Genomic DNA, 205,424 nt, shown 5'->3' with positions numbered 1-205,424 from the left:
TAGTCGGTCTGGTGCCGGATTTTTGTCCGTTTTCCAATGTGTGCCTTCCAGATCATTAAAAACCAATTAAAATTTGCATGAATTTTTCTTCTGCTAACATTTGTGAGGTATAACATTTCATACAAATTTAAATCAATTCTTAACCAACTCAAGCCAATCTCGACTTCTGCTATGTATTAGATCAATTTGGATTGATTCTGCTATATCAGTGTTGGACAACCTATGTGGCTTGACACCAGAGTAGATGCAGCTTACCTCCAAAGAGTGCCGCGGTCTAAAAGAGCTTCCTCATCACTGTCCTACACTTATTGAAAATCAAGCCTTCAACAAAACATTCCACAAAGCATCCATATGTCCCTAATATCCACAGAGACTCTTTGAGTAATAAATCCCCCAGCATTTACATTTTAACAAAGTGACTTTAAGCCCCTTTTCAAACAGAAGCTTAGTATATAATGCAATTCAGCTTGTTTGTGTAAAAGATGAGCATTAAAACGACAATCTGTTACAACTTATAGCATCTTCTTGACTCTTAATTTTCCAATTTCCTTCCTTTATTCAATGAGCAAGATACCTACTACCAATGGGAATGAAAAATGATGAAAATGTAGCGTAGAAAATGAAACAACATAATTTATGGTTTATTGAACTGAGTCTTAATCATTCTTAGCAACAAATTTCATATATTTTATTATTTTCTGTGATATCAGCCACATCCATTCTATTTGCTCAGCACCTTTTTGAAATGTTAGTTTTGAATAAAAAGATGGGAATTTAGGGAGTGCAGTTTGGGTTGGTTTTGAAGGTTGGCTGGGTGGTTTGGGGAGTTTAAATCTGACTTTGAGGCTAGGTATCAATATGAGGCTCATCCTAGGATCCTGTTCGTGGTACATAGACAGTGACAGCTAACGCCCAGCTCAAAAATCAGGATAAACTCTTGATACTGCTTACTTAGCTACTTCGCTGGCTGTCTTTTGCTCTTTACTAATTCCAATTGCTTCATTGTCTCTATCAACAGCCTCTTTCCAAGAGTTCTTTGGTCATCTTCGTCTTTTTTGCCAATTACTTGCCATCTGCATGCAAATCAGCACCAGAAACAGATTGCCTGCTTGAAATTTTAAATTTCTGTCTAAAATACAGCCTAAAATACTAAAAAAAATGTCAAAAATTCAAAAAAATTACCAGAAAATTACAATTCCCCAGCTAGACTTCTCAATAACTGCACATTAATCCCCTCTAAATGCTCATCTACTCAACTAATTTCCTCTAACTTTCCCATCATCTTCTTATTCTCATTTTGTTATGTCACCAAGCAATTTCCGATATAATTCTTTTGCTATTTTTCTTTATTCTCAATGCCTCTCTCCCATCATACTTCCTACTTAATGTATAAATATTGTGTGTATGCCTTGAAACGACACAAAATATGAGCATTGCATTTATTATTTTTATTGTCGCTAAAGTTTATGCTTTTTCCTGTCGTTTTTTTTTCTTTCTGTTGCTGTATATGTACACATTTATATCCTTGGGTGATATAGAACTTTCTGCTGAAGTGCTCGACTATGTAGCGCGATGAGGAACATATATATATAAAAAAAAATCGCTGTTTCGTACACATTTTGTCATCATCAATTATTTAAACAACTCGTTGTTTGACTGCGATATGGTGAAAGAGTAGGCATAAATATGGCCTTAAGGGGACTTCGGGACATGCTCTCATAAGGAGCATTAGAATCAATATAATTTCATTTTTTTGAGGTTCAATTTATTTTTGTTGCTTTGGAATCAAATGAATTTGAAGTTTTTTTTTGTAAAGCAATCGACAAAACATTTTGAAAATTTCACGTGTAAAAAACGTTTCTAGGGAAATTGGAAAAATTGCGCATTTCACGATTGTTGTTTACTGACTTTTTGCGTATTTCTAGAGAAAGAATATTTTAATTAAGTGGAATTCTGAGAATTATTTGAAGTTTTCAGAAAGACACAACTTTTTGAAGGTAAATGAGTGATTGGCTGATGGCAACGAAGTGGATGATATTCCAAAATAGGAGCTTTTTAGACTCAATTAGGATAGCTTCTAAGATTTTATTATAAAGATGACTATCGGCTGCCTCTATCGTTTAATTGTGATCATTAAAGCTACTTCCATAAGCTGGTATATCCACGAGACTGCTCATATCCGATTAAAAAGTCTGGCATTTAGAATATCTGTGCCATTTCCATTCTTGGTTCAAGCTTGATTTTAACTTAAGACCAGTTATTGCAAAATACGACTCAAAGTCTGTGACTTAACGCTCTAAAGGCAACTAACCTTTGACGTATTCACATTGTTTAGCTATTAAAAAATGTTAAAGCTTCAATCATAAACTCGACGTTGTCAGAGATTCACTCTATAATACAATAATTCGTAAAACATTCCCACTTCTACCAATAGGATTCTACTAACGTTCCCAGTTTCTCATCTATAACCAGCTCTATCACAGACACACGTCCAATACGTTACCCTCAATTACCTCTTTTGATAAATTTAAATAACAGAAAAGGAATATACTCATGAGAACGCTCAATAAGACTAATATGCTGATTGTCAGTTTGGATTCTTTAGATTGTCATCCCGAACTACAGATCCTGTTTGATAGGGTACCATTCTGTCAACGTGACACATTAAAGTAGCTCTAAAGTGATCGTAACTATGGATTTTGACCCAATTTTTGTATTTTAGTAAGCAAACTCTCAAAAGATTTGCCCGATCTACCAAAAAGTCCTATACTCAGTAGAATCCTTCTTCGACACCAAGACAAACCACAAACAACCAATTTTTCCACCTCCAATCTTAACATAAAAAAGTTTCATCTAAAAAAAAAGAAATAAGAGTGGAAATATGAAAGTCAAATCATGAAGTGTTGCTTCGCCATATTTCATCAACATGACAACAACAAAAAGTGCTTTTTTATCGTCGAGATATAAATTTATTATTTAGCTTGAACTCACTTTATTTTCTGCCGGTATTATGATCGCAGATGAGGAAAGAGAAGGCATAGAAGAAGAAGTAGCAAAAAAAAAAAAGTTTTTTCAGTACAATTGCTATTGTTGCTGAATATTTGATACGCAAAAAAAAAAAAGAAGTGATGGAAATGACTTTCTATGAAAAAGTGCTAAGTGCTTGAGGTATACTTCTGTTAAATATACATCTATACAAATATACAGGAGCATTTAAACATCACAATCAAAAAAATAAAAAAGGTGAATGTGTTTACTCGTGCAAAATATGGAAAGCATCTCCTTCACAAAAGCATACACAAAATGATGAAAGGAATTCTACCCATGATGAGAATTCTTTGCCTTTCTATCTGATATTTATGATTGCTGCTTGTCTGTTATGTATGAGTGAGCATTTCTATTTAAGCTTTCATGCTTGGTTAAATAATGAAATTCTTAGAAGCTTTTTTTTGTGTTTTTGTTGTTTGTTCTTTACTTCTTGCTGTACACTTGTTTTGATGTATGTATGTTAGGTTGACAATCGAGCTGAGGAATGCAAATAATCAAATAATGAATGCTGTGTTGAAGGACAAAGGCTTGGGGGGTTGTCCAGGATGACCAATTTGTGTGAAGGCAGATTATTTTGTTGCAGAATTGGCAGGATTCCATGTGTCCATAAGCCCTATGTGGAAGAGCTTTTTGGGAGATTTTGAGTCCGGGCTTCTAAAATCTTGTCCACTCTGGTTTGAAGTAATCCAAAGTCGACGTATTTAAAGTTCATCTACAGTTTTAATTAAATTCTATTTCTGAAAAAGTCGAATGTTAAGGGCTTTATTGGACTCTATCTGGAAGGCTGAAAAAAGCAGGTCAACAAGACATCAACAAGGAGATACAGATGAGGAAGTACTAGGCTGGATAGGACATACGCTTCGGAAGAAAAATGTCATTGCTGGGACAGAAATACAAGTTTGTTACACAGATCTTGGATGGAATCCACAAGGGAAAAGGTGGCCAGGAGCTCCAAAAGCTACTTGGTGCAGAATAGTAATGAAAGAATTTCTGCTCAATGTGCGGACAGAGAATTTGTACAAACTAGGTGACAGAGCCAGCAACAGAGTCAGATGGAAACCCTTCTGTTGTAACCTAAGCTCCACATAGGTACATGGTTGCAGTAAGTAAGTAAATATCTCGAAGACTGATTGGCTAAGAAAGGGACGAAATCTCAACAATCAAACCTCTTATAAAGCTCTTGTATGAAGCATTAGATTCGTGCTACCGAGATATTGCTGGATCGATTAGTCTTGAGGCACAAATTCCTGTCTTAACACGATAATTAATGGTTTTTTATTTCCAAAATCTTACTGGATCTTGTTTTGTGGATTTTAAAGTGACTAAGATCTATAAGAATTGAATCTGAATTGATGTAGAGTTTGCTTAATCATGCGTTTAAATCTTACTGGACATATGCTGCTTAAAAATTTGTAACTTAATTGGTAGCAAATTCGTAGTTATTTAGTCAAACACTAATCGCTGCTTCAAAACTGCACTGAAATTCTTTAATAATACTGGAACTTCCAACATATTTTAACAAAATTCCCTAAACCAGACATTAACACGACATAAATTGCATTCAAATTTGCAGTGTCATATTTAAAAAACTTTTTATTCAGTGCTGTTCTTTTAATAGCTACATCTAATGCTCCAAAAAACTTCAAAAACTTCATCTCAATTCTAAAAACTTTTTAAATTGAATTTTTACAATCTTTAAATCACACAAAAAAAACTTTATGATTAATGTTCCTTCATAATGACCAGAAATTTATCCAAGCTTAAACATTTCGGAAGTGAAAATTTCTTTGCAAAATATTTTCTCAGTCAATGAATAAAAAGCAGCAAAATCTCAGCAAGAGCACTGCCAGCCAAGAAGGAAGAAGAAATTAACGTCAAGCATAAAGTTCTCATAAGTCAGAGGAATTAAACTCGTAAAAAAAAGTCTTCCAGAAGTGCAAAAAGTCATAAAAATGTGTCACGATGCGAACATAAAATGTCATTTCTTCATTCTTTTTGTGCTGAATGCGATTTTCATGACAAATGAAAATGAGAGCATTTTAATGCACATTTGGGAGTATATGATAATGAAAGAAAGCAGCAAGAACTTCTCGTCATTTGAAGGTAAAAAAGTTTCATAAAAGTTCAAGTGACGGTCCACCTTGCAATTCATTTAAACTTTAAAAATTGGATAGAGCTATAAAAATTATTATTTTTTTTCACTTCCTTTATCCCCTCAGTTGGGTATAGAAGCAAAAAATCTATGACATGTTTACGATCTGCAAACTTCCTTCTGTGATTTCCTTGTTGACAATGCACGACAAATCGCAAACATCCTTCGTCATTTTTACTTCTCACTCGGTTTCATCAGAAATTCGTCGGATTTGCAGTTTATTTTTGTCTTTTTTTACTGTTGTTTAGAGACTGAAAGAATGAGAAATTTTCATGGCGAGACTTTTTTTTTGAGGTTTGTGAAAATTGTCATTAATTTTAATTTTAGAGAATAAGATTGATGTTGTTGGCACGAATGACGCGTCAGCAATCCGAGAGAAGTTGGTTGATGTCAAGTTAATTGATTCCAAACTCTGCAGGCAGTTGCATTATTCATGGTATTTTTATTCAAATTGTATGATGAGGCATACTAGTGCTGCATTAGTGTTTCTCCTTAATTGATTGAAAATGCCATGCAACTAATGGCTGTGTGTAGTTTTGGTCGAGATTTATCACCAAAGAGTTCCGTACCACAAAATATTTTGGACATCATTAATCCATGGAATTAGTCGAATTTTTCAGACCGAAATCCAATAAGAGACCAGGCTGAATCCAGGATTTTAAATGAGTTCTTCGAAGCCTCGGTCTCAACAAATCTCGAGACCGAGAACAGGAAGTCAAGATATTGGAATCGAGAACCCTTATTATGCTGATTATAATGTATCAAGCTGATTGACAATCTTGTCTGAGCTGCACATCACGACACGTTACTTTTTTAACAGCAAAACATCAAAACTACGTGAAAATGCCCTTACGGCTGTTTCTGATGACAAAAAAATGAAATTTGGTTGACAATATGAACACTTCCAGAGCGACACAAATGAAGAAGGTTCCGTCACGGATATTTAAAGGGTAAATCAGGTATTAATACCAAATTGGCAGCAATTCTTAATTGGAACCTTTTTAATTTTAGTCACTCGGACTTGTTATCCACATGTATGGCACAAATTAGTTAATTGGTCAAAAAATCAGGCTCAAGGTCGGCATGAGTGGCACTTGGTGTCAGATTCGGTTTAAATACGGCATCATTCCTGCATCACGCCTCTGCATGGTGTCGATTGTACTTTAGATGGATTAACTTACGTGTGCTATTAGATTTGGGACTCAATCGGCACTACTCTAGTTACTTTACTATTCAACATAATCCATTACTGCTCCATTATAAGATCCACAATACAATTCCAAACACTCTTTCAGTATAATTCATGATAACTGCATCAAAACTGAATTTGTAATGGAAATTCAGCTAGTTTAATTAAAGCAATTGTCTAATTTCCAACACAAAAGCTTAAACCAACCCAATATTTTTCTGCTATATTCCTTTAATAGCAATGCCAAATTGCTGTTGCTGAAAAAAAAATAAAATTCACGCTTCCAAAAGCAGACAAAAAATTTTTTTATGTTCATATTCTTTTGTATTCTTAAACATTCAGTTTGGGGAACAAAAATAGTTCTCGCTCTAAAATTTCCATCAATTATTTGAATAAAGAATAGAAAAAAAAATGTCAGCTCATAGAACATAAAATTCTCACATTTTTTGATATTTTAGCCATTTGCGCGACATGAACGCAAAAAAATTGCCAAATTTCGATACAGGAAAGAAATGAAATTTACGAGAAGCGGATTGAAAATGTATGGAAATAAATAAAAATTGAACAAACATTTGAGGAACTAGTTGGGGATTCGATTGGTGGAGAAATTGAGGACGCATTAGGATCGAATGTTGGGTCCTGATTAGACTCATGGGATTGTTATAGAGTTGGTGATTGACTGAAAAACAGTCAACGACTCGCTCTAAAATCGTGATATTATTTGCCGGTGGTCCGCTGCATAGATGGTGATTCTCACCTATATTTTACCATTTGAATCAACTACTCGAAATTTTAAATGAACTGACTCAATATAATTGCTTTTCCACAAAATCCGGGTTGATTTCGTGCTCGAGTGACATAAATGAAGAAGCTCTGGGAGTAGCTGCATAGGTCAGTAGTCGAGTGGTCGGAAAGATTAATAAAGTCCACAACATTTCAAACTTCCAGAAATTTTCAAAAAGACGCTTTATAAATTACCGGACTAAGTTAAATGCATATAATTCTGATTATTAACCAAAAGTTGAACGTAATAATTTGAATAGCACAGTTCGGTGAATTTGACCAAAATCCGGCACCAGACAGAGTCTTGACAGTGTCCGTTCAAAAAGTCAAGTCAAACATGCCTAGAAGCCTGATTTTGATCGATTGACTGATTGGTGCAATTTAAAAATTCTTCGATTTCAAAATGAATTTTTGAATATTTAAAAACCGTTATTTTTTTACATTTATTTATTCTAAAATTCAATTATTTTACTTTAAATCATCCCCATTTCCCTCTATCTCCTTCAACATTCCAACACAACAAAAAAAAACTCAATTTAAATTATTCGGACAATTTAAAACATTATTGATACATGTCCATCACACATCCCGGCTTCATATAGTTGAGTATATCATATACACCACACTCGATATGCTACTGTGCATTTATATTTTTTCAAAAAAAAAAGTGCCAAAAAATGTCTTGTTTTTGGTATTTTATTGCAATTGACGGTAAAAAATAAATACACAAAAAATGTGCAGAACAAATTCCGAATGAAAATTCAATTTTTAAAACCAATAGAACTTTGTCGGATATAAAAAATAAAAAAGTTTCGAGTTTTAAAATTGGAAGTGGAATGTATTGTGGATTTTTATGCATTAATTAAGAATCTATAGAGGTTTTTGGCTACAAAATTGATTTTTTATTAGAATTTTTCTGTAAATTTATTTGAATTTATGAATATTTTAGAAGTTGAATAGCTGACTATAAATACAATTTTAGGTATGGCATGTCTACAGTTCAACTAACCCTGGATATCGCCCACAGCACAACTTACATAGTTACAATGCAAAAAATTCAATAAAAATTCATATAAATCCCAACAACAACATCACACAGACCACAACCAACACCAATCCACAAGCACTTCCACTTGCCTTATCACTCTCATCACTAAAATCTCTTCCCCATATACCAAAAGTCAATAAATTGTCAACATGCTTGTTCAACTTCATTACAACATTAATTCCATCCTTACGTCCACTATCAACATTATAGTCAAACAATTCAGGCACAAGAGGTAAAATATTGTCATCAAGTGTCGACGGCATGTAAAAATATTGATCATATCTCATTGGAAATTCACCATTAATTTCAATCAAATTCCATTCATAAATATTTTCTAAGCTTTCATCGCGCGTTCCACATGAGACAATATCCCTTTGGGGACATGCAATTATAGCACATGCAGCAATGCCTGTTTCAACGACACCTGAAAATGTTCTATTTCCAAAATAGAATGCAATTGCATATTGATAGTGTGGTTTAGTTGTTGAATTTTTGATTGTATAATTAACTTTGATATTGCAGCATACAGTATGATTGCAGACATTTCTAGTCATGATATTCAGTCCATCAGTATCATTTAGGAATTGTATGTCATAAACGTCTAATTGATCTCGCCATATGTCGAGTGATTTCATCTCATCTTTCGTGTGTCGTGTGACTTTATGCTCAATTTTAATTGCCTCATTTTGGGGTATTTTCTTGTAAATTTTTGCTGTGTACAGTTTTGATTGATTTATTGGACTCATTTCGGCGATGTACGGACCTAGAATTACGTGAGAATTTGGAAGTTATGATTTGTTATACAATATGCAAGCCGCTAGGGGTTAAAGCCTCAAAGGGGCTGTCGCAGTTATGGCATCAAACCCCAAGCTACCCCTAACAGGCAAAAGGTACGTATTCAAGCCACAGAAAGACCACAACGGAACCTAAACTCAGTCACTTTGCCTTTTAGGGCATGCTCTCACTTGAGCACCTCCCCATCCCTTCCTAAGTCCCTAGAGACACCAATTCACATTTCGGTCACTTTGCTTGTTAGGGTACGCTCTCAATAGAGCACCTCCCTACCCCATGCTTAGTCCCTAGGCACCAATTTCAATTCCTTACCTTTACTTCCACCATAAATTCCACTTCCAGTCGATGCAACTCTCGGATAATTAGCACCAGCCGCCAACAAATTCACATCCAACGAATGAGCCCAATATTGTTGAACCTGAACAGCAGTCAAAAATGGAAGTTCAGAGAACCATTTAGATGTAAAAATAATATCAGTGACTTTATGTCCACGAACAAGTTCAACAGCTGGATACCGAAAGTGCATATCAAAGCATATAAAATGTCCAAAAGTGACACCAAAATCAGTATCAAAAGTCACAAGTGCTGGCTTGTATGGCTTATCAAGTCTCTCACCAAACAAATGATACTTTCTATAACTGGATATAATGTCACCGTCACGATTAAAGACAATATTTGTATTATAGTAACTAAAGCCATCTCTCGTGTCACTGCAATTTCTCGGATCATCATTAAATATCATTTCAGTGTCTGGACATTTTGCTTTTGTAATGACATTGATGACAACATAACGATTATGTTCATGTGCTGAACATGAAATTATCTTTAATAAATTATTATCAGCATAATTTGGATTGTTACATGGCGTGATATCATCATCAGACTCGGGAATTTCTGTTGCTGTTAATATTGTGTTAAGTGTGCCTTCTGGAAATACAATAATGTCTAATGATGATGGAGCAGCATTCATAAATTCTATATACTGCTGTAAATTCACATTCAACATTTGTTGGGATGTCATGTTGACTAGACTTCCATAATTGAACTCAACAACACCCGCTTCATATGTTGGACTTGATGGGGTTGATGCCTTAATGGAAATTGGAAAGAGGGAATTTAATGGAATTATGAGGATTTGAAAGATTTAAAAGATTGCAGCGTGGAAAGAACTTTAGAGCAGAGTTGGCAAGACTCTATTTAGAATCTAGTGGAGTCCGACTTCGGGAATCTTGTGAACTTTGCTTGAGTGCGGTTTCCCGATTCGGACACCATGACTTCCCGCTCTGGATTTGAGATTCGGTGCCAGTCTCGTTTTGGAGACTTCAGGAAACCCAGTAGCAGATTCTGAAGACAGCAGAAGATCACGATGTTATATGCAGATAAATAAGCTAGGGAGAATTACTACTAAGAACATTGTCTCAATCGTGTATGGACTAGGAACCATATATTCATCCTTATATTATTCCGTGTATCTATCCGTCAGTATGTAACCATGTCAGTACACAACGATCAATCTAGACCAAGCCAAGACGATGACATTATTTTCTAATGATTCCACCTGTAACTTCACTCAAAATGCTTTAAAGAATATTGAGTTTGGTTCCAATTAATGACTCCCGAACCGTACACCATGTTCGCTAGGGTACCGCTGCGTTGCCTTAGTAACGGTGAGACGCGAAGTTGCTCTAACGGCACAATTCACGACTCATTAAGCATCATTTTTTACACCAAAATATGTAATTCACCACCCTGTGCCCCTCGGGCTTCATCTCAGTCTCTTCATAATTAAAATCAGTTTACCCATTAATATTAAATGTTACCTGAAGTGATGCGTGAGCCAAAGTTAGCAGCAGTAATTTAATAATCATGATAAGATGTTTAACAAAGCACAACTGAAAAATGACTGGAAGCATTTTATAAAATACTACCTGTTAATAGATAAGAAACTTTAGATTGTATTATTGGTATTATGTGTTACATTGTGTACAGAAGATATTGAGGAGGCATTCGGAAGTTAGGTAATGCTTAGAAAGTAGAAGGGAGGAGACAGTTGCTTCTTGTCATAATTCAGTACTTATTAGAGCATAGAAATTGATAAATTAGTGGAAATGCCATCAAAAGGCTGATATACTTCGTGCTGCAACCTAACAGCGAGATATCTACACATATGGACGCTACAGAGGCAGGGGAGGTTACAATTTTGTTATGGACTTCAAATTTTGGTCCATGATACAGTAACAAAGCATTTCGAGGTAAAGGATGCCATTTTAAGCATCACGTCACTTTCAAACAATCCCCAAATGTGTTTTCCTTGTATGTAAGTTCTCTGTTGTTATGTAGACACACTTACAAGATTTAATTATCAATCAATCTCCACTCAAAAATTTATTTTAAATCTGTGTCTTGTAATACAGAAATACTCAAGTGCCTGGATTTTTATTTCATTAAAAAATCGTGGCTATACATCATTATACATAACTGCATGAGTAATCGCAATGTCAATATTCACTAAAAGAATGAAAATCTGAATTTTAAAAAGCATTTTATTGCCTGTACCTAAAAGCCTTTTTTTTCATCCCCTTCGACATTCAAAAAATATAAAAAAATCACCAAAAGCATTTCCTCTTTGTGGTTGATTCAGTGAAAATTAAATTAAAAGGCATCGCATTAATTCATTTACATTTTTTGTATATGTTCTGACTGTGTGTAGCATAAGGTGGCTTTTGTCTGAGGATTATTGAGGGGAGAATTTTGACTTTGAGTTTATGATTGGATGTGATTTAAGGCTTGATTGGCTTATGAGGATGGAATGGAATGTAGTTTGTGAATTTCAAAAAATTAAGCCATATTTTGACTGGATCCTCTTAAGCGCTTGATATTAAATATAAAGGTTTGCTAAGCTGGATTCTTTAAGGTTCCTACACGAGTTCTTTAAGGTTCAGCTACGGATCTTTGATGCTTTGTTACTGAATCTTAATGGTTCCATCACAGATCACTAAGATTACACTACGGATCTTTAATGTCTTGCTTCAGATTTTCAAGGTCCTGCTAAGGATCTGACAAGTTCTGATCCAGATTTTAAAGCTTCCATCATGAAATGATTGAGGTTTCTTTACGTATGATAATTGTTCAAAGGCTGAATTTTAAACCAAATTCTGCCACATTTAGCATATTCCTCTTAATTATCTCGCAAATTCAGGAGAATTCTCCCAAATTCGGACTGTCTTATGAATAACAATCTCTTCCATTAAAGATCCCTTATTGCTGTGTTCAAGGAGATCCTATATGGTCAGTAAATAGCGGAGGCTTCCATTTAATAATTTTCATAATTACCTCGTTGGCTTTAGAGATCTATTGTGATCCAAGTCTTCCCTGGACTCTATCGCTAGTTCCCACCTGCCAATATACAATACCAAATTCAATATCGTCTGCAGCTGTTCATGAGTTAAATTAACAAAAGACTGTCTACCATAAGAGCTTCAACTTAAAAATGTCTTCCAGCTATGTCTAGAAAAAAGCAAATAGAAGCCAGTCCGTAGACAAGATCTCGAATTTTATATGAAGTTGAGTCAACCAAATTTGAATAATTCATACATAATCTCAATCGACTCTACATCCTTTGCCTTAGGAGATCACGAAATTAACCCAATTTTCACTTCCATTTTAGCAGTTCAAACATTTCCAAACACTTCAAAGGTGGCTGTTGATAGAGACAATGAAGCAGTTGGTATCGAATAAGGGCAGTCAGCGGTAGAGCCAGATTTAGATGCCAACTGAGAGAAGCCATAATCTGTATGGCCAGCAAGTAAGTAACCTCACTTCCAAATGCATATCCAACTTATCTTCAATATCAAAGTAATTTTTATGCAGCACGATACGCGATAAAAGCAGCAGTCAAGAAAAAAAAAAAAAATTGGAAGGACAGGAAAAATAATCAAAACTGTTAATTGCATAATAAGCAAAGAATAAACAGCAATAAGCATGAAAAGTGCATGCATACATACGAGACACAGCACTGCTAATGCACATCTCGTTAATTATTTTTTAATTTAATTTATTTTCATCGTGATTCGGAACTTTTTTTTTATTTTTTTGTTCATTCGCAACAGTTTTCATTTTCATTTCGATCAGCACCATCCAAATGTGCATTTAAAAAAAGGATAAAAAGAGAGATTCTTTCATCTTAATTGAAATTAATTTGCTCTCATTACATTTTATAATGACGATAATAAATTGGATTTTAATTCTTTATGATGGAAATTCCTTCTTTTTTTTGCAGCATTTCAGTAGTAAAATAAATTTTTTTAATGAAAAAGTAAAGAGGTTTTTAAAATGCTAAATGGAGTTCCTTTGACATGAGAAAATTTGCATCTTTATAGTTAATTGAGTTTTGATTCTTTTGAGACAGAAATGTCAAATGTAGTTTCTTAACTATTGATGGTGACCTTCAAATAGTATTGTAGAGTCTAGACTTTACCGATGGCACGGTTTCTTCATTCCTCAAGACCAATACCGACAATATAAAATAATTTGTTTGAAATCTTGATTATGACAGATTCTCGAAGTCTAATTTTCTTCGCTGGTCGTACAGATTCATGGCTTATTTCAAATGAAACTGGCCCTAGCAGCTTCTGATTCGCGAAATCTAGATCAGGAAGACTTTGTATTAGTTTGAGGCGTATTCCAGAGATAGGGCTTGGTAGTTAACTTATTTCGTTGGCCTTCAGATCTATTGTGATCCATGGCTTTCCATAGATATCGCATAAAACTTGCTATATCACTGACTTTCGTTTCGTAAATTCCAATTCCAAGTGCAGTGACTCAATCGTCAGGTTCAAGTTTCTTTGGAAACCCACGTAATATTTTGTCTTCCCCAAAGTCAGAATTAAAGACCTTTCTTAAAGATTAATTACTTTATCATATAAATTTACGGAGGCTCCGCTAAACCACCAAACGTAAGCCACTTAATGTATGTGCCATATAAGAGTTGGAAATTGGCAGGAAAAGTACCAAAATCTGAAATTGTCGGCAATTTACAGCCTGTTTTCCTCAAAAAATCCTTCAAAATTAGCTCCAAATTGCTATAAAGGTAAGAACCCGTAAGATCGTTACACAATAACTGAACAGCTCCCAAACTGAAATCACAAAAAAAATAAATTAAATATCAGCATGCAACACCACAAAATTCAAAATCACGACACAAATGCAAATGAAGGCAAAAAGTCAACAAATACTTCAAAAAACCCAGACAAAATCTGTTTAAAATTATTTTCCATAAATTCCCGACAGTAAATAAATAAATCTTTTGCCAAAACTTCACACAAAATTGTAAGCAACATGCAGACAGACAGATAAGTAAGTAAAATTTTCTCACAAGTACCTTTCAGATTATTTTCTGATATAAATTTCTTAAAATGACAAAGTTTTAAAAAATAAGAAGAAGTGGAAGGAAAAACTGTAAATTTTTTAATCGTTTCAGCAATTAATTTCGTCTGAGACACAAGTGAGACATAAGCATGAACGTGTGTTGATGGGAATGAATATATGGAAAATATGTCAGACATTATCTTAAAAATCGTTAAAAAATTGCAATTTTTGACTTGAAATTTTGGAACTCTTGGCAGAGAAGTGGATATTGTACAAAGAATCAAGGTCAACAGACTCCGTTGGGCTGGATATATTGTTAGGGGACCTGTTGAAGCTTCATGCCTTTCGGTCTGATTTTATAGAAGACAAACGAACGACCCAAGATCTCATGGAAAGAGGTTGTCTATAGAGATGGTAATGCACTGGTATCGATAATTGCCAAACGGTTGCCACGGTATCGAGCCAAACTTGCCAGCGATAGATGCCAAACGCAAACTAAGGGAAGCCATGGATTGTAATTGATCTATACGGTCAGCAAAGTAAGTAAAGTAAATAAGTCAAACTCTTGGAAGCAGAGCTCCAAGTCGATATGGTTTGTTCTGGTCGACTCGACTCGACTTGGAAAGGAAACGGTCCATAAAACTGCGCTGGACAGTTAAAATGTCACTTAAAAAAATCTTGGTATTGTACAACTTTATGCATTCCTTTCATCCTCATTCCTTATCTAAATCACACTACTACCCCCAAAAAAAGCAACTAAAATATACACATGACAAAGTTTTTTTTAATGTTTACATGCAATCACAGCATTGAGTGTGAGACATGAAAATGTTCAAGACATAAAGAAAACAAACTTCATCATGCATCGTCGAGTAGCTTCCAAAATATTTTTTTTCGTAAATTTGAGACTGAGAGAAAAAATGTTTGTTTATCAATTAATGGCGCCTTAGACAAAAATCATAAGCAAATACTCAAAGTGCAAAGCATCAAATCATAAAGTAGAAATTTTTAGATGAAAAGTTTTTTAATGAACTAGAGTTTGAATGTATGCTGAGAGCTTAAATGATGGAATTGAGTCCGAGAGACACCATCCATTAGATTGCCAAAAATAGGCAGCTTCAATTTGCTACTAATAAAAGTGTATAAGCTTTGCCTTAAAAGCTCCCTAGCGATGCCTTCTTGATTTGTGTCACTCGGGAAGACTAGTTAAGAGAAGACTAATAATGATTTACTTGAGCGTAGTTAGATTGGGTCAAGTGGACTTGATTATTACTTTTAATTGAATAAATTGGAAAGACAACATCCTTGTGGCTTTATTTTAGTTTGGAATCGAATCTAGTGATGCAGACAAGAAAGTAATCAGACGTATTATTGAGGCGAAGGAGTGGAGTAATTTACATTTGTTGAGTACACCCGAATAACAGAAGTCAGTTAATTGATGCAAAATCTGGCTTTAAGAGGACCTGATGACATAGTAACTTTAGGCCGCTTTTGGTACAGTGTGACATTTTGTCCCATGAAAGCCTTGAATCACAGATTGCAGTCGCTTATTAAAATCGAGTTGGATGAGGTAATCTCAAGGTAGGACAAAGCACTTCTGGATTAGACGTGAGAAAACAGCAAAGTCCTCAACTTTCCGAAGCTGGTTGAAGTTCTCAAAGGATAGAGGACTAAGCTTCTTTCTGAGCGACAATGAGCCTTCTTACTTACTTACTTCGCTGGTCGTACAGATCAATTGTGATCCATGACTTCCCACAGGAGTCGCCTGAAGTTGACTCTATCGCTGGCTTTCACTTGCTGATTTCATAAATGTGCTCATTCAAGAAAGTAAATTAGTAAATCAACCCGCATCGTTGCATGTTAGAGCATTTACTTTAGTGAGTGATTTGTTTATTTTACCAACCCTGAAGTTTCTCAAACTTCTCATGTTTGACTTCACATCCTAAAAGCACTTGAATTTTTCATTCAAAACATCGCTTTCACAATTCAAATAAGAAGCAATTGAATGAACAGTGATAAAAATCATAAAATGATGCGTAATTCTTGTGATTCTGACACACAATTGAAAAGTTTGTTCTGAAAGAAAAGGAAGAAATAAATTTTTAATCCTTTGGAAGTAAAGAAGTCCAAGTGGCACAATAAGTCTTAAAAATGACTTTAACTTTATTATTTTGTTGTTCAAATTGCAATTCTCAATGAAATGATGCTGATTTTTTTGTACAAAGAAAAGAAGATCTTGAAAAAAAACTTTGGACTTGAAAAATAAAGGAAATATTGTAAAATATGCAGCATAAATATAGTTTTATCACAAATTGTGTATAAAAAGGAAGTCAAATAAAAAGTTTTTGTTGAGATTCATCAAAAAATATAAATTTTATTTTCTTGTAATAAAGTTTATTGTAGCTTTGTTAGATTAAGATACTGGACATCCTCAATGAAAATTTATTAAAATGTAAGCAAGTCTTGAGAATTCTTGAGATCTAGGATTCTCCGAGATCTAGGATTCCCGGTCCTCAGTCCTCAGTCCTCAGTCCTCAGTCCTCAGTCTCAGTCCTCAGTCCTCAGTCTCAGTCCTCAGTCCTCAGTCCTCAGTCCTTAGTCCTCAGTCCTCAGTCCTCAGTCCTCAGTCCTCATTCCTCAGTCCTCAGTCAGTCCTCAGTCCTCAGTCCTCAGTCCTCAGTCCTCAGTCCTCAGTCCTCAGTCCTCAGTCCTCAGTCCTCAGTCCTCAGTCCTCAGTCCTCAGTCCTCAGTCCTCAGTCCTCAGTCCTCAGTCCTCAGTCCTCAGTCTCAGTCCTCAGTCCTCAGTCCTCAGTCCTCAGTCCTCAGTCCTCAGTCCTCAGTCCTCAGTCCTCAGTCCTCAGTCCTCAGTCCTCAGTCCTCAGTCCTCAGTCCTCAGTCCTCAGTCCTCAGTCCTCAGTCCTCAGTCCTCAGTCCTCAGTCCTCAGTCCTCAGTCCTCAGTCCTCAGTCCTCAGTCCTCAGTCCTCAGTCCTCAGTCCTCAGTCCTCAGTCCTCAGTCCTCAGTCCTCAGTCCTCAGTCCTCAGTCCTCAGTCCTCAGTCCTCAGTCCTCAGTCCTCAGTCCTCAGTCCTCAGTCCTCAGTCTTCTCAGTCCTCAGTCTCCTCAGTCCCCTCAGTCCTCAGTCTTCAGTCCTCAGTCCTCAGTCTCGATCTCAGTCTCGGTATTGACAAACCGAGAGACTTCAGGAAACCCTATTAAATCCTGATGCATTCATAAATAGTATGATGTTTGACTTTATTCCTCATAAACTTTGAAATACATCAAGTTTGAGATAAGAGTTTTTATCTAATCAAAAAGTTTGATAATTCTCTTAAACCCGAGTGGAATAGAGACTCTCTCGGTCTCGGTCTCAGTCTCAGTCTTGGTCTCGGTCTCGGTCTCGGTACTCGGAGAATAAGACTGTCTTGAATGAGATTTTATTGGAAGTGGTGAAATTCCATCAATGGCCAAAATGGCAGAGTTGATTAAATGTGACAAAGGTTCTGGGTTCAATTCCATTTCACCGTTCTAGTATCAAAGCTCGGTTTGTGAGCTGGGTACAGTTTTGAGGTTTTTGGAACAGATCTAGCAAATGGTTCAGTAAGCTTCAACTGCTCAGGGCACTTGATAAAATCCCTTGGTTACCAAAAAAGTCAAACAAATCAAGAAAAGTCCAAAATTCATCAAACAAAGCCTTATTTTATTGTACAGCTTAGAATTACCTCCTCAGACATCAATTTTAGAACTTCCTAAATTTCCTTAAGCCAAAATTATTTCTATATCTCCTAACAAAAATGTTCCCAAAGACTGATAAAATATTGACACAAAAATCTTCTTTGGAAATCCTTCAATCAAAAAAAAAGAAAATCTTCTTTTTCCAAACAGACACAAAAAAAGTTTCTCGTTCTGCTTCCTTTACATCCAATTTTTCCATCTCATAAAATTATTCTTTCTGCTTCTCTTGTTGAAGTTTTTAACAAGCACGAAAGTGAATCTCGTCGATAAAAGGACAAACGACGAAAGTTGACATAAATTTTTATCATTTTGGCCAATATTTTACGGATTTTTTTCGAGAGTAAGCACAACCGTGTAATCAAATTTAAGGAAAAAAAATGAAAAACTTTATGAATTTTAAAGGACAGAAATGAGATCGACGTTGGCTCGCTGTATGCGTGTCAATATTTAACTGTTGATGATAATAAAAAAGAATACAGCGGATGAAGGAGAAAAAGTTTAAAATGCGATGAGTGTTGGAATAATGTTGACATTGAAATTGATTAGGAAATTTTGGGAAAGAGCGCATTTTGTGGTCGGGATTTGAGTTTTTTGGGTTTTGGTTCAATTAGAGTCACAACCTAACTATTAAATTTACTATTGTACATAAACTCATTCTACATAACATTTCCAGCCAAACACATTGACTAGATATACCATGAGTACGCCATGTACATATGTAAGCCAGAAATAGACCGGTCAGATGCCAAATCCGATGAAATCCGATCATTGACATTTACTTAGGATCCTTTCACTAGTCCAACCTTCACATTACGTTATGTGCAATTTTTGGGAATGATAGGCTTGATTTTTTGGTGTTGTTAGGCCTCAATCAATGAATTTACATTGTTGAACACATTGCTACGGGAAAATAGGGATACAAAAGTCGTTTTGTAATAAATAACGGACTTACTTACTTACTGGAACCATGCTCCGACTTGGAGCTTAGTTTATTACAAAAGGCCTTTCATCTGACTCTGTTACTGGTCACAAAGTGAATGGACACACTCAGAAATTCAAGAATCTGTAATGAGTTTCTGATAATTGAGTTTCTAATCTCTCCAACCTATAGATACTCTCACAAATCTAAGACATCAACTGAAATTTATTCTAAAAAATTACACTAATCCGCTAATTAAATCTCGCTATAAAACACATGTTTGGCTGATAAAGAGCATGGATCATAATTGATCTGTACGGAGAAGGCTATTCAACCAATATTTTTCAGAAACTGCTAGCCTGCATTCTCTATTGCTCTAAATGCGCATCCAGATGCACAGTCTTGCAGTTCTTAATCTAGTTCTGTTCTAAACTAATTCTAGTTCTAGTTCTAATTCTGAAATAGTTCAAATTCTAGTCCTGAACCAGTTCTACTTCTAGTTCCAGTTCTAGTTCTGAATCAGTTTTTGAATCAGTGCAACTCTGCGCATCTGATTTTGCCAAACCCAACAGCATAACAATTGAAAAAGTCATCTAAATCTCACCTAATTGACCATAAATGCTCAATTTCCAACCTTCATTCCACAGAAACTCTTCAATAAATTATAATCTACCAACTCCTCCATTACTATGAATTTCTATTATCCAACAATTGACTACCCCCAAGTGGACAAACAGATAATTTAACACAAACTCCATAGCTCGACTCAGTAAAAAAAAAATCTAAAAATGTGTCAAAAAGAAAGGGAAACTTTGTCCATCGATGGATAAAAATTGATTAAACTTTTTGCACTGTTTTACGTCCTCATTCTCTCTATTGATGCTCTTTTCTCACTTTCATTTTGTTGGATCATGGATATTTTTTAATAATTCCTCTTCATTCTCTCAAGAGGGGGATGGCACAAATTCAATGATGACGAGAGAGCTTTCAAGCGATAAATTTAAGATAAATATCGACAGCAAAGTTCTTTTTTTTTAAATTTCAAACGACAATAACGTGAAAATGGCACTGGAGATTACAAAAAAAAAACTTTATGATGAGCTCATGGATTTCATATCCATCTGTAGAATCAAATGGGGTAAGATAGCAGAAATATGGGTTCTATGAACCTTTTTTTTGTGTCCTCTACTCCAATTATCTCTTTATATCGCGGATGGCAAATAACAACAGCAATAATAAGCTTGTGAGTATGAAACAAGAAGAAGATAAATGGGAGGAAAATGAAGACAATGACAATGAAATAGGGATGACAGCAAACAAAAGACTCAGAGGCAATTAAAGTCCACTTTTTTTGTAGTCTCGGATAATAATTTTTGGAGTTGAATGAGAATGGGAATATAATCAGACGTAATGGGATGAGATGGGAGCTATGGTAACTGTGACAATTATTTAAAAAAAAGGATGCAATTAATCGCCTTTTACAGTTCATTAAAATTTTAAAGGCATTAATTTCAGACTAAGTTGTAATGAATATTCAAGAGATTGTGTTGAGAGTTTAAGATGCAGCTTGGGTAATTGAATGAGTATGAGATGGAAGTAGAGGTTTTCTTGAATCGCGGCATACTTTTTACCAAGCATACCAAGCATAGAGACCACTTTTAGGTACTGTTGTGGTCTTTCTGTACCATGAAATCATGTTCTTTGCCTGCTAGGGACTTGAGCTCATTCTACGGTACATCAGTGTGCCGCAGCACACAGTATGGACATCATTTTTGTAACACAGTCTGCCTAATCAAGGGCGATTCTTAATTTTACAGCTTTTTTGTTGACTTATTGCATGTCTAGCTCTAAAAATGACAGCGGAAGATTGTATCATGACTATATTAGTCATTACTTAGGCCAGATGATTGTACTGGTAGCACCAGACACTATCATCTAATCAAACTCAAGCCTGACGACTCTAAAAGAGCTTGGACAGCAAAACCTTTTTCTGGTATTAAGTGAGATAAGAGAGAAGACTGACTGGGTACCAAAACCACACACTTCATTCATAGTCAGTCTACCCAAAATCCTATCCTTAATTCACCATTCATTTCTGCAACAAATCATACAAAGTTCAAACCTTAATTTCAGCAATTTATATTCTGAACAGCAAACACAAATAAATATGATTCAATTCCCATTTACTCAGCATTTTCATGCTACATGCTGTTTTAATCAATTAAATCAAAACTAAAACCATGATGATGACGGGTGAATCTAATTATATCCACTGATTTCGATGATGAGCTTTTACACGTTTAATTAATTTTTTGGTCAATGCCAATTTAAGCAATTCATTGAGTTTTTATTAGGATTTATATTCACATCGTATTTACAGTTTGATTTTTATATTTTATACATTTTTATTAATTGAATCCCGAGTGACACAAATGAAGAAGGCGCTGATGAGCCTGATTATTTGATGCTAAATGGAATCTGCCTCCTTTTGACGTCCATATGGCTGTAAATAATAGACGGCTTCGATTTTTGGTTAATAAAAGAGTTGCAACGGAGCCTTCTTCATTTGTGTCGTTCGGAAACATATCTTAGTAGCTACTGTACGCGAATAAACAAGCAGCATGTACCAAAATTGAGCATACCCAATTACATAGATTAAGTATATTCATTTCCACACTCATTTAAGTGACTATACTCAATGTCTTTTAAGCTGACAGTGTTCGGACGTCTGCTTCTCTCAGCTTCTTCAATCTGCTCATTTGACGACAATGTCCTGACTTTACGAAAAGCATTCTTGTCATTTGGATAGTTCTTTTCCTTAAAATTACTCTCGGTTTCAGGATGAATTTTAGCATAAATTCCTTTCGACTTTTTAACGTTCCTATTTGTAAAATTTGTCCACAAATTTCTTAAGACTAATCTTAATACCCAAAAAAGCATCTCACTAAGGAATAAAATCACAGAAGCTGCACAAAATCCAAGCCAGATATTGAATCCAAAGCTTAGTCGATCGATTGTCAAGACAGACCAACCTTTTCGCCAGAAACCTTCTCGTATAGTTCCGTAGCATCCTTGAATTTTAAATCCCATAATTCCAGTTGGAGTGAATTGTTGAATGACTTTATTGACATTATCGAAAAAGTAATTATTTTGTAAAAATCCAAATCCTGCTTGACTAACTTGAAGTGAATAGTCTGGAATTTTATGCCATCTATATTTATCGATAAAGCTGCTTTCGTAGGCTTTTAAGATCAATGAAGTAGTTATAAGACAGGCCTTGGCTGTGGAGTTGTTCGATTGTGTTGTAAGAATTCTAAAAAATTCTGAAAATTGAATTTCCTTAACTTCAGGCCTGTAAATAAATTTGGAGAAAATTAAGATTAATTGAAGGCAGGGGCGTTATCAGGTTGAGACAAGAGGTCAGGTCAGGAGGTCAACTCATACTGTTTACGCATCAGAGTACCGGTACGCATCAGAGTACCGATAAGTTTCAAAGTATCGGTACGGATCAGAGTACCGGTACGCATCAGAGTACCGGTACGCATCAGAGTACCGGTACGCATCAGAGTACCGGTACGCATCAGAGTACCGGTACGCATCAGAGTACCGTTACGCATCAGAGTACCGTTACGCATCAGAGTATCGGTACGCATCAGAGTACCGGTACGCATCAGAGTATCGGTACGAATCAGAGTACCAGTCCGCAGAGTACCTTGAACCTTAACAGACTTTAAAACTCACCACAAATCCTTTTCATTTTTTATCAGCTCTCTGCTATATTGAATTTCAGATTTTGTATACACCGTATATCCTCCTTTCTTTAAATCAGTAATACTCTTAGGTGGTGGACGTCTGGGTTCAGTTGTCATAAACTCAAACAATTTACTTTGATAGCAGGTCCGAAAGATCAAACAAAAGAATACAAAATTAATAAGAACAAAGCGTGCGATGTTGTTGTTCGGTAGTTTATGCTGTGCAAGTCCAAAGAATGTTGTGATCACATTAATAGCTGGAGTCTGAATATTTTCACCATAGACACGTACTCTAATGAATTCAGGTAGTTGATTGATGGTAAAAATGGAGATGAATGAAATTAGAAATGAAAGCAGCAATAGCATCCAAGTTGTGTCATCAAAAGGCAACCAAAGTTTCTCATAAGGCGTATAAAGATCTCCTGGTGTTGTTAATATTAAGTCCTGTACCTGTAAAAATGATGACGTCATTTGCATCCAATAATCAATTGTTAAAGTTGCAATTCGTATCATCATAAAGAATACATTCACTTTTACAGTTTCATTTTCTAAAGGCACAAGTACAGGCGTAAAATTAAGCTTCATTGATAAGATGCCGAATATATCTGGCTTTAAGCCTTTTGCCACAAAATATGAATTATCATCATCATATATGACACCATAGCATGCACCATCTACATCTGATTTTTTATTTGCAATTCCCATTTCAAGTTCACATCCGTAAAAGTTTTGATATTTTTCATAATTTTCCAATTTTTTGTTCCATTTTCGTGTGATTTTGTTGAATGAATTGAGAACTACAAGCTGTGGTTTATTGCATGCTGCTTCAGTAAACCATTCAATCGTCACAAGATGGAACCAATTATTATCATTGACAATGCAAAACTCAAAATGTTCAATACTTCCTTGTTCGTATGTGAGAGTTTGTGTCGGAATCATCTCCTCTATATGATTTCTTAAATCAATTAATGGACAGTCATGAACATATGTCAAAAATTTCAACTTTTTTGCATGTTGTGCCTTTAAATTTATTTGATAATGAACAGCAATAAAGCCATAACATGAAGTTGCAAAAAATAGACAGGAACGAGCGACTCCAATTCTTATTTTTTTTCTGATTAGGTAAATAAGGCTGAAGGAATTTAGCCGATATGAGTTAAGTGAGCTTATATGCGATATAATTTCATTGCTAAATTCAGTTGAGTCTTCATCAATAATTATAATATCGTATCGGATATTAAACTGTATGAAAAATTCATTAATTACGTCACTATACACATTTGAAGAGTCAAAAACTTCAAAATTATTAATCGACGAATTTAAAGTCTGAACACTATTAATTATTAAAAAAACAGCAATAACTTTTAATTCCATAGCTTAATTTTAATGCTTTTGTCTTACTGAACGTCTAAATCCTTACTGAAAACACATGGCAAAGTCTAAGCATGTTTAATAGTCGTGTCTTATTTACAGACCATCATCGAGTTTAATTACAAACACTTTTATTTCCAGTTATCATTGCTGTAGATCTACTAATTCCTCTAAGAAGAAATCAATACTTTTTTTGATGAAAAGGTCGACACGCATGCATAACTATATGCGAAGTAAGGATTATTTGTGTTACTAAGCTATTTACTAAATTGTGCCTAACCATGCTCCTATGTGGAACTTGTTACAACATAATAGTTTCCATCTGACTCTGTTGCTGGGTCTGTCTCATAATTTGAAACAAATTCTCGGTACTCACGTTGAGTTGGCGTTCATTCATCAGTGTTCTGTGGCTTGTAGCTTTTGTAGTTCCAGGAAGTATTTTACCTAAGTGTTACTAAGTGCAGTGATAATGACTAAGGGTGTGGTTCTAAGAATCTGGTATCTGAGAATCCAGGAGAGTATTCAGAACATTTTTTGAGTGGACAGGGTAAGGCTTTGCAATTTTTTTGGAACAAATCCCATTTTAGGGAGATTATGAGTTAGGGATTAATCCCAAAAACCTCCCTGAATACATCCCTGTGAGAGGCTTTCTATGAAAATGTTCGGATACATCGCATTTTCTTTCAATATAAAAGTTTAACTCGCTTCTGAATAACACAAGTCGATAAATTGATTTATAATCCGATACCAAGCCAAAGAATCCGACACCAACAAGGATTAATGTTAGCCTGGGGCTGGATTTTGGATTTTGAATCAATTTGGCGGTTTCTTCAGGCAAGTAGCCGAAGCCAGTATTAGAGCCAGCTTCAGGCGACTCGATAGAATCTGTGGGGGATCATGGATCACAGTTGATATGTACGGCCAGGGAAGTTAGTTAAGGTATCATTGCTCGATACTTCTTTACTTGCATCGGTTGTCTTGAAGAACAATTGTGATATTGGCTCTATCTTTGGTTCCTTCTTGCTAAATTCTAATCCTAAGCTCAATATTGTCTCTATAAACTACTTCTGTCCATCAGTTCTTTGTCCATACACATCTCCGATGCAAAAAATCGACTTTTTAAACCACTTCCTCTTATTACAGAACCCTTTCATACGAAATTCAACTATATGATGTGAATATCCCCAAAAAACATGATTCCTCTTAATCTACTTGCATTTCATATAATTTCATTGCTGAATATCAAATTAAAGCGAATGATTGAGTGCCAAATGACTAAAATGAAGATAAATTGTTTGAATAAAATCAAATTATTAAGGTCAATTTTCTCTCTTTTTTTTGTCATCAAAGCCAATAAATCTATAAATAGTAGAATTCCGCAAAAATTGCATAAAAATTGCTGACGTGAAAGATTAAAATATTATATTTTTAAAATAAAATATTATTTTGGACTGAAAATTGAATGATAAATGATGAATGAAGCCTGTTTTTTCGTAGAATTTATTTGAAATAATATTTTATGGCTTTATTGTCAATTGAGCATTCTGTTATGTCAAAGGTATTATGACACGGTGTGTAATGTATTTAGTGGAACTTCTCCTGTTTACGGTAATGACTTTGAAAACGTAATTTTATGCCATGAACCAGAGTTACACAATTGAAGAAGGCACCAGAATTGAGCATTTAAGGTCACACACTGAGCATTTAAGGCTCGAGACAGAGCATTTAAGGTTCCACACGGACCGTTTAAGACTCATTATCAGAGCAATTAAGGTCCCACTACAGAGCTGTTAAGACTTCACCACAGCACTTTTAAGGCTCCGCTAAACCTCATTTATTAACACTAAATGGAAACCGCTTCATTTGACATCCATTTGGCTTCCAAAACAGGCAATTTAGTGAAGCCTTAAAAGCTCCGTGTCAGAGCCTTCACAATTTATGTCGCTCGGGCTATATTGATGCTTCTTGTTCTCTAGAATGTATTCAAATCATTAAAGTTGAGTACAATTTTCTGAGAACTTCAAAAAGCCTAATTTTAATGGGCTTCTGAATTATATGCTCAATGGAGTTTCTATGAAAACAGCAAGCTTATGGCAATATATTTCTAGGAATTATTTAAATCTAGCTTAAAATAGCTTTTTATCATTGCGGCAATTTTGAATGTACTTACTTACTTACTTCGCTGTGCTTTAAGAACAACTGTGATCTATGGCCTATCACAGATCCCGCCTACAGTTGGCTAACTTCCTGTTTTGAATGTATTTTGAAAGAAGCGAGGCTGAAAATTGTCCTTAACTGCATGAGAATGACTGAAATGAATTAAAATTTACAATTTTTGTTCCAATTCTTCTAAAATTTCCTAAAATCATCTCTTTAAAGCTCCACAAACATCTCATAAGTTCAAAGTTCACAACATTACAATTTATATCGTAAATAGACATAGTCAAGCACTTGTCCAAAATAACAAGACATAATACACGATGTTGTTTACCAACGCCGTACAAAAGTTCACCAAAAAGATGTAATAAATGAGTCCGTGATATTTCTCTGTTTATCTCTGTTCCTTACCCGATCGGCACATGTTGAAGTATTGGCATGATTACGACGTCAGGTGCTATATGCTTAGAAAAGGGTGGCTATAGGGTTTTATGTATATGGTCATTTAATGTCTTAATATTCAATTAGCTGCTTTTTAAATTACCCAAAATTCTAAAATTTGTATGGAGTTTTTGACGTCTTGAAAACGGGACATTTTAAGGCTTTGTCGGGACACAGCAGCAGGAGAGAAAAGTACATCAGCTTCGCGAGAAAACAACAGCAGATGGCCGCCCTAGCTTAAAACCAAGTGGCAGCAACTTACCAAAACCAACTAAACTTACTTGAATTGACTGCAACTTGATTCTAAGCATATTGTCGCCTCGTCGTCGTCAAGGCAAAATGTCAATGTGTGTCCATCGGGTTTCTACATTCCATTTTAAAATATAGGAATGAAAATCGCTTCGAGCTAGAACGAAAAAAAGTATTTTTGTGTCGCTTGAAAAATCATCAGTCATATTTTTTTGTATCCCGTAAAATGGCAATAACAACTCACAGAAAAAAGCACACAGATCATCAAAATTTTCTGATGTTGTTTTGCTGAATGTGGAGCTTTTTTGCAGGATTGCAGAGGAGTATTTTGTGGCTATTTTAGACTTCATGCTGGCTATGCAGTTTGACTTATTTTGAAGAAATCAAGAATTTATGAATTATTGATTGATTTTGGACTTGTGCTATTCTGTGTTGGAACTGAAAATTCAATAAAAATTAAAGACATTTTAAATTTTGTTTTTCAAAATTTTTCATTTTATTTACAATCGTGACAATCGTGTTTTTACCATTTTTTTGTGTGACTTTTGACTTAAATGAAAATAAGAAAAAGCTTAATTTAAAGCTCATAATTTTCACATTTGAATGCATATAATAAATAATCTGGCGTTATCAAGTTAAACTTTATGTTTAATACAAAATCAATTATTTTCATTTTTCTTTTAAATTTAATTAAAATCACTTAGTATTCCTGAATAGGCAATGAGGATGCTGCACATGTTAAGTACAGCATGTCCATTGCCTGTTAAGGATCTTATTTAAGAATTAGATTTAATCAGAGCTCGAAGTCGACTTGGATTTTGTATGAAGCAGTCGACTTGAGTCAACTTGGCTTGAGTCAACTCGACTTGAGTCAATTGGACTTGAATTAACTCGACTTAAGTCAACTCGACTTGAGTCAAAGCAACTTGAGTCAACTCTTGACAACTCGACAACTCGACTTGAATCAACTCGTTGAGTCAACTCAACTCTCATTGACTCAACTTGAATCAATTCAACTTGAATCAACTTGACTTGAGTCAAATCAACTTGAATCAACTCGACTTGAATCAATTTGAGTCAAGCTGACTTGAGTCAAGTTGACTTGAGTAAAACCCGAGTCGACTTCCAGCTCTGAATTTTAAATAATTTTTTATTAGAATTTACTTTAAATCTCTATCAAAAAACATTGGCGTCTCAATCAACAACATTAAATCTCATATAGGATAGAAAATAAGTAACATTTAAAGCAAATGAGCATTTTTTTGCGATAGTTGAAAACTTTAGTGAGGAAAATTTTGGAATGGAAAATTTTTTTATGGCTTTTCTTGCTGATATGTACCAAAAAAGTATCAGAAGTTCCACTAAATTACCCAATCATTGATCTACCAGAACAACAGACCCGACTTACTCTATTTATGTGATAACTTCACATTTGTTTTTTTTCCAATTTTACACTTGAAACTAATTTTCCATTCCATTAAAGATGCAATTTTCAAAATTCAATTAAGTATCATAATCAAATTGCCATATGCTCATTTATTTGTCATAACAAGAAACATTCAAGGATAAAAAAAAACAGTTTTTTCTCTATAAAATGAAAAATAGAGAGAATATTTGGGGGATGAAATGATTTTGGATTTGATGTGAAGATTTGAGGATAAAATTGAGAAAAATTCGAATTTTAGGTGAATTTTCTAGGAATTCAAGGTAGGCAGAGTTGCCCTTAATTAACGAGCTAAATGCCTTAATGAGCCTTTTATGGTAGCTAGTGAGTTATCTTCAGAATTGAACTGATATGAATCGAGTATCAGGGTTGACAGAACCTTATTATGAAGGAAATAATGGAATACTTCAATTCCACAGGCGCTTCTTCACAGTTTAGGTTCACAGATTGGTAGAGCCTATACTCGCGAAGTCCTGTCAATTCTACCAAGTAGGACAGTCTACAGAATTGAAATAGCATAAACTGAATTAGCAACTTGACATAATATCCAGTACTGAGCTAAATCTATGGTTAACTATTGATATTCTGGATTAAAATCCGAATAAAATTGTCACTTGTCGACTAAGGTCTACGGACTATCAGTACTAGTCGATTAAGGTCTAGTTTAGTTGTGGGAACCTTTTTTGAGTCACAGCACACCTCATCTCAAGAAAAAGTTTCACGGTACACATAAGATTGTTCATAAAATACCTATGTTCTGCATCACAAAGGTTTCCAGCCACTGATCAAGTTATTAACTAGACATTTTGTCAAGTTGCCTACTCAGGGATGGATTTAAGCTTGTATGAACTGAGCAGGACTCTGCATAGAGTCAAAATGCTAACAGCACCCAATCACAGCACTAAATATAGTCTAAACTAACACGAATTAAATTCAATTTTTCAAAAATTTCATCCTCAAATCCTAATCATTTCCACCCCTAAAATACCAAACTAATATCAAAAAGAATTCCGAATTGAAAATTGAGATAAAAACAATTTTCTAATTAGATATTTTTTCCCTGCATTATAAAGAAAGCGACGACATTGCATCTTAAGCATTTTTAACGCATCTAAACGTAAACAAAATTTAGAGAAAAAGACTTGAAAACTTTTCATGCATCATTGTCGTCTGTGAATTTTCCATGTCAAGCTTCTTTAAGCTTAAAAAGAAACTTTTGCCAATTAGCAATCAAAAAAAGTTTTTTTTTTGTTCCATGCTTAATCTAGAAAACAGCATCAGTGTTGCAATGTCTTAATAAATTTAATTTTTAATAAGCGATTTTTGCATTAATTTTCAAAATTAAATTTGCCGTTCACACATTAACCGAATAAGCAGCATAGCTAAAATTTATGATGAAGGCATTGTTTGCCCGCAAGAAAACTTTTTCAATTTATTATATCTAAAGTCATGCTGCTTTATAAAATTTATTGAAAAATTCTTTGTATCTATTTGGAGAAGGATGGGAGCTTGGTTGCTCACTCGCGTGTAGAAAAAGTTTCTTTCTTTAATTTAAAGTTTTAATTCATACTTTTTATGCAATTTGTTGCTTCTTTAAAAAATCTTAAAAAATTTCTTATCGTCATCAAAATAAAATAGTAATTATTTAATCCTTAAACTTGGAAAGCACACGACGATGAGGTCAAAGGTTAGACACTTCAGAGTACAGTACTTGTATTAACAGTTAGTCCCAAGTGGCATAAATGAAGAAGACTCCTCAAACCTTTATTAACATCAATTGAAAGGCGAAACACCAATTGAAGGTAATTATTAAGTGGTAGCCAGCGATAGAGCCAGCTTCAGGAACCGACTGAGAGAGGCCATGGATCACACTTGATCTGTACGTCCAGCGAAGTAAAGTAAGTAAGAAAGGCGAATCCGTTTGGCCTTTAAAGCTCCGTAGTGGAATCTCTTTCATCTGTGTCACTCGAGAGTACAGTACTGGACTTTTGGAGTGTCTGATCCAGAGCTTGAAGTTCACTCCGATTTTGTATGGAAAAAGTGACTCAAATCTACTCGATTCCATATAAAATTTGAGTTAGCTTCAAGGGCTGATCTGGTTCTTGGTTGAAATAACCAAAAGTCTGTTCCCAAGCCGATTTGACTTCATTCTCAGGCTTCGACGCCGTGTGCTTTCCGTAAAATGATCACATAAAAAATATCCAAGCTTGAAGTCAACTCGAACTTGATTTGGAAAAGTTGGCATTTCCACACAAAATTCCAGTCAACTTCAAGCCTATAAAATATACAAAAATTCATGTCATATGAAAAAATTCATCAAATGAAATTCATTCATCATTCATATTTTATACTTTTCATATAAAGCTTTGCCTTCATTCTAAATACTTTCATTTTTCATTTATTTTTATTTATTTATTTATTTTTTGTTATTTATCATAGATAGAATTTGATTTAGTTTTTTGATATGGTTATAAAAAGGGAAAGGGGGAAATATAGAAAAATTGTTGGAATAGCATTCTTGATTAGGGGGCTTTTTTGGAGAAAATTGAACAATTTAAACTGAATTGATATCTAATATAGCACTAAAAGAGCACGACATGTTCACTAGGATACTGCTGAGTCATCGTATTAACGGTAATAACGCATAGTTACCTTAACAACTGATTTCGAGCCATTTTTACGGCGAAAAATGAGGTTTGCCACATCGGCTTGGATAAGGGATAGGACCAGCTAGGGATTTCAATCCTGTGACCCAAATATACTGAATCCTGGGATTTCATACCCGAATACATATCTTGACATACTGTTTAGTTATTAAATAGACAGAAAATCTGATCCCAAGTTATCGTAGTTCTGACTCTATGCCCAAATTCAATGAAATGCGACCTCAGACCAGAGTCAAGTCGATCTGGCCTAGATTTTCGGTCATTTCTATCCCGTGTGACTTCTGGGCTATCAGCGATGATTTAGACAATTTTTGACTTTAGAGACTATAACTCTATATAGACTATATAGTCTATATAGAGTTATAGTCTATATCATGAATTTAATTTCATTCCAATTAACCTCAAAATGCATTACATTCAGTAAAAAATTGACAAAATTTCTCCAAAAAATTCCCCAAAGCCAAGTAAATCACTTCCAAGACAAAATTGTTACCAAAAACTTTTTATTTATTTAAGTATAAAAAGCATTTTATTTTCATATCAATCTTTTCCATTTTTTTGTTATTATTAATTATTGTAAATATTCTCATGTAATAAATAATTAAATATTTCCTTTAATTAAACTTTTATTTATTTCTCGCAGTGCTGATATTTTTTTGTTATTTACTTTATAAGTTATTAGAAGGAATAAAGAAGGAAAAGATTTTTTCACTTTTTTTGAATATGATGAGTTTAATGATATTGGTAATAATATGTGTATGTAAGAATATTTATGATGAAAATATTTACTTCGTACTTTATGCTTCTTTTTCGTCTATATAGATTATGATTATATAACGAACAAAAAAGTTTATTTTTCTTTTAGAATCAACAAATATGATTCAAAAATAACAAGGAGAGAGGAACAAAGCCATTTTTTTGTATATTATGTAAGTGGGCACCATTTGATTTCACTCTTTCCATTTCCAATTTTTTTGTTTTATTATTTGTTAGCATTAGAGCTCGATGTCGACTTGGATTTTGTATGGATAAAGTCAAATTTTGGCTCAAGTTTCCTAAGATTGGAAATGCCGAATTTTGTCTCAATTTTCCTAAATTATGGCCAAAAACTCTCGGAAAAGTCAGAATCTAGCCTATTTTTGGCAAATTATGGTGAAAAACAATTGGAAATGCCGAATTTTGTCTCAATTTTCCTAAATTATGGTGAAAAACAATTGGAAATGCCGAATTTTGTCTCAATTTTCCTAAATTATGCCTTCGGAAAAGTCTTTTTGGCGTCAGCTTTCATTCATTATGGTCGAAAAACTCAGGAAATCGAATTTTGTCTCAATTTTCCTAATAGGCCAAGAACATGCTTTCAAAAGCTTGAATTTTGGCTCAATACACTAAATTATGGCAATTGGAAATGCCGAATTTTGTCTCAATTTTCCTAAATTATGGCCAAAACCTCTCGGAAAAATCAAATCTAGGCTAAATTTTCCTAAATTATGGTGAAAAACAATTGGAAATGCCGAATTTTGTCTCCATTAAACCTCTTTGGTGAACACCAAATGGAAGCCAATTTTGTCTCAGTTTGGGCCATATGGAAAAGTCAAATTAATTTTCCTATTTGGTGAAAAACAAGGTTGGAAATGAGCCTTAAAAGCTCCGTGGCAGAGACTTCTTAATTTTTGTCGATCGGACCATGAGACTAAGCTCTTTAATTGTTAGAATCTACTCCATACAAAATCCAACTCAACTTCAAACTTTGGTTAGCGCACTTTTCTCTGGATGGATAAATTTTTAATTTCTCAATTACTTTAAAATGGCTGATTTAAAGTGATGAAAAATTATTCGAAAATATTTTAATAAAGTTCAATAAAATTTGCCTAAGTTCTGAAAATTTTCAGCTAAAAACATCTGAAAAATAACAAAAAAAAATTTGTCAAAAAAGAAAAATGCGCTTTAATCACCCAAATTATTAAGGACTTTTAAAACTTTTCACAGACAAATTATGTTTTCGCATTCATGCATGAGGGAAAGGGGTCAAAAAATAGTCTAACGATGAAGAATTGTGTAGAATTGAAGACTATGTATACAAACAATGAATATTAAATGGTAATAACTCATATCATAGTAATAATTAATTAACTTTGTTTGTTTAATAAGAAAAAAGAATTGTAACAATCAGGGTTGTAAGTGTGAGATGTGGATGATTTGGAAGTTGGATGATAGTCAAGAAGGTAATAATCACAAAAATCTAGTCCAGATTAGTAAATAACTCAAAATTCTAGTTGAAAAATTATTCGAAAAATTTTTAAAATCAATAATTTGCCTAAGTCTGAAAATTTTCAGCTAAAAACATCTGAAAATAGTTTGTCAAAACTCAAAATTCTAGTTTTAAAATTTTTCACAAAAATTATGTTTTCGCATTCATGCATGAGGGAAAGGGGTCAACGAAAGAATTCTGTAGAATTGAAGACTATGTATACAAACAAATATTAAATGTTTAAGTAACTTTGTTTGTTTAAAATTCTAAACAAAACTCAAAAATTGTGTAGAATCTAGTCAAACAAAATAGTTCAAAACTCAAAATTCTAGTCCAAAATGTGGATGATAAGTTCAAAACTCAAAATTCTAGTCCAAAATAGTTCAGAACTCAAAATTCTAGTCCAGAAAATGTTCAGAACTCAAAATTCTAGTCCAAAACAGTTCAAAACTCAAAATTCTAGTCCAAAACAGTTCAAAACTCAAAATTCTAGTCCAGAAAAGTCCAAAAACTCAAAATTCTAGTCCAAAACTCAAAATTCTAGTCCATATTAAGTTCAAAACTCAAAATTCTAGTCTAAAATATTAAGAACTCAAAAATCTAGTCCAAAATTGTTAAAAACTCAAAATTCTAGTCCATTTTAAGTTCAGAACTCAAAATTCTAGTCCAAAACAGTTCAGAACTCAAAATTCTAGTCCAAAAGAAGTTCAAAACTCAAAATTCTAGTCCAGAGCAACTCAAATCTCATGAATCTAGTCTTCAAATCAAACCAAAGCCAGGTTGCAAGCTGTTTAATAATGGAAATAACTGACTAAACATCCAAGTCGAAATATCCAATCACACTTAATCACCAACCCTGATAACAACCATGATCACTTGCATATTTTTTATAATAATAATAATAATAAATTTTATTTTATTTTTTTTTATGAAACATGAAATGTTCATTTTACATCACGCATTAATGTACTGCATAAAATTAAGAATTATGCATGGAAACTACCTAGTATGAATTTTTAAATGTCGACTCACATGAACGACTTCATCTCATCAAATGAAATACAAAAAATAATAATAATTAAAAAAAGCGTAAACGATTCTTTTTTAATCATAAAGATCATAAAGTTATATCCATAATAATATAATGTATATGTCTAATAATTAATCAAATTCTCTCATTTAAATTTGATTCGTCTAAATTTTACTATATAAGCATTTCATGTTATAAATTTGTGGAATCGCCTTGATCGGCCGAGGATCGTGGCCGGGCTGGCGGTGGTACTTGTGGCCTCTTTATCTTTGCATCACGTGGTGACGGTGGAACATTCTGTTGCTCATCCGATGAGTTAAGTGCATCATTTGAGGCTTGAAAATCTTGACTATTTTCCTTATTTTCAACATCATTTGAAAAGAGTTGACGACGAACTGGCTGAGGGGAACCGCCCACTGGCACATCAATAATCGATACTTGCTGTTTTTCTATATTATACATGGTAACTTGCTTCGGTTGTGATACATCATTGCCATTATTTCCATTCGAATCGGATGTGCGTCCTTCACGTAATGAATTATTACGTTTGACAGTTACAGCACCTGGTTTATTGCCAAAATTTGATGTTAATTCTTCAACTAATTTCTCATTTGTTAAGAATGATGTTGGTGAACCGAAGCCAGTTGCAGCACGAAATGATGCTGGACGCATAAGTGTTACGGGACGATCAGGAATTGCTGGCTTTTCACGCATTGCCGCTTCCAAATTTTCTTCACTTTTTTCCAAATCTGATTTCATTAAAGTTGTTCGCGGTGCTGCAACGGGTCTTGCTAGACCTGACGATTTATCTCTTAATGGCACTTGACGAATGATGGCTTTTGACGTTGTCTGACATTCAGCATTAACAACCGCTGGTCGCGGTGGTCGATCAGGTTTTGATAAAATATTTTCGGTACTTCCAGCCTTCCTTAAATTACCAATCCTCGAGTCATCAACGACAATTGTCGGATCGGAATCAATAAAACTAAAATTAGATGTATCTAAAAGTTTAGAGACAGTCATCGGTGCTGAAAATTTTGATTCAAGCTTTTGCTTGACTGGTTGTGGTGTTATTAATGGCGGAACTGGTGCTTTTGGTTTTCTACGCGTTGGTAACTTTGGCGATCCCGTCGTTGGACTTGTATCCGACAACGAGCTATTTGACTGGCTTGATTTCATCGGTGGATCACTTAATAATATAAGACTAGTATCATGACTACTCGATCGCGAGTGTGACATTTTTCCAACAGTTCCCGGACCATTTTTAACATTCTCACCAACAATCATTGACATTGACATATGATCATGTTTGGTATGAATGATTGACTGCTCTTTATCATATGGAAAGCCACCATTGTCGGGAAACAGCTCATCTCGACTCATCGTTTCGTAAAAATTAACTTCGCCATCAAAGAAGAAATCCCAATCTCCAATTAATGTTTCAACTACCGTATTCACAGCCGATGTTGATGTAACCTATGGAATGGGAAATAGTAAGCATATTAACAAGTGCCAAAAAATTAAATTTTAATTAAAAAGCTGACTGGATTATGACTTTTTGAAAATTATTTTAATTTCAACTAATTTCAAACTGCTGTAATCCACCCTTATTCATTCTAAAGCTCTTAATCGGATCAATGGAACTGCATAAATGCTTTCGCACATTAAGTTAAATTCAAATAATAAAGGGGTTGATTTGGTTTGAGCTGTTGTTATGATGACGAGAGTTTGAAGTTTATTTTGTCTGGATGCCCTTGGGTAAGTAATTGGAAAGTGGAGGTGGTTGTTTACTGTTGATGCATAAAGAAGTTCTGAACAAGAGAGGTTAAAGTATTGTTTTAAGCATAAGTTAAGTATAAGCTTGATTTGAAGACATTTTAGGAAATAGACAGTCATGTGTAAGACTTAAGTGGTTCCAAGAGCAGAAGATAGAAATTTTCTTGATGAAATCTCAACTTCCAGGTTGCACAAGGCTTCATTTGGAAGTCATAGGGCGTTTAGACGGCTTATGGACTCTTTGTGAGTACTTGGCATCAATTCTCATCAGAAACCGACCTCTCAATCATTAAATAGAGTGCTGTCGATGTGACTGGGATTCGCACAACGGTCATAAGGATACAAATAGACCTCAACTAGGCATTATAGGGCTATTATGCATTTTAATAGTGCATCAATGGGTTTGGGATCATAAAGCTCTTATAGACCTATAATTCGGAGCCTTTTCAAATAATTTTATACAAATTGGCCATCCATTCCTTAGTTCCTGCGCTTTAGACATCCAAATCCATCCAATTTGCATTCCAAACCCTCTCTACAATCCTCTCTAACTAACCCAATGACTTTTCTAAGCTTATAAAAATTAAACTGCCATTAAAAAAAAATCCTCACCTGTTGCGCATAATTCTGATCATTTTCATTTTGTGGCCATAATAAGTTTGGTGACATCACTATGGCAATATTCTGCGTTGACATTTTATTGTGCTGATTTTTCTCACTCAAATACGATAGAAATTTCATTAAATATTTAAGATTGTTGTAATTGCCTTCCGGTAATTTATTGATTATATTTAATATTGCCGCTTTACGTTGTGGATCGTTGGCAATTTGAGAGGCATCCATAAATTCGTTATAATAATTATAAGTGAGCAATGGTTCGGGAAGACTTCTAAGGTATGATTTTAATACGGATGCAATTACATGTACATCCTGATACTCATGACCGATTGGTGGACTAACAAAATTTGCATCGATTGCGCTTCGCATTCTCATCAATTTGCTTTTTCCTGATTAGATAGATAGTAAAATGAATTATTAGGTTAAATTCTATGTAGCATGTTATGATGCTATCCTTACCACATCCGACACGAAGTAATCCTTCCTCATAAAGTCCTTTCTCAAGGAGACAGCAAACACAAAGCTCAATTACATAAGAAATCTTCCTTCCGCTCGTTTCAAGATGGTCTTGCAATGATGTATTAAATATTCTCTTATTGCTACTTCCTGTACGGACAAGAAATGGATAGATGAGAAAAAAAAATGTTATTATTAAGTTGAGGAAATTAAATAGTTTACAATGTCATTTGCTCATATATAAAGTATATATATCTGTGACAGTTTTGATTTTTGTTGAACTGTAAAGTAATGAAATTGTGCTTGAGGTCATGGAAATGATTTTAATGGACTTGTTTTCTTCTTAATGGTAGACTGACGTTTGCTCTTTTGATTTGTGGGACATGAAGCAAGGATAGAGCAATTTCTGAAGTTGGTGAGGGTTTTGAGTACTTTTTTGACTTCTTCCTAGTTTAATGGCGAATAGACAGAGTCAGACTCACTTAGTTCGCAGACCGTACGGATCAACTATTATCCATGGCCTCCGATAGGGTCAGGTACTAACCAGGAGCGTATTGAGCGACGGATTTGGAAGGAATCCCTCCTGTCTTTTGGAAAAATCCAAAAATACTCCAAATTTGTGTGATTCATACAAAATATAGGGTTCGATCAAGAACTCTCAGGTCTGCATTTCCTACACTTCAAAGACGCAGGACTGCAATTTCTGGTAGTACCTTATAGTTCGTCCAAGACTGCAGATCGTGGATCAAATGCTCTTATACCTCCCTTATTCAAATAGAAGCTTCTCCCCTGGCTACCCCCCTGTATCCAACCAAGATCCCACAACTCCATATAACAATTTAAATTGAAATTTACAATTTTGAGTCAATAACAAATTTCAATTGAATTCCTCCATTTCACTTAATATAATATAAATCTCAATCATTAATACAAACACAATTTCCAATAACAAACAGCATCAATAACCATTAAAATCTCACTATCTACATAGTTTTCTTCAATAAATCATCAGCATAACAAGATTTACGACAGGTAATTCAATAATCTTTGATCTAATTTAGATGATTTTTTGCCACAGTAAAGCACTTTCGAATAATTACAATTAAATTAAAATTGATTGTCATTAACACCTTCTAATTAATGCATTAAATTGAGATATTAATGGGGAATTGAATATTAAATGGAGTTAATTAAAGAAATTTGTTTTAAAATAATTAATCCGAGCAGCATAATGCAGCAAATTGCATTATTTGCTATAAAAATGAGTCAAAACCAGCCGGAACTGAGTCGTCGGGGCAACATTGCATTAGAACAGGCTGCAATTAAGTCTAGTAGCAAACTTGACATTTGTGCAACTTAAAAACTTGACATTTTATGGAAAATTGCACAAATGTCAAGTTTTCTAGTAGCTAGACAGCTAGTCTATAACTAATCACAGCCTATTTGACTCAGAAACGTTAATCCGGCAACGTATGCGTCGCTCATGTGCTATACTGCTCGGATAAATCACAAATGCAACAAATTTATAAAGTAAATTAGCAACAAATGAAGTGAATTCAAACACAAAATAATCTGTTGATGCTGTATACATGATTTCAGACACATCTCACGAATATTCTCGCTTGTCATTAAAATTTAATTAAAAACACTTATGTCTCATAATTGCCCTTATTAATGTTGCCAATTGAAATTAATTTACTGAAGTGCACTTCATTTATTTATCTTCTACTGATACGGGGTAAGGGAGCACAAGAGTTCATGATTTGTGATGAAAGAATCTGTGCTAATATTTATGCAATCAGAAAAGTCATTCACTGTGGAATCACGTGCGATTCATACTAGGATGCTTATTTATGAGATGTGTATGTGAGTCAGATTAGGTGAGTAACGCGCATTTTATGGAGTCAGGAATTGAGAAATTAGAAAGCTGTGTTGTGTCATGTACAGTGATTGAATGATGTAGTCATCAAGATTGGGTTTGGGATAGTTTGGGAATGACTAGGTATGTCAAGCAATAGAATCAGATGGAAAGCCTTTTGTAGAAACCTAGGCTTCACATCGGAGCATGGTTCCACTTGTTGGCATGTAAAGGGTAATGCAAGGGACTTAAGGTACTCAAAATGTACAATTTAGCAGAGTAGTTAGATTGGTGCCTTTGAAATGATGTATGGAATTGATTTTATTGGGTATTGATGGTTATACAGTAAGCAGTAAGGTTTCTCGAAGTCTCAGTCACCCCAAATTCTCGAGAATAAGACTGAATCTATCCGGGAAGTCTTGGTCTTAGTCTCAGCATCGAGAACCCTTAGTATCCACGGAATCTTTAGCGTCAAACCATCTGTCCCACCTTTAAGGCAATATTCATCAATTTGCAAGGAATTTGACTGCGCATTTGCATCTAAAAACGCAAAAAGCAGTCATTTCAGCAGCCATGTGTCATGCTTACTCATGTATCTAATACAATTACTAAATTTTTTTGAATCTACTCCAAAAAAATCCCTCAAAACCTTGAAATTCCACAATATAAAATTCTCTAGACCTTCAAACACACCGTTACACATTTCACAGCAATTCCATCACAGGAGAAAAAATTTTTTTGAAATTCTCCACGATGAGCATTTCTCATTACTTACTTATTAATCCGTTCATATCGCTCATCAATGTTTCAATTTCCTTGAGCGCTGACTTGTAATACAGTTGCTGATCTATAAATCACGATTGAAGTAGAGTAAGAAAAAAAATCAATTATTTTTTAATTAGACCGTCCGTTCATCCCTTCCATCCACCTCCAGTTTCATAATTTTCTTATTAATTAAACTTACATTTTACGTAATTGAGAATGTAATTAGAGATGTTATCTTCTTCAGCTAACAGGTCAAACATATTTGATGCATAAATGTCACGTTCTTTTTCTAATCGTGTCTCGCACTCCTCCTGATCGTCTTTTAATTGATTTATTTTTGTTTGATTCTCGTTTAAGCGAATTGCGCTCTGAAATGTCCATAAAAAGAAGAAGAAGTAAATTTATTTTATTTGATTTAATTTAATTTTCAAGAGTAAATGAGAATTGGATTCCGATGAGTGAGTCATTGTTGATTTTTTTGTGAATAGATGAGGGAGTAAAGCTATTGACCTTGATTCGGGTCAAGATTGAGTTTATATTAGAGTTTTTTGTATATTTTAGAACTGAAAAATTAGTAAAAAATTGATATTTGAATTTGCTGAACTGAGAGTTTTAATCAAGAGAGATAGAATGAGCCAGGGGTGTCAAATTGGGGATTTGGGGGCACTTTTCCCACCTTATTAGACCAAATTCTTCAATTTGCTAGGATTCTAGGGGAAACACTTTTGTAATCTACTAAAAAAAGCCTCACAGAGACCATCTGCGGAAGATGACGACCTGCGTAAAAGACAGTAGCCGATGTGCATAAGTAAAAGACAGTAAGCTGCACATCGGCTAATCAGTAGAAGACGGTAGGGTCCTATGGCTGCGAATCAGCTGTGGTCCTATGGCAAAAGACAGCAATCTGAGAACAGATTGCTTTCTTCGGATTCTTCGATAGAAGACAATAACTTGCGCAAGGGGTCATCAGTAGAAGACGATAACCAACGCAGGCAGACTTTGGCGAAAGACAGTAACCTGAGGAAAAGGATATCGGTTAAAGGAGGCAATCTGCGCAGTGGACTATAAGCAGAAGACAATAATCTGCGCAAGACGACAACTTGTAGAAAGGGTTATCGGTGAAAATCGGCAATCTTCGGAAGGCAATAATCAGCGCAAAGAATCTTCGACAGAAGGCAGCAATCTGCGAGAAGAGTCATCGACGGAAGACGGCATCCTGCTCAATGCGCCATCTCCAGAATTCATTTTTCGCAAGCCTTAGTCGATTGCATCTTCACGAATCCTAACTCTGTCCAAAAAACCATCAAATCCTCAATCAAAAGAACCCCTACCCCAAACATTAATTTCCATCTCCAAATGATCACATAAATGAAATAAATATCTCCTCTAATTAAATTGCATTCGCTTTTTCAATTTAAAATTCATCCGTTTACATGGCTTTTAAATTAATTTGTGACACAACCCAAACCTGACACTTCTCATTAATGCATTTATACATATTCAGGCTTTGTAACCGAATGTACACTTTATCATTAAATTCCTGTGCTCTTTTTTTTTTGAAAAGAGACATTAAAAAAGTTAATTGAATTGTGGTCAAAATTTTATGGCCAAAAGTATTGACATTATGTTTTTTTTGTGTACAAATTAAACAGCACGTCAATGTTTTTACAGCATATTACATGTTTTTACTGTAAATGTGTGAGATCAAAGGAGCTCAACATAATTAATTTCATTGTTTGTTTTCATCATGTTCATTTGCAATCAATTTTAATTGAGTAGCTTTGTATTTATTGTGTATGATATCGTTAAATGTTTGATTGACGTGAGTGTATTGGTGGATGTGAGATAAAATATTATTTCAGTTATTTTGGAAATTAAATTTACGATGCATTTAATTTTGGACATTATTGATTCATGGAATTATGTTGACTATCATGAAGAGCCGTCGGGTGTTCTATGTAGATATTCAATAATTTAATTAGGGGGCTGTTCACTTATTACGTGACCGGACTGGAATTCGGCCGAAAAAGTCAACGGCTGACTGATTGGGCGTCGGCTATTGGAGACAATGGACAATATCCAACTGCCGGGGACAAAGGTCACTGACTGGAAACAAAGGCCACTGACTGAAGACAACAGCCACTGACTGGGAACAACGGTCACTGACTGGGGACAACGGCCACTGACTGGAGGCTACGGACACTGACCGGGGACAACGGCTACTATTTGAGTACAACGACCACTGACCGAGGACAACGGCCACTGACTGGGGACAACGACCACTGACTGGAGACAACGACCACTGACTGGGGACAACGACAACTGACTGGGGACAACGGACACTGACTCGGGAAAACAGCCACTGACTGGGGACAACAGCCATTGATTGAGGACAACAGCCACTGACTGAGGACAACGACCACTGACTGGGGACAACGACCACTGACTGGGGACAACGGCCACTGATTCGGGACAACAGCCACTGACTGGGGACAGCAGCCATTGATTGAGAACAATAGCCACAGCCTGACGACAACGACCACTGACTGAAGACAACGACCACTGACCGGGGACAACAGCTGCCAGGGATAGAAAGTGATAATTGATCAAAAAGTCGATACCTCCCGTTACCTAATAAGCAAACGCCCCCTTATCACACATTAAAGGTTTCCATACCCAAAAATGTCCACATATCTCCAACGATGACTCACAAAACTCGCACATCAATAATTTGAACAATTCATTAAAAAACCTCAAATAAATGCACACAAATTATTGAAAAAACTGCGAGTGTAAAGATTGCAAATCAACAGCATTGTATGTGGGAAAAGAGAAAAAAAAAACAGCATTTTATTATTTTTTGATGTGGAATATTTTAATTCTATAGCCAGATGATGATGATGTCATAGTTTAATTTCTGTTTATTAATAGAAATTGATTAAATGTCTATACAAATTGTAAATTAATTTATGACAGTAAATTTGGACCAAATGTTTCAATTTGATTGGAGATTGTTACTAGGGTTGGATACTATGTTATGAATGTATGCTGTCTGGAGTTTCAAGAGGATTATAGCACTCAATAATTCATTTACTCTGAGAATTAAAGCATGAACCGATATAGTTACTGACTTTTAGTAGACAATACTCTGTAGCGTCTATACAATCAGGAATGAAGCCTTAATGACACCGTTTTGGCTTTTTACAACCTATTTTGCAGCACTAGACAAGATTAACCACAACATCCCATTCACTCGAGCAGCACAACCCAGTGAATCTCATTTTTTATCATAATATGCCGTCACGGTGCCGTCATTGCACGACGTGAAGCAAAAACAGCTTGCTGCTTATGTCCAGCTATGATTATTCCTCTAGTAACACAATCAGATCATCTGATAAACTGCCATTCCCCTGGCAAACAATTTTAAGTAACAAAGGAAGTCCATAATTAGATAAATGTAGCTTTTTGTGGATACATTAAGTCACCAAACCAAAAAATACTGAATAGCAGTCACTTTCCCCAAATAAAAAAATCAATTATTTTGCAAATTTTTTTGTTTCTCTAATTTTTCTTCATCTCATCACTTCACATTCACAACAATGATCTCATTTGACTTAAGCAGTGATGGACGTAATGGAAAGTATATAATTAATGTGTGCGACGATATTCTCACCTGTAATTTTTGTCTTGCAGTCTCGTTGTCTTGATGGCACTTTGCTACAATGCGCTTCTGCTTCTGTACAATCTGAATTTGTTGCTCTATTATACTATTCAGCTTCTTATTCACATCATTTTCAATATTCACTTCGTTATTTACGATCTCTGACGCAATTGTCTTCTCGAGTCTTGCTGTATAGTTTGTACAATTTCAAAATCCGGATTAATTTGATGATTTCAATTGTTTTTTTATGTGATTTCGTGGCACACGATGATGATTTTTTGTTTTATGCGAATTTGTCAGCATTTAGATTAACGATTTAGTAGATCATATAAGAGAAAGAAAAGAAAATATTTAGATTTATGCTTTTTTTTGAAAGAACAATTAAGATAGAATAATTTCGTGAGATGCTGGAATATTTTAGCGCATTTTTATAGTTCTGTTGATAACACAATTGTGACGAATTTCAGTTTTTCGCTATTTTTGTATACACAGAGGAAGTTGAAGCTAAATGTTTCACCGCAATCTAGTATTTGCTTCCTCAATTATTGATAAGAAAAGTATGGACAGACTTTTTGGTGAATATTTTTTCGGCGAATTACTAATTAACTCACATTGAACATCATCAGTGCCGAAAAGCATATGGCATAGAGTCAGAGATCGAAATAAACTCGAATTTTAAAAGAAAAAATTAACTCAAGTCGATTCGACTTCATATAAAGTTCGAGTCTACTTCGTGTTCTGACTTTAACCACAGTTCAAATTCGATTAAACCCGTCCTCAGGCGAGATTCGAGTCTGACGAAAGCTGGAGTTTCTGTCATTTCTGCGCCTTGTGTAACTGATTTCCGAGCGACACAAACGAAGACCGCTCCGACACGAAGCGTTCAAGCCCCGCTAAAGATCATTTATTAACAACAAATGAAACCCGGTCAAATTTGGCAGTCATTTGGAAGTCACCTCCATTAAATGGGGCCTCCTTCAATTATTTCGCCCGGAAATCAGTCTTGGAAGGCACAATGTGCGAAAATAGCTAAACATCTATATTCCAGCTGGCTTGACTCTGGCCTGAAGCGGACTCTGCCGATAATTAAGCATGTTCAGCGTGTTACCAAGCTTCTGGGGACTCATAATGACACAAATGTCAAAATACTCATCAAATCTATTAATCATTTCAATATCACCGCTGGAAATTCTCCTTAATAATTAACAGAGCTCGAAATCGACTCGGATTTTGTATGCAAAAGTCGACTCAGGTCATCTTGACTCCATATAAAATTCGAAACGTCTTCGAGCTCTAATAATTAAATAATTGTGCACCGTTCACTAGTCAATAGTCAAACTGCCAATTCCTCAAAACTCAATCCCATCACAATATTCGTTTCATTTACACAGAATTTCATTTCATTCAAAGAACAAAACCCCGACTACGCTGAGAAGAAACAGCAAACAATGAATGAGCTATTAAAGTATAAGAACACATCGAGTATCATGAAGGTGTTGGAAAAATCATTTGCCTTTAAATTTATTTGTTATACAGACTCGATGATTATGCTCATTATGCTCAATAGACACGCACAAACTAGAAATTGATGCTCGTGTTCTTGCGAAAAAAATAATTTTCTGTGCTGTTTAATTGTTTAAAGATGAAGCAGAAGAAGAGAATAATAAAATTGATGGGAAAGTTTGCGTCTTCTTAATGTCTTGTGAGATTAAGATTAGATTGTGTGTACATTAAGATGGTTACAAAAAGGTCATAAGAAGATCAAGACAAAAGTAATTGGCAAATTTCCATTCAACCTCAACAATTGTTGCCTTCGTGATTTTGTGGCTTATTCTGACTATTTTGCATGCATAAAATATGATATTCAGCATCTCACGGTGTGAATTAAAGTGATGACTATAAGTCATGATAAACTAACCACAATCCTCTAATATTCTCTTCAATATTCCATCCGGTAAATCTTTCGATGATTCGTCCATCGCTTGTGCTAGGAGATACTCATGTGTTTTCTTTATTCGTTTCTCTTTCGCCGCTTGATCTTGTCCGGATGGTGCATTTGTAGATATTTTCTTTGTGATTGTCTGTAATACATCTTTATATTTATCAACTTGCTTCTCGATGTGCTGTAACTCGTCGTTTCTCTCTGGTTTTGTGGTTCTGGAATGAGAAAAAATTGATAAAAATCATTAAATCAATCATCAAACTGTGAATAGCAATTAAGATTCAATGTTTCTAAGGTCACACAACTAGAATCAACTGTCTAGTACATCCTTGATCATCCCATAAATGAACTATGACATCAAAATCACAAAATTAGCTTTTTCCTGTACAATACAACAGAATTTCAAGTGCACATGACTTAATGATACAAAAATTATTTGCAAAGGCGACGCTATGGCGAATTTTTAAGTACTTTATGGAGCTAACTAGTGGCAATTCAGCTTATTTGAACTGCTGATAATGTTAATTGGTTTTCTGAATGAATGCAAAAGATATTTTTTTGGAATCAATTTTTTCTTTTTGTTTTCATGAATGTCTGTGCATAAATTAATAATATGATTAATTGAGGCATCGTTGGTTGAATTGAAGATGTTATCAGTTGTAGCAGTTCTTATTCATAGGTTATTCCATACTAAGAAGCTATTGATTGAGGTACTATTGAATTTGTATTGAAGGTTGGCGATAGCCAGCAATAGTTGTAGCTTCAGACGGCATTCAATAGAGATCATGAATCCAGAAGCATTATTAAGGGGTTTTTAAGGTCAAATCCAATTTTTTGGTCAATTTTCTGGAATTTTCAGTGAAAAAAAATCCCAAACCAAAGTCCCTTTCTTAAAAAGCCTCTGGCTACGCCTATCTATGAATAGAAATTGATCTGAACAGTTAGAGATGTAGCTAAGTAAGTACTATATCCAACCTGATGTTTCTAGAGAAGTCATGGTCTTGAAAATTCGTCTAATTCGAGATTTCAGGAAGGTCTCTTATGTGGCACTCAAAAATACTTTAAAATACACTGACATATGCAGTAAGAATTGAAGTTTCTTAGATCATTCCTAACCATACAGCTAAAAACCATTATCATCAGCCTGTTTACGAGTTGTTCGACGTCATTAGCATTAAAAATCTTGTAAAAATCAAACAGGTGGTCGTCTAACACAAGAACAAACAAACGATCAATGTTAAATACAACCTAAAGCACATAACATCATTTAAAACCACCACAAAAAAATAATAAGTAATCAAAAATTACTTAAAATATTCCCAGTAAATTGTTTCGCATAATATTCGCAATTCTTTGAAGTCTGCTACCAGAAAATTGAGTATAAAATCTGCTATTATGTAAAATGTTTAATTATAGAGATCTGAGAAAAAGTATTATGGATCAATTAGCATATCCATGGGAAAAAAGTTAATTCTATTACAAAATTCGATCAAAAGGCACAAAATACAACGACGATGCAGATTAAAGTTCAAGAAAAATTCATTTTTTAATTACTTATTGGCAGTCGTGCATGAAAATCCATCCAAGTTTTTTTTTCTAAAAATACGACAAATTTTTATGTACATTTAGAAATAATATAACAAAAAGTGATGATTTTTTAACTCAATGGAAGTTATAATCTGGGATTTTGAATATGCATGACTCATCAGCACCGAAAGAGCACTGCTCATTGAGATGTTATCACTGGAAAGTTGCTTACTCAACTCACTTATTTGCATTTTTGATATTCGTCAAAAAAAAGTGAATAAACTTGAACTTACTGCAAAGGGGGGGACGTTCGGTTGTTAAGTAACGCTGAACGCTCTAAGGCATGGGTGCCTGGTTCTTGACGGGAGCTTAACCCTCCCCTGCATAACCAAATTACGTCTCAAACAACGGGTCAAGGTTACAAATGCTCATTCACGTCACTCAATAACTAAACGACCCCAAAAACCGCAATGTCGAAAAGGGTAAAGTTTCAATAAGCCATAACATTGACTATATGAATTAGTATTACTATGTATTAGTATTATGTTACAGCTTAATCGTCATGTTTAAACTAGAAAATGACAACATTAAGTGTGATGAGATCAGATTTATAGAAGTTAAAAAAAAAGTTTAATAGAGTGCTAGTTTATGATAGAATGATTAAGTTAATAGCTTAGCATATTACATTTTGTACTTATATGGAATTTGATTGGCAGTAAAAAATTGTAAGTGCACCCGTATGAGTTACATGATGAATATGGGTAATTTTAGAGAATTATGTGCAAAATGCGTATTTTTGGCGTGAGTTTTGGAATGTTTTCTATTGATTCACTGATACGACGTGAATCAGGTATGAAGTTTGGATCGGTTGAATGTTCTATGCTCTCTTCCCGAGTGGACAACTTGACATGTCTAGTTAATAACTAAATGAATCTTCGATTGAAGGAAGTTGTCGATAGAAACAGTATTGTACTTGATATTGGAAATTAACAGATAGAGACCAGCTTTAAGCGCCATCTGAGTAAGGTCATGGATCGCATTCGATCTGTATGGCTAGCAAAGCATCTTCGAAGGAAGTCAATCTTCTGGATCGTTCCATAAAATTGTCACAAGTCAAAGATACGTCTTGTTACCAACTTCACATTATGTCAATCCATCCACTCGACTTTCGGGTATAAAGTCACACCAAAAGCATCTATTTAATATCAATAACCTTAACTTCATTCCCAAATACACCCCAAAGAATTAAAATATCTGACTTTAATCAGACAGTAAATAATTTTATGATAAGTTTTATATTTTTTTTCAGCTTGATAAACTTGACACGCCCTAAATTTAAAGCATTTAAAATGACATAAAATTGTTGATGTTTCATCAAAAAATCAGGCAAAATACAGTTGTTTAATATGAATATGTTCATGTATAGAACTTGTGTAGATTGTATTACAAAGTAGCAAGTTGACATGCTGAAATCATAATCCCTAGATGGCACTAGATCAGATTAGAGTTATTGAAGCATAAACCACTGTGCCACCGGCTTACAGGAGTGGATATTTGCTAGTTCACGCTTATGTATGTCTACACATCGTCTAGCCACATCACTTAAATAATTACTGTCAATTACTATCAGAAAACTACTTGTAGAACACCAACAATGTTCAGATACCAACAATTATTGTTCATTCATACCCACAAATATCCAAAAATACTTTCCTTCCAAGTAAAAAAGGTCTTATCATCAACTGCCAACTTTTACAATCCATAAATGACGACTTAGCATGTAAAAAGCAATAACAAACTCACAAATCAAACAGAAAGTATTTAAATGGTGCAAAACTTAGTCTCATTGGAGACAATATATTCTTCTTTTTACGAATTCGGACAGGTGGTGTCGCGTTTATATTTAAAGGAACACGTTTAATCTTATCCATCCGAGAATGGCTGTCGTACTGCACACTTAATTAATACAATTTTTATTTCAAACTTTTTATATTCAAATTTCTGACTAATTTTATGATTAAAATAAGAACTAAAGATGAATTTTTGAAGGGAAATTGAGATTTTTTCCCAAAAAAGGCATGACAAGTCCCCTGAATGCGTGTCTGGGTATAGAATTCTCCCCCAAATGATACAAGATCATATTACAGATAAGTAGAGAGTCATTCGAACTAAGCGTCGACATTATCATCATATGCTGTATGTGCTGTGTAAAAAATACTTCTGGGGACCATTCACTAGTTAGGTAATGCTCTGAGGAGGGACCCGGAGGGCTAGGTTGAGATTTTGCTGCACCTAAAGCCGATATTGTCAAGTAAAGAAGGGTAAGGGGTCAAAAAAACAATTTTTCACGTCACATCATATGCGAATGTCCCCAAACGATTACAAGTAATCATCCATACATGTTTATTGCGGCAAATACAAACAATAGATAGAACTATACATGTAAGAATCTTTATGGATAGATGTACAATACGTCATTAATCAATGTTATTAACATAGTGTTAATATGTATATGAAAATAAGCTTCTGAAGGTCATTATCATAAATATTTAAATAGTCATAAATAAATCTGTGAATTTTGCTGTAAAAAAATTTATGTATCTAATACCATAAAGTTTATAATCGATACACAACGGAATGTGGTATATGATATTTATTCGATATGCATTTACCGAAATATTTTGCATAAATCATGTCTAATTAAGATATTGAAAAATTATCTAGCAACGCAGATGTGACGTAATTTTTGAGTTTTTTTTGCTTGTTGTGTCTTGTGTGAAATTTATGAGATATTTAGATGCTAATGATGTGAATATATTCATTCCCGGGTGACATAAAGCAACATTTAGCAGACATGTGAAAGCCACATGAAGTTTCGGAGTTCAGAATGGATTACTGGAATGAATTAGGCTGTGATTAGTCGACCGTTTGACTTGACCTTGGTGTTTCAAGGCAAATTTCACATTTCTTAAGTTTACAACTAGACAAACGGTTGACTGATTACAACATGATTCACTCGTGCATCAAATGAATTTGGTAGGTCTAATGTTGACTGTTTTATTTTGTTTTGGATTGGATTTTAGAGGATTTTTGATAGAACAAAGTAATTGAAAGAGTTTATCAAGGTATCCAGATCATGAATAGAGCTATTGACCAGTATTAGAATGTATTGAATTCATGAATGATCGCTGGATCAAAATAATTCAATTTCGAGACTAGATTGCAATATTGCCTATTGAAAACGAGATTCAGACAAGACTTCACATCTCAGAAAGCATAAACCAAAGAAATGGCCAAAAATCCAGCACCAAGCCGGCTTAAATATGGCCTGGGGCTGGATTTAATCGAATCTGACTTGAGGATAGCGTCAGGCTGGGCTGAGGCTGGGCTGAGTCAATCTAGTCCCGAGTGACCAGCTTTGTTAAATCTCATTCGATGCCGTCATAATGAACTGTCATCATGCTGACGTCAGGGCATCTTTACATCAATTTGAAATTTTGCCTTTAAATTGATGACTTTTTGATCGCACAGCGACCATATTGTGCTCGGGTAATGCATTTACCTCAAAACCATCACATTTGTCAACCAAGAAAGTTCATGTTATTTCACCGGTTCCGCTATTTCGGAATAAGAACAGTTCATACAATCTCTGTGTAGCACATACCGAAAAAATAAAATTCCTCAGTTTTCATTCACAACCTTCTGTTTTTCTTCTTATTTGCACTAAATTCTCATGTTGATCTTCACGCTGTTGTGCTATATCTAACAATACTACTATGTTGTTTTTTAATCATCAGCACATAATTTAAAATATCCACATCCAAATATGTAAATTAGATGAAAGGCTCAACACCATAAAAATGTAATCGACATGAATAATAAGCTTTATATCATTCAATGAACATAAATCTGTGAAAATTGATTTATTTTGCACGGATTAGCCGCATAAATCATGTCTAAATTAAATACCTTAATACACAACATAACAGCGCTCATATGACGTAATTATCAATTGGTCAGTAATTATTGGAAGTATTAAATATGACGAAAAAAGTTGATATAAGCACTTACACAACAAAAAGGAATATAATCATCACATTTATTTTTACATTTTGCATGTCTCATCGTTTAAAGTCTGGCAGATTATATTATATTCTTTACTGTATTGTATGTAGCACTGTTTCGAGAAGTAAATAGGTTAATGAGGACATTTTTTACTGGCAAACTAACTGAATGTGTTGATTTTTTTCTTTTATTGATTTCCCTTGGATGGATTGACTTACCAAGAAAAAATTCAGTTGACAGAGATTGTTGATAGGAAGTGTAAAGACTTATTCTTATCAACATTGATTATTTACTTTTCAGACGTTTGCTTTTTCAATTATCGCATTGCAATGGGACTTAGTGTGAAAGGCTTATTCATTAGTAAGTTGATTCCTTGATTGGTTAATTAAATGAGTCTTGTTGTGATTTGAAGGAGGTTAAGATTGATTTATTGGGATTTAGGTTTGAAATCTTTTGAGAATAGGTTCAAGATAGGTTTTGGATATTTTCAAAGGAATTATTAAAAATTCTTCAAAAATATTGTTTAAAATTCTTGGAAATGAGTGCCAAAATAGATTTTCAGTGGTTGGATAGCTTCAAGTGGTTGAAAAGCTCCAAGTGGACCTAGCAACATCACTAAGGTACCTTTAGTACCCAAAAGCGTTCTATTTGTCTATTATAGGTACAATAATGAGTTAGAGCTAAGCATCAACTTGCGAATAATTAGTTATAACGTACTTTTGTTACCCATATGAGTTAAATGAATGAACATTTAGGGAAGGCAAGTCGATTGAGTTTTTGGAGCAGTGCCATGCAACCTCTACATTGCCAAATCAACGGCTAGACGTCAAGGTGCTCTGACAGTACGCGAACCATATCTAGGCAAATCAGCCATTGTGGGAGCAAAGCTTCTGTGACAGAATGGCAAGGCAATTAATAGAATATGCCATATTAATCGCTTATCCCTCAATTGTGATTGCTTGAGTTCAATTCCCATCGAAGAATAATCTCTAAATCCATTACAAAAAGTGCTGTCGATATGCCAATGATTCCCGAATGACTCATAACATGACAGATTCCCGCACTGACTCAATCAACTTAATTCATATGGTTCGGTACCCAACATTACACTCTACTCAGACAGTATAATTATATACAGCCAATAAAAAGCCCATCATAAATGCGTCCAATCCACACATCTTCAATATTTCTCATGCATAACTTCTACATTTCATGCATTATTCTTTCTTTTTGTTTTGTTTTCGTTCATTCTTTCCCCCTTTTTTTTCGTTCATGCCCGTTGTTACTTCCAAAAGATAATAACACGAGTCGTCTTTAAGTGAAATGAATGAGAATCAGTTCTTACGAATTAATAAGAAATGAAAATAATATTAAAATGTAATAAGCAGGCAGCAACAGAATTATGTGCAATATGGATATTGCGAGGATGACCAAAAACATTGACATGACAACGCCCTCACTCGTCGTGGATATAAATCACAATAGAAATCATATGATCAGTATGAGGATATTTAGCAAGGATACGTGACCATCTGCAAAGGAATTTTCGAAAATTCGAAAATCAAGAAATGAAAAAATTCCTTTGGAAGTTCGAATAAATCCTAGGGAGGAATGGAACAATGAAAACAAAAAAAAAAGGAGCATACAAACCTTTGCGAGAAATTCTCTGCCGCAATTTTAATCTTATGGAGTTGTTTCTTCATTCTTTTATTATTAATTTACACTTTTTACAGGAATACACACAAACACAGACACAAACAATAACAACAGGGGCGATAATCTTCGCGGAATTACTTCGTTATTTGTTTTTTTTTATCAAACAAAAAAAATATAAAACACAACAAACTTCTTTCTAGAGCACTTTCAATTTCATTTTGAAATTGTTAGTTCCCTTATTTCTCTTCGTTTTGATTGTGGTAATTGATAAAAATTAGCCCCTGATAAGGCTCGAACAAATGTGTGTCTCCGATTGATAAAGAGCACACTTTTTTATGTATTTTTTTTTATTATTTCGTTCCTTTATTAAACTGTATGCAGCACTGAGAAACCACTTCAACAAAAAAAAAGTCAGAAATGAATCATCTGAATCTTCTTTTTTTTCCTTTTTTTCTGCCTTTACTACGATCGTCTATAGATTGACATTGGCATATATATCTTTTTCATGACTTTTTCACATTCATTATTGATTAAACTTCACGAATTTTACAGCACTGATAGAATAAGGATATTATCTAACTAATTAATGAACTAATTAAATGCTTTAAAATGGAAAAAATTGATAAAAAAAAGAATTTTTTTTTTATTTAGAGTCACAGTCAGTATAAGTTGATTTTTGCAGTATAATAGAAAAATTCGTCGGTTATGTCACGTCGGGTGGGGGTGGAGTGAATTTATTAAAATAACCTCAAAATTTTTTATACCATTTTTTTACTCAATTCTTATCAAATGTTCAAAATTTGATTAATGTCAATTTTAATGAAATTAACAATATTTATGACGTGTCAAAACTTTTACTCACCCCACTGGAAAGAAGCAAAAAATTGTGTCTTGGCTATAAAAAACAATGAATCATGTGTTTTACAATAATACGCTAACCATTATATGAATCTCATATAAGCATACAACATTATTACATAACACAAACAATTTCAAACATCACGTGCGACAATAGTCAACGGCTTTCAAAATGTATTCGACCATGAAATTAAAGTAAGTCCTTCAGTTACACATATTCATGCATTTACGCAATAAAATTTATTTTCTCAAAGTCAGCCGAAAAATATTTTATACAGCACATTCGTCACACAGTATGCAATGATGATAAGAACAATAATAACGACAATAAAGAAGCACCAAAGGTTACAAACACGTTGTACTGAATGTATTATGCCCATATGATTCATAACAATTTGATAACGCTGTAGCCCATATATTTTAATACAATTGCATTAAAGCCGTTAAGGCTTGACTGTTTGTGAGATTATGTTGAGTAACCATCAATTGAATTAATGCCTTTTCTGAATAGTCGGCTATGAGCACTTTCGGATTCATGATTTTATTTCCAGACATCGATGAATGAGATTGTTTTGCAATTTATGATCAAGCTTCTCGCTTAGTTCTCTACGATGAATTTTGGATGTGATTTTTGATGAATATTTTGAGTAAAAACTGAAATGTTTACTGTGATTCAATATTAAATGTACATTATTCTCGATTAAATTTGAATCATTATGACTGACGTAATTAAGTAGAAAATGATTTTTGTGTAGACAGCATGACTATTTGAAAATGATTGTTGTTTATATGAAATTTGACGATACCTTCTTCATGTTGTGTTTGAATCTTTCATTTGCCAGGTCACTATGATGTTAAAATATGATGAAAAAGTTATTTTTAGATTGATTTTTTTTTAGAAAACAAGGTCATCAAATGTCAGTTATGTATTACTTGAATGTCATTTGGGTATTACTGTGGACTTACTCAGGGGAATTCGGGGAAGTTGAAGTCTTATTCTGATTGAGCTGACCAAATGTCATACCTTCTTATAATATTCCCTATTACCACTAAAAGCACCGTTGGCGACCGAGCTCTATTCCGGGATATGGACTTAAAAGGATAGTTAAAAATCCTATCCAAACCCTGCTTGAAGAATAGCAGGCCACAATCAGGATAGAAATAGAAGGTTTACAACCTACCATATCTGAACCCAACATCTACAAAGAAAGTCCCGTAAGGAAAGAGGCGTCATGGAGCATCATGACACAGAACAGTGATGTATTTTGTTTTAACCCAGGTTCCGCATATGAGCATGGATACAGCAAGTAAGATCAGACTCAGATTCTTAGTAGTGAGTCAAATTGGACCTTTGTTCCATGTGTTCCTTATGTTATATGAAGCTTCCTTAATTCTTTCAATATCTATTTTGAATAATATCGAATTATCGTACATCCTCTTGACAGGGGCGTAGACAAGAGGGTTGACCTCCAAACTCTCTATCCCTGAATAGGCCCTTGTCTCTTGTTAACTGCTGTAAGTATCGCAAGCCAATGATTAGCTAAATATTCGAGTAAGTTCCTAGATTTTTGTAAATTATTGACTAATTCACCTCATTATACAGCCTCCCACTTACACCTTACCCCTAGTATCATTAACAAAACATTTCCATGTACCTCACCATTATGTCCAACATTATATTTTATAGTAAATACCAGGGTAAATACATTATTGTTGACATCTTCATCGACACTCTCTGTTGCCCTTTAAAGAAATCAGCATACATTTATAATCAAAAAGTCATAAGCAGCAATTTTTTCTTAATTTTCTAACATTACGCGCTACACAGAAACCGCATTTTTCATTTACATCTTAAGTGCCAGTAATATTGACAGCCTATCACGTCGCGATGGCGACTTCTAACTGTAGAAAAAAAAATCCAATGAACCAACTCCAACATAATTTCGAGCACTGACTATGTTGGAATTATGTGCACATGATTTTTATGTATCGCTACTTTTTATGGCAAGAAGTGAGAAAAATTATTCTGAATGAACAGCATGATGTCCTACTGGTGCTGGATGTATTAACAATATAAAAGGGAGTCATGGATGCGGATTGATCTCAGTCGATTGATAAGGCTTGATTTGAATTGTTATAGTGCGAGAAAAAGTTATTGTAAGGAAATTTGGAAGGTGTGAAATTTTGGTGACTTTTAAGGGTGTTCGGATTAAGGTTGTGAGACAGTTGAAGGCACATCAAGTGCTAATTAAGGAAGAATTGTCGGATATTCAGTGAAGTTCCAATTTTGAACCATTTTGGCTCTCTAATGAGTCTTCCTTATTAAAAACTAGTGGAAATTTCAAGTCCATTCAGGATAGATCATAACAAAGCATTCTAAACACATGCATGCACTCATCCTGGCAAATATCGTGACTCCAGCTAATAAAAATCAAAACTTTATCTATCATATCAGATATATTGCAGCAGATCTATTTGCTAATTTTAGATTCACTTTTAATAACTATATTTTTTAAATCCACGGGTTAAAACACGTTTGAATGAGCACATGATAATACTTACTTCTGATCAGTTCTACACATAACATGCTGCACAATTATATACTTATATGACAAAAAATGCATTCATAATATTGCATATGCTTGATATGAATGAAAGTTTTAAGGCACATGGCATAAAGTATGGCGAAAGATGTTGCCCAGGCCAGAATCGATTAATCGATCGGAAATTCGACTAAGGTTAGCGTGACTTGGTGCAGAGCTGGATTTGAATTCGGCACTTTGTAAGAGTCATTCTGGCCTAGAACCAGATTTTGGATCGAACAATTGGCTTGCACTATTCGGGACTTGTACTGTTCCAATTGAAACGACCTTACGCTAGTGTCACTCTGACTTAGAGCTTGAAGACTATTCAATTTATATAAAGAATATATTCCATCCTTTCTACGTCGAATGTCTTTCTAGTAATTACTTCAATAGTTATTCTATCAATTAGATTAAAGTTTTCTGACTTTTCAACATTTTCTGAATTAAAAGAACTAGCAGAACCCAATTTGTTGATGGTTCTTCACACTAAAGACATCTTTTAGGACTGCCCGATAAGCAAACAACGTATAATATGTGAAAAAGTGTCGTGTCAAAAGACATGCATCTAATATCAAGCCTGATGTTACTGAATACGACTACACGTCGACCTGTACTCTAGTAGACAGAAATACGTAAGAACTACAGATCCACTGAACATTAACCACTCAGGATGAACAATAGTTTCGCAATGTTTTACGCCTTCTACCTTAGATTCCTGACAGTTCTACTAACTATAGCTCAATCAATGAAAAGTTCTAATTCGAATTTCATTCATATAACTTTAATATATGTTGCACAAATCAGTTCCATCTTATAAATATATGTATTTATATCCAATGATATAATTGATTTATATCCATAGAGTTTTCTAGAAATTCCTTTTTACATAATTCCTTGAACACAATAGTTGATGTAGTGTTATTAATTCAAATGACAATGAAGAAAGCTTCGCAATTCCTTAACGAATATATCATAAGTTTCATAATATTATGCATTACACTTGGCATTAAGTAAGCAATTAGCAAGAAGGAAGCTTAATTTTCTTGCAGTCGTTGCATCAGTTCTTGAATTTCTTAATAAAGTTATGTAAATATTGAGCTAATTATAAACTTGGCACTTAGTAATAGCTGCTTAAAAGAACTTAAATTGGTGCTTCTGGTCTGTTCTTAGCCTAGCTTTAAATTGAAAATCAAACAAATTTCCACATTTCCCAACACACTTTTTTATTACTATCGTTAATCCAGAAACACACTTTTTCTCTCAAGTTCATGTTCCACAATGCAATCCACAAAGTATCGGCTTAATAGAGTAGTAATCAAATGGACCACCCATGGATGTGTTAAAAGTGTTCTGGTGTTCACATGTTGATACAATATAACATGTGATATTATGCTTTTTATTATAGTTTTTTCCCATGTTCCAATTGCTATTAAGTTTCTTATTTTTTTCGTAGGAAATTCCTTGATTTTTATAAGATGTTGGGGATGTTGGGTGAAATTTGAGTGACAAAAAGTTGAAATTTGATGTTTCCGTTTTGATAAATTGTGTGCCTGGTTCTAAGAAGATCTCAGAACTAGAACTGAATAGAAAAAATTGGTATAAACTCAAAAATCTAGCCACTGGCTGCCCTGAGACTCTGACTTGCTGCAGGATCCGGATTCGGACCATACCAGAGTCATGCAAGCCTTGTGACTGATATTGGATCGATTAACCAACTTTTACTAATAGAAGACATGCAACAAACATAACTAATTCTAATAAGAACAGCAAATCACATTCCGACGGCTAGATACTGCAATATCATGCCCATTGGGTGAATCTTTGACAAATTAACCACTTTTAGATATCGTGTTGGCCTTTTTGTACCAAGAAAGCTTGTCCTTTGCCTGTTTGGGATAATGTTTGTGAGATCTGTGTCTGATAATACTTCTAAAAGAGTGATATCCGGTATTGTCCGACCACTCGGCCACAGACACTTAATCTCGCCCTGGCAAATTCGCTTATGTATGTCTTGAAACCCTAAATTCCATTCTGATTAGATATCCAGTCCATTCAACATCAAATTTGACAATTAACATGAATTTAGTTGCCAAAAAATTCTAAATTCTTAGTTAAATCCATTCCTAATATTCATTAATTCCCATCAATTTCCATTAAGTCATACTCATCAACATACAGGATCACGTAATACAATTGAATAAAAACAAGCGACACAATTGAACAATAGCTTAATTTATTTAAATCACTTCTGTATCCTGCCAATCTATTGTCTCCAATTAATAAATATATATCTGCAAAATTATGAAATGGATGTCTTCAGTTTCCATCCATAAGCTCTCAAACAAAAAGCTATTTTCCACATCCTACATCATATGGGGGTATCTAATGACACATCCATAAATAGCCATAGAATAAAATGAAGTAAAAATCTTACTAGAAAATGTAATCATCAATTCTATATTACCTATTATATAATTCCAGACTGTATAAATCGTATGACGATCAACGTGCAATTTCTTCTGTCGAATGCAGAAAAGTGCATTGTTATGTAAAGTAATGCATGCCAAACGAATCTATATATCAATTTTTTCTTACTTTTTTCTACTTCTTCTTCTTCTTCTTTTTTATTTCCTGTACTTTTCATAAAATTGAGAGGGAAATAAATTGAATATAAATTCTATTGACAATATTGGTACATTTATCATTGTTTATCAACAGCTCACACTATCCGGACATAAATTTATTAAACGAATATTATTTACTTAATATTAACTTGTGTATAAATTATAAATTCAGGAACAAAATATTTAAAAAAATCTATTATAATGGGAAAAATGCAAGCATTTGTCTTCTTTGTCGTCATTGCCTTTGTTGGACTTATGGAAATCGTTGACTGTGGAGTTTTGAGTGATAGAGTAAGTATCTTGTGGACAGTGAAATAATTTTGTGGATTTTTTTGGTGAAAATTCCGGAATTTTCGGAGATTTAAATGCCTTTTTTGGATATTAAGCAGTGGTGGGCAACCTCATGTTTTTTGGGGCAAACCATGGTTGTAAGCCTTGACCGAGCAGCACTTGATTTACAGTTCAAGGCATTTCCAAACATTTTTAGTGACGCACTAGTGTGCTGCAGCATAGGTGACCCATAAATGATCCAAAGCCTCAAAAAAGATCAAATTTCGGTATTTTTAATGCCAAACAATTCAATAAAAATTCAGAAATTTGATCTGAGCTGTAATAAAGAAAGATAATCATGGCTACATGATGACCACATCGTGCTGTTCCGAAGAATTGTCTGATCCATGGCAAACCCCTTAATTGCCATTCTCAAATTCAAAATTTTCACCAAATTTCCAAATTCTCATCCACCAAACTAACAAATTCCATCCTTAATCTACCTTCCAGGACCCCAGAAACTTCAACAACCAATACAACACAAATCAAGTGGACACAAACAAAGCCAAACGACCATTCTGCAATGCATTCACCGGTTGTGGACGCAAAAGATCAAATGAAGTCGTTCCACCAATTCCAATTCAATCAACATTCGATGAAAGTGACAGAATTTCTGATGTCTTAGAACTTAATTCAGAACCAGCAATTGAGAATCTTGTGAGACAAATCATGAGCGAAGCAAAAATGTTTGAAGCATTCCAGGAAGCCAACCGCGAAATGTACTTACAAAAGCTTAAACATTCAAATCGAGAACCATCCGCATATTCCATGCAATAGGATTACACAGACTATTAAACTTATTATTATTATTATTATTATTGAGCCTAGATTTATTTCATAAAGTTTAATGTATTCAAATTGAATGTCAAGTGCTGTGTATGATGGAATTCCAGCCATTTATTGAATTATAATGACAGTTAATCAGTGCACGGTGGAAAGAAAAAATGTTTAGTGAAAGTTTAAGTGACAAGCATGTCAGCATCCAAATGAATGACATTGACATGTGAATGATATGAAATATATATTGACGCATGCAATTGTCATTCTCAATTATTGATTTATGTGCACTGTATAAGTTTTTGTATGTTTTGTCCTATAATTCGATAAAATAACTAAAGATAATTTTCAGCACAGCATTTGACCTAAATCAATGTCCTTATTACAAAAAAAGAAAAAAAAAATGTCAAAATGTAGCACAAAGACAGACACAGCAAGTGACTAATTTTAATGTATGTAGAATTTCAATTTTAAGAATAAAAGTTTCCATCTCATGAATTAAATTAAGACACGACTGTTTAATACTTTCTGAGATTTTTAATTACGAGACAATCGACACTTTTGCATGACAATGATAAAGTCCTTTTAGTTCCACATAATTTAAACTTGGGGACATTAACATTATAGCATGGCTGGTAACAAATGTGATGTCTCGTGAAATGTCTCGGATATAGAAATTAATTTTGTGTTGACGTCCCTCAAAACTAATCAAGAACATAAAGCCTTTTTCCATGGTTTCTTGATATAAAAAATACTATAATTAAAGAGATTTATGAGAGACATATATTAATAATTTAGCAACAAAAGCATCTATTTGAGCTCCATTGTATGATGATGTTATATGTAAATTATAATGAGCAGATTATAAAAAAAAAGCAAATTTCAATAAAAAATATCAAAAAATTTAAATTCCTGTTTAATCTTTTTTGCAATTTGTTTAAATAGTTTTCAGGCTGAAGTGCACTTGACTCGGCTAAATTGGTGGAAATTTTTACAAATTTTCGAAGAAAATTTCCGAAAATAATCAAGTTTACCTAAAACTTTCTATGACTCTTGAACGAATTTTGAATGATTTCTCAGCACTTATTGATGTACTTCATTACTGGACCTTGTTTTTTAAATGCATTTTAACCTTGCTGGATCTTGTTTTTTAAATGTGGAAACCTTACTGGAACTTCGGAGACAAGCTTGTTTTTTAAAAGTTTACTGGAGTTATCCTGTTCTTGATACTGATCCTTCCTGTGAGTTTTCATCTTGTTTTTTTATATGTTTTGAATATTTGTTTTTAAAGCAACTTTCGTGGAACAGACCCGAAGAGCACTTAAAATAGATATTGTATTGCCGAAAATCCGGCTTCATGTCGACTTGACTGGATTTCATCGAATCTAGTCTTCACCAACAATTTTAACAATTTCTACGCTGTGTGGCTTCCTGGAGATTGGGATCGCAGTGCTAATTGGCTTTAGTTTTGAACTTTTAATCTCATAGCGCCTGGAATTCTATTTCAATATAATTATTATCGTGAAGTATGATCTGCCAATAGATCCTAACGACTTGGTTCTTTCCAAGAAAGTTTAGTAAAAATGTTCGCTAAATTTAGCCGAAAATTTAATTTGGGCCGAAGATGCATTTTCGCTGTTTTTGAGCTACGTCATCTCAGTTCGATCTCTGTATGTTTACCTAAAACTTTCTATGACTCTTGAACGAATTTTGAATGATTTCTCAGCACTTATTGATGTACTTCTGCTAAATACCTTGCGATTTTAGTGAAATTAAAGGAGACAAGCTTGCAAAAGTTTGAGTTATGCTGTTCTTGATACTGATCCTTCCTGTGAGTTCCCATCAATGTGTTTTGAATATTTATTTCAAATATCGTGGAACAGGCCCGAAGAGCACTTAAAAAAGATATTGCCGAAAATCTGGCTTTATGTGGACTTGGTCAGACTTCATCGAATCTAGTCTAGACCGATAATTTTAACAATTTCTACGCTGTGTGTCTTCCTGGAGAATCTCCTTTAGCTTTTGTTTTGAAAACGTTAGCGAACATCTCAATATAATTATTATCGTCCTGCTAACTTGGTGTCAAGAAAGTCTACGTCGCATTTCAGTTAAGTAAGATATTGCATGTTGAGGATGTTGAGGATCTTCTTTGAAAACGTGGAACATCATTCCAAGACAACTTCCTGGTAACTTTGTGTCAGTCTCAGTTTCATGACATTATTAAGATTCCAGAAATTATTCTAATTCCCAAGAACCTTAGAGTCAATGAATTTCCATATGAATCTCACATTCACCTGCATTCCAAGAAGCCATCTGCGTCTGAAGCATTTCCAATTTCCTCAATGTCAACGAAACCTATACTGCATAAGCAATAATTATGTAAAGACACTTGCATTTAATCAAAGTAAATGTTCAAGTTCATGTACTATTCAGTTCCATTTAACGTTTCGTAATGATAACTTCTCTTAAGAAATGCACACTTATGTCAACATGTAGCATTTGAAAAGAATTGAAATTTTCGTTACGGAATTGAAAAGTTTAAGTTCATGGAAATGTACGGATTCGTTCAAAGTTTTAGCAATAAAGCTTTGGAGGTCACTAACATTGTGTAGGACGGTAATGAAGGATGTCAAAACTGAGAATTTGTACAAGCTTTGTGATTTGGCCAGCAATAAAGTCAGATGGAAAGCCTTTTGTAGCAACCTAGGAACAAATACTCGGAGCATGGTTTCAGCAATAAGTACCTGAAACAGCATAAATAACAACACAGTCAATTTTTTCAACAGTTTTTTTATTTTTTGTCTATTTAAGTTCCAATAACAAGAATCATAAAATTAAAAATTATGCAAAAAAACCAACTTTATGTCTATAATTCATCCTTCAATCATCTCAAAAAGCTCACAGCAATCATCAGATAAAGATAATCATAAGTATATTCAGAAAAATTATGAATTTTTAAGGAATTAAGTACAGAGCAGTAGCAATAGCAATTTCTAGACAATCTAAAGACCCGTGTGTACTGCCATAAGTATTTATAAGGTAACGAACAGCGCGTTAGCAAAATAAATAAAAAATATATGATAATTTAATGCCAATTTTATGCTTTTCAGTTCCGAAACACTCATTATGGTTTCCATTTCAATTCGTCAATTTTTGTTAAGGTAGTCATTCAAGGCAATTTATTGGTTTTAATTCGTTCTCAATACGCTTCCAAAATATATTAAAGGATTTTTATTATTATTGAGATTTTTGGGAGTTGGTAATTATGGAGGAGGAAGTGGAGGAAAATGGTAACATTAGAAAGGAGCCTGTGTTGTGTGAGCAGAGTGGAATCTGGGATATTGAGCCATATAAAGGCGAATCTGCAATGAATTTGAGACCGAGTTGTCAGGCAACAGATAAGATATCAGTATCACTCTTTTGCGAGTATGTGAGTTCGATTCCCAACAGAAACCAAGCCTCTCAATCATTAAGTATAGAGAGCTGTCAATATAACAAGATCTACTCCAGTGCTCACGTCATTAAAGAGCCCAAACTGCACAACCTGATCGCTAGGACACTTGTTCGTCTTCGTGTTGATAAAACGACGTAAAGATGACATAATAGGCACCAAGACGGCTGTTTTCAGTCGATTTTTACAGCTTAAAATGAAATTTACCGCATTGTGCTGTTGAATTGTTGACTAAACTAGATAGTATTGAATCATTGCTACCTTAATTACCAACTCCATCTTAGGTCTAAATTATACAAATGGAAATTGGCAATATCAATTAATTGTTGGAATAAATAAGTTCAGAAAAAGCCAGCGATGATAGTACCAGTTTACCAAGGTTACCGTTCAAATTATCCATGGTAACAGATTTTTAACGAATTTTTTAAAAATTCATATATTAAGTTTCGAAGGGTAAAAAAGTATCATTGGATTTTGTTTAAATTTGTTGGAAAGTGTTTTAAAATAACATATATTGAGGATATTTCCAAAAGAATTTTTAGACATCCAAGATTTAAATAGATAATTTTCAAAGTGTAAAACTTCACTTATATTTGGATATTTTAAGAACTACCTTAATTACCAACTCCATCTTAGGTCTACTAATTATACAAATTATAATATGCATATATGTGTCTAAAAATATGCTTGCAATATCAATCAATTGTTGGAATAAATAAGTTCATTTTATATGCAAAAAGCCTTGTCTCCTTTTCAATATTATTATTATATTATTTTGAAATATTATCGTAGTTCCATTATCCCATAAATGACAATAATTGATGGAAGGATTAAAAGGATGTAATAAAGATCTTGTTCATGTAAATTGATGACATTATGTCTGATACTCTATAAGGACTTAAGAGGATTTAATATTGTCAAATAACTGACAAATTCAGCAGTAAGCTCTGAATTATTTAAAGCTTTTAAGGGCAGTTTTGTTATTTATTCAGACACTTTGTTGTATTATGTCTGTCCAGTCAGACAAAAGGAGATTACGAACTGTACCCGAATAGACGTCTATGTCTAGTTCAAGGATGACAATCACATTAGTCACATTAGTGGACATTAGTCATTCTTAGAGCTAGACATTCAGTTATATATCAACTCAGGGTATCTAGCGTGAATTGGCTTATTTCTAGGTGACCATAGGCCACCATACCCTCAAGCTACACTCGTATTACACATTACTATAGCACCCACAAGATGTGATCTTCATATCCAATCAAATCACTTCCATCAATTAATTATCGTGAGATTTCCTGTTTATAAATTATTATATTTTAAATAAATTTTGACTCTACTATAATTTTTTGTATCTATATTTTAACTCTACTTTAAGAATTTCTTGCTCGGGCAATAAACTCCTTTTCCTTTTCAGTAAATCCGAGGATGCTCTCAATAGCCTGCAAATGTCCTTGCGTATTCTCCTTGTCTGTTAAGAAATAGTATATAGCTGACTTCAAAAATTGAAGTGTTATTTCGGGATCGACACGCGATGGCTTTGTCTCGTGAGCGTCAACAAGTCGCTTATACATTGTCTGCAAAAAGGGAGATGAATATGATTTTTATAGACTATTTTTTAAGGCATAAAATGACTTCAGTTATGATAATTTTCATCATAAATGACATTCCAATTGTAAATAATGAAAATTTGTAGGAAAAAATCTCTAAGAAACTTAAGAATTTAGTGAACTCTTAGACAATTTTGACTACAAATTATAATGATTTAAATTAGGGTTTCTGACAGCGGTTAATCGTTAACAGCATAAAAGCGGTTTTTACATAAAAATTTATTGAAAAATTAACCACTGTTGAAAGCATTTTTAAATTAACAGCTTTAAATAAAAAATTTTTTAAATTTAAATAAAAAAGTTTTAATTTCTTTCTGAAATATATCCTTTTATGTAAGAAATTGTAAAAAAAAATTAAGCTAGAATTAATTTGAGAAACTTTTGAAAAATCTCGCCATTGTCGTAAATTTAATTGCAACTTCCGTCCTGCTTGTCTTGACAAATTTCATTTCAAATTGCTGCTGTGCTTGTGTTCTTAACTTTTGCAAATTTTTGAGTAAAATTAACAGCATTGTTTTCAAATAAATCATCAAACGCCTTTATGTCTATGAATTTTGAATAGTTTAATCATTAAAAGTTGTTCTTTTTCATTTATTTTGGTTAATTTCTTGACATTTGTAAGTTTAAGCAAACCTAATTCAAATTTATGAGGTAAATAAAAAAAAAATATATCAATAAAAGCTCATTAAAATAGTTAAAAAAAATCAATAACCGCTGTTAACAGCTGTTTTGAGTTTTTCCATACAACATGACAGCAGTTAACAGAAAAATCGCGGTTAATCAGAAACCCTAGTTTTAATGATAGATTGTAATAGTGAGTGTGAAAAACATAAATTATGTAGTTTAGATCTTATGCAAACAGAGAAACACAAAATATTATATTGGATAGTCAGTGGTGTTCAAATTAGAATTGAAATTAGCAAGGAGGATTCATCTTTCCTAAGGATGAACTCGAATTTGATTTGACGTGATTGTGATGAATTTGTGATTTGCTATGCTAGTGTCTGTAAGTTTATTTATATCAAATGATCACGAAAGTGACATACATTGAGTCATAAAAAATTAGGAAGAAATCACTGAAATCTATGACTAGTTAAAGAACCAGTCTTTCATTAGCACCAAATGAAAGCCACCCATGTTTGGTGTCCATTTGGCTCCCAAAAATAGGCGACTTCCATTAGATATTAATAAAAGAGGTTTATTGGAGCTTTTAAAGAGTCTTGTTGAAGCCTTGTTCATTTGCGTCGCTCGGGCTTGTAGGAATGGCTACCAAGTAGTTGCCACTGTCACTCGGACGAATTCAATTGCACCCCAAGGTCTGTGCTTCGCAAAATGTTTTGATTGGACAAAAATAAGTTAAAGCTAGTTGCAGTCAAGTTAATGTCCAGATCTAGCAGTGTTGTGTCCACTCAAGAACGGTCTAGACTATTCATCCTAGTGTAGATATTTGAATTAGTTAAGCAATTTATATGTTAATAACCTCACACCTCATTATTAATAATTTGAACACCACTGCATCCTTAAACATATAATTAATGATATATAATGTGATGTAATGTTCAATGTGTACTCTTAAAACCAAAAAAAATCATTTCCAACTAAAACTATCAAGTTTTTGCGACGGAAAATGTCCAACTCAAAACAAAAAATCAAAGAGCAAGTTTGTAAAAAATCAAATTTTTCTTGAAGGAAACAAAATTGAGTGAAAAAAAAATCGTCTTTTTTGTTTCTATATCCAAAAGCATTTACCTTTCTCGCGCCAAGCAACCAAAGTGAAATTGCTTCTTTCGCACTCAGCAATGAGTCATTTCCAGTCGCTAGACTATAATGTTCATCCTAAATTATAAAATTTTATTTTTTTTATATATATCATATTTATTATATCACTTCTTCATCATGTTTACGGGCAAATAAAATGGCAAGAAAAAGAAGAAAAAAAAATCTCAAAGAAAGAAAAAATTTGTTAACAAAAATTAAGTTTTTTAAGGAAAAATAGTCCAGCTGGTGTGGTTATAATGTGCCATGAATTTAAAATGATAATGTTGTTATGTACAATGTGAATTGCAAGCATCTTAAAGATCATTCGTATGGTTAGTATTGCATGCTGTTATTTGAGTAGTATTGTTTCGCATGCATGCGGAATGTTAAATACATGCGGACTGAATGTTTTTTGGTTGTCATGCTGTTTTTGGAGTGGATAGGTATGGAAATTACGTTTTAGACTGGCAAACCCTTCGGTAATTTGGGTAAAACCTTTATGGTATAAGTATTAAACGTATAGCATGCATATTAAGCATGGCAAGTTAATTTGATAGCACAAATCGGTAAATCAATCAAAAATCCAGTCCCAAGACTGCGAGACTCTAACTTGATTCCAATTTTAAATTCAGCTCCATGATAGAGTCACGCAAGCTTGATGCCCGATTTTGGATCAATTCAACTGACTTGTGCTGTTCTGATACAAAACGTCAATCTCATAACAAGACATAAGATGGACTTAATCTTAGCCTGTTGTACTCAACTTAGCATTATTAATAAAATTAATATAATTAATCATCAAACTACATCCCTAACAAGCTGTAACTGATATAATCTTTAAGATACCGCAATTCTTATGGCAGAAAAAGTACAAAAAGCTCTCAATTTTTAGCAGAACAAAAATGACACTAAGCTAAGATATCATTGCCAAATTTTCATCAACCACAGCATTTGCATTGCAGCATAAAAAACTTGGCAAGCATCCAAACTACAAAAAGCTACATTCTATAAAAAAAGACAAATTTCATCAACTTACGCGTAAATTTTCCAATTCATCCTGAGTCACTTGCAATTGATGCATTAATTCAGGCACAGAGATTCTTGCAACAGCCGTTGATGTGCTGGGTCCAGCTTGCTCTTGATCCTTTGCATACATATGTAAATACATTTTATTTGATTTATCCTCCTGTTCGGTAAATTTCTGTTGAAGCAATTCAAGTTCACGTTCCAATTCACGAATGCGTTCTTTTGCCTGTCATTTTGTGTATGCATGCAATATGAACGAATATTAACAAAAATTTATATTTAAGGAACAAAAAGGAATTGCATAATGAAGAAAAAGAATGTAGGAAAAGGAAGAAGGAAATCCAACAATTAGTATTCCGGATTATGAGACCAACAGAAAAATTTAAAATTAAAGTTTGAGGAATCACTAACTTGCTCGTAGTCGGGCATCAAGTCACAATAACGTGAATTGCATTCATTCAGACGCTGTAAAAGCGCCTCAACGCGATTATTATTCGTACGCTTTTCTTCGCTGAGTTCATTATCATGTTGCTTGATAAGTTCCTCAATCTTTTCCTCGTACATTTGAACTAATCGTTGACGTTCGGAGTCTATGTGAACTGGCTCATCATCTTCATTGCCAACAGCACTAAAATGACAAAAGAATCTCATTAGTACCAGCTGGAACTAACAAATTTCAAGCTGCATCACTCACCGATCTTGGGTATTCGCATAAGAATCCTTTGAATGAATTGATGATGTCGTAATATCCTCAAAATGTCCTGAATCAGCAAACGAGCTTTGCATCTCTGAACTACATAACTTATCAATAAATTGCACCTGATGTATGCTATGATGCAATGGTGTACGACTAACATGACGTGGACTTGACTTAAAGGCATCATCAACCATGTCTACCATAGGAGACGCTATCTCTGATGCTGGTGTTTGCAATTCATTTGTTGTATTCTCACGTACAGTCGGGACGGATGCACAATCACTTGATTTTGAACATTCCTCGGGTGAACTTAGTGATGCCTTAAAAAGTCTCAATTCAACAACTTCTTTTGTTAATTTTAAAATTTCACTATCTTTTCGTTCTAAATCAGCCTTTGCAATTGCCAAGAGATCCTTTAGCCTTCTAATATGTCGATGTGCACGCTGTGTTGGCGTTAAATATTCATCGCCACATTTATCAGCAAAACTCGAACAATGTACAACATATTTCATCTTACGTCCACTAAATGTCGTACCATTTCTAGCAAAATATGGATGTTCACAATTTGATGATGCCATTGACGAGTAGCTACTCATCGAATCAAGATCATCATCCATACAAACACGATCTGGTGTAACAGGCGGTGTTTTTGGACTATTTGTAGACTTTATATAACGTGTACCATTGGGCGTTTTCGGTGTTTGTGGTGTTCTTGGAGAGCGTGCAGTATTGACAGGTCCGTTGAGGTTTAGTGTCTAAAAAACAAGAAGAAAATATTGAATTACAAATTGTTATTCACACCTACATACTACTCGTAGTTGTTCTCCTTTCTGTGACATACAAAATAGTACAGAAAAAAATCAATAACTCAGTATCTTCTTATTCCTGCATACGGAAAGAGTTTCCGCAAGATTGATTATATAACATTTAACACACCTACATGATGATATATTGCCAATAAGCACGATACTGGCAATTATCCAAATGTCAAAATATTGAATTTTTCTAAAGGACATTTTAAAATGTCAACAACTCACCATTCCTCGATCATTTTTCGTGAAGCTATTACGTCTCAAATCACCATTCATATGTTTACTATTTACAGCACGATCAATCTCATCTGTACCACCTGAATCAACATTATTTGAATCTGATTTTGTATCCATCGTGAAGCTGCCACGTCTAATTCTTTCTAAATTTAATTTTAAATGCTCTTTATCATCAGCTCTCGAAAAAACTTTGTTATGCTGCTTCAATGTCGTTTCGTTCAACTGATTGAGTAAACAGTTAGGACGCATGCGCATGCTATATGTCCTGTGAAATGGTATCGGAGAGCGAGAGATGACGGGAATGCGACTAAATTCACTGTCTGCATATCGTCTCTGTAAAATTGGTGTTGAGGGTTTCGATGACATTGTTGTTGTAGGATTTTTATGTTGTTTATGTAATAAGAAGGGAGAATTTCCTCTTCATATGATTATTACTGCAACCGTCGGCAGTCTAGAAAGAGAGGGGAGATAAGAATTTTTAGTAAACAGATGTACAGGAACACGTGGTTCTTCTTTTTGCTGAGATTTCTTATTATTTTTTAATTTTTATGAGTTTTTTTCCCATTACTTCCGATGCTGTTCATTAATTAAACCACAAAGTAATTCAAATCATAATATTCCGATTCCAATTAGTGCTTCTTTAATTCTTTATTTTGTTCTTTGTTCCGTAATTTAAATCATTACTGACTCTTCTTGTTCTCTATTATGAACTTGGGCTACATTCAACTATATATAATTACCATTATGAATTATTCACAAAAGATATTAACTATATTTAGTGTTTGTCCGAACTATGTGGTGCAATGAATTTGCGTGTATGAAAATTTCATAAAGGTAGAAATCGATTAGCATTTTCATGGGCATATCCAGACAAATTTCTACGAAATTATTTATTTCCTTTGTTATTTATTATTAATTTTTTGAATATATTTAGGTATGAAGTCTTGTAGGTTTGCAAAAAAAGAAGAAATCAAGGACGGAAATCGACCTTCTTGAGGTCAGAGTCATTCGGAGGCCAAATGACGTCCATATGGCTGCCAAATGGAGGTGGCTTCGGATAATGATAAAATAGATTTTGTGGAGTCTTTTAAGCTCCACGATGGAGCTTTCTTATTTGTGTCACTTGAGATTAGATAAATTCCGAGCTGTATATTGTGACTAACAGCATTTTACGACATAAAGGAGAGTCGCAATCACCCATCATTAGCTAAGTTTTCCTGGTGCTGAGACCGAGACTTAGACTTCCTGGATAGTTTTGGACTTGGGAATTTGTCGAGATCGAGACTACAGGGAACCTTACTGCTAGCCCAGCGATGTATCGACGCCCTAACAAACACGTTGTGTTGTTCATTAATGAGGCCACATATAGCTACTCAAACACTGATCTAATTCACATATATTTGCATTTAAATCACCTGCATAACGACTATTATTCATGCCAATCCATTAAATGCATTATCCACTTATCACATCCAGCATAAAAACATCAAAAGTCATAAAAAGTGTAAGCACCTCTGACTGTTATTATCATTGAGCCAACTCATATGAGGGGAAATACCAAAAGAAATGAAAATTATTTCTTTTTTGCTTCTATTTGATTTAAATTTAGACTGCTGTTAATCGATAAATCAGTAGCATGTGCCACCTTCATAAAAAAACAGCTATTTTCATGATGGTACAATTGGCACTCTTACAGAGAAATACAATCGTGATAAAACAATCAATACCTTTCACCAACACCTTTAATTATTATTAATTGAAAATTAACTTAATTATACTTAATTGGGGTATTTTGCATAATTTGATACCTTTTAATTCAAGCTTATTTAGACGTGCCGCATTTCATTATCAAAAAAAAAAAAATCAATTGAAGCAATTTCTACAAAAATAAATTTCTTTGAAGCTTTTACTTCTCGGAATTATTTCAGTTCAGGTCAAATCAATTTTCTATTTTTCGGAACTGTCTGAAATTAAGCAGCATTCGTTATGGTTTATGGTTTTTGCACATTTTCTTTATCTTTAAATTAATGTTTTTGAAATTAAAAGTGACAGACGGTTTGCTGTTTTATGACAGGCAAATAGATAAGAAGTTTGTGGTTATAAATGAATGAAAAAAAGAAGTTTAAGCATAAGCAGACAGATTGGAGCCAGGTCAGATGCTTTTGTAACTGTTGCGATTGTTTATCTGTCTGACTGAGAGTTTTTCTTTAAGAAATTGGATTTCTGATTTTTATTTGTTTTTTTAACGAAGCAGCAATTAGCTTTGTCAGAATAAGAATCAAAAAATGCCAAATTGAGGTTTATGGGATTGTTGATTGTTGAAGGATATTGTTAATTGTCTGTATGAGAATATGAACATTAATTTAATTGGTATTTTTAATTGACTAAAGAACACTTTGGTAGATCCAGTAAATATAGAAAATCTTTTTAAACTGCATTGTGTAGCATAGATAGTGGACTAAGACGTCATTCTTACACATGAAACTCTAAGTTATGTAACAAATTTAAGAAATAGATTCGAAAATCTCAACCAAAGATCAAAATTGATTCGGATTTTATTTTAACAGTTGAACTGACTTCATTTAAAACTCGGGTCGACTTCAAACTCTGATCTCAGTAAAATATCATTAATAGCACCTGACATGAAAGACACACGGCTTGAAAAAGACGGAACACAGTGTCCTTACGTCTTAGAACAGCGTGAATCTATCATGATAGACCCAGATTCACACCGCCTGATGAACCATATCTTCCGACTTCTTCAATCCGTGTTCCTTTCAAGAGTTAAGATTGTTATTCTATCTTATTCCAGAACCATACCCCATACCAAACCAAAATTCACCACCCATAAAAAATCTCATGACTTCATACAATTAATATTATGCTTTTTAAATTATGCAAATTGAAAGATCAGATATAATAAGCTTAAGTAACATCAAACAGAAAAAATCATACTGCAACCGAAAGAAATGCAGTAATTAAGTTGTTTTATGATGCATCGATGTGTAGCGACGCAAATCTTTAATAATAAAAAAGTATTCAGATTAAAAACATTGGTAATCAGTACAGTATGGATTACAGCAATCAGATAAATCAGTTATGTGGTATGGGAAGTTTGTAATGAAGACATGAAAGAATTTCTTTTGATTTATGTGAAGGTTTGGAGTCGATTAGGTAGATGAAATGTGTCTAATTAAGCTACTGGATTCTTAAGATGTTCCCGAATACCATAAGTCGGTTAATTTATCTAAAATCCGGAACCACAGTGGCATGATCTCGGATTCAAATTGAATCAAGCTTTAAGTCAGAATTACGATAGCCTGCGATGAGATTTTTGATCGATAAATCAATTTATGCTATTTAGGATCGAATTTAAGAGAAATTATAGCACATGGTGGTCGCTAGGTTGCTGTGTTGACAGCAAGAAGTAGGAGTGTCCTGACGGCTACGTCAAATCTGATTTCGGTCCATATTCGTCAAATAAGGACCATCCATTAGTCAATTCAACTTCAGCAACTCAGATCCAACTGACACAACATCCACTTATGTCACACAATATCACACATGAAGAACTATTGCAAGTCACTCGAATTAAAAAATTCAGATCATTTCAAGTATGCGATGAAATAATTTCAAAGCATTTGACATAATTTTAGCATGCATGTATCATAACGACTCAATGTCATATCATGCCAATTCACATTACGATGTGATAATGACTACACAACCTTTTTCATTTATTTTATATTGTTAGAAATAAGAATAGCTAGCAGAAATTTCATAATATTTCATGCCAGAATATTATATCACACAAAATTTGTACTGAGCACCCATGATTATACAACTTAATTCGAACTGTACAGGCACAAAAAAAAAATAACTATTTTTTTACTGCTCCAAATAAACATTTCATCTCAATTAAGCTTAATTCGTTTCCATCGCCTAGACATTGCGACTTACTAATATCAAACATTGGGCCACAAGCAGGCAATTTCCAACTGTTTAAATTCCATGATTCGTCACTCTTTGTTATTACTTCAATTTTATATATATTTTGTATATTTTTTGCGGTTAAAAAGTCAGCATTCGACGATAATTTACATCTGACTATTTTACAGTCTGCTTCACTTGACTCACAAAAATTATCTGATTTAATTTGGCAATTCGGTTGTACAGAATAACAGAGGCATAGGTAGTCTGCGCAACGAATGAAAGGGAAATCAATGCAACGACTGCAGTTGTTGTAGAAAAATGAGTGAGTTGATGTTCTAGGTTAAGTAGGGGTTCTGATTGAGATTTTCGGATGGATTTCTGTAGAATTTTTGATTATTTTGGGTAATTTTAAGACAGATTTTAGTGTTTTGTTGATGCTATTTTGGATTTTTAGTCAGCGGTTCTGAAATTCTGCATACTTTTTGCAACACAAAAATTTGAAATTTTGACAGAATACTGAACGCTGAATATTAGGTGGTTCAATGAACCACACTTGAACTCTCCTTAGCAGTTTCACATAAAAAAGGCTTTCCCGAATTGAACTTTCTAGACCGAGATTACAAAGGAACAATCCGGAATTTAGATTCGGAATTCTCGGTCTAGAGAACCATTAATACCATGGATTTCATGGACTATACGCAAAAGATAAGAGTCTCAAAAGATAAAATCGAAATTCGAGATTTTTTAGTCATATTTATAAGATTTGCAAGAGATTGGAACTGATCAAAATTGACAACAATGTATCTTAGATGACTGAATTTCCCTACCTCTTCAACTGTTCGATTATCGATTACTAATCGATTGCCATCTGAATTTGGAGCATTATTGCTATCTAAATCTATTCAGAGCGACGCAAACTCTGCTAAGTACCTTTTAGGAATCCTCCAAAGTTCTTATATTACACCCAGTGGAAGCAGTCTATTTTGCCACCCATGTGTTGCCCGGGAGAGACATATACAGCACTCTCCCAAATCACCAGAACCCCTATACCCATACAAACAAAAAAAGAGTGCCAAAAAATGAGTATATCCATTCTATTCTATAAAAACAAGGAAATAAGAATGTCAAGGTCACGTTTTAGGGTGCTGAAATTTATTTTTGCGGTACTAGCCACGATTGTTTATGAAGCTAATGCACGTTATTAATCAATTTTCGAATTGAATTTTGTTAATGAAGGTTTCTTAATACACAATTTTCATTGATTGCATGACCTAAAAATAGTGCAATTGCATTTGAGAAATCTCTCATTTTATAAGCTGCTTGTTTTTATTGTAAATCATCTCATAACAGGCAATAAATTTTCATTTTCGTAAAAAATACAAAAAACAAAATGCAACTCTTGTTGATTTTTATCTGATTTGATTGTTAACGGAAGGAGAAAATTGTTTTGACGTTAATATCGGGAATTTAAGGTTTCCGTTCGACGAGGTTTTTCATGAAATTTATATCAAATTATGAATATTGTTTTGAATTTTAAGGGCAATTGCAATTTAATTGAATTTTATGTAGGCATGTTTGTAAAGGTTGTGTAGATAATCTGTTGATCAACATAAAACAGAGGTGGAAGTTTACTCGAGTTTGATATGAAGTCGAGTTGGTTTCTTAATACTAAATCCTGGTCGTAATAAGGACCCAGTCCCATAAAGTGTATTTAGAGATATCAAGAGCACCACTAGACGAGATATATCCGAAGACCATAAACTAGCCACAAACCCGTTAATCCAGCCCGATGTGACTTTGATTTCGTGCCGGATTCGACTTGCAGAGTTAAAACCAGCTTGGTGCCGAATTTTGGATCAATAAACCGACGTGTACTATTCTGGATAAGTAATTCGTACATTCATGAAGTTAATACTCAGCCTTTCCAATCCCTTAACTCAACTTCTAAACTGTTTTTCAATAATTTCAACTCACCAGATCAATTAAAGTACAATGCGTTTTGATAATTATGTTTTGAATATGAACTTGACTTTAGTAATGCAGTACGTAACGAAAAATTCAGTTTGGAAACAAGTTCAACACAAGCTTTACATTTATTTTTTCCAAAAACACATCCGATTCAACACTTTTCAATTAATTTTGTTAAATTAAACTTTCAAAGTTAACTATGATCAATGTTTAGAAAAAAAATTAAAGTTCAGTCTTAAAATTCAACAGATGTGCATTTCACATGCAAGCAAGAAATTAATCGAATTTTCGAGATACTCAATGAAAATTGTGTTTTCAAAGCTAGTTTAAACTGCAGTTTTTAATAAATTTATTCAAAACAGTTCCATTAACAATGATCACTGTTTACAAAGGTGTTCAGGAGATAATGAATAGCGAATGTCATCATTAATTGTCACAGCAAGTTCAATAGCATAATCATGATCTGGTAAGATGAACAGGATCCAGTAAAATTTAGTAAATATTGAAGATCCAGCAAGTAATTTGTCAAATATAAACAAAATATCAAGTACCAAATCCAGAAAAATAGTCTTCAGACCCTTGAAATCATAATAAATGCACAATATTTACACAGATTAAAGAAACAGCTTTAAATTCTCAAGTGTCGGGAAAGTAAAAATAAATAAATAAGCTTGTCGTGACACTTTTTTTTCCTTATCAGTTTGCGTATACTATACAGGAGACCTACTTCAGCTGATAAGACAAAGAATTACAAAATTTAAATGAAAAAATCCCGAAAATAGTGAGACTTAATTCATAATAAAGTCTACGTAGACAATATGCAGGAACAGAATATTATGTTTGGCACTAAACAGAACACAGCTGAAGAATTTATAAAATTTTCACCTTTAATTCGCGATTTTCAAAGTCCAACTGCATAAAATGTCTTATTCCTTATCAATAAATCACACAAAATCAATTTCCACAACAACTGCAATAGCTTAATGTCTATTAAATTTCTTATCGTACTTTTTACGAGGTATTTTTTTCTTAGTTCTGCTTATTTTTTTAATGTAAAATTTATATTAAAACTCGCGGAGTTCCCGTACTAACAGCGTGGCACGAAAATGAAGTCTGAAAAGTAACTGAGGCTACAGCTGTGTATTTTTTCATGAAAACAAAATAGAAAAAAGAATCGGTATCAACGTTTTAACCGTTTTGAATGATATGTATGAGTAATAATGAAATAATACACGTGTATTGTTAATTTGCCGAAATAATAAAGAGAAAAATACTTTTCATGTGCAATGATTTTGATACAATTAAGACTTTGTAGTTTGTAACGAATTTGTGTTGTGGATTTGGGAAAAACTGTTGAAAATTGATTTGATTTTGGTTAAAAATACAGGAAAAAATGATAATTTGGATTTTGGATGTGAATTCTGTGGTTCTTGTTCATTTTATATTAGAATTTACCTTCCTACACAGGCTCATTCACAAGTTTAGATACTCAATCTCCTTAATGTACGAAATAAAGCTTAAATTAGAGCCAGAGCTCGAAGGAGACTCAGATTTCGTATGTAAAAGTCGACTTGACATCATATAAAATTTGAATAGACTTCAAGCTCTGATTAGAGCTTTAGGCAACGTAGAATTAAGGAACAAGTCAGTAACCAAACTCTACATTGGTATTTTGACGATTATAACTGTGTAAATGTAATTAAGAACTCCTTAAGGACTTTAAATCTTCACAAATGATGTTTATTCTTCGAAGTTCAAAAACAGACTCAACATTTGTACGAAAAGGGGCTTTCAACTATGTACAATAAATATTATTCAAATCTCAAATGAACGTTACAACAGATGTTGATTATCTAGATCGAAGTATTGCTATATTCGTGCAGACAGTTTGGTCAAATAAGCATAATTCCACATTTTATCCCCAAATCCCATCAAAATTACCAACAATTTTCCCTAACCTCATCTCACTGCCAAATTCAATACTTAAGCCGATTATTTGACTACTTATTCCACAAACTAATGCATGATTTACAGTCCATTAGAATGAATAGAATAGTTGTATTGCATAAATAATTGATTTTAACACTTCATTTTATGCTGTTATATTTATTTTGTGATTAACTCAGAAAATTGATTGAATGACTTGAGACAATGGAGATTATGTGGTGGCTAAGAATGAAACAATTGAGTTAGAGGCTTAGATTACTGAAATTTTTTGAGGCTTTTTTCATGAATAATGCCTACCGCATTTGACCTGAAATGATTTGTACAAAATTATTATTGATGTAATCTGAATTGAAGTAGCCGTTGATGCTGTTAAATTGATTTTTAATTATCTCGATGGGTATTTTCTTTTTTGGATCATGTAACATCTGGGAGAGAAATGTAATTGTTGAAATGTTATAGTTGCATACTTACTTACTTCGATAGATGTACAGATCAATTGTGATCAGTTAGTCTTCTGAGATGAGCTTTGAAATTGGGTCTAATGCTGATCTGTGGTAAGAATGTCAATACAAAGTAGAATGCTGTCTCTCCATCTCTTTACTGTCTCTAAATTGTTCGTCCACAGACGTCAAGTGGCAGTCAGAGTAACTTTAGGTTTGACAGTTAACAGGGCGACACCCTAGCAGTATCCTAACCTACAAGCTGTGCTGTTTGCGATTAGAATGCCTTATTTTCATCACTGGATCTCAACTAAACATAGCCGAAATCGCCAAAAAACAAACAAAATTCAAATTAATCTACTTTAATTGCTTAAATTCCAACAAACTAAATTTAAAGCCAATTACGATTAATTTATGTTAGCTTTTCCACCAAAGTGCTAATTTCTTAATCATGTTTTATGTATTCAGATTTCAGAATATGCAGAGAATGGTGCTATAAATGTTAATGAGATCATTCACCTATTTTTATGGTGAAATTTTAAAAAAGTCATGCACGATGTAGATATACTCAAATTAGAGATGTCTGTTAGATGTTTAGTCACCAGGAATGAATTTCAAGATTAATCCAAATCCACCATAAAAATGTCACAATCTCGATCCAATTCAGCTCGCATCAATTGACATGCTTACTCAAATTTCTTAAGCACAAAAAGTCATTTGACTTGATTTCGCAAAAGAAATTCAGCACGCCACAAAATTAGAGAAATACCGCTGTAATAACACTAAAAAGCAATTACATGATTATTGTTCATAGTCTGCACATATTTATTTGTCTGTATATCTATCTATGTCTTTCTATACATTTGATTTTCCGAGCGGTACAATGCGATGTATGCAATTGCTCAATTGGTGGTGTTAAGGTTGTCTTATTAGCACGTCTTGAGTCTAGTGAGGATGGGAAGGTTCTTGTCAGATAGAGTTGGTATGCAGCTGTCATATTCCTCGATCTGCAGTCACTTTAGCTATCAAAACATGCAAAATCATCAATTATCAACAAAAAGAGTCGATTGCCAACTCTAATCCTAATTCGAACCCTTCCATAGACAGTATAGTCCAGTCCTTCTCAAACTATGTTTGCGACACACTTGTGTGTAGTTAAAAGTAGGATATCACACCAAATTTACACTAAATACCAGATTTCCTGTGTCGAGCCATTTAGAACTCGAAATAGTTTGAGAAGCACTGGATCATAATCTACGCACTGTACCGCTCGGGATTATTATTATTATGAATATCCATTAGATGTCATGTCATCTAATAACATAAAAGTTCTTAAATTATTTTACTTTTCTCATTATTGTTCCTGTTTGTATGTATTTTAGAAAAATTAAATTTAGATAACATACAGCATGGACGTTATCTATTTTACTGTGAGTTATTTTATAACAATCTTATTAACAAGTCATTAACGTTCATTAAGTTCATCTTATGATTTTATGATTTTCTATAAATTTTTTCATTTGTTCTAAAATATATGATGAGAAATAAAGTTCATCCAAATAATTATAGAACTTCCATTTTAGAACTAAATAATGGAAGTTAGTTTAAGTTTGATTATGCGTTAATCATCACTGGAATAAGATTTATTCCGAAATTTTAATTTAATAATAAATTAAATGTATCAAAAGTTGACCAATAACCTAATATTGAACTAATTAGGGGCTAAATATGATTGATGGGGATGTCCATAATATCGTCAAAAAGTCCAAAAAATTTATAAGTCTGCAAACTCGTCACTTTGTTGTCTAATAATTTAGTTCTATTTGTACTATGTCTGTCTATAGTATCAATGAATGTTTTGTCAATCGACTGCACCAAAAGTCAAGAACTGAGGACATCCCTTAAATATTTAGATAATAGTGGATATGAATGTATGAGGAAGTAAGGCTTGTTGAACCAACTAAATCCAATTTGGCAGCAGATTTTGTGTCTTACTTAGTTTATAAGCATTTAAGCACTAATTACAAAATCTGCTCGAACTTAGCAACACAAGATCAAATTTTCATTATGCTATGACTCATAGCAAAACTAGAATTGCAGAAAACTCAGCTGTTTCCGCATAGATTCACATCCGTACAAATAATATACATTTAAGTTGTCAAACTAAGAAATTATATTAATTAGAAAGGTACTCAAAATATTATTTTTTTGAGATAATAATGTCAGTCATTAAATCACATTTAATTAGAAGCTTAAATTCAGCTTAGAATTCACACAATTGTTGTTATGTCCATTTTCTCATTTATTTTCGACTTTCATGCTTAAATGTGCTGAGAATGACTAATCAGATTCTATTCTGAACATTTTTGGGTATTTCATCACTAAGTGCTGTTGATCTTAAAATGATGCAATAAATTCTGTTTTTGTCAGATAGCAGTCAAATCAATTAATTCGTTCCTTATCACTGAATATGTCAATAATATTCATAATATCATGTCGACATGCACATAACTAACAAAGTGTGAATTTCAAGCTGAATCTGTCCCTTCCCTAGGGTAACAAAAAGGCAAATAATTAAACTATCTATAAAAAAATTTCATAATTCTAAGCATAAAGCAACCAGCATAACTAAAAAATAATTTGGTCCAATTTCATCTTCACTATTCAATGTGTGATTTATGTCAATGTAAATATATCAATTCCTATCAGATCCTCATGTCAATAAATATTTTAAGACACAAATTGAATGAGCACAAAGCTTATTGCCGATCCAACTGTAAGGCCCAAACCGATAAATGCTGCCATCATGCTTGACGTCATTTCCTTTTCATGTTCCTCGACGACGCTGTTGAGATTAGATAAATAAAGCAATTAGAATAGAGTAATTAATGATATGTTTGTAGTTTTATGGAAAGTACGAGTATGAGAATTTAGGGAATTAGAATTAACGGTTTTTAAATATTTAAAATTTTCAGTTAAAATTTTGAACTTTTCGTTAAAATTGTCTATTCAAATTTTGAAATTACGTTAAAAAAGCTTTTCAAATTTTGAACTTATTGTTTTTCTGCATAAATTTCAAAATTTTAAAATACGTTACTCTCTATAAAATTTAAAAAATAAGTATAACTTACGCTGGTGCAAAGATACAGCTGATATTCGCAATATATCCATTTGTAAATGCAAATCCGATCATCAATGCAATGAATATTTCATCCGAATGAAAGAGAATTGGAAGTGGATGTTTTTGTGTGATATTACATAACAATAGGGCAGGAACAAAAGCAATACGAAGAACAGTCAATAGAGTAACAAGTTTTGGATTATTATTTGGCCATTTCACCCATCCTGATATAATTCTTCCCAAATAGTCGCCAGTATTAAATACTAAATAATTAATAACAGGCAAAAAGTACACGTCATTCCATTTATATCCATGTCCATAGTCAACAGATTTAACGAGAACTGTTATCGCTGGAAATACACTCAATGTCGTGACCGCACAAAGCCAAACAGCAGAACCATGCATCCAAATTTTTCCACAAATCTTCTTCCAATCAGGCTGTAAATAATTCCTATTTACACTTGCTATTGTTGTTGCTGTTATCTCACTCGTACCCGTTTCATTGTTTATCGAGAATGTATTAGCTTTTATGTGCGATTGATTTATATGAAACTTAAAGAACAGCGTCTTTGACATATAAATGTATAAGAATATGGCGGATACAAGAATCACTGTGCCGACAAGGAAATAGATGAATGCGCTGACAATTGGATCTGTTGCAAATGTTATGGAAATAACTTCAGCAAGTGCTGTAAATATTCCACCTAATGCCTGTCCACCAATAACTGCTGTTATATATCGACTTGAGAACATGCCAGCTATTCCAAATAGTCCACCTGATAAAATGGCACTAAATATGTTAATCACAAAGACGGTCGTCAACGTAAATTCGAAAAAGTAGTCTTGATAGTCATCGGTGTTGATTTTTACAAACATGGTAGTTATAAGGAATAGAATTAGGACTATCACCATTGATCCAACCATACGTAACTTCAATGAAATTCTGTAAAGAAAGGAAATTAGAATAAATCATGCGGGTTCTATATCATGTGATATTATCTATGAATCATAGACATTGACTTACTTATGACTGAAGAATGCATTCAAAACTAGAAATATTGTCGTTGGTATACTTGAGCATATTGCTATGTCAGGCTGAAACTCTATTTGTCGTGGTGTCAAAATGCTCGAGTCATTGCTTGTTAAATTCCTAAATTTGTACTGCCAATACTCTTCTGCTGTGATGAAGAAGTTCCAAGGTAGCAGCGTTACCCTAAATTAGAAATTTCATTAGTTCCTTATGTTGCTGGATGTCTTTGAGGGATGTTGGCAAACTGAGTCTGAATGTTTAAGTGCTTAACGGTATCACTGGATCTCAATATATTACGTATAAAAGTAAACAATTTCCAAATTTTAATTTAGGTCAAAGCCTTTGTGTTTGACGCGAAAATGACAAAGAAATAGACGTAGATCAATTAATTTTGTTGTTCCTAATAATGAATTTTTTCTGGATCTTTTGAGATCCAGAAGACAATAATTCATCTTTAATTAGGCAAAGAGATCTATTGAATACGTCTATAACTGCGTCCATATGACCAATTCTAGCTAATTAATCCAAGTAATTCCATCAAAAAGCCATAACATCCGGACAATCACTACCAAAGAAATAATAACTACTCACATTCCCAATAAATAAAAGATTAAGAACGAAATATTGTATGTATCTACAGGAGCTGCACTTGGCCGTCGTTCTTTGATTGCTGGTTGTGATGATCGCGCAGATGTTGCAATATAAGTATTGTTTTCAAGGATTGTTGCCTGCAGACTTTCTTGAGATTCATCTTCGCTGGATATTTCGTCCTGCTGATTTTGCAAAAGTGGATTTCTTGACGGTGAGTCCATACTTAATAAAAATAAATTACGCACTAAGCAGCACTCAAAAATGAGATTTTTGATAACACAAAAGCTTTAATTTTAGCAATTTTTTTGCACAAATTTGTTTTTTGGTTTTAAACTCAATTATTCATATTAATCGATGATAATTAAGAATGATTAGTGTCGAACAGAATGTAGTAAGCTTGTACAATGTGCTTTAACTATTATTAGTCACTGAATTATAGTAAATTGAGTCCGATATTTGTTAAAAGAAAACTCTTTGTTTTCTTACAAATAGGGGATCAATTGCTTGTGCTGTAAAACATAACTATGATTAGACAATGCTTACTTATTTGATGTGCATAAAGCGAATATTTGAGGATGTATTGGAACTTATTAAAATTAATTTTTTTATTTTCACAATTAAATGTCAACAAATCAACAAATATATAACGACTTTTTTCAATTTAAATTATCCTTTGTCAATGATGAATCGATGATTTTTCAGATAATTTTAAACTCATTCAAACAGCAATGTGAGCAGTTTAAAGTAATTAACAGTGTCTTTCCTTAATTTATTCTAGTGCTATACATCCTCTGCTCTGCTCTGGCTTATTGTTTAAGGACAAAATGCTTGCTATAATTATTCGTATCCATGAAAATACGGCTATTTTGAAATTAAAGAGGTCGTTGAAAGATTTTTGTACAGGTTACACGGTATCATTTCACAATAAACAATTTAATTAAGTTTACTATGTTAGATCACGTTAAACATGTAATTCTCGTGCTCTCAGGCAAAGGAGGTGTCGGTAAGTCTACAGTCTCAACTCAATTAGCACTGACATTAAAGGAAAGTGGATTTAAGGTACGAAATATAACTTATCAATTCTGTTCCTGAACATTCTAATCATATCCACTTAAACACTTCAGGTCGGTTTACTGGATGTCGATTTATGTGGTCCAAGTGTGCCCTATTTACTGAATCTTGAAGGAAAAGATGTCCATCAATCATCAGAAGGCTGGGTTCCAATTTATACTGATTCATCAAAATCGTTAGCCGTCATGTCCATTGGATTTCTACTCAAAAACAGAAACGATGCTGTGATTTGGCGTGGACCAAAGAAGACTGCAATGATTAGACAGTTTTTGACAGATGTACATTGGGAGGATTTAGATTATTTAATAATTGACACACCTCCAGGTAAGTTATTGACTGGATGTACATGATGGATGTGAACTTAGTGTATTGTGATCCAGAGAATGGTTCTATAGTTACTTAATCTTGTGAAATCAATTTCAGGAACATCCGATGAGCACATAACAGTAATGGAATGCATGCGGGAAGTGAAATGTGATGGAGCAGTAATTGTGACAACTCCACAAGAAGTAGCACTAGAAGATGTACGAAAGGAAGTAACATTCTGCCGCAAAACAAACATTCCAATAATTGGCATAGTCGAGAACATGAGTGGATTTGTCTGCCCAAATTGCCGTGAATGCACAAACATCTTCTCATCAGGCGGTGGACAATCATTAGCGGAACTGATCAAAGCACCACTTTTAGGAACATTACCAATAGATCCAAGAGTTGGCGTACTTGCTGGAACTGGAAAAGCTGTAATAAGTGAAATTCCTGACTGTACAACCTCAACTGTATTTAAAGAAATTGTCGAAAAGATCACAAAATAAAGAAAAAAATCAGAAATGTCTATTGGAAGCAAAGAAAATTTGATGGAACAAAAATTTTAAAGCCTTTATTGATGTCTCATTTTACTGAAACTGTCTAACATACATGCCTATAGCTTGATACACGTTATTTAGTTTTGCTCCTGACAAGAAATATGATTCTTAAAACAGAAGGGGAACTTCTTTCAATTTTTCTTAATTTGTTGAGGATCTTAGTAAGGAATTCATTGTGTTTATTTGATAGATTTAACGTCGCATTTTACTATTAGTTACTTTTTTTAATATTTTTATAGTTTATGTCGGTTCCACATTATTTTTTTTAGTTTAATTTTACTTTATTCATCTTAAATCGCTTTTGAACAACAATGCGGCAATGTTTATTACTTTCTTGTATTATTATTACTTTATTCTTCTCGATTAAGTGCTGACTTAAGCTTCAAGTTCAAGTGCAATACCGACTTTGTGGCCGCCAGCATTGAAATTCTTGCCTTCGATTAAAGTTGACAATGATAAGGTGATACCTGCAATGAGAATTGAGAGGAATTGGTTAGTTATGTGCCTTAAATGTCCAAAAGATCCAATTGGGTTAAATTAAATCTTAGGATTAATTGTCAGATTAAAATAAATCCTAGGATTAATTTGTAGTTTAAGATATTCCTTGCAACAATCGTTGCTGTTTCCATCCACTAACTTAATTATGCGATAACTGAAGTGGAAAATTATCAGTAAAGCAGATAAATGGCAATTTTGCAAAATAAATTTTCCACTCCAGCTGTCCCTAACTCTACCCACAAAAAACAATAATCCATCCTTACCATCGCGTAATCTTTGTTGATAGGCCAATCCAATTTGGCTTGAGTTGTTAACCTTGGCGCGGACTGATGATTCTTTGTCCAAGTCATACTTTGTACCAATACTGAATTTGGTTGCATTTGTGCCTGATGTCCATGATAATTGGACGCCAGTTTCAAGACGATCGCTGCAACGTTGATAAATGCTACCGCCAAATTCACGGCCGTCGTTGCTAAAATTAGAAAAAGAATAAAATGTAGAGTAAATAATATCACGTGATGGTGATTATACAAACAAGAAGGAAGTTTATGACGTCATAATTGAGCAATTTTGTGAATGAAAAGTTGCTATAAAATTCAATGATTTTTTTATAGCAAATCATCCTCAATTACGACGGACATTCATCCTCATATCGATACTTACACATTTGTGTGGAGAACAAAGTCACCGGTGATGTAGCCAAGTGCAAAGTTGTTAGCAGTAAGCTTGCTCTTTTGTGTATCAAATGCCAATTGGTAACCAGCTAACCATCCTTGGTAGTCAACAACAGCTGATGCATTGATCAATGGACCAGCCAAGTCAACATTAACGTCACCGTCCAATCGGACACGTTCGTGGGCGTATGATGTCTTGAAGCGTCCAGTCTTGCTTCTACATTTGTACGAGAAATAAATTGAATAAGGATATTGTTTAAAAATTCGTCCTTTATAGCGGCATGAGACGTGACGAGGAACTGTTAAGCTACGGAATGTCTTATGGTTATTTTAATTATGGATTAATTAAGGAAAATGGAATTTCTCGTCCAAAGCCAATAATTGAAAGTAGTAGATAGTAAGGAGATATGAAGGAATTAAAGGTTTACCCAGTTTGTGGTGCAAATGAGCCATCGAAGCTCAATTTAAGACCCTTGACAAGTTGATCCTCAACTGAAACTTCTGATGTCAAAGTGTTGTCTGTGTTCCACTTCTCGGAGAATGTAAGTCCATGTTCCTTGAGCTTGTACTTGGTCTCCAATGAACCGGAAACCTTTCCATTGTCTTGATTTGAATTTCCTGATGTGGTAAATTCAACACCGCTGCTTGTCTTTGTCTTCACATCCAACTTCCACAAGCCAAAGTGATATCCCTTGCCAAAGACATCACGAGCGTTCTTTCCCAAATCTGAGTATGCTGGTGGAGCCATCCTATAAGAATGAAATGAAAATTAATAATCAAATGCGGAACTGAATATTATTTATTTTTTTTTCAGGTACGAAAATAGACACTAAGCGAAATATTAAATCTATTTATTGCTTACAACACGTGTGCCGACTTGAAAGTACTAAAATAAACATTTTTGGCTATTTTGTAATTTTGTTTTTGTTATTCTGACTCTAAACCTTTTGTAATCAGCTGGTTCAGTGGACAATCAAGGAGGAATCGGTCAAATTATTGCTTAATTTATTAATTTTAATTTTCTTCGATTTCCTATATTCTATACATGCACAGTTATTATTGTTCATTTCTCTTCTTCCCATTTATACTCATGCACAATAGTCTTTCATAATTAGCTCGTTCTATATACACACTGTGTATATGACAGACTCGATATTGCACAACATGTGTGCTTAATGTGCCTTATTCTTCTTTATATTTTTGGAAGAACTAACTGAACATTCCTCAAGTTGATGGAAATTTTCTTGAGAATATTTAATGTAAATAGTCACTTAAAGGTCATTTGAGTTCAATATAGTTTTGGGGGTCCTTGAATTGAATAATATATCATTGATATTTAATAAAATTAAGCCTTGGTCGCCAGCGGTGTTCTTGACGTCTAGTTAGCCACCGAGTCAGATCGACGAGTCACTTAAAGGTCTTCCCAACTAATATGTCATTGTTATTTAACAAGTAAGTAGAATTAAATGGCTGAAAAATTTCTGAATTATTCAAATCGAGGACCCCCAGCAGGAATATACCAGGAACTTGAAAAATGACACTTTATCGACCTCCCTGCTACAAAATACCCCCTTCAATGCCAAACATCACAGATGAATGACCCATTATTATCTGAAGGTAACTTGATATATAATTAGAACATTGTGCATGACTCATATGTGTTACTAGTTAGCAATAAAAATTGAAAGCGATAGCGTGCGTGTATTGCTATTTTTTGTCACACAGCATATGGTTAATCTTGAATTTATCGAACGATTACATAACTAGGAATGGATTGAACATGAAAGTGTGACTTTAAAATGGATATAGGTTATGTAAGTGGGGTAAGATTTAGTTGCTTAGATGGGTGTGTCCACAACATAGCAACATGATCTATAATTTCATTAATCTCATTCTAATAAGTTAACAGCTCCTTAATTTCCCAGGTGTAAATGACATATCGATGGCCAAATTTGGGTTAATTAATCTAACTTTCAATTTATTTTAACTATCTACACACTTTGACTGCTTATCACATCAAATTTAATAATCCCTAATAATTTTGGTGGCGTTATCTTAACATAATTTCAACTCGTATCCGATAATGACAAAGCGACAAATACACAAACAGTAATAAACTAATTACTTATTGCGTATTTTAATTCCTGTTTTCCACAAAATAGACAACTCATGATGCCTTTTGGGACAGTTTTGATAAATTGAACATTAATATTTTCCGGGCGACATATGAAAAGAAGGATCCAGATGGAACCCGAAGAGCACAATATAATAAGGTTCGGTCAAAGACCTTAGGTCTGCAATTTTCAGCTGGACCTTTTAATTCGTCCAATCTTGCAAACCTGCAATTTTTGACGAAACCTACAATAATCACTAAGACGCGGTACTGACGGCAAGACGTGATAGTGCTTATACCCTACTTCTCTGGGTAGCCATTTGGAAGCCACCAAGAGCCAGCAGTTCGGGTGTGGAAAGTGCTTACACCTTGCTTTTCTTGGTAGCAATTTGGAAGCCAAAAGGAGCCATCAGCTCGGGTAGAATACTATCAGACACAGTCATTTGTGCCGCTCGGTTAGAATACTATGTCTTTATATTTAATTTTTCCATACAAAATCTTACACCATGTGCTACATATTATGCAAGAACTAGCAACAACATGAAAAGGATATCGTTTTAAATTTTCTTCCTTAGAAAAAGAACTGGATTATATGAAATATAGCAATGATGTAACATCTATGTAATAACCCTATAAATGCTCTATTTTTGGACTAAAACCAAAGCTACCAGCTATGAATCCATACAAAATGCGGTTCCTATGTCTGTTAATTAAAAGAAATCATCTGACTCTCCCAACCCCATGAAAAAAAAAATCCTCTCAATAAAGTCAATCAAAGCACTAACTCAAGTGCAAATATTCATACAATACTGTTGATTTTTCAATAAAGCCTTAGACATCAATTTTTCTCGTCTATACGTTTGTTAAGAGCGAATAGAAGAGAATATTTTTAAACATTCTTCTTGTTCTGCGTTTATGTGCGAGACGTGCAAAACGTAAGTAAAAAGTATATTATGTGAAATCGTCATCACACATAAAAGTTACAGACGTCATTTTATTGGGAAAATGAAGAAAAATTTGTCCCTGTTGATAATAAGGAACTAAAAAGGGTTTTGTGTAACAATTTGACCGTGAAAAGTTGTTTTTCGGACTTTTTGGCAAAAAATAGCAAATTGATGATATAATCGATTGATTTATTAAATAGAAATAGGAAATTAACGATAGGTATGATAAGTTGTATAGTAAACAGCCAAATCGAGATCACTAATACATCAAGAATCGGCGTAAAAAGGCTGAGTAAATTTGTCTTTTTAGACCTCCACTGATAAAAGAAATGAAAAAAATATACGGTAGATATGAGTGGAACGATTCATGACGACTACTACATTTACTCCTGCTGTGTGTGACTGACTGTATGAATATTTAGAATAGTTTTTCTACTATATTGCAGGCTTGTTACGTCATAATAATTAATGTTCTTAAACTTTTTCCCATTTCTTAAATCGATTGCATGTTAAAAGGAAATAGCATGGAAAAACTGGGATATATGAGGCTCTCATGTCTCATTACTCCTAGATGCTCCCCATACATAATGGCGTTTAAGTGAAAAAAAATCGATTTTTGGGTTTTGCGCAACGATCGAGCCTCCTGACAAGATTTTTGATAGTTTATAACAAATTTAACAGGTTATTGACCGAATATTATAGCTGTCTCCATGTATGACATGAAGGGATAATAGCTCTAATCAAAAATTTACACCTTCACACATAATCATCAGCGGCTTTTTCTGTCATGATCCAGTTGATTACGCAACAAATTGCAAAAAGCTTTTTTCTCGTCAATAAACTTCAATTTTTGGCAACTGATGTGCTTAAATTGATTTTGATGACGGAAATGAACTTGAATTAACCCGACTTTTGTTTTAATTATAGCGAAATTTCTCGAAATTTTAACTTTTTCAAAACAGCACATTTTTTCATGAAAAATTTTTTGTATTTTTTTCTATTTTAATTTCTACTGAATTTACTACGTATTTTATACTATAATTATGTTTACACTGTAGTTCTACTTACTTTCAATGATTCTTAATTAATTACTGGCTTAGCGAAAATTGGTAGCGATTTAAAATTCTTATTAAATGCGACTGATCAGAGAATCAGCTAAAGAAACTTATAGAAGTAAAACTGTGAATGTGTTTGTGTGCCTGTAAAATATATGTACATGTGTATGTGTCTGTAAAATTTGAATATTATTGAACCGTTATGTTCCCGAGATGACAGATTTTATTTTGTTTGTAAACATGGATTTTAGTGAGTAACAAAATCATTAATTTAATTAATATTTCACAACTTTAGACTAATTTCTGATATTTTTAGAGGCAATAAAGGAAAGGGCAAAGGCATTCGCAGAAAATGCAAAGCAAGTCAAGGAGCAAAAGCAGCCAAAAGTAGTAAATCATAAAATTGACAAAAATTTACCCGCAATATCAAAGAATGAAGCTGTGATTTCTGAATATATGGATGTCCTACGGAAAACTCACGAGACCATCGGCAAGACATTACTTAAAGAAAGACTGGAACAGAAGAAAGAGAGTAAATTTGCGAATGTGAATTATGTCAAACATCAAATGAATCTCCAAAAGAATGCTGGAAGTCTAAGACGGAAGATTAAACAAATGAGAAGGCAGAGGATATTCCCACAGCCTAAATCCTACATGAACTATCGAAAAAGAAATGGATTAATTAAGAAAAATGTGATAAAAATAGACAATTAAGTTTTTGTAAACAAATTTGGTCATCTCAGATTTGATGTTAAAAATTAAGTTTTAATCGAATTAAAGGATATACTTTGTGAATTATAGTCTAAAGTCATGTTAATTTTTCAATATATTGTTAGTTAAATAGAATGCAACACGTGACATTGGATATTATTAATTAATTGTTGTTTATGATAACGGCTTTTTAAAATTTAAACGAATCACAACAAAATATACAGAGAAGGTCATTCAAAATCTCAAAAAAACGTTTTTATTCAATAATTACAGATTTTCCAGACATCAAATTACAGCTATGACAACTATAAATGATTTTGCACAACCAGACAAAATTTTCTGGCAAGAAAAGCAGTCAAACGACACCCCACAAATCTCAATGCATTACTAGATCAACAACTCTGACAAGGACAAAAACAAAAACATTTTTCTCTTCACAAGCACATTTTAAAGTTTTGATATTTATTGTGATTTAATGTATTTAAACGGATCGATTTAATGATTTGACTAAGGAATAACAAGCAAAATGTACCGCTTGTTGGGTTACAATAGTTCACAGAACGTACGGTTATTGATAAACCGAGGAAATTGGATTGAAAGTACTACGCAAAATTTTCACACATTACTTAATCATAAAAATCGTCTTCTAGCCTTAACTGGTAAGTTTTATAGGTCACTATACTACGCATTATTTATTCTAAGTCAATTTTATGTCAAATTAGCCGGTTGACAACAGTTGTTAATGACAAATATTAATTTTTAATTTCACAACTTTCCGGTTCTTTAGATAAGCCAAAAGTGCAGCAAGCTGTATCATCCAGTAGTATTATTAATGCCGAATTACTCAAAAAAATGGTCAAAAAGAAAAAGAGAAGGAAGAAGTACACAGAACTGTTACAAGGTGAGTGTCTGAGGAAAAAAGTTTTTGGTGCAATTTCTAGATCTAAAAAAAGTTTAATTTTAGTCACAAGCAATTCAACGAAGGAAACGACTACACTCGTGCAAAATCTCAAGGCAAAAAAATTATCAAATTTTATTGAGGGAGCGAGTCAGTCATTAGAATCCAGCACAAAAAGTAACAATTTATCACAATTAGTTAATCTAGAATCCAGTGATGCCCAAAATCATCTTCCAATAGTCTTTGTCGGTGACAATATTAATGAATTAAAATTAACATCAGATAAGTTAAAGGAAATAATTGACAGTTACAATGCATATAGAGATAATACAAATACAGAAATATCACATGAGGGAGTTTTGGAAGCGACTGAAGCAATTGAGGAAGAAGCAGCTGCAGAGGAACTAATTGAAGACGAAGAACATCACGAAATCATCCCAGAAATTATACCTGAAAAAATCCCAAAGCTTAAAACTCGCTTTCAAGGCACAGGTGGATCAAAAATGATTGACGTAGAGTTAAGAATGAAACAAAAGTCCTTGGCGATATCGTTGCGTGCCTTTATAGATTGTTGTGTCCAAAATGGAATGGTAAATCGTGGATATCTTTCAATTATAAGATATCGATGGAGATGTAAAAAGGCTGGAATGTATGGAATTAAGATAACTGATGTGACTGTCTATAATCTGCTAATGCGTGGATATTCCGAGAAGGAGAATTACCTAAAATTAAAGGAAATTATGGGAATCATTAAGGAAGATCATTTAAAGCCAAATGAACAAACTTTCGCAACATTACTTGACTGTCTTGGACGTTTATCACATAATGACACATCATTTGCTAAGAATAAGATTGAAAATTTTGAGGATCTAGATCATAACATCCAAAAAGTATTGGATGATGCTGCTTATCATAAAATATCAGCAAAAGACATCATGGACAAGACAATTTTCGTTAAAGATCAACGAGAAATGGTTCGACATGCAATTCGACGAGTAGATCCTGACTTTATGCCTGAATATACAAAACCTGAACTTTTATACAATAATCACTTAGTTAATGCATTAAATGAGCAAGTCCAACCAATAGAATATGATCCAATAAAGAATCTACATGTTAAGCTTCCTGGATCTGAAATCATGGAGAATAAGAAAGGATTTACTCGTGATGAATTAGAGAAATGGGGACGTGAACAGCTCCTGAATGAATTAAATGGTGAAATCACAATAAAATCAATTTTAAAATATCCAGACCCAACACCAAAAGTTCTAAGCTACCGTGAGAAGCTTAATGAGCTGCATAAAAAGTGGCGGGAATGTATTATATCAAGCTTTAATCGTGACTTTAATGTTTTAAGAATGGAGGAACTGAGACTTCGTGGAAATCAAAATTTATTGCCATATTTAAGGACATTAGAGGTTGAGCAGTATGCGGACATACTGTTGAATGAGATTCGTCGACTAACTGAAGGATCCGAGACTTATAGTCCGTACCTGTCACAACTTTATCGTAGTTTAGGTGAAAAGGTTGAAATGCGCTTCCATATCGAGCAAAAGATGAAGCTTGGCGTGCTACAAAAAACTGGTGAAGTTTTTGGTAATTACTGTGATGTTATAGCTGCTGGAAATTCTAGTGACAATTCAAGACAATGTTGGCAACGAATTGTGTATCATTTAAAGGATGAAGGTGCTAGTATGGATTTCCATCATCAACTATGGCCAATTGGTGCTAAAATTGGCGTCGGAAAGTTCCTTTACAATATTCTCATTCGTGACCTTAAATTGGATCCAAATTTCCTTAGAACTGGCAAGCTCCAGTCGGAAAATTTAATTCCAGCATTTTTCACATTGTTTAGACATCAAGCGAAGAATGTTAAGGAAGAGCTTAAGCCACATCCAATGCTTATGAAATTATATAGAGGCTCACAGCAAGAAACACTGACATTTGATGTGAATTTAGTTCCAATGGTATGTCCACCGCAACCTTATTGGACGCCTAAAAATGGTGGATATCTTGTAGCTCATTCTGACTTTCTTCGATTACCACCAAACAGTTATCAGCAATTAGAAATGGTTGATGAAGCTCCAGTTCAAAATTTATATCCAATATTTGATGCATTAAATCAGCAACAAAGTGTAGCTTGGAGAATTAATACTGAAATGTTGGATTTAGTCATTAGTGTGTTTAATAAAGGCGGTGATGATAAATTGGATATACCGGAAACACCGGAGAATTTAGCTCCACCGTTAGCACCAGTTAATGATGGAAGCCTTTCAAACTTCGACAAATTTAGGTATGAATAACGGTTTTAAGAAATTTAAATTTCTAACGGTCAGAAAAATTTTTGAAATTTAAAATCAATTTTTGAACCGTTAAATTTTCAAATATTTTATTACCGTTATAATTTAAGAACCATATTGGCATAGATTAACAATGTTATTTCATTCCAACAGGTACTTCCGAGAGAAACTAACCCACAGGAAGAAACAATCAGAAATGTATTCATTATGGTGCGATGCTCATTACAAATTGTCACTTGCGAATCACTATCGAGACAGAGTTTTTTGGTTGCCACAAAATCTTGATTTTCGTGGTCGTCTATATTCGATTCCGCCTCATTTGAGTCATCTTGGTGCTGATTTAGGACGTTCATTGCTGATGTTTCATCAGAAAAAGAAGCTAGGAATTGATGGACTGTCATGGCTTAAACTTCATTGCATTAATTTAACAGGATTAAAGAAAAGAGATTCAGTTAGAGAACGATTACTTTATGCTGAGGAAATAATTGATGAAATTATGGATTCTGCTGATAATCCACTTGATGGACGTCGTTGGTGGACAAAAAGTGATGAACCATGGCAAACACTGGCTGTTTGTAAGGAAGTAACAAAAGCAATAAGATCTGGTGATCCTGAAAACTATGAAAGTTGCATTCCAGTGCATCAAGATGGATCATGTAATGGATTACAACATTATGCAGCTTTAGGACGAGATACATTAGGTGCACAGAGTGTAAATTTAATGCCAAGTGAACGTCCACAAGATGTATATAGTGATGTTGCACAGTTAGTGGAACAAGCTCGTCAAAAGGAGGAAGACAATAATGTGCAAGTAGCGAAAGTTTTACGCAATTTTATTGCCAGAAAGGTCATCAAACAAACCGTCATGACAACAGTTTATGGTGTTACAAAGTATGGAGCTCGATTACAGATTGCCAAGCAGCTAAAAGACATTGATGACTTCCCCAAAGACTATGTATGGTCAGCATCAACATTTTTGGCAACAAAAACCTTTGATTCGATTCGTGAAATGTTCTGTAGTACACGTGAGATTCAAGATTGGTTTGTGGACTGTGCACGTTTAATTTCGACCGTATGTAATGAAAATGTTGAATGGGTAACACCTTTAGGGCTTCCAATTGTTCAGCCTTATAGTCGCGGAAAGGTAAAAACTGGAAAGAAACTTGACGAGAATAATGTCATGAGCAGAACACCAAACGCATTAAAACAGAAAAATGCTTTCCCACCAAATTATATTCATTCGCTTGATTCCTGTCACATGATGCTTACATCTGTACATTGCGAGAAAATGGGAATTAATTTTACATCTGTGCACGATTGTTATTGGACCCATGCTTGTTCCGTATATGATATGAATAAAATTTGTCGTGAGCAGTTTGTAGCTTTGCATAGTGAGCCACTTTTAGAGGATTTATCTAAATTTATGGTCAAAAAGTATAGCTTTTCTAAAAAGTAAGTAATTAGGTATTCACATTAAGTCTTCAAATATTTAATAAATTTCTTTATTTTCTCCAGTCAAATGCTGTCTGATGGCTCGGTAGAAGACATGACAAGACGAAAATTGAACAGAGTTCTCACAATGGTGCCTAGAAAGGGTGACTTTCAACTCGAAAATGTCCTCGATTCCATTTATTTCTTCAGTTAAACGCATATTCTTAATAAATTTTTCATTTATTCCTTTTTATGATGGAAAGTAAAGATTTAGTTTATAGATCTAGTCAAATAAAAGTTTGATAAAAATTATAATCAATTAGCTTATCAAGATTTATTCAAAATTAGAGAGCATATTTACACTATAGTGCTTAAAAACATCTCAAGCATTTGGTGACATCCATACAAAATCCGAAAAGACTTCGAACTTTGCAGTAAAAAAGAGATTTTTGTAAATAGTTGCTATAGAAGGATTCTCAGACACTGGAAGACTGGGGTTCCTGCGAAATGGCCACCGAATCAAGTTCTCTTGAGAAGAGCTAGTCAGGAAGACATCAATCGAGTAATACTCAAGCGTAAATATGGCTGGATAGGTCACACACTTCGAAAGCGGAATAGTGTTGTAGCTGAGGAGAGACACAAGCTTGTTATACCGACGTTGATTAGCATCCACAAGGGAAAATGTGTCGTAGTGCTCAACATGGGGTAGGACGGTAATGAAGGAATGCCAGTTGGATGTCTAAACTGAGAATTTGTACAAGCTTTATGATACGGCCAGCAATATAGCCAGATGGAAAGCCTTTTGTAGCAACCTAGGCTCTTAGTCGTAGTATGGTTCCAGAAAATGCTTACTTACTTCTTTGGCTACTAGGGCTCATTGCCGTGCTTAGGGAATGTTTTAAAACAGCTCCATCCTTCGAAGTTCCAGTAAGTAATTAATTCAAAAAGAAAAATACTTCTGGTTAGAGTCTCTGCTCAATGTCAATTAATTACATCGGATCTTTGTGTGACTACATCTTTCTCAAGCTTGTTATATTCAAAACTGAGTACTCAAATCAGTTTCAATCTGACATTCACCATATGAGAACAAACTCACAAACACACGTGAGAAAATATCAAAATTGTTGACATCCCTCGAATAAAAGTTTGATGATCTACTGCTACACATTTTCCCTCTCATCTTCATCAAATTTATTTTTCGTCTTCTATCCTCCATCAACAACACATTTTTTTCGCCGACGATAATGAAATATTGTACTGATCATCAGTTGAGGAATTCCATATGTTTTTTTGTGTCTCTTTCGTTCCTTTTTTGACTATCGTCAATATCATGACATGAGAAAATGGGGAAAAAGAGAAGAGAGGAAAGGAACTCAGAATATTATTATTATTTTTTTAAGAGCAGTGATCATTGACGTTCAAGAGTCTGTAACTGTTCAGATCAAATTCTGTTTTTAGTTCTCATCGAGACTTTGAAGGGATCGGTTGGGAAAAATTAGAAGTAAGGTTAGGCATTAAAGTGTGAGGAACAAAGTGTCTAGTGGAAGTGAATTAATTGAATAATTGTTTTATTTTGGATAGCTTGATGTGAGTAGTAACAAGCAGAGTTAGAAGTCATACTTACATAAATTACAGTCAATTCTTCCAAAACTGATCGACTTCCTAGTTAGTGCTTCTAATATTAATCTACTTCGAGTTGTTCTATTAAGTCTGATTAGACTGATCAGTCCAGTATTTATCAACTGTAATACTTTTTATTACAATCTACTAAATAATCACTGCCTGATTATTTGTTGTATTATAATCTACGGAATATACTCAAAAAAATACATTGATTCAAGTCTTCATACGTCAAGTCTTCTCGTTATCAAAAAATTTTGCGTAGCTTAAAAGAAATGAAATTTTTACAAATTGCAGTTCGGTGATCTCATTTGCTATCAGCATCCATGATTTATTTTCATACGTTTGAATGAATTTTTTTGAGCATTTTACAAATTATTGAGTTATAATGAAGGCAATTACGGTCTTGTAATTGCTTTTCTGATTTTATTGAGTTTTAACAAGGTTGGAGGCATTTAATTGAGGTTTTGAGGGCTTACAAGAACTGAAGTCTCTCTTAACCCAAGCCACACAATGCGACGAATTGTATTTTCCGTCATGGATCGAAATCAGCCGTCACGTAAAGTTTTTTCGTCTTATCCTTAATACGGTGACAAACTCCTGACTCTAAAGAACATGCTGTGTAGTTCAAGTAGATTACTCTTAAAGCTGGCTTAATCCCTGACTACCATTTGTGAATTTTCAATGTAGAATGCAATACTGCGCATACTTAACTTACTTACTTCGCTGGCCGTACATATCAATTAAGATCCATGAACTCCCTCAAGATTTAATCGAAATCTGAGCCAAAAACCAGCTCTATTGCTGACTACCGATTGTCAAATACTGTCTATATCAACAGCAAAGCTCAAAGTCGACTTGACTCCATACAGAATCCAAGCTTTGATCAACAGTACTTACTTTACTTAATTCGATGGACGTACAGATCAACTCTGATCAAAGGCCTCCCTCAAATGTCGCCTAAAGCTGATCAACAGCATCCTTCCTTTATTGCCTTAGCTGAAATCATTCATCCAAATACTTTGTGCAACGACAAAACATAATTAATAACAAAGATTCATAAGTCCAATTGATAACCTATCTACAGACCTAACACAATAAACACTTAATTGAGATTTCACATGACTGTAGTGTGTCACCTTACTTCTATTCCTGTTAACGTCAACAAAATTTCCAATGTCTTTTTCAGTTTAGTCTACAAACAACAAGTGCGTTCCTATATTGATAACAGAACTTTCAATTCCCCTTTTTCCCATTCGTCGCACATCTGATTAACCTAATGAACTCGTAACCGCTATTTCGTATCGCAAATAAAGAGCCTTACTTATTTATGAGACATTTTGGTGTCGATTTAATTGATTTTTAAAGTGAAAAATAATTGTAAATAAAGTTGGAGATTAGAAGGAGGAATAATGAAGTTTCATGTAGTAACGGCATTCTTATCAATTTCAGATTTGACCGGATTATCATGAGGACATATTTAATTGGAATATTTGTGCTGTTTGGAGTGATTCTCGTCAGTGGAGCACCGCAAAATCCAGTCACGTGAGTAGCTTAACTTAATGACTAGCAGGCAAAATCCCGAGTGGTCAAAAATACGATAGATCCAGTCATCAACTGGACATTAACTTGTCCATTTGGGAAAGTATGCTTTTATGGTACAGACAGACCACTTTGGTACCTAAAAGCTGTCTCATTGCCTGTTAAGGTTAATGACTAACCACACTAGGAAATGAAAAATTGCGCGCAATTCCTGCATGTCAAGCTATTTATGACTTTTATTGTTCAAGTCTAAATATTTACATACACCAGACATCCCTCAATCCACTGAACAACGAATATATCCATTTCACGTCAGTGGCTGTAAAAAATGAAAAATTTCCATAAATATCGGACCGATTGCAGGCACTCGGAAAATTTATTATAAAATATGGTGCACTGTAAACAAAATATAAAATAATAATAATATACATAAAAAAGATATCACATCACATCATGCAGTGTGCAGTCAGCTTCTGACTTCTTATTGCGTTCTTGTTCTTCTTCTCCCTTCATAAGGCGTTTATGACATTTTCATTGTTCACTTCCTTTCAATAAGTCATCTTTGGTTCTGTAAATATTTAATGTGTTTTAATCCTCGATGTTTATGGAGATGAATTATGAGTAGATTGGGGGTTTTTAGATGGATATGGCGCATTTTTCGTGATTTTCATAGTTTTTCAAGCTCAACTTATGGGAACCAGATTCCCACTGAACGAAATGAGTGAATGGCTCCATAAAAAAGTGTTGGAGTAGAGTTTCAAAAGACAAATCGAGAAATAATTCAGATTCGTTGAGGTATTCAAAAGAAGACTTACTGGTCAAGCTGAATTATCGTTCCATATTACGTTTCTTTTATGAATCGATGAAGGATACTTGCCAGTCTATCACAAAAATACTAAATTTAGAATATTTACTTTACCTCTGTAGACACATTATATCATCCAAATTGTTTGATCTTGTCTCAGGTTATAGTAGTTGTGATTAAGGGTTTTCTGAGATCTGTCGATATCGAGACTTCGAAGAATTCCCTTGTAGTCTCGGATTCGATCTCGAAAACTCGTCGAAGCCGACTATTCGAAAAACTCTAGTTCTGACTTCTATTCTATCTACTTACGGACAGTTAACAACCGTAACAAACTAATTAGGAGTCTTAAACTTTTTAATTGTTTAGTGATTAGCTTAATATCCAAAAATCATTAAAAAACTGTCAAGTTGACCTAGCTTTCAACAAGTAAACACAGACAGTCATGAAAACTAGGATTATTCTGAATTCTGGGATTATAGCTGAACAAGCAAGACAGTCTGAAAACTAAGAATAGCTACAATCTCATCAAAAAAATGCAAATGTCAACTGAAATTCAGGCTAAAATCGAATTTGCCATAAATATCAATTTTCCATGAAAAGTATCATATTACTATGCATTTGTTCAGTTGATAATTCAAAGATGTTACTAATTAAATAATTAATAAGAAACAGAACAACTAAAGCCTTAAACAACTTCAATAATATTCCTTTAATCATCAATTCCTAGTATAGAACTAGCTTCAAACTCATCAAAAACATCAGAATTGTGTTATAATTTCCCATTTTTAAAAGCTAAACAAGCACATCGTCAAACTGTCTATGAAAATTTACGATCCCGTTCATGAAATGAGCTCAAAAAAAAAAAAATTGTATAAATTGTAAAGCACCATAAAAAATTGTGTGCCTCGTTAAAAATCCATTTAAAATGAAAATTGTTTTTCATGGAAAATGCATCAGATGTTTTATACTGTACACTCTTTTTTTTGGAGAGTGATGGCAAGCGATGCATTATAGAAAGCCATCATAAAAAAGTTATTGTGTGGTGTTTTTAGCACCCTAAAATTGGATATTATGGCAGTAAATATGTGCATATGAATTTGAATTTAATTTTTTATTATTTTGGAGCATTTTTATGCATGCTGTACTGTAAACAAATCTCGTAACTTTATGACTTGTTAGACGATTCTTTTTATTGACTTCTTCCTTATGCGGAAGGAATTTCTTCTTTTTTAATTTTGTTAAACAACAACAAATTTGCTAAAATAAAAATATGTTTACAGTCATTGTACTTGAAATGATCGTCAATTCCTGTATTTGGGGAGTTTAATGTACTCGACGGACATAAACATTTTAAAATACTTTTTCATTCACTGCCAAAAAAAACACTCACAAAATTTCCATTTAAAATGTAAAGTCAATGAAATTCGAGACGAACAATGGAACTTCCTTGTGTAATGACGTTTATGGTGATTCTTGACGTTCGTCAAAGAGATTCATGCTGGGTCTTCACATTAAAAAAATCTACGAAATTTAAGAGTTTATTTCTTCATTACTGAGAATCATTTCCACAGCTACGGTCAAGGCAATTCAATGATTCTTAAACTTTTTTTGTGGAACATGCTGTATTGTTTAAAGGATTGTATTGTTCATATTAAAATCTAGAATTTTGAATACTGAGAAGTAAATTTGTTTTGACTGTGGGAGATAACAAGAACAATTTGTATCCAGATGTTTATACTGGAATTAAGAAAAGAGGTCATGTAACTATTTGGATGGATAGATGATTTATATTGTGTTTTTTAATGGTTTTATAATATGTATGCTAAAGGGTTGTAAGCATTTAGGGATAGAGACTGATCGGAATTGATCAGTTCTGCACTCTTGGTTAACACAGATGGTTTTGGTATTTTTGGAAGATCTAACATGGTCAAAAACAGAGTTCTAGACAAAAATATCTCTTCAATGCTCATCAGCAACATTACAGGAATCAAGAGAAGGAACACAAGGTCTTTAAAGACAATTATGACTCATTCTGAGTCTCAGGGCTAGTGACAGCTTAACGAGTGAATGTTCACCAAACCAACACTCTCAAACTAAGACCAGCAGTTATTTGACTAGATTACTGCCTAGTGTTTACAAAGGAAGGCTTTTAGGCGCGTTCAGAGTTGGCAGGACTCCATAGTGGATGCGATCCATTAAAGAAATTTGGGTTCTCAAAGTTCTGCCAATTCTTGCCGCGTTTCCAGTGCATATGATTTAAAAAGGCACATGTGACACAATTTCCCATGCCGAGTATCGAACCCATGATCGCTAGGTATGCAAATATTAAGTCCCTAAGAACTAACCCTACCATGATCTCGAGAGTAGTGTTGATATGGATTGTATAAAAAAAGCATTGCCTTTGTCTTTGCGAAGATTTTGCTTTAAAAAGGCAGAAAAAATTACCTTTGCCTTTAAGCTGAGCCTTAAAGAGCCTTAGAGGTACTAGATGATGAATCTCGTGATCTTTGCTCTTGGCTTACTCCACTCTTCTGAGAGTACGTTCTTTGCCTGCTTGGGAAAACTACGACCCCATCGAGCCATAATGACTTAGTAACTCACAATCCTCTCAAACAGTACATTGACATAAATCAGACAATATGTCTCATAACTCATTCTAATTATCAACAAACCCTGCAGCCCATAACGCTCAAATTAAATGACAGATTTGTTGACGCAATTTCATCTCTCAATGAGACATTAAAAATAATCATTTTAAATGCCAAATTCTAACATCTCGACAAGCTCATAATCATTTAACGAAAAAAACGATTCCAAATGTGAACTGAAAAATGTTTTAAAGAAGCTCACAGAGAAGGATCATATGTCACACTGTAAACAGAAATGTCGAAAGGCATAACTCGAGAGAGAGATGTGTGGTGCTGTTCCGTTGAGAACCTGTCAAGACTATTAAAAATAATATGTATGAGAAATAAAAAAAAGGTCTAAAACATAATATGAATCACATTAACAGTAAAGGCAGTGGAACTTGTCGAAAAATTGTGTATGACATGAACCATAAAGACCATCTGGAAATGATGAATTGTGTTTTGTTGATGATCAGCATGAAGGGTGAATGTTTTTCTTTTTTTGGGTATTTAAAAATACATTTACATGACGTTTTCAAGTGTCTTACTGAATATGATGTAAATGTTAACACGCTAATGAGGCATGAATGGAAATTTCCTCTCAAGAAATACGAGATTTACTCGAAAATCATGATTGATGGATGGCTTTTAATGACTGTGGGAAATTTATGTCTTATTTTTTAGGAATCAGGAAATTCGCGATGCAATCTTGTCGCTGGTTCATTCGAATTCAATGATTGATCAAAAATTGGAAAGACATGAGCAGCGTGAACGTGCACTTGGTGAATTGATTAAGAAAGGACTGATGACATTGCAGAAGAATCAGAAGATATTTGAGCCTATTAAAGGCTCATTCGATCGACTTGACAAGCGTGTCAGTGAAATTGAGACAAATCTATTGAATGTGAGTATTTAACTGGAGTTCCTTAATATCTAATTTCAATAAAATCCTACTTCCATCTCCTCAGAATGAGAAGCAAACCCGCGAAGAACAAAAGAAGCTGACCAACCTTCTTGAGAAGATCCTTGCTGCTTTTGAACAATCTGCCACCGTTTCCAACAGAATTGCTGAAAATTCAGAAGAAGATGATGATTCTTTACCAAAGAAAATTGGTGACTTGACTGATACCGTAAGAGAATTGAGACGTGAAATTGGAGAAATGAGAGCTGATCAAGACATTATGGAGGTTTGAATGATTTTACTTTGTAGTTTCTAGAGCTCAAAGTTTACTTAGATTTTGTATGCAGAACTTCATACAAAATCCGAGTCGACTTCGAGTTCTGGTCATTTCTTATGTACATATTCTCTTATTCATTCTTTTCCAGAACTCCAACAAGCAACTCGTCACCCAAACAGAAGAAATCCTCAAGACACGCACAAATCAAGCAGAAGTTATAGCCAAAAAATTAGAAGATAAGTTAAATCAACTTGTTGAAGACGGAAAGAACACAGAATTTGAAAATAAAATAACAAGCACATTAGGTGAATTAAAATTAGGAATTAAGGAACTCAGAACAGCTGCACCAACTGGATTCACTGAATCTGACAAGACATTGTTGAAGGAATTGTCAAATGAGATGAAGGATTCAATTCAGGACATGAGATTGGAGGTTTTGACTGCTTCTGATAAAAGTAAGTATTGGATAGACTTTCTAAGGATCGTCAAGCACTGAAAATTCCACTAAATTGATCTAATTCCTGAATTTTCATTTCCAACAGGCTTTGCAAAGACAGCAACACGTATCAAAGAAACCCATGAAGCAATCGATGAAGTCTCAAAGTCTCTAACAGACCTGTCAATTGCCACAGAAGCATTCTATGCTGAATCTCAGAAAACAACTCCCGATTCCAGTCAGCCAGCAGCTGGAAATGAGAATATCGCGAAATTAGAGAAAATAATGATCGACACATCCAACAATGTCCTCGAAACTAAGAGACGATTTGAGTACGGAATTCATCAAATTATTTTGGAAGTTGGTGATGTCATGAAGACTGCAAATACATCAATGCAAAAGAGACTGAACGAGTTAAATGATGGAATATTAGAGAATCATAATAATGCATTAGTCAACCTCAGTAGTAAAATTGAGACTGAAATGAGTCAAGTATGGCGTCAAGTTGGAATTATGTATCAGGAAATAACATCCAGTAAGAAAGTTCTGGATCATTTGCAAGAACAAACAGAGCTTTATGTTAACGGAACAATCACAACGATGGACTCAATGGAAGGAAAAGTTGGACTTATCACAAATCGTATGCAGGAAGTTGACTCAAACTTAAACTACTTATTAGGACGATTGTCATTGGTCACACAAGAATTCAATCAAATTAAATTCGGATTAGGTGAAGCACTGGATAATATAAGAAGTAGTTTTATGACTGTACAAGATAAAGTGAAGCAAAATGTTGGTCCCGGACCGCATCAGATTCCTGAAGATCATACAATTGAGAAACGGTCGTTTCCGTTTAATTTCAGACAAAAGCGTAATAATAATTGAGGTTGACGGGAAGTAGAGATAGAGTAAGAGTTTCTTAGTGACACGAGGATTTGGAATGTCTGTATAGATCCTTAAAAGTTCAAAAAACCCGGTTGAAATCTCTCGTGTCACTTAGTAATCATAGACAGCATCGGTATTCTTCATTTGTCTTTATCTTTAGTTACTAAAACTGACTTTTTTCTTCATTCTCTCTAATCTGAGTGCTTTAACATTAAGTAGTATGTACTAACATTTCATTAGGGGTTGTCTGCAAATGATGTCAATTGAGAATTTGAAGAATTTTGGTCATCTTAAGTCAGTGTTGTCCAAACTGTGTGCCGTTGGATTTTTCAGGAAATTCCATGAATTTTCGTGGTATAAAACAGTTTGGACAGCACTGCCTTAAGTCATAAAACTCAAATTTCAGACATCAACAGTGAATAACTCCTCCTTGCCTTAATCTCTCTAAAAATGAATTTTTATTGCCATTGTCAAATTTTTAAGGAATGAATCATAAATAAAGAACAAGAAAATTTATATAAATCCACAAAAGTTAGGCATCAGCTTGATTTTCATCATTATCTACCTTCTTCACGTTCATTCTAGCCATCCGTAAAATCTCATCAACATTTACATCAGGCAAATAAGAGCTAAATTTTGCAAATCCATCATGATCCCATCCATCTTCCGTTTTACTTGTTACAGCCATGTAAATCATCGTTGCATAACCGGGTATAATTTTTGCTGCGACATAAGTTTTACCATCTGCACTCCACTGTGGCTTCATTTCATTTTTGTCTCCCATTTGCATCTCTTCAGGCTGAATATTATGGAATTTTTAGAGAAAATTAAAATTAATTGAACGGAAGTAATGAAATGTGATTAATTTTTATATATTCGTCATTCCATTCCTCACCAAATGAACAAAATAATCCTTTTGAATTACTTGATTCTCGACAGTCTTTTTCATTGTTTTCAGCATATAACGGAAGAAACGATTACGATGATATTTAATGTTTAAATTGTCACTCTTCATTTTATTACATTGAGTCATGTAACGAGCACAAATTCGACGATCTTCTGACGATTTCATTTGTCTCATTAAGTCTTGAGCGAGGACGACATAATGACTGAATTCTTTATCAAGATATGAACCGTCAATTTGGGTAAGTTGTGCGGATTCCATAATTGTTGGGAGGGAAAAATTTTGATTAGAAAAATGACGAAAAATTGTTAAAACTTTTTTCAATGGTTACTTTGTGATGGGGGAAAAGTTTAAGTTTTTGATAAAATTGAATGAATCAATTCTGAATATTATCTTGAAGGCTATCATCTGAAGACGAGATCAGGGATACATCTAATTGATTTATCAGCACTCAAATATTAAGAATCAAGTTAATTTTATGAATTATTGAGCAACACAGGAGGAATACAGCTAAAAATCCAACCACAGGTCAATGTAACTCTGGCTTCACGCCAAAATCGATGAAAATCTCTGGCTTTCAAATTGCTTACAACTAGAGCGGCACAAAGTAGACAGAGCCTAAATTGACTCTCAGCTCTATGTGGCTACCAAATTGCTATCAAAAAGAGCCTTGTGTCATCCGGGAAAGTATTTCTGTGTATAAAACATATCACAGGAGTATCCAGGAAGAGTTTGAAGATTCAATTCTCTTCCCTCCACTTTTTTACCAATTTCTTCAATTTATTAAGGTTGACAGTTCAAAACAAAACCTGTTTTTAAGAAATATCTCGGAAAAATCAGAACTTCTTCCTAGAACTTTAATATTCAGTATTTTGTACAATCTTGACGATTGTTTTATTCCAAGAATCTTCATAGAATAACAAAGCACATTCCTTCGTGCATCCGTTCCATATTCCTCAACATATTTTCATATCTTCCCCATTTCTTTTTTTCAAAAACTCTTTAAAACGTGAAAATTAAAATCAACTCCTTACCTATCCGCGAATTCATTCGTGTCTATACACATCTATATCTCTCTCCATCCATTGTCATCCCTATATTCCTCTTCATTTTGAGCATATCGTGTCAAAAGTTTCTTTCATAAAGTTTGTTCACGTGGAAAAAAAAGATAAAAAGGAGAAAAAAAGGCAAGAAAAATAAAAGACAAAAAAAAAGAGGAATTGTCGCTCTGTTGAAATGAAACAATGATGACTGCTGAGCGACGGTAAAAGTTTTTTTCATCTCCTTTAGGATGTGGCAGTTACAGCGATCTGTCTATGTATGTAGAATATAACAGCAGCAGTCTCATTATGTATTTTACCATAAAAAAATATGCTGGCGCGTTTGAAATTGTCAAAGTAATTTTTCATCAACACTCTCCTTCCTCCTACCCTCAATTTTTGTCTACTTCCAACCCTACGCTGTTGCTACTGCTTCTGTCAATGCGTTTCTCCTTGAATCGCTCAAGGGAACATTTTTCTGTGTGTTATCGCAATTGTGTAATTTATATTTATTGACATCATGTAAGTGCAATCATCGTGTGTTTTTTTTTTCCGTTCCTTCATATGAGCATAAAGCATATCTATATGATGCTCTAGTTTTTTTTTCTCCAGAACACCCTAACTAGGAAACGATCATTATGATTTCCTTGACAAGAAACTCGTAAAAATCATAAATAAAAAGTTATTCTGGAGATAGGAAATTATCGAATTTACTTCCTTTTTTAACGCGATTTTAAGAATTTATTGGTTTTTTGGGGGAGGATGTTGTTGGTTAGATGATATTTTGGGAAAGAAGGAGTTTCAATTTTGGGATTGTTCATAAATTGCTTTTTTAGAGTTAGGTAGCTAATTTGAAAATCATACCATAAGAGCAAAGCATTCTAGGTTCCATGCCAGAATTACGTCAATCTGATTCCGAATTTTGGATCGCGAAACTGACTTTTGTTATTTAGGATGATTTGGAATAGATCTAGCACTTGTCGGTACAACACTGTCACTTGGTCACACTTTTTGGTCTTTTAGACATCGTTTGCCATTCGAATAAATGAATATTTAGAGACATGACTGTTCCAATCAACACTCAACGTTACTTAAGGATTATTTAGGCTGCTATATCATACCGCCGTTGAAGCTACAGTAGCAAACTTTTGTTTTTGTCTCCATTAACATTTTTGAATCCTTTTGTATAAAAGTATGTAGAAATATTAAGCTGAATGACATAATATAGTCGCTAGGACACCGATAGATCACCATTGTTACGTAAAATTACATAATGATACGACGACTTTAACGGTGAGACAGGAAATTCGGAGTAGCATGCTGGTCTAACTATATAAACCTAAGAAACTAGTCGCTAGGTTGCTGTCACGTCGAATTGATCATTGCAAGACGTGAAGGTGCCCTGAAGACTGCTTGGCAGATAATTTCGATCCTTTTTTTACGATAAAAAATGAAATTTTCCACATTGTGCTACTTAGGAACTCGAACAATACGATTCAGTTCCTATTATCATTGCTGAATACGTCATTATGCTGTTTTACAAGTTAAGTTAGCGTAATGGCTGTTTTTAGCTTATTTTGATGAGCGGAGAGTCGCTGGAAAATTGAATAAGGAACATCAACAGAATCGATTTGGTCTTTTATCCTAAAAAGTAAGAGCCGGCACACTACAAACCCTTAAAACTTCCTTAATACATTAAATCTTAAACAATTCCAGTTATAAATTTACCAACAATATTCTCTCAATATAATCGATTCCATAAAATCCATTCATTTTCAACGCATTGACTTTAGGGCGTTTCAATCCTTACTTTTTTTATGTCACAGCATCTTTATTTCCTGCAGCAACTTCAAATAGATTACATGAAAAAACTTTCTTTCTTGTCTAATGACTCGAATCCGATAAAATGAAAATAAAAAGAAGGAAGAACAAAAAAAAAAGTCTTTCATTAAAGTCAATTGAGTTGATTCCCTTTTTTTTTGCGCCTGAATGTTGCGTAACCATTTTTATAAAAAAAAGTATATTTTTGCCTAAATTTATGCAACAATTGCCTCACATGGATGTTGACAGTAAAAATGTTTTTAAATTTGATATTTTATTTTTTTGTTAAGGATTTAGAGTGTTTTAGTACAAATGTACACAAATGTGTATATTGCCAGCAGGCAGTCAACAAAAGCATTTATGTTTTGAATAAAATGTCTAGATTTTGCCTTTTTTTGAGCATATTTTTTGATAATTTTGTCATTTGATTTGAATGGCTTGCAGAGATTTTATGGTAATTGGTTGGTTCTTTGGTGAATGGACTGAAATGTGTTGGATATGATCATAAATTGGACATTCAAGTGCCTTTAATTAGTTAAAACGTATTTTAATCCAATCGGGAATTTGTTCGGACTTGGAATTACAATCAATACTTAGCTATATCTAGTTTATTGCTGTAATTTATCGAAAAACACCAAAAAATTCCATTTGTTCGTATTAAATTGAACCAAACCCGATCCGCACACATTCAAAGGTTGCCATTATGGTGCAGAGATGGCAGAATATTCAATGTCATGGAAACAGAATTAATCAATTAGATTTTGATCAATTTTAAGCATTTTGGATCATTTTGAATTGTAATTTGAATTAAGCAAAGTTCGGGAATTGCGTAAGGCATTAAGGGAAGCGAGGGTCTGCAGTTTTGTTGAGGAATTCAGATATTGGTTCATGAATTTATTACAAAGTGTTACTGTGGAAGGAGGCGGTCTAAAAATGCCACCTACCCGGTCGGTACATATTGAAATCCAGGTTGCCAGTTGAAATCCGGTTGCTTTCGCCAAGTGGCTGCCACACCTAGTCGCCGTGGCATTTCAATGAGTGCCGATCGGGCTAGTTTCCATAATGACAAAATTTCAATATATCCCTATCGGAACTCCAAAGATGACCACATGAAAAATGCACAAAACCACAGATAAAAGGTGATAAAATCTCAAAATGATGAGACAATAGAAAGAACCATAACTGCTTTACATATGAAAATAAATTGAATAAATGCGGGCAATATCAAGGAAAAGTTAAGCATTTCTGTCTCTTATTGTGACACTCATCCAACCCCTTTGCATTATTATGACCAGTATAAGGAATAGAAAAGGATATTTTATTGTCTTTTTTATCCATGCTGGTTGGGAATGTCTGCATCCATTAGTTATTGTATAAGAATTCTAAGAATAATAAAAAATCATGGACTGATTCATATTCTGTCGGATCTAAGTAATAACAGTATTATATTGAGATATATTGTTGATGCTGAATATATGGACTATTTTTTTTTATCGCTTAAAACTAACTTTTGAGGAAACGGACCGAGATTGAGGGTGCTATAATAATAAAAATTGATGATTATTGTGAATATATTCCTATTTTTATCCATTAACTATGAAAAAGCTCTTCATTTTTGTGCCATTTTTGGGTGGATGACAATATCATCTAACGACTGCTCGTAAAGCGATGAAGGGACAATTTAAGAATGGGGGAGAAATCCCGGATCGCCACTGTCAAGTGCCTCATTAAAATTTTTTATTGTTGTGAAAATTTCTTCCACTTGTTTTGTCGCTGTCGCTTCTTGTAGATGAATTTTTTTTTAAACATTTTTGTTCATGTGGAAATTTTGTTTTTCCTTCCGATGCTGCAATTTCCCCACTCTCTTGTGATTACTTTTTTTTTCCTTCTTTTCCTTTTACCGCGGGGACAATTTCAATTTTTCCTTTTTTATTTCTCTGGTTCTTATCATGGTGAACATATTTTTAGCATTATTATATTGAATTGAATTTTTCGGGGTTGAAGCATTTTGGATTCATATAGTTTGGAAAACATGCAGTGAAAAAATGGTCGAGAATTCAACTCTAGGTCGATTTGATTCTGGAATTAGGTTGAGTTTCACTAAATATTGAGTTGGGCCATAGTAACGCTGGCATGGGACCCGGTTAAATTACAAAGACTCACTCAATTACCCCGAAGACACACGGAACAGAAAATGCTGAAAATTTGACTCCAAGTGCCGTTCTCACGATTTATTTCTACATCTACCCAAAGCCTACACCTACCCTTGGCTTTATCCTAAGTTATACCCGAAGATACACACCAAGGGTAGGTTTAGAGTAAGTGTATTCCGAGAAACTAGCCTTTTGAGTCAGATTTTCAGCCTTTTCTTCTCCATGTGCCTTCCAGGTAATTGTCTGATTCTTTACAATCCCCGTCAACCTTCCGAATGAATTTTTAACAATCCTAAATAATTTAATGAATTTTTAAAGGATCAAACATATTATTTTTTTACATCATTAAATCTCTGTCCTGTAAATAAATACGCAAAAAACAGAGTAAAGTACATCAAAATATATTCAAAATCATATCCTTTAAGCAATACAATTGTTCATGTCATATTGTCATATGCGTACATAATTTGTTTTCAAATGGAACATACATGATTGGTCACAATGCTCAAGGCTGCTGTTGAGATACTTTAAAGTGCGCATTTGTTTATTAAATCATATAATTGTAGAGTCAAGGGTCTTTTTAGGGGAATTGATGATTTTTTGACCGTCTTAATTGTCGTCAAGATCGTCTTATGACGATCTTTGGTACAACGTCATTTAGACAGCGTCTTCACGTTCAGGGCCACAATTTTGCTCACCTGCGCTTAAGCCTCAATTTCTCCTCAACTCTTACATTATCTTACTTCTTTTCAATAAAATAAACGTAAACAAAACAAACTTTAGAGCAAAAAAATTAAAAACAAACAGGAAGAAATGTCAGGATTCATGCTTTCACTCCACAATATTCTTTTTCATTGTCTTACACAGGATTCTTTGTTAATTTAAAATAAGTAAAAAGTTAATGTCTGCAATAAAAAATTTCACATAACAATTATCTAGTCGACATTAAAATAATAAAATAAAAATTATCAAGGAACACAGAAAATGTAAAGAAATCAGATTGGACGACAAATGTTAATCTCTTATGGCATGAGAGTAGCCAGAATTTCGACTCAAAAACCTTAGTAAATTGAGGAATTTTGTCAAAAAAGGGATTTTGACCTAAAACCTTCTGGAAATCCTAGGATACTCGCTTTAAGAAGTTAAAGAAGTAGGTCTTGAGCACGTTAACTGACTAACCGACTTATGCTATTCAGGATACTACAGTTACCCATTAAAGAGTTCAGCTAACAGCATTTCTAGACATTATTAAAATATCAATCAACCCAGAACCAAAAATATCCACAATCTTCAACCATTCTATATCAAATCATCCAAAAAATGTCAAAAACTTTACAGTCACCCAACTCTCCCATCCAAGACATGTCACATAAGGCAATGCCGCATGAATCAGACAGAGGAAATTGTCAAGACTTCCGAACAAATTTTCAAACTTTTCTTCTTCTGTTTGTTTTTTTAATTAAGCCTGAAGAAATGATAGCAGCCGAAAATTTCCTTTACGCAGCAGTGCATCCGTAAACCGCCGTTGTTGACTTTTGAAGAAATTGAGAATTGGAACTCCTTCCAATAAATAAAAGGAAAAGTGTCACAAAAATGAAAAAAAGTTGTAAATTAGTTTTAATTTTCTTTGTATCCTTAAGTGCTGTTGGAAAATGGATGGATCGAGAAGTTTGATGATATATCAAAGAGTTCAGAGAATCCAGCAATAACTGTCTCTTATGTTATCAGCCATGGCTCCATATTTCCAAAAGACACATAACACGAAAAAGTGATAACTGGAACTTTAGCTTTGAGTCGGATTCGGTTCCTGGAATAAATATATACCAGTTATATCATAAGCTTCATACATAAGTTCAATCTAAATGTAAATTTAAATTTTCCATATTAAATCACATTCAATTGAGTAATAAATTAAGCTAGTATTTAAGACAACAATATCACATCCGTAAATTAATAGATGATTAATTCACAGATTCAATTACAAATAGCTGTGCATTTAAATATTATTCCCGTGAATGACATTAGCTCATAAGCTAGTCTATAAAATTAAATCATCAGTGTTGTTTATGTTAATGTGAGAAAATATCTTCTAAATATCCAGCAATAAAATATGTGAATGCGCGGATGTACGTGCCTTGAGGGGATTTATTTTTGAATTGTGGACTTTAAAAAAAAATTGAAAATTTAAAATTAAAAAAACCGTTAAAAATTTAATGTTTGAAAATCAGTTAAAAATTTAATCTGACAGGTAAAATCAGTCGTCATCAGTGTAGCCTCACGTCTAGCCATGAACACATCGACCTGACGACACCTTAGCGACCACATTTTGCTGCTTGGGTAACCTATAAGATTATTTAAGCCAGCCTCACATACTCAATTGCCAGAAATTTCACAAATAATTCATTCAAAACTTCATCAAAATCTTCGAATGGTCTTCACACGGAACGACAATCATCAGCCAATTCCATCATTCATAACCTCAAATCTGTTTTCAAAACACACCGCCTAACTTCATCTCTGTCTCGCCTTAACCGTTCAATTGTCGCATGCATTTAGATGTACTAAAAATAACTGAGCAATTTAGATTATACCTGATTATGCAAACGAGATGTGTGTGTGCATATACGTGTAGATTGTTGTTGTTGTTTGTTGAGACACAATAAAAAATACAGCCGCTGCTTCATGATTGTTTACTGCTTTATTTTATCCATATAAAATGAAAATAAATTATATTTTGCTATATTTATCTCACGGGATCCATTAAAAGCTCTTCAATAAACCGGTATATAGTTTGCAGGCAGTAGCGGAACAGAAGTTGATGTATATCTGCTCATTTGAGAGAGTTTAAGGTTTTAAGGAGGAGATTTTTACTACAACAACAACGTACTTTAATTAGCTTTGAAGTGCCTTTTGGTGTGCAATCATTAATTACTTGTTGTCATGACACAAAATAATAATAAAAATAACTTTTTTGTATTTCATTTCATTTAATTTTATATAAAATTGGATGCGATGAAATTGGATGATTATTTGGGATTTGTGGATGGAAACGCATTTGAGGATGTGCAATATTTTGAGATTATTCTAAGATTGCAACTAGGGCTGAATTGGGAAAACTTTTATGTTTTGTGGCACACCTTGAGAGCAAGCTAGACATATGTTTTACTGCATTTCCAAAAATTTTTGTTCCGCGCACAAAGATTTTTCATCACTGAACTAAAGTGACTAAGCAAAAATCTAAAAAATCATCATCCTAACTCTTCTGATAATGCAACTATCCCTAGAATATTACCAAATTCTCAATACATTCTCCAGTCAGCCTAAAGCTAGCCCAAAGTGTCACTCAATTAAACCCTTAATATAAAACAGAATCACAGCTAGAATGCGGCAATTCAATTAAGTTTCACATTCACTACAAATAATTGTTATAATAATTTTTAACGATTATTATTTTTTATTTTTTGTGGGCGAAATCATCTCATATTTCATTTTATTTGTAATTGTAACTTACCCGAGTGACACAAGGGAGATAAAAGGGATTCCATCTAGAAGCCAAATGAACTTCCTTGAATGGACATGAGTCCATAGTCATGTTTTCAGTCGAATGTACCGTTCAGGTGAGACATTTGACAGGCAGAGAGATTTGACTTGTTGACCAGCTAATGATTTGTCCCAGATGGACTTTTTCAGTTGACCTTCACAGGTTGCAACTCTGGACTGTAAGAACGTAGGTCGGACTTAATTGGTAGAAGCTTTTAAAAGAAACCTGTTGATTTTACAGAACAATTATAATTCCAAATGATGAATCATGAGTGGGACTCGAACCCACGTCATACGATTTCTTGTCCAACGCTCTTAACATTGAGCTATCAGGAGGATACTCGACTCTAAGGCAAAGTACCATATATAAATTAAACATTTTCTGTATCCCTCATTACTACTGCACTCCCATTGATATACACCATTGATATACCTGAAATACCATTTCAGGAGTTCCATACCAACAGGATACTTTTGTCACTCGGGCAAGCAGAGTACTCACATAAAAAACTTCATCACGATGAAAAGAGTCAACCGCACAATATTCATGAATATGTCCAAATCAGGTAGTCGTTGTCGCCTGTGCACCGAATGTTATACAGAAAAAATATTATTATTTTTAATTAAAATGAGTAAGTGAGATGAGGACTGTAAATTATGAATATGAAGCTCGTGAAATAATTACATTAACGTGGCTTTCACGAGCTTCAAATGATGTGCGAAGTAAGGTTGATAATTTTATTGCAACTTCTTTTTTTTGTGTTTTGTTCACCATATGTGCCTTTTTATTTCTATTCATTAATTTTTATGAGGGATTTTTTTACAACTTTAGGAAAATGACAGCAATTTTGAATTGAGTTTCTGTGTTTGGTATAAAGGGAAAGTCACTTTATAGACAATAATTGTGTTAAATGGAAGTAAACAATTTTCAATTTAAATCTGCAACAATGTTGAGTGAATGAAGAGTTGGCAGGACTTTTGGGACTTCTGAGCTCTAGCAGAGGCTCCTCCACGATGGAATCCTGTCAAAATTGAGTGAAAGGATGCCTAAAATCAGTTCCAACGTCAAATAATTAATTCCTAGCTGAAGCTTGTCTTCTATAGGAAGAATAATGAGTTCCTGGACTGGATGTGCTAAAGTCCTTAACATTCCGGACCCTTCCGGACTGTCAAAAGTCCTCGAAGTATCAAGCCGACTTTAGACGTTCTTTATACGCGCAATGAGCCCTAGTGCGTGTCAGCCAAGAAATAAAGTAAGAATGAAGAGTTAGCAGGTCTTTTGGACTTCCGGACTCTGGTAGAGGCACCTAAATAACTCAATTCTGAGACAAAGATGTCCAGAAGCAGTTCCAACGTCACATAATTCATTCCTAACTGAATATTGCCTGAAACATACAAAAGTCACAACATTCAACAATTTACCTAATGACTATCAAGCCCAAAAAACAAATAATCCTTAATAAATCCATTTTATAACCAAACCCTCAAAACACATCAAAATGTCTTCTTATTACATCCAACAACGCACACACAAAACAGAAGCACTAAATGAATTTTTCTTGTAAAAAGCAAACATTTTTAATATTTCACCTTTAAAGCCTTAATACTTTATGACAATAAACAGTTAAGCTTATCCTCAATCTAATTCTATTTCTCATATAACATGGTTAAAGGAAGATATTACTTTATGTCATACGTGTGTGTCTCATTTTTACGATCAACATGAGTGGTAATAACATAAAACGCAAGTTGATGTAGTAAAAATTATAACACAGTATGCTAAAGTCCAACCCTCAATTGTTTAATCTTCATTCCTGGAAATAATATTTAAGGCAGGGAATATCAGTAGCATTGTCAATAGAGTAGTAATTGTCATGATGTAATGAATTTTTGTAATGTATTAGGCTTGTGATGATAAATTTATGGAGGTTATGTTCATAATGAGTCATGTGGCTATGTGGCCGGATAGTGAAGGTGATCATCTAGGAGCTGAAAGTCATTTTCTAGAAAATATTAGCTCAAACCCCACTTTGGAGTAATTTGTTTTATAATTTTATGCAGATCCTGGCCATACAGATCAATTGTGATCATAGTCATCCCTCAGATGGTGCCTCAAGCTGACTTTGTCGTGGGTTTCCGTCTATCAATTACCAATGCAAATTGTAATACTGTTTCTATCGAGAGCTTCCTTCCATGAGTTATTTGGTCGTCCAAAAGCCCTTTTAATTATCTAAAAAGTCACATTTTGGATCCTATTAATTAAAGATGTAAATCCACGGCTCAACAATTAGAGATGTCTTGTTGCAATACTATATGATAATCAATCTCTAGTTGCATAATGCGATGAACCACATTCTTCGATGTAAAAATCAGTCAAAATGGGTCGTCATTGTGATCTCAAGGCAACTTCGCATCGACCTTGCAATGTCCTAGTGAACACTTTGTTCTGTTCTGTATTGTCATCCAGGTTGCCATTAAATGCTGCTCAGGAACATCTCACTTATTTACTTACCTTCTTCTTTGGTTGTACAGATCAATTTCGGTCTATGGAATACCATAGATGTCGCCTAAAACTAGCTTTATCGCTGGCTATTGCTTCCTAATTTCCGATTCCAAGTGCAGTACAGAAAGCTTCTTTCCAAGAGTTTTCTGGACATCCAAGAACATCAAACCTCTTTAATCTGTAATTCCCAACATTTCAAATTTAAAAAGTAAAAATCCTGTCAAAACTAAGCTTTAAGCCAAATAATCGCCCTGTCCATGACTATGTATAAAGCAAACGGTCCATAACTTCACTTCAAAAAAGTTCTCATCTTCGTCATTTGAATAAAAAGGAACATGAATCTTCAATACATCACACAAAAAAAGCCTCCACATAATGAATAAACGTAATATTTATGGAGATCCATAAAAAAATAAATTAAATTATAGAATTTTATGGCATTTGTCGCAAAAGGCAAGTAACATGTTCAAAGGAGATATATATAAAGGCAGCCCCACTTGAAATGGCATCGTTTGTTGTCGTAAAAATATATAAATTTTTTATGTAATTATTATGTCGGTGCCTGATCAAACAAATCTCAAACCAGAATAAAAAAGCTTTTATTTAATTTTTATTTTTTTGCTACTGCTGGTTATTGATGTTTAGAATGAAAATGTGTTATGTGCTGTGGGTTGTAACGGTATGATATCGTTAACCTGCTGACTTTTTATTATTACATTGAACCTTATTCATATTGATGTAATTAAAATTACATTTTTTTATGCGTATGATTAGTGCTCGTTAATATTCATAGAAATTGTTTTTGTATGTTAATTATTTTATTATTTTCTTTCCGGAGGTCTAGCTGTCTGGATTACTAGATTTTTCCTGTATTATTTACGTTTTGTTATAAAATTTTAATTGCTTTTGGTGTTTAAAGGAATTTTTAGAAGTTAAACTTGACTTCTGGTTTTGATTTTGGAATGTTTAAGCTTTTTTGGAGATTTTTTGATATTCTAGTCTCATTAGACATAATTAAAGGATTCATTTAGAGGACTAGCACTAAGCAATATACACTTTTGTATATCACGAACAAGAATTGATAATTAATCAATTTTAAAATCCTCCAATATTGAGTTTTGAAGGAATTTCAACGGAAAATGTGAGTCGAAGTGGCTCGGTGGCGGAATGGTTTAGTACTTCGGTACATAATTATTGCAACACCGATTCGATCAAACTGGGCATGGGTAATTTTTTCACATAAACGCGGCTCACAGTCTCCCTTTGAAGGCTACAGGCAGTAATGTCATCAAAGAAGTGGTTGATCCCACTATAAACTGTAGGTCTATTGAGTGCAGTGGTCTGGCGCACCCTCACTCGTTAAACAATCATTAGCCGCGTATCGCCCCAGCGCAGCTCTGGATCTTAAAGATCTGAATAGCTAAAAGGTTTTTTTTTTTTTTTTTCAACGGAAAATATTGAGTAAATAAAGTTCTAAACATCAAGGTTAGAGTAAATTCTTTAAAAACTATCAAATGTTCATTACAGAGTTCAAAGACAACACTGAATTCGTGTGAAAAAGCTATTGTATTGTCAAAAGTCACACATGAATACATGATACGATTCGACTTCATATAAAATACGAGCAAACTTCAAGCTCTACACGAGTGGACAGAAAATACGATGTATCTAGTTTATTGCATGTTAATATCTAGTTCTAATCTAGTTAATCTAGAAGAAAATCTAGTTAATATCTAGAATGAGATGAGATTGAGATAGAGACAGAGACTAGTCCAGGTTTGAGATGAGACCGCGACCGTGACGAAGTCGAAATCGACACTAAAACAACACCGGGAAAGAGATGAGATCAGGACCGGGACCGAGACGAGACCGCGACCGTGACAAAGCCGAAACAGTGAATCGAGCCAATAAGAGAGATTCCTTATACCTCCATTTCAAGATCGGTTTTGATTGAGATTTGCCGATTTGTCGACCGGAAAGTCTTGATCTCGATATCTAGAACCTTTAACTCTAACGTATTTTTGTCATTTTAGCTAGTATTGATTATGAATAAAGTTTCAAACCTTTATTATAAGTGAATAGTTGGTGAATAGTCAATGTGCAACACAAGAAATTCAGTGCAATTCCAGAAAAATCCATTGCAGTCTATTAACATAATATAAAACAATGCAATTGGGTGTGCGTATAACTTCATCAATATCATCATCACAATCATAATTACATCATAGTAATGCATTACCACAAAAGTTAATAATAACAACATTAGAATGACAAAACAAAGACGAATAATGGAAATGAAAGAGAGCAAAAAAAAAAAAAAAATTCATGAATGTAGATCTGAATTGCATGTCATAATGAAATAAGAATAATTGAATTAAAAAAATAGAAATGCAGTAGCAAACTTATGCATAAATCTCATGATGCGCCCATATTTTTAATTCCAATACAATTCATAATGACGATGATGACGATTTTTCATTCTGTAATGAATATTCTATGTAAAAAGTATTAAGTTATTTGAATAAGAATGATTCATTTGCATTTGGAGACATATTATACATATGAATACGATGTCTGACTGAATATAGACAAAAATATTAATGGATAGTCGACATGAGAAAGCTCTTTTCTATTAGTTTTATGTTTATTTTTCATGCATTTCAAATGACTTTTTAAGAGAGAAATGATCTAGATATGTAGTTTTATTGATATTGCTGTGGATGACCCTTGAGATGAGTTTGTGTTTAGTTTTGTGGTCTGAAGCAGAGGCAGAATTTTCACGACATAAGCAGTTCGGACTCCAAATGTCCACAAATCCGCAACGACTGCAGTCCGGACTCTAGTGAAACGCTTGAACATTCTTGAAAACTTTAGTCTGATATTCCAGAGCAGCGTTTAACCGCATTTTTCGCTGTAAAAATGTATCAAATCCAGTCGTCACGTTGTCTTCAAGGCAAATTTGTGTGTAACTATCAATACGGGGACGCGTACTGCCTTAGCGAACATGTTGAGCTGTTTAGGTTTGGTAAAAATGGAATGGAAATTTACCATTTGAATTGAAATCATCAGAAAGACACACAGTACATTGCCAGATTTGGTGAAATCACATATCAAGCTACACTCACACCGACTCACTTACTTACTTTGCTTGTCGCACAGATCAATTGCAATCCTAGCCTCTCTTAAACGTCTCTTAAAGCAGAAGCTTCTGTCTTACAATTACCAATATAAAATACAATGAAATGTCTACCTAGAACAGCTTCTCTCCATGAGTTTTTGGCCTTTCTAGCGTTCTTTTGCCTTTAAAGCTTTTGTCACGCCGACCTGGTACCGGATCATATGCTTGGTCTACGTTGAATGCTTCTCGATTAAGAGCAATGATCAGAATCGAGAAGCAATTACCTTCGCAAGCCACCCATCGCTTAATTACTTCAGTGCTTGACATTTTGTAAAAAATAAATATAATTTATATTCATAATCACTCATTATCAACTTTTTAAAGAAACATCTAACAATATCCATCACTACCTAAAATTCGTTCATTTTTCACACAAAAACACTTCAACTTTTCCTCAAAAAAAGAACCAAAACTTTTCTCATCATCCTCATTTCTCCCATTTTCATTTGCAACATTCAATGTTAAATGCCCATTGGGCAGTACTGAAAGTAAACGTAAAAGGGGGGATATATGTTGTTCAACATTTTAATCTACGACTGACCTTAATTCTCGTTTAATGTAAAATAGCTGTTTTCAATTAAAAAGTTTGTCTTCTGTGTAAATTCTCATCGCTATATAACTTTTATGTCCCTTTAAGTCTTTTCAATATCAGTATTGACATATGAGCTTTTAGGTTTTGTAAATTTGAATTTTATGTTTGTCGATTTATATTCATTCGGATAAGCATGAGAAAGTTTTCATCAGTTACTGACCAGTCTTGATATTTTTTCGATAAAAGAAAAGTTTCTGGTTCCGTTTTGAGTTTTTTTTTGATACAGAAGAAAAGTTTAAGCTAATTTTAAATTGAGATCAGGATTAATTGAATTGCATTGAAGGAAAAATTTGATGTTTGGAAGTGCTTTGCTTATGAGAAGGCTAGTAAGTCATTCTAAACAAAGGCTGAAACAATGAAAAAGTGATTTTAAGTTATGCATTCAGGTAGACTGTGTCTTTTTTGGGAATATACTCTAAGATTGGTCCTTGAAGAAGCCGCTTTACTATGTAGAAGAAGGCTGCATACTCTCATGGATCGGAAAGTGCACTGCAAAGTGCTGTTCTGTACTTACAGTCCTTACTGTACTTACTGTACTTACTGTACTTACTGTACAATTACTGCAATTTCATAGATCTAATAAGCGCAGTAAGTACAATACTAGGACTTATGGGGTGTCTTGGAACTCTTGCTTACTCTCATTAATTAGAGCAGTGCTATACAATATGTACACAACTTGAAATTTGCAAAACCTAATATAGTATTCCTGAAAGACAAACTGAATGGAACAGTTTTGAAAAATCAATCACAGGTGGACATGACTCCGACTTGGAACCAGATTTCATCAAGTCATGTTCCGTTTTGACGCGATTGTCTGCACGCAATTACACTAGCGAATGACAGCTTATTAGTTCGCAGCAATCAGCATGTCGTAGAAAGACACATCACAAACGAGATCAATTTATGTAGAAATTCAAGTCAGCAGCCAAAATATCATCAAAAACCACATCCAGTTCTAAAAATATTTATCAAAAAGTTTCAAAAACCGTCCACATTTAACAGTAAAAATCAGTTCCACCAGGAACAAATCGATAAGTTATTAGGTGTAAATTCATATTACATACTTAAATATATTAAGTGTAAAACGGCATATTAACAATGATTACTTCCACTTAAATATATAAAAATTCAATATTCACATACATGTCGCCCAGCATGAAATACACACAACTTGTGGAACTAAGTCTAAAGCAGGCAGAATGAATGGATGTAAAAAAAAGGCAAAAAAGAGAAAATAAAAAGCTAATAATCATAGTAATTTAGAAAATTGAAAATCTATTGTCAGTCATGAGTGATATTATGGCTCTTGTGATGTCAAGTGACATTTTTATCTGCCAGTCATTTTCCTACGAAGCGAGCTATACGGCTTAAGATCGTAACTTGCATGCCATTTGATATTTATGGTTCGCAATATTAATAAAAATAATTGATATTAGAATACATAAATTGTCGAGTTAAGTTGCCTTTTTTTTCTATTCTACATTCCAAGCACAGCCATGTGCACGCAAGAGCGGTGACAATACAGTAAAGCGGCAGCACTAAGGAGTTTCTTTTGAAAAATAAATTGTTACTGTTATTACGTAATCTTTTATTATGATGATTTACATTTTCAAGTGTGTACTTTTTCCTTACGTTGCGTTTGTTGCCTGCCTACATTTTACTATATGTAATTTCATATTGTCATATCTTATCGTCTACATACAATCCATACAAAAGGCAATGAAAGTATTTTCGAGGGGAATCTTATTCTTTAATAACCATCAATAATAATGACTCTTTTCAATTTTTTTAGTCTATGTCTATCGTGGGATATATGAATACCTATGAATTCTTGTAGGATATTCATAAAAATGTCTAAGACAGCCAGCACGATGACGGTACATTTTCGTCATTTTGATGTTTTACCGAAGTCGCCAGTGGAACTAGTCTCACTCTATATTCCATCCACAATTCTGGAAAAAGTGGTCCTTTGTACAGTCTATAACTAGCCCAAGACATAAAACTGATTTAAATTGATCAAAAAAACTAGGAAAATTGTCAAAGAAGTGATTGATCATTTCCGTATCCTTGTTCCTAGAGTGACAAAAATGAAGAAGGCTTTAGATCCTTTAAGACACAGTCATGGATATACTTATTAATACAAAATAGGACGCCGTCTTCATAGAAAAGTCAACTTACTTAACTGTGATCCATGGTCTATCTCAGTTGATGTCCATAAATGGCTGGATGTCCTTTGATAATTGCCAATACCGAGTGATACGTATTCTTTTAGTCCAAATAAGCCTAAAAGACCAAATGGATGAGAGAAAATGGAGACTTAAAGGATCCAACTCGAACCATCTTCATTTGCTTTGCTCTGATTCCTAGCATCAGACAGCACCTTGTTAAGGCAGCAGCTCCACAAATTTAAAATGTCCTACCTTACTCTCTAACTTGTTTCAATTCAACTCATCTTCATACAATATAATATTTCAAACAAGTTATGCTAAAGTCATGTTCATCCATTCATCCACCATTCATATTTGTTTAGACTGCATTATTGACTTTGAGCTCTAGGGGAGAAAAATATAAAACAGAAATATAGTTTTACATAATTTCCTTTGAAGCTCAAAAAAATGCTTTACTTTACTTTGTATTTATGCATGCATATATGTAGGTGAACTTATCATGCATGCTAATTTGCAATAAACATTTTAAAGACTATGACAATGTAATAAAAATAATTGAAACTTTGTATGCTTTCATGGAAAATTATGAGTTAATATGCTGAACATTTCTGAGTGAATGACGGCTTTTCAGGCAATTAGGGTCAATGGATGGATAAAATTGGAGCTGGATGAGGTTTAAATAAGGCACCATGCCTGAATCATGGTGCCAGATTGGTGATAGATCTTCCGACTTGTGCTATTTGGGTAAGATTCTCAACTACATAATCTATGACAATTCAGGCTTCATTTCGACCTGGTGCCGTATTTTTGATAGATCGACCAATTTGTGCTATTTGGGTATGTAAGATTCTCGGATATGTATCTATGGATGTCTTTAAATAAACTAACTCAAAACACATCCAAAGACTTGTAGAATCGGAAGAAAAAGACTTGAATAATTTATACATGCTCTGCAAGAATTTATTTCTTATGCTGCCATTACAATTCATTCTACAGCACGTGTCAATTTCAACTTTCTACTTTATGCGATCGTATAACCTTTTCGCGACATAAATTTACATTGAAAAAGTTTGAGTGCGAATGAAATTAAATGGCAGCTTTCATTTGTTATGCAAGTTCTACTTCGTTATCTTGTTCGGATGGTTTTATGTGAACATTCAATTTTGAATTACAAGACGTGAGATATACACTGAGAATTTATGAATTGGCATAAGAAGGTAATTGATAATTGAGGTTAATAAATGTAATTAATTTACAACCATAATATTTAATTAATCGTCGTCTGCATAATTTCACAAGAAATTTAAACTGAATCATCATCTGAGGAAACCACAAAAAAAAAGCAAATGAATAAGACTTTCCGCACTTAAAGCTGTAAGCGGAGATCGATGATGACTCAAATTTCGAATGAAAAAGCCGACTGGATTCCTTTCTGTTTAAACGTAAGAAATTGAGAATGTTGACTTAAAAAGTGAAGCCACAAAAATTGGATGAAATTATTTGTCTGAGATTATCAGCCATTAAGAGTATTTTTGTAAGTAATCAAACAGATGTCTTGCTGTACTTCGAATGGCACAATGAGTCAAGCTGCCATTTTTGCCGTAAATTAGGTCGAAATCAACCATCACGATGCCTATAGGGCGTGTTATCATTTATACGACGATGAAGCGATGCCCTAGAGAACTTTTCCCGATCGGCACAAGTCCTTCATGTCAAATTGCGACCACATGTCATCCAAGTTTTCATTTTTATGGCAGTTAACAAGTATCACCATTTTATGGAGGCTACTTGGCCGTCATGTATAAATTGTGCCAATCGGGCTTTGTGCAGTTCGAGACGTGAATGAGTTCACGGTGATTTTGCAGAACAAATGCAATTTTGCATACCATATTCAGTTATATCGACATTCTGTATTTAATTAAATCTCCTCTCTTGTCCAGGAATCCGAAAAACCACCAAATCAAATGATCAGATATTGACGACTAAAGCCAACTATCAATATTCCAAACTTGTGAAAGACTTCGAAGGATAGAGCCGAATTCGGATATTCTCTACGTGCAGAAAAAGGCCTATGTGCGTTCCAGTCAAGTAAGTATGTAAGTATACACATACTTATCAGTGACGCTGCTAGAATTTAAGAAGAATTAGCAATCTGAAGCTTATTTATCTTGTTATGACAATTTCTCACGAAAACTACTTGTTATGTCTGCATGACCATGTCTATACTTAGTCTTAATAAGATATCCATGCAAATATATTTCCGTAAATTCCATCTTATCAAAAACCATCACTAAACTTTCCCGATGACCTTATCCAAAAACAATGAATAAATGTTTGACATTCTTATTGATCTTATTTGCTGATGTCAATTGATGCTTGACTAAGTATATAATGGAAATATGAGAACCTATAAAAGCTCAATCATTCTTACTTGTCTCTTCAGTCTCAGGCTTTAAATCTTTTAATCAATTACGATATTCAGTGGTTAAGATAATAATAAAATATGAAACTTGTGGTTCTTCTTTTATTTGCTGTATTATGCTGTAAATCATGCGGAAATTTGTGAAACTGATTCGATCAAATTACATTTTGAATATTTATTTCTAATTTATAGATCAGACAGTGTTAGCGCAAGACGAGGAAGCACCTCAAGTTGATGAGGGCATTGAGGAATCAGATGCTGATTTGGAAGCTGAACTTGGCGACGTTGCAATGTGAGAAATTCTTGTTAATTTTATTGGCACTATGAAATTTTTATTGCTTCTTATTTAGTTCTGAGACGATCGTACAGCTACCAACTTTACCGCAAGATATTGATAGAGAACAGACATGGGAATGCATACCTAGAATGATCTACAGGAATTCATGCCAAGTCTGTAAATGCAATAGAAACAGGCAGCTTAAATGTATTAGAAGAAATTGTGCACCTGCTTTTTAGGCTTTATTGATGTCATGAATTTGAATAAAATTTGTTAATTATTGTGGCTGGTTAATTTGTCTTCAATTTGTCAGTGCTGCCTCTTTTACTTCTACAAAATATTAATCCACAGATGAACTTGAGGAATTTGAATGCTGCATAAATGACGGCAAAGATGAAGAGAATCACATCAATTGAATTAGCTTGGAAGAAGTTGAGATCAGCTCCTGGATAGTGCAAGTGTGGGGCGCCTTTGTGTCTGTGGATTGGAATTTTTATTAGTGCTTACTTATCATCTCACATTACATTCCTTTCTGGACTTACCTCAAAACATACTCAACCCAATAAACTGCAGTATCTTGAGCATTCATTGGTCTGTCCTTTGACAAAAATGCTTGCTTCCTGACTGTGTCTCTATACTTTGGATTCTTTAGTATTTCTTGCAATGCGTTCATCAAAGTTTCTTCAGTTACGTCAGCAAGTTGAACCTTTAAAGCCCATCCTTCCTCCACAATCTTATCAGCATTTCCATTTTGATCACCAACAAATGGAATTCCTACAATTGGAACTCCGTTGGATTTACCCTCAATGACTCCACCATATCCACAATGCGAGATGAATGCCTTGATATTTGGATGAGCAAGAATATCATTTTGTGGAAGCCACTTGCTGATTAAGACGTTATCAGGCTTGCCAGGAAGCACATCTGATTCCCATTTCATAATGACACGTTGCTTGAGCTTTGAGAATACTTTGAGAATGATTTTCTGTTTGTCTTCGGGAATGTAAATGCTCTTGGCATTTGATCCGAAACTGAAGAGAACAGCACCGTCTTTGGCATCGTCAAGGAATGTTTTTATGTCTTCAGGCAGTGGATTTGGATTAGATTGGATTTGCAATCCACCAACTTCAACGAGATTAGGCAATAATGGACGTGGTCCTGAAGATGTGAAGTGAGTATTGACAAGAACTAAGGATACGCTTCTGATTACTTCATCATAGGGACGGTACTTGTCTGATGGGAAGTTGAATCTGTGAATATTGGAAATTATTATTAAGTATGTCCATCAAAGTCCCTTGCCACATGTACTTACTCATAAATCTGCTTTGACTTGTAATAAGCAAGATTCCTGATAATGAATCTATCAATAATATTCATCAAGAAGTTTACAACTCGATGTCCAAATGTGCTTAATTCATTAGATTGTGAGAATATGTGTGGCGCACCTTCAGGTGACAATGGATTTCCAACCATCAAATTTATTGGAGATACATGACTTCCAGAGAAGAACACAATGGATGGGCACTTAAAGTGATCAGCAAGTCCAAGTAGAAAGTCATTCAAAAAGTAACCGACAACAACAAGGTCAAATTCCTCCTTCATTAAGCCTCTAACTTCCTTCGATTGTAATGTCTCGTTGGAAAGTTGGAATGCAACTTTATCGAATGCTTTCAGCATCTGAAGTGGACTTGGCTTATCGACGACCTTTTTACCCATTTCCTGATAGTAGCTTAATACTTCCTCACTTGGTTCAATTTTGATGTCACGATAATTTTCATACTTTTTATCCAATGGATATACAGACACAAAAGTCACATCATGTCCGTTCTTGGCCATTTGCTTAGCCAGTACTTGCAATGGAAGCACTGTTGACTTGCTCATGCATGGATGAATGAATAAAATTCTTGAGCATTCGGATGATGCAATACCAAGAAATAATATTATTGCCGAAATTTTTCCGTACATTTTGACACTGCTTGATGTTCAAAACAAGACTGCGATGTTACTGACTTACAATAATATTTTTGACATAGAACTGCGTATGTCGTTGTAATCTTATCATTAACACACTCATATTTTGTACCTATTTCATAATTTTGAACCGAAATTTTGTTTACATACAAAGACAATACATTAATAGAACTGCTATACACGTGCCAAGCCGGTTTTCGCATGTTTATGTGAAAATAAATTTTATGATGTTTTGAAACTGTAAATTTTAATCTATTCAAGATATGGCATAATGTAAGAGATAAGGTGGAGTTATGCATGTTAGGATCCATGTTCCGTTAAGCCAGCTTAATGCCGAGCTTGACATGGACTGAGTAGTGGAAAAACTCAAAATATTTTGTCATTCTAGTCAAGCAACTCGGTTTATCTGACTTTCAATCATACCAATTGTGGCTATATACATTGGACTGATATATCCTGAATTTCACAACTGTAGATTGTACTCCTAATCAAAATTACTCAAAATTAAACAAAATTTCAGTTTTAGGTATTTATAATTTCGATCTTTTGTATAAAAATTTTATTTAAGCTTCGATTAAATTTGTACAAATTTTCCTCGTCTAATTTTTCTTCACTTTTCTATTGCTGTCTTTTTGATTGCTTTTCTCTTTCTTATTTCTACAAAATATTAATCCACAGATGAACTTGAGGAGTTTAAATACTGCATAAATGACGGCAAAGATGAAGAGAATCACATCAATTGAATTAGCTTGGAAGAAGTTGAGATCAGCTCCTGGATAGTGCAAGTGTGGGGCGCCATGGTGTCTGTGAATTGGAAAATAAATTAATGCTTACTCATCATGTCACATTACATTCATTTCTCGACTTACCTCAAAACATACTCAACCCAATAAACTGCAGTCTCTTGAGCATTCAATGGACGATCCTTTGCAAGAATTGCTTCTCTTCTGACTGTGTCTCTGTACTTTGGATTGTTAAGAATCTCCTTAAGTGCATTTGTCAATGACTCCTCAGTAATGTCAACCATATCTAATCTCACAGCCCATCCTTCCTCCACAATCTTATCAGCATTTCCCTTCTGATCAGCACCAAGTGGTACACCAACAATTGGAACTCCATTAGATTTAGCTTCAATGACACCGCCATATCCACAATGTGAGATGAATGCCTTAATATTTGGATGTGCTAAAATGTCGTCTTGTGGAAGCCACTTGCTGATTAGGACATTGTCAGGCTTGCCAGGAAGCACATCTGATTCCCATTTCATGATGACACGTTGCTTGAGTTTTGAGAATACTTTGAGGATAACTTTCAGTTTGTCTTCGGGAATGTAAATGCTCTTGGCATTTGATCCGAAACTGAAGAGAATGGCACCGTCTTTAGCATCGCCAAGGAATGTTTTAAGGTCCTAGAAAGTCATATAGAATTGGGATTTTAATGAAAGAGTTACATGAAAGATTGAAAGCAGGATTATACCTCTGGTAGTGGAGCTGGATTAGGTTTGACTTGTAAGCCACCAACTTCAACGAGATTAGGCAACAATGGACGTGGTCCTGAAGATGTGAAGTGAGTATTGACAAGAACTAATGAGACATTACGAATCATTTCATCATATGAACGATAACGGTCTGGTGGGAAGTTGTAGCTGTAAATAAACAAAAGAATATTCTGTATTAATTGATTGACTACAAAGACTACATGCTGTAAACATCTGATTTATAATACACGCTCAATTATTTATTTACAACTATATTTCAGTTCACATGGAGGTGTTAGTAGAGTCAAGGTCATTTTTGTTTTCATTCTCTCCGAGTAGCTTTTGTTGCTTAATCTCTTCTGAGAGAACTTAACGACTCTTGAATATTTTTTATTGCGATTTTTTTTGGAATATATTCGCAAATACACAGACATAGAAAATGATAAAAAAAATGATAAAAATAATTTGTTCATCCCAGCAACAAAAAATTCAGTTTTTTTTTCAGACAAATCGAATTAAAAATAATTTTTACAAAGTTTATTTCATTGTTTTGTGCCAGCAGTATGTCTATATGTTTAATATTTGCTTTCAGAAATATTCAATGAGTTATATTGCTGCTAATTTTAGAGATTTTTAATGAGTACATGCTCATCAGCTGATGTAAATTCAAGGGTACTAGTAAGATGTACTACTTAGTTGTCAGGGGCGTATCCAGTGGGTGGTTTTGGACAACTGTTCTGATGATTTGGACAAATTCTTCAATTTTCTAGGTCAAAATGTCCACAAAATTGGACAATATACCTGAATATGTCTTAGAATTGTCTCTTGGTCTATATAGATAGTTTTGAACTCGACATTGCGACTTGGCAAGTTCAAGTCAGTTTCAGGCGACATCTAAGATAGATCATGGATCGCAATTGATCTGTTAGACCAGCAAAAGACTAAAATAGAGTTTTAACAACCTGTTAGGATCAATTTGTCTAAAACTAAGTGACAGAACAAGCATCAGAGTCAAATGGAAAGCCTTTGGAACATGATTGCAGTAAATAAGTAAGGAATCTGCTCAGAAAGACTCAATTAACCACAACTTAAGCTTTGTGATGTGGTCAGCAACAGAGTCAGATGGAATAGCCTAGAATCCAAGTCGAAGCATGGTTCCAGTAAGTAAAACTAAGTGACAGATTCAGCAACAGAGTCAGATAGAAAGATTTTGGCTGTAGCCTAAGCTCCACATGGGAACAAGGTTGCAGTAAGTAAGTAAGTAAGTATCCTGTTCAGATAGGCCCAATTAACCACAACTTAAGGTTATCAGGTTCTAACATCTGCCATGGCAACCCTGACCAACTCTTAATCTCCAACCATGACCAACTCTCGGTCTCCAACCCTTCCCAACCCTCGGTCTCCAACTCTGTCCAACTCACGGTCTCCAACCCTGACCAACTCTCAATCTCCAACTCTGACCGATAATTGATTTCACGAGTTAATAAAATCGTTTACTAATTCCTCTCATATTTTCATCACTAACCAGCACATTTTTCATACGCAAATATTTCTAAATTTAATAGATTAACTGACACCGACACATCCAATTATGAGACACTCACTTGTAAATATCTTTTGATTGACGCGAGAAATAAAAATTTGTAAAGAATATGTCAGCAGCATTTATTAGAAGATTAAAAACACGCATTAAAAATGTTAATTCCTTTCCATTAATTATCGGATGTGGAATTGCCTCGGGTAAAAGTGGATTTCCGACAATTCGATTTAATGTTGAGAAAAATGATCCGGAAAAGAATAAGATTGATGGACATTTAAAATGATCAGCAATTCCAAGTAGAAATTCATTAAGAAAATATCCAAGCACAACAAGATCAAACTTTTCATTGTCCATTAACTGTCGCATCCTATCCGACTGTAATGTCTCATTTCCAATTTTATATGTAGCCTTTGAGGCTATTGACACTAATTTAAATGGACTTTTTCTGTCATTCATCGTCTTTCCAATTTCATCAAATAGCTCCTCATCTTCCTTACTGCTCTCAACTTTTATGTCACGATAATTTTCAATTTTCATGTCAAACGGAAACAGCGACACAAATGTAATGTCATGACCCTTTTGTGCTAATATTTTGGCTAGTGCCTGCAATGGAATGACATGTGATCGACTAAATGACGGATGCAGGAATAGAATCTTTGAACATTCACTTGACACGATAAGTAATATCAGAAATATTCCAAAAAATTTTAAGCACATCTCGCGCGGAACCTTCTTTTTTCATCCAACTCTCTATAAATACTCAAAACACACTGAAGTCGATTTTAAAATAATCTTTTGTGGAAAACATGCAGCCGAAAATTTTTTTCAGCTTATTGTACTCACACCAATGAATTTTTTCTTTCTTTTTTCATGATCTTGATGATGATTTAATACAATTAAAATCTTTTCTTCCTTCTTCTACATGCTACATAGTATCCAACATGCTGTCGATAGGTCATATGGAGATTTTTGCATGGTAAGTTTTAAAATTATTCAGTTTACTAATAAGCATGTGAAGACTAAGGAAAATATATTGCATGCTGAAAAGTGTGTAGTTAGCATGTGTAAACTGTGAATCATTTAGAGGTTTTGTTTGAAAATTTTGTGATTTAGTAGACATAAATATTGCTTGTAAGCAGAGTTGGAAGGACTTTTGGAGTCTGGAATCCAAGAATTGAAGAATTCTGCAATTCGAAATTTTCGATGGCAGAATAGCTTAATCCTTTGATATGTAATTATTACAACACAATCCTGTTAACATTAGTTCGAAATATTCACTGCCTTCATTTTATAAGCTTTAAGACTGTAATGCCATCAAAATATTGATTCTGATACCAATCTTAACTGTGTGCAGAGGTCAGGTGGAACCTCACTTATTAAACACCCATTACCCGTGAATTGTCTTAGCGCAGCTCTGAATGTCAATGCTCTGAACATATTATCCGAGCTACACAAATCAAAAACGCTCCTTAACGGAGTTTTAAAAGGCTACGTCGGCAAAGCACACTGACGAGGTGTCAATTTGTTAAAACAACCAAGTTTACCAAGTGGATATTACTTGGAACTAAGAATATTGTTGCCATGATTGTAGCTTTTTCAACTTCTTTTTCTATCGGGGATAATTGTATGTACAATAAAACATGTGAAGTAGTTAATCTAATGATAAAAATCTATAAAAACAAGATCAATAGCAGTTATCTTATCAGTATAAAATATTAATTATCAGCACGTGGCACATATTTGATTAATAGGCTTACCTTTTATAGAAGTAAACATATTAATAATATCTTATCTCTTCATAGTTATGATTATGCAGCCCGAGCGGGACAATGCGGCAAACTGCATATTTATGAGTCAATATGGCGACGAAGCAGTGCCATAGCTGTTGTGCTGTTCGGTTACTTTTGGTCGCTTGAGAATATAATATATTTGGTTCTAAGTAACTTCATCACTTGGAATACTCACTCATAAATCTTCCTAGACTGATACTTAAAATACCGTCCCAATAATTCACGCTCAAATCCATAAAGTAAGAAATTCTTGACTCTCATCATAAAATTCATATTTTTAGATTCCATAAGTCCATGCGGTGACGCTTCAGTCGACAACGGATTGCCCACAATTCCATTACAAAGTGCGTCATGGATTCCCGCAAACACCATGATCGATGGACATTTAAAATGATCAGCAAAGCCAAGAATGTGTTCGTTCATAAAATAGCCGACAATGAGAAGGTCAAAGTTTTTGTTTTTCAAATTTTGTACAGCCGGCGACTGAAGTGTTTTGTTGCCGTACACAAACACAACTTCGTTAAGTAATGGAAATATTTTAAAGACATTTTCACTTTCTGTTAATGCTTTGTTGATTTTATTAATGCTTTTCCAAATTTTTGGAGTCACTTCAACTTTTATGTCAGTGTAGTTCTTGAACAGGATGATCCAGTGGATACATCGACACGAATGTGATCTCATGACCTCGTCCAGCTAGTTCCTTAGCAAGGATTTGGAGAGGAATTATGTGACCTTTTGTGAATGATTGATTAATTATTAGGATTTTTGAAGATTCAGTTCCGATTATTAGGATTGAAATTAAGCACAGAATTTTTAGATACATTTTGTTGAATCTGACCGGCACGAAAGGTAAAAACAAACTGAGAATGTTTTGGGAATACAAATATAATTTCTAGACACTAATATATTCTCGTTTCTTTTAACACATCGGTAGAAATACAGCACGTGTTGGAAATACAACTTGCTATATAATTAAGCTCTAATTCACTTAAAATGTCAAATAAACAACAAACTGGATTCTTTGTCTCAATTTACTAGTGTTTCATAGAATTTGTCGAAGTTCTAACGTATTTTTGATCTTGCCAATTCAAACATTCTGGTAAGTGATTTAATATGACTCGAATGCTAGAATACTCTTATCTACTGATCTGCTGGTCTAATTACACAAGCATAATGCTTCGTTAAACCTTATTTTCTAATCATTGCTCATTGCACAATTATTATCATTGAATTGGACCTGCTCGATAAGCACAAATCGGATTTAAACCGAATCCAAAACCAATTCCTGTCGTAACCAACAGGAGTCACGACGGCCTAGTGTCGAGTTTTGGATCAATTAAGCAACTTGTGCTTATCTGGCCAACGAAGAGTCACACTGGGTCACACCTAGCATCAGATTTTCCGCTTTTTGCTGATTCTTTGCCTAATGTTTGACTTGTTTATTGATGCTTGTACTGTACAAATGCAAATGCAAATGTAATCAGTAAGTAAGTATCAATAAGCATCTTAAATGTATTCGAAGATTCACAAATAACAATAAAAGTAATGCGCAGTCTAATGACTGTCAGATGAATACACAAGTTCCATCAATAAATTAACCTAATGTAACATCACGAGAACCTTAATTCAATACTTACTCATAAGTAACCTTTGAATAATAACCAAAGTAAACTTTGAAAAGTAAATTTTCTATGCTATAAATTGCAAAATTCTTAACTCTATTAATGAAATTATTTTCTTTAGAGTTAGACAGCGCACTGAATGTTCCTTCAGGTGATATAGGATTGCCAACAGCACTCATCAATGACGATAAATGACTTGATGATGAAAATATGACTGATGGACATTTAAAATGATCAGCAAATCCAAGTAGAAATTCAGACATAAAATATCCAATCACTAAAAGATCAAATTTCTCTTCCTTCATCAATGTTTGTACAGTCGGTGAGTTAATTGTCTCATTATAATATCCAAAAACCATTTTCTTCATAATTGGAAACATTTTAAATATATTAAATCCAGCCGTCATATTCTTTGATACTTGATCAATTAAGTCTTTATATTCACCCTCAAGTGGTAGCTTTATGTCGCGATAATTTTCAATTTTTTTATCAAATGGAAACACAGACACAAAAGTCACTTGATGACCTCTTTTAGCCAGTTCCTTAGCTAAGGTTTGTAGTGGCATCACGTGAGATTTACTCATTGAGGGCTGCATAAATAAAATTCTTGAACATTCAGACGATGCAATAATAAGCAACAGAATAATTCCCAGCACTTTCGCGTTCATTTTGACTAGCTTAATCCGATCACTTTACATCAAAATATAGAAATGAACTGAGAGCAATTATAGGCTTTAAAGCACATTTATAGAAGTGCTTACTGTCACAGTTATAGAATATTATCAAGTATCAGACATATACAAAGGAAATTATTGAGATAAGTAAGTGTATAGATATGATAGTTAACAATATGACCATATAAGTTGCATTACAAGCAATTTTTCATATCATCAGCTATAAAACAGTATTAATGGAATGATCTGTTTGATAAATTGGAGCTGATAAAAGGGTAGTGGTCTTGATAGAAGCGTAGGTAAGGTTTTTGAACTTTAGAGATTCATAATCACACATTTTGAACATATTTGGGAGTCATGGAATATGACTAGTGAAGACAAGCATGCGGTTGGTGTCTTTGAGAGGAAGATCCTAAGAATTATCTTTGGAACTAAGAAGGAAGGGGACCTTCACAAATATTGGAGCAATGCAGAGAGGCTGATATCGTAAAACGAATTAAAGTGGGCAGGGTTCGATGTGCTGGACATCTTCTCGTTGGAAAAATATCACGAGGACGTCCAAAGAATTCATGGAAATAAGCTGTTGACTATTGCATTTGGTATTAGAAACTGGCAAGCGGAAGCCAGCGATAGGGTCAGTTTCAGGCGACATCTGAGGGATACCATGGATCACAATTGATCTGTACGGCCAGCGAAGTAAGTAATTAAGTAAATATATTTGCCCTAACAGGCCTCAAGCCATTCTGCATCATGAAACCAAGCTCTTTGCTTGTTAAAGCTTTCTCATGCCTTTTCCACAAACCCTTCCAATATCCACAAAAGTAAATCATACTCACTCATAAATAGCCTTTCCCCCAGACTCAAAATAATTTTTAATAACCAGCAAGTCTAAGGAATGCATCATAAAGTTAGCAACTCTTTGCAGAAAACTGTCCATTTTTGCTGAATTTCTAATTGGATGTGATGCTCCTTCGGGTGATAATGGATTTCCAACTATTTTATGTATTGATGCGACTGCACTTGCGGGGAAGAAAAGAATTGACGGACATTTGAAATGATCAGCAAGTCCCAACATAAATTCATTCATAATATATCCAATTATGACTAAATCAAACTTTTCATTCTTCATTAAATCACGTAAAGCTGGTGATTGAAGTGATTCACTGCTATAATCTTGAAACATTTTAGCTGCTTTTGGCAGTGCTTTAAATAAATTTTGACCCTCACTCATGCCTTTTTGGACTTCATCTAAAAGTTTTAATTCTTCTTCACTTGCTTCCAATTTTATGTCACGTAAATTTTTCACAGCCTTTCCAAGTGGATATGGAGACATAAAAGTGACATCATGTCCTTTTTCGGCCAGCACTTTAGCTAGAACTTGTGATGGAATCACATGTGATCTACTTAGTGATGGATGAATGAACAAAATCTTTGAACATTCAGAGGCGGCTATGCTTAGTGCCAGTAAGAGTCAAAAATATTTTATTAAATTCATTTCATTCACTTCACTTTGAAATCAGCAACAATACTGAGACCAAATCATAAATTTTTAGTAATCTTTATCAATTAGGGTCTATATCAATCATGCACACATACTGCTTAAACATATGAGAAGTATTTGTATTGCGACAGTAAGTTTGAGTTGAACTTGATCTTGAGCTCAAACACAAAATCATACTCAATATCGTTGAATAAGGCTATTATCTTTATATTTATACTTTAAAAGTGTAATCTGGAAGACACTCGATGTAGAAACTGAAAAATATCTGTATGCAGGACGGGATAAGCGTCACCTGAGTCTGAATTTCACTGAATCTAGTGATCAGGTCATATTCATACCGTCCTGATGCCGTAATTTTCAATTAAGAATGATTGTAACTCATTTCCAAAGAATCCAACGAAATCATGGAAGGAAGCTGTCGATCGGAACAGTATTGCACTTGGAATCGGGAAATTGGCAAGCGGTAGCCAGCGATAGAGCTGGTTATACTTGCTTACATACTTCGTTGGCCGTACAGATCAACTGTGATCCATGGTCTCCCTCATAAGACTTCTTTAGCTGGCTCTATCTCTAGCATCCGTCTGCTAATTACCAATACCAAATGCAATACTGTCTCTATCGACAGCTTCCTTCCAGGAATTCCTTGATCTTCTAGCTAGTTATAGACGACGATTACTCCACACAAACCCCAACTAAACTCCTTAAACCCCATCAATACTCACTCATACACTGCCTTCGACTCATAATATAAATAACCTCTTGTAACAAGTAGTTCCATTCCATAAATTAAGAAATTTTGGATACGACTGATGAAACTGTGATCCTTTGTTTGCGAAAGTGGACTTTGTGATCCTTCAGGTGATAAAGGATTGCCAACAATTTTAGTTTGTGGTGCTACATGACTTCCAGATGAGAATACAATTGATGGACATTTAAAATGATCAGCAAAGCCAAGAAGATGTTCAGTCACAAAATAGCCTATGACTACAAGGTCAAATGCTTCTTCCCTCATTAACCTTTGGACTGACGCTGATTGTATTGTTTCGTTGCCATGTTCGTACACTAATTTCTTAAGCATTGGAATCATTTTGAAGATATTAATGCCGTCCGACATTCCCTTGCCAAGTTCATCAGCTATAACTTTATATTCAGCTCTTAGTTCAACTTTTATGTCCCGATAATTTTCGACAGGCTTTGAGAATGGAAATTGACCAATAAAAGTGACATTGTGGCCTCTTTTAGCAAGCTCCTTAGCTAGAACCTGCAGTGGCATCACATGAGATTTACTGAACGATGGCTGAATGAATAAAATTCTTGAGCACTCGGATGACGCAATCAAAATTGTCAAAATAATTCCAAACGACTTCGCACTCATTTTCGTTTCGATCTACACAGAACAGCACGCGCAAACAGACTGGATATACTTTGAACTCTCAAAATATCTTATATATGTCCAGTAGCATGAAGTAATTGAATGAGAATAATCAACAAAAATACTCACTCATACACAGCCTTCGATTGATAGTCAAAATAATTTTTCATCAGCACAAGATCCACAGCATTAAATATAAAATTCATTAGACGGTCTTTAAAGCCCTCAAGTGACCTTAAGTTGGCTAGTATGTGTGGCGCACCTTCAGGTGACAGTGGATTTCCAACCATTTTTTCAAGTGCTGATAATGGAAATGCCGGAAAGAAAACAATCGATGGACATTTAAAATGATCAGCAAGACCCAAATGATATTCATTCATCACATAGCCAACGATGACTAAGTCAAACTTTTCATTTTTCATTAAGTTCTTCATTTCGGGTGTATGGAAGGTTTCATTGCCGAATTGTTTAAGCATTTGAACTGCACTGGACATGGCTGAAAATGAAATTTTACTTTCACTCATGCCTTTTTGGAGATCGTCTAAAATTTTCATTTCCTCGTCACTTGCGTCTAATGTTATGCCGCGGAAGTTCTTAATTGACTTGCTTTGTGGATATGGAGACACAAAAGTGACTTCATGACCCTTTTGAGCCAGCAATTTAGCTAGAATTTCTGATGGAATCACATGGGATCTACTGAGCGATGGATGAATGTAAAGAATTTTTGAACATTCCGTAGCAGCTATGAGCAGCACCACAAATAAACTGATAATATTTAGCTTCATTTTTGCGTCACTTTCTTTTGAAATATGGAACAAAACTGATTGTGATTTGAATTTAATTCAATTTTTATGGACATCAAAACTGTGTTCGTATCAAATTTTAGTACAAATTGAGATTGATACCACTACAAAGAACTCTATATACGGATAGATTTCCAAAAATGGAAGTATTTTATCAACTTTGAGATTTTGTTTTAGATAATAGAATTAAATTTGTATGATGCACGAGTTAATAATTATGATTTTTTATAGGGCATTCTAATTACAAGCTGATTTTTTTCACAAAAGGTAACTTAATAAATCACTTTGTTCGGTCGGCTGCCAATAAAAACTTTTAATCTAGACCTCGTAGAGAGAGTCGGAATGGTTTTAAAAGACCACACCTTCATAAAGTTATTGCGGCGCCGGAGCATTTAAAAGTTTCAAATCAAAGCATAAATGCTATAATTAACAATTTTAAATTTTCAAAATATACAACAACAAGATTCAAAAACAACAGACAATTTTTTAGTTTTCATTGTTTTACAGTGAAGTTCAGATGTTTTTCGGTGTTTTTACAGTGTTTACTGAACAATGTTTGAATTTGTTTTGACCGTTAAGAGGTTTGAATTATGAAAATCCGTTAAATGGTGAAGTTCTTAAATTTTTGGAAGTTTTATATGGATCTTGGTTTTTAGGTCTGGAAGTGACCTGGAACTTACTGGATCTTGGTTTTAGGTCTGGAAGTGACCTGGATCTTACTGGATCTTGGTTTTTAGGTCTGGAAGTGACCTGGAACTTACTGGATCTTGGTTTTTAGGTCTGGAAGTGACCTGGAACTTACTGGATCTTGGTTTTTAGGTCTGGAAGTGACCTATAGATCTTAATGGAACTTGGTTTTTAGGTCAACTTGGAAGTGACTTATTAATCAATTATTGATCGGCTGGGACAAAAGTGCAGCTTAAGTCATATGAAATCCTATAAAGATCAATAACACCAGGACTCACTCATAATTCTTTTTATATGAGAATTCTAATGTACAGAGTAATGCACGAGCATTTCCCGAACAAACTCATCAGTGAATTTTAGATTGAGCACAATCATTAGCAATCCGGAAGGAAAACGACAACCAGGAGCTCCAAAAGCTATATGACAAAGAACGGTGATAACATTCGGCTTAACAAGACGGAAAGTTCTTACAACTTAAGTAACACAGTCAGCAGTTAAGGTCTTCAAAGCTGATTTTCTGAACGGTAAAAGAGCCCGTGGATGCCCAAAGAACTCTTGGAAGGAAGCTGTCGATAGAGATAGTAGTGCACTTGGTATCAGAAATTGTCAAGATGTAGCCAGCGATAGAACCAGCTTCAGGCGACTCCTGTGGGAGGTCATGGATCACAACTGATCTGTACGACCAGCGAAGGAAGTAAGTAAGTAAGTAACACAGCCAGCAACAGAGTCAAATGGATTGCCATTTGTGGTAACCAAAGCTCTTCTTAGGAATATAGATATAGACAGACTTTTAATCACCTTCATTTAAGTGTTACTTAGAGCTTACTCATGAAGACAACTCTTCTACAGAGCTTTTAAGGCTCCGCTCAAGTCCTTCTCCTAACACCAAATAGAAGCCACTTAAATATCACGAATTTATCATTTTGTATTGATAACAAGCTTTAGCAAAGTACTTAAATCCTACAATAAGGATCCATCTTCATTTGTGTTGCTCGGGTTAAGAGCTAAGATTCAAAACACTAGACTCAATTGCCATCCAAATAGTCGCAAAATAGTTCTCAAGATGAAGTCAGAGTATTGTTACGTCACATTGAAGCTTTGTCGTCAGGTTAGTGACTTACCAGACACTCAGTGACTATGAAGTATGCCATTACTATGCAAACTTTAATGAATTTGTCACATTGTTGCACTAATCACATCATCTAATGTCTAAATATCAACAAACTCAAAACAGCATGCAAAGTGTCGTGTGTATTTCCACTGCAGCAAAGATCATCAATATTTGATATTCATTAGAGCTAATTGAATAAAATAACATGATCTTTTTGCGACGTCACTTCTAATAATTGACCGGCAAAACAAATTTCTTGTGTGTGTTTCAAGGTCATCAATTGAAATTTTTTGCTTGTTTTGTGTGAGAATTTGTGAGTGGATGTACGAAATTGTCTGTGCTTATGAATGATGAAGTTAATGTTCTGGCTAACTTAATAAAATCTTCTTAATGGCCAATGCCTTCAAATACGCTTCCATTCATGCATTAATACAGCCTACATATGTTGTTAAATTCTTAAGGCTCATTAATTGGTAATTACATAATAATTGCTCGCTATTGAATTGTAATATAGCGAAGATTCAACAGACATCCTGGTTCTATGAACTGTTTAGTTTGTATTAAATAAGCAGTCTGTTGTGTCGAGTATAGAAGCTTAATACAGTGGTGAGCAACATTTTGTATTTTGAGGCACAACTTGGTGTTAAGCCTAGACTGAAATTACACACGACATACGGTTCATGGCAATAGTGCCGCGGCACACAGGTTGTCCACCACTGGCTTAATGAGATAGACTTTAAACCAGTTATAAGTACAGTACAGCCTTAAATATTCATACAAAATCCTATAAAGTCACAATCACCTAACAATCTATACTCACTCATAAATAATCTTTGATCTATAATTGAAGTAATTCCGAATCACAAACAAGTCCAAAGCATTCATCAGCATATTTTTAACACGATCCATAAAGTTCATTTTCTTCTTACTTAACATTGCATTAGCGACCGATTCAGGTGACAACGGATTGCCGACCATTTTTGTAAGTGACGATATGACATGACCAGACCAAAATACAACTGATGGACATTTAAAATGGTCAGCAAGACCAAGTAAATATTCACTCATTGAATATCCAGTTATGACTAGATCGAAGCTTTCTGTTTCCATTAGTTCTCTCATCCATGGCGACTGCAATGTTTCGTTACTGACTCTATGTAATGTGTTCATTAATTGGATTAAGAATTTAAAGACATTTGCACCGGTCGTGAATGACTTCCTCATTTCCTCAGAAAGCTTCTCATCGTCACTATTCAGTTTCATTTCAAAATCTCGATAATTTTTGACCGGCTTAGACAATGGAAATGGCGATATGAATGTAATTTCATGTCCACGAGCTGCCAGTTCCTTTGCAAGATGTTGCATCGGCATTACGTGAGACTTTGCAAATGATGTATGAATGCATAATATTCTTGAACTTTCTGATGATGTAATTGTGAAAATTAGTAGAATGATAATGACTTTTAGACTCATCGCGACTAATTCCGTTCGATCTTCTTAAGTGGTTGAATTATACTAATAGGAATATCAAATTTTAGGAAGGTTGATTGAGTGGAATACATGCACAGTAACATGTATCTTATCTTAAATATGCTCATACAATGACAATTCGGGTATTGAAAAGATGCAATAGAATTATGAAAGTAATAGTGATGGAACTACTCAATTATGGATATTAAATTTCACAATATTTTGATAAGTTTCAGGCAAAATGTGAAATACTTTTGGGGAATTGTAAAACAAAAGTGGACTCTGGGATGACATTATCAATTTCAAATGATGCAGAGATGTATTCAGGATTGGTAGGAAGGTTTGTCATTAAATCAGGGTTTAGCAGAATGCAAGTAACATCCCCGACTTAAAATTCAAGATCCAGTAGGATCCAACTAACTTCCATGATCTAAAAACAAGAAGTATCTCACATACCCAACCTAAAACAAGGTCCAGTAAGATCTAAGTCACATTTCTAATAAAAAATAAAAATCCAGAAGGCTCAAAGCCACATCTCTGATCTAAATTCATGATCCATAAGGTTTCAAGTCTCATTACTGACTTTAAACAATATCCAGAAGGATTAAAGTCACTTTTCAGACTTTAAAAAAATATATCTAGTGAGATATAAGTCACTTCCTTGATCTAAAAACAAGATCCAGTAAGGTCAACCTGCATTCCTGACTTAAAAACAAGATCCAGTAGGATCCAAATCGCAAACCCAACTTAAAACAAGATAATGTAAGGTTCTAGTCGTTCGATCAACTTTGAAACAAGTTCCAGCAGTATACAAATCACTTCTCGGACCTAGAAAACTAGATCCAGTGAGTTTTAAAAGTGTAACGTAATAAATAAACTTTCCCTAAGGGAAAATCCCTTTGTTGTCATATTCAAAATATAAGCAATAATCACTCAATTTCCAAACAAACTTATGACTTACACCAGTCATAATCTTATCATCCACAATCACTCGATAATAAAGATATCGATTAATACTCACTCGTAGACAACTTTTGACCGATAATTGAAATAATTTCTTATCACAAGAACATCAAATGCATAGAAAAAGAAGTTTGTAAGTCGATGATAAAATGTAGAATGTTCTTTTCTTCCTGACATAGCATGTGGAGCATCTGCGGCAGCAAGTGGATTTCCAACCATTTGATGAAGCATTGAAAATAATGATCCAGAAAAGAATACAACTGATGGACATTTAAAATGATCAGCAAGTCCAACTAAAAAGCTATTTGTGAACCATCCAACAACAATAAGATCAAACTGTTCTGTATCCATTAAATGTCTTATCGCTGTTGACTGAAGTGTTTCATTTCCAAGATTAAAGATTGTTTTTGTGGCGACAGTCAGCACACCAAGTGGATTACTCTCACTCATAACTTTACTAAATTCATCAAAGTTCTTCAAACTTTCTGCACTAACTTCTAATTGGATTTCACGATAATTTTGGACATTCTCGTTCAACTTAAATGGTGACACAAAAGTTACATCATGTCCTCGACTTGCTAATATTTTTGCAAGTGCTTGAAGTGGAATTGTGTGTGATTTACTGAATGTTGGATTCATAAACAATATTCTGGATGCTTCACATGATAGAATTGAGATTATAAGAACTATCGCGACTGCTTTTGACTTCATATTGAAGGAATAGACACTTTTCATTCAAACTGTGACACTAAACTAAACTGATTTGAGTATTTTTTTAAATAGCTTATAATGTTTGTAAATCAATTTATCAATTACTAGCTGAGTCACGGCGTTATTTATGGAGAATTATAGGAACTATGGTCGTAAACGTGATTTTAGCTTACTCTGTTAACGAATGCATGCATTTTTTTGCTAGGGAATATAGCTTTTTTGTTGCCGTGGATTTTATGGCCCAAATTCAGTGATGCTATACCACTTTTGGATCTCATTTTGTGGGCATTAGCTTCATTTTGGTCATGAACTTACAAAGGTAATTTGAAACTAACAATGCAAATTATAAGAATGTCTTTTAAAGAGATAAGCTCGAGTATCTTATCAAAGTTCAAGTTAGGAAATGTTCCCGAGCGGCAGGAATGGTTAAGGCTTTGTCAGGAAGCTATTCAGGCTCCTCAAGGCCTTCTTTATTGATACAGATTGAAGCTACCTCCATTAGGGATCCACATGGCTGCAAATGGGCTTCGATGCTCCGATAGGTAAGATACATTGTTAGTAGACCTAGTAAAGCTTCTATCAATAAAGTGGCAAAGAGCAGCCAGCGTTAGAGCCAGTTTTAGATGCCTACTGTGAGAAGTAAACGATTACAGGAGATTTGTACATCCAGTGAAGGAAGTAAGTAAGTGTTTTATCGACAGTTACTGTAATTTTGAGACTTTAAACATTAAATGTCATCAATACTTGAATCTACCTAACAATCCCCACCCATATATTTGTATGTCACATAACTAGATTGAATATCAACAATAACATGTTCAAGTCATTTAAACATTCTATGTTAAGGCTTATGCTATAAATTGATCAATACTCACTTATAAACCACTCTAGATCGATAATTATAGTAATTTCTTATCACAAGAACATCAAACATATAGCCAATATAATTTCCAAGACGTTGTCTAAAAGTAATAACTTCTTTCGTTCCTGACATTCCATGTGGTGCACCCTCAGGAGCTAATGGATTTCCAACCATTTCATAAAGCATTGAAAACAAATTTGCAGAATTAAAGATGACCAATGGACACTTGAAATGATCAGCAAGTCCAATTAGGAAGTTATTTGTGAACCATCCAATGACAACAAGATCAAAACTTTCAGTATCCATTAACTTTCTCATGAATGGAGACTGGAGTGTCTCATTGCCAAGATTATAGAGAGTCTCGGTTCCGATTTTCATCACACCGAACTGATTGGACTCACTCATGGCTTTAAAAAATTCATTAAAATTTAGCAAATTTTCATTGCTAACTTCCAGTTGGATGTCACGGTAGTTTTGGACCTCTTCATCCAGCTTAAATGGAGACACAAAAGTCACTTCATGTCCACGATTTGCTAATAGTTTTGCAAGAACTTGAAGTGGAAACACGTGTGATCGACTGTATGTTGGATTTACGAATAAAATTCTTGATGCTTCACATGACACAATTGAAATTGTCACAAGAATTAGAATCACTTTTAGGCACATTTTTGAGGTTTATCTCGTGAACTTTATATTTTTAACTGAGCACGTTCGAAAATTATTTTGAAAATATTTTGATATACATTATCAATTATCTTATCCAGGTTGAATAGGCATTGAGGAATTAATGATTAGGAAATACATAAGTTAATGATTAAGTATCGTGTCTGTTGATTGTTTCACGAGAGTAGGCTTGACAGGCCTCTCGCTCACAATTAAAGTTCTTCGTTAGTACAGCACGGGAATTGGGGAAATCGAATTCTGACTTTACAGCTGATCAAGCACAGTGCGGATATAAGTACTTAAAATGATAGATTAAAAGCCTACTTAAACCCTGTCTGGAGGGCGGCAGTTCCACAATCAGGATAAGAAGGGTAAGATTAACAATCTACCATCTCTGAACCCAGCATGTACATAGATAGCAACAGAATGCAAACAGGACTGGACTATCAATGACGACCCAACGCAAACGATAATGAACCGGACTAATTTACCGTTTCGATGGTTGGGAATACCCTCAATGCACCAGGCCACTGGCATAACCTGAATTAACCGATCGCCAGGCATAGCCTAAATGCACTGAGCACCAACATAGGTTAATTCTCCAGGCACCAGGCACCGGCCATAGCCTGAATGCACCAATTGCCGGACATAGCCTGAAAGATCCGAGCGCCATGCATAGCTTAAATGCACCAGGCACCAGGCATGAACACCTGTATTGCGAACACCTGTATTGCGAATCATTACCCCTTGCACTCTGGCTTTAGACGTTCTCTCTGCGTGGCAATGCACCCCAAAATGCAACTCAGCCAAAGAATTAAATAAAGTAATTATATGATTATCAGGAAAACTTACTTGTAAAGCCAATCCTCTTGGCCTAAAATACAGCTTCATCACCAAATAGTCCATTGAATTAACAACAAAGTTCCTTAATCTGCCCACAAAATTCATCTCCTTAACATGAACTGTTGCATGACGTACAGATTCCGGTGAAATTGGATTACCGACCATTCGACTCAATGTCGGTATCAAATGTCCAGAAAAGTAAACAATTGATGGACATTTAAAATGATCAGCTAGTCCAAGGGCAAAATCATTCATGAAATATCCAAGAATAACAAGATCAAATTGTTCATTATCCATTAAATGTCTTACTTCTTTTGACTGAAGTGTCTGATTACCGATGTCGAAAATAATTTTTGAGAATGTACCGAGCATGTTTGAAATTTCTTTACCGACGCTCATTGCCTTGTTGATCTCATCAAGTATTTCATGGTCTTCGTCATTTATTGGAATTTTAATTTCCCGGAAATTTTCCAGCTTTTCATTAGATGGAAATGCCGACACAAAAGTCATCTCATGACCTTGTCTTGCTAGGGCTTTTGCCAAAATTTCAGCTGTTACGACATGTGACTTTGCGAATGGCGGAATTATGAACAAAATTCTTGAACTTTGACATTCAGCAACTGCCAAAATAAGGAAAATACACAAAAATGTCAAATTCATTCCAAAATATTAATCACTTCCGATCAAAAACAGAGCAACAACTGAGAAAATACTTGAGCTTGTTTATAAGCATGTGTAGGAACTCTTGACTCACGCGTGTCAATATTTATCTTATCTATACCTAAAAGTTCACACAACTTAAATGTTATTTTGACATATTTCTGAGCACAGACTCGCACACATATGTGAATTAATGAGATTATGGGCAACAGAATTGAGAGATTTCGTGAGAAGATAGTTGAATGCCTTATTTGGGTGCTGCTTTATATGGAATGGACAAAAAAGCGCGGTAAGTAAGGTAAATGTTTGATAAATAAATGAAAATAAGCTGATATGCGTTTAAAGGTATTTCAATTAAATGCTGATAAAATTGAGTCATTCAAAGCTGGTGCAATAGGAGCAAGCATTACTGTCATTAGGGACAGTAACTAGAAGTCGATTCTGTAGCATATAGATTGGAAACTAACCGAATATTCCATACAAAATCATCCAAGTTCAGAGCGAAAATTTGCGAATCAGAGTTGATTCTCTGACATCTGGGTCGATTTTGGGCACTTCATGGTATTTAACAGAGTATGGAGTCGATTTACATTTTATATGCAGCCGAGTAGCTAAGGGCTATATGTAATCAGAACATCTGTAGAAGCTTTAGTAGGAAGTTAAGTCTGACATAGATGACAAAATATACTATGTATCACTTGGAAATAGGGGTGTCGATTATTTGGGTTTTTAGGATTTGTACAAATCCCAAATACCCAAATCCCAGGACCCCAAGTACTTGTACAAATCCCAAATCCCCAGTAAGAACAAAATATCATTATAAACAGGCGTATTTTTTGGGGATTTTAGGCCAACGCATCCAGATGAAAATCAAATTTTAACCATAGTTTGTTATTTACTATTGTAAATCTTGTTTAAAATTCTTAAAACTGTGATTTTTCACCTGAATTTTCTCAAAAAAAACTCTCGAAAACGTGATCCTTTATCTTAATTTTTTTTAATTGCAAAAAATGGAAATTTTGGCCAACATTTTCTTAAAAATTTGAAAAATCCTGGAAATTTATGGCTTTTCACCTCGAATTTCTTTTATCAAAGTGCAAATTTATGGAAAATTGTAAATTTTTGAAAAAATATTAATACACTAAATTGAAAAATTTTTTAAATAGAATATTCACTATGATTTACTTGTAATTAACCAAAACAAGTTTTCATGTACAATTAAAAATTCACTTGGATGCATTTTCAACTAGGGCCGGCGAAAAAAATGCCGATCGTAGTTTTTTACGCCAACCCTGATTTTCTTACCAAATATTTATGAAAATATTAATGAATAATAAAATTTTGAAGAACTAAAAAAATAATAATATGAAAAAATATAATAACATGAGAAAAATTCTATTTTATAAAGATTTGTACAAGTACTTGGGTCCAAAACCCAAGTATTTGGGGTACCCCAAATCCTTACAAAATACCCCAAATCCCAAATACTTGGGATTTGTAATCGAACCCCTACTTGGAAAGAAGCTATTGAACGAGATATTGCACATGAAATCGTAATTAATAAATGGTAGTCAGCGATAGAACTGGCTTTTGATGACATCTATTTGAAATTGTGGATCAAAATTAATTGATTGAAAAACGCAGATCTGTCGTCTCAGACGAGCTATAAGGTACAGCAAGGTTAAAAATTCAAGCAGCAAAGTACAAAAGTAAGTAGGAGTCACCTTAAATTTACATGAATAAGATTAAATTTGACATTTTTATCAATTTATTACACAAAATATTTTCAGTCATTCTACAAAAAGTCAACATTTTTCCCAACCTTAATGAAATTTGTCACATTTTTTCAGAAAAGTCTTTAACTTGCTGTTCATAATTTCCTCCAAACTATTTAAAATTAAAAAAATCTCTTAAAATAAAAATTGAGACAAAATATTCACATGAGAGACATAACTTTTGTCCGTAATGGAAGCAATCTTCATAATAATTTTTCACATCATCTCCTGAATTATGATATTTTGTTTCATTTTCAACAAATTTTCTGTCTTTTCACACAACAATTTTCACACGTCGTCTCCCGGTGTCGTTCATGTTTTTTGTTTTTCTTTCCATCTATTTTCAGACGTAAACTATTCAGTTGGTGGTGATGAAAAATTGTGGAAAATTCTCAAGAGACAATTTAATTTTGAGGAAATTTATGGACTAGCTGACTGGGATGAGATGAGATTGATTGGAGTTTTAAACACGTTTTGAGATGTGTTAAAGGTTTGTGTGACTTTGAGGCAGTGTTGTTGGTCCATTTGATTGAGATTTAGAATATTCTGAAAAAGGAACTCTTGAAGAGAGGCTGTTGATAGAGACAGGACCTAACAGACAATTGCCTACTCTCAATATACTCACTTCTGTGAGCATGCTCATTTGTACGTTCACTAGAGAATCACCTGACGTTGAGAATTGGTAAAGGAAAGTCAGCCGATAGAGCCAGTTTTAGTCGCCAACTGCAAGAGGACATGAATCACAGATTATCTGTATTGTCATCGAAGTAAATGAGATTATTCTGGATCGCAGTTGATTGTGGACCTTAGAATTGGGATTAAGGAATTGTCTGGAACCAGTTTCTAGGGTAATCTAGGACACCTGACCCTACTGGCAGCTTAATTCTATGTAAATCTTATAATTTGGGGCATTGGTTTTCAGCTTAAGGGTATGATATCCTATTATGCCCTAGAAACTGGCTTTTGACCTAAGTCAGATCCCTTACTACCGGCTGTAGAACTGTCAAACTGTTTGACACACTATTTCAATCAGAACCAGCTGTTTCCAGCCATTTTTAAATGTTTTTAATGTGTCTTCAACCAGCCGGCCGCAAGTGAAAAGTGTCATCAGTCTCTGTCAGCTATCGGTCGCTGTTGCCTGCCGATGTTAGATAATATTCGGCTAGTTTTTGCCTATTGCCATCAGCCAATTGTCAACTCTGATTTCAACACTGTCTATAGACTGTACAGTTCGTAATGAAGCTCCCGATTCACAATTTTAATCAAAATTCAACTTCAATTTCAACAAATGAGGAAAAAACTGTAATTTTCCAGTTTTTCACAAATTAAAAAAAGTTGACAAATGATTAATTTTTAACTCTATGAACTCTATTCATAGCAAAAACCCAGCAGGAGGGCAAGCATTCAACATAATTTTTTATGTGAGTCACGCAAAATTTTATTCCCAGTCATCAACACAACAAAAAAATAGTAAATTTTAATTTGAAACATGATGAAGAGAATTAATTACTATTCAGTTTTTATTCATGCATGATAATTAAAATGGTTTATTGACAGGATTGATGGTGTGATTCAGAAATGAATTATATTGTTTTGGTGTGGATTATGATGTTTTTAATTGAGAGAAATTGAGTTAAATTCAATGAAATGCTGCATGTTAGGGTAGTAATTAGTTGATGGTAATTACAGGATGGCGGCTATTGGATGTAAATTGAGTTTTTATTTTGTTTTATTTACCCTAACAATTTGCATGACATTTTGAAGTCGTTGAGGGATGGGGACTGGTTAAGTAGCTATAATCTTCCATGGCAGCGCCTCTGACCTGTGGTTCTTTGGTATGGACAAGGTTTTAACAAGAGAACGAAGGTTTGGGATGAAATCTTTGAAGTCCTACCCAAAATTGAGAAGTTGCTCATCTACATTCTACAAGAATTCTGGATTTATCGCTTGATGGATTAGTCTTAAGTTCAAGTTGACTTCTGAGCATCATGGTCAGCGCTAACAATCACTTCTTGATCCCATACATTCAAATTGCAACAGTTGAAGCTAGATTTTGTCTGCTTAACAATCTGACAAAGCAGAACCAAACCATTTAATTAATTTGATCTTTAATTAATTAAAGCTATTTAAATATCCAATTTTCTCTCATAAATATTCATCTCTTTAATATTAAACAGCACGCAAATGTGTCAATTGCAACATGAGCAAAAAAAAATTAACTTTAAATTAACATAAAAATTAAGTTTTTCAGCAAATTAATTAGTTTATTGAATGCTCAGTGGGTAATTTCAGATAAAATAATTAATTATTATTAATGAAGTGTTGAATGACATCTAAAAATAAATTTGTAAAGCATTTCAGTGACACTTTGCACAAAAAGTTTGTTAATTGAAAAATTTCAAATTATTTGTGAATTATGTTGAATTTTTGTTGTTGGCGTTGTTTTGATTAATTTTGATGAATTAATAGATAATTGTAATGAATTTAAATTGATATGTTTGAAATTTGATTGATTATTGCTAAAAGGCATGAGGTATTTCACTTAATGTGGCTCTAAGCCAGAGTATCATCGAGCAGAGCCAATTTTTTTCGAATTTCCTACTAAAGATCCCTTCCGGGGTGTGTGTTTGATGTTATGATTGAGCTTATGCAGTTTTGTACTAATAGTTACTTCAAGTCAATGGTTTATTCGATGTTGGTCAAACATTCCATCCCCCATCCCTACTTTTTGCAAAAGAATCATAGCTTTATACAATACTAGAGATTAAAACAGTGGTGGGCAATTTCTGATAGACGTGACACATCTTGGTGATTAGCTTTGACTGAAACCTGTGCGGTTTTCCGGTTCATTGCATTTCCAAAAGCTATTGGCGGTTCAGTAGTGTACCAAGACTTATAAGTCGCCCACCACTGGATTAAACAACCCAGTATGGCATCCAAATGGCTAAAATTGTGAACGTTTCTTAGAATTTTCGCCTAATTTAATCATTGTACTTCTCAGGATAATCTAAGTAATTCAAAAATCAACGATTTCAAAAAACAGCACACAGGAACTAATACCTTTCCAAATTGCCCTTCAACCTTTCTCAATAACTTCATTCTTTAATGTTGTTCATTGTCTTTCATAATTAAGTAATATTGTTCTACCACCCACTTGTCATAAGTCATTGGATTATATTTCAACAAGTTCAAGTTTATTGCACAAAACTTTCAATTCTTCTAAATAAGATTAATTAATTAAAGTAAGGAAGCAATTATCCTTTCATTGAGATTAAGATTAAAAATTCATTAAAATTTAAATTTTTGAATCTTAAATCAAAATGACATTAAAATTCATGTAATTATAGTCATTATCGTAATTGAGTTGATTACTGTTTGCAGTTCAAATGTGTATAATTTATTTGTACTAAAACTATTGGCAGTACTAGTTGAGTTGAGTATGCACATTGTGTGGGTGGAAAATTATTGTTATACTGAATAAAGTTTATAATTAAAATGAATTTTGATATGGTTTGAAGTTTTCAATGTTAAAATGTATCCAATTTAGTAAAATGGGGATTGTTTGTAAATGACGTGTGTGTAATTGTTTTTGGCAGTTCTGTTAAGAGCAGAGCTTATAGTAGACTAGGATTTTATAATGAATTTTGATTGGAATCATGTCGATTCTGTATTAAATTCGAGGCCATTTAGATCTCCGGTTGTGTAGCAATTATAGGGGGGTTTGGTTTAAATGGGTTGAACCTAACTCCTCAACTCCTCGTCTCAGTTCTGGATACGCTCTTGTTAGTTGCATAAAATTGCATAACTGATCATATAGCCTAAAAAGTTCAAAAATACCCGAAAACTATCAAAATTGAAAATTTGACTCATACACGCCACCTAAAAATTGAATCCTTAAAATTGTGCGTATGGTCGTAATATTTTCAAAATACCATAAATTGCTTGTGTCTTGGGTTGAGGCTTACTCCCAAAATGTACCGTGACGCAAAATAGTTTGAATCACATTGGCACCCTAAATCAGTTGTGAGCAACCTGTGTATGAAAGAGGTCAGAAACCCTATATTGTAACCCCCAAAAAGCCCTAAATTAGACGTCACATCCATCCCTAACAGGCAATGATCATGATCACTAGTTTGTGATTGTCGCATTACAATCACAAAGGTTTTTTCATGATCACAACTTGAGATAAATCATTATCGTATCTGATCGTGATCACTCTGAAAAATTTTATCATCACCGATCATAATCACTGAACATAGTCACTGAGCGTAATCAGATGTCATCTGAGTACGATCACTCCAAAAATATCTGAGCATGTTCACTGATCGCGATCAATGAGCGCAATCAGATGCGACCTTATCATAATCACTACTGGAAATTTTCATTTTTAAATTATCATGATCACTGATTGTAATCAATGAGCGTGAAAGTTGATCATGTTCACTGATTGTAATTAGTGAGCGTAATCAGAGCATAATCACTTCCAAAAATTTTCGAAATTTTTCAAAGTCATATGACCATGTTCACTGATTGTAATCAATGAACATAATCAAATGTGTTCTGAGCATGATCACTTCAATCAGGGGGAAGATTACTTGGCGTGAAACATATACGTAAAATTGGCGTGAATTCACGAAATTGGAAGTGACTTTGACCTTACTGGATCTTGGTTTTAGTTCGTGGAAGTGACTTTGACCTTACTGGATCTTGGTTTTAGTTCGTGGAAGTGACTTTGACCTTACTGGATCTGGAGTTTAGTTTGTAGAAATGACTTTGACCTGACTAGATCTTGTTTTTAGCTCGTTTAAGTAACTTTAAGATCCAGAAAGTCCAAAGTCATGTCCACATGATCCAGTAAGGTCATGCAAGATCCAGAAAGACATTAAAGCAAGATCCAGAAAGATTTAATTAATGAAAGTCATTTTCAAGGAACTATCATTAAAAAAAACTTGAAAAAATGTGATTTTTTGAAAAGATTTTCATTAGGATGAAAAACGATTGAAAATTCATTTTTGATATCGATTTTCCCAAGATTTTCCTATGTTTGGATAAAAACCCTTCAAAAAGTGATTTTTCGCCTTAATTTTCAGAAGTTCAAATGAAAACCCTATAAAATGTAATGTTTTGTAGTTTTTTTAAAATTGGAATGAAAATCTTAATAAATCCATTTTCCGCGGAATTTTAATGAAATTAGGATGAAAAACTCAGGAAAATTTGATTTCCATCTTCAATTTTTTTTATCATATTGAATAATAATTTTTAACGAATCACAAATTTGTCGAATCCTATTTTTTCATAATCACATGCACTTGATCAGTCTATTAAAACCCGATGGTATCAAGTGATAAAGTATCATTACTTCTTGAAATTTGCATCATCAAAAAATATAATAATTTAAATATGTCTTTTGCCATATTTTTATTATTATATATTTACAGATGGTGGCTTCAAGGAAAAACGTGAGATCTCGAAAGTTAAGCAACGCAGCAAAGATGGGTGACCGAAAAAAAAACTAAGCACTACTAACACACATACAAAAAAATACTTTTCAACTAACACCAAAAAAAAGTTGGTTAACTTAATTAATTTTTTTGATGATCACTATCACATGATGATCACTGATCACGCTCACTGATTGCAATCACTGTCATGATCATGATTGCTGTTACAATCAGTGACCACGAAAGTGAAAAAATTGCATACAAGTTTGCACTTGCAAAAGTTATGATCATAATCATAATGATCATGATCAGTGATCATAGACAAAAGCGCGAACCGTACCGTCATCAAATAATGTATGGAGTGATGATGAAAATTCATCATGATCACAACTCCATTTCATCATCACAAATATCGTATCTGATCATGCTCATTGCCTGTTAGGGCATCTTACTCCATCCCCCATTATTCAAAATTAACAGCACTATTCAAAATTTTTTTACTGAAACACAATATGAGCATCATTAAGTTTTGTTCTGTTGAACTTCACTTGCAAAAGTTCATTCGAGACGAGAAAATTTATCCATTTTCAAAGTTCATAAACTATAAAATATTCAACTTGAAACTCTATGAGTAGGATGATGTAAGCATGGATTTTGTTAATTAATAAATTTTGCGCTGATGTAGTATTTCAAGTTCGGATGGGAATGATGATGGGGATGGGGATGGTATTTGATTTTGAAATATTTGAAGGATGAATTTTATTGAAAATTGAGAATTTAGATGCATATTTTGGGGATGTGGAGATTGTCAATAGTTAGTTGAGGTCATGAGTCTAGTTAATCTGAGGAACAGGCTTTGCGATGGAGTTTTCAAGGTTTAATAGGAGCCGTATCCGTTTAGCTTCCATATTGGTCCATATTGGTTTTAAATGAAAGCCGCCTTTATGTCGCTTCCATATAGCTACAAAATTGAAGCTGATTCCTTCTTCGATTCCATAAGACTTCGTGACAAAAAATCAAGGATTTGAGCCCAAAAACTCAACTCTACACACGCTTCAGGCTGAAATTTAGCAAGAGAGACTAAGTTGTTTTCGAACCAACCTTTGTCATTTCCATAAACATTAATTCCCATGCAAATAAGGAACAAACAAATCCTGAACTTTAAAATTAAAAGTTCCCAACTTCTCTTTTTTCTCACGCTTATTTTTATCTCAAGAATAAATTTTATATGCAAAGAAAAACAACGAGAAATTTATTACTTGAAGTAAAATATGAACTTTTAACTTACGGGATTGTTTACAGCAGTTCCTTACCTTCATAATCTCTCGCTTCGAAATTCAATCGACAATAAATGAACTTTATAGTAAGCACAAATGCACACAGCATTCAACATTGGAAAATAATAAAGAAAAGTTGAAACAAAGTTGCTCGTTAGCTGCACTGACTTTATGTTTGGATGTATGGAAAATTTATTTATTTTTTGTGGGTTTTTTGAATATTTTGCATCAAAAGTTCTTGAAATTATTGCATTTTAAATAACTTAATTCATCAATCGGTAAAATGGCGTCAGTGGCCTATATGATAGAGCGTTGGCCTTACGTCTCAGAGAGGTCACGGGTTCAATCCCAGATCAAGTCTGAATTTCGAAGTACTTTCCATTTCACCGTTTTAGTTGCGGTTGCAGTTTTGAGGTTTTTGGTGCATAATGTGTCTCCACAGCTAGAGATATACAAGGATATACTAGGATCTGGATGATGAATTTTGTGGACACAATTTGTAACTGGATACAGTGCATAGTACATTTACATTAGTACATTGTTCTTGCAATGTACGGAAGAGTCAAAGTAAACAGGCTCGTGGGCTGGACACGTTTTAGAATGCAGAAGGTCTTTAAATCAGACTTTGTAGATGGTAAGAGGTCTCATGGCCCAAAGAACTCCTGGAAGGAAGCTGTCGATTTGGAACAGTTATAGACGACATCTGAGCGAGGCATGGATCACAGTTGTTCTGTACGGCCAGCTGCAGTAAATAAGTTTGTGCATGCTCCATCATATTGCTTGGATTGACGGTCTTACCGCAAAATGACTCAAAACTCTACATCCCAAAAATTCAACTCAAATATTGATTCAATCATGAGAAGAATAAAGAATTTGCAGACACATTTAATTACGGTAATATGTTAATATCATATCATTATCTTATGATATTGCTGATAAATCGAAAATTATTATTGCAATTTTAAATCATTGAACAAAATCAACATTGTTGCATGATTGCACTTTTGTGTACGCATAATCAATATTATTATCATAATCAACGTCAACAGTATGCAAATTTTTATAATGTTGGGGTTTTGAGGTGATTGTGATGATGAGTATTGGGGATGGGATGGGATTGGTGTGCCTTGGGGGAATATGTCCAATATTTCTGACTGCTAGCAAGTGCACCGACAGCATCACCCCACAGCACTCCCATTATAGGATCTCTGACTACTCCCCTGCTTCCTAGTCTACAAACCAACATCATCACCCCACTGCACTCAATTTACATAATGAAAAATTTTAATGATATCTGCATCATCATCTTTCACATCATAATACATTCACTTAACATTATATCGACCAAATCAACAAACTGATACACAATAGCCATTAAATCCACAACAATGTATGCAACATAATGCAGTCAGGTAGAGTGATGATTATGCAAATCAGTATCAAGACCTCATTATGATGCATATTAAAGGAAAATAAAATGATAGCCAGCCACATTAATGGATATGACGGCCTGTTTTTGCTGATTGTTATAATTCAATTATTTTGATTGTGTTAGCGAATGGGATTGAGACATGACGAGACTTTGTGGAGCTTGGTAGAGTTAAGTGCAGGATATGGGGAAATTTGCTCGGTTAATTAGATTGCAAATTATGATAATATTGAAAATTATTTTTGTAACGGTTATTTGAAATTCAAATTTATGAGTAAAATGTTGCAATTGCAGCCAACTTCAGGTATGTTTACAAATGAAATTAAAATGATTATTTATCAAAATTAGGCATTATTACAAGATTTAAGACTATATAAAGCACCAAAGCTTAATAAACAGCAGCCGACAAACCCGACAAACTATTCAATTAATCTTCAATCTTTCAGAAATCCACTTAAAATTTAAATAAAACCAATTTAAGATTTCATAGCTAATTTTTTAAGACAATTATAATTGACAGTAAGATAAAAGAAAACTAAGCCGCATTTGCAGCTGCATTTGTTACACAAATTGTTTTTAAATTGCTTTATTTAAATTTATAATCCACATTGCAACAATGTTGCAGATTTAAATCACAACATCATTGTATATTTAATCACATGTTTTGACAAAATGCAAAATAAAGGTAAAGAGAGAATCCCGAGCGATGCAGATTGTTGATGGCTGTCAAGTGGTTGCCATAGGGCGTCAAAGGGACTTGGATGCTGTTGATAGAGACAGTGCTGCAGTTGATATTGGCAATTGATAAAGGACAACCAATAATAGAACTAGTTTTAGACAGCAACTGAGAAAGACCATGTATCCTATGTAGCTGATCTGCATCCCCAGTGTAAGTAAGTATGTCATCTGACTTCCACGAAAAACATGTGCCGATCGGGATATGAAATAAGTGGAGGAGTTCATCAGAATTTCAATAATTTTTCATTGTCGTAAATTCAAAAGCAATTTGTTGTGCATATAATGACAGTTTTAGGAGGCTATTCAAGACATCTTGCAAGAATATTTATGTATTTAATACATTTTCAAAAAATAAAAGAATAAATTAATTCAGGAAAAAGGAGGAATTCATTGGTAATTTTCCGAGCGACACAAGGAACGAAGGAGGCTTGACCCAGACTATCGCCATTTCAAATATTGACCGTTATTATTTGAATGAAAAGACGGGGATAAAAACTACGTTTTTAAAAAATAAATGACCGTTGAAATTTTTTAAAATCAAAAAATACGTTATAAACCTTTAAGAAACCAAATGGATGTTATTCATGGAGAAGCCAAATTGTTTCCAAATAGTGGCTTAAGAAATTAACTTTGGATGATATTCAAGATCCAGGACTTCGAGTTAAATGCGTCTCAAGCTTATGGAGGTCATATGTTACCTCTCTTGCTGGTATGTCCCGAGAAAGCCTAAAAACGTCCCGATTTTCTTCCAAAAAAGTTCCAAAATTTAGCAACAATCTTCTGGCCAACCTAGTCATGCTCGGGTTTTTGTTGGTCCATAAAACAATTGAAATAAAATATTTATTGGTTTTGTATTCCTTTTATGCTGCTGCTTTGGTGCTTATTCAAATGACTACAAAAAAACTTTACATTCAACATAAATTCGTAAATTTAATTTTTATTGTTTTCTAACATTTTTTTATGTTGCTGTGGACCGAAACACAAGACATTGGTAATTGCTACTATAAATATAAATTTTATTTCCTTCCTTCCTTCATTTATTCTGATTCCTTCACATTAACATTATTATCATCATCCAATTGTCGTTATAATTGGAAGTTATTGATTTGGAATGGATATTTTTAGGAGTTGCTATGGATGTCTTTTTGGGTCATGTGAAGCTTTAAAGCAGTGGTGGACAACCTGCGTGTCACGGTACACTAATATGTCGCTGGGCAGTTTTGGGAATGCGTTGAATTGTCCTCCGTGTACAAATTCGGTCTAAGGGTTACAACACGAATGGACCGCGGCCCACAGGTTGTCCACCACTGCTTCCAAGCTTTAACTACACATAAACTTCAATTAAATCCCAAAACTATCCCCAATTATCGATCATCAAAACCTTCATCATTAAATTCATAAAGTATAGATTTAAATCCCAGATACAAATATCCAATCACTAACATTATCATGACATGATACCAATAGAATATAAATTGCATTATTTAAATCTCATTTTTCCCATTCAAGCACATCTACACAACACAAAAAAAAAATTGATTCTTAATAATCCAACACATAATAACAATATTCACATCAACGTTATGCATTGTGTGTGCAACAATCCGTTAAGTACACCACATAAAATAGATAAGAGGAGCATGTAGATGAAGAGAATTGAATGAAAAAAAAAGTAATGCAGACGATATTGAGCCGATTAAGATAAACATCGTCAATATGTACTCGGTTGGTCGCGTCGTTATTGAACCGTAAAGCTTTTGCAGTTATCGAAAATGATAGTTTAGGTGATGGACATTTGTGGGTGATGTGAGGCGCATTTATGAGGATGCAGAATTAGGATGAAAAATTGTTCAAGTTAACGGTCAAAAAATATTTGAAAATTAACGGATAAAAATTATTTAAAAATTACTTATTTTGCTGGCCGTACAGATCAGCTGTGATCCATGGCCTTTCTAAGTTGGTGTCTAAAATCGTCTCTCTCGCTGGTTCCCCTTTGACAATTGCCAATTGTCAATACCAAGTGCTACACTGTCTCTATCAACAGCCTCCTTCCATGAGTTAACAGTAAAAAAAAATTTGAAAATTAACGTCAAATTATATTTGAAAATTAACTGTACAGAATCAGTTGTGATCCATGGCATCTATCAGTTGACGTCTAAAACTGGCTCTATCGCTGGCTGCCTTTGGTCAATTGTGCTACACTGTCTCTTCCAGGAGTTAACAGTCAAATTAACGGTCAAATAATATTTAAATTATCAACTCACATTTCGCAGCTTTTTGGCTAGTTCCAGTAGACATACAGCTAGTCAGCCACCCAAAAAGCATCGATTCCTAACATTTTCTGCATTTTCAATTTCGCTCTAAACCGAAGACGGAGATAAAAGAAAAGAAATTGTAATTATGGTAATTTTCCACATAATGCTCCATTTGTTTAGTTCCAAGAAGTGTCCAACGTTCGAAAAGCATTCACACTTATTATTTTTTTATTCTTTCTTATTTGCTTGTGTCTTTTTCCTCTCACGTGTTCATTGCTATGATGCGTAGCAAACAAAAAATTCTGTATGTATAGAATATGTAGCTACGATGAGGTCAAAGACTCTTTACATGCACTTTTTCATCATTTGTGACTTTATACTTTTTTTTTACATAAGTGAAGATATTTTTGTATCACAACTCATTTATTTGAATTAATTGGTGCTAATTTATTTACTAAAATGTAAATTAATGAGACGGCTGTAGATGAATATGCTGTATGCTTGATGTGACGTATGTGAATTGATGACATTTTGCGCTTTTGAGTATGGTTTGTGGAAATTTTGACTGTATGTGTCCCGAGAAGCATAATTTAGTTGGGAAGGTATCGATACGTCAGCATAAGGCAGTGATATCCAAACTGTGTGACTCACTAATGTATCGCGTCACACTAATGTATCGCGTCACACTAATGTATCGCGTCACACTAATGTGTCGCGTCACACTAATGTATCGCGTCACACTAATGTGTCGTGTCACACTAATGTGTCGCTTAAGTTGTTTGGAAATGTCGACCAAAACCGTATTCGTTGTATGGTTTTGGTCGAGGCTTGTCATCATGGTGTCCCGAGCTACATCACTGCCATTAGACAATAAAGTACTTGAACGACACAATGACGACTGTTTTTGGGTCAAGGTCGTATTGACCCATTCCCTAACTAATCCAAAACTTCCCATATCCAGCTATTCGTTCAAATCTCACTACCATCTCCCTTAACCACCTACAAAACCTCATCAACATCACCAAAACTCCAAACAACATTTGGCATCACTGCCAACCAATAAATATTAACGATCTCATAACTTTCATGCACTTGCCATTCAGTACTCACTGCAAAAAAAATTACGGAAAATTTGTCATTAATGCTGTGCTTTAATTGAAATTTATGAGACCATCAGTGGAAGTAGCATTTTTTTCACATTCACTATAGCATGAAGCAAATTGCAGTCATATGAGCAGGAAAAAATATTTTTTTACGGTAGATTTAGAGGATACTTGAGAGAGATACTAGGATGAGATGCTCGGTGAGTTTTGATGGAGATTTTTGTAGGAAATTCAAAAAATTGATTATAAGGAACTCAAATGGAATTAACTTACTTACTGGAACCATAAGGCTCTCCATCTGACTCAGTTGCTGGTCGAATCACAAAGCTTCTAAAAGTTCTCAGTTTTGACATCTAATTGGCATTCCTTCATTATCGTCCTAGGCCAATCTAAGCCCCTACCCCGACAACCTCCCTGATGCCTGAAACTAGCTCTATTGATGGCTACCACTTGCTAATTGCAATTATTACCTGACTATCAGAATATCAATCCTAACCACAAAGTGAAACGATTTTAATTGATGCTTTAGTCATTAGAGACCAAAGAATTCCTGGATTGGATGCATAAAAAAGCAAGCTAAAGTCCATAACATTTGAATTGGCAGAAGATCGGCTTGAGAATAGAGGAATAGAGAAAGAACGAAAGATAGAGTCGGCTTTAGACGTTCTATTTGCGCGACATTAGATTCACATGTACTCCAGACAAGGACGTTAGGGGTCCATTGGTCTAACAAGCCCAGCAGCCCTATATCCATAACTAGGTGCATGCCACAAGTGGAAGCCAGTGATAGAGCCAGTTTCAAGCGACTCCTGTGGAAGGTCATGGATCACAACTGATCTGTACGACCAGCGAAGTCAGTTAGTTAGTAAGCTGCATGCTCAGAAAACCCCAAAAAGAGAAACGACAAAAATTCCAGAATTATACACAACTTCTCACTGAATGAGAAGACTAAGGAACAAATATTATTTCCTACAACTAACACTCACTCTTTCCTCTATGCCGTTCAGTGATGATGTGTTGAAATGAAAGCAGCAAGAATGAATGAGTAAAGGAAAAAAGTTGCTTAACAGACGTAAAAAAGAAAAAGCATTGCAATAATAGTAAGTGAATGCTGAGAACATTAAGAAAATTGAGCACGATTTTTCATGCAACTTTAAACTCTTCCTAGAATTCAGTTAAAAGTGATGCATCTGAGATGTCATATCTTATGAAATGTAATCAACTTGTCTGACATCTTTTTTCGTTATGTGGATGTGTGGATGTGATACATGAGAACTTTTTTTTTTAAGGACGCATAATTTCCTTTCTCATTTGTGTGATGTGTTTGCATAATTTCCATAAAACATTTCTGCTTTTTGTGATATGTGCTGCTTATGGATCTTTAGACACATTTTATCATATATGATGTAATGAGAGGGGAACAAGTAATTTAAGCAGTGTGAAGTAATGGGTTTTGAGCATTTTTTGGAGTGAGAAGGCAACCTTAACAACACAAGTCGGTCAATGGATTCATCAAGTTGCTGAATTTATTTGAATGTTTAGTTCAGAAGCCACTTGTTTAGAGCTAAATTAACATTTGCTCTCTGAGATAATCAACTTGTGATTCCCGTTTGGGGTTCACTGTGTAGGCATCGGGAATCACTAATATTAGAGATGCTTAAAGCTTGCATATAAGGTCACCAGGCTTAGTATAATCAAATGAATGAAACAATCTACAAAATCAATTAGAAATCAATTCAAAAGCTTTGCTCTTCATACTGTGGCTGCTCATATTGATTTAGAAAATAGTTCGGCTGCATACCGTAGGATCCCTATGCTGCCCGAGTGAACAAAAGAACGTTATAACTAGTTGATGGCAAATTAATGTCCAGTTGATGCTGTAAATTGATAGTTAAGCATAAGTGCAGATCCACTAAGAGAAACATCCTACAAAAGGCTGTTCAATATTTCCGACCTAAACGTTTGTATCCTGTCATTTTGATATGTCAATTGTATTGTAATTAGCAGTATCAGTGGGAGTAGTACATGCCATTTAGTAAACTTTAGAATCAGATTTAAGCTCTCTCACTGCATCTAAGGGAGGTAATGGATCACAGTTGGAAGTATGTAAGTAAGTAACTTCTTCAAGCACAAATCCAGTCAAGCGTAGAATGATTGCAGTTGGTAGGGAAGTACATGGAGTTGAACATGATTCTCAGACAGGAGTGGCTCTGAGAAATCAGGCATTAGATCAGATTCGCCTTTTCTAAAATTCGTGCTTTCTTGGTGAATAAAATTGCAGGGTTGGAGGGTCAACCTCTTCCACAACACCTCTCCTTCCCCTTGAAGAACGTTCAAATCCCAACAGTGACAATTGTAAATCAGTCAGCCAAGATATGATGACAGTAGAACATCAGTCAAATCCACAACACTCAAAATGTATGCTAACATTATCAGATAACAAGAAAATTTCTTTAATTTCCTCTTTTATTTCCATCTTCCTACAATAGTTCACTAACATATACAGTGAATAAAAAGAAGTAACAAAGTAAATTCCATACGTCTGTCCAAAATGGAAAGCAAGAAGGAAGGAAAAATTCTCCAAAAAGAAAAAAAAAAGATGAAATATTGAGAAAAATTGTCTAGCACGTCGAGCAAACAATCTCTCTCATCTCAAAAAAAAAGAAGTATATCCATATATTTTCATCGTCACTCTTCTTATTCCTGCCCAAAAAGAAAAAAAACTCATCTTCTCAATGCGCCTTCGTAGCCGCCCGAAATCTAGAGTAAAAGACAATTTGCTTCTTATTTTTTTTTTGTTCCTCATCGCCGTTTCTCATCATACTCTCATTTTCACTCGACACAACAACAGCACACATATATTTTTGAGTATACAGCACAGCACACGAGAGTCATGAAAATTCATTCCAAAAAAAATCATCATGAAGCAAAAAAAAAACTACATTGTGTATACACTTTTTTCCCGTCCGACACATTGCGAATGTATTTAAATGTCTGGATTACAAACACATGCGTAGTTGGCACCGTCTAGCACAATACTTTCGAGTAGACAAGACAGCAGGGTTGTGTTATGTATAATACGTCGCACTAATATTTTATACATCATGGCCTATCCACACAGACGTGTCGATAAAGATTTTTTTCGTTGTTGTTGTAGTTGTTAATGTCTGTAGATGTATTCAGCATGTGACTATGATTGTGTCGGTGAATGTAAAATAAAAGTTCTAAAGTAGTTTTTCCACACAAAATTTTTCAATTGACTTTCCACTGCATTATTGTGATGATTAAAGTTTATTGGGATGTTGTCGATGCATTTCCATCATTTATGGCACTTGCTGATGCCGTCGTTGCTGATTCATGACAGCAGCAAAGAAAAATGCTGGGGGTGAGTGGATGGTGGATTGAGGAGAGGAAATTGTGTTTGCAGGTCATGTCATACTTGGAAAAATCTCTCATAATGTATGGATTGGAATTGGAGGTTGAGTTTCTGAGGATAATGTACTTGAAAATGTTTCGGAATGGAATTTTAGGTGGAAAATTATTCATGGACTGAGTGAAATTTACTGGGTTATTATTTTGGAAATTTGGGGAGTTCTGCCTTGAATATGAAGCATGGTATGGATAAAATTGTGAATTTTGGTTGGACATGTACTCATTCTTAGTAAGGAAACTGTTCAAAAATCTTGAAACTTCATGTAATTTAACTCCTATCCTCATATACTCTTTTGACTAGAATATAATACTGGAGAATTGTTGAAGACAAAAATTGAAGCAAAGTGCCTTGATAGTTCACTTTGTAAAGTCACGGAAGTTAGCATTGAAGTTGAAATCCCGAAGTTGAAATCCCGGGTTCGAATCCCATCATCAGCCTTGTGATTTTTCGGAGGTTTAGATACTTTGGAAAATTGTATAATTCTTGGAGTAAGATGTGGAAACAAGTCATAAGTGGGCTAATACAGCAACAGACTTGAACGTATCGTAACTTACTGAGTAACTGGAACAAAAAGTGACATAGACCCTAGTATTAGGATCTAAATAGAGCTTTTAATTGACTGTTAGACACCCAAATAGCACAAGTCAGTTAATCGATCCATAATCCAGTTCCTGACTCCAGTATGGGACTGAATTTAAACAAAATTCATTAACAAGTCATAGTCACGCCAGCTGGGGACTGGATGTTTGATTAATTAGGTAACTTGTACACATTTAGGACACACAACTACTTTAAGAAGATTGAATGCTGTATGAATGAGAATAAAACCATGCATACTGCTTAAGAGCTTCAAAACCAATATTTGCAATCTGTTGAACCCACATCCCTTTAAAGTCAATAACCCAACCAATCTAGAACATCAGGATGCAAAATCATATGACATACATCACGTAGACCCTTCAATCAACATAAATATTTTTTTCCGTATTTCACTCAATGTCATTCTCATCGACATTGCATGTAAGAATGTCTTTTAGGTATATTTTTGGAAGAGCCTTGAGCTCAAAAAATACAACCAAACAGCAATAATGTCGATAATACCAAAAATAGCATAAAATCGTTCAAATCGAGTAAAAATAGATTTATGCCATTTCTGGTGTGAATTCTCTTATGCCATATTAATTCATTCCGTTTTTTGTGGCAAGTAGACCTTTTTTTTGTGCCACAAAACAAAAAAATTATCGACCGCGACGGGGTGAAAAACAGAAAGAAATACGAGAAAAATATTGACATTTTTTGTGCTGCCGCTGCCGCTTCTGCTTACGCTTGTTTTTCTTCTATATCGTTTCGATAAAAAAATAAGAAGCCTACGCACATTCTTATGCCTTTTTGCTATACATTTTCTTTCAATGTGCGTCTGTGCGTGGTGTGGCTGCCAGGTTCCCGAAATGAATTTTTTTCTTCTTCTTCCTTTTTCTTCACAGTCGGTGAAAAAAACGAGGAAAAAGTGTGAAAATTTATTGCAGCCAGTTGATTTTAATTGAACGCATTTCATGGCATGATTCATGAGTTTTATATTGGTATGATAGAGGAACTGGGAGATGATTTCATGATATAGAAGAATGTTAGTCTGAGTGGACACAAATATGTTAGAACTAGTTAGAAATTGGACATTAACTTGCCATCAACTAGTTATAACGTATTTTGTCCACACGAGTACGTAGCCCTGAAAGATATTCGGCAAGCATTAAAGTTCGAGAAGAAGACCAACAAGTTCCTGGATTGGATATATTGATATGGACGCTAGAGTTCTTAATATCCCGAATTAACACAAGTTGTCAAAAGTTAGAGCTGTCTACAGATGTTCTCTAAACGCAGCAATGAGCTCCATAGGCTCCAGCCAAGGAAGAACCTACACATAAAAGGTAAAAAAATATGTGTCAACCGGCCAGCTGGACTTTAGACTTCTGTGATGGTCAACATTTTCTGTGTCACGGTACAACCTGATGGTAAATCAACAGTTATACCAAACCAGGTATGTAGTTCATGGCAATTAAACTGGTGTGCTGAGATGCACAGGCTTCCAATGCTCAACACGGCTCAACATGGCTCACTTCAGCTCAACATGGCTTATCTCGGTTCTAATTTGCAGTCGGATTTGGAACAATCTAGTTCCAGACTAGAGTCAAGTAGCCTGGAGACAATTTTTTTTACTATTTTCATACAATTTGCCTTTAAAATAGAACCAGAGCTGTAAGTATCGACTAGAGTGGACTTCTCCATACAAACTCTGAGTTGACCAGCTATAGAGTTAGATGGATGGCGTTTTGTAGAAACTCAGGCTATCCAAATAAGAGCATGGTTCCAGTAAGTAAGCAGGTCTAAATTGACTTCGAGCTCTCCATAGAACATTTTTACAGGTCAGAATGAGTTTTTGTCCATTTTGGATGGTTGGATAATAGAATCACACTTGGAATTGGTAATTGACAAGCGGTAGCCAGCGATAGAGTCAGCTTCAGGCGCCGACTGAGGGAGACCATGGATCACACTTGATCTGTGCGGCCAGCGAAGTAAGTAAGTTGGATAATAGTTTTGTCCAGCATTAACCCTTCATTATCATCACATCAGCACTCAATTAGATTCCAATTTATCTGCCAAACTGAACACAACAACTCAATCCAGTCAAAACAATCCACAATAAAATAAAAACCCGACTTATATACAGATATAAATTTAAACAGAAAACCGTAAAAAAATGTGTAATATCGTTCACAGTTGATGACTCTTATCGTGCATCATATGGACATTTCTTTTAAGGTTTTTTATTTTAGATTTTAATCAATAAATGCGACAAATATAAAAAGGAAATTGAGTACAAGGAGAAGAAGAAGGACACACAAAAGGACTTTGGGATATGAAATAAAAAAATTCTCGGTTTTTTTGGCTTCTTCTTGTTCTTCAAAGGGAGAAGTTCAAAAGTTCAGAGGCAAAAAAGCAAGATAGTTTAAAAAATATTGAGCCTTTTTTGTCATATCCCCATTTTTTCTGCAACTTGAACCCTTGATAAAAAAATATTACAATATGTGACATTAAAGTGCTTTACATTATTAAATAAGGATACAGAAATGAATGTGTTGCAGATAGTTGTTGGAATTTTAAATTAAAAGAATTGAAAAGGAGTCGAAAATATTTTTTTATTTTATTTGATGATACGCAAGGGTTCAATTTTGAGGTATTTCATAACAGGCACCATGAATGCACGTTTATCTACTTTGTTAGTATCAAATTATTTCAATAATACTCAGTTCTCAGTTTTCTGTGGGTTACAAATTTACTAATAAAAAATATGAAAAGAATTTTTCTTTTTTTTTTTCGGGTATTGAATGGTTTAAGTTGTGAAATTGATGGTAAGAGTCGATAAGATTGCCATGAATTACTCCTGTTTTTGGATCAAAGGGGGAAGGTGGGTGTGTTCGTGTTCAAATAAATTAGGAAATTGGTCAATTGTGAATTTTGAGGAAAACTGGGAAATTTAATTAATATTGAGGAAAACTAAGCAAAAATTCAGTCAAAATTGAACAAATTTAGAAACAAATTCGATTAAAATTTGAGAAAAATTAAGTGAATATTAACATTTTAAACAATGGCTGTCATGTGTCACGCTTGTGGTATTCATGTGTCTGTCATTTGGCATTAATATGTGTATCATGTGACTGTCGTATGGCTGTGAAATAGCATCCATGAGGCTGTCATTTGGTACTTATGTAGAATCCAAGCTGTTGTCATGTCGCATTCATGTTGCTGTCATGGAGCAACATGAAGCAGTCATGTGGCATCTATGTAGCATCCATGTGTCAATAATTTGGCATTCATGCAGCTGTCATGGATCATTCAAATGGCACCCACGTGACTGTCACGTGTCCTCCATGTTGTGTCCATGTGGATGCCCTGTGGCACCAATGTAACGTATTTATGTCTGTGTTTTGATCAAATTCTATAATCCATAACGTCATCAAATCCACATAAGGGAACAAAAGCCATTCCTAAACCACAAAGACTGCACTTGACTCTCTCAAACCAGAAGTAAAACTTTTCCATTTAAAAGGGAAATTTCTTCCCGTCTCTATGTGAAGAATTATTGTCTATTTATGCAGACAATGCCAAGTTTATTTATATGAGCAAGTCTGCAAAAATTTTACCAAAAAAGAAAATAGTACATGAACAATTGTAAGAAAAACTACTGCTTGTGAATATTTATGTCTGATTTGAGGATAAAACTTTAGTTTATTTCTTATGAATTTGCATAAGTTTTTATGGTCTACATAAATATAGTTTTCTGTGTGACATGCACATTGTTTCATTTAATATATGAGCCATAAAACTAAAGTTCCTGAGTCAGGGACTCCTTATTGACTATAAAGGACTATGAAAATATGACATAAAATTCTCATTAGAGGAAGACAAAAATAAGCAATAAACATTCAAATCAATTAATTTAATTTTTTATGCTTTTGGGACTGTAGACTGAGCGACATAAATGAAGAAAATTCCAGAATGGAGCTTTTAAGGCTCCACAAAATGACAAATTGTAAATTGAGACCAAATATCCCCAGATGGAGGTTACACAACAGTCATATGGAGGCCACACGACAAACACATTGATACCACATAACAGCCACATTGATACAAAATGACAGCCAAATGATCCCCACATAGAAGCCTTATGGATGCCCCACGATAGCCACTTGGACGCCACATGACAGCCAAATAGATGTCACATGACAGTCACTTCGATGCAGTATGACAGCCACATGGATGCCACATGAAGACAGCTTCTATTTGATGTAAATAAAATAGCTTTAGCAGGGCCACCGTGGCAAATCCATCTTCATTTGTGTCACTCGGGTTTTAATACAGAATTAGGATATTTGTAGCTTCCAATTTATAAAATTCCCGGATTTTTTTATCAGATTCTTCATAAATTTCATCATAAATTGAGCATCCAAGGCTTTAAATCCTAGACACTATTAGCATATTACAAAACTTAACATTCTCTCCAAAAAATAAAAGAATTTTTCATCCCAAAATAAAAACAACATAAAACTTTCTTTATTTTTCAGTAATTTCCTCAATGAACAAGAGGAAGGAGTCACAGCCAGCAGATAACTCCAAAAAAGGGTTGATCACAAATTATTAACTTTTTATATTTAAACTCATAAAGTCATGCCTTTATCTTTTCTCTTTTGTTGTCTAATTCAGAAAATATGTGTTTGTATGTCCTCATACCAGAATGCTTTATTATTTGTGGGTGGATTAGAAAATTTCTTCATTCTGGATGACTTCAAATGGGATGAAAAAAAAAATTATTGGAAAAATTATTTTTATTAAAAATAAAAAGTTTTTCAATTGAGGGAATGGATATGGATGTTGATAAAAAGGAAATTTATTGGATTTGCAGTGTTTTTTGGGGTTTTGATGCTGTTACAGCTTGTTACAGCAGTAAGGATGTTTCGTAAATTTTGAATGTTTTTAGGGGATATTCACATAGTTCTAGACCCACCCTCTCCCTCTCGTTACAAAATGTCCATGCTTCGAGGAACCCTAGTTCAGACATTTTCATCGCGTCTCAATAGACACTTGAATGGCTCACATAGAAAATATAATCTCCGGTTCTAAATAAGAATTCTAGTTTATAATCAAGAAAGAAAAGATCCGGATTAATACAAAATATTGACTGTTGGTTATCAAGAGTCGGTAAAGCAGAATGAACACAGTTACAATTGCTGTGCATTATTTGAAATCCTAGCTGAACTACACAAACTGTTTAATTAAACAAAATCCGGCATCAAGTCAGAATCAAACCGGCCACTCTGATTTTTCGATAGTTTAGCCGATTTTTGCCTGTCGGCTGTACAGCTACTGTATGCTAAGTAATTGAAAAACTCAAATTTAACTCATATTGATCAACTTTGTTTGAAAAACTCGAGTCCAACCTTACAATTTCCAACTAAACAGACATAAAACCAAACAAACCACCTTCAATTCCTAAGTATTTCCCATAATCACACAAAAAAATGCCATTCTCCAAAAAAAGTGATAAAAGTTTTTATCGTCAAACATTTAAGCATAAAGGATGGCAAAAGGAGCATAAATTCTCCTGTTAGAATAAACACTTCACCCACACTTCCTGTCTCTTTTACTCTTCCTCATCCATTCAACTTGATGTCAATGTATGAAAAGAGTGACTTTACGCATTACTTAAATAAATAAGAAGCAATAAAAAATTACACCCATGAGAATTCCAGTCTTTACTTCTTTTTGTTCACGTTGTAGATGCTCTGTGCATGAATAGTAAACATTCATTGTGGATGTACGAGACTTATTGTCAATAAAAGTTGAAGGTCACATTAGAGATTGATTGATGATAAGGTTGTGATAAGTTTTTCCAGCTTATTTACTTGTAGGGCTGCGGAAGTGACATCGGGGTTGTCATTTAATTTCCCTTAAGAATTGAGGTAGTTTTAGAATCTTTTTGTTGACCAAATGTTAGCGACATTAATAGGAATTGGATGGAATATTCCGAAAAGTAATAGTATAAGGATTGTAAGGCAACCCAGGCTGTACGCAACCTTGGGGTGTATTCAGTGCAGTTAGGGAAACCTTTAAAACCCCTCCTCAAAAATCTTATGGTCACGTCCCTAATTAAGCCGTTAAAAAATCGAAAAAAATCAAAGAAATTAGGTCAGCACCCAAAAGTTCACTGCATATCCACCAAAACCTCTAAAAGCGCCCTATCCCCTGCAAATCCTTCAATACCCACCAACTCATTCCTGTTTTTCTACTCATTTGAACATATTTTATGACTCAGTTGTGTGTAAATATTCACGACAATTTCCCACCTTAACTGTCGCTCCTCCATTCATCTACATTACATGCCATTGCCATAAAAGAAACCTGTGAATATTTATGAGACAAGTCTGATTTTTATTAATTATCGCAATTTTCACTGTCTATCTTTTTATAGCCGTCATGAAAAACTCATTTCTCAGTTCTTCGTTCCTGATTTTTTAATTTCACTTCCACTTGAAGCTCTATCGAGAATTATAAATAAAATGAGACGAGAGAAACATCGGCACTTTTGAGTCTGATGACATAAAAATTATGTGCCGTCTAGTGGGAATTGGAATTGAAGACGGTGTTAAATGTCTGAAAAAAACCTTTGAGTTATTTTTAATTAATTATTATTTTTTTGATTTTTTTTTTTGTGAGGTTTCCGTATGCCAAGATTAATTTTCAGTTTTCATGGTTTCACATTTGATGCTTAATGGCTTCTGATTGCCAATAAATGTATTGAATTTTTTATGACATTTGATCGTGTATTTTTGTATTCATTTTATTGGGGTTTATAAGATGATTTTAATATAGAATGAGAGGAAAATGGCCGAACAGCATAATGTGCTTACTGGTGGGTCAATAGGTGGTAGTATTAATGGTAAGACCCGCTCTTTGCTAAACCTCCTTTATTAATACTTACAAAATGGAGGAGGTTTAAATGAGTCTTCGGTTGCGGAACCTTCTTCAATTGTGTTGCTCGGGAACTCTAAGCTGTCCTGGCGGCATCTTGAAAACTGATTCTACCCATTTGTACAGCGAGAAATACAATTTTTCGGATTCTACCGCTCGGGTATGCGATTAATTTTAGCTTCTAAGAAATGTGCAACAATTGGTTAAACCCGATCGACACAAGCGTTTTATGGTAGTCAAATAGCGGCCACATGACAATCAAATGACTATCTTTGTTGCAGTCAACATGCAAATTGTCACTTTAACGACATATGACAATCAATAGGCTACCATGAATAATTTGTATAGATCGGGACTGAACCATTGTTCTTTATTTCTTAGAAGCTATACTTAATCACATACCCGAGCGGCAAAACCTGGAAAATTGTAATATTCGCCTTAAAAAAGGGTTGAAATCATCCTTGACAGGCGCGTCTTGCAGTTAACACAACAACGTATTGCTATTCCCAGCACACACGTTGTGCTACTTCCAAGCGGAATAGTCCGGTAAATTCCTTTTTTGCAGTTTAAATGAATCATAATCAGTGTTCTAGGTGCCTTAGTGACTTAGCTTTCATACATCGATGTAACAGTGTCTTACCAAACACATTCCTTAGCAGGAAAAGAGGAAGCTTTTATGAGAAAAGTAAGCCAAGAGCAACTTCTACTAGCATGCAAATCAAGCATATTTAAGGTTGATTTAAGATGAGAAAGCTCTTAAGAGCATGTTGCTAGAGGTTGTGCTGTTCGGAATCAAAATAAAAATCTTCCTGGAATTCATTTTCATCATCCAAATCCTCAGACATCTTCCATCCTTATTTTCTGCCCCAATTTTCGCAAACAAAATAAAAAATCGAGTAAGATCAAAAAATTGTAAAATTCTCAATGCAATATTGTAAGATAAGAAGGAAGTAGAAGGAAAAAAATCAACATCCTTATCGAACACAATAAGATCCTTATGCAAACAGATGATGATGATGATGTAGGAAAGGAACCAACACAGACACAGTCAAGAGCCCGTTTGATCTCTTTTTAATTTATTTACAAAATCTATTTCGATTCCGGTGCCTTTTCAATTCACTTCCTTCTTTATATCGATAGATTATTTATTCTTATAGATAAAACAAGCTATACAGCAAGGAACAGAAAAATAAGAAGATCTGAAATAAATTCAATTTATTTCCAAGAGCGCCAAAATTGTTTTTTATGGTTTTTTATTCCTTTGTTCCTCCTTTGGATATCTGTACAATGGATGAAATCGGAACTTCAAAGAGACTGACTTTTGGGGAGATAAGATGAATAAGCTAAATAGGATGTACAAATGTCTGTTTTATAAATGTAAGGATTCAATTTTGAATTGTTTTTGGAAATTAAATATAAACAGGTTGGAAAATGATGATTGTAGCTGAATATAGCCGAATATGCTGAATATAGATGAATAAGGATTCGTAAGATATGCGTTAAGCAAGCGTTAAGTTAGTCAAGAAATTCATCTTAGCTATCTCGCCGGCGTGCATTTACCCTGAGGCCGAAATTCATCGAATCTAGCCGCATTCTGGAGTCATGCCAGCCTGGCTTTTGATTTTTCATCATTTCCATGCCGTGCTCCTTCCAGATACAAGCTTGGAATCTAATACCTAGCAACAGGACCCACATAACCGAAGACTTGAATCCAGAATTAGCAGGAATCCATTTTGTAGGCGCCTCCACTAATAGTCGGATTCAAATGGAGACCTTGTATTTCGGATTCTGCGATTTCTGGAATCAAGACTTCACAGAGTCCGTGAAGGTGCCTTTTTGGATTTTAAGATTTCAAATCCCTAAAGACCTGTCAACTCTGCTTGAACCGCAATTAATCAGTATGGCCAGCGAATTAATAAAATAAGTAAGGCTACTTGGGCATATAGTCAAACAAACATCGATATTCTTAGCTCTGATACAATGCCTACAATGCCTTAAAGTTCTATCAAATATTATATTCCTTGAACTACTTGACAATATCCCAGCATTCTCAATTCATTCACACATCAAACAGATTATCTAACAAAATAGTATCAAAAAAAGTTCATCCCACAAGTAAACCGACTACAAAAACTACAATGAGATTCAATGCCTTAGAATAATCATCCTTACACGTGGAGGAATCAAAATGTCATTCATGAATTATGTATATATTTTTTTAGAATTGAGTAAATTGAAGTTAATGCTAAATTTCCTGGAAGGTAAACAATAAAATGAGAAAAAAGTCAAGGAAGTAATTTTGTTAACATAATTATATGGATGTAGGGGACAATGAGTGTAGTGGGACAAATTTAAGTAAATTGATATTCTAGGATCGACAATAGACAATTGAGATGGACGATTATTGTCAAGTTGGGTACAACTATGCTGTGCAATTTATTAAAATTCGATAATTTTTAGGAGCAATTTCGTAAATTTTTGGCTGTTCAATTATTGAAATTACAATTGTAATTGAGATGTAATTTAGGTAATGTGCTGGATGCTGATGGAATTTTTTGTTGGTATTTAACGGATATAGTTTTAAGTGTTATGTGCTTTGTTGAAGTTATTTGTTGTCTTTTGTCACGTAGTTGCTTTCTTGGATTCCGTGAATGGCCTTTATTACTAGTTAAATTGCCAATATTCGACAGGAAACTTGACAAAATTCGGTCAAATTTGGATCACAATTTGGATGAAGTTCAACCAATTCTACGGACGACCACCTGATGCAAAACTGTTGCACTTTGGCAAATGGAACATTTATGTTGCTCAGGCATAGCAATAGTCAAACAAAATCACAAGTCAGCCTTCATTTTGATCTCAAAATTCTCTAAAAATAGAACAAATTCAGCCAATAAATGCAGAAGATTCAAAGAAGCTTGAAAAAAGCAAAAGCAATGCTTTGTATTCCCATATTTTTTCCTTCCTGCTCCAAATATAGAACATGCTTCTTTCCTGCCTACACACAGGAAAATAAAAAGTACAAGAATTTGATTGATGATGCAAAATTAAAGAAAATTCCAAATTGATTCAGTTTTTATTTATTCGTAACATTTTCGCAGTAGCTCAACTTGTCAGTCAGCAAATTATCAAGCATTAAAAGTCAGGAAAAAGTAGTATAAAAAGTAATGAATGAGACATAATGTACAATTGACAATAAGAATTATTCAAATGATCGTCGCAATAATGACAAAAAAAGAAGAAATTTTTAATCGGGCGTAGGGAAGGCGATTGTGAAGACAAAAATGGAAGTGCAATGAAGGCACTTCAGACATCATCAATTTTTATGACTGCAACAATAACCGTTAAAAGAAATTCTATTCAATTAAATCGGATGAAAAACTTTTTTTTTGCAATTTTTTTCTTTATTTATTTTGCATTGAGCAAATAGACAGTAAGTTGGGTTATTTGTTAGAGTTGAGAGTGCATGAGGTGTATTTTAGTGAGGAAATTGTGAGAATTTGAGAGAAAATTGTGAGAATTTGAGAGAAAATTGAGAGAATCTGAGACAAAATTGTGAGAATTTGAGAGAAAATTGTGAGAATTTGTGAGAATTTGAGAAAAGATTGTGAGAATTTGAGAGAAAATTGTGAGAATTTGAGAGAAAATTGAGAGAATCTGAGACAAAATTGTGAGAATTTGAGAGAAAATTGTGAGAATTCGAGAGAAAATTGTGAGAATTTGAGAGAAAATTGTGAGAATTTGAGACAAAATTTTGAGAATTTGAGACAAAATTGTGAGAATTTGAGAGAAAATTGTGAGAATTTGTGAGAATTTGAGAAAAGATTGTGAGAATTTGAGACAAAATTGTGAGAATCTGAGACAAAATTGTGAGAATTTGAGACAAAATTGTGAGAATTTGAGAGAAAATTGTGAGAATTCGAGAGAAAATTGTGAGAATTTGAGAGAAAATTGTGAGAATTTGAGACAAAATTTTGAGAATTTGAGACAAAATTGTGAGAATTTGAGAGAAAATTGTGAAAATTTGTGAGAATTTGAGAAAAGATTGTGAGAATTTGAGACAAAATTGTGAGAATCTGAGACAAAATTGTGAGAATTTGAGACAAAATTGTGAGAATTTGAGAGACAATTTGTCAGAATTTGAGAGAAAATTGTGAGAATCTGAGAGAAAATTGAGAAAATTTGAAATAACATTGAGAGAATTTGAGACAAAATTGTGAGAATCTGAGACAAAATTGTGAGAATTTGAGACAAAATTGTGAGAATTTGAGAGAAAATTGTGAGAATTCGAGAGAAAATTGTGAGAATTTGAGAGAAAATTGTGAGAATTTGAGACAAAATTTTGAGAATTTGAGACAAAATTGTGAGAATTTGAGAGAAAATTGTGAAAATTTGTGAGAATTTGAGAAAAGATTGTGAGAATTTGAGACAAAATTGTGAGAATTTGAGACAAAATTGTGAGAATTTGAGAGACAATTTGTCAGAATTTGAGACAAAATTGTGAGAATTTGAGAGAAAATTGTGAGAATTTGTGAGAATTTGAGAAAAGATTGTGAGAATTTGAGACAAAATTGTGAGAATCTGAGTCAAAATTGTGAGAATTTGAGACAAAATTGTGAGAATTTGAGAGAAAATTGTGAGAATTCGAGAGAAAATTGTGAGAATTTGAGAGAAAATTGTGAGAATTTGAGACAAAATTTTGAGAATTTGAGACAAAATTGTGAGAATTTGAGAGAAAATTGTGAAAATTTGTGAGAATTTGAGAAAAGATTGTGAGAATTTGAGACAAAATTGTGAGAATCTGAGACAAAATTGTGAGAATTTGAGACAAAATTGTGAGAATTTGAGAGACAATTTGTCAGAATTTGAGAGAAAATTGTGAGAATCTGAGAGAAAATTGAGAAAATTTGAAATAACATTGAGAGAATTTGAGACAAAATTGTGAGAATCTGAGACAAAATTGTGAGAATTTGAGACAAAATTGTGAGAATTTGAGAGAAAATTGTGAGAATTCGAGAGAAAATTGTGAGAATTTGAGAGAAAATTGTGAGAATCTGAGACAAAATTTTGAGAATTTGAGACAAAATTGTGAGAATTTGAGAGAAAATTGTGAAAATTTGTGAGAATTTGAGAAAAGATTGTGAGAATTTGAGACAAAATTGTGAGAATCTGAGACAAAATTGTGAGAATTTGAGACAAAATTGTGAGAATTTGAGAGACAATTTGTCAGAATTTGAGACAAAATTGTGAGAATTTGAGAGAAAATTGTGAGAATTTGTGAGAATTTGAGAAAAGATTGTGAGAATTTGAGACAAAATTGTGAGAATCTGAGACAAAATTGTGAGAATTTGAGACAAAATTGTGAGAATTTGAGAGAAAATTGTGAGAATTCGAGAGAAAATTGTGAGAATTTGAGAGAAAATTGTGAGAATTTGAGACAAAATTTTGAGAATTTGAGACAAAATTGTGAGAATTTGAGAGAAAATTGTGAAAATTTGAGAAAAGATTGTGAGAATTTGAGACAAAATTGTGAGAATCTGAGACAAAATTGTGAGAATTTGAGAAAAGATTGTGAGAATTTGAGACAAAATTGTGAGAATCTGAGACAAAATTGTGAGAATTTGAGAGAAAATTGTGAGAATTTGAGATAAAATTGTGAGAATTTGAGAGAAAATTGTGAGAATCTGAGTCAAAAATGTGAGAATGTGAGTCAAAAATATGAGAATCTGAGATTAAAATTCTGAGAAAAATGACAAAGCGATCCACTCAATCCCCCACCGACCCCGCCAAATCGAGTCAATAAAAAGAAAACAGGAGCTAACTAGCAAAGAAATGAAAGAAGTTTGAAGTGATATGGTTGTTAAAATTAATGATAATTTCTATCGCTCTTCACTTCAGCAACTACTTCATAGCATTCTTAAAAAAAAAAAAAAATATTGTGCGGCGTACATGCATTCATTGTTGCAAGTAATCTCACTTAATGGTACTGCCAGTTTATTTTAATTAGGGCAATTTATAATATCATCTTTCTTTTCTTCTTTTCATGCATTTTGCTTTGCTCAATTACTGATGCTGTTGCTGCCTTTCATCGCCATCACATTGTCGACTGCTCTTGTGTCTACATGCAGTAACAAAACTCGCTCATCAACGATAATTTTCATTTATTTCTCTTTTTCGCTTTTTTTTTGGTTTGATGAGCAATTCCTCTATTCATTCTTATGCCTTATTTGTTCTCTTTGAAACTCATAAAAAATGGAAATGAATTTTTTTGATTTCATTCTTTTTGTGCTATCTGTGGGTGATCTTTAATGACTTTAGATGATGAAAATTGAATCATTTTATGTATTTCTATTTATTAAAGACATTAAACTTAGTTCTGAATTAGATTGGGATTTTATTGATATGGATTAAGATGAAAAATTGATTTAGGATCCAATTTATGTCGCTTGTGCTTGTGTTACTTAAGTTTTTGCTGCTCAGATTTGTGTCATTCGGGTTTGTGTTGCTGAGACTTGTGCCGCTCAGGTTTGTGTTGCTCAGATTTGTGTCACTCGAGTTTGTGTTGCTCAGATTTGTGTCACTCGAGTTTGTGTTGCTCAGATGTTGTGTCACTTGGGTTTGTGTTGCTCAGATTTGTGTCACTTAGGTTTGTGTTGCTCAGTTTTGTGTCACTCAGGTTTGTGTTGCTCAGTTTTGTGTCACTCAGGTTTATGTTGCTCAGATTAGAGTAGCATAATTATTTTTCAAAATTAATTAACAATTTCCAACAATCCCAAGAAATTAAACATCAAATCTCCACTTTTAGTCATCCATACAACACTTATTCGATAAATTCCATTCGGAAACATAACAATGACCCTTCTGTCAATTGTACCATTAACCTTATCAATAGTAACTGGACCAAGTGGACATTTTTTGTAAACTTCAGGAAATTTTTCTTTAACAACCATTATGACAATTTTGACAAGAAAATTGGAATTGAGTTTTGATGATTTATCCATTATTTTGCACCAATTTAAAGCTGGGATGTTCTTGAATAGCTCGCGGAACTCGTTGTTGGGCTCTTTTTTGAATATGCTTAGTTTGAACTAAAAATTGGAATAGATTAATTGTGATTAAAGTCTGTAATTTACAGGATTAACTAAACAGAATTATTGGAAGATTTATGCTGTAGGCATGCAAAGAATTCAGACCCAGGTTGGCGTGACTTTGGCCAGCTTTCCAACTTACCATTAAGTAATTAATAGGCTCAATAATATTCATCTTATTACTGAACAGATATCCATCAAAAAAAGTACAAGTTTCAATTACAACACTTTTGTTATCGCCGTAACATTTTTCTAACTTAAGAAGCTTATAGTCAGACTGTAAAGCTATCGAAATTATTGAAAACAAAAAAGCAAACGAAATTTTATTCCACATATCTAGTGCGGAATATCAAGCACAAATGTGATTAATGTTTATAATTATATCACTCAAATAGTTATAAATTACATTAAAAAAGCAATTAACGTAGTGGACTTACATCAATGAGAGTTATAAAATCTGATGTTTTTGATATAATTTATGTTTTTAAAAATAGAATATTTTGAATTAACCCGAGTAGTATTGGAGTCGTCAGAGTGCCACTACATACCCTTACTTACTTACTTCGCTGGATCAATTGTGATGACCTCTTATTGGAGTAGCTTGAAGCTGGCTCTATCGCTGGCTTCCATTTGGAAATTTCCGATACCAAGTGCAATACTGTCTCTATCGACAGCTTCCTTCCAATTGGTCTTTTAGTGTCCAGAAAGTCAGCTTAGATGACCTTAATTAATGGAGTTTTCAGAGATCACAAACCTGAGCGACACAAATGAAGAAGACTCAATCTAGGAGCTTTTATGAAATTGTTAAACGTCGTTTGGCGTCCATGTGGCTGCCAAAATAGGTGGATTCCATTTGATGCTAATAAAAGGGGATTAACAAAGCCTTAAAAGCTCCGTTGCAGAGCTTTCTTCATTTTTGTCGCTCAGGATAGTTGCTGAGACGGCAAGACGTGAATATGCACTGAGAGCTTCATAACTGGGCTGATTTAGGCTTAGATTCATGAAAAAAAGTGAAACTTGATGGATTGTGCTGTTCGGGTAAATTTAATTGAATAATTAGTTTTTAAATAATGATGATTATCGTCAATAGCTTGCTTATTGAGGCAGCTCCAAACAAATATAGTTAGTATTTTTGTGGTTTTTGATCCAGAAAGATTTGGATTTTTTGTTAACCTTAGTTCCAGTAAAGTTAAAGTAAGTGCGCAATACAGTAATTAAGACACTGCCACACGTGGTACCAACGTCATCATATTGACGACAATACTTCAAAATTACGTAATATTTCACTGATGGAACCAAGAATTTACCACTCAAAATGCAATATAAAAATCAATATTTTGACTCTAAAGTCCAGGCAGACTTCAATTACATTCTAAATTGAAGCCATTCAAAGAATTTTCAATTAAATCTCTTCCTCAAAGGCACTACAAACATGATTGAATCGCCATTAATCCCTTCTTCTTACCATTAATAAAAATTACATTCTGTACCACAAACTAAAAAGTTATCATACCCAATTTTCAATGAAGACCATTCATCCACAGAAAAATATGAAAAAGGATGAGGAAATAAATTATGGAAATTCTGTGCTTCGGCTTAAAAGTCCTTAAATGAACATTTTCTTCTTTCGTAACTTGATTGATGAGAGGGATTAGAATTCACCTGGATTCTCTTCATTGTACTTTTTGGGTGAGTCTGTACGTCTGAAAATTCAGTATTGATTTTTTTTAAGTTTTAGTGTTGTAGAGCTGCATATTAATTTTGAACTGGAAGTATAATAGTGAATTTCAGGCAATAGACCAGTGCTGTACATTGGAGTGTCTGACCCATACAATATGCATTCTTTTAAGAGCTTGCCCGGAAAGCACACAGCGTAAAAGTCACCAATAATCTGATCCCAGACCGACTTGACTCTGCCCTGATTCTGAATTTCATCGAATTTGAATTGAGGCCAAAGTCAAGCTTGCCTGGAACTAAATTTTCACCTATTTTTACCTTGTGTGTCTTCCAAAAAGTGTGCAGCCCTGTATTCAGCCATAAACTACCAATATCTCCCTTCCCATCATCAAACCTTCCCATGAATAATTCCAAAACTTCTTCCTTAATTTCAAATATCCATTACTGGACTTATTCTATTCATATCCCATTAAGCCTCATAAAACAATCTCAAGTCACTTCCTTTAAAGCATGCATCATTAATTTTTTTTTATTCAAATCAAAATGTCCTGTGCCTGTCTATTCCATTACTTTTTAGTGCATCACATTATCTCTTATATGCCGCGAAATAATTTTATATCCAAAATAACTTTTGTTGCCACTGCTGTTGTTTATTTGGTATGTGCGTGTGTAAATTTCATGTTGTTGCCTCTCCATCCACTCCAATTTGGAGCTGGAACAAGAAGAAGCAAAAAAATTCTTTCTGTTGGCTGGCATTATTACTGTGATGAAACAAGATGCTGTAATTGAAGCGTAAAACCATAAAAAAAGTTTTTTTTTTTCTCTTCCTATTTTGTTACTGCTTATTTTCCCTTTCATGCCGCGCTGTTCTTATCATGTTATGATACATAAATTTTGCTTTTATATTATTCAATGTGGATGTACGTTAATGTACTCCGTTTTCTTTTTTTTCACTGGTTATATCTTAAATTATTGAAAATATGATGTGGATTTGGATGTGAATTGTCGGAGTGGTGTTGGATAGATATGATTGGGAAATAGATTGTAAGGTTTAGGAAACAATCGTGGGCAAACTTATATTTTTCGGAGTACATCTTGATGGTAAGGCTCGACCGAACCCGCACTCAGATTACGATTCATGGCATTTTCAAACAATTTTGTGAGTACACTAGAGCGTCACTAGGCTCATTGGTTGCTCACTACTGGTTTAGATCATATTTGAGGCTTTTGGGTTTTTTTTATAGTTATATGAAGGACGTGTACACTAACCCGAATAGCATAAATCAGTCAGTAGATCAACAATTCGGTTCCACAATGAAGTGACTCTTATATTCGAATCTTGGACCGATTAATCGACTTGTGCTATTTGGATAAGTGTTTTGTCAGAATAGGAATTTGAGATATAAAGCGTATTTAGCTTGACATGTTAGTCAGCTGACAAAAAGTACCTTGGGCCCGTGGGTTCGATTCTCATCACACAATCGGATCAATTTGATTCTCAACAGAATTATTCTGTTGGCTCTTGTGAAGTATAACATTTCATACAAATTTCAATCAGTTCTTAGCGAAATGCCTCGAATTCAAGTTGGCTCCAGCCTCTGACTTACTTACTTACTTCCTTGACGAAGGCGCACGGTAGCCCATTGCCGCATTAAGAATTCATCGAAAGCTGTATCAGTCTTTTGATAACTTCTGCCAGTTTCTAATTCACAGCACTTTTGTATCGTTGCTCCAACCTCTGACAATTTCACAAATTAACAATAACTGCGCCTTATTCCTTCTTCAGACCCCAATTCATTCCCATCGTTAAACTCCATTCCTTCATCCATCAATGAACATCTTCAATTTTTTTTTATTCCTCTTATTTTGCTTCCTACCGATGACAATGCATGAAAGGAGTTCAATTGATTGTACCGCGACGCATGAAAAAATTCGCAAAAAAAATTTAAAAACTGAACTTTTTTGACGACAATTTTTGGAATGAGAAAAAAGAAAAGTGAAAAAAGGTTCGAATTTTTTTATGTTTATTGCTTTTCGTTGTCTTCGCATGATGCTTGTTATGCCTTTATGACAGTTTCTTATGGAAAGAATTTTGAACTCTTTTTATTTTCTTTTTTATATTTTTAAAATGTTATTTTAACATGCTGAAAATGAAAAAAATAGAAGCGAAATTTAGAATCAAATTACGGTTTTTGAGTTTGAGGAATTAAGGAACGATTTTGGGACTTTTCGGGAATAATTTGAAGATTTTTAAACTTTTTGAAATTAATAAATTATAGAAATGTGAGGATTAATGACAGTTTTGTAATTTATAACTTTTAAATATATCTAATTATTTTAATAAATTATAATATTAAATTCACATAAAAATCCTCAAAAATCTTCAATAATTCAAATTTTCAACAACACATTTTAATTGATATTCCTCATATTTGTGGATTTTAATGCCATAACAAGCATAAACCAAGAATAATAAATTCAAAAGTTTTTTTGTCAATTAAAATTTAATTTTCAATTCATGGAAAAGTTTCAGATCAAATTCAAAACATAATTTGAAGATAACATGCTTTTTGTGGGATTTCCGAGAATTTTCTTTAATGTTTTATGATAAGAATTAGTATAAATTTGGTTACTAATTGTGAATATCTTTTCATTTTCACTTATTAGCACAATTAATAGAGTTTAATTTTAATGAGAAGAATTGGGGAATTTATTGAAATGTTTGAATTTAGATATTGAGAATATTGTTAAGTCTTTTTGGGATAAAATGGAAATTTTGATATTTTATTGTATTAATTTTTTTTAATTTATTAAAGTTAAAAAAATTAATTGAAAATTAAATATTAAAATTAAAAATTGAAAGTTAAAAAATTAATTAAAAAATGAAAATTTAAAAATTGATAATTAAAAAATTGTTTAAACTAATTTAGAAAAAATACAAAATGTTATAAAATTGCAAATTTTTAAAAATAATTGAATAAAAAAATTGAAAATATGGCTCAAATAAATTAAAATTACAATTATTTAAATTAAATTTAATTAAAAATTATTTTAAATTCAAAATGTCAATTTAGTCTAAATTTAATATTTATTTAAAATTGTAAAATTTGAAATAAATTTCAAATAATTTTTAATTTTCTTCTTAAAAATTTCAAATTTATTTTTAATAAAATTCCAAAAATTTTTAATTTAAATTCCAGAATTTCAGTTAATTTTAGCCCCAAATCTACACATCATAAACTTTGATATTCTCAATATCAAATTTAAATTCTTCAAAATACCATCAATAATTCACAATTTTTTTTGTCTTACCTCACGTGAATGCACATTATAAACTGTACGAAACTTCATAAACCATAAAAAGGTGCCTCTTCATGACATTTTGATTTGAATTATGATCAAATGAAAATTGTTCCGTGAATGTGTTTTAACTATCATAAATAAGTTTGTTACAAGTTATAAGTCTTGTGTTGTGCGTTTTTGTAAAATAGTTTAAGCAATTGATGTGGTTTTGGTGGTATTATGACTGGATGTCCGATGTAGTACAGAATTTTGGAGGCTGATTAAATTTGAAATGACTTTAATGCTGTCAATATACTTTATGTTCGGAGATTATGCAGAACTTGAAGGGGTAGTAATGAGGTATAGGTATATGGGGTGTAGAGTATAGAGGGTATATGGTCTTGGAGGTGTGGGTTATATTGGGTCTTGATTATATGGAAGGCGGGGTATAGGGGGTATGAGGTGTAGGAAGTGTAAAGTATAGGTGATGTGGGCTAAAGGGAGTGTAGAGTATATGATCTGTGTCAATAATCAGTCCTGTGGAACCAGGTTGGCGTGACTTTGGCATGGTGTCGAATTCAAACCGAATAAGCCACCAAGCTTAGAGTCGGATATTTGATCGATTAATCAAATTATGTTATTCGGGTATGGTTAGAGACATTACGCAAGTTACGAACGTTCTTTTAGTACTTTTTGGATATGAACCTAGTTTGTACCTCAATCTGCTACCAAACTGTGACTCCATACCTTGTCTATGCCCTAAAAAAATGCGCCCTAAAACTCCAAAATTCAAACTCTCGTTTCCCCCATCAACTTAGTTAACTGCTCAATATTCCGCAACATTTCCATATCATCTGCATGTTTTGAGAAACCCATCGAATTATTTTTCAATATAATAGTAACATTAATGACAGCATAATGTGAGTCATAAATAATCTAATGGAATAATTTTTCTTTCATGAATGATTTTAATCATAAAAAAGAAGAATAATAATAAAAGGAATAATAATGATGATGGGAATAATGATATGTAAGCGATGTAAAAATATTAAAAAACAGCCAGCAAAGAAAGAGGAATAAAAAATATTGAGGCTTATTTTTTATGTTTTTTCATGTTTGAATGAAGATGGGTGGGTTAATAAAATCACATTTTTGATATTTATTTTTATAAGCAAAATTACTTTTTTAAAATCTGAAGAAGTATATCCAAAAATTTAAAATAATACTTACTCATTTCGCTGACCGTACAGATCAATTATGATCCATGGCTTCCCTCAGATGGCGCCTAAAGCTGTCTCTATCTCTAGCTTCTGTCTGCAAATTTTCTATGTCATGTACAATACTGTCTCTATCAACAGCCTTCTTCCAAGAGTTCTTTGGTCGTTCGCGAGAATAATCAGTAGAAAATTAGTCAATCGTCCTTAGAAAAACGTGTTAATTGTGATTTTATAATGCTAGAATTAGGTGGAAGATGAACAAACCCTCAGAGTTAATAATTAATATTTCAAGATTAATGCCAAACTCTTGTACAAGACGCGAATTTAGCCGAAAATCGGGTCCCAGACAAGCGTGTCTTTGACGCCAGACCAGTTACGATTAAATCCAGCTTCAAGTATGAGTCAAATCGGTTTGTACTGTCGAATACGACACAGAATTCTTATATTTTATATAGAAAACAGTTCTAGTAACTGAAATGGTTTTTAAATGACTTTACACCATTGGTGGGCCAACCATAGTGGTCATCAAAACTTTGATATTAAGCCTAGACCGAAACCTCACATATGGTTCTGAAACTCAATTATGTGCTGTGGTACACAGGTTGCCCAACACTGACATATAGTATTGTCGATATGACAAAGATTCTCGCACAGTGCTCAATGTAATGAGCTGATAATTAAGCTAATCTATCCCGAGTATACAAAGAGCGTGCTCAGTTTTGTGAGCACGCTTCTGAGCATGCTCAAATTCATCGTTTTACGTGCTCACCATAGCATGCTCAACTGAGCACGCTCATGAGCACCTCTGAATGTGCTCTCGAAAAATATAAAATATTTTTGAGCGTGCTCAGGTGAGCACGTTCAACTGAGCATGATGAGCATACTAAAATCAAAATTTTGATGTACCTGAGCACACTGCTAATGCTCTTGAGCACATCTTAAGCATGCTCAAAAATGGCATTTTAAATATTAGCATGCTCATCTGAGCATACTCTTGAGCATGCTCCTGAGCATATCTTGAGCATGCTCAATTAACATTTTATTTTAACATGCTCACCTGAGCACATCGTTGAGCATGCTCATGAGTACATTCTGAGCATGCTCATGTATTATGTTACATTTAATTTTAACATGCTCATCTGAGCACATTGTTGAGCATGCTCAAGAGCACACTCTGAGCACAAAGCGAAAATGTGCACTCATAAAAATAATTGTAATATTTTCATATTAGATTTGTATTAAACTATTTTCTAATATTTTTTATTAGATTCTAATAGTTTTTTATTAGTTTTTTGTTTAAAATCCAAAAGTTTTAAAATTTTCTATTGAATTTTAATACAATTATATTAAAATTTAATATTTTAGTATTAAAATTTAATATTTTACTATTTAATTATTTACTATATTAAAATTTAATATTTTAGTATTAAATTTATATTAAAATTTAATATTTTACTATTAAAATTTAATATTTTAGTATTAAAATGAATTTAATATTTGTTATTGTTATTTATATTTAATATTTTAGTATTAAATTTTAATATATTTCTATTAGTAAAAAAAATGTGAAGCGTCAGTACAATTAAAGACTTAATAATTGAAATATTAAAAAATGCTTTATTTTAAAGAAAAGTTTAATGGGTATTTTAGTGATATTAAAGCTCATAAAGAGCATCAAACAAATAAAACATAGTGAAGTTATAAAAAAAGGTAATTTTTAATATAAATTTTGAAAAATTCGTGTGCTAATTAAAATTTTTTTTTTATCAAATAAAACCGATCTGGACTGGATGTTCAATGAAGATGCTATGGAAAAGTAGAGGTCGTAAGAAGTCAGCAAATTCAATATCATCGATTGGTTCAAATCAGGTATAATATATTTAAGATAATAAAATGAACGATTCTGATTTTAATAATCATATATTTTTTTTTCTAGAAAAAACTTATAGTGTGCTGCGGACTCGGATTCATTCGGACACTTCATTGACTACACTGAAGAAGGAAGAAATTTTACAAAAAGGCATCGAAAAGACAAAATTATTGTATCACATGCGTTTACATATTTTCAAAATTTATATATAAGCAATTTTTAATAAAATTATATTAGAATCTAATAAAAAAATATTAGTTTTAATAATTTTTACCGAATTTTTCAGTTTTAAAAAATTAAAGAAATTTAAAATGGGAATATTAAATTTTAATACGATTATATTAAATTTGGAATGACCACAACGGTTTTTCTCAAATTTTTCTCGATTAATACAAATGTATTAAAATTTAATATTTTTGTATTTGAGGAAAATCTAATATTTTGTATTAGATTTTCATACAAATTTAATACACAGTGTGGTTTATGAAATTTCAGCGTGCTCACTTGAGCACTCGTTGAGCATGCTCAAAGCACACTCTGACACAAAGCGAAAATGTGGTTTATGAAATTTCATGCTCACCTGAGCACATCGTTCATGCTCAAGAGCACACTCTGAATTGGTTTATGTTTCAGCGTGTCACCTGAGCACATCGTAGCATGCTCAAGAGCTGAGCACAACGAGGAAATGTGATTTATGAAATTTCAGCGTGCTCACCTGAGCACATCGTTGAGCATGCTCAAGAGCACACTCTGAGCACAAAGCGAAAATGTGGTTTATGAAATTTCAGCGTGCTCACCTGAGCACATCGTTGAGCATGCTCAAACACTCTGAGCACAACGTGGAAATGTGGAAAATCTTGGAAAAATCTATGAAAATTATCCACCTGAAAATACAGTGAAACACCGAAAAAAATAACCAAAAAACTCTTACATAAAAAACACATCATTTATATAATATGTAAATTATTAGGTAAAATACAGCGGTGGCGTAATGGTTAAGGCGATGGTCTCGCAACGAAGCGGTCTCAGGTTCGATTGAAAGCGAAATTTTCTAACTTTGGTTTTTTCAGATTATTAATTAAACAGGATTCTACATTTTCTAATACTAAATATTATAGGATTAAAAAAGTACTACAAAGTGAAATTAATTAATTTTTTTTTAAATTTTGCATATTTATACATACTTAGTGAGCATACTCTTGAGTATGCTCATTGAGCATGCTCCTAAGTATGCTCTGAGCATGCTCAACTTTATGTCACATGACACTTTTCAAAAAATGTCTTATTCACACCACATTCTAGAGCATGCTCACGATGTGCTCTGAGCACGTTAAAAGAGCATGCTCTCTGAGCGTGCTCAGAAGCGTAAAGTAGTGACATCAGGTTATTGCTCAATAGCGTTTAAAAATTAAGCATGCTGTAAAATCATTCTCTCATCTAAGTTCTCAAATATTGTCAATCATTTGTAAATGTTTAGGTCATTCTCAATCTTTTAAATAGCAAGCGTGCTGTAAAATCATTAAAATTAGTTAACTTAATAAATTAGTTACTTAAAAGTGCAATTATGTCTATAAATATCCAGTAAGTTAAATAAAATTGTATTTTAAATCCAAAAAATTCTCAAAAATTCTTTCAATTTCAGCCTAATAATTAGCTTTTTAATCATCATCTGTGGCTTATCAGCATCATTTGACATTGAATGTGAATATAAAATTGATAATTTTTATAAATTTGGTGATCCATATTTCTGTAAAGCAATAAGCCTTCCCAACATAACAACATATGAATCAGCACAAATTACATCAATAGCTGGAACTCATTCAGACCTAAAGTCCAACGACGATGTGACTGGCTTCTATTCCGTGTACAAAATCCTTCAATATTTTCCACGAAATTTGGAAAAATTCTTCACAAATCTTGAGCTGATTTTCATCGAATTTGCTGAATTAAAGGAAATCCATCAAGCTGACTTGAAGCCATTCCCAAAACTGATTTATTTATCATTATGCTACAACTCAATTGAAGTTCTCGAATCAGGCGTTTTTGATGCAAATCCAAATTTAGAAATTTTATCATTTGTGGCCAACAATCTCGTCCATATTGAGCCTGATGTGTTTGATAATTTACCAAAATTGCGATGCTTTTGGTTTTCACGGACTTGTGTTAAGAAGTTTGTGTACAACAGAGATGAAGTCATTGAAGCTATTGATGTGGCAAGGAACAAATGTGTCAATGCTGACTATGTCTTTATGAATGAGAAGCTCACAAAGCTTGAAACGGAATCAAAATTCTTAAATTCCGAAGAATTTACGGAAAATTATGAAAAATTCGGAAAAAGTTTTGAAAAATCGAGATTTTTTAATTTTACAACTTTGAGGAATCGATTTGAAGGATTGAGGAACTACACAGTTGACTTAGGGAGCAAGCCATTGTGTAGAAATCCAGCAAGCTTGACATCCTTAACTTATGACTTTGAAGCTATAAACACGACAATTGACATGAAAATTCTACATTTGAGTGAAAATATGAAGGAATTAGTGTCTGAAGGTTTAGGACTGAATGACAAGCTGACTAAAATTGATGGAAAATTCTCAAAATTTGAGGCAAAAATGTCGAAAAAGCTCAGCAAAATTGACAAAGAAGTTGAAACAACAAAAAGCAGAATTGACGCAAAATTAAAGAAAATTGAGAATAACTTCCTGGAAAAATTTGGGGAAATTGTTGAGGAAAAATTGAGGAAAATCTTGGATGAGAAGCTGGATGAGCTTTTGAGTGCTAAGATTCAGGATTGATGGAATTTTTGGATTTTTTGAATAGCTTGACTGTAATAAAAATTAGATTTTGTAGTTAATTATTTGAGTTTCATTCCGAGGCGTATCCAGAGGGTCAACTACCTCCTGTTCCTTTGTGGACACAAAAATGCAATTTAGTAATGCTTTTCGAGACTGAAATTATAAAAAAATTACCAAATTTTTGAGTTTTGTGCATTAGGACACTTTATACCTCCCCACACTTCCTCCTTACCTCTAAATACATTTCAGGCTACATTCTTGCATCCTATAGACTCTAAACTGTGTGATCAATAGTTAGGATGCAGACATTTCGACCAGAATAATGCGGAAAAATGCTTTATTTGCCGTTAAAATGGGTCAAAATCAGTAGTAACGATGCCGTTCCTTATCAGGTAAAGATCATGCAGTCAAGAGCAAAGGAATGTGAGAGTTACGCTTGCAAGCATGCCTAACCAATATATTTAAGGAAATCAAGCCATCGAAATCATGTTCTTTGCCTGTTATAGGTTAATCCAGCGACATACCGATGCCTTAGCAACCACATTGTACTGTAACTACCCATGAGTCCCTATTGACACTCAAAAACCTCATTTCCACCAACAATCACAATCAATTTTTATTAAATTTTTCTAAGATTTTTCCAATAACTTAATAGCATCCTCAAGTGACATGACACCATCACTCGATGACTCATTTTGCATAGCCTTCAATCGCTCAACCATCTCAGATTTCGTACATTTTGCATCGACAGCCATTTTTTCCAATGACAAGACCTTACCATCGTCAGCAAGTACTTCAGGACAGTTAAGATACTCTTCATAAGACAGCGACATCGAGTCATCTGGTGATGTTATTGAGTCAAGAAATGTTTGATTCTTTGTCGTCAAATCCTCTTCATCCTCCGCAGCATAACGTGATATTAACAATTTTCTCATGAATTTTATGACTCCATCAAGATCTGTCGTATCGCCGGCGTCTTTTGTGTCAATCGATTCCAAAAATCTCAATGCCCATAAAATGTCTGAATTATTCAATGTTGACAATTCATTTCCGTTGTCAGCAAGTAAATGCCATATGACAGCATGTGTATGATCCAATAAAACTGGATATGTTGGACTTTTTACTTCATATGTATCCAATTGCCAATTCATAATTGATTCAGTCATATTTGATGGAAGTGAAAAATTGTAGACTTGTGGATTGTAATTTTCTTCCATTATTTTTTGAGAGATGCTTAGTTTCAGGCACACACGAGGTTTTGGATGACAAAATTGATCGATTTTAAGAAAATTTAAAAATTGAATTTTTTCAATGTTTGCTGAGATTTAAAAATTATTTCTAGGAAATCTTTGACATGACATAAAGTTTGTAGCATCAAGCATGTCACATGATTTGAATAATCTTAATTTGTTTCATGTCTCAAATTTCTATTTCATGAGACTGTAACAGCAACATCAAAGTTAAAGTCAATTTTTTTTTGACTTGTATAACTTTTTCTGTCGTTCCTTTTATTCTTTGCTTCCTTATTCTATTTCTCATTCAATTTCATCTATCGTCTTCCCTGTGTGCTGCTCATATCTTGTGCAGCTTGTGTGTCTTGTAGCTTATTTTTGTGGATGATGAGGGAATTGTTGGGGGATTTGGTGGGTTTTAGGTCGCAGTTGTTGGTGAAATCAACAAAGGATGTAACCTTGGGTAGACCATCGGTGTCGTGATCCCCCCACGTGCTGCCACGGTACCTTTTATTGCTAGTGTCAGAACTGTTATTTACAATGCTAGGTAGAAATAGGTCTACCTTATTGAAAGAATAGCAATTAACTTCAGTGTATCTACCCCAAATTGTTGTATAGATCCGAAATCTGGCTTCACGACGGTCTGTGGTTGGATATTTTCAACTTGTGCCTAAACAGGATATAATCTTAGATCTAACTTTTGGTGTCTTTGTAAGTTTGGTATGGTAACTTGAAAGTCATTGGTTCAAATCCTATTGCACCTGCTCCGAGTAACACAAATTGGTTATTTAATCTAAAATCTGGTGCCGGTCTGACTTGACTCTGACATGGTGCTTGATTTAAACCGAATCTGGCAACAAGTCAGAGTCAAGTCGGCCTGGAGCCGGAATTTATGAAGATTAGCAAACCTGTGCTATTCAAGAGACCAATTGTCATTTAAAGGCTGCTTATCTAGAAAGCTTTAACTAGTACTGGTTGCAATTAAGGTTCGTTAATCCTAAAAAGCATTTTTGAGTTTCTTACCCTCCAAACAAGAGTTCAAGGTTACTTACTTACTTACTTCGCTGGTCGTACAGATCAAGTGTGATCTATGGCCTCCCTCAGTTGGCGTCTGAAGCTCTATCGCTGGCTACATTTTACCAAGTACCAATAAGAGTTCAAGGCTACCCATCATCCAAAAATAAAGTCGCTCTATCCCTCATCACCACAACTTGATTCATCTCATCTTTAATTCACTTGGGAAGAATAAAACAGCAGAAGGAGCATCACAAAAAAAAAAAATAGATAGAAGCATAGATAGATAGAAAAAGAAATTACTGAGCGTCTCGTCTCGAAGACGACATTACTTCGCGAATTTTAATGAGTATCATATTATCATTTTCATGTTCTTCTTCTTGTGCTATCTATTTATTTTTTTATTTTATTCCTCTATGCTTATATTCTCGGATTATCATTACGTTCCTTTACTAGACATTCGTTCTGTCTCACAACTTGTTTCATTCTCTCGAATTCGTTACATCCTGTCGAAAAAAAGCAGACACACAGCAACGACACATACAGAGCGAAGACAATTACTTAATACGCTATAGTATGAAACATAATAAGAAGAAGCGATGGCATTCACATTATTATTACATCATTATTCCGGGGATATACGATGAAAGTTTTTTGGCGACTTGAAAATTGTTGATTAATGAATAAAAAAAGCTTGTGAAACTTGTAGAATGAGATTGTTATATTTTGGGATGTTGAGGAAGAAGAATCGGTTGTTTTTTGATCAGATATCGATAATTGTTTAGATTGCTGTAATTAGTTATCGATGGTAAATCAAAGGGAGTGCAGTAGTAAGGGTATGGTACAAGGATGGACAACCTGTTTGTCACGGAACTGTACCTCATTGGTTCTCTAAGATTGTGCTTAAGGATGTCGGCTTACTACGCCAATGCGCCTTCTTTCAATTGCGTAGCCCTGAAGTCACTTCCTAAATAGGGAGTGGATTAACCAAACCAGTGGTGGACAATCTGTTTACCGCGAAACACTTGTATGTCGCCAAAATTGTCTGAAAATGCCATGATCAGCATGCTTGTAAGGTTTAAGTCGAGACTTTCAATCAGGGTGTGTCGCTAGAATAAAAGGTTGCTCACCACTGGTATACTTTAGGAATGGTAGAATACCAAATAGGAGAATATGCCCAGATAGCTCAGTGGTTTAGGCCCAAGAACATATAGAGAGTAGCTGTCGATGGTGATAACATTACATTTGGTACCGGTAATTGGCAAATAGATGTTTGCGATATAGCTAGCCTTAGAAGACTTCTAGTGAACGTCATGAATCGCAATTGATCTGTTCAACCAGCGAAATCAGCAAGAAAGCTCAGTGGTTGGAGCATGCTACTGAAAATCGTAGGACATATGTTCAAATCTCATTCGGAATCCATTGTTCGGAATTAAGTTTAGACCAAGAACTCAAAGCATACATTTCCTGTGTTTCAGATCCGCAGACCTGCAATTTTTGACTGTATCTTATTGTCCGTCCAAGACTCGAGATCTTGATATTAAGTGCATTGTAATTTTCATGACTGAACTGACGATACAAGAAGTTTTAGGAATAATTTGATGTTTTTGGATAGATTATGATATCTCTACCATTGTGGGTGTGGCCCCACATTCCCAATTCTTCCATAAAACTCTACACAACTTAACCATCCATTGACATCCCAATGACATTATCATCATCACAAAAAGAGCTTCAATCTCTCTATCGATTCCCCTCTTTATCTATTTTTTGTACAAAACAAAAAGCTTCATTTTCATCTAGTATGAACTGGTTAGTTATGTACAGTCAGGCATCTATCGACATTATCTATCTTATATTTTTTTCGTGTCATTTTACCATGAAACAAAATTTATTTTCATTTTATGACGACATTTAAAAGCATTTGACTCTTCCATTATGGCCAACATTCTTAACTGGCACGTCCATCGACATTCGAGTATGAATTTGATAATGATTTTGATGGGAATTTACTCTTTAAAATGTATTTTGTGCTAAAAACTGATTTTTTTCTTCTTGTGTCTCTTCCCTAAACTGAATGCAAAGTCATAAGAGAGCCATTGAAATGAACCATCAGATATCAGATGAGCATCATAAAATCCACTTCTTTACTATCATCTCTTGTCTTCATTCTGCTTTGCATGGCAAAAAAATGTATATAATAATATACATAAAAATGCTGTCATGGAGAATCGAGGAAAGGACAGAGAGTGAGATGGAAATAGCTTAAAAAAATAAATTCATTGTCACATAAAAGTAATCAAGAAGTGGAAATAAGAATAAAAAAGGGAAAAAAAGTCGACGACAGTCAATAAAAAGATGTAAAGAGCTAAAAGGGAAAAAAATGAGTGCAAGTTGAAGAGATTGCAGCATAATTAGGGATTTAATTGAGCATTTATGTATATTGGTAATTGGCGCTTCAAATCGACGCTTCAAATCGACGCTTTGTTTTAGAATCTTTTAAGTAAATTGACATTAGATCGCTGTTTCATAAAAACTGGATAAGAACTTAAGGACAAGTCGTTAGTTTTTGAATACAATTTGATCTTAAGTCGTCGCCTTATGAGACTATGACCCTTAAACCATTGCTTTATTTTAAATTTGACCTTAAGTTGTTGCTTTATTCGCTAAATTTGACCTTAAGTCGTTGCTTTATTCACTAAATTTGACCTTAAGTTGTTGCTTTATTCGCTAAATTTGACCTTAAGTTGTTGCTTTATTCGCTAAATTTGACCTTAAGTCGTTGATTTAGTCACTAAATTTGACCTTAAGTCGTTACTTTAGTCACTAAATTTGACCGTAAGTTTGCTTTATTCGCTAAATTTGACCTTAAGTCGTTACTTTAGTCACTAAATTTGACCTTAAGTCGTTACTTTAGTCACCAAATTTGAATTCAAATCGTTGCTTTATTCACTATATTCCACCTTAAGTCGTTACTTTAATTACTATATTTAACATTAAATCGCCGCTCCATCAACCATATCTTGATCTTAAGTCATCGCTTGATATACTTTCAACTATCTATCATCCAAAATGTCATTAAGTCATCGCCTTATTCACAATCCGACACATTGGACAAATCTCTTTACCAATCCATTTGCATCTAGCTGACATCATAGTAAAAGATTAAAGGAAGTGCAGCAAAAGAAGACTTTTTTAAAAAATAATTGCTGTTGCAAGCATAAAATGAGATCATTTTATCTGCTGCGTCATGTAGAGACACACACATCAGAAACAGTTAAAATGGTCTCTTTGGGTGCGATGCATCCTCTGATCTTCCATCTAGTATAATCAACATAAAATGTGAAATCTCATTGAGCGATTAAAGTAAAGTATTGACATCGCGGACGGGAGAGAGAGAATGAGATGACTGAAAAAAGTCGCGATGTCTGCTAATCTTAAAGATTTAATCTATAGAAATAAATTTTTAAATTTCATCGCTTTCCAGCACTTTAATGCTGTTTATTATTTGACTGCCATTTTTGATAGCAATGATCTGAGATTACTTAAAAGACATGCATGTGAATTGGGGAATTGACATGAGTCTTGAGACTTTCTTTGTGACTGTAAGTCGAGATGATGAGGACAGAATATTAAATTACGGTATTTGAGTGATGGGAAGTGCTTTAAGAGAGTGTGGATTATATAAGAAGTCTGTCAAGTCTTGGGCTCTATCTTAGGTCCAGGATGCTTACCCCTGACCTGTATCTCAGCACGCAGCAATTAAATTACGGAATTAAAGTGATTGGAAGTGCTTTAAGAGAGGTTTTTGGGTTGTGTGGATTTATATAAGAAGTCTGCCAAGTCTTAAGGTCTGTCTCAGGTCCAGGAGGTTGACACCTGACCTGTATCGCAGCATGCAGCTACAAGACTTACTTTACTTACTCTACTGTGGTCCATGGCTTCCCTCAAATGACGCCTAAAGCTAGCTCAATCGCTGGCTTCCGCCTGCCAATTGCCAATAGCAAATGCAACCCTGTGCCTATCGACAGCTTCCTTCCACCTGAACCACACACAATTACAAACACCTTACTACCTTAGCTCCCAAAAAAATGCATTTATTTATTTTCTCAAATATTCTCACATTTCAAAATCTACGTCCAATTCTATTGACAACTGGTGGCTTTGGAATTTCTGGTCCAAATGGTATGTTTGCAACAACAGGTTCTTCACAAATTGGATCTAACTTTTCAGGATCATCACACACTAAATCAATTGGATTGAAATGATAACCAGGTGGACATGCATCATTCGTCTGTACACCTCCATCGCAGAATATATATTTGTCACATCCTGATTCGTCATTGAAATAGCCATCTTTTCCTACTTCACATTGTGTTCCACCACCACCACTTCCACCAGATCCAGGGCCTTTAAAGGAATTGGAAAATTTGTATTAAATTTTGTGTAATTTTTAAGGTAGTCTGATTCTTACATGGGGCGATTGATGCTCGTGTACAGACTCCATAATTACGATTGAATACTGATGTTTCACCACAGCTGAAAACTGTAGCCCCTACTGTTGGTCCGTCACAAGTTTTGAATTGTCTGCATGTTGTATCACCATCAACTCCGATCTAGAAACAAGTTGGTTAATCCATATGAAGCCTGGGACCAAGACGACATGACTCTGACTTGATGTCGGATTCAGTTTAAATCCAGCATGGCCATAGTCACACCATCCAGGTTCCAATTTCTAATCAATTTAAAATCCAATTATTTCTTACCTTTATAGCTGTTCCAGCTGGATTAAATTCACATGCAGCAGTGCAAGGAAAAGCGACTTCATTTTCGCACGATGCTGAGGCACCATTGAAGTTGAAGCCTGGTGGACAGGTTCCTTGAACAACTTGTTGTAATACATCTCCTACATAGTGACAATACAAATAACCAGCACAACTTGCTGGATCATCAGCAAATTTAAATGTTGATCCAGCTGGTGTTAGAGCATCTTTGCATAAATCTTGACTAGCGAATGCGCTAGAAATAAGCGCGAGGATTAAGAGACCTGGATGGAAAATTCGAGAGTTTCACAATTTTATGGCTGAAAATCAAATATAGTTTCTTACCTTTCATTTTTGTTTAGTGCTTATTTTCAACTAATTTTGGGAATTGAAGTTCTGTTCCTTTTATAGTTTAGTAGTCTTATCACTATGGTCTATTGATAAAGATTTCAACATGTTGAAGACGTGCGAAAACTATTATTGATGAAACAATAACTTGTAAAATATCAAATATTATAGTTTGTTGTGTTACTATGCTGGTCTTATGTCTGACTATGCTGGTCTTATGTCTGACAAACTAATATTCAGTTGTTGATATCTAGTTGACGTCAATTTGATGTTTAGCGATGCCAAGTTGATGTTTAGTTGATGTCAACTTGATGTCTAGAGATTTATTGGACGTATTAGGGGGTGTTCTTGGCTTATTAAGGTATGCATTATTGCTTCAAAAACCTCTAGCAAATTAAGCAACATTGTTGAAAAGTTGAAAGGCTTCAAACTGGCATATAAAGCCAGTTCCAGTAGTCAAATATCACAATTGAAGCTAGGATGCTTCTTAAAAATTCTAAACCTACTTAAAATGCGCCTTTAATTAATATTATTGCCTCTCATACTTACTTTCAATGGTATCTCATTTGCTTCCGTAGTTTCCTGTCAAGTGCTTTACTTTTGATTTATCTGAACTATCGTCAAGCTTTCTCTAAATGTTTACTTGACAAATATGAAACTTCTGAATGAAAATTGGCAAAACACAATTAATTTTAAAGGAGGAAATTGCTAACAAGTCTTTATCAATTTGATACATCTACATCTAGTAGTGAAATAGAAAACTATCATATTCACGTGTCCCTATTTGATAACATTTGGAGTTTTATGAGGTTAAAAATTAAACTTTATTAACAACGTTATGGCAGTCTGTGATTGTCTTTTGATATAAAAGTGCCATAAAATTGATGCTGATATTCGGATGTAGAGAATTCTAGAAATACACTAAGGTTGTAACTTAAGGCTGAATTCACTAGGGTCAAGTTAATTGATTAAAACATGCATTACAGAGAAAGAAACAAGTGAGTACCAGAAGTCTTTGAATTTCAACGTTAAATCAATAAATCCCGAGCAACACAAATGAAAAAAGTTCCACAATGGTTACCTTCACTTCCATGCGGTGGGAATATAACTCACATTTTGCATTAAGTAAAGCAATCTTAATGAAGCTCTGACAGACTCGTATTGGAGTGTTTTTACGTGTCGCTCTTGCGTAACACTTAGGGCAGTGGTAAACAACCTTTTATTTCTCGCGGATCACCTGGGTGACCGAAACTGCACACGACAAGCTGGTTGCCCATAACAAGCTGATATTGTGACAAAGCGTTTCGTCGTTTAATTGATCCAAAGGCCGGAACCATGCCAGTGTCGAGTCGGTTTGGTTGAGAATTTAGAATCGCGTCGGCATAGAGGCGAATTTTAAAGCAATAATAACCAATTCGCCAAAGTCTCACAAGTCTACAAAGTAAAATTTTCGATCTTATTCCGTTGTGAGTCTGGTTTGAAGCCTGAAATCACCAATTTTCCCAAAATTTTCTTAACCAAAATAATTCAAAAATTAATTTAAAAATTCAAATCTTTATTTCCATATTTTTAGTTTCTTGAAAATCTTCGATAAGGCATCTTAACACCACCACCATAAACAACTGGTGGTTTTGGAATCTCTAACACATTGCTGTCTTGTGCTTCATCTACGCATTTTGGTTCAATATTTCCTGGATGATCACAGAAATTTCCCTTTACATTGAAATGGAAACCATTTGGACATAATTCTCTAGTTCCAACGCCATTCTTACAGAAGAAATATTTTCCACATGCTGATTCATCATTGAAGAATCCATCCTTACCTACTTCACAAATTGAAGCTTCCTCGGAACCACCTGTAAAAAGAGGAAGGAATTAAGAGCAAGTGAAAGCAAAAAGAAGTTCAGGAAATTAAGTACCAGTGCATGGAGCAATTGATGGTGTTGTACATACTCCAAAATTACGATTAAATACAGCTGTTGGTGAGCATGTGAGAACTGTAGGGGATATGTTGGGGCCTTCGCATGTTACAAAGCTTCTGCATGTTCTATCATCTGGGACAGCAACCTGAAATATTTGTGGTATTTAAGTGATCATCTTTAGGGTCAAAAATAGTGATTGGCTTAGGGATTGAGTCAGGAATCAGGAAGATTTGGGGAGGGGGTGACATATGGACATTATGTGACTAGATACGTTAAACTACACAACATACCCGAACTGTATTAGGAAGTGTAAGCAACTGACATTTTCCAGCACATGCAAATCCAGTTTCACAACTGCTTGTTGAGGGATTAAAGTTACCAAGTGAGCATCTTCCTTGATGGACTGAAACTAAATTGGTTCCTCTGTAGTTACACCATAAATAAGCTGCACAATCAGATGGATCATCAGCAAAAGTAAATCCTGTTGTTGGTTCCGGTCTTGCATTGGCACACAAGTCCTGATTTTGTGCATATACACAGGATAGTATTGCAAATGTTATTATGAAACCTGTGGATGATGTTAAAATTAGTAAAGTATTTTAGTGGAAATTTAATGCTTTACTTGCCCTTCATTTTTGTCGTCCAAATAATTACTAAGTTTATAGTTTGGTACACGTCTAATATTTATAGTTTAGTAATCTTATCACTTTTAGTTTCTAGAAACTTGTAAAATAGTTATAGTAGGTGTCCGAAGTTTCCTGTCATGTTTGATAAATTTTTTTTACATATCATCATGTCATCTTCAGCAGTGGCTCTTTAAAAATGCTAGAAACTACATATTAAGTTGAAGGTCTTTTGAAACAATATAAGATTGATAGCTTTTGGGTCTAGAAAAATTGCAAATTCGGATTTTTGATGTCTGTAAAGTTAAAATTGAGGCAATTTATAGGCCAGTTTAAGTCTTGCGGGATCAGAACATCGCAAAAGTGCAGCTTTGAATGTTTGACTAGAATATGTAGAAGTTGAAATTTGGTCCAAATAGTCAGCTGATCGAGCCCGAATTTTGCACCAGACATTCGTTAATCTTACATATTGGCGGATTTAAATCGAATCTAACATGAAGTCAATTACATTGTGGCTTTATGCCGGATTTTTGATTGATTTTACTTTTGGGGTAGCTTTTTGAAACCCCAGCCCTAGCAATACCTAACCTAATACTTATCAATGGAAACGCCCTAAGTGCCAAATACCTCAAAACCTCACCCAACTCACGAACCGATCTTCCTAACTTGAACAAAAGAATATTATAGAAAACTCGAGCAGCAATAACATTGTATGTTCTCCGCCACTGTGCCAGAAAAAAAAACAATAAGATTTCTTATCAAATAAATTCTAAAAATACAAAAATGTAAGAATTTAACTGATAATGTAAGTTTGATGAACGGAAATGTATTACAACTGTTTATTGACTTATTGACAAATTACGTCCATTAAAAAACTAGTGTTTAAGACAGCTTGGACAGTATCAGACTTATGTTATTGAATGGAGTATCAGTTGATAGTTCTGAGTTCAAAATATTGAAAATAAGTCTTAAGTTTTTGAGTTTTAGGTGTAATTGTTGAAGTTTTTAAGTTGAATGTCTGAAGAAATGACTTGATACACTTTATAGCACTGTGTTAGGATATAATCAATAACTTGTTCAAACCTAGAATTACCAATTAGTCCAAATAAATCTGAAGAAGAATGATCAAGTAGCATACATCATCCATAAGTGATTAATAAAGTCTTTAAGTCTGATTTTGTAAATGGCAAACGAGCACGAAGACGGTCAAAGAATTGTTGGAAGCAAGCTGTTGATAGAGACAGTGCAGCACTTAGTATTGTCAATTGGTAGAAGACAGTCAGCGGTAGAGCCAGACTTAGAGGTCAACTGAGAGATTTCATGAATTATAACTGATCTGTAAGGCCAGCGAAGTAAGTAAGTAAGTAAAAGAGATCGGAACCAGAACCGGGACCAGGGAGGGTTTAGATTTCCCGGACAGTCTCAGCATTAGGAGCCCCTACAAAAGCCTTCCATCAATTAAATAATTAATTTTTCCAATTTTAAAACAAATCTCATTTAATCTCTTATTTTTTCAGCAACATCCAGTCATGTAGCAATCATGAACTTCAATCAATAATGATATGTGTGTATTTATTTACATAAATACGTGTATTCAAAAGGCGCATGTAAAACATGTCCGCTGATAAAAATCTTCCTCCTTTTTTTAAACCATTTTATTATTATTCTCGTCTCTTTACCATGGCTTATGGATGTAACATGTATGTATGTATGTACAATTTACACAAAAAACATAAATGAGATCGAAGATATAAACCGTAATATAAATGAAATTATTCAAATTGAAATTTACGCGAAATGGATCGTTAGCATCTGAAAATGTTGTTTACCGCACGATGGTGCTTAGTGACATGAAAAGCCATAAAGTCTATAAATGTGAGGAAAGAAGCCATAATGACTCTGTTTACAACATCACACACGATTTCTTGATTAATCGAATTCTTTCACCTGGATTAATGTGCTCTCCGCTTGCCTCTTCTAGCCGTATATTGTGGCTTATTTCTTCTATGCTTAGTGGATGGCTGGCAATTTATTTTAGAGCGTTCATGTCTTTTGTTTTTGAGACTAGATTCTTAGGAATTGTTGAGATGGAAGATGTGATGGAGGGGATCATTAAAAGTAATGGCATATGGGCACCCGGAAGACAGATGACCCAAAAATGGAAGAAATTCGACCTTAAGTTAGCGTAATTCTGGCACCAGATTAGATTCGATGAAACCCGGCATTAGACTAGGGTCAAGTGTAAGTGAAGTCAACCAGTGGCCACTTATACGGCGTGTATTTTAAGGGGCAGCTGGTGAGTTGATTGATAAGCTTGCAAATGGTTCTTAAAAGCTGTAAGACTTAACAAATATGTTTAAAACTTAATTTTGGTACTTAAAGACTTGAGTATTGGCTGTATAACAGAAAAAAGAACAAACGGGGATCGAACCCGCATCCTACGATCTCCAGTCGTATGTGTAGTAGACATAGGTAGAACGCCACCTAGGAAATAGGTAACTCCATTACTTAGAACAAACAGAAACTGCAAAGTGAGCAGTTCTCTTGTGCTATATAAGTACAACCATTTCCTCAGTTCATTTTCTTATCACTAAGCTATTAGAGTTGCTTAAAGTGCTTGGTAGAATGTTAATTTGAACCATTATCCTGCTCTAAAGGCTTCTAGGCGGTGTATAGAGTATGAGATTCTCTTCTAAAAAGCTGCAGACCCAATAGATGAAGTACCTTAGTCATGTCCCACCTCTGTCGATATCTAAAAGACAAATCTTAAATTCATGCTCCAAAGACACCTTTTCATATCTCATACTCAATAAAGCGATGCTCAATGATGGCAATATTATGATTATAAAGAGCAGATATAAATATTAAATTAGATTTCCGACCAAGTCTAACAGAAAGATGAACGGGAAATAATAAAGTGTGTATAAGAAATTAACATCTTTTGTGATGTTGGACGATGTTGGCACCTGCAATTACAGAATTTTCTCAAATAGAACCAGTAATGATCAGGCAAACGGACAAGACGGTTGTAATATTGTAATTTACGATAGCATGGTACACATTTCTATTCATAATATACGCACTATAACCATCATCATCGTCCAATATCTCATCACATATCTTCTCACACACGGCATGGCCACGGTAAATAATTATGAATGTTATTAACTTCGCTATGGTACACATAAACAGCGGCAAACAAGAGACCATCCAATAATATACACCAGAATAATATGTGGCTTACGAGAGCTGTTATTATTGTTATATTGGGTCCGTGAGGCAGTCAGTATATATTATACTCTTCTTCTATGGATCATGTTTTGTTTTCCTTCTTTTTTTTTTACAATTTTCGCTATCGCCTTTTGTTTCACCAGCTGTTGCTGATGCATATAAATTACATATTATGATTGCCTCATGTGATGTGGATTTCTTTATATGCATACATTAATTTTTATATATATATATTTTTATTCTTCACATCATACTCTTCGGCTGTATGCTTCTAATCAACCTTTCCACATCTCAAAAAAAAATGTAATACTGAAAAAAACGGAATCACATACATAATTTCTCTCTTCTTTAATCATTGGGCATTTTGCGCAGTGTTACTGTAAATAATATAACTATGGAAAGTTTAGAAGTGATTTTGGAATCAATGTTGGGGATGAGAAGCATTTGTTGTAGATTGGGAGAGTCCTGATGGGTGACTTTTTGGAGTATTAAGTCATTTTCAAGTTATCAGATGATAAGGAGGTGATTTCAGGGTGATTTATTGATCTCAGGGCAATTTTCAGGTGGAATTTTGATACCTAACAATCCTCCCACCCAAAACACACTCCTAGTTCTTGCTTCCTCGATGTGGTCGCACAAAATCCCATTGCTGCGTTCAAAATTCGTTCTGTCAGTATTCTATGTTCAGTTCTTTTGCATTTTTGTCAATACAAAGTCAACCCGTAAGGCACAATTATTAGAAATGACTGAAAACATGGATCCAGGACTACGTGACCTTGCAGCCAAGACACATTTGATGATATCCGGCTTTACGACAGAGTCATGTCAGCCTGATCGAGTTTCAAGACTAGCGATACTCTGGATTTAACCCAAATTTGACAAAATCTAGCTTTAAATCAGAGTCAGGTCAGCCTGGCTGGATTCCAAGTCTAGCATGACTTTGAAAAGCCGGATTTCATCAAAACTGATGCAGATCCAGAGTAACGCTGCTCTTGAGTCATTTTATCCGACCCAGATTTGCATGAAATCCTGCTTTAAGCCAGTGCCAAGTTGGCCAGCTTGAATTTCATCAAATCCAGCTTTTAGCTAGAATTAAGTCGCTCTTACTCGACTCCAGAACCACGCTGACCTGTTTCCAGGTTTTCAATCATTTTTAACACTTTTCCTTTCCAATCTAACACAAGACATCCAGCATAATCCTCAAAACTTCCTCCCTTCTTCTACATATTCATGCTAACATAAAAATTATGTTACTGCTGCTATTACATTTCTTTTATTTTTACTTCTTATTATACAGAATTATTTATGATGCAAACGTTTGCAATCACTTTTTGCTAATCAATGCTCTCGAGCATTTCCCGGAAAGATCTTCGCCTTTTTATGTGAATGATTTTTGCGAGATAATTTACAAGTAGCTGACAACAAATGTGAGTGTGGAAAATTAGCTTTGGGGTGTTGCTGAATGGTTGTTAAGTGAAAATTGTTGTGTTGGAAGGTTAGGTGGGTATGAGGACTGTTAGTGTGGGATTAAGGGGAGGGGGACGTGTGGGGTTGGGAGTCATAACCTCTTCAATCGTTCACAGGAATCAATATTGACAAATTATCCAAAATTTTCCAAAAATCTCCAAAATATTGATGGATATCCATAAATAGCCATCCCAACAGCATCAAGCTGCGATTAGTCGACCTTATGTCTAGTTATAAACTCGACGATTCACGGCAAGTTCCAAAAAAGCCAACTTAACAACTAGACATACATAAGCTTGACCAATCGCAACCTGTTCAGCTCAGACATCATCAATAATCCAACGACTTTAAGGAACTAATATGAATTCTCAGAACTAAGCAGTCAACTGATACCAAAGAACAGTTCATTGACATTAAAAATTTATTAAATTACAGAGACAAAGATCTTCTTTCCGGTGTTTATTGGACATGCATGTTCGATATGGTGAATGATGACAAATTAAAGGGATTAAGAAGTCTAAAGATGTTGGCTTGATTATGATTAATGGTTATTGATAGATTCGTAATTACATTCTGCTGTCTGTATGTATGAGAAATGGAATGAAGAATAATGTCTGAAATGTGATATTAATTAAAGATTTTTTTTCTTAGTCTTTTAAAATTGATGTTTAGAGTGCTTAATGGTTGACATTTTTGAGCATTTATTGTGACTATTTTGAGAATAAATGTGATGTCAATTAAAATTTAATTATTAAAAAATGATGTGATGGGGTCATTGGCATTTAAAATTGAGTATTAAGAGACTGTTAATGCTGATTGAATGGTTTTATGCTTTTTGTGGCTTAAAATGCTAGCTTAGTTCCTTTAAATCATGAAACCTTGCTACTTCTAAGGTTTTAGAGACAAAAAGTGCACTTTCTTGCAATATAGCCTTAGTGGGACTAGAACTTAGTGAGTCGAACTGGCTCGGTGGCGGTGGGACTAGTACTTACGTCCTCCAACTTCCGGTTACATGCTTCTACCACTGAACTACCAAGGATTGTTAAAATTCACGGCATAAAGCATACTTAAACCTTCTTTCTCTATCCAGTACTCATTACAAAACTCAAATCGTTGTTTTGGACTACAGCACAAATCCAACACTGACAATAACTTACGCCAATGATGGACAACTTGGTGGTAAGCTTCGTTTGAAACACGTGGCACAGAGTTCATGCCTTTTTTAATATTTACGGGCAACACACAGTTTGTCCACCACTCTATCACGCTATCAGTACTTAGAATTTAAAAACTAACAACTAGAAATTACAGTCCCGCAACATGCATTCATTTTAGCATTAGCAACATTGTAATATACTTTAAGAAGTAGTTCAAGTTATCGCAATGAAAACTGATATTCTTGTAGACAAAACGATTCCGATTTTGTAATTCAATTAAAATTTATTTGAACTAATACAATTAGAATTTTTTAAATGTCGGAATGATAGCAAATAAAAGTGAAAATAACAATAAAAATTTGTATCAATGGTTTCCGTCAAATTGAACATTCTTAATGCGAAAAAATGGAAAGAAGTAAAGTTGGTGGAAATCTTGAGCATGAGCGAGGGTTTGAAGCGCATTTTTGGCAATGTTCATTCACTGACGGACAGACTGACAGAAAGACTGACGGACAGACTGACGGACAGGTGGACAGACAAAAGCTTCTCTTCCTTCAAACCAGCATTCAACATAAGACACAGAAAACAAATAAGCACTTCAATGAGCCCGAATTAAGTATCAATTACATTGACATGAAATTAAATGAAATGAGATATGTAAATGCTCGCGAGGAAGAATTAATTTTCAAGCATTTAACTGCATAAAAATTGTTCATTATATTCATAGCATTAAGAATTGAAATTTTTGCCATAAAAAAGAACTATTTTGACTTCAAATTGGATTTAATTTCAATAGAAATTTGCTTGCCTTTTTTTTATATGATGAGCTTTAATTACAAGTCTTGAGCAGCATAAAGTGATTCTTCCTGAAACTTTATATTATCCAATGTCGATTATGTAAAGTAAGTAGGATGACATGAAGTATTTTTAATGAGAATTTTAGATGTAATTGAAGACTTTGTACGTGGCTAAACATTTATGAGTAATTTGTAGGAAAGTAAGGCACAAGAAGTCAGCTTTAATGGCTATATAATGAAATTTAAAGGAAGTTGAGCATGTTTGTGAGCAGAAGCAGCTTTTGTGAATGGAACAGGACTTGTAGGGACGAAAAATGGAGTTCCAGGACAGCGTGACTGTTGCTTAGAGCTGGATTTGGTGAAATCTGACCATAAATTAGAGTTAAACTGGTATGCAAGGGAGTAACCAGGAATTTGGGACATGGGGATTAGGTTGACCCTCAAACCACCCCTCCCCTTCTACCTCAATCCCTCCTCCTGCCATAAGCCA

At 34.1% G+C, this 205,424-nt stretch overlaps 16 protein-coding genes across 19 annotated transcripts; 6 read left to right on the top strand and 10 right to left on the bottom strand.

Annotated features, from left to right (window-relative positions):
- Positions 1-8,240: 8,240 nt before the first annotated feature.
- Positions 8,241-10,899, bottom strand: LOC139093791 (vanin-like protein 1). The gene is made up of 3 exons (XM_070644618.1): positions 10,833-10,899; positions 9,325-10,102; positions 8,241-8,983 (listed from the first exon to the last, which is right to left on the bottom strand). The coding sequence occupies exons 1-3, from the start codon at positions 10,878-10,880 to the stop codon at positions 8,241-8,243; spliced, it is 1,569 nt and encodes a 522-aa protein (XP_070500719.1). The 5' UTR covers positions 10,881-10,899.
- A 10,786-nt stretch (positions 10,900-21,685) lies between these two features.
- LOC139093790 (uncharacterized) lies at positions 21,686-23,721 on the bottom strand. Its single transcript, XM_070644616.1, has 2 exons — positions 22,772-23,721; positions 21,686-22,382 (listed from the first exon to the last, which is right to left on the bottom strand). Exons 1-2 carry the CDS (start codon positions 23,719-23,721, stop codon positions 21,686-21,688), a joined length of 1,647 nt encoding a protein of 548 aa, XP_070500717.1.
- Positions 23,722-34,436: 10,715 nt separating this feature from the next.
- On the bottom strand, positions 34,437-53,366 carry LOC139093679 (rho GTPase-activating protein 92B-like). Its single transcript, XM_070644476.1, has 8 exons — positions 52,707-53,366; positions 45,441-45,679; positions 43,535-43,710; positions 40,061-40,229; positions 39,872-39,943; positions 37,242-37,388; positions 36,777-37,171; positions 34,437-35,864 (listed from the first exon to the last, which is right to left on the bottom strand). Exons 1-8 carry the CDS (start codon positions 52,757-52,759, stop codon positions 34,581-34,583), a joined length of 2,535 nt encoding a protein of 844 aa, XP_070500577.1. The 5' UTR covers positions 52,760-53,366; the 3' UTR covers positions 34,437-34,580.
- Positions 53,367-55,683: 2,317 nt separating this feature from the next.
- CCAP (Crustacean cardioactive peptide) lies at positions 55,684-60,795 on the top strand. Its single transcript, XM_070644387.1, has 3 exons — positions 55,684-55,744; positions 58,952-59,070; positions 59,560-60,795. Exons 2-3 carry the CDS (start codon positions 58,981-58,983, stop codon positions 59,884-59,886), a joined length of 417 nt encoding a protein of 138 aa, XP_070500488.1. The 5' UTR covers positions 55,684-55,744; positions 58,952-58,980; the 3' UTR covers positions 59,887-60,795.
- Positions 60,796-63,951: 3,156 nt separating this feature from the next.
- On the bottom strand, positions 63,952-76,518 carry qtc (quick-to-court). Of its 4 annotated transcripts, none has more exons than XM_070644482.1 (7): positions 76,390-76,518; positions 69,469-69,931; positions 68,429-69,186; positions 68,146-68,362; positions 67,745-67,960; positions 66,700-66,786; positions 63,952-64,917 (listed from the first exon to the last, which is right to left on the bottom strand). In XM_070644482.1, the coding sequence occupies exons 2-7, from the start codon at positions 69,844-69,846 to the stop codon at positions 64,714-64,716; spliced, it is 1,860 nt and encodes a 619-aa protein (XP_070500583.1). In that variant the 5' UTR covers positions 69,847-69,931; positions 76,390-76,518; the 3' UTR covers positions 63,952-64,713. The 4 variants fall into 4 exon arrangements, with proteins under 4 accessions (XP_070500583.1, XP_070500581.1, XP_070500582.1 ...); XM_070644480.1 differs by having other exon boundaries at positions 76,267-76,487; XM_070644481.1 differs by lacking the exon at positions 76,390-76,518 and adding an exon at positions 73,441-73,798.
- Positions 76,519-78,921: 2,403 nt separating this feature from the next.
- On the bottom strand, positions 78,922-83,013 carry Ent1 (Equilibrative nucleoside transporter 1). Its single transcript, XM_070644432.1, has 4 exons — positions 82,511-83,013; positions 81,914-82,102; positions 80,900-81,832; positions 78,922-80,613 (listed from the first exon to the last, which is right to left on the bottom strand). Exons 1-4 carry the CDS (start codon positions 82,729-82,731, stop codon positions 80,499-80,501), a joined length of 1,458 nt encoding a protein of 485 aa, XP_070500533.1. The 5' UTR covers positions 82,732-83,013; the 3' UTR covers positions 78,922-80,498.
- Positions 83,014-83,403: 390 nt separating this feature from the next.
- Positions 83,404-84,431, top strand: Nubp2 (NUBP iron-sulfur cluster assembly factor 2). The gene is made up of 3 exons (XM_070644314.1): positions 83,404-83,569; positions 83,635-83,905; positions 84,005-84,431. Exons 1-3 carry the CDS (start codon positions 83,459-83,461, stop codon positions 84,391-84,393), a joined length of 771 nt encoding a protein of 256 aa, XP_070500415.1. The 5' UTR covers positions 83,404-83,458; the 3' UTR covers positions 84,394-84,431.
- On the bottom strand, positions 84,432-89,897 carry LOC139093566 (voltage-dependent anion-selective channel-like). The gene is made up of 5 exons (XM_070644313.1): positions 89,742-89,897; positions 86,045-86,365; positions 85,606-85,833; positions 85,206-85,414; positions 84,432-84,911 (listed from the first exon to the last, which is right to left on the bottom strand). Exons 2-5 carry the CDS (start codon positions 86,362-86,364, stop codon positions 84,820-84,822), a joined length of 849 nt encoding a protein of 282 aa, XP_070500414.1. The 5' UTR covers position 86,365; positions 89,742-89,897; the 3' UTR covers positions 84,432-84,819.
- A 946-nt stretch (positions 89,898-90,843) lies between these two features.
- Positions 90,844-95,383, top strand: PolrMT (mitochondrial RNA polymerase). Its single transcript, XM_070644310.1, has 5 exons — positions 90,844-91,098; positions 91,227-91,340; positions 91,404-93,630; positions 93,791-95,089; positions 95,153-95,383. Exons 1-5 carry the CDS (start codon positions 90,966-90,968, stop codon positions 95,280-95,282), a joined length of 3,903 nt encoding a protein of 1,300 aa, XP_070500411.1. The 5' UTR covers positions 90,844-90,965; the 3' UTR covers positions 95,283-95,383.
- Positions 95,384-96,524: 1,141 nt separating this feature from the next.
- On the top strand, positions 96,525-104,692 carry LOC139093643 (putative leucine-rich repeat-containing protein DDB_G0290503). The gene is made up of 6 exons (XM_070644417.1): positions 96,525-96,655; positions 98,141-98,233; positions 102,347-102,566; positions 102,631-102,849; positions 102,989-103,295; positions 103,383-104,692. The coding sequence occupies exons 2-6, from the start codon at positions 98,157-98,159 to the stop codon at positions 104,159-104,161; spliced, it is 1,602 nt and encodes a 533-aa protein (XP_070500518.1). The 5' UTR covers positions 96,525-96,655; positions 98,141-98,156; the 3' UTR covers positions 104,162-104,692.
- Positions 104,693-124,490: 19,798 nt separating this feature from the next.
- Positions 124,491-125,053, top strand: LOC139093729 (uncharacterized). Its single transcript, XM_070644553.1, has 3 exons — positions 124,491-124,603; positions 124,675-124,774; positions 124,833-125,053. The coding sequence occupies exons 1-3, from the start codon at positions 124,564-124,566 to the stop codon at positions 124,996-124,998; spliced, it is 306 nt and encodes a 101-aa protein (XP_070500654.1). The 5' UTR covers positions 124,491-124,563; the 3' UTR covers positions 124,999-125,053.
- LOC139093789 (uncharacterized) lies at positions 124,961-140,813 on the bottom strand. The gene is made up of 10 exons (XM_070644615.1): positions 140,128-140,813; positions 136,836-137,399; positions 136,057-136,620; positions 134,670-135,299; positions 128,207-128,375; positions 127,600-128,138; positions 127,415-127,534; positions 126,072-126,743; positions 125,302-126,009; positions 124,961-125,236 (listed from the first exon to the last, which is right to left on the bottom strand). The coding sequence occupies exons 1-10, from the start codon at positions 140,778-140,780 to the stop codon at positions 125,050-125,052; spliced, it is 4,806 nt and encodes a 1,601-aa protein (XP_070500716.1). The 5' UTR covers positions 140,781-140,813; the 3' UTR covers positions 124,961-125,049.
- A 981-nt stretch (positions 140,814-141,794) lies between these two features.
- LOC139093788 (UDP-glycosyltransferase UGT4-like) lies at positions 141,795-142,451 on the bottom strand. Its single transcript, XM_070644614.1, has one exon. The coding sequence runs from the start codon at positions 142,449-142,451 to the stop codon at positions 141,795-141,797; it is 657 nt and encodes a 218-aa protein (XP_070500715.1).
- Positions 142,452-187,127: 44,676 nt separating this feature from the next.
- LOC139093614 (uncharacterized) lies at positions 187,128-188,439 on the top strand. The gene is made up of 2 exons (XM_070644380.1): positions 187,128-187,169; positions 187,231-188,439. The coding sequence occupies exons 1-2, from the start codon at positions 187,153-187,155 to the stop codon at positions 188,378-188,380; spliced, it is 1,167 nt and encodes a 388-aa protein (XP_070500481.1). The 5' UTR covers positions 187,128-187,152; the 3' UTR covers positions 188,381-188,439.
- A 6,313-nt stretch (positions 188,440-194,752) lies between these two features.
- Positions 194,753-195,745, bottom strand: LOC139093786 (probable chitinase 10). The gene is made up of 4 exons (XM_070644613.1): positions 195,735-195,745; positions 195,393-195,673; positions 195,101-195,242; positions 194,753-195,036 (listed from the first exon to the last, which is right to left on the bottom strand). The coding sequence occupies exons 1-4, from the start codon at positions 195,739-195,741 to the stop codon at positions 194,753-194,755; spliced, it is 714 nt and encodes a 237-aa protein (XP_070500714.1). The 5' UTR covers positions 195,742-195,745.
- Positions 195,746-197,306: 1,561 nt separating this feature from the next.
- On the bottom strand, positions 197,307-198,292 carry LOC139093785 (peritrophin-44-like). The gene is made up of 4 exons (XM_070644612.1): positions 198,286-198,292; positions 197,950-198,227; positions 197,657-197,804; positions 197,307-197,593 (listed from the first exon to the last, which is right to left on the bottom strand). Exons 1-4 carry the CDS (start codon positions 198,290-198,292, stop codon positions 197,307-197,309), a joined length of 720 nt encoding a protein of 239 aa, XP_070500713.1.
- Between the last annotated feature and the right edge of the window lie 7,132 nt (positions 198,293-205,424).

Source organism: Chironomus tepperi, unplaced genomic scaffold (assembly GCF_022539635.2).
Source record: "Chironomus tepperi strain 1889 unplaced genomic scaffold, CSIRO-AGI_Ctep_v1 contig_337, whole genome shotgun sequence".
Taxonomy (NCBI): domain Eukaryota; kingdom Metazoa; phylum Arthropoda; class Insecta; order Diptera; family Chironomidae; genus Chironomus; species Chironomus tepperi.
This window is presented reverse-complemented; position numbering and strand designations above follow the sequence as displayed.

What these genes read in the sequence shown, in the direction of transcription:
- LOC139093791 (XM_070644618.1), bottom strand. Translation starts at nt 10,880, where the DNA reads ATGATTATTAAATTACTGCTGCTAACTTTGGCTCACGCATCACTTCAG. An exon ending in TGGCTCACGCATCACTTCAG is followed by an intron (nt 10,103 to 10,832) that starts GTAACATTTAAT and finishes ATTTCCATTAAG; the next exon opens with GCATCAACCCCATCAAGTCC. An exon ending in AATTTATGGTGGAAGTAAAG is followed by an intron (nt 8,984 to 9,324) that starts GTAAGGAATTGA and finishes ACGTAATTCTAG; the next exon opens with GTCCGTACATCGCCGAAATG.
- LOC139093790 (XM_070644616.1), bottom strand. Translation starts at nt 23,721, where the DNA reads ATGATTCCGACACAAACTCTCACATACGAACAAGGAAGTATTGAACAT. An exon ending in AAAAATGAAAAGGATTTGTG is followed by an intron (nt 22,383 to 22,771) that starts GTGAGTTTTAAA and finishes ATTTATTTACAG; the next exon opens with GCCTGAAGTTAAGGAAATTC.
- LOC139093679 (XM_070644476.1), bottom strand. Translation starts at nt 52,759, where the DNA reads ATGAAGAAACAACTCCATAAGATTAAAATTGCGGCAGAGAATTTCTCG. An exon ending in GCAGAGAATTTCTCGCAAAG is followed by an intron (nt 45,680 to 52,706) that starts GTTTGTATGCTC and finishes TTCTCATTCCAG; the next exon opens with AACCACAAAACCAGAGAGAA. An exon ending in CTGCAAGACAAAAATTACAG is followed by an intron (nt 40,230 to 43,534) that starts GTGAGAATATCG and finishes TGGACATTTCAG; the next exon opens with AGCGCAATTCGCTTAAACGA.
- CCAP (XM_070644387.1), top strand. Translation starts at nt 58,981, where the DNA reads ATGGGAAAAATGCAAGCATTTGTCTTCTTTGTCGTCATTGCCTTTGTT. An exon ending in GTGGAGTTTTGAGTGATAGA is followed by an intron (nt 59,071 to 59,559) that starts GTAAGTATCTTG and finishes TCTACCTTCCAG; the next exon opens with GACCCCAGAAACTTCAACAA.
- qtc (XM_070644482.1), bottom strand. Translation starts at nt 69,846, where the DNA reads ATGTCATCGAAACCCTCAACACCAATTTTACAGAGACGATATGCAGAC. An exon ending in CGAAAAATGATCGAGGAATG is followed by an intron (nt 69,187 to 69,468) that starts GTGAGTTGTTGA and finishes CTTGTTTTTTAG; the next exon opens with ACACTAAACCTCAACGGACC. An exon ending in TGATGCCCGACTACGAGCAA is followed by an intron (nt 67,961 to 68,145) that starts GTTAGTGATTCC and finishes ACAAAATGACAG; the next exon opens with GCAAAAGAACGCATTCGTGA.
- Ent1 (XM_070644432.1), bottom strand. Translation starts at nt 82,731, where the DNA reads ATGGACTCACCGTCAAGAAATCCACTTTTGCAAAATCAGCAGGACGAA. An exon ending in AATGCATTCTTCAGTCATAA is followed by an intron (nt 81,833 to 81,913) that starts GTAAGTCAATGT and finishes CTTTCTTTACAG; the next exon opens with AATTTCATTGAAGTTACGTA. An exon ending in AGCTGTATCTTTGCACCAGC is followed by an intron (nt 80,614 to 80,899) that starts GTAAGTTATACT and finishes TAATCTCAACAG; the next exon opens with CGTCGTCGAGGAACATGAAA.
- Nubp2 (XM_070644314.1), top strand. Translation starts at nt 83,459, where the DNA reads ATGTTAGATCACGTTAAACATGTAATTCTCGTGCTCTCAGGCAAAGGA. An exon ending in TAAAGGAAAGTGGATTTAAG is followed by an intron (nt 83,570 to 83,634) that starts GTACGAAATATA and finishes TAAACACTTCAG; the next exon opens with GTCGGTTTACTGGATGTCGA. An exon ending in AATAATTGACACACCTCCAG is followed by an intron (nt 83,906 to 84,004) that starts GTAAGTTATTGA and finishes AATCAATTTCAG; the next exon opens with GAACATCCGATGAGCACATA.
- LOC139093566 (XM_070644313.1), bottom strand. Translation starts at nt 86,364, where the DNA reads ATGGCTCCACCAGCATACTCAGATTTGGGAAAGAACGCTCGTGATGTC. An exon ending in TTTGTTCTCCACACAAATGT is followed by an intron (nt 85,415 to 85,605) that starts GTAAGTATCGAT and finishes TTCTAATTTTAG; the next exon opens with CAACGACGGCCGTGAATTTG. An exon ending in TCAACAAAGATTACGCGATG is followed by an intron (nt 84,912 to 85,205) that starts GTAAGGATGGAT and finishes TTCTCATTGCAG; the next exon opens with GTATCACCTTATCATTGTCA.
- PolrMT (XM_070644310.1), top strand. Translation starts at nt 90,966, where the DNA reads ATGTACCGCTTGTTGGGTTACAATAGTTCACAGAACGTACGGTTATTG. An exon ending in TCGTCTTCTAGCCTTAACTG is followed by an intron (nt 91,099 to 91,226) that starts GTAAGTTTTATA and finishes CCGGTTCTTTAG; the next exon opens with ATAAGCCAAAAGTGCAGCAA. An exon ending in GTACACAGAACTGTTACAAG is followed by an intron (nt 91,341 to 91,403) that starts GTGAGTGTCTGA and finishes GTTTAATTTTAG; the next exon opens with TCACAAGCAATTCAACGAAG.
- LOC139093643 (XM_070644417.1), top strand. Translation starts at nt 98,157, where the DNA reads ATGAGGACATATTTAATTGGAATATTTGTGCTGTTTGGAGTGATTCTC. An exon ending in CTGATCAAGACATTATGGAG is followed by an intron (nt 102,850 to 102,988) that starts GTTTGAATGATT and finishes ATTCTTTTCCAG; the next exon opens with AACTCCAACAAGCAACTCGT. An exon ending in TTTGACTGCTTCTGATAAAA is followed by an intron (nt 103,296 to 103,382) that starts GTAAGTATTGGA and finishes CATTTCCAACAG; the next exon opens with GCTTTGCAAAGACAGCAACA.
- LOC139093729 (XM_070644553.1), top strand. Translation starts at nt 124,564, where the DNA reads ATGAAACTTGTGGTTCTTCTTTTATTTGCTGTATTATGCT. An exon ending in TTTATTTGCTGTATTATGCT is followed by an intron (nt 124,604 to 124,674) that starts GTAAATCATGCG and finishes TCTAATTTATAG; the next exon opens with ATCAGACAGTGTTAGCGCAA. An exon ending in GAACTTGGCGACGTTGCAAT is followed by an intron (nt 124,775 to 124,832) that starts GTGAGAAATTCT and finishes CTTCTTATTTAG; the next exon opens with TTCTGAGACGATCGTACAGC.
- LOC139093789 (XM_070644615.1), bottom strand. Translation starts at nt 140,780, where the DNA reads ATGAGTCTAAAAGTCATTATCATTCTACTAATTTTCACAATTACATCA. An exon ending in TGGGTTGAGTATGTTTTGAG is followed by an intron (nt 127,535 to 127,599) that starts GTAAGTCGAGAA and finishes TCCAATTCACAG; the next exon opens with ACACCATGGCGCCCCACACT. An exon ending in GCAGTATTTAAACTCCTCAA is followed by an intron (nt 126,744 to 127,414) that starts GTTCATCTGTGG and finishes AGTCTTGTTTTG; the next exon opens with AACATCAAGCAGTGTCAAAA.
- LOC139093788 (XM_070644614.1), bottom strand. Translation starts at nt 142,451, where the DNA reads ATGAAGTCAAAAGCAGTCGCGATAGTTCTTATAATCTCAATTCTATCA.
- LOC139093786 (XM_070644613.1), bottom strand. An exon ending in CAGCTGGAACAGCTATAAAG is followed by an intron (nt 195,243 to 195,392) that starts GTAAGAAATAAT and finishes ACTTGTTTCTAG; the next exon opens with ATCGGAGTTGATGGTGATAC. An exon ending in ACGAGCATCAATCGCCCCAT is followed by an intron (nt 195,037 to 195,100) that starts GTAAGAATCAGA and finishes ATTCCTTTAAAG; the next exon opens with GCCCTGGATCTGGTGGAAGT.
- LOC139093785 (XM_070644612.1), bottom strand. An exon ending in CACTTCCTAATACAGTTCGG is followed by an intron (nt 197,805 to 197,949) that starts GTATGTTGTGTA and finishes CAAATATTTCAG; the next exon opens with GTTGCTGTCCCAGATGATAG. An exon ending in ATCAATTGCTCCATGCACTG is followed by an intron (nt 197,594 to 197,656) that starts GTACTTAATTTC and finishes CTCTTTTTACAG; the next exon opens with GTGGTTCCGAGGAAGCTTCA.